The 231315-nt window shown below is 42.8% G+C and overlaps 1 protein-coding gene across 3 annotated transcripts; it reads right to left on the minus strand.

Annotated features, from left to right (window-relative positions):
- Nucleotides 1–15472: 15472 nt before the first annotated feature.
- LOC308651644 (uncharacterized protein C1orf21) lies at nt 15473–221726 on the minus strand. Of its 3 annotated transcripts, XM_081299048.1 has the most exons (7): nt 219620–221726; nt 154335–154401; nt 140505–140723; nt 107232–107326; nt 44887–44963; nt 34908–34968; nt 15473–15951 (listed from the first exon to the last, which is right to left on the minus strand). In XM_081299048.1, exons 3-7 carry the CDS (start codon nt 140596–140598, stop codon nt 15913–15915), a joined length of 366 nt encoding a protein of 121 aa, XP_081155174.1. In that variant the 5' UTR covers nt 140599–140723; nt 154335–154401; nt 219620–221726; the 3' UTR covers nt 15473–15912. The 3 variants fall into 3 exon arrangements, with proteins under 3 accessions (XP_081155174.1, XP_081155173.1, XP_081155175.1); XM_081299047.1 differs by lacking the exon at nt 154335–154401 and having other exon boundaries at nt 219620–221722; XM_081299049.1 differs by lacking the exons at nt 154335–154401; nt 219620–221726 and adding an exon at nt 219533–219556.
- Nucleotides 221727–231315: the final 9589 nt, after the last annotated feature.

Consider the following 231315-nt stretch of genomic DNA (forward strand, 5'->3'; position numbering starts at 1 on the left):
GTTGCCAGTGTGCAATGACCATGGCGTGGCGACAGAAGGCTCACACCTGAGTGGCACTATAACTAAATAGCTACAAGCCAGGCCTCTCAGTGGGATGGACTTGAATTGCCACTGTGGCTCTACCACTTACTGCTGTGTGACCTTGGGCAAATTACTCAGTCTCTCTGACACTCAGTTTCTTCAACTGTAAAATAAAGAATCAACATTTCATTTATTGGGAGGATTACATGAGAGACCAGACGGTCACTGCTGGGGACCAGGTGATGACTTCCATGCCACATTTCTCCTGTGCAGTGTGTACTTGGCCAGCGTTGGGCAGACTGAGCTTCTGCCAAGAAGTCTGTTTCCCTTGGAGCTTGAGATTGGGAACACAGGATTCACTGTGACCATGTCCCAGTGTGTGAAGCGGCTTCAGTTTGCCCTGGGTCTTTCTCCTTATCCTTGTGACTCTACTTATTTATGTCTTGGAGGCTCCTCAAGATTTCCCTTCCCTATCGTGCATGGGAAAGGAGAACTGAGAGGCTTTGAGGCCAACTCTGTAGTCCCTAGCAGAACCCTGTAGGGGCCTGGGTCACCAGAAACCCCCTGTATCAGCAGAGACACAAACACCAGATAATCTCAAGGATAAAGGAGGTATTAGGGTGATTTAAAGCCTCCCCCTTTTCCTGTTTTGGGCAAAGCCTGGGAGTAGGAGGGGAGCCGGGAGCTACCTGAACTTCCATTTGCAGCATGATGGCGCAGGGGCAGGGCTCCTCCATCCTGTGACCTCACACGCCATCCACTTGATCTTTAAATCTAAAATCCCTCTCACGTTGCAGTCTGACCGTCGGAGCCTTGCATCCCTGTGGGTACCAGCCTGCGCTGGGTTTGTGACTGACAAGAAATGTCCCCCTGCGAGTCTTCAGCTGATGCAGAAAGGCTCTGGGGAGCTAGCCTGTGTTCCTCCCAGCATGCTCTTTGCTCTGTGGTCCCCGCAGGAGAAGGAGGGTGGCAGATGAGGCTTTGCAACTGTTGTTTGTGAGTCTGTCTGGGTGGGCTGTATTTCACGGCTCTCAGTCCCAGATAGGACAGCAAACCATGAGAACCCAGCTTATTGGAGGGAGTGCAAGAAATTCCAACCAGGAGCCTGCCCTGCATGGGCCAAGTCCTGGGTCACATTCCCCTGGGCCATTCCCAGACTCACCAGGATGATCTTTCCTCAGCAGGGATTCAACCACAGCAGCCCTGGTTGGGATCACACCCTCCAACCCCCGCCAGGCATTGGACCTGTGAATCCTGCTCTTCTGTGTGTTCAGCAGAGGGGACCCTGCAGAGAGGACCTGCAGCCACTGCCCTCTGTCCCTTGAGACCCGTGATCTCTCCTTCACACGAGGTTGTCCTGTGGGTGGGATTTGTTTTCCCTGCGGTTCATCAATGGCATCTAAGGAAGGGGCTCCTTCATTTCCTGGGGGCTAAGATCTGGCCTCCCATAGGAGTGTTGGGAAGCAGCTGGGTCCAGTCAGGACAGGAGCAGGCTCAGGCCCAGGTCAGCCTGGAGCAGGTAAATCCCTGCCTGGCATCGGAGTTGACAATGGAGGTGGCAGGTTTCCTATTAGATTTTCAGGAAATTCTCCTTCAGAAAGGCTCAAGCAAAGGTGTTTCTGGAAGCCAGACAAACACTTGATGGCTCTTAGCCTGCTGAGCTCTTGTCTTGTAGGGCTTAATTCATTCTCTTCTCCTGTATCAAGAAGAGGGATGGTCCTCTTGCTCCTCCCTGTGTCACCGGGGACTCCCTATGCAGGGCCTGCTCTTCTTTGTGTCCTTTCCAGGAACATTCTCTCCAGGAAGGGCTATTCCTCCTCGGGGCTCTCACAGGCCCAAGGGGAGTGTGCTTACACGCCTGCACCTTGCTCTTCCCAAACGCCTCAGGGCTGTTTGCTAGGGACCATCTCAGTGGCATGCAAGGGGGCAAGTGGTCCTCAGGTCCCCTAATCCTCACAGTTGTCTGGGGACACTTGAAAATGCCAGACAAGTCCCCATCCCCACCTCCAGGAACCCTGATTGAACCGAGCTGATGTCTGGCCATGGTACTGGGAAGGCAGGTGACCCTCATATGCAGTGGTGGTGGAGGTCCATCAGACCAGACCCCTGGTGAACCAGCCAGGCAGCTCTGCCCACGTGGTGCCTGCTCTTGTATTTATTGATTGATTTGGTGTGTATGGAGAGGCAGACTCTTAGCCTCTACCCATCGCTATTACTCATCCAACTTCGATATCATCCGAGCCCTAAAACTCTTGGGGAACCACGTTCTGTATGGAGAGCTGCTGGGAGTCCTTTCTCCTCAGGTGTGTTGGGAGCTGTACGGAACCATTCTTGCCTCCAAGACCAGGTGCTCTCCCTGTCCTCCAGGTCACTCTGCACCTGTCAAACCTCATCCTCAACATCTTCTAGAATGCAGACCCTGGTTCCCATACCTGGCGCCTGTCAGTCACCATTCCAGAAGCTACAGACCACATCTTTTGAGGGTCAGATGTGACAGCTGGCATGTATAGTATCTATTGTCTATTTTTTCTCTCTCTATTTTTCTATCATCTTTCTCACTTTTAAGCACTCAGCTGATTCTTTTCATGCATTTGCAGGTGGGACACTGTGACAGCATCTCAGCAGGTCAGTCCATGTTGGTCAAGATTCTGGGGCCTGCTTGGCCCTGAGGGACTCTGGGACCTTGTGGAAGTAGTCATGGACAAGTCCAGGGGGGACTTATGTGAGGATCCAGGAGATGTATGTGGATGAGGTGATTTATGTCAAATTGGATCACATCCCAGAAGACTGGATGGTCCCATCCAGGGCACAAACCATGAGCAAAATCATGATCCCAACACACTGGTTAGTCTAGTTCCATGTCCAGCTCACTTAAGCTATGGGGCTTCAGAGGAAGGCACAGTTTGAGACTTCGGGGGTTTGCCATCTATGTGAGGAAATCAGAGAAAGGGACATAGAAATATGAGATGAAACACAGATTTGAAAAGCTAGCAGAGCTCCAAGCCAGCTGCCAGTGTCCCTGCCATGAAGTTACCCAGGCCACCCTTTGTTCCTAGGAAAGATGATAAAACACCATAAGCACAAAGGAGAGAAAGAGAATCCTGTCCAAACATACAAACTGCTACTTCCCCATGGTTCAGCTAATATTTTACAAGATTAGAACATTGTTAATCCTCACCCCCACCATTTCCCTCCCTCTCTTCCTGCTCCCTTGAAATTGGTATTTATCTTTCTCTGAATATTTTTTATATTTTTACCATCCACACAGAGATCCATACACAACCTATGATACAGATTTGTAGGCTTTCGATTTTATCTAAGTGGTGTCGTTTGGTATTTTCTTTGTGCTTTCCATTCCCTGTTGTGTTTCTGAGATTTATTCATGTTGACATGAGACCGACTACATTACTATTTTTTATCTTGGTGGTGGGTCGACTAGTGTGGGGTCTGGGGAAAGGCCAGGTAGGTGGTGAGTCTATTTTTGGTAGGTTCCCAAAGGAAGGATGGGACCTCAAGAGGCTGAGAGGAAAAGGAAAGGTGTAAGGGGGTGGGCATGAGCAGCCACAGCCCCTAACCACTGGATTAGTGGACTGGCCAGATGATGGGGGAGGTCACATTGGGAGATGACCCCGGGATGCCCTGGCAATAATCGGGGTGATCTGCAACACCCTGTCTCAGATGAGCACGCAGGCCTGGTCAGAGGCTGCTGAGACTGCGCCCATAACCCTCAGGGAAATCGAGAGAGAGAAGTGCTGGGATACGGTCTGGGCTTCATGTTTCAGTGGGAAGCATTTTCTCTCCTCCCTTCCTTTAAGAAGGAATGGTCCCTGAGAAGAAGGACACAGAAGCAAGGCTGTTGGTCAAGAGGACTTTTAGGTTGGCCTGACTTTTAGGTCTGAGGTTAACGTCTCCATTCTTTTCTTTTCTTTAAATGGGTGTTAAGATTGAGTCCCACTTTTCTTTATTAGAAACAATTCTGACTCTGGGGATATAGCTCAGTGGCAGAGCCCTGGCCTAGCATGCACAAGGCCCTGGGTTCAATGCCCAGCACTGGGGGAAAAATTCCTCCACAAACTTAGTGTGTATTCTGGTATGCCTTCCTTGAACATGTATGTGTGTTCTACTCTGTTCTAGAGTCCCCTGTCCATTACCATTGTGCTCTTGGACCTGCCGCCCACCTGGACTGGTCTCTGGAACAGGTCACCCTCCCTCAGCAGGACACCTTGGCTCTGAGTCAGTGAGTGTGCACTGTCTGGTTTCTTGCACTTGGGAGATGGGGTTGTCCACCAGAATCCTCTTGGGTTCGATTCTTGCCAGGGACTCCTTCTCCCCACCTTCCCACCCGCCCCGACCCTTCCAGTATGGGGATGTTCTTGAGCAGGGAAGACCGGCCTGTTGTGCCATAGGGTAAGAGGCCTTTTGCCAGGCGGTCAATTTTAATTGGCCAGCAAAGGGATCTCAGTCCACAGTGGGAGAAATGGGAGATTTCCTGGTGAAAAGATGGTGAACTTCGCACAAGGAGATGAAGATGGGGGGAGTACTGCAGGTGAGGATCAGGCCAGGGGATGGACGCTGGGTTCTGTAGGAGAGGAGGCAACTGGATTAGAATGTGATGGGGTGAAGAGGAAGTTAGAGCTTTTTTTTTGTCCGCTGATCATGAGCTGTCAGGTAGGAAGTGGTGACTGGGCAGTGCACAGGGCAGAAGCGATGGTGGCCTGTAGACCCTTGAGGAGCAGATGCACCTGTCCCCCCACAGGGTTCCCACAGACCTACCTGGATCCAGTGCTGCTCTTGCCCCATCTTCCTTGGTTTTCTCCCTCCCTTTTCTCCACCTGTGGGGTGTGGCGTTCTGAGAAGCTGGGCTTCCTCCTCCTCATCACTCGCCTCCCACTTCCCACCTCCTCTTTCCAAGTGAGAGCACCCCAGGCCTGATGCCTGGGGCTTCCATTCAGCTCCTACAGCAACCTGGAAGGATGTTAGCAAGGGCTCAGGAGGGAGCACTGTGGGGATCCAGAGGTCTCCTGACCTTGACTCCTCTTTGGCACCAAGGAAGCTCTCCAAGTCCCCATCCGGGGCACAGGGGCGCAGTGCAGTCAGTGTAAGAGGTAGGGGGCGCTGTTACAGAGCTCTGTCTGCCTGGCGGCCTCTGTGAGCCTCTGCTGGGAAAAGCAGGTTTGTTTTGAAAGAAGGAGCTCAGACTCGGGTTTATTGTGGGCAGATCCTTGAGCTTTTGCCTTGTTTGACAGCTCGTAAAACCCAGCAGCAAATTTGAACTTCCAGTTCCATGGCTTGGAGAAAAAAGCCTGGGAACAGTTATCAGCTCTCTGGCTACTCCGGGTGGGGCAGGCCTCCCTCCCTCCCTCCCTTCCTTCTGCCACCGCCCCCACCTCACTCTCACCCCTGGGAAGTCAGCAAGACAGGCTGTTCCCAAGGGCTGGGTGGAAGGCTGAGGGCTGGCTGGGCCGACTGATGGGACCAGAGCGGGGCAGGCTGATGCCCAGGAGGACAGAGCAAAGGGACCAGCTTTGGGCTTCGTGCTCTGAAGGGCTGAGTAAACCCTCCACGGCCCGCGGTGGGAGATTTCAGTTTCCAGCCTCCCAGTCCTCACAGGGTTGGCGGGTTGGGCATGTGGGGGATGGTAAGTCCAAGCCTCAGTTTTCACACTGCCCTTCTGGCCTGAATGGCTTTGGAGTGAGGAATTCCTTAAGTCCCCACGTCCCTGACTTCCCACTTGGGAGACCCCAGAACCTGGTGTACATTGAGCAGTTATGGAACATGAGCAGAATGAACTTCCAAGAGAGTCTTTGGGAAACAGCTAGTGCTCTCCCACTGAGCCACAACCCCAGCTCCAGATGGTTATTTATCAAGCACTTGTTAAGGGGTCTCCTCAAGTCAAAACCAGGAGAAAACTACTGTTTTTACTAGGCTCAGCAAGGTGAAGGAAATTGTCCAAGGTCTCACAGCTAGGAGTGTGTGCATGAGTGTGTGTGTGTGTGTGTGTGTGTGTGCGTGTGTGTGTATGTGTGTATGGTGGGGAGTGCACAAGAGAAAATGCTCAAAGCATCCTTTTGACCATTCCCCATTCTTGCAACTTCGACACGTGAATTTATGAATTTGTCAAAGCTGATGGGATCAAGTGTACTATTCCTGAAAGCCGGAGTTGTGGGCCTTCTAAGTGGGTGTCTGATGCACCACATACCCTGAAAAACAACCCCTAGGAACAGAAGGGAGAAGCCCTCATGTACATGGAACAGGGAAGAGAGAGAAGAAGAGGGACAGGACACCAGGTGGGTCCCACTAACCATTTCTTTTTTCTTTAAGAAGGATTTGTGTACTTTTTAATATATATTTTTATGTTGTCCATGGACCTTTATTTTATTTACTTATATGTGGTGCTGAGAATCGAACCCAGGGCCTCACACATGCTGGGCAAGCACTCTACCACTGAGCCACAACCCCAGCCCCTCACTGCACATTTCTAATCTCCGCTTCCCCCACCCCGACCCAGGAAAGGGGAAAGGCAGAAGAAAGAACGCAGCCAGACCAACTGTTAAAAATTATTTAATAGAAAGTTCAATGTCAAAATGTAACAATAAACAAAAATACACATGTATAAATATGTATATATAATTAGACCTGTACACTTTCTCAGACCCTTTTCAAAAAGGAACAGAATCATAACATCTTGGTGGTCAAATCAAAAATAATATTCAAGCCACACGGGTCCACTGGTGCCATGCACAGTTCAGCTGAAGCACTTTGAAGGGTCAAAGAATTCCAACCAGGAGGGAGTTTGGGATATTGCCAGTGTCCTTTTCTGGAGACCCAGAGAGGGAAGATGAATAATCCCGTGGTTCTGTACAGGGTACCTGCTATTAGCACCTGTAGCCGCTGCTGTCTAGGGACAGTTCTCCTGTCTGAATGACTTAAATTTATGTTTGCTCCCAGAGTTGAAGTGCCTGGGAGTCTGTCTTGCCACTTTCTTGTTCCGCACCTAAGTGCCACACAGTGGTTTGGAATGCCACCAAGGTGTGCTAATTTGTACTAAAGCGGTGGTGTTCAAAGTGGGCGTGTACATACCAGGAGGTAACCAAGGTCACCCTCCGGAGCCCATGAAAAAAATGCTAGAACCTTTGTTTATATGATGTTTTGTACCTTATTCATTTAAAATTTCTGTGCTGTGTGCTTTTTGTAATGTAACCATCACTATAAAATAAGTGGATATATACTTTAAGTAAATCAATACACATATAGGAAGGTGCATCTCACAAAGTTCTTGCTGATACCCAAATGTGATGCAATAAGATCCGCAAATGATATCCACTGCTTTCAATTTCATGTACAGGCAGAGTGGTGAGGAGGTTGCCCTCATGGGTTCCCATGGTCACCTGAGCACACCTCTGCAGGTACAAAAGGATCGGCCACACCTGACTGAGAGCTGATGCCTCACAGTCCTAGATTTTCCTCAAATGTAAGACCATGTTCCTAAATAAAACCCAATTCCCATGGAAACTGCAAAGACACAGCCATTTGATAACTGGCCTGGGAGCAACATAGTCCTTTCCTGGCCATGAGATGACCAGGTGTGTGGGGACATAAATGGGGAGAGGGTGCCTTACTGTGCTGTTGCTTTCCAGCATTAGGACTGTCACAGGCCACATTCTATTCTACACTCCTAGACCCAGGCCTATGCATCAGGAACCAGAGGCGGATTTAGAAACCTTCAGTTAACAACCACAGGACTATTAGGAAAAAGTCAGCGTTGGAGTAAAAATCTTGCCATGGGACCAGAAGGCTGTGTTTCTCTTGGGTACATCAGGCTGTGCCCAAGAGGAGGGCAGGTGTGGGCATGTTGTCAAAGAGGTCAGCCCCAAGGAGCAGCCAGAGCTGCCCAGGATCCCCAAGCAGAGGAGCAGAGTCACTCAGCTGGGAAAACTGCCTTCAGGCCCAAATTCCTCCAAGCCCTCAAGGGAACTGTCTCCTGTTTGAGCTTTTTCTTGGATTTCTGGAAACCACGCTGACATACAGCTAGCATTCTGATGCATCTAATTCTATTCCTTCTGCCTAAAAATTTTCTAATTTTTTTGGTAGGACAAAAGACAAAGAAAGAAAGACCCCAATGCCCTGTACTTTGAATTGGTTCTTTGGAACACCCAAGGCACTGCACATTGTTTTCATAAAGGGATTCTGCTTGTCTCTGAGCCCTCCCTGACTGACAGTCCCCCAAAGCTTCTCAGCAACTGTCCAGGCTTGTGGGTATTTCCCATCCGCACACAGTTCATCTGTGCTTTTGTCTGTTTGTTAAATATCACTTTTCTTTGGCAGGACTCAGGAGGTGCGCACTCAGGACCCAGGAGAGGCTTGGCCACCAGGTGCCCGTAACCTCATCTAGGGGAGGGCTGTCCAAGGGCAGCTGCCTTTGGTTAGAATCATACACTATACAGGGAAGTCCTCTCTGGTTTCTGTGTATTTATTTTCGGATGCACCCTCATCTCTAGGTCTAGGCCAGCTTGGTCCCCAGAGGTATTTTTAGCCATCATGTTTCTAAGGTCAGGATGACCCAGAGCTATCTCTATGTCTCCAAACCAGATCTAGCCCAAGCTGAAGCCCTTGAACTCAAACAGCTTTTGAAGACAGAAAGAGGAGTAGGGGTAGGATGGGAACAGAAGATCTGTTGGAACAAAGCCTCTCAGTAAGCAAGTGTGCACTTCCAGAGAGGATGGCCATCCTGGGCCTGAGAGAGACTACACCCAGCTCTTGGGCTGTGCAGCTCTTGGGCTTTGGAGGGCAGAGCAGCACCTAAAGTTCTTCCCTACATTCCCCAAATCCACAGCCAAACCCTGGAGCCCTCTGTGGCCGCCCCTGCTCACTGCTGTGTCCTCACTCTCTGTTCTTCTCTCCCCCTCTTCAGCTCCGACTCCAGCCCCTTTACTGCATGCAGGCCCTGGTCGGTCCTCAGTGTCTATCCTGAGTCCCAGGCTGTCTGTACTCTTAGTCTGGACCATCCTTTGTAACACTCTCCCTAATGAATGTGAGCTCTGATGTCACTGCTTTCAGGGAGTCTCCAAGCACCGTGACGTGCTTCCATAGCACCCAGTACTTTTCCCTACAGGACATCAGAAGGGGTCCTTCCAGGGTGTCTCCACCCTCAAGTAGGCTCCTTGAGAGCAGCAGCTGGATTTGGTTCAACTGTGTATTGCTGGCAATCAGCTCACTGCCTGGAATGTCCCATGTGTCCATAAATAATATGTTGAATGAACGAGCCCTCGAGACTGGCAAGGGCCATGCTGAAGATGCTATATCTGGGACAACCTAGATGAAGGGACCCCAGCTTCACACACTGGTGTCAGTGTCCCTGTGGAGGTGCTGCTGCTGCTGCCTCTGTCAAGGCCACATGGATGACTGGGAGAGTGCATGAGCAACACTGTGGTTGTACGTGGCAGGACCTGGCACTTATGCTTGGGATGTGTCCTTAGGCACCATGGGCTGGGAAAGGTGGTAAGCCACAAGACCCAGCTAGAGGCCCAGAAAGAGTCAACCACAGGGGCACATCTGTACCTCGGGGGCACAAGGCAAGACAGCCAGCCAACCTTGATGTTCCCATTTGAGTCTAACTCAAACTTGTGGGAGTGATCACTAGTTTTTCCTGCTTTGGAATTATCATGGTGATGATAACTACATTATCATGGATAACTACATTATCTTAAGACTACAGAAAGGCAAAACAGTTCTTTCAGTTCTAAGGATGGAACCCAGGGCCTCACGCATGCTAGGCAAGCGCCCTACCACTGAGATACGTCATTAGCCTTCTTTCTTGAAGCCAGTCAATAACATAAAGTACCTATATTTTATTTATGTATGTATCTTTGTCTATATTAAGAATATGGATGCAAATGAAGAGTCCTAAAAAGGGCAGCTGCCTGATTCTCTCCAGGAAACTGCAGTGATTTTTATGGATTTGTATCTTGCTTAGAATGGAAAGGCTGGCTTGACATCTTTTATAAAACTTCTCTTGCTCACTTGCCTGTCAAGATAGCACAGTCCCTGAAGGCCTGGACTGAAATGCCAGGAAACTGGGGGCTATTCTCTCACCCCCGGCTTCAGGCCCAGTGGCCTCCTAAGGTTCTAAAGCTGTTTTAACCCCAGGGAACCTGAGGCAGTTATGGATGAGTTTATGATGTTCTTTTTACTCTAAGTCTTACTCAATCAAGTTCAAAGTCTTGGTCTAAAAATAACCTCTGGGAAGGGAGGAAGAGTGAACTGATGTTGGAAAGGGGAGACCATATCAGAACAGGGCCTTCAGCTGAGCAGGGAATCTTTCTGAATCAAAGTAATTCCTTTGACTTCCAAGAGATAAGAGCCATTTCCCACATCACCTTGAAAGAATCTGGCAGCTGCCAGCCTAGAAATAAACAGAGTTTGGGGAACAGATTTCACAGGAAAACTGGTCATGGGATCCCCTGACTCAAGGAAATTCTTCTGATTCTTTCAAGCTGAGTAAATGAGGGTGGGAGCGGGTCCTCCCCTGCTAGCACCTTTGACCACTATGACAGGAGTTCTCTTTTGTACCTGTCACGTCTTAAGAAGCAAGGAAAGGAACTCTGGGGGGTGTTCGTCCTCTCTTCTGACCTTGGAACCAGTTGTTTAAATGACTCTCTAAGTCACTGCATGCCCATCCCCAAACATTTAAGACCTTGAAAGAGATTCACCTCTGGTTCTGGTGCTCGAACTGCCTGGAAAACACAGCTGTAGTCTAACCATCAAAAAGACACCAGCCCTCATCCACGGGAAAGGATTTCAGTACAGGTGACTGACCCCACCTCGCCTTTCCTCCACTGCTCTCCATCAGGTTCTTCCAAGCCTCCCGGCAAGGCTGGGGCTTTTAGCCTTAAGAAGATGCAGCCTTCGATGAAAAGAGCAAATCCTGGGAACCCAGAGAAGGGAGCTGAGCACCCAGTGAGTAGCCTGTTCTGGATGCATCTGGTAGGTTCCTTTCCCAGATGCTGAAAGGATACCAGGGATGGGAAACCACAGGCCTAAACTCCCAAAGCCTTTTCCCCTGAGACCCCAAGTCCTGTCAGCTAGGGGCCTCTCTTGGTTTGTGTGCAGATGCAGGAAGGCCAAGTGAAACGCTCCCCATGAGGAAACCAAGCTGGTGAGGAGCCAGAGAATCTGGAAGGTGGATCCCCCCACCTCCCAAGGTTGTTTTCACAGTGTTTCAAGGGGCACAATTATAATAAAAACAGGTGAAAATACTCAAATGACATCTTTCCATTTTCCATTCAATATGGGTATCCATTCAATATGTTATCGGATAGACAACATTCGACACTTAGAATACACTACGCAAACAGGGGGGTGGTAGACCCCGCTTCACAGGCTCCTGTGAGGATTACACAATTGTGAAACGCCTAGCACAGTATCTGGCACAGAGTAAGTATCGGTCAAACATCTCAGTTCCTTTTTCCTCTTCTCCAAGATTAGATTAAATCCCAGATAAGGTATGGGAATCTCCTGAAAAACACGGCCTTACTTCCTGAGTCCCAAGGTGCGTCTCAAAGGCCTATCATATATGTTCCCCACAAGCCTCATTTTTACCATAGCTTCCCTGACCCTTGACCAGAGCCGTACAAAAAGGGGACTGCTGAAGTCAAGGACATTTTCCTCCTTGGAAAAACACATCCACTCATTGGCAAAAGGCAATTCACAGACCTCATTCATGAAATTCCAAAAGGTTGATTGCAGGGACATTTATAGTTTGAAAGCCAATTGCCTCAGCCAGCTTTACACAGCACACAGGGGTCCAGTAACCCAACATGACATCGTGCAGCTCAAGTTCCTCCTTCGAGCCACTTTTCCATCATGCCTTTAAATATGTATTCCCTACCCACTAACAATGCCCTATTTTTCCTACTAGGGTTTTAAGAAATTTAACAAAAAGCTCAGTTTCTAAGAGGTATAAAGAAGTAAAGCTCTGAGAGAGGGTGCCTTCCAGGGGAGAAAGCGTGGAGGGCAGATTTTATGTAAAATTACAGAGCACAACGTAATACCTCTTTTTTTTTCTTTTTTAAGGGAGGCTGGAGGGACAGGGAGAGAACCTTAGATACTAATTGTTTTGCCTTTTAGAAAGAAAATATCAGAGTCCCAGAATCCAAGATTCTGAGTCAGTGTTTTCCTGGATTAAGAATTTGATAATTTTTCTTCCTACAAAACTAACATATTTAACCAAGTTTCTTAGGGATCAGTGCAGATGGAACACTTTCAAATTCTTGCTCAGTGTCTAAGCAGGACATGGGTAGGTGGCCTTCCATCACAGGCTACTGAAGTAAAATTCCTAAGAGGTATAATCTCTGTTTTCAGAAGAATTAGGGGAGAGTCCTGCCTTAGCAGAATAAGGTGGCACTGAGGTTGGGAGGAGGACAAAGTCATAACTCAAAGCTGGATGACATCATCGGGGGCCAAGAGGCGGGCTCCGTCACCCTTGGGACTGCTTCTGGGGCTGTGGGCTTGCTGGCGTGGCGGTGCCTGGGCGTGCCTGTGACAAAGAGGCGCTTTATCATCTCACAGTGAGCATAAGGCGGGTGCCAGGGTGGTGGGCGCGAGGACCAAGGCTGATCGTGAGGCAGGCCATTTCTTATTTGAGTCATCAAAGCCCAGTCTCAGATCACAGGCGCGGCTGACAGGGAGGGACCTGCCCCAGGGCGGGCGGCTGTGTGGCCCCCGCTGTTTCGGAGGGTTGACCTAGTTTGCCAGTCTCTGGACTTGGTAGCTTCTTTGTCCCTAAATAGACCATAGCACTGTGCTACACTCACGATTTAAGCCCGGGGCTGGGAGGCGTCTCAGAGGTAAAAGCCTCTTTTAGGGTTGTCCGCCAGTAACAAACACGTATTCAATTATGAGCACAGTACTCCATGATCCTGAGTCTCCGCCAACCAAAAGAAAGCTATGCACACACCGCTGAACTTTTACAACTCTGCAACTCGGAGTCCATAAGGCGTGTGAAATCCAGCTGTAAATCTTGTTGGCAGCTCCGCCCCGCCCACTGGCCCCTAGGCAGCTGCATCCTCAGTTGCTCCAGCCCAGAGCCCAGAACCCTCTCTGCTGAATGCCTCTCAGTTCCTTCCTCATCATGTCCTCGCCTCCATCCACCAGGTCACTGCCCTCCCTCCCTCCTTCCAACTCCCCGAGTCCTACACGGGAGGAGCAGCACGTACCAGCACATACGTGGATCATTCTTTTCCTTGTATCTGAGACAAGCTGCTTAACGTTTGAATACATAGAGGGGAAAAGAAAGGCAAGATTTTTTTTTTTTTTTTTGCTTTAGATCCTCTCAGAAGGCATTAAAAAAATAAAATACAAACACAAGTCACTTGACAATTTTATGATTAAAACCAACAAATGGAAAACAGACAAGTTGCAAGTGTTGCCAACATAACCAAGCATTTCGTTCCAACCCAGCTCGATCACCCCATTGCTTGGACCTATTTTGAGGGGTACCAAATGCGTCCGAAGATAAAAATCACTTTTGCACAGCAAAGACGTATCCAGTGTTAAATAGGGGGGACAGAGCCCCGGGTGAGGAGCCTCTGGTTCACGGGGACAGCACTTATGGTTTTATGAAACCCTCCAAAGTCAGGTTCCCAAGAAACAGGTGGTTCCATGTACCCGTGTAACACGTCAAAATGTTAACCATGACCTGGAGACAAAAAAACAGGCGCGAGTCTCATCTTCGTGTGGCAGGTGGGGACTGTCTGGGAAGACACTGTCTGAGACACCAAACAGAGGAGTCACATGGAAGACGTTTAACATTTGCTTCATTCTTGCTTGATAAGAACAGAAGATGGATCCGGGAAAAGGTCATCCACATAACAGTGAACAAAATCCCCAGTGAGTGAGTTTGAGGTGGGGTTTAGCAGTTCGTTTACAGTTGAGGAAAACTATTTTCATCACTTGGCCAAAAACCCTACAAGGGGTGGGAACATAAAACTCGAGACTACTGGACTCTCCCTGCAGTTTTCTGCTTGAAGCAGGATAAAAGGCCTTAAATTTTGGCTGTGTCTCTATTTATGTAACAACCACAGCTGTTCCTCAAAATAGCTGCTGCCGGCTACAAGATTTCAGGGATTTTTGTTGCTAACATCTGAGTCCATTTTCTATAGCAGGTGACGGGAGCTTGCTTCCCCTGGGTTTTGCTTCCCAAGTCTGAGAGGAGATCAGGAACCTCACCATTAGCACATCAATGGTGCCACCAATTTTGTGGGAATGGATTTGAAAGTCAAAGTTCATCTCGGAAAGAACAAATTTAACTCCTTATTCTGTTTCATGGCACATGATCTCTTGATGACCTTGGGACATCCTAACTACCCACTTTCTTAATTAATTATCCACCTTTGGGAGGTGGCAGTGTGGCTGATATGGAGGCCCTTGAAATTCAACCCCCAAAGAAACATACAGCACTCCTTGTGCACTCCTGGAGAAACCTGGACTGCTGGCTTGGCATTTAACAGGGTACCCTCCCCTGAAAGTAACAAAGAGAACCCTCTGCAAAGCTATCAAACACGTTAAAAAAATACAAAAGTTATTTTCTCCTTTTGATTGCTATTTACTTGTGACAATATTTGTTAAAAATATTACTTCTGTCTTTGAGATCAGTCTCTTCATATAGTATGGAAAAATAAACTCTACCAAACACACAGTCAACATTCCCCACCACGGCCAGGGCTTTTGGCTTTTGCATTTCCAAATATCATCACCAGTGTAAATGTCCTATGCTTTCGAGTAGGCAAATGATTTTTCACTGTCCTATCCATAAGTTAGAGGAAAAGGAAGTGGCAGGCTCATGTAGCATTGTGAAGGGGAGAATTTATTTGCTAGTAAAATAAAAGGTAACAGGGTAGTTTCATAGGCCCTCCTAAAAAGTCGTGGGGTGCCTCCTCCTGTCTTCTGACCACTTAGAGCCCTTCTAAACCTTGGTAGATTATTAACGGATGGGTGGGGAGCCATTGAGGCCCATGATCAGCGTCACCACAAAGGCGGGCTCAACTCCACACCCAGGGTCATCTTAAAACACTGAGTTGGATGAATGGGAGAAGACAAGGATACATAAAAACAGTAAAATGTTTATTTCTTAGAAAAAAAAAAGCAAGGAAGAGGGATTGGAAATGATTGTGATCACACTTCCATCTGCATCTGACCAAAGCCAGCATTGCAAGCTTAATCGTTAAGAGACCTATTAGATGGAACAACCTGCCGCCCCACTCCTAGGTCACTGGTAGGAGTCAGGTCACAACATGCTTTGAATAGATAATGGCTTCTCTACTTCTTCTAGACAGAGAAACAAGGCTTGCTGCAGCAATCATCATCCCATCTCCAAAGCTCAACATTGCCAGTGAGAAGCAAGGCTCGGGTCTGTCTCTGGACCACTCAGGAGAGACAGGGAGGAAAGAGAGAGGGAAGGAGATGCTTGACTTAGAAGTGGAACCGGTCTAGAATAGAAGTTGATATCTGAGTTCACCACTACCTCATCTTATAGAAAATAGGTTGGAGAACATCTGTAAAACCAATAGTATCATTATGGTGAAATTGCAGAATTTTGCTGCATACCTGCACACAAGAGAAGTGAAAAGTTGCAACAAGTTTTAACTAGCAGCAACAAAGAAAGTTCGAGAACAGTTATTATTTTTTTTGTTTTGTTTTGTTTTGTTTGTTTTTAGGAATATTCCTTTGCAAGTTCATTAAGAAACACTGTAATTTAATGGGGCATACGATATGGAACGATCTTCTTTTGTTATAGCGCTGTTCGTTGAAGAGAACCGACCTTTGCAAAGATTTTGACTGGGGTGTAACCTATTTACACAGTAGCAGCTCCTGGTCTGAGTGGCAGAATTGGTGCTATGTGATGTCTTCTTCCTCCGAACAGTAATCTCGACCCTTGGAGGAAAAAAGAAAAATAAAAGTAACAAGTGAATGAGAAGTTCATTTTTTTTTTTTTTTGAAGTTCAGAGCAGAGCCTGAAATAGTGGTAATTGATTTTCCTTCAGTCTGTTTCTTTGCAACAGAACCTGGGCTTCATCAGGGACCACTGGGCACAAGGTAGACACATCCTAAGTACTCGCTGACAAACTTTAGAGCTATATATGTCTCAAAGCATGAAAGTCTTCCCCAGGCCCCAATAAGCCCTTCCTTTATGTTGTCAAGAATTCATAACAACCTGTGTGGCATGTGTGAGACTCGGTCCTGGCACCAAGCAACAACTGAATGGACGATCCATCAGGAGATGGATTTCTCATCAGGAAGATGGACTGAGTCACTGGACTGCTATTCCCGTATATGGAACATAACATTTCACAGAGTGTGGTGGTACACATAACCCAGGGATGTCTCAATTGTAATTCATTCTGAAAACATTTTTAAAACAACAAACAAGAATTTGCTGAATCTTGAGCAAGGTGTCTAGGACCTTATTATGGATGCAGGAAAAAGCAAAGTCTTCTAGACTCTTTCAGTAGCACAGCAGGTTACGGCCTAGGTGAGAGTCACTTTTGAACATATTTTATCCTCTCTGCACTAGGTTCCACATCAGACCTCACTGGGTTGTCTTGGTCAAAACACACTCTTTCTGGCTCTGAAATAATATGCCACAGATACAACAGGAGACAAGCACACCTGCCCCTTGCAGCACAATGTCACGGATAAGGGTTTGTGAAAGGTCCTGTATTATTATCATTTTTGCATTCTTCAATGTTTTTGTTTTAAAACACACAGTATAGACCCTAATAGTGTGTGGGGGAAATAACACTTAGAAGCAAAATTTTATAAATCTCTGGAAAGTATTCCACAAAGTACCAGTACTTCAAGAACAAAATAGTTTGCACACAACTGTTTCTCAAATGTATCACATGTTTGTCATAGTAATTGTATATTGAAAATATTTCACATTTTCCTAATATTTAAGCACTACCATAAGTGGGTGGGTGCTAGCCCACCTATCCTATCAAGTTACCCCTGTCTCTTAGTGTCCTCATTTATAAGATAAAGATAACAGTGGTTCTTTTTTCACAAGGTGGTTGAAGATTAAATGAGTCAACTGTAATAAAGACAGCTTGTTCTGTTAGAGTGTGCCTCACCCCTCAGCATGCTGGTCTCTTCCACCATCGGACTGCTGACCCCCACCCCTGCTACCTGCAGGAGTGACGGAGTCCAGAGTGAACTTCAGACTTGATTGACCTGCTGCATAACTAGGTAATCAGTGTTCCTGAGAAGATGGTGTGTACTTAGCAGTGTCCCCCCATTCACCACCTTCCTGGTGACACGGCTCAAGCTGAGGACACCCCAAGCTGTGACCCAGACCATTCAGGAGACGTTCTCTGAGTCATCCACTGGAGAGACAGAAGGAGACCCTCATGGTCCCTGAATACTGGGAGTGTGACCTCTAACATGGGGAGCGGGGCAATCCCAACAAGGCTGGAAATACCAAGAGATGCACTCCTCTCACCCTTAACCCACGAGGTGCAGAGAGGGGACTTGCACAGGGACGCTGGGGGCTCAGCTGGACAGGAAAGGCAGGACTCGGGAGGCTTGAGGAAGGTTTTATTAGGAAAGGAAAGTAGGACATGAGACAAATTACCAGGTTTTGGTTTCCTGGGGATAATCATGGTCTCAGTCCATGTTGTGATCAGGATTAAATGGGAAAAATACAATATCGTTGATAGATGTTAGCTGCGGCTATGATTACTCACTGCTGCTGCTATTGCAATTGTGGTTATTATAAACTGACTGTGTCCAGGCCTCTAGCAGGAGAGGAGGGACCTCCTCCCTTGTGGCTGTCAAGTGTGCGAGGACTGTGGTCATGAGCTGTGTTACCACAAGGGTCAGGAAACCTTCCCCTCCTTGGCCCTGTACTCCAGACAGACCCTCGGACACAAAGAAAGCTTCCAAGACAGAAAGTGAAGTCCCTTCCCTCCTTATGTCTAAATGAGGCTGCGAATCTAAGCAGAGACTCAGCCAGCCACAGTGGGGTTGAGAGGGCACCTCCTCCACCAGGAGAAACCTGGAAGTAATGACAGACAGACAAACAGACGCACCCCTACCTCGAAGAACTGCTATACTCATTGATAAAACAATGTCTCCAACTCTGTTTAGGCAGCCGATGGACCATTTCAGGACCTACAAAATACACTGCTACTACCAGCAAGGCTCTCCACACCACATTTTGAGGGACACAGCTAAATAAACCCTCTATATCAACACAAGATGCTGTAACTTTCCTTTCCTAGGTATTTATTCCTCTAAAATATTATAATTACTGCAAGATGGCAGAGGAAAACACGTTAGTTGCTTTGCAGTTATCATTTCATTTATTATTCATATCAACCCTGCAGGGTAGGAGCTGGGCCCTGTTACTTGTGGGGAAAGCTCAGAGAAGCCCGAGACCACAGAGCTAACCTTTGCCCTTTTTTGTTATGACTGTAGGGACTTGATAACTAAATTCAAATCAGTTTCATTTTTGTTATTATCACCTGTCAGCAGCTCTGGGAACCAAATATTTTGGCAAGTCGAAGCTATGAATCAAAACACATCCAAGGTAAGTGTTAGCACACGGCCACCCACTGCTGTTCTAATGACATCTAACTGTTATGGGGGGCCCATCTCTGTATCATATTGGGCCCCATTTGCACACTAGCCCCACTGGGCAGGACAGGGAGCTTGCTTCTGTGACATGGCTTCATGTCTCGTTTAAATTGTTAAGAACTGTGCTAAAAAGAGAACCTGAAAGCCTTTAGCTGTCAGAGGCAGGAAGTAGGAGTGAGCAGGCTCAGGAGACACCAGCAATTCTCTCAGCTGAAGCACGCCCTCCCTGCTTAAAGGGACCCAAAATGGAAGTCTTTGTAAAGACGCTTTATGCAATCAGAACAGGGGACTGTTGCTCACAATTCCACCCTTGTGCAAAAGACGCAAGGAAAGAGCCCCAGGAGGCTTCAGAGAACTGCAAGAATGGAAACTCCAAATGATGCCAACAAGGAAGGATTGTTTGAAAGAGCCATGGGGACATTCTGGTCTGGACTCAGAACACCCTGAGGAGCTCTTGCCCACAGAGAATTTTCTGGTCACTCCCTCTGCCTATGGGCTTACGAGTCGTCTTGATTATCCATATTGTGTTTTTCCTTTCAACTTGAAGAAGTTCCGAATTTGAGCTATTAAGGAGTAGCAAGAGATAAGACATGCTCCTACTTTTAAGTTCACCTAGATTACAGAGGAACAGTTCAAAGAGTGACTGAATAAAGAAACCGCTCCTCCAAAGTACCGAAAAGTACTTTTCCTACTCAGGTTAAACATCTGCAGGTGCGGCCGGATGGTAGACGTCTTCAGTACCTTTCTGCATACGTGCATTTTGTTCATTCAGTCTAATATACACACAGCTCAAGATGTGACCATCGGTTGTGGGCTCTGAGAGTACTCCCGTGGGGAAGGGTAGGTGCAAGTTCCAAGTGAGGAAGTGCCAAATCTCTTTCCTCAGCTGTAAAGTGGGAATGGTAAGACCCAACTTGTAGAGTTGTGGGAATTACTAGGGATACATGTATGGTGTTGAGCAAAGCGGGGCACAGGGTAGGTGCTCAAATGCAACTTTTATGATGATATTGAAAAATGAGGACAACTGACCCAACAGTTCATGGAACTCTCCAGTGAGAAGCTGGGCCATGTCTGGATCAGTTTCATGCACATCCTCACACAGCCAGGCAGCAAGCACAGGGCCGGGTTCTGCTCTTCCTGCTTCCTGGCCAGCACCCTGTCCCCCAGCTCTCACTCCACCCACTACTTCTCACTTTCTAGATCTCGCCTCAGAAGCCACCTCATGGTCTTCTCTGAACACCCTGAATAAAACAGCACATCTCACCTGCTTTGTTTTCTTATCACTCCCTGCCATGATTATTGACTCTCTTTTCCTTTGAACAGAAGCTCTGAGTAGGCTCAAGTTTTTATTCCCTGTTGCATCCCCAGGACTTAGGGTGGCATGGGCAACATGCCAAACATTCAATAATTACTTGTTGAAAAAGCCAGCAGCTGAAAAATATCTATAGAATTTTAAAATTCTGAAGTTGGGAGAGGACCTAGAGATTTTCCTATTGGATCTCCCATCTAATGTAGAGTGAGCCTCAATTTACCACATTCCTCACAGAGGGACTTATCTGTTGCTAGAACATGTTGGATACTTTCCCAAGAGCCCCAATCCTGCCTCTCTGCAGCTCCCAGATAAGACCTTGGTCTCGGCCTTTGGAACCCTCCGGTTCATCTTTCCAGACCAAGAGCAATCTTGATCCCCTTCCCTGAGACTGATATGGTGTCCTTCTAGGTCTTGTTCCCTTAAATGTGCCTCAGTTTTCCCCTTGAAAAATGGACCCATCAAAAACAAAGAAAGAACTCTCTGCTAATACGGAATATCTCATACACATCGCTTAAACTATGTAAGAATTAAGTGTCTGACTAAGGGGACCCCCAGACACACAGATTCCAAGAGGAGCACTATGCTAAATCTTAGTAACAGTATAACAGAACATGGAAGGTGAATTAACTCTTCAAGCTCAAGGGAACGGCAAAAGATCACAGAGAAAAATTAAAATATGAACACAACTGAATGTTTGAAAATGGATTTTTCCACCTCTGCCCCCCCAAAAAATAAAGAAAAGAAAGCAACGTAAAAAGGCAAACTTCACTCTAAGAAAAATATCTGCAACTTATAATATGCAAATGATGAACACTTACAAGGCTCCTACACAAGAAGACAAAAAATAATTGTAAGACGATCCCCATGAGAGGGAATGTGCACAAAGTGAAAATTCAGTCAAACCAAAATAAAACCTGAAGACACTCAAACAGGAAAATGATCTGCTTCAGTCATCAAAAAAAAATTAAAATAACTAGATATTTAAAAATAGTAGTGCCCAATTCTTGAGTGTCTACAACAGCATGTGACTTGTGTATATTGCTGCTGCTGAATAAAATGGTTCGGCTGCGTCAAAAGCAGTTTGTCAATACACATTAAGGATCATAAAGATTCATATCTTTCATCATAGTCACCATAGAAATCGGAACAGAAAATAAAATATGTGGTTAGAGGTGGGCCTGGGGATTGACTGTAAGCAGGCAGGATAGATTTTACTGAAGTGATGGAAATGTTCTAAAACTACAGTGTGGTGATTGATGGTCTTGCAGTTGGGTAAATTTACTACAAATCATTGAATTGTGCAAGTTAAGTGAGTCAGCTTTAAGGTAGGTAAACCATGCCTCCATCAAGTGGTTACATACACAGACACACATTTACAGTCCAGTATTTTTATTAGGCATGAAAAAAAAATCAGTCTAATATCCTGAAGAGAAAATGGCTACTAAGGTTTGGCTCCTGTACTGTCTCCTACCAAACAAACAGAACCGAGCAGGACCAAGCGCCTGCTGTGTCTAAGATGGGCAGGTCCCTCTTGCACCCGAGTGTTCTCACATATTGCTCTCTCCCTTCACACCCCATCCTCCAGCCTTCTCTTCTTGGTCTTTATGATGTGGTTTCAATATTGTGTCAAGTGAAATTTTCCCCAGAGAATCAGTCCCCATTCAGGGGCATTCTGTCATGCCACCATGTTGTAGAGTAATTCTGGCCAAAATGTTTGCTTCCCTTGTACGAGGGGGCAGGAAGGGTTTCCTGATGCCTAATGGACTCCTGTGAGGCCCACTTCACATGGGATGTGACCACTCGGGCTTGGGGGGAGGCAGGGCGGGGCTGTGGGCAGGTGCTGGACAGGAAGCATCCTGGTGCTTTGATTAAAGAAAGAAGATGTGAACATTTTGCAGAATCACAATGAAGAAGACCTTTGAAATAATTCAACTGATAATAAGTTTTGAGCCAAAGTATGAACAAAGGCCAGGCACAGCCCTCCATGAAAGAACAGGCTGGAATTTAGCAGAAGAGCAGCTTGGCTGCAAGCAGGGGGAACCCAGGTAGGTACATAATACCTATGTTTACCTCTGCAGACCACCTATGGAACATGTCCAGCTCTTCCATGGTGCTCAGTCTTAAGCAGTCTTTTGCTGTCAACACCAAGCTCGGAGTTAAAGAACCTCTTAGGTATAGCAATGGAGTCAGAGAATTGAATTTCATGTTTAGAGAAAGCAAATATGAAGTTGTATAGTGAAGGCTCATGACACAAGTTATTTTTAAAAAGGCTCCTTTTTGTCTGGAATGAGTTGTTATACTCATCATCAAACAGATCCCTGTTGTTTGTTGACTGACTGAATAACCAACAGAAAAACCCATCCTTTCTTTACCTGCTGAGATGTCACTGGGAACCTCTGTTGGTGTTTGGCTTGTGCATCAGTTAGGTTCTCCTACCTCTTGTCTGCTTCCTGGGCGTGACTTTTCTAACTCGGCGCTTCCTGAGGCTCAGTTTCTTCCTCTACTTGTTCTTCCTCAGCCCTTTACCCTGTGCAATGGGACTTCACTACTTTCTTGGTGGCAAAGAGCTTTTTTGGGGGGCAGGGGGTTATGGGCATTGAACCCAGAGGGGCACTTAACCACTGAGCCACATCCCCAGCCCTATTTTGTATTTTATTTAGAGACAGGGTCTCACTGAGTTGCTTAGCGCCTTGCTGTTGCTGAGGCTGGCTTTGAATTTACAATCCTCCTGCCTCAACCTCCTGAGCTGCTGGGATTACAGGAGTGCACCTGGCATCAAAGAGCATTTTGATTAATAAAGTATGACTGTCCCACCTGAACTTCAGGCATCTTCCTTCTGTGTCTCCTAACACCTTTGTTTCCAACCTGTTCCTCCATGTGTCACCACCCAGAGGCAACCACAGAGTCACATTTCTCTGAGAACCTGGTCATTCCTGAACTAGCAATATAGGGGCAGAATCACTGCGTCCCACAGCCTGAGCGCCTGTGAGCCACTAGCCAGAATCCAGATCAAACTCCAGGAGGAGGAGGCTGGAAAGTGGAATGAAGGGATCCCCAGGGGCTGCCCGGCTTCCAGCTCCTCCCACAGGGCTGCAGGGCTGGAAGTGCCCATCTCCCACCCCTTCCCCAGGGCTGCAAGTGCAGGAGCCTCTTTAGCCATAGATGGCTTTTCGAGCATTTTCATTTATGGTCCAATGACAATTTATAACAACAGTTTTAAACGCCGAAGAAATGCTGAAGAAAAGCAAAAATAATTAGCTGCCCTGTTAAAGTCTCCTTCCCCTGGCTTACTTCATTAGAAAAATCAATAGAGGCATTAATGGCTGTCTCCGTCTCTAATGAGCTTTATTCTAATTAGACTCACACATTATTATTTCAGTTGGAGGAAGGTCTGGTTGGTAATGAGCAGGGGAGTGTGACAGCCTCTAGCTGTGCCTTTGACCATGTATAGAATGATCACTGTGATTATACAGCAGTGACAACAATCCCAGTGTACTGGGCTTTTCATTTCCAAGAGAGGAGAAGTATTAACTAAACAGCTTTCACACACACGCCCCCCCCACGGAGTGTTTATTATACCCAAACCTCCACTCCGCCAACCAACCGTAGGAGGGTAGCTTAGAAGCGGTCAGGCACATAATTCTCAGGCTTTATCTGAGGTTGGCACTCAATCTTTATCTGAGCTTTATCTGATGCTGGTGTCTTCAATGAGGCAACAGGAGATAAGCAGGAGTAAGGAAAAAGAAGGTGGGGACATCCCAGGTTTTCCAGGCTGCGCTGAACTGGTGTCCTAGGGCAGGGACTGGGGGACTCCCTCTGGGGAAAGGCTGGACAGTAAGTATTTCAGACTTTGCATTCCATATGGTCTCTGCTGCAACTCGACGACAGCTATAAGCATGCAGTTGTAAGGTGCCGTAAATATTAGTGGCCAAATCAGCATGGTGGCACCCCGATAGAACTGTATTTGTGGGCGATGAAGTTTGGATTTCATATGATTTTTCACAAGCTAGAAAATCCTCTGTTTCCTTCCCAACTATGTAAACATGTCAAAACCATTCCTGTTTCAGGAATTAGATGTGGCCTAGTTGTTACAGCTTGCCTACCAGTGGCCCAGAAAACAGAATTTGCACCAGTGGATTAAGAGGCCAGCGTTGCTCAAGGGTTTCTGCCCTTTCCCAAAGAGATCAAACAGCAGAGGCAATTTCCATCCTGAGATTTCTCCCAGGATAGAGCCAGAATTCTGCAAAATGTTATTTAATAAAATTGTTCATATTTTGCAAATAAGCAAACAAATCAAAATCAAAATTAAATTTAAAAATTCACCTACAACCCCATCTCCCCAATAAATCAAGAGTTTTCAAGTTTCATCTCTGTCCATGTGCATGTCATTTTTACATGGTTTCAATCCTACGATAGACATAATTTTTTGTTTTGCTTTTTTTAAAACTTAACATTATCTTATAAATCATTTTCCTGTTGTGACTGATCTTTTTTAATGATAAATAGATGTACCATAAATTTCTGTGGAATTCTTTGTGGAAGATTTCCAGGCAATTTGGTGGACTTAATGCTAAAGGATATCTCAATTAGTGTGTTCCTAAAAGTAAGAGCTAAGATTTCCATACCACCCCTGTGGCCCCAAGCCAGGAAATCTGGGACAGCCCACTTGATAGACTGGGCCCTTCTGGATTTCCCCTGAGATTCACTTTCTTTTGGATGATGGTTTTAGCAAATCTGGAATCTCAATTCATCTGCCTCTTGATGGAGAAGTGCCTTCCAGACAAACTCTTTGTCCTGAATTAATCGCTTTTGCCCTAGAATTTGTACTGAACATAGATGGAGGTTTGGGGAGACTAATCCCACATCTTCTTTTCCTACAGGTACCTGGAAACTGTTGGGAAGGACTCCTAGGAGCATCAGCATTCCTGCAGGATTAGAGACCCCAGCAGGCTCTCTTGGACCCTTTCCTCCCAGGCCCTGAGCTTCTCTGGTTGTGACTGATCCAGTCAGTCACAGTGGAGGGAGCCTCTTCTTTTACTGCTTCATGGGCTGAGCTGCCCAAAGAGGGAGAGATGAGTGACAGGCTTCTCAAGTTCGTTCCTTTCCTTCCTCCCCACCAGGAGCACGGACACCCTGGATCCCAGGGCTCGCCTTCCCGTCCTTTCTCTGCTTTCAGACTAGGAAGTGTGTGCTGCAGTAATGAGGTTGGGAGTAGGTGGAGAACAGCCGACTGGCCAGATGGGGGCAGAGAAGCGTGGTACCCTGGGCCCAGGGATGGGGAGAACACTTCCTTTTGGCTTTCTTTCTCTTCCAGGGCATGGCTACAGTGGCCAAGCTGCAGGTACCCCAGAAGAGGGAGACAAGCAGGGTCCATGGGACTTCATTATGCATCCTGAGGAGTCCCCTGGCCTGATTAGCCCTACATGGTTCCTGAGAGTGAGCACTTTGAGAAGACAGAGCTGGGGGAGGCTCAGAGGACACCTGAGAGGCGGGACCCACGGAACTGACTGAATATGTGGAGACTATTCGGCTTCATGGGTTACTAAGCACTGACTGAATACAGAGTGGTCACCCATTTGCCCAACTGGTCAATAAGAACAGCAATTCACACAGGATGGGCAATTTGATTGTGTCTGTGGCCATGGCAATGACAGCCCTTGGAAACACTTGTGATTTCAAATGAACTCAAATAGGAGCATTTCAGGTGACTCAGAGCAAGGCTCCTTGCCCACGGGTTGACGCTTCCTGGTGGTTTTCTTCCACTCGGTTGCCCATGCTGGGCACAGTGGGACTGTGAGCAAGACCAGTGGCCACTGCATGATCTGCTTTTCTTCCACTTGACATTTTGTCATTAACATTTTCCTGTTTTCATAGACTTCCTCTGACTTTTAGAGATTTAAAAGTTACAGAAAGGAATAAAGAATGGGTCAAATGCTACATCTCCACTCAGCTGTATGAACTAGCATTACTTTCTATCATTTGCTTTAGTCTCTCCCCGGCCCACCTAAGAGATGGAATTACTATCCTAGTCCCATTCCCCATTCCCCAGGTCCAACAAGAGTCAAGGCTTAATAATGGTTTTCCCAATTTATTTTATTTTACTTTTTTTAAAAAATTTTATTTTAATTTTTTTTAAGAGAGAGAGAGAAGAGAATTTTATTTTTAATATTTATTTTTTAGTTCTCGGCGGACACAACATCTTTGTTGGTATGTGGTGCTGAGGATCGAACCCCGGCCGCATGCACTCCAGGCGAGCGCGCTACCAGTTGAGCCACATCCCCAGCCCTTTATTTTACTTTTTGGTGCTAGGAGTTGAATCCGGAGTGTCAGGCATGCTAAGCATGCATTCTACCACTGAGCTCCACCTTCAGCCTCCAGCTATTTCAGATATTTTAATATTCATGTCAGATTGATACTAGATCAAACACACTGTGCTTTTACATGTATGAATGCTTAAATGTTTAATATCGATAAATAATTGCCATTTATAAAAAGATCATGTAACATGTCACATTATGTGTGCATGCAAGTGTGTGTGTGTGTGTGTGTGTGTGTGTGTGTTGCGGGACTATCAGGACTATCAATACCTGATAGATAACTTGTGTTTAATAAATATTTGTTGGATGTCTATCTATAAACAATGTGCTATGTCATTTGTGTTTTAATTCATATGGTACCATCAAATTTTATTTTGCATATTCCTCTAATTATTTTATAATATGATTTGATTATTACTGTTATGAACATACACATACATGGTTCATTTCTTCCTTTCTTCTTTCCTCCCTCCCTCCCTTTTTACTTCCTCCTCTCCTTCCTTCCTTCCACTGAACAGAGAATTCTGCAGTACACTTTACTGTGTAAGAGAATCCAAGGATATATACCAAGAAGTCTGATAGATGGTTTTTATTGGTTTATGTTAATGGCTCTTCTTTATATATTCGGACAACAAATCCTCCTGATGCTCTCAGTGTTGCAGATATATTTCAAACTAGTTCAGGACCTGCGTCTGGGATCACTCTGCTCTTTAATAAGGCAGATACTGACTCTGGAGGCCCACCTGGCTCCTTGTATCTATTTTCAATTTGTTACTATCCCAGAGGGGGGCAGGGGATGATTACATAGCTCCAAACCACCAATAATCAACTTTGAAAATAGGAGCATAAAATATTTCAGTACTCCTTTTGTAGGCTCGAGAAAATGGCATTCCAGTGGGGGCAGTCTAGAAGTGTCAGCTCTAAGATAGCTTTCTCTGGGAACACAGCAGGTTTTGTGCCTCCACCCAGTGGAATTTCAAAGAGAGGAATAAAATAACAAGAGACCTCAGAATAAAAATTTTCAAGATATATGCAGAGCACACTAAGCCTCCTAACACTGTTCTGACTGATAAATAAGGACATGTCTCATTCTTTGCTACAGAGGAAGAAGAAAAAGTTGGGAGTAAGTTGGATGATACCCTTTAAAGATCTTTCCAACTCCAAAGGTAAGCTGCCATAGTTGAAGCGCCCTATAGGCAAGACTTTTCTGACTGCCCATTTGGCACCTCCCCTGGCCCTGGCTCATTTCTGAGTCCAGAGAGTGCATTCAAGGCAAGCTGATAAAAGGAATCACAAGCCCCTCTCCTCATTTAGATGATTTTGTTGAGAGCTGCCTTTCCTAACGTTTTGTTGCTGTTGCTACTATATGCATTTTGAGGCCGATATTAATGAATAGTTTTTTTTAAGGCTCATAAAAGTAAGAAAAAAGAAAACAACACCCACAGGAATTAAAAAAGAATGAAGCCTTCAAACAGAAAAAAAAATATATAGATAGGGAATTTAGCTGTGTCCAAGCCACTGACTCCCTGACTCATTCTGTAATCACAGTTCAAAAGCCAGCACAGGTGACTTAATGGATCTATAAAAGTTCACAAGGCTTGAACTCCTGAGCATGTTTCTACCACAGAGCAGGGAGGCCGACCCCTGTGCTGGGAAGTGTCCTGTTCCAACACTCCATCTGCAAGGAGAACTTCTGTCTTACTGCATTTTCAGTCAGTCTTAGCCCCACCCACCCCTCATTCCCTCCTGTATGAATGATATGGATGATATGGACATAGGCCACTTCAACCAAAATAAATGCTACCAGTGACAGAATATCTACAACACAACAAAAACTCTGCAAGTGACCTGTGAGCTCCAGTCTCACAGCTAGGGCACAGGAGCCAGTCCTTGGATTTGGCTCGGGTCTAAAGCACAGGCTCTTTCTCTTGCACCATGATGCCTCCTCCCCTGGACCCCTATCTTATTTTCTGGCAATACACCTGCTGTATACTGCTATGCTGCTCCAAGCTGTTACAACTGCAGCTGTGCACCTCCTATCACACTGAACCCTTACCGCAGGTTCCTCCAATCATATCTCCACCCTTTGCATGCATTTGCCTCTGTCTGACTCCCAGAGGTCTTATCTGCACCACTCAATCATTTGGCAAGTTTCTTACGCTCTGTGCTAGGCTCTAGGGAAACAGACAAAGCCAGACCCAATTCTTGTCTTTAGGGATATGTTCAATGCATCCAATTATTTTAGATATTCTTAAATAATGTAGCAGTAGTTACTAATATCAGCACTCTCTCTATCCCAGAGTGTTATCTGTGGGGTTGAAGCCAGGCTTGTTGTTGCAAGATCATAGGGAAGGAGGGAAATGGATAGCTAAAGAAGAGTAAGAGAAAAGAGAAGCTGAATGGGAACAGACCAAGGGAACAAGGCACACCAGCATCCTGCAGCTTGGTGGCTTCTAGTGGTACCCTGGGCTACCTTCCCTTGCCCACTGGCAAAATGAAACCAAGCACTGACTGCTGCCTACTGCTGCTGAATTCAGAGCAGTCAGCCAGGACTTGAGCACAGAATGGTTTTTATTTGCATTCAGGACTCTTCTGCTTCAGAAGCTTAACTCTTCTCCTCTTGATGCTCCCTAAAGAACCAGGCTGACAGAACTTCAAGATTTCTCTGAAAATCAAACTCTCCAGAAAACAAGAAAGTGAGCAGAGGCCAAGGCTTGGAGCCTGGTTCCCTCTCTTGGCTGCACCACCCAATCATACCAGAAGCTGGGTACACGAGGAGTGAGCTTACTCTCACACTTTTGCCAGTGGTTCCTACACCAGGGTCGCCATCTTGATGAGCAAGGAGTCATCTGCATAAAGCTACGTGGTAGGAATAAAAACAAAACGGGACTGAGTCACACCCTTGCTCTTTGTAATTAAGGCTTCAATTTGGCCGTCAAATGGGGAGAGGAACACGTGGGAGAGAGAGAAGACAAACAAGGGGACGAAGGAGAGGAGACACAAAGAAGGGTTTTGTTAGCAAAAGCACGGTCACAATGTGCTCAATATGCTGCAAGAAATTACTCCATGGGGTGACACGGCAGCCAAGCCCACTTCCCGAACACACATGAACACGCACGGCTTCCTCTGTGCACAGGGGACAGGTGTGGGACATCCTTTAGGGTTATACACAACAGTCTCAGGTTTTCTCATTACTTGTGGGAGGAGTGATGGAGGAGATTTTTAAACCCACCTCCAGAAAGTAAAACCCATTCTATCAGTTCTCATGGGCCAAACATTACTTTTTGTTCTACAGCAACTCTGAGGTTAAACAGCCTCCACAGGAGTCGTCCTCACGCAGAGCTCCACATCCTGGTTCTTCACTGCGTGCAAGTCCCTCTCTTCACCAGATGAAAAGCAAGCACCCTCTGACCTCTGACCTGCTGACTCAGAATGAGGGTCAGACAGACCTGATGTGATATTAAGAGAAGGAGCCCTTGAAATAAGTTTATAAATGCAGATTTACCATGACCTTTCTCATCAGCTATATTATTCTGGGGCCAAGGGAATCAGGTCACTTCTGGAACTCAAATGTTTTCTAAATGTAAATGACTGTTCAATAGATTTAAGACTGTACAGATAAACATCTTTTCAAGTCAGCTGACTTGAAAGAATTCTGCTCTTTCTCAGACATTTCCTCAGAGCATCAAGCTGAATAATTCCAGTCAACAAAGCCAGAGCCTCAACATGGTACAGGAAGATTCGAGATACATTAGGCATGCCGACGGCTCAGTCTTGGGCACACTGTGAACTGTTTTTAAGGAGAAGAAGAAAGGAAAGAAACAAAGGAAGGAGAGTGGGTTTGTGTTGAGTCATTTGCACTAGGTTTCCTAATTCTCTTTAAAGCCAAAGATATATATGGATAAGGTTACTACCTGGGCTCCTGGGTACAGCTGGGCCCTGGATGAAAGGGAATCACATCAATGAAATGTGCCATAAAGAAAGCTACCAGTTCTTTCCTGGGCCAGGTTCCATGGAATTATAAAACCTGAAATTATAGTGTTTGAGATAAGATATGCATTTTTATAGGGAGTCTTTGTAATTCTTAGAAGATTTAAAAAAGATGCCCAAGGCCCAATGAAGTTTAAGAAGCCTTGCTTCAGAAAAACTAGCAAGATGCCAAAAGCCTTGTCCTGAGACATTCCTCACTCACTATTCAGGGTATTCTTTGTAAGAGCAAAAGACTCTAGTTATTGGATGGGTTTGTACATCCTCATAAAGCACACTATAAATTATTGTTTTGCCTGTAGAAGGTGCTACTATTGCAGATACTTAAAAAAAAAGAAAAATTACTGACCTTTTCAGCTTCTTACCAATAAACTGAAGTGCACCAGGGGAAAGCATACCTTAAAATCTGAAGTTATCTATACTTAGTATTATATTAAGAAACTCCCCTATGATCCAATTTTTAAACCTAGATACGGGTTTTCTCCTCTAGATACAGTGAAAGGCTGGAGTTTAAAAAAAAAATCACCACCTTGTTCTGCAGCAAACTCATTTTCTTAAAGCTGCAAACTTAGGCAAATGTCAGTACTTCAGATAAAATTAGGAGCCCGTGTCTTGTTGAGCACAACTACTAATGGAATAATAGGTAGATATCAGAGTGAAACATGATAAGATAAAAAGAAATGAGGGGGCTCCCATGGACTCATAGTATTTTTTAATTCTCCAAAAGGAAAGGCAAAAGTAAGTCAAGCAGATTATAATGCTTCTTTGAACTTCCTTTGCTCTGACCACGTCTCTCTCCCTTGGTCACCTTCGGATGCAGCTCAGTGGCATGGCCTCCTCTGTTTCAGCACAGTGGAAGGCACCAAGTGTCCCAGAAACTGTCCCAACTGCCTTGTTAATGGCCTGAAGTTTCAGTACCTGACTTAGGAGGCAGATGCTTGTGTTCAGCACAGGACAATTTCAGCCATGTCAGGGGGGCCAGGGTGGGGAAGGTGGTGCTGACGGATGACAGACTCCTCCGCCAGGAAAATAATCACATTCTAAAGATTCTCCCTTTAAAAATGGAACTGGTGAAGGAAAGGGACTGTTTCTCATTTATTTTGTAACCCATATTTCCTATTTTTCCCTAGAAAAATAGCATGATGTTTGCTGTTAGTACATGCTGAATCTTTTTTTGTAATTGCATTTGGGGAAAGGTCACTATCAACTCCTTAGAAAACCATTTGTCCAACTTTAGTGCAAAAGTAGACTGCAGTTCTGCACGTGACAAACTCTAGAGTAACTCAAAATCAGTCCAAAGTAAATTTTACCATGAGTATTAAACCATCCAACAGCCTCAGTTTCTGTATATCAATGGTGTTTTACATCTATTTTGAGGGACACGGAGTAGAGATTTTCCTTTGGTATCCAGAGGTGGGATTTGGAAGGCAAACAGGAACCAAGCCCCACAAATATTCAGGAAATGCAACGGGTGAGTCCAGGAAGGGCAGGACAATGTCTCCAAAAGTTCACTTTGATTTAGTTTCTGAGCAATTTAAGGAAGAAAAATGGAATTCCTAGAGATTTCTGGGAGAAGATGAAATCTTAAAACTCAAGGCCTCTCACATGACTCAGTATCTCAGCTCAAAATTCTAGGCAAGTTTAATCTTTTTTTTTGAAAAAAAAATCAACCCTATAAAACTCAAAGAATATATATGAGCTACATTCATGATTGTCCTCATGCTAGCCTTGACCAAAGAAATATTTAACCATGGAAAAAGCCCAGGAAAAAATCTGGAAGAATCTAAGTTTCAATTTTGGCAATATAAACAAACACCAAAGATGACACTACACCAAACACATATATTAAGAAGCAATATTCTGATTTTTGAAGATGCTTCATATTTAAATTATAATATAGGATAGCATATTCAAAATATTCAGCAGGATGAACTTTAGGTAAGAGAGGAAAAACAGAAAAGCATGGCTCAGGAGAGAAAATTCTTGTAGAAATCAACTGGGTGCATGTCAACTAAAGCAACAGCTTTTCTCTAACTATAAACGTATTGACGCTGGGGCTGTAGCTCACAGGTAGAGCCCCTGTCTAGCACACTCTTTGCACAAGGCCCTGAGTTCTATCCCTGGAGCAGCAAGCAACAGCACTATCACCACCACCACCACCACCACCAGAAAACACACACACACACACACACACACACACACACACACACAAATAGTGGAAACATTGTTTATGTTGAATCTACAAATGCTCCTTTGTCCAGGGAATGATCCAGTAAATGATCAAATTACAAACTTTGTTTTGGTTCCACTAAACACAGCCTAGTCTATATCCTGGATGCAAAGGGAAAAAGAGAAATCAAATTTCAGATGGAAGAAGTGAACTACAGTTTTGAGTAAAAGGTGGTAGAATTTCAATTATGGAAATAAGCTGGAAAGAGATTAGGTCATCTTAAATGCCTTGTCTGAGTTTGTCAATGAAGTTTAAAAAAATAACTTAAAACTCAGGTTTTAATTTTTCCAGCCTACCACTAACTACTAGCAGATCTGTTTATTACCAAGAAGCTCGTAGGGGAAAACACCCCAAACAAGCAGAAAAAGAAAAGATCTTCATTGTTACAGTGGGAGCAAAATATTTCTTTTTATGTTTCTCTTCACTAAAACAAATGTTATCAACAAGCTAAATAAACAGTTTTTGAACCAATACGTAAAACTTGGTAATTGCGTCTAGATGAAGTTTTCTATCTGAAAAGTCATCTTAAATATTTATGCATAACTGGGGAACACTTTAGTTAAACTACCATTTCAATTCATTATCCACGGCTATTTTTCACATTAGAGGTATCTGCTGTGTGTTTTAGCGGGGCAGAAGATTAAACAACTGGTTATTCTTCCAGGGGTCCACCTCAAAATGGGGTCTATTGCTGAGACATTGAAGAATTTAAGACCTCCTTCATTATCTTCTGTTAAGTGAAATGTATCATAACTTAGGAACTCACAAGAAATACTCAGGCAAAAGGGCCATGAAAAGCAATAAAAATTAAAATTAAAACTGAAAAATCATAAAATCAGCCTGTGGTGCCTTAACCATAGTGAGAGATACTAAAATTTAGATTTTACTCTTCTTTGGAATGAAGTTTGCAGATTGTGATACTCAAATCTATAACTTTAACATTTAAAATTTACTCCTCTGCAGTGTTGAATTTAAATTCTACAAATAAACCCTTAAATATTACCATATTCCATGTTTCATTCAGTTGATTAACATGTGGCAATCTGATATCAAATTGTGTATTCCATTTCCACAAAGATCAACTCTGCATCTCACTGTCGATGTAAATCCACACACTGCTCGAGAAGCAACACAGAGTCAGACAGAGCTGGGCTGGAATTTCAACTTGATCACTACAGTTCTCCCTCTCATATATGGAGAGTATGTCCCAAGATCACAGTGGATTCCAGAAGCAGAGGAGGTCACCAAACCCTATATATTCTGTTTTTCTCTACCAATCACATGTCATTTAATGATAAAGACACATTCTGAGAAATGCGTCATTAGGTAATTTTGTCATTATGCAAAGATTGTAGAGTGCACCTACACAAACCTAGATGGTATAGGTCAACCACTTGATGTGGCTTCTGGATGCAATCAAGAGGTTTAGTAAGCAGGAGAGGCATGGGGCTGCTTCTGGGGTAACATGGCATTTTTAACAAGGCTTGTTTTACAGCGAGCCTTTTGCTAACTAGAAAGAGTGCACTCTAAAATAACTATAAGGAGTATAGTGTGGGCGGTGCGTACACCAGTCACACAGTCCCTTATGATCATTATTAAGGATTACATACCATACACATTGGATATCCCACACTTTTATGTGACTGGCAGCACAGTAGGTCTATTTACAGCAGCATCACCACAAACACATAAGTAAAGTGCTGTGCTATTACATTAGGACAGCTAAAAAAATCACTAGGTGACAGAAATCACTAGGTGACAACCTCATGTGACCACCCTTGTAAATACCATCACTGACCAAAACATCATTACACGGTGCATGACTGTACAGACATACCTATAATATAGTTTAATTTACAAACTGGACCCAGTAAGAGATTAACAGTAAATAATTAAAAAAGAACAATTATAGCAACACATTGTAATCAAAATTATCTCAGACTTATGCATTATTCCTGGAATTTTCCATATAATAATTTTGGAGCTTGTTTGACTGTGGGTCACTGAAACTGTGGAAAGGGAACCCTCCGGTAAGGGGTAATTATGCAGTAGAGTTGCAAATCTGGGTTTGTTACTAGAGCGTCCTGAGCTTCCATTTCCTAGTCTGTGAAATGCAGTTAATATAGCACCAAACTGTACAGGTGGGTGCTGGACATAAACAAGCCATTATTCTGAGATAGGAATTAACCGAGGTTGGTTACTTTTAAAAAAACTCAGAGCATTGCAACTTTAATGAGTGACAGCATGTCAACACCTCTCAAATTTTCACCCACACTTTTTATTTTAACTCTGTACACATCCCCTTACAAAAAGCCTTACAACACAGACAGAAGAATATTTTATTCCTAATTTATAAAATGATTAGTTATTTCCCTTAAAACATATAATCAATTTTTTTTTTACTTCTTACCTTTTCAATTTTTTCATCCAGCATTCTGAAGAATTCTTGTTGGCTTTCAGAGATGTGCATGCTAAAAAACAGACAGTAGTTAAGCACATATTTCAATGTTTCCTTAAACCTAACCCCCTCAAATGAAAAATGGCAAATCTCTAAACTTGGGGCAGACATTGATTTATTTTAGACCTTTTCACTAAAATACTCTGAAGTTATATTACAGATAAATGTCATTACAAGTAATCCTGCAAATGTGTTTTGTAGTAGTCTATCAGTACCTACCATTTAAGGAATACAATTTACTTTCAGTGTACAGATGTTATTTAGAGTAATGTTTCTGGGAGGTACATGTCTTTGTGATTTAAAAAGAAATACGGCAAGGGCAAGCAGAACACAGCATATCTCAACCCTGTGTGTAACATATAAAGAAAATCCATCCCAGTTATATTGAAATGCGTATTTTACAGAGGTTATCATCATCAGCCTGATATCTGGCTGACGGTACAGGTGAGGGATGGAGACAAACAGAGGACACAGCGATGGCCCCACGTTGCCCCCTATCACTTTCTGCACTGGTGACAGTGAATGCACCATGAATGTCTGGAACTGATCACACAGGGACTGGGGAGCTCATCAGGAGGCATGTCTGAGCAGCCCTTGCCTTCTCTGTCCTATGCTATGGAATAGCTACTTAGTAAGATGTGACACGTCGGTGGGGACAAAACCCTCGAAGGCAAGGTGAGCAGAGAACCATCACAGATGGGAAGGGTGTGGGCACGACGGGCCACCGTGGCAACATGGTCTTAAGGATGGTTGTTTCTACTGAGCAAATAGCTGAGTGTTCCAAGGAGGCCGAGGATGCTGGGTAAGAGATGTGCAGAGTCCTTGCAGGTACTGTTGGTGCCTACTGGTTGTACTGTTTGGGGTGGGAGGGAGGTGGGCTCTACAATGGCTTATTCTCTTCAAGCCAGGTATGGGCAGAAGCCATCTGATGTCCTCTTACCACAATGCCTCACAGTTTAGGGGCCACGGACAAGTGACCCAGAACTTTTCAGGCCTCCTGCAACAGTGGGGCTCAGAGGAGGTTCTGCCCTATGTGTAAAACCAAGATTTAACGTCCATGAGCATCAGCTCTGATAAAAAAGGAAAACAATGCAAATATCTGACACCTTGAATCATTTTGCGGCTCACAAAGTACTTGGTCATTCATTTTGCCGTCCTCTGTTTGCTCATTCAAATAAAGTCAATGTCCTGTTTGGGGAATGGAACCTATCTTACACAGGTCTGAAAGGCAGAGCAGAGTCTGGGATGATAACTGCAGTGACCAGTCTTCTCTCTGTAACCTCGGATGGAAAGGCCACTTCCCAGGTCTCTTATATTTTACTTTCTTAAGTACTAAAGCCTTTTTTTAGTTGGAGCTGCTTTGGATGCAAACCTTTCTAAACTATATAGTCTTAATAGAGGACCCACCATGACATTACTCAACTTTCACTTACTGACTCAGGGCCTTTCCTATGATCTTAAATCACCACAATATCTGGCCAGGGCCACCTGCACGGGTGGAACTGGCTGTCTCTAAGCAAACTAAAACTCCGGAGTTTTAGTTCTTTGCTGGCCTTTGAGATTTTCCCCTCATCCCTTCACGTCTGAGAGGTGTAAGTCTTGTTCAGCTTCCCCCACTGCTGCTTCCATCCGTGCTAGGTCTCCGTCTGGCCAACTTGCTCAGCTGTGTCTCAAGTTAGTGCACAGGGCTCTGTGGTAGGAGCCGGGGCTTCTTGTGACACACCAGGTGAGTCCTTCTGCACACACTTTGGCTGCTCAGATTCCTTTTTTGGTGTCTTTCCTGTTCTTAGCCAAAGACTTGATAGATGAAGTTGCTGGACGGCTGCAGGCCCCGGACAGGCAAGGCATTAAGATATACATACAGTGCTGGGTTGTGGCTCAGTGGTAGAGCGCTTGCCTCCCATGTATGAGGCACTGGGTTCAATCCTCAGCACCACATATAAATAAATGATTAAAATAAAGGTCCATCAACAACTAAAAAGATATTTTTAAAAAGATATACATAGATATCTTAGTATAGATCAACAAGCATATGTGTACATAGCTTCCCTTGGAAATCCCAAGAGACCTCATAAAAAGTGACATTTTTAGGTCATTTAGAGTTCATAGTCAAATTTTTCTGGCTGGATAGGCTATTTCACCTTGATGTAATAGGAAGGCAATAAATATTTGTTAATTAATTGACAAAGTATTCTCTATTTCAATTCATGTGATTCGTGACCCTTTAGAGAGGCAGCACAGTTGATTAGCTCGGGTGAGGTGCGGGGTCCCAGGTTCCTCATCTATAAGCCAGCAGGCTGGTCTCTGAGGTCCTGTCTACCGCTAAGCACCCATGATTATTACTGATTTCCATTGGCTTCTTTATTTAATGGTCACAACATGAAAACCGCGACATTTGGTGAGTACTAATACATACACACATCAGGGGGACAAGTGAGGGCATCTTAACTCTGTAAACATGTCTGCCATCTCTGTGATCACTGATTGCAGACTCAGGGGTCTGTAGCAGGGCTGGAGACCACAGGTGAAGACCACAGACCTCAGGATGGTGACGCAAATACAAAGAGCATCAGTGGTTTCAATTTTGCATCATGGAAATGCTGGCTGCTTGTCCTTCATCTGAGTGCATCAGAACATGCCCACCGGCCTTTTCTCCAGTCACTGACCCACTGAGCAGAGTCACACACCAGACTGGTCACTCCTGTCACCTTGAAATCAGAACTTCATTACCAACTGGACAAGAATTATTATTATCAAACCCCCATGCACTAGACAAGCTCTCGACTCTGCTGTCACTGGGAGTGTGGTACACACCTGCAGAGGAGCAAATGCCCACACAAGGTCCCGGCTACCTGTGTGGTGAAATCTAAAAGTACGGGGCTTGCTTCCCTGTGCTGCATGGGTTCATTCCAGACAGAAGAACAGAAATCTTTTCAACAGGGGCAGAGTCAGAATTTTTATCCTGATGAATTGATCTGTGTCAAATCAATTGATTCTCACCTGGATAAACATAGATCTTATCCTCCCAGGTGGAAACCTGATCAACAGAGCAGCATTCATATTAGTGTTCACTTTTGAGAATTAAAAGTTGCACTGTGAGGAGCTGTCCCTGGGTAACAACTTGATTCTTAAAATCTTTCCAATGTGTGATTTGATGGTTGTGACTGGGGCGGGGAGAGGAGGTGAGGCCTACTGGCTTCCTCAAGTAACAGAAAGGGGCTATTAAATTGTTTATGACTTAAGTTTACTGTAACCATCAGTTTATATCTGACTCTGAGATTCATTACCCCTAGAAATCTTTCACAAAAGCTTATACCTTGGTACCTGACAAAATTCTCTCTACCTTGCAGAAGGCAATGTTTCTCTGGAGCACCTCCTGTGTCCCCAGTTGTGCTGTGTCACTCCGTGAGCTAACCCTGCACCCTTGAAGTCTCTTCTTTGTGACCTCTCAGCTTCATGGAACTATGGAGAGAATACTATGAAGTCTTCATGCAAAATAAATTAAGGAATGGTGGCCAAAATGGGCTTTGGGACTAAAGGATCTATGACTATCACTTGTAATGATTTAAAAAATAAAGTTTCCAGGGCTGAGGATGTAGCTCAGGGGTGCAGCATTTGCCTGGCATGTGCAATGTCCTGGCTTTGATCCCCAGCACTGCAATAAACAAACAAATAAAAAAATACAGTCTCTAAATAATAAAAGCCTAAGCCCCCACCCCCTCAAAAAAGAGGAAGCAAGGTTCTAATACTACGTCACCTGTGAAGGATGGAAGAATATACCACCCTCAAATAGGCCACTTTGGCACAATGATTATTTGAGTTCAAGATACTTGAAAAACCATGATTGCAGGAGGGCACCCTTTCTTCCTGAAGGCAGGAAAATAAAACTGCTATTGCTGGATGCTCTCCCTGTGCCAGGAGGAAAAAAGTCTTCTTAGTACTAGAGATGGGGAATCGGAGCCGAGAGGATTCCATTCAAACAGACCTTTTTAGAGTCACTCTTACTTTCCTTTGTCTCCCCACTATTTCAGGTTCTTTTCCACAATGGCCTCTTTCTGTCCAACCTAGTGTAAAAGCACTTTGGTGTGGCTCCCTCTTTGGATCTTCCTTTTCCTATGAGGGCTCCTGGGCACATGTACATGTTTTCATAACATTGCTATTGTGCCTCTCTGTGTGCTTCTCTCCTGTTCATCTGTCAACTCAGTTCAGGCTGGAAACCCCCGTGGGGGGGTGGACAGGGGGTAAAGTTTCACCTCCCCTTCATCTCCAACAGTACAGCTGAGTCACCCAGTGGGTTCCTGCTAAGTCTTGGCCTGAATCCTATTATACCTCCATGATCATCATTAGCTTTCAAGTGGACTTCTGGGAACATTCATCCTAATCTTCATTTCACTGCAGACTCCTACACAGCTCGCTTTTATTGACTAAGTTAATTATTTTGTTTTCAAAAACAAAAACAAAAACCTCAACAGCATAATAAGCACCCCCGAAGCCCAAACAAAAGCAACAGCTAGAACCCTGACAACCAGCTACGGCTAACTCCACATTAGTCCCCACTGTGTGTGCTCGGCCAAGCCAGTGTGGCCATCCCTCTGTCAGTTGACTTTGATTTGGTTTCCCTGCATCCCTAGGTGAGCTTTTAAAAAGCCAATTACCCATTTTAGTTGTTTTAACGTTATAAAGAGTGCACCAGGCCTTGTGTGATCCTTTAGGAATTACTCTTTCCTCTAATAATATATTTCTAGGGTCTATCTGGCATTGTGCAAAGCTGCAGAACATTTGATTAAACTGCTGACTAACACTCCATTATGTGAGTGTAGTGCGGTTCATTTATCCAGCCTCCTGTTAACAGGGCTTTATTTACTTATTTATTTATTTTCTAATTATGAAAGACATTTTCACCAAGCACCGACAGTGTAATAAGCACTGGGCATATATTATTTCATTTAATCCCTAGTCTTATTAGACACAGAATTTTTCACTTCCAATTTTTCCTGAGAAAATGGAAACTCAAAAGACCTGCCCAAAATAACAAGCTACTAAGAATGTGCCCTATGGTGGCATCAAGTGAAGGTATGAGGGTTACCTGTCTTTATGGAATGCGACTGTCTTTCTGCTCATGGTGTGTGTGGGGTGTCTCACTATCTTACTTAATTGTATTTATATTTTTAAAATTGTGTGTTTATTAATGCATTAAAATTACACATAATAGTAGGATTCACTGTGACACTTTCGCATGTACACTTAATGTAAATTGCCCCATGTCATTTACAGGAATACCCTTTCCCTCCCTCCTTCCTCTCCTTGGTCTCCTTTGTCTACATGACTGGTCTTCTATCTGTTTTATTTATTTATTTTAAATTTTATATGTATACAGATATTTTAGTTTTTGATGGACCTTTATTTAATTAATTTATTTATTTATATGTGGTGCTGAGAATTGAACCCAGTTCCTCACACAGGCCAGACAAGTGCTCTACCCAACTCCAGCCCTATTTATTTTTAACTGGTGCATTATAATTATACATAAAGTGGGATGCATTGTGACATATATGTATATGCACATTACATAATTTGGTCAATTTCATTTCACAGTTCTTTACCTCTTCCTCAATCTCTACCCTCTTCCTCTCCTGTCCCATTCTCCCTTCCATTTTTGTGAGATCCCTCTTTTTCTCATCCCTTATTTCTCTCTCACTTCTCTATATGAGGGAAAACATTCATCCCTCAGCTTTCTGAGTCTGGCTTGTTTCACTTGGCACGATGCTCTCTGTTTCCATCCCTTTACCAGCAATGACATAACTTCTTTATGGCCGGGTACCTATACCACAGTCTGTATATACACACAACATTTTCTTTATCATTTCGTCTGTTGACAGACATCTGGGCTGTTTCCATAACATTGCTATTGTGCACTGCGCTGCTGTAAACAATGAAATGCAGGTTTACTACAGTGTGCTGACTTCAGTTCTTTTGGATAATCACCAAAAGTGGAGTGGAACAGCTGACTCATACGGTGGTTCCATTCCTAATATGTTGAGGAATCTCCATACTGATTTCCATAGTGGTTGTACTATTCTGCAGTCCCACCGACAATGTGTAAGTGTTCTTGTCTCCCCACATTCTTGCCAGGATTTATATTATTTATATTCTTGATGACTGCCATTCCAACTGGAGTGAGATGACATCTCAGTGTAGTTTTGGTTTGCATTCCTCTGATTGCTAAGGATGTTGAACACTTTTCATGCATGTGTTGGCCATTTGCATTTCTTCCTTGAAGAAATGTCTGTTTGTCCATTTGTTGATTGTATTATTTGATTTTTGGCATTTCTTTATGTAATCTAGATACTAATCCTTTGTCAGAAGAGTAGTTGGCAAAGATTTTCTCCCATTCCTTATTTCTAGACACATTTGACACTCAAACCAAAAGGCTATGCATGAACCAAAACAGAACAGTAGCAAGTGACAAGACTGAAGCAAAAATAAACGCTTCCAGAAAAGAAAAGCCCAGGACCAGAGAGATTCTCAGCTCAGTTCTACGGATCTTTAAAGAAGAACTAATGGCAATCCTTCTCAAATTTTGCTATGAAATCGAAAGAGGGAAACCGCCCCCCAAACTTATCCTAGGAAGCCCTAGTATTATCCTGTAACCAAAGGCAGAGATGGACACACCAAGGAAAGAAAACTACAGCTCAATAACCCTGAAGAACAAAGATGCAAAAATCCTTACTAAAATATTAGGAACCTGCATTCAAAAACACATTAAGATTTTCTAATTGTGATGCTGGGGACTGAAGCGAGGGCTTCACATATACTGGGCAAGTGTATGCTCTCTACCACTGACCTATACCCCCAGCCTTATCTTATCTCATATATCTGCATCATAAAAGATGATTTTTCTTGAGTCTTTCCATGTCAGAGGATGAAAAGTAAAACTTTTCCCATGACCTTCCAGAAAGATTTCTTAGCTAAATTTCAGGTACCCGATGTTCTGATTCAGTTTAAAACACATACACAAGTGAGCATGCTGCTGTGTAGAAAACAGAAGATTTTCTTCATAATTTTAATGTAAACACATGAGCCAATTTCATAAACTTCCCTGAAAGCTGCAGCACACCGTAGTCTACAAAGTGTGCCATGTCAGTGTGTCAAACGTAAATAATGGGGCAGAGAAATAAATACTCCCCATTCAATGGCTCCATGTAAGTCAGACATGAGACAAGCATTTGAAATGGCACAGGGTTGTGGGGGAAGCTCAGTGGTACAGCACTTGCCCATCGTGTGTAAAGCCCTGGCTTCAGTCCCCAGCATCACAATCAATCAATCTATCAAAACAGTGTATTTCAGAGGCCTTGAATGACTTTGTTGTTGTTTTCAGGGTTGGGGATCAAACTCAGGGCCTCGCACAGGCTAGTCAAGCACTCTACTGCTGGCCTGGGTTCTCCCGTCTTCAGAGGGCATGGATGAAAAGGGGACCTGGCTGTTATCAGATATCTGTCGTCCCCAAAGGCAGACGAAGTGCACAAAAGTGATTAGTAGTGAGGCACAATAGGGAGTCATGGTTATAGAACAACATTTACCTAAGGGTGGAAAAAAAGGTGATATCATTACACTGACCTTGTAAACCACTTAAGTGGATTCTAAAGAGTTCAGTTTTCTCCAAAAGTAAAAATTAAATCACCAACCTCTACCTCCAGGTGGCTCTGGCTGCGGCCATGCACAGATATTAAGCTAGGTTAAAGTGATTATGTCCGAGGTTATTTTTGTCTCAAATTTTTAGAAGGCCCAGAGATACAATGACTTCTTTTGCTTATTATCTTGATCATGTAGTAGTCAAATTGGCTTTGAGGAAGGAGGCAACTATGCCATCTGTATCTGCGTAATTGGTTCATATTTAGGTAGAACAGTGTCATAGTTTTGTCTCCCCAGAGCTCCTGTATTAATGCATTAATAATTTCAGAGGTGAAACAATTAGATTATGAGGTTTGTAACCTGATCCCAGTTAGGATGGACTAACTGGGTAGTAATTGTGGGCAGGTGGGATATGGCTGCAGGAGGTGGGTCACAGTGGCTTGCCCTGGAAAGGTACATCTTCCCTGTAGCTCCTCCCCCTCTCTGCTTCCTGGCTGCCACGGGTGGAGCAGTGCCTCTCTGCCATGCCCTCTTGCCATGATGCTCGCAGCATCATCTTTAGCCCAGAGCAACGGATTTGTCCTGCCATGGACTGACCCTCTAAAACCATGAACCAAAATAACCTTTTTCTCCTTTAAGCAGCTCTTATTGGGTATTCTGGTCACAGTGATGAAGAGCTGATTAACAAAAACACCACAGTAGAGATAGCTTCCTGGTTGCAGAAAGTACATTTCATTGTCAAGGTAGTCAGTTCTAGAACAATTTAGAAAACTACTAGTTATTTTTAACTTAAAAAAATGCATTCTCTATTTTGTTAAAATATTTGTGGACTGTCATTTGTTGGTAATCAATAATTATATTTTTAAGTGCCCCATTCATCAAAGAAATGTAGCGAAACATTCATAGCATCATTGTTTACATGAGCTCTTGAGGATAAAACCATGTCCATCAAAAACATAATGGGTAACAAAACTGTGGCATGTTCTTATGGTGGGTATGCTCTACATTAGTGAGAATGGATAGCCCATCCCTACACATTGAGTCAGAGGAAACTCGGAGTGTTTCATGTGATATGACTTCTTTTTTTTTTTTAGTTAAGGATCTTTCTTCTTTTACTACTTCTTTAAATGCTCCCCCTCCCCATGCTGGAGCTTGAACTGAACCTCACTCTCTCCGTGAAATTGTCCTACCACCGAGCTATATTTCCAGCCCTTTTTAAACTTTTTAATTGTGAAATACAAAACACATAGAAAATATGTTATTTGGTCATTTAAAAATAATTATTAAAGAAAAACCACATAATCACTACCCATATTAAGCAATTAGAAGGAACCACTGTTCTGAATTTAACAACTTTTCATGCTCTTGCTATTCTTTATTGTTTTATCTATACTTAAACACTATATATTGCTCCATTCTGTTTTTGAGTTTCCTCTGACTCAATGTGTAGGGATGGGCCATTCATTCTCACCAATGTAGAATATACTCACCATAAAAATATGTCACAGTTTTGTTACCCATTATGTTTTTGATGGACATGGTTTTATCCTCAAAAGCTCATTAAACAATGATGCTATGTTTTAAAATATGTCTCCTGGCATGGATGTTATAAGAGTTTCTTGAGGCAATACATCTGGGAGTGGAGGGTAAAGGTTCAATTTTATTAGACAATGTAAATGGTTTTCCAAAGCAATCACTAGTTCATATTCCCATGAGCAGAGGTTAAGTATTTCTCTTGTTCCACATCCTGGTCAACTTTCTGTATGTCTAATTCTTGCAAATCTGGTGGTAAGATGCAACATTTTTTTTCATATACATTGGCCATTCACGTTTTTTCTTCAAATGGCAGTTAGTGTCTTAAGCCTGTTGGTCCACGGTTTCTTATTTTATTTCTTATTTATTTGCAGAATTCTTTTCTATGTTCTGGAAACCCAGTTATTGTCATTTATATGGTCTTCCCCATTTTGTGGTCTCTGTTGATTTGATAAGTAGGAGTTCTTAATTTCAGGGTAGTACACTGATTTTCCTTAAAATTGACACCTTTTGCGTCTTACTCAAAATTCTTCTGTGTCCCACAATCATGAAGCGATTTCTCTTTCTTTTCTTCAACTTGGCCTGGAACTGTCAGCTTTCATAAGAATTGTGTGTTTGGGGACTCTCTATTCTGTTTGGGGCCACACTGTCTGCTTTACTAAAGCTTTATAATAAGTCTTTATTACCTGGTAGGCAAAATGGAGCTCATTCTGAAAACAATTTCAGCTTTAAAAACAATATAAGGAAAGTAGGAACTAGAACTTACTTTGCTCTGGGTTGATGAACTAATCCAGGAATCTCTTTGTTAGTTTTAAGTCTTACATTTGAGCTGGCACTTTTTTCCTGAAACACACAAACACACACATACGAGACAAGATCAGAATCCGCAATTAAACCATAGCATGAATTTTCATCACGGAAAGTTAGTTAGATCTGTTTGGGACTCTATACCGCAGCTGGTTCCTTCACAAGGACAAGAGTCCTTGCAAAGATGTCACACAACACGGTGGAGCCCGCCAGACATTTTAACAGGAAACTGTCCAGGAGGAGGAATTAGCTTTATAACCGCCATGACTGTTTAGAAAACACCATGCCGCTAGTGTTCAATTCCTTGATTCTAATAGCTAGAGAGTCAAAGAACAGAAGGTTCTCATGTCAAAAAGAGGAGCAGCAGTAGAATCAGGGTCACTGGCCAGGTGAACGGACTTCAGTGTGTTTTATTGGTGAAAGACAAACTGTAGTTACAGGGACATCAACTTTGCACAAGTCCCCAGCTGTGACAAGGCCAAGAACACAACTAAAAATAACGACTCTTTTCACCCCACAACAAGTAGTGGGATTGAACTTGGCTGAATTAATAAAATGCAATTCTAGACTGTATTCAAGAAGCATTTCTTTGGCTTTTTACCTTATCTGATTTCTTTATTCTCAGTATACCAGCCACGTGGCAGAGAGATGCTCTCAGATCGTAGAGTGCCACGTATCAGGAAGCACACTACCTCGACTATATGGCTCTTCTGTTGGGAAATGTTCAAAGTACTTCAAATTTCCTTACAAAGCTTACCCGCCTACTAAAAGCAAAGACTGTTCTGACCCTCGGTAACAGGTGACAACAGATTTATAAAGGAACTCGAGATATGGCCATGATTTAAGACCCCGTCTATGGGGAGGAATAAAAACTGCTGTGGGCCAGCTCCACATCATCACATGTGGAGGGACGTGAGATGACAAGTAGAACGGATATCCCCAAATGGACTCTTTTACCTTCCTATTTCTCCTAAGACAACCCGAAGGTAGTTATACCAATGAAATTCCAATGATTTTTATGCTGTGGTTGTTATTTATCATCAAACATGAGCTTATCTGCAGCTCTCTAAAACATATGGTAATTTTGTTTATGTTTTTCTAGGAAAAGAAACTACCATAATTCTCTTGTCGTGTCTCCTATCTTCCTAACCTTACATTAAACTTAACGATGTTTTCAGGAGCATTTATGAAGTGTGAAATATATACTGCTTCCTCTGCTGCTGGTGTAATGAACTATCTTGTCTTTTACAAAACAGGTGGAAGAAATTGGAAAACTATCATTGCACTAGCTCTAGAAGGGTAGGGCCTGACCCTCTTCACCCACCACAGGGGGCCGGGATGCCTGGCTCTTCATAGAAGGTGCTTAGCAGATATTGGCAGACTGAACGACAATATCAACAAACTATTGATTTCTTTTTAAAAAGATGAAAATAGCTCAAATGTAGTCTCCCTGCAGGGCTGAGGACAAATGTCCTTCCAAGTTGGATATTTTTCTCCCTTAAACTGTCCTCTTAGGTTCAATTCCGAAAATGGGTCCGTGTGAGATGGTAGATCCTGATCCTTTTTCTCTATTCACCCAATCTCCAAACTCTTTTTATTTTTTCATGGTACTGAGGACCAAATCCAGGGCCTGGCATATGCTAAACAAGTGCTCAACCACTGAGCTGCATCCACAGCCCATCTCCCAAACTCTGTGAGCTTAAAGGATTATACCAAAATTTTCAAAACTTCGATGACAGGAAAGAAAACTTGTATTCTTAACTCTAAGAATCTAAGTGATATACAATTGTAATCTATTTTTATTTAGTTTATTAAACTGTACCCTTTATAATTACATGCCTCATCAAATCTTCCTTGAATACCTATTGTGTAGTTGTTAAGTAAAGAAAAAATTTCCCAGACAGCAGTGGCTCAATGGACAGTCAGGAGACAGGACCGCCTGGTCCTCAGCACTGCGTCATTCACAGGTATGTACTCCCAGGACCAGAGAAGCAAAGCCCCAGCTGAAACACACACAGACACACACAATTACAAAATATTTCTATTATGCATTTATAATAATAGAAATATTATTATAAAAATATTATTAGAAAAATGTATTCATTTTTCCATATCTCTGTTTGAATATAAAGTATGTTAATGTATTCATTTTTAATTCACCAAAACTAACAGTAACACTGAACACATACTACAAGTCAGGCACTATTCTAAATGATTTACATCTTCGAATTTTGACACATGGATTGCTTTAGTGTTCATAAATATTTATATATAAACTCATTTTCTTCCTAAAATACCCCTCTGAGAGAGGTACCTTCGCTGTCCCCAGTTTATAAATAAGCAAGCCAAGTCCTGGAGATGTGTAATACTCCTCTGAGAGCAACCAGTGCTAAGTGGAGGGACTGGGATTTGAGTCCAAGCTGTTCTCCACCAAGCCAGTGGTTGTCTAACTTTTTAGTATAAAAGCCCTTTTACCTATACTCTTCAAATTCTGAAGCATTTCATTACACAATATGAATTTTTTTCATTTATTGATACCACTGTCCATCTTATCAGAAAATTCTTGACTGCCGCTGTCAAGCTCATGATGGTGGATATAAAAATTTTCCAAAATTCTAGTTGTGGGTTTACTATTTGACTTTTATCACTGGCAACAAAGACTGTCAATTATTTAATTGAAACTGACAGGCTCTCTTCATTCATTTTTGAGAAAATGATTAGCCAAATCCCCAGGTCTGAATATCAGGGATTTATCATTTAGGATTTTTTTTTTTAAGTAGGAATGACATCTATATATATATAAAAAAAAGGACTGCTAGTTTAGCTGACAACCCAATCAACTGTACACGTGCTTTCCTCATAATAACCATCTTACTTGGTACGTTGAGGAAATGCATTCTGTGTATTTCCCATTTTATCACATAGACTATCAAAAAGATGCATCCAAGCCCTCCAGATTTACTAAAACTAATAAAACTAAATAATTTGTACTGTTTCATCAAGGCCATTCTGAAATGAAAATAGTCTATATTTTTCTGCTATGAGTCCATGGTAGTGGTGAATACAATGACTACTATATTTGTCTGTTTTCTATTGCTGTAACAAAATACCCGAAGCTGAGTATTGTATTTTTAAAATAGGTTTATTTAGTTTAGTTTGAGGCTGAAAGTCCAAGATCAGGCAGCCCATCTGTTCTGCCTCTGGTGAGGACTGCAAGACAACATGATGGAGAAACAGAAAGGGAAATAGCTCTGTGCAGAAGGAGCCAAGAGTGCATGCTTCCTAACAACCCACTCTCAAGACAGTTACATAACTTCCTGAGACCAGCATTAGTCTCTTCAGAGGTCAGTGCCCCAGCAACCTAATGACCCTAATGACCTCTTCCCTCATACTGAGCCCCACCTCTACTATCTCTCAACATGCCACACTAAGGGCCAGGCCTCCAGCTCATGAACCTTTGGGAGGCAAAGCACAATCAAATCATAGCAAATACTAACAAGGTTTCATGCCACTGCCTCGATTTAGATACCAGCAGCTTATCTACTGCTGCTATTGTACCACTAGTACAGATGTCACACAACAAAAAAGGCAAATAGCTCCTTAGGGAACCCAAGGGTCTGCAGACTATATATATAATTTTTTTTAATTTGAATTACTGGCATTTATTATATATAAAATTCTCCTTAAATTACAACACATTTCAGTGCCAGATGCATCTGAATAGTCATATGAATCACATCTCCTCTTTTTTTCTACAGCTTTGAAATGTGTCAATATACATATTAATTTAATTGCATATATTTATTTGCTATGCTATGCTAACATTCACGTTTATTAGCATGTAGAATTTCCCATTGGAGGTTAATGACAAAAATAAATTGTTGCAGACCACACTTTGACCATAGTGTGTCTCTATTTGCATAGGAAAAAACCCCTGATTATTTAATTATGCTGTATACCTTACTTTTAAAAAAGTTTAATAACTTTACTGGGGTAAAATTTTATCTCCCATAGGATTTCCCTCTTATAATGGTACAATTAAACAACTCTGGTAAATGTAGAGCTGTGTGATCTTCTCTACCATCTAGTTTCAAAACAATCATTCCCAGAAGCTGCCTTTCTCATAACCAGTTGCAGTTAATCCCTGTTCTTATCTGCAGATCCAGGCAAACTATAGATTTGCTGTCTATCGCAGTGAATTTGCATTTCCAGATTCATATAAATGGAACCATATGATATGTAGCCCTTTGCATCTGGCATTTCACTTAGCATATATTTTTTTTCTCAGTACTGAGGATTGAACTCAGTCTCCTTGATGCTGGGCAAACACTCTGCCACAGGGCTACATCCCCAGCCCTAGCGTAATATTTCTGAAGTTTGTTGTACCATGGATCAGTATTTCGTTTAATTGCTAAATAACATCCCAATGTACTAATATACCACCTTTTATTCTCCTTTCCATCACTTAATGGGCATTTGGACTATTTTCAGTTTGGGCTGTTATGAATAATGCTGCTATAGACATTCACATGCAAGTCTTTGTGCAGACAGACAGGTTTTCATTTCTCTCAAGCAGATTCCTAGGAGCAGAAATGCTGGATTCCATAGTAAGTTTATGTTTCACTATTTAAGATATTGGCAAACTGTTGTCCAAAGGGGCTGCAGCACTTCACCCCTCCAACAACGCGTGATGATTCCAGCTTCTCCACGTCCCCTGCATTAGCACTTGGTGTCATCTTTTTGATGATTGCCACTGGGTATGTAGTGGGGTCTCAGTGTAGGCTTTGGTTGTAAAATGTGATTTCTCAAAGGCTCATTCTTATATTTCTGTGTATCTCAAACACCTGGCACCTTACTACATGGGAGTGTTTGTATATTTGCTGGCTGGCTGCACTTCTGAAAAGAAGTCAGTTTAATATTTGATTATAAACATCATTTAACTTCTATTTTGGGAATGTTTTGTTGGGGAAAGGGAGGTTTAGAGACATCTGCCTACTTTAAAAAACAAACAAACAAAAAAAGAACGAGGCTGTGAGTGTAGCTTGGTGGTAGCTCACCTGCTTAGCACATGCGAGGTGTCTGGGTTGGATCCCCAGTAGTGCAAAGATAAATATAAATAAGACCTTTTTAAAAAGGAGAAGCAGCAGCAAGCCAGCAGGGCTGGAGGAAGAAGGAGAAGGAGGTCACTGGTGGGAGCGATGGAGACATGAGGTCACCCCTAGAAGCAGCTGAGATGGAGCAGACCCAGTGGAGGGGGCTGAGAGCCATGTGACAGCTGAGCAGCTCCAGGAATAGGAAAAGAGAATTCAACTGGGAGATGGAAGAGGTGACTAAGAGATTGTTTCCCTTGGCAAGACAAAAACGGTTTTGATGGTATGTGACCTTTGTAAACTAAGTACTCTATCTAAAATAAACCGGCAACCACAGGGACTAAGATGCAGCCATCGAAAAGGGCAGGTTATTTTTCATGGTCCACCCACACTTGTGTCAGAACCATCTGGAAGACTGATAAAAATGCACATTCTCAGGCCTCCCTCCAGGCACCCTGAGCATGGGTCTCTGTGACTGAGTCCCAGGAACCCGCAATTTAAACAAGAGTCCTAGGTGATCCTTTAAAACGTTCCAGAACTTCTATTGCATTTCGGATTTCCCCATTTGCTGGTCTGCAGAGCAGTTTTCAAGCTGAGCCCTGGGGTTCCACAGAGTTGCCTCAGGTCAACAGGAGGCTTGCCAAAGCAGCAACCCCTTGGATTTTCACACTTATGGGGCTCTGACAGTTGGAAAAAGCATCTAGTTTTCAAAATTGCTGGCACCCTACTATCAGTTAATGATGGGCTTATTGAAACAGCAAACCGAACACATTGTTCCTTTGCTTGGAATCACTTCATTTCTTTGTGAACAGAGTACACTTGTCATGTCAGAGTAAACGTATTACTCCCGACGTAGTTTCTGCGATGCCGAAGACAGACTGACTGTTTATGCTGCTGCTGAAAGCCACCGTGGGAAAGGGAGCCTACCAGGAGGCGTCCCTGGCTTCGCTTCCTGAGACATCCCGCAAACCTCTCCTCCTCAGTTCTCAAGGAGGCAATGCCAGGTGTTAGGGTGCGGGCAGAGAGCAGCTTCTCTGTTTGGGAGGGATGCAACTTCTTCTCTCCCCTCACTTCTTGGCCTCTTTTGTCTCAGGGTGAGAGGACTGAGGAGCAGGAGCTCAGCCAGGTTCCCTTTCCTAATTGGTCTTGAGTTGGAGGCCTGGTGGGGAAATCTCATGTTCTCCTTCTGGGCCCAACGGTAGGAAGTTCTGTCTGACACAGAATCCCCGGGGTCAGAAAAGTAGTCAGGGCTCAAGTACAAATAACAGCTCCTGGGACTGCTAATAAGATCTACACGCAGAGAAATGACACAAAGGCATGAAATGGAAACTCTCAAAGGGTTTGCCCTACACATGACTCTCTCTGTGTGTGTGTGTATGTGTGTGTATTTGAACCACTGCATTTCAGAAAGTACATGAAAACTAGATAAAGTAAATACTATGGTAACCATAATCAGGAGATTTGGGAGTATGTACATGCATTTTAAAAACAGGAACACATTTGGATATAAAATAAATAATCCTTTCAGCTTTTATGGAGAAACCCCTAGGATGTAATCACAAGGAAAACAATCTCATTTGACATTGTGCATGTGATTTTTCAAGCGCTATTAACATGAGATTGGATGTGGTCGCTTTCAAGTGCAAACAACTTTAAATTCTGTCTTTCCAAAAGCTGGTGATTATATGAGCTGCTTTCACTCCACCAGAATCACTGGATGTTTGCAAATGGAAATGCCCAAGCCACCAGATGCAGCCATAGAATAAAAGCAGTGCTGGGGATCCAACCCAGGGCCTGGTGCATGTGAGGCAAGGGCTTTACCACTGACCTAGGTCCCCAGCCTCCAGATGTAGCTACTACCGTGGGCCATTACCATTAGGTGAAGTCAACACTTCATAATTACTTGCCCATGAAGATTATTAGAATTATTAGAACTTTGTTAGAATTATTTAGTCACGATGAAAAATCTGAGCTTTTTAGAAATCTTTTTTTCTATAAAATGAAAGAGTGTTTTATATCATGCTGTGCATCTCAATTTATATCAAACAATATAAAGTGAGGCAAATCAGTGTTTAAAGCAACTAATATTTTTCACACAGTTGTTTCTCAAAGTAGACTGGAAAAAATTTAAAAGAATCTTCAGAAACTAAATGGAGGTGTTAAGAAATTGCTCAGAACAGATTTAATTGCATACCAACACATCTAGAACAAAGTCATTAAGTCATGATGTCAGTAATTAATAGAAATAAGCAATCATGTTATAAGTTCTGCTGGGAATTGTAAGTTAAGGATATTCTGAAAAAATGCTGTCTCTTCAAGTTTCTCAAAGAAATATTACACACATGAAGAAAATCAGTGAATTTGGAGGAATCATATGCAATTTTTGCCCAAGAGGCTTCAATTAGTAAGGATAAGGGAGATTCCCCAGAATCCTGACACTAGGAGCAGAAAAACTGCTCCCCGCGTCAGGAGTTCAAGGGACACATTCACCATCCCGGTATAATGCAGGCTGCAGGAGCTCTGCTCATCCCAGTCCCAGAGCACTCAGGCCCCGGGTCAACGTGTGCTTTCAAGGTCACTATGGCTGGAGTGGAGCGAAGGTTACATGCTCGTATTGACTTGACCCAAGTATGTCACAGGATTACTAAATTCAAGAATGGGGAAAACACAATCTGACCATGTATTTGACAGGAGAGCTAGAGTATTAATACACATCCCTAGTAGCCACCATCATCCTAATTTAAAAAAAAAAATTATGATGCCAGAACTACTTAATAGTGATCACACAGCTCTTCCTTCTATGTGGTCTGATGTCCAACTCTGCCAAGTATCTTATTTATATTGACACATATGTACTTCATTAGGAATACGAAAGAAAACCTTTACTGAAGGTTTAAACTGAGACAAAATGCCATTTGGAGGTCAGAATTCAAAATAGGCTAAAACTACCTGGTTAGCTGACCATTGTGGTTAGCATTAGTGAATTATGCTAAATGCAACCTGAATACAACAAAATCTATAGTTTATACTCCAAAAGATTAGACCCCCCCCCCCACAAACACACACCTTGGTTTCTCCACTTCTCATTTTTTCCTTTCCAACCATCCAAAAAGCACAAATATTTGAGAATGGAAATCACATTCACCGTATTCCATAGTAACAAGAGCAATGGTCTTAAGAATTCAACTGTCAACTATGCCTGCCTCCTGGTACCCAGAAGATTGCATTTAAGATATGAGGAGCACAGAATTATCATGCTGTAAAACTAGACTTCTGGAGTGAGTAAAAACAGAGCTAGAAGAAAAAAAAAAACAAAGTATATTTGATCGAAGTTGACAAAATAGTAGCATAAAAATGTATCATTTACATGCATTAAATATTTTTAACAAATAAAAAGCTACCATTTGTAGAGAATTGCTAAATATTTCCCATGGTAAACCAAAATCTTAGGTTTTTCTCACTACATAGAGAAACTGCAAATGTCAAAGCTAAAAAACAAAATTAAACAATCCAGTTTTTCATAAAGGCATGATCTTTCTTCTTGCATTCGCTATGTTGTATACGCCAGGCAAAGTTTAAACCCAGAATCCAGCCCTCCTCATCTGTCTGGATATACCCACAACTATCTTTAACCCCCAAATTGAATCTGATGTATTAGTTTCCTATTGCTGCAGTAATAAATTAACACAAATTTAGTGGCTTAAAACAACACACATTTATTATCTCACACTTCTGGAAGTCAGATCAAAAACTGGTCCACAGGACTATAAAACTTCATGGAGGTGCTAGGAGACAATCTGTTTCCTTGACTTTCCTAGCTTCTAGATACCACCTATATTCTTGGCTCATGGTCCTCTTCTCTATCTTCAAAACCAGAGTGTAGCACTTTTCTCTTTTCCAACCTCTGCATCAGTCTTCTATCTCTAACTCTGATACTCATAAGAGGATCCTTCTTATAAGGACCCTTGAGGCTATAGAGGGTCTGTCCACATAATTCAAGATAATATTAAGATTTTTCATTTAATCAGTTCTGCAACGTCCCTTTTACCACGTCAAGAACCGTATCTATGGGTTCCATGGATTTGGATGTGGCCATCTTTGGAGATGTTATTGTGCTTCTCATCACAGTGTGCCCTCTGTTTCCCAAAGAGCTACATCCATTCCACATGCAAAATATATTTACCCATCCCAAGATCTCTCCAATTCTCAACCCATTATGGCATCTACTTAAGATTCAAATCCACCCAAGTCCCATCAGCTCCAAAGTTGTAAGTCTCATTATCCACGTCATCTAAATTCAATTGGCTGAAGCTCTGGCTACAATCCACCTTACAGCAGAACTCCTCTCCATCTATGAACTGGTGGAACTAGATAGCAAGTTATCTGCTTCCAAAATACAATGGTGGATATGCATAAAATGACAGCTGTAAGTATTCTCATTCAAAAGAGAAGAAAAAGGGAAAAAAAACAAGGGATCACCAATCCAAACAATTCCAAAATCTAACTGGGCAAACTCCATTAGGCTTCAAGGCCTGGGAATAATTCTCTGTGGCTTGGGACTCTGCCTTCTAGGTCTGCAACTCTTGTCTCTGTAGTCACTCTTTCTTCCTGAAGGGAAGCACATGTTTGCAGCTGAGAAGTTTTATCAGTTTGTTTCCTGCCTGTAGAATTTTGGAATAAGACAATTTTCTTTCACATAATCCTTTCGGTTCCCTTCAGTTCAAAGGGGCATTTTCTGATGGTCTAACATCCTCAAGAATCCATGAGCTTGGCCGGGTGTGGAGGTGCAGGCCTGTAATCCCAGTGACTCAGGGGGCTAAGGCAGGAGAATCGCAAGTTCAAAGCCATCCTCAGCAACTTATTAAGACTCTGTCACAAAATTAAAAAATAAAAAGAGCTGGGGACTTGGCTCAGTGGTTAAGTGCTCCCCCTAGGTTCAATCACCAGTACAAAAAAAAAAAAAAAAAAAAAAAAGAATTCCTGGGTCTTCTGCATTTGTCATGGGAATTCACTCCACTAGACAAAAGGTTCCTCCACATATTTTCGTGGATAACCAACACATCCCTATTCTTGGCTTTTACTGAGATGCCTGAGTAAATTCATAAATCACATGCCTAATCTATTCAGAGAGCCATCTGTGTGACTAAACACATTGACCTTTCGATCCTTCCCAGGAATTAGCAAAGGGTTATCCAGCCACACCCTTGGCCTTCCATCCAGAGCACACTTTCCTAATAGTCTCCTAGTTCTCAGTGTCTTCTGCAATGTGGATAGAACAAGAAGTTCCCAAACCATAGAGTGATGGTTCCTTTTTACATAATAGTTGTTTCCTCAATTTATCTCTTTCCTCTCAGATTTTACTAATAAGCAGCAAGAAGTAGTCAGGCTGGGACTCGAATGTTTTGCTGGGAATCTCAGCCAAAGATTCAAGTTCATTGCTTACAAGTTCTGCTTTCCATACAGCTGAGAAGAGGTTCAGCTCAGCCCTTTACTTCTGTATCACAAGGATCACCTCTTCCCCACCTTCCAGCAACACACTCCTCAATTCCTGTAGATCTCTTGGGAATGCTGCCTTTCACCTCCATATTTCTTTTTTTCTACCTAGTTCCATCTCCAGTCTTTATTATTTTTTATTTGGAAACAGGTCTCACTAAGTTGCTTAGGCTGGCCTCGAACCTGCCATCCTCCTGCCTCACCTCCCAAGTCACTGGGACTGCAAGGTATGACATGGCGACCAGCCTTAGGTCCACATGTCCACCAACAGTCTGTCTGTGACAAATTGATACGAATTTTATCTACCATGCTCATCACTTTTCTCTGAGCCCTTGCCAGCAGAGTGGTCATCGTCTGTTCAAAGCAATTTAAGCTTTTTTTTTTTTTTTTTAACCATTTTCGTCAAAATTTTTCAAATCTCGGATCACTTTCCAATTCCAAAGCCTTCATCACATTTTTTAGGTACTTATTACAGCAGCATCATGTTCCAAGGTGACAAAGTCTGTATTCTTTGCTTACGGTAACTTAACAAATGGCCACAAAATGACGGCTCAGACACAGAAAGAAGTGAAAGAAGTCTAAAACTGCTTTGAAGGACTGTCTGCTCTCTGGATGCTCCAGGAGAGAATATTTCCTTCTTTTTCAGCTTCTAAAAGCTGCATACCTTGGCACAAGGCATGCTTCTTCATCCTCATGTTCTTCCATCTCATCATGTTGGCATTTCTCCTTCAGACCTCTGCTCCCAACTTTATATCTTCCTTTTCTAACTGTGATCCTTCTGCCTCCCTCTTAAAAGAATTCTTGTGATTATATTGGATCCACCTGAAGAATTCAGGAAGCCCTCTCCATTTCAAGATCCTTAATTAATCACATCTGCAAAGTTCCTTTTGTCACGCAAGGTAACCCATTCATAGACTTTGAGCATTATGACCTGAACATCTTTGGGGAGGGATAATCGTTACTCAGTCTATCCCACCTGTGAAAGTCACTCCTCTCCAGCCAAATCAATATTAAAACCAGGTTCATGGCTTACAATCAAAAGCATATGACTAAGTACTAGTGGAAAACCATACTGGAGAAATTAAGGGGTCCATTCTTCACTAAAGCATTATTTAATGGTACTTAGGTACCAGAAAGTGCTAGGAGGAAAGAGATACAATCCTCACCCACTAAGAACAAATAAAAAAGGAAACAGATGTTTTTAAATGACAGAGTAATACATGGCGGAAGCACAAGGAACAACTCTGGGAAGGAGGAAAACTTCTTGTAGTGGTAACCAGGCAGGTTGGGTCTTGAAGGGGGATGAATGGGGGACACTTCAGGGAAAGGAGAGAGCGTAGTCTGGACTGAGGACCACCCAGAGTCTGGGATTGCAGGGGTGCAGGGGAGGATGGGGATGAGCAGAGGGCTGGGCCGCCAAGCAGCTTAGACTCAAGAATTTGGATTTCCTTCTGAAACAAGGAGAAGCCACTGAGGGGATTTATGAAGCTTCTGACAAAACGTCAGAACTGTGTTTCAAAGATGGAAGCAGAAAAGCTACCAGGAAGCAATGCCAGTGATCTGGAGAGATCCTCTGAGCAGCTGAGCTGAGCGGTCCTGCAGAGTAGGTAGAGAATGGGCTCTGGAGTCAGGCCTCCTTACCACTCTACTTGAACGACCTTGAGCACCTTACCTGACTGCTGTGCTCCAGTGCCTTCGGCTATGAAGTGGGGATAAAAGCAGTACCTGCTTCCGTGGGCTGCGTATTATGTAAAACATGCACAACAGAAGACCACTCATATTAATAAAATAGCCGCTCTGGGAATGGAGAAGAGGGAGCTGTGGAGAGAATCAGTGAGTGCCTGTTACACATTAGGCACCTTGCTTGGCTGTGAGGGACAACAGGGAAAAGACAAATGAGATCCCTGTCCTCATGGGGCAACTCTAAGTGCCAGAGAAACAAAATCCAAATGGTTCAACGATGATAAGCATTGGTGCGGAGCGTGGTGGGGCACACATGTAATTCCAGTGATTTGGGAGGCTGAGGCAGGAGGATTTCCAGTTCAAGGCTAGGCTCAGTAACTTAGGGAGACCCTGTCTCAAAAGAAAAAAATAAACAGGGCTGGGGATGTAGCTCAGTGGTAAGTGCCCCTGGGTTTAATCCACAGTACAAAAAAAAAGTTGATAAAATTTGAGGTCAAGTGAATGTATGGGGCGAGTAGGGGATGGTGATAGTACACATTCTAAGTAAAGGCAGTTTTCTGGGCAAGAAAAAGAACAGTGATACTATTGATGCAGAGGTGATTTTTCTTTCTTTCTTCTTCTTTTTTTTTAAGGTGAATAAAACTCAAGCTTCAAGGCCTACACTTGGATGGCCCAAACAGAATGAATTACAAGAAATAGATTTCTGCAGGAGTGGGACAGGTGAGAGCTGAGTCACATATGCATTGGGCGGGGACAATGTCACAGCAAAGCACCGGAGACAGAGGGGACACTGTTCTGACAGCTTGGACACCTGAGGGGCGTGGAGTATGAAACAAAGACGAGCCGCCTGGGCTCAGAGCTGGGTGCAGAGTCCAGGGCACAAAGGGAGGTGGGATGAAGCCGAGCTGTGAGCCTTCGCCACAGCCCCGGGCTCTGCCAGGCAAATTAAGTCTTCTGGATTTTATTCTAGGAGTAAGGGAGAGCCTCGGAAGGTTTTTAGGTAGAGAAGTCAGGGGACCTGACTGATCTGAGTTCTAGAAAGATCACTCTGCACAGTGGGAGCGAGTGGGTTGCAACAATCCTGGTGAGGAAACAAGGGCAGGCTTTTTAGCTGGGCATTTTGATAAACTGTGGCTGTGAGGGGTGAACCCGAAGGTGGTTGGTAATAAAGACCAGAGAGGACTCTCAAGGGAAGTGCTGATGAGGAGACAGGAGCGGGTGAGAAGTGAGGTCAGAGTGCTTTGAGAACTCCCTCTGTGTCTGTTAGGACTCTCTAGATGAAAAGAGCCAGAAACTCAATTTGATCGACCTCAAGCAGAAGAGGGATTTATTGACTTACCTAACTGGGAGGGATCTCTGAGCCTGCCTGACTGGCCCAGGTAGTCAGGCAGTGACCCCTCTCCCCCTCGCTCATCTTTGCTTAGCATCCTGGTTTCACGAGCCCCTTGGCAACTTTAGATCAATCCTTCCAACTCTGCCACCCGATAGGCAAGACAGTCTTTCCTGTTAGCCCCAGAGACAAGAACCCTAGGGAAACACTGGTAAGCTGGGCAGTCAGGGGCCCGCCGCTGTCAAGGTGGTGAGTGGAGGGTCCCCACCAGAGAGTGGGCACTGGCTGGGAAGGAGGCAACAGTCTCCCCATCTTTATTCACCTGCCCATGACCTCTCTCTAGTACAATTTTTTTCTATTAGTACATGTGAATTTATGTAAGATATAGACTTTTTAAGTATGCTTATTTATTTATTTTTATTTTTCTCACATAATGGGTTTAAGTTTCAAACTGGTAAAAAAAATAAATGATTTCTTTTTCCAGCACTTTTAAAATTTAATTTATTTAAAACTGATACATAGAAAGGTACAAATGGTACATATGTATGGGGTGCCCGCTTGCCGCCCTTTTGTGGTGAGTCCTGGTTAATTTTGAATTCAGCTGTCTGCTTCCTATCAGAGTAAAGGAGGGGGAGTCGGTGTTTTCAGGGTCCTTCCCCACCTGGCTTTTCAGCTAATACAAACATCAGTTCTGTTGTGCTATAACTAATTTACAGTGTGGACACAGTCAGCTGCTAGATGTCTATACACAGTCTTGACAGCCAGTAAGCAAATTTGGCATGTTTCATTATTAATGGACTCTTAGCCCAAGTCTCCCAAGTACAGACCGGCTGTGGCTGAATTTGGGGGTTGAAAAACTCTTTAAAATGGAAATATGTTCAGGCAATAAACTGTGAACACCACTCTTTTTTTTCCCTCTCTCTCCTTTTAGAGAAATGTGCTGGTAGAAATAACTTCATTATAAACTTTGCAAACAGAATCAATCCTGACATCCTTTCAAAGGGGGTGTGTTTAGCCAGGAGTTTCTTCATTTATCTTTTCAGTCTTTTAGAAACCTTCTAGAAAAGCTCTCCTATACATGTGCCCCCAAATTTGGTCCATGGGGGACACTGCAGCCTGACACGGTGGCCTGTCACTTGAGAAAGATCAGAACAAATGATCCATGTCACCGCTGCTCCCATTCCTCTCCTCTCTGAGGTTCTTTACAATTAGGGTTTCATTGCTGAGATAATGAACCTGAGCTTCCTGAGTCTACCTTGTGTAAAACGGGTTCTGGATCTCTCATCTCATTTCCTCTCTTCTTCTGCTCCTTCTGGGTCCTACCAGAAAAATTAGTCTTCAGAGTCGGTTTGCTTGTTCCCTCATCCCTTGACCCTCACCTGCAGCAAAAGCTCTTTTCCTCGAGTAAAAGGCAAAAATAAATAAATAAACTGCGTGAATAATGGGGCCGCCTAGGTCTGAATATAAGATGATTTCCTGTTTTTCCAAAGAAATCCTCTGAAGCGTGTTTTGGCAAGCTTAACTATAAGATCCTTCAGCTGAAACCAGGAGGTGACCACTTATGTAGTGTGCCCAAAGTGAGAGTTTTGGGCCAAAAGGGGATAGGATCTCTGGGTTTGCATCTCTTTCAATGTAGAAAGAGGATGGGGGACAGAGTGGGCCACCCATTTTCCAAGTCCCTGCTCATGTTCCAAAATCTAAAGTTGAGATCAGCCCCTGGATGGCACCCCCAATTTTAAGGACATAGGCCCCAACCCTGGAGAGGCCACTGGTGAGAAACAGTAACTGCTCCTTTCAACCCCAAAGAAGTCAAGGTCAGCCAACATAAGGGGATGAGTGCCCTAGGTCAAAAACAGGGGGTATGGGGACCAAGTACAGCTGCTAAGAGCAGCCCTCTCCAGAGACATTCAAAGTCAAATTTTCTACAGGGTTATTTATGCTGATTAAATAAGACACATATCCAGTGTTATGCTAGAGCTGATTCTTACTAGTGAGAGCCAATTATTAAATATTTAGGAATTTTCTAAGTTAGCTGGTAACAGTTTAAATTCAGCCTCGGCAGAAGAACTTACACTAAGGAAATTGGCAAATTGGAAATATAAACCAGAGGTTCCCCCATCCCTCACCAGCACTGTATATCTAAATCTCATTTAAATATAAGGCTTGTTTGCTATGTCTGCCTAATTCCTTGTTTTGCACTGACTAGGATAGAATGGCTTTACTTAATTAGGTGGCAGTTTTTCTTTCAAATAGATATCCTCTATACGTGGTCAACAGAGAACTACAATCCCAGGGAATGTTTTGGATGGGTGACACTGCATAGTCATTATGCTGCTTTTTAAAGACCGGGTTAAAGAGCCCTCCATTCTTGGCTTCTTGTGCTCGGCCTTACGACATGTGGTTGTGCCCTGGTCCTCTTTATAGCACAGTGGCGTCCTCCTGAGCCGATAATAGTGAGGTCCTTTCCCACCCTTAGCTCACTGTTATGTCCCCGTCTCAAAAAAAAAAAAAAAGTACCACCTGGCCATGACCAGTTTCTAGTTTCATGTCTTGTACAAAATTTTATTTTATTTAGTAGTCCATTCTGGTGATTTTCTTTGAAAGGAGAGTACTGTCCCTTGGAGGTAAAGTAGTATTCCCCTGTTTAACCTTCCAAAGAAGAGAAAATGAGGCCTCTGACAAAACGAGGCAAGTCACAGAACTCAACTGTATGCACAAGAACTTTCCACCATGCTCTAGAAAAGCCGCACCCTTCCACTGAGGATGGAAATGAAAGAAGTGGCCATTTATTTGATGTTGCATCTGCATCCTAATTAGGAACCACTGCCTGCTCTGTTGTTTCTCAATCACCTGAACAACCGAATCTTCCAGAGGCTACGTGAACAGGGAAAATAGCCTGTGCTCATCACCAGGTTACGAAGAAAGGCGAGAGGAAAACATCAGGAAGGGACATGGGGCGGAACCCTTTCTCCCTCAGCGTTCCTGACTTGTCACTCAGTTTACACACCCGTCTCTTCTTATGATGGGCTGTATCAGATGCAGTAGCCTCATACAACACAAGCCCTTTACAGGCAGCGAGAGCATCTTAGGTGGCAGTGGCAGTGTTTGTGCCGTGCTTTTCAGCAACATTAGCTCCACTCAAGATGAAGCTGGACATGGACAGGGCGGGAGGACCTCAGAAAATGAACCTGGGAAATGGGCAAAGGGTTTGGAGAATTTCAAGGGGAAGAAGGGATGGCACTTTCACTACAGTTGTGACTCAAACTGTCATTGTGATCCCATGAGAGAAGGCAGCAAGCAAGAGCAGTCAGAATGAGAGTGACCAAATCGTTATGTGCAAGTATAAAAATGGAATGAGTCTTGCCGCAGGTGATGGCACACGCTTGTAATCCCAGCGGTTTGGGAGGCTGAGGCAGGAGGATCTCAAGTTCAAAGCCAGCCTCAGCAAAAATGAGACACTAAGCAACTCAGTGAAACCCTGTCTCTAAATAAAATACAAAAAAGGGCTGGGGATGTGGCTCAGTGGTCGAGTGCCCCTGAGTTCAATCTTGGGTACCAAAAAAAAAAATGGGGGATGAGTCTAACTATTAAATAGCATAATTATAATGCACCAATTATAAAAGAAAGAATCTGGAGAACACCCACAAGAAAAAAAAAAGAACATTCATCCAGGTGCACAGGTCCCATTGTTTTTAAATTTACTTATAACAACCTCAGGGTATCTTTTTTTCCCAATATGTCTTAAGTAATTTCAAAGAGAGAGAAAAAAAAAAAAACGCTTAACATGCACCATTTCACTCCACATATCTTTGCAATGTTTTCACTCTAAGTCTTTTAGGTCATAATGGCAATAAAAGTCACCTGTAACTCATTTGTAATATTGATCATGTAAAATCTTTTTGCAAAACCCACAGCAACATAGAGCAGTCAGTCATGGCAAATAGAATGGTGGTGGCCAGGGGGTGGGGGAGGGATGAATGGGATACGTGATTCATGGACATAGAGCTTCAGTTATGCAAGATGAGAAAGTTCTGGAACTAGACGGCAGCCGTGGTTTTGCAACAAGGTAAATGCACTTAATGCCACTGCACTGTACACCCCCCCGCCATGGTCAAAATGGCAAACCTTACGTTAGGTATATTATTTTCCCTCAATTTAAAAAAATGAACAAGGGTTGGGAGTTCTCAGCTCCAGTCTCTCCTAACATTTAAAATCATTTTCTCTTTTGTTTCATCGAGTCTATTAAATGTTCTGTCCCTATTTTTATGTATTTCAAAATCCACATTAAAGAGAAAACAGACTCATATTCCTAGATCTGTTAAAACATTTACTTATGTTCACACAGTCCTTAATCTCCAAGAACAACTCGTGTGCCACATAATCCACTGGCCAAGAGCGGCGTGTGGACCTGGCTGTACTGGAGAAAGGATGGCACTAATAAGGTGTGATGGGCAGCACTTGAACAAGGCGCAGTCTCATCTGCAGAGCCTTTGACCTGCTTGTGGACTTGGAGAACTCAGAGCAAACAAACTTTGCGAGGGAAATATGGCACTTGGTTTATGACTCCAGTGCTAATAATCCACCTGACAGGGAGAAGGCCCACAGAATTTTCTAGGGAGAGAGATTAAATCAGACTAGAAGCCAAAATCAGCTGGAAGAATCAGAAACAGCCTAATGACCTGACGGGGGAAGGACCAGCGTTCAGAAGAGAGGTTCATGGCAGAGTCTAAAAAACCAGGGCTCTGGAGGGGGCCAGATCATCAAAACTTAGACTCTGCCATTGATTGTTGATGAATTTTTAAGTGAAATAAACTCTCAGAGCCTCATGCATGTTAAGGGAACGCTCTTAACACTGAGCTACATCTCCAGCCCTTTTTTATTTTGAGATGGGTCTTGCGAAGCTGCCCAGTCTGGCCTCAAAATTGCCATCCTCCTACCTCAGCCTCCCAAACAGTTGAAATTACAGGCATGCCAATTTCTTTTTTTTGTTGTTGTTTTGTTTTAATATTTTTATTTTATTTGTTTATTTTTTAAATGTGGTGCTGAGGATTGAACCCAGTGCCTCACACATACTAAGCAAGCACTCTACCACTGAGTCATAACCCCAGCCCCTCAATTTCTTAATCTACAAAACAGAGACAACAGAATCTCTCTCCTAAGTATTATTATTCCATACAATGAGATTAAATAAGATAATGCAAGTCCCTGGAATATGATGGATAATCAGTAATTCTCAGATATTATTATTTGTTTACACAATGTATTATCCTGTTTCTATTATATAATAAGTACTGGTATACATACAGTTCTGAAAAGTAACAAGGTCAACCTCAGAGTCTTCCCCTGAAATACTTTTTTGTCTCAATGTTGTAAGGTTTGGGAGCAAGAAAGACACCTTTTAAAGATGGTGTAGGGTGGTCCTTTCTATGTCAGTGGTAATTAATGTCTGGACAGACTAAAGGATTTGAAGGTCATATTACTGATTTGTTGTTGTTGTTTGTTTGTTTGTTTTGCTGTGCTGGGGATAGAACTCAGGACTTTATTTTATTTTAGGTACTGGAGATTGAACCCAGGGGCGCCACAGAGCCACATCCTCAGCCCTTTTTTGGTATTTTATTTAGAGACAGGGTCTCACTGAGTTGCTTAGGGCCTCTGGCTTTGAACTTACGATCCTCCTCCCTCAGTCACCAGAGTCGCTGGGATTAGAATTCAGGACTAGACACACTCCAGGCAAGTGTTCTGCCACACCCAGCCCAACAGCCTGCTCTTTAATTGAGGGCTCCTCCCTCTCTCCTGAGGAACTTCTGTAGGTAAGAGTTAGGGCTAGAGGATGGCGTGCCCTGTGGGAAGAGGGTGAAACACTCTGAAGGTGACTCACTCTGAGCCGCAGGGGCTGCATTACTGAGCGTGCGCTACGTGCTAGACACCGCTCAGGAGATATCCAGGGGTGTGCTTGGACCTTGAGAGGAAGAAGCACCCAGTGAATACCCAAACAGAAATAAACCTCCTTTAGGAAGCCAGTAGGACAGTCAGGTCATGTGCCTCATTGTACAGGTCTCCCAAGTCCAACTTCGGGAGTCCTGGACCCCTGGCTCTCTGCTCCCAGTTACATGTGGAGCCGGGGACAGCTGACTGGCAGCTGTGTGTGCTCAGGTGGGCATGTGGATCATGGCTTCAGTGCTGGGAGTTAGTTCTGTAAGTTCCAAGGGCAGTGTGCTTGGGACAATTTACCTTGGGCTGGTAAACAGAAGAGAGAAGGCACATCTCACCGCCTACCAGGAGAATCTACTCCTGCAGGTCCAGTGGGGAAGACGACAGAGAGCCTTGGCATTCAGAATGTAGATTTCCACTTAAAACCTGACTTCAGTTTGGTTTCCTCGCCCTATTTAATAGCGCCTGGCTGTCAGAATGGGGACCACAGGGCTGGGGTTGTGGCTCAGTGGTAGAGCACTCGCCTTGCCCGTGTGAGACCCTGGGTTTGATCCTCAGCACCACATACAAATAAATAAACAAAATAAAAATATTGTGTCCATGTATAACTAAAGAAATATTAAAAAAAGAATGGGGACTACATCCTGGGGACCTGCTTTTTAAACAGACGTCCAATCCATACTCTTTGTTTTTAGGTCCTTCTTCTCCTCCATTTCCAATGGCACCTGGTGCTATGTCCTCTAATTTCTGAGCCTTCTGTTGGCTGTACAGTGTAACTGGCTTTCCTGAGTTTGCTAAATCAGGTTCTATCCTGTTTTCCAGCTTACAGAATATTGATATCGCGGTCTCCTGTACTCTTAGTCCCAGAGGATTATTATTATTATTCTGCATAGCTCATCAGCCATGTGTGGCCTGTTCCACCTCATTCTAGGCACTTTGTGTATGTATGTGTGTGTGTGTGTGTGTGTGTATGTGTGTATATATATTTTTTAATTTTCCAACTGTATGTAGTAGTTTTTATTATCACCATTTTAAGAGGAGAAAACTGAGTTTCAGAAACATGCCTAAAGTCTCTCAGAGGGTTTGAATTCAGGTCTTTCTGATGTTAGAACCCAAGCTGTAGATGACCATATCTAAGTGTCCCTGGTGCAATAATAGTAAAGATGATTGGATATTCCCTGTGTGCATTAACTGTAATAGCTCCAGATGGCAGCCACCATTACTATGACCCCATTTTACAGGGGAGAAAACTGAGCCACAAAGTGGTTAAAGAGCCTGCCCAAGAATACAAGACCCAAAGACTGTGTCTTGGATACTCACCAAGGACAGTCATAAATGCTGTGTCTACATTGAGGACTTCCCCAATCTACCTTAGGAATTTCCCTCTGCTCTGTTTCTTTTCTTTCCTAGACGACTACTCCAAAAACCATAAAATCCTCCTTAAGCTGTGCAAACAAAGCAAAGGCAATGGACAGAGGATAAAAATATAATAATAATAGCTGGACATAGTCAAATAAATCTATGGACAGAGTTAAGTAAAATCATTCTGAAAATATTTTTACGAAATATGATTTGGCTATATGATGCACCCTCTGTTCACGGTTACCTTCAGCCATTTAGTTCAGAAGTAATCCTAAGAATGTGCCATATAACCAGACATATAAAAAAGACACACTTTCCAGAAAAAGACAACTAGAATTTGCTTCCTAGTCTGACAGCCTAAAATTATGTATGCTAGGGGGTGCTATTGAACAATTTTAGGGTTTTTGTCCATTTGGCGTTTAAACTGTATCCGGTATTACGTGGGGGGGGGGGTAGGGTGAGCTGTAATTTTTAATTAAAATCTGTTCAGCTACAGTCTGGAAACTGTTAACCTACACAATATCATACTGCAGAAAAAGACTTAAAAATAAGTTATATTCATTACATGTACAGTTCATTCATATCTCCGAAGAAGCATTAATAATCCATTGTTTTCCCTCTCTACTTGCATGTCCAAGAACTTAATTAAAAGATAATGAGATGTAGGTGTTAAATGCAAAGAAGGTGGCCCAGTTTCTACAGCATTATTGATGGTGCAAAGATGTGTGTCTCGCAGCAGTTAATAGAACGTGTGATGTAAAGGAGGAACAAAATCAAATTAGTGGAACCAAAACATTAACAATCAGGAAATCTTAGTTCTCACCCTCGTGCTCCATCATTAAACTGAATTACCTAAATACTTGTTGATAAATCATGATGCTGACACTCTCACTTCCTAAACAGCATCTGTCTTGGAATAGCTGCTCAAGAGATAGTTGAAGGGATGAATGAATTAGCATCAGAGAAAATAAATCACAATGCAGGAAATACAGAATAGGAAGGTTGGGACGCTCAGAAGCATTTGCACTATTTTAACCACATGGGCCAGTCAAAAATAGAAAATGGGATGCATTTAAACACATCAAAGGTCAAACAACACGTAGAACTATCCCAAGGCCATATGACGAGGAATGAAAGACACATACAAATATATGCCCTTCTCTGAACTTTCATTAGTGTCCTAAAAATTATTTGTTATAGAACTCTACTTAGCTCCATACAAAACCATTTTAGTAGTAAGTTTTTAAGTTTTTTTAAGAATAAAAATAATTAATTCCAGCAGTTACAAGTTTCCAGCCCTTTAGTACTTGCTTCCATAAAGGAAACGAGGAAGAATCATTTGTGTGGGTTGAAAGGCGCTGTGTAGACAAACGCCAGGTACTAAGGTATCACTGTCACCCTCGTTATTCTCTGACCACCACACCATTGCTTCTCCCAAACTGGTGAAGGTCCTGAAGATGGAGGCCTTGCCTTTACCAGCTACTCTGATATTTTATGCAGTTGCTAAAGGAGCGCTTGACCAAAGGAAACCCCGTGAACATGTGCTGATTGATAACCTGTCCAGATGGGAGCTAATGTGGTACAGGGCTGATCCAAGTTCAGGGGAGCACTCCTAGGAGACAGGGAGAGCTCTGACTACCTCCCTGCAGGTGGAGGTGGAGGTGAACGGCCTAATTCCATTTTATTATAAGAAAACGGTTCCTTCCTTGAAAATTACTCAGTTAAATGTTATCTTTTCTTTCCATTCGACAAGTGGAAGATAATTTTTGCTAATGATTAGAAGATCTGAGAGCTTTTGGATTTTCCTACTATCCACGAAACCACATGAGTTTCTCCTTTTCTGGAACCATTTAGTTTGTTCTTGGAAATAGCTCTCGGCAGCACACACATCACACAGGCCTTTTTTTCAGTTGGCAATGATGAAACTACTATTCTGGATATATAGACTAAAAAAAGAAAACCTCAAAGCACTTTTGGTGGGTGAAAACTGATCCTAGATGATTTTTTTTTTTTAATAAAAAGAAAACTAACAGGAAAAAAAATTCCCCAAAGGGTCTTATTTAAAGAAACTCAGAAAACATATCTATCTTAAAAAGTAGTTCTTTTTTTTTTTTGTTTTTGTTTTTGTTTTTTGTATTTTTTTTTTTCAAAACAGAAGTTATTTTTCAGGGACTTAGGAGATCAAACACTTACAGTGAAGTTTTGGGGGAAAGTCATGTGATCTGATTACATCCTTTAACCATTCATATCTCATGATCCTAAAATGCCCAATTTTGGCCTCATCTCATTACTGAGTGTATTGCTGCCATCCAGCTAACACCTACCTGGAATGTACCAGGCCAGGAAGGAGCCTGTAGTCTGCTCAAGGGGGCTGGGTAAAGTTTAGCAGGTGTCCTCCTCCTTCCTCACCCTTGCAGCCATGAACTTGGTTGTGTGTGTTTGGGGTTGGGGGAGGAGCTGTACGTGATTATGTCTTTAAGGAGAGCAGAGGGCTGGGGAGAGAACCAGTTCTGAAATCGATTGACACGCCTTCTTACTGGCACTGAGAGGCTCACCTTGGGCTAGGCAAACCCCTGCTCTGCAATTTATTCTAAACATGGTAAGTGCCTTTGTCAAGGTGGTCTTCCCTAAAATTGGATTATTCCACAAAGGTTGGAAATGTGTCTCTGCTTAGCAAAAGAGTTCTCACAGAGAACACAAATGGCATTGTAAACAAGAGCGCTTAGTGGAAGCTTAACAGAATTAAGAAAATAAACTGTTTTCCAAAGGCCCTAAAGCACATCAGAGACTGTCATTTCCATATAGACAATTGGAGCACTAATTAAAAATAATTCCTATTTGTTCACTAAAACAGGCAATTTAAGGGCTGCCATTAGTCACCATCTCATTAATCCATGATCAAAGAATTATTCAGGGTAAAGTGAAGAATTAATTTCATAGGGGCATCTTTGCCTTGGCTTTTTGGGGTGGTGGGCCCAAGATCACATCTACTACACTAGAGAACCTACTCTTGGGGACAAGCCTGAAGTGTTGGGGGTGAAAGGCTGCAAAGGAGTCTGGTCCCCACCCCCCACTCCATCATCTGCAGAAAAGACACACCAAACAATGATTTTCTTAAGCTCAGATTTCCCAGCAAGCAGAGTTTACTATATAATCCATGAAATGAAAAAGTCTGAATTGCCTCATGAAGATTCAGGGTGCCTTTCCCCGAGGCTCACATGACCCGGTATGTTTTTCCTATCATGGAGGTTTGTACAAATCTTCTTATACTTTCTAGTAGGACTTTAAAGATTCTGAATCTCAGGTTTACAAAAAGCTTACAGTGTGTCCTTTCTTTGGTTCCTGGAGGCTCCAAACCTTAAGTACGCTCCCATATAATTTAATATCGATTACACACCAGTGGGACAGGTAGAGTGCTGTATTACCTCCCAAGGCAAAGCAAACATATTCTTCTCTTTGGGCTTCTTCAACTAGGAGGAAAATGTGACTGATCATGGTGTTTTGATTGTTTAATGCATATCTGCTCTGTACCAGACATCTCCACAAATTCTTGCCAACCTTTAAAATAAATAAGCCTGTGACAGTGAATCTGTACTAAGGACCGAACCAGCTCCTAATTCACATTTTATATAGAAGGAAACTCAAGTTCAGAAAATAGCAGGTAACTTAATTTTCATGTTCAGAGGATCAGGTATCGGCCCATTTTGGACTCCCCCTCAATCAGCTTGATGGGGGCCTTGCCTCTTTTTTCTACCCCATGATTATGCCTACAGAGCCAGCATTACCTTCTCCCAGTGATGGAGCACTTAGCTCTTGCCAGGTATAGTCCAAAGAGTTTGATGTGTATTGGCTGATTTAACACCCACAACAATTCCATTTCAGAGGAAGAAATTAAGAGCTGAACTTCCTGGCCCAAGGTCATCCACAGGACCTGACTCCAGAGACCCAACAACTAGAGGGTGCAGCCCGGTGAACCGGGATTGTCCTCTCACCCTGGATGGTGTCAGTAGTCAATGGTCCCTGTGCTGGGATGCTGGAGAAGGGCAGATGGTTGCATTTGACCTTCAGTCTTCTTCCTAAAGATTCTTAGATGCTACCTGTAATCCCAGAGACTGAGGCAGGAGGATTACAAGTTTGAGACCAGTCTCAGTAAGTCAGAGAGATGCTGTCTTAAATAAATAAAAAGGACGGGGGATGTAGCTCAGTGATAGAGCATACTTGGGTTCAGTCCTCAGTATTGCAATAAATTTTAAAAAATAAATAAATAAATTAAAAAAAAAAAGATTCCTAGATGCTTTTACTCATGACCTAAGGGTTTATGACTCTTTTGACTTCAGAATTCCTGTCACGTAAAATGGGCATTTTAAAAAATGTTCTGGTAACTATACAAGGAAATAAAAGAATGTGCAATTTGTCACCTGGCCAAGAACGAATGCTCTGAAAGCCTTGCAAGTGACATTAGCAGTCATCACTCACACAAATCAGGGCCATAGAAGATGTAAGAGCCTTGAACATTAAAGAGCTGATATTCTGTGACATGCACGGTGAAGTCTCCTCATGGGTGAGTGATGGGTCCAGGGAGCTGGTGGGTGTGCAAAACAGAGATCTGCAGTGACTCCTCCTTCTAGGGCTGCTAATGAATTAATGAGAAGTGGTAACAAGAGGAGATGAACCGCTGGAGGAACCCGGTGCCCTTGGAAAGCTGGCCACGGATACTGTAGCTGGCTGCCCTTTGCTCTTACCATCTTGAATACCAAACAGATAGAGCAGGACATATGAGATGCTGTATACAGACACACGCCTGAATTAAAATATAAAAAACAAGGGCTTTATCTCAGCGAAGGCTTTTAAGGACTGGAATTCCCCACTTCACATCTGACAGGCAAGCCCAAATCACAGGGATTTGATGGACAGTACGAAATTCCAACGGCTAGAGTCAGTGGCTACTGGTGGTAGGATTTTAAATTAAGACAAAATTGCTTTTAAAAATTAATGTATACTCAAAAACACCAAAATCAATCTAAATACTTTCTAAATAGAAATTAAAACCTGAAGGGAATCATGTTTTCAATTGAGCATCTCAGACTAACCCAACACTCTAAGAACAACAATGATTAATTCATGACCCCCCCCCCCAATTGATATTCATGAGAGTCAGGAGCTGGGACACACACACACACACTGTGAATTTTGATCTGATAGGACAAGAATGGGGGCCCAGGGCAGCTCACAGGCATGCAAACAAACCAGCAATGATCCCTAAGTCGCTGTAATGTTTGCCAATGAGGAGAAACCATATATTGTTTGGAGCCAGATAAAAACTGATAGGGGGAAAATAGCCATTTCAGGAACAGTGTGAGAGGGGAAATGACACAAAGGTTAGTAAGTCTTGTGATGCTCAGGCCGCTTTTATCACAAGTGACTCAGTTGGACAAAAAATAGAAACGGATTCTCTAAGCCAAGACAGTCTTCCATTCACCTCCTCCTTCCTTAACAATAAAGGTCTTGTTTTTAAGGAGTGAGTGTGGCGTATGTTTTACCCTGCCCTGGTGGCATGGGGCCCAGCCACTCTGCAGGTGTCCCCTTTCTACTATTAGTAGGTCTGATTCTGTCCCCCCTCCTGCATTCTTCCTCAGGACACTGGATTGTTCTAAAGTAAGGGCTTTAAGAATTCCTGGTTCACGTATTGATGGGACTACGTAGGCCAGAAAACAAGAATGAGTAGCCAACGCGCCAGCCATGGTGCTGAAAGGTTCCTTCCTTCCTGTTTTGTTTTTAAATAACCAGGAGGTTGGCTTCATTCCGTTCCTTAGGATGGGCCTGACCTCTGGCTGAGGTGCAAGTTCCTCACCTCTGCCCAGATGAGACCCAAGCCTTCTGGAACAGAGAGAGGGTCCTTCACCAGCAGAGGAGCTGGCCCCTCCTTTGCTCTGGAAGAAGAATGAGTTTGGGGTTGCTGTTAACAACCAAGGAGCACAGGCCACCAGGCAAGTGAGCAGTGACCGGCAGGGTCCTTGGGTCCTTTTGGAAAGTTGGACCCTCGAATGACCCCACAGCTTCGCCCCATACTTCTGTTCATTTGGCCAAGAAGCCAAACAAAACCTTGTGAGAATCTATACCGCACACTGTGAATGCCTATGTGTGTGTGTGTGTTGGGGGGGGGGGGCGGGGTGTGAGGGAGGAGAGCAATCACCCATTAGGATAACATTTCTTGCAGCTCTAAGGTACAGTTGGGAACAAAGAAGAAAGGAAGCAGCCAAGCTTTATCTCTTCCTAGCAGGAGGCCTTGCCTGGGGCTGCCATGAGTTCACCTCAGGGGTCTACTGTGTCCAGATGGCCTGGAGGGCCAGTGTGCTGCTTCTCACAGTGATAATTTGCAAGAGGCACCACATCAGCTAGGGAAATTATTCTTCCTGCCACAGGCTAATTTAGCTAGCTCCAGAGAATGCCTCCCTTGGAGGGGAGCCTTCTGCACACAGATCTTGTAACCTAGTCAAGCCTCATCCCTATCCCAGGCACCCTCTTTCCCTCATACCTCCCCTTGATTTTAAGAGGAAAGCCAGAATGTGAGATTTCATCAGAGGAAAACAGTGTAGGAACACAGGAAGGATGCTCTGGCCCAGGAGTCTGGAATAGGAAGGTAACAGGTGTTTGTGCATGTGTGTGTGTGTGTGTGTGTGTGTGTGTGCGCGCGCGCGCGCGTGCACACTCACTCCTGCATCATAGTACAGCACAGTTCCTTGGAGCAATGGACTTTGATGAGGATCTTTCTGTGACAGAAGCAGCAGCATCAGAGCCCTGGGCTTGGACCTGAGAGGCTACTTTGGTGCAGACATCAGCAGTACTGATAGGGCCTCTGCCTGGCACAGACTGATGGCTTTTTGTGTCAGAGGTCCAGTAGTAGATTCCACATAGGGCCAAAGCAGGGCAGGTGCATGCCTAGTTACATGGTAGTGTTGGGACTCCTCAAAGTCACCCATTAGATAGGGACCTCAAAACAGGGAAGAGAAAGTGTGGTCCCACATAACAGACAGAGGTGGAGACATTCATTCTTTCATTCATTTGCTTCAATGGAGATGAGGCATTGTTCTATGTGCTAAGGGTGCAAGTTGCGGGGGTGGGGCAAAACCCTGTGTCCTGATGGAGCTTTCACTCCAGTGAAGGCCAAGGGCAATAAAAATGAGCAAAGACACAAATAACAGCAAGTAAGTAGTGAGAAGCACTTAAAACACACACACACACACACACACACACACACACACACACAGCAGGGTAACAGAGAATAGGGGCCAGGTGGAGAAAGACTATTCTAGCCCAGGAGGCAAAGGACTGTCTCAGGAGTCAGAGAACCATGTGCATTACTGGTGCACACACTTTAAAACTATATCGTAAATAATAAAAAGCTTAAACTTTTATTTCTCTTTTAAAGAATCTTCTAATAATCAAATTAAAAGAATCCTATTTTATGTCAATAAGTTTCAAGGAATTTTTAAGAGAATCTCCATAATTTTTATTGTTCTTAGATTTTATAAATCATGTCACAAAGAAAGTGAGTCCCAAACCATAGGAGACGAGTCTGTTATACAGACTTCCTTGAATGGCTGTCTGTTATATTTGCTGAATGAATGAATGAGACTTGATAGCCCAGTTAACAGGTGGATGGGTTCAAAGTCACCACTTACTAATGACTTCTAAGCCAATGTCTATAAAATGGGGAAAACCCATGACCATAGGGAAGTAAAGACAAGGTCGGGCAGTTCATTAAAGCAGGTGCCACAAAGGCAGAAAGTAAAGAGGCAATGGATGTTTTTTTCTTTTTATTTCTTTTATTTATTTGTTGTTTTCTTTTGGATTTAAGAATAAATAGAATACAATTTATGTGGATTCAATGTGGTTTTTAAAATTATTAAAAGAGAGCTCGTGGGCTGGGGATGTGGCTCACGTGGTAGCGCGCTTGCCTGGAATGTGTGGGTTTATTTTATTTATCTTTATTTTATTTTATGTGGTGCTGAGGATGGAACCAGCACCACATAAAATAAAATAAAGATGTTGTGTCCACCGAAAACTGAAAAATAAATATTAAAAAATTCTCTCTCTTCTCTTTCTCTCTTAAAAAAAAATAGCTTGTGAAATAACTTCAGTGCCTAGGATTATTAAAGGAAATCCGGTAGATATTTTCAAGAAAAAAGTGGAATTAGCTTGTTTCCTTTGGGTATTTGAATAAACAAGGCTAAAAACTAAATATTTTTTCCTAATTTAAAAAGCCAGGCATGGAGGTGCATGCTTGTAATCTCAGCAACTTGTGAGGCTGAGGCAAGAGGATCACAAGTTCAAGGTCAGCCTTAGCAATTTAGGAGACCCTGTCCCAAAATAAAGAATAAAAAGTGCTGGAGATGTGGGTTAGTGGTCAAGTGCAACTGGGTTCAATGCCTACTACCACCCCTGCCCCCCCAAACCCCAAACAAAACAACAAAAACCCAAAACACAGCTTCCTTCATCCTGGTTATCTGTGAAAAGTTGCACCCAGACTATATGAAGAATCAAGAAAAAACCTAGCCTCAGCAACATAGGGAGACCCTATTTAAAAAAAAAAAAAAAAAAAAGGAGGAGATAGCCTCATGTACAAGGGACATTGGCTGAGCATCTATTATGGGTCCTAGGCAGACTCTCTTCTTATCCAATATGCCAGAAATACATGAATCAATTTCATTTCCAAACAGACACATTTCTTTTCTAGGTCAACTAATAAAAAAAAAAAATAGACTTTAGTTTGATAAACACACCACATGTTATTGCTGATGTTCTTCTGATATTCCAAGTAATCTTTACATTGTAGAAAATAAATCACCAATTATCCTACCAATTAAGTTCCATTAAGAATCTAGGATATTGGCCAGGTGTGGTGGGCACACCTGTAATCCCAGCAGCTCAGGAGGCTGAAGCAGGAGAATCATAAGTTAAAAGCTAGCCTCAGAACTGGCAAGGCACTAAGCAACTCAGTGAGTGAGACCCTGTCTCTAAATAAATACAAAAAATAGGGCTGGGAATGTGGGCTCAGTGGTAGAGTGCCCCTGAGTTCAATCCCTGGTTATCTACCCCAACCCCCGCCAATCTAGGATATTCCCTCTTTCAGTTTTACCTCTTGTCTCCGTGCTGTCTACAAATCTACAAAGTTGGAATTATGTAATAGGGAATTTTATACAAATGACTTTTAGGGAATTTTATACACATGACTTTTAGTGGCTTATGCTATTCCAGTACATGGATACAACATTCATTAACCATTAGGGTAATATCGGGAATTTAGGTTATTTCCAGTTTTTCATCGCCACAAGAAAAGCTGGAATAACCACTTTTGTACATAACTTTGAATCCCATTGTCTTAGAAAGATTATTAACTGATATTTATGACTTTTTTTGGCCTGAAATATCTTTATCTAGAAAGCTTGTACCTATTTATACACTAAGTAGCAGTTTATGAGGGTCTGACTTGCTCTTTGTCAGAAGTGACAGCATCATTTTAAAAATAAACTAACAAAAACCTCACAAACTGTTGCCAATTTCCTAAACAAAAAATGACTATATTCTTAAATCTACATTTTAAATTACTAATAAGATCAATCTTCTCTCTTCCACATATACCATTTTTTTTTTTCCTGCAAACTGTCTGTTCATATCCTTTACCTATTTTAACAACTGCATTGTTAGGAATTCCTGTTGTCAGAAAAAAACGCTTTTTGTGTTAATGGTATTAATCTTCTTTTTCCCCCTGTAATATTTGCTGCAAATATTTTCCCTGAATGGTATTTCTCTTTTAAATGTTTACTCTATTTTCTCATCTAAGAAGCTTCAAATTTGCACACACTGGGCATGAGTCATCTCTGCCCTGCCCAGAGACTCTGTCCCTTTTGCATCTTTAGAGAATTCAGCCCCGCTCAGAGGAGGCACTGGGTCTGCCCTCCATCAAATGTGGCGGATCAGAACAGGAAGGGCAGCTAACCAGAAAGCAGCAGACCCAAGTTGTGCAACTGAGCTTCATTAGTAATGGGCCCAGCAGGGGAAGAGCCTCTAATCCAGGGCTCAGATCCTGGCCCTTCCAGAATCTAGAGCTGCCTCCTTCTCAGTTTGGAAGGTCTAGACCAGTCACAGTCCCTGCCTTAGGGTTAACCTGAGATCTAGTTGTAGTAACTCTTTATTTCTTTGCAGTAATTTGAGTTAGTTTTGTTCTTCACACACAAACTATCTTTATTAAAACAGGATGAAATAAAAGAATTCTTTCTCTTGTGATTTCTTCTGCATTTATATTCAATCGACTTCCCCATCCCAACATTGGTTAAATACTCACCCACTTTTTTTTTTCCCAGATTTTTTTTAAGGCACAGAATTCTCTACTTCATCTGTGGTTTATTTTGGTATTGATGGTTTGCTAACAATCAATGTATGTTTCCCCCATTTGTCTGCTGTGTTCCAGGGATCACATGCTTGTGTGTGTGAATGCAAATATGTATGCATGTGTCAGTGTGTATACTTCAGGGCTACTTATTCTGTTCCCTTTGATTTCCATGTCCACAATATACTGATTTTTTAACACTGTTTTTAATAATTGTAACTTTATTACATATTTTAGTGTTTCAGATTGCAAGTCCCCCTTCAGTATTCTTTTGAAATTTTGTCATAGCTATCTTCTCCAGAACTGTTCTGTTATCAGAAGATATCCTTTTTTCTTTCATCAGATCACTGACTGAAATGTTTCAATCTTTATATGGCCAGTATGGTCTAATCAAGTACAGTATATTAATCTTTTCCAAACTAGTAAGTGACTAAACTATTTCTTGATGGCCAGCTCTACTCTGTAACTCCTGCTCAACAGCCCTCCCAGATTAAATGAGGAAGGCAGCAAAGAAAATTTAGCAAATAAGCTCTATGTAGCATTCTAATTTGCCTTTTGTTTTTTATTTGGTGAAGAAAATTGGGCAGTCTATAAAACTAAAACAAATTCATCTCAAAGAGTTAAAAAAACAGATAATGAGCCTTATAATCTAATGTATTACTGTATGCTTTCATGGATATTAAATCATTTTTATTCCTAAACACTTATTTATGCTATTTGTTTTTACATAACAATATTCAATAGTTACTGGGACTTCAAGGAAAGACCTCTATAACAATCCCAATAACTACTATGTTTTGTCTTTTAGCCACAATTCTGAAGGCTCTTTCTATAGATTATTAGGTATTTTTGATGAAATAAACATTTATTTAAATCTACTACTGTTTGTATACATAAACATACATTTGGAAATTGATTATTTGGGGACTGTAGTGATAAACTTTCTATTAAACATGATTGGGGGAGCTGGGTGTGGTGGTGCATGGCTGTAATCCCAGCAGCTCAGTAGATCGAGACAGGAGGATTGTGAGTTCAAAGTCTGCCTCAGCAGCTTAGCAAGGCACTTAGCAACTCAGCGAGACCCTGTCTTTAAAGAAAATATATTTTAAAAGGGCTGGGAATGTGGCTCAGTGGTAAAGCATCCCTGGGATCAATTCCTGGTACTAAAAAAAAAAAAAAAATTGGGGGAAAACACCTAACAAGAATATCCCAGAACAGCTTGGCTGGCAGTCCCTTCCTTTACACATCACAAAAGCAATCAAACAAAAAGAAAAAAAATACAGTAAGTTGGTTCAACCCACTATGGGAATTTGCATGGAGGTTCCTCAAAAAACTAAAAATAGAATCATCCAGCAATGCTGCTTCTAGGTATTTGCCCAAAAGATTTAAAATCAGTTTGTCAAAAGGACAAACCCAGGGCCACTCTACTGAACTACATACCTAGCCCTTTTTATGTTGAGACAGGATCTCACAAAGTTGTCCAGGCTGTCCTTGAACTTGAGAACCTCCTTCCTTGGCCTCCCAAGTAGCTGGTATTCTAGGAGTGCACCGCTATGCCCAGCTTATTTCATAACTTAAATGAAATATGGAGACAACTGTGACTTCCACTGTTGAAAACTCACAGAAATAGCTATTCATAACTGGGTTTTGTTTGCTGAGTACCTCTTTTCCTTCTCTAAAGGAGGTTACCCTGAACATTTGTCCAAATCAGAAATCAAATGTCAGTCGTTAGAGAAAATAAAGACGCAATATTTTGAGTACTGTACATTTCAATCTTCTTGAACTGTGTCTATAGAATTCTTGGGAACTCTGAGTTCTAGCTACGGACTCACTGTAGATTCCATGTGTACCATTTCGTCTAAGTAAACACCAGCCTGAGTCTATGATGAGTGTGGGTAAGGTGAATGAGTAAATGAAAGTTCCCACCAAGCACCAAGCTGGGTCAGCCACTATTGGCTGATGATTCATTTTCTCTTTCAGGGCCCATTTAACCAGCCCTCTTTCCCTAACTCGAGCGGTGGGTGATGGGGATTGTGAATGTGGACTGCTCTGCCTCCTAAAAGCACCTTATCTTATTACCCGACCAGTACCTGTTACCAACAGTCCCCTCTCCTTCAGGGACCCGGCCCAACGCACCACCAGGAGGTGTCAGCAGATTGTAGGAAACACACCTGGACACAAGGCCCAGCAAGAGGAAGGGCCTGAGCAATGGGCAGCAACGTCTGCGGTGGACAGAGGGGCAGCAGCAGGTGTGTGTCCAATCACTTGACTTCTGTACCTCAGAGTGCCACATTTCTGATGTCCTGGGTCAACATCTCAGATTGTTATGAATGTCAAACCAGCATTACTCAGATTCTTGTCTGATATTCACCCACACTGTCTTCCTAGAGAATAGCACATGTTGGTTTTGATCTTTCTCCTCCTAAATGACGAGATACATTCATTTATTTAATCTACTCAATTTTTATAATTACCCTATGAGAGTTGCCAAAACTCTAAATACTTGAAATGCTGCCAAAGAAAAATAGACAAACACATCTGGTTTTATTCTCTTGACTCTGTATGCCGAGGAGAACATTTTCGTGTTTGTGTGCATGTGTGTGTTGGTCCTAGGGAAGGGAAGAGAGCGTCCTCATGATTTCCTAGATTTCCTCCTTGTAGTTCCCAGAAACTGTGTTCCCAGCAGCAAACCCAAGAACTTGCTTTGGGTAGCCATACCCTTTTTGAAAAGAGAAAAAACAAAAACAAAAAACTAAGTTTGTATATATCTTTAATTGGTAAGGAAGTACTCTCATAGACATTAACTTAAATAAGCAAAGAATGATTATACGTAAAGACAAAAAAGGAAGCTGAATAATTCAGAGCCTTCTAGAAATAAGGCCAACAAGGCCACTTTCAATGTGGCCATAGTGACTGTGTCCTGGGACGTCCTGCTCTGCTCTGCCCACTCTTGCCCTCGTTCTCCTTCTCCAGCCTAGGTTCCTGCAGTAGGCCAGCCTCTCTCCAGTATGGTGACTCTTAGCATCCAGTTTTCTCTGCCTGGAAGGCTCTGGATGATCACTCCATCACCCCTCATCCCTCTATCCATCCTGCAGGACTCATCTCAGATCTCAGATCTCCCCAACAGGTGCCCAGAGTGTGGGCATGCATTTAGTTGGGCAGATAGTTCTGATTAGTAAGAGTTTTTAGTCAAGGAACGAGGAAGAAGAGGGTGCTCTACTGGTCAAGGTATGCACCCTGATGCTGGGCTCTGTCCAGCTGCAAAACTAGAAAAAGGCTCAGTCGGTAGCCAAACTATGTGCCCATAGGTTTGCACATACCTGGAAGCTGCCTGTAAATCTGCCCACTTTGGAAACAGGTACACTCATACATTGCTGGTGGGACTGCAAATTGGTGCAACTACTATAGAAAGCAGAATGGAGATATCTCAGAACTCTTGGAATGGAACCACCATTTGACCCAGCTATCCCACTCCTCGGTTTATACCCAAAGGACTTAAAATCAGCATATGACAGTGACACAGCCACATCAATGTTTATAGCAGCTCAATTCACAATAGCTAAACTGTGGAGCCAACCTAGATGCCCTTCTAGAGATGAATGGATAAAGAAAATGTAATACATATACACAGTGGAATATTCCTCAGCCTTAAAGAAGAAAGAAATTATGGCATTTGCAGGTAAATGGATGGAACTAGAGAAATATCATGCTAAGTGAAATAAGCCAATCCCCAAATCCAAAAGCCAAGTGTTTTCTCTGATAAACGGATGCTGAGCCATAGTGGGGCGAGGGGGTGGGTAGGGATGGTTTGTGTAGGGGGGAGTGAGGAGAGGGATGGGGCTGTGGGGATGGGAAGGATGGTAGAATGAGACAGGTATTATTACCCAGTATACAAGTATGATTGTATTTCCACACCATGTACAGCCAGAGGAATGAGAAGTTGTGCTCTATTTGTGTACAATATGTCAAAATGCATTCTACTGTAAAATAAATAAATAAAAATTTGCCCACTTCAAGGGCAGGACTTTCCTAAGTTGCACAAGGCACTGTATAACCTTGATGGACGCTATGGGCCTCCCTGATTTACATATGCACTGGCCTTGTAATTCATAGCACTTAGTGGGAGTTGGTAGTCATTGACATGATGCTTAACTGAGTGGTTCAGACTTTCCCATTGAGGACAGTACGAGCCATTAGGACAGGAACCTCGGCCTTCTGCTCACAGTTACTCTCCAGTCCCTAGCACAGTGTAGATGCTGAATGCACATTTATGGAATGAATAAATTAAAATAGAGAGTCATGGAGACGTTTTATTGAAAGAAATATCCCAACTTGGGGCACGGCGGAGGTGTCTAGCAGATTTACTTGCACTTAACTAAATAAATGAGGTGCACAAATGAGGAATCAACCCAGAGTTGGCAGAGCAAAAGCTGGACTTCATCCGTTTATAATCTGAAGGTGAATTTTCACTGAAGCATTTCCCCCTAGGGCTGCAAAGAAATAAGCTGCTTCTAGAAACAAGTGGAGTCTGGCCTGGAGTTCCTCAAGGCCTGCTTGGGGCCACAGGGGGTTTCAGAATGGATAGCAAGCTGCAGGCAACCCAGTGAGACAAAGCTCTAGTGACTCATGAGATTAGAGATCCACCAGGCATCTGGGAACTCGCAAAACTTGTTGAAACAAAAATTCTCGCCCAGTTGGCTGAGGATACTGAGGCAGAAAGCCTCTACCTGTCATTCCTTCCCAACAACAGCCTGCAAATTAAGAGCTGAAGCCAGGGTAGGAACAGCTACAGTGAGCAGGATCTGTGTGACAATCACTGGTAAGTTTTTCATTCTGGAAAAAAATGCTATACCAGATTATTTGTATGTATCTATTTGAAAGTTTATATAAAATGTTTCCAATCATACATCAACATCATTTCCTATCATAATTCTTTACTCATTAGTATAATGTAAAGATAACTTCATATCTGCACATATAGATCTCATTTTTTTTTAACAAACCGCAACATGATACGTCATTATTTCACGTACAGATGGCCACTTAGCTCAGTGACACTGCTTAGGTGTTTGAGACTAGCCTCTGTGTTAGGAGGCCCTAGAGAAGCTCCCAGTCTCCGGTATCCACACTTTTTGAGGTCCCTTCCCTTAGGACTGGTCTATGTGGCCAACAGTTCATGGCAGAAGACTAGAAGACGAGGTTTGGAAAGTCTCAGCCTCCCTCTCTGGAGCTCTCTCACTGGCTCGCTCTCCGGACCATTTGTTCTGGGGGGAGCCGGTACTTGTCACAAAGGAGCACAGGCAGCTATGGAAGGAAGGGAGGCCTCCCAACAGCATGAGTGAGCCTGCAAATGAATTCTCCTGAAGGCCACCTGTGCCCACGGCTTGACAGCAACCTGGTGAAACGCCCCAAGTGGAATCAATGCTGAACCACTCCCAATCCCTGACTCAAATGCTGTGAGATAATATTTGTTGTTTTAAGCTGCTAAGTTTCGTGGTAATTCATTATGCAGTAATAGATAACTATGATACCGTGGCTGAAAATGTCCTAGCGGTAAACTCCCAAGATATAAGGTGCATGCAGTCAAACTTTGAAAGAGGTTGCCAAACTGTCTACCAAAGAGGTGGACCCTACAAAGCAGGGGAGTCCTGAGTTTCCCTAAATCTTTGCCAGCACCAGAAATTCTCAAACAATTTTGCTAAACTAATGGCTGATACACAGCATCCAGTGTTTTGATTGATGTGGTTTTGTTTTTGTTTTTCCAGTACTGGGGACTGGACCCAGGGGTGCTCTGTCACTGAGCTATCTCCCCAGGCTCTTATTTTGAGAAAGGGTGTTGCTAAGTTGCCCAAGCTGACCTCAAAGTTGGGATCTACCCACCTGGGTTTAATTCTGAAAGTTCTTTTTTGGAAACACACCACACAATAACAGAAATGCAAAGGAAAAGGTGCAATGATAAGGTTCCAAATGGCTTACTGCAAAATGAGAGCCTGGGAGCTGCCATGCCTGGTCCTCCACATCACTGCTTCATCATTTAAAAATTTCCATTAAAAATTAATTTTATAAAATAATAAACCACTGAATTTGAGTATGAAAGAAGTGTCTTGTTTTGATTACTGTCTCAAAAATGCACACAACATTAAGTGATGATAAGAGGCATAACCATGAATCTCTAGCTATAAACCTCAAATCGGAAGTGATCCAAATCCAAACGTTAATTCCCTTCAATCATGCCAAACAGGAAGTTCAAAAACAAAACCAGACTGAACTGGATCAACAAGAACTAAATATTGACATATTTAAGTGGACAGAAATGAAGTATCACAATAGTGTCTGTTATAGTTTGGATCCGGAATGTCCCCAAAAGCTCATACGTGGAAGGCGTGGTCCTGGGTGCTGCGATGTTCAGAGGTGGGTCTTCTGTGAAGTGACTGAATCAGGAGGGCTCTGAGCTCATCGATGGATTGATCCATTGATAGGTTCATAATTGAATGGACTATTGGGAGGTAGTGGAAACTATCCGAGGTGAGGACTCGTTGGAAAAAGTAGATCACTGAGGGCTTGCCAGGGGAGGGTGTATCTTATTCCTGGCCCCTTTCTCTCTCTTTCTCTGCTTTCTGGACACCATGAGGTGAGCAGCTATGCTTTGCCGTGTGTTGTTCCCCACCTCGATGTTTTACTTCACCAAAGGCATAAAGCAAAGAGGCCAAGTAACCATGGACTGAAACCTCTGAAACTGTAAACCAGGATAAACTCTTTCCTCCTTTAAATTGATTTTGTCTGGTATTTTGTCACAGCAATGAAAAGCTGCCTAACATAGTCTCAAATCCAATATAAACTCAATTGAGTCTTTATTTGGTTTTTGTTCCTGTTAAGAATAGATGAACCTGGGTGAAAAAGAACAATTTACCTTTTATAAAAATCTATAAAGAGACCAGGTGTGGGGATGCACATCTATAATCCCAGCTACTCAGGAGGCTGAAGTAGGAGGGTTGCCAAGTTCAAGGCCAGCCTGGGTACTTTGTGAGACACTGTTTCAAAATAAAATTTGAAAAAGGGATAGGGACATACTTCAGTGACCGTGCACTTGCCTAGCACATGTAGGCCCTAGGGTCAATCATGAACACTGCTGAAAAAAAAAATCTGTAAAGAAGATGTGACGCCAGTGATGACTGAGAGAAGCAAGAATAAATGTTCCTCACTAGAAAAAGGCAAGTGAAATCACTTCTGTCTTCCACCCCCAACAACCTCCAGTACCATAGTAATGAAGACAAATGTATACTTAGTATTTTTGCAAATTAACACTATTCTCGATGACATGTCACTAAATTATTAAATGCATCTGTTTATCCTGCCAGAAGTCATTAAAAGTCATGTTTATGACAACACACCAACCTGTTGTAAAGATGCAGCAGACACAGCACACCAGTGAAATTCTAGACAGCATATCCCGGACCTTCAGGGCCCAAAACCAGGACAAATTGGTTTGCGGATGATATCAGATCATCACTTTAATCTCATAAATGAGCAGCTTAGAAGGTCTTGAATGGCTATTAAACTAACTACTTGATTTCTCACTTAGTACATGAGTAAGTGACAATATAATTTAATTATCACCGTTACTTTCCCGGGCTACACTGGTCTGGGGGAGGAAATTAAAGGGCACTGGCTCCCTCAGGAAGGCCAGGCCGTGCGCTCAGCTCCCCAAGGCGGGAGTGGGAGAACGTTTTACTTGCACTGTGCAGTGTCATGCCCCAAAGCACTCTTCTCTGTTCAAGGTCAAAGGGGGTTTTGGAGGAGGCCACGGAACAGTATCTCTTTCTTTCCTCCCTGAGGATGCAGTGGCCTTGGGAGGCAGAAGTCCCTGAAAAGCAGGAGTGGGAGGAGCTCTGGAATCGTGACCCTGAACTTGACTCTCCCTCCCAAAGGTCTGCTGGATGCTCAGGCAGGTACAGTGACGGTCACCTGTCTTGTCACTGGCACTGCTGCACACAGGCTGCACTCACATTTTCTAATAACCTGTCTGCTATGTCCTCACTGGCTCTGCAACCTCTCCAAGTAGGGAGGATTCAGGATTCTCCAGCAAGAAAGTTTCTCATCCAGAGGTAGGACAGGATTCCGACAGGCTTGCCAGAACCTATAACCTCAGATGATGATGATAATAATAATAATAATAATATCATACTATATTTTGCTAAAATAGGCATTCCTTCCTCTGAATCATTACTGATCCATAATTCACCATCCTCAGCTGCGACTGGGTCCTCCCAGCTTCTGCAGCCAGACTGCCTGGATTTGAATCCAGTTCCATCCTTCACTGGTTGTTTCCCCCAGGCAAGTCACCTAAGTGCTGAAGATTGTCTTATCTGTAAAGTAGGGATATGAGGAGCACATTTTGAGTGGAGGCATGGCAGGTGTGCAGGACTGTGCCTGCCACCCGGCATTTGCTCTCAGTAGCTTTATATGAATTGTCCTGGCCTCAACATCCCCACCTCTGATAGGATCTTCAGGTGAAATCCTGTAGAAGGGCCAGGGTTTCTGCTCAGTTAGGCAACTGTAAGTGGCTAAGCCGATGAGCCTCCCAACAAGTTGTGACAATAATGTGCTGACAAGCTAAACAGACTGCACCCTGTTGGAAGAGGAATTTGCCTAAGAGCAAAAACAAGAGCATAGTTCAGGCAATTAATCATCCTTATCCCTCCTTTCCCAGAACTTGAGCAAACTCAGAAATTCTGCACTTATAAAATTGTAAGAGGACGCTAGCCAAAGTGACATGCCACCCCCACCTGAAGCTGCATAAAATGCTGTCACCTTCCCACTCGAAATCAGAGGTCTGAGTGGCTCCGACCACTTGTGGTACCACAAGTCTCCAGAGGATTAAACGAAGCACACTCCTGGGCATGCTTTTCTCAAAGAGCCAACCAAGATGAGATTCCCATTGGGACTGCCAGGTTTCCTCTGCTTATCATGCAAAAGAAGAAAGCCAGACCACTGCTTTCAAAGTTTTAACAGAAGAGCACCATAAACATTTTAGGCTCTTTGGGCTCCTGAGTTCGTAAGACCATGATGAGATCTCTAAGCAAATATGCAATGATATTTTCTTCCTGTAATTTCTGCCAATGTTTGAGCACAAGATTTATACCCTTATTCTGTAGCCTAAGGACATCCAAAAAGACCAGCTGTAAATAGACTTGGCCCAAGATGTGAAGAGTAGGCGAGGTCATTATTTTGCCAGTTAGCAGGGGAGAAGAGCGGCTGGATAGTTACTAGGTCACAGCTAGTTTTGTTTGTTTGTTTGTTTTAGTACTGAGTGAGTATTGAACCCAGGGGCACTCTGCCAACCGGGGGCCCTTTTTTATTTTGAGACAAGGTCTCACTAAGTTGCCTAGGCTGGTCTCAAATTTGCAATCCTCCTTCCTCAGCCTCCCAACAGCTCAGCCTCCTGTACCCAGCTCAAAGCAAGTTCTTGTGGTGATGACAATGATGACTTAAAGCTTAGTCATTTAAGAAGATGAAGCGAAAAGTCACCAAGTATGCTGTCCCTGTAACCGCTCACTTCAAACAAACCAACAAATGAATAAAAGCTGGGATTTCCTGAGAAAAATCACACACTGATTGTACCAGGAAAGATGTGTAATTTATATTTAATCTGCACTGTTGATGATGTGGTTAGGCATAATCAATAAAAGATGCAGGGCTCCCAGGCACCTTTTTCAAGAGGCAGGAAGACACAGTGGATGTCGATGGAGACTCAGGGCCAGACAAGGTGGCTTCAAATCCCCACGCCCTCCACTCCCCAACTAGGTGGACCTCAGTAAGTGTGCTGGTTTCACTGTGCCTGTGTTTTCTCATGTAAAAGATGATTGTCAGGAGGATTTTATGAGATGGTTTATGTGGTTCACTTAGGACCCCTGGCAAGCAGGAAGCAGACAATAATGTTAGTCACTATTATTTATTCTTGGAATTGGCTTTCAAATAGGTAAATTAGTTTTTTACAGTTATTTAAAAATGTATAAGTATACTTTGATGGTTCTACCAAATAGTTGAAAATGATAAGCACATAGAGGAGGAAACTGGTATGTAAGCACCACAACGTATAAACCCTGTACAGGTTAAAGATCAGAAAAATCAGCTATTATGCTACAAATTGTAGGTCACCAGAACTACATGGAGATCTATTAAACATAATGAACTTCTCCAAAATGAGTTTAGAAACTTCTGAAGCCCAACTCAAAATGGTGTAAAGTGCATGACCAAGGAAATACCACACACCTGTCAATTTCTTTTAAAATCTTGGTACTTTTTATATATAGCTTAAAAATTATGTTCAGTTCTGTGATATGAGTTTACTTAATATATTATTACTACCGACTACCAAGAAAAGACAACAACTAAATTGAGTTCTAGTGATTAGTGTTTGAATTAAGTGTTTAGAAGAAACAAAAAATATGCATGGAGTATGCACAAGATTTCTGTGACATTTATGGACAATGATGAGTCTTTATTTAGTGAGTTAACTTTCACAGACATTAATAACTGATCCCCTATCATTCATCATTCACAGGTAGGGTGTCACTTGTATGTATCAGTCAGTTATGCTGTGATAACAAACATCTCCCAAACTCAATGGCAAAGGTCTATTTATCAGTTATTTATGTGTGCATCAGGTCTGGAATGGGGGCTGCTCCACACCATGTCCTCACTCAGCAATGTAGACCAAAAGAGACCAGTAATCCAGAATTCTGCTAGCCTCCACGGTAGGCAGAATGGAATTTGTAGAATTTTGCAGGAGACCTTGAGGTTTTCCATTAGTTGCAACACATATTACACCTCCACTCTCATTCTGCTAGGTAAAGTAACTCACGTAGTTCCCATGAAGACCTGGAGATTTAGAGTACTAGTGGCTGCCACACTGCATAAAGGAGCATTGCAAGACCACTGTAACTTAAGAAGTTAAAACACCTTGAGAAACATCCTGGGCCTGAGGGCTTCACTGTTTGGCTTCACTGAACATTTAAAGAAGAACTAACACTATTCCTTCTCAAACTTTTCCAAAAAAATTGAAACTCATTTCTAACGAATTTTGTAAGTCTAACATTACACTGATACTAAAGCCAGACAAAGATACCACCCAAAAGTAAACTACAGACCAACATCCCATATGAACACTGATGCAGAAATCCTCAATAGAGTATTAGTAAACTGAATTCAAGCCATATCGAAAAGGATTACACCCCAGAACCAAATTCAATTTATTCCTGGAAGGCAAGATTCCAGGAAATAAACTGTTAGAAGAACTTACTACAAAATTACAATAATCATCAGCATAGTGTAGTACTAACACAAAGACACCCAGAAACAGAATCAGACAACAGGACAGGAAAAAACCCTTGCATTTATGGCAAAGGGATTTTTGACAAAGGTGCCAAGACATTTCAATGAGGAAAAGACAGTGTTTTCAATAAACTTTCTGTGAAAACCAGACATTCCCATGCAAAAGAATGAAGTTAGACTCTTACCTAACACCATTACAAAAATTAACTTCACACAGATAAAAATCCTAAATATAAAACTTAAAGTTGTAAAACTCTCAGAAGACAGCCTAGGTGATGTTTTGACAATATTAGATCGTTCAGGTATGACACCAAAGGTATAGGCAACAAAAGAAAAAAATAGAAAAGTGGGACATCCGGAGATTTAAACATTTTTGCTAAGGAAAAAACCCAGTAAAGTAAAAGGCAAACTACAGAATGGAGAAAGATACTTAAGATCTATCTGATAAAGTGTTAATATCCGGAAGAGATCAAGAATTCTTAAAAACACAGCAACAAAATAAACAACTCAATTTGAAACTGGGCAAAGGGCTCAGCTGTACCTAACTCAAACATCAGACATAACAGAAATCTCTCAACAGAAACTTAAATTTTCCTTTCATGAACAATAAAACTTGGGTGTGAAAATATAAAAAATGAAAGTCCCAGTTAACTCATTTCTTGATAAGTTATGAGATTAGGCATAGAGAGGGGAAAATAGGCTTCTTATTTGTTTTCCATTTTTTCACATAAAATGTGCACGCCATCAAGGTACTTTCTTGGGTTTTGAAATGTCACTCTAGGTGGCCTTTCCTTCATCTACTTCCTCTGCTGCCACCACCACCTTCAAATACTTACCTGCACAAGACTGATAGTGTCTGGTTTCCCCCCACGGGTTGGTAGGCAATAGACACAGAACTTTCACTCATTACTAGTATTTATTTTTAAAACTAGAAAGGACTTCTGATGTTGGGGCAGGAGACTGCTGGTTGTCCTCAAAAATGTACTCCTCACACATGCTGCAGGTGTCCATGACCACTGTGTGACACATTCTCTCCCAGTGGGGTGTGACCAGGTGACAGCATTCTGGCCAGAGAGGTATGAATGGAGGTTGTGCGTCCCTTTTTTTGATCATGCCTTTGAAGTGTGCTGATTGTGGCAGAGGAGAGAGATGGAAGGAACCTTGGTCCCTGAACTACGAAGCTTCCACAACAGCCCTATGGTACGTCAGCTAGCACTACACACGAAAGCAATGAGTGTTTGATAATACGGTGCTGACTGTGCCTCTGTCAACTGGTTCAACTCTCTTGTTTTCAGATAGAGATTAAAAGACACACTCAGGCTCATAGAGCTATCGCCTGTGCAGACTGCACCATGAACGATGGCCAAGTGAGCGAGGAGTTCTATAATTCTCCTTTATTGACTTAATGCCATACTCATACAGCACTAGAATGGCAGGGCTAGTGATAGAACCTTTCTTTTTGCTATTTTTAAAATTTGTTCTTTTTAGATATACATGTCAGTGAAGGTATTTTGACATATTATACATACGTGGAATATAACTTATTCTAATTAGGATCCCATTTTGGTGGCTATACATAATGTACCTAACTCAAAATTCTGTATTCATATATAAACATAGGAAAGTTATGCCCGATTCATTCTACTGTCTGTCTTATTCTCATCTCCCTCCCTTCCCTTCATTCCCCTTTGTTCAATCCAACAGATGAACTTCTACCCTCCACCTTATTGTGTGCTAGCATCTGCATATCAGAGAAAATATTCAGTATCTATTTTTTTGGGGATTGGCTTATTTCACTTAGCATGATATTCTCCAGCTCCATCCATTTGCTGGCAAATACCATAATTATTTCTTTTCTTATGGCTGAGTAATATTCTATTGTGTATATGTACCACATTTTCTTTATCCATTCATCTGCTGAAGGACACCTAGGTTGGTTCCATAGTTTAGCTATTGTGAATTGAGCTGCTGTAAACATTGACATGGCTGTGTCACTGTATTATGATGACTTTAAGTTCTTTGGGTATACACTGAAAAGTGGGACAGCTGAGTCAAATGGTGGTTACATTCCAAGTTTTCTGAGGCATCTCCATATTACTTTCCAGAGTGGTTGCACCAATTTACAGTCTCACCAGCAATGTATGATTGTATGTTTCCTCCACAAGTGATATAATGCTAAGAATAACATCATTTTATGTTTCACTGGATGATCAACATGTCCTATTAATATAAATTATTTATTTAATCCTCTGTAGGTTGTTGAGTCCAAAGTTAATGGGAAATTCTGAAGGTTTTGGCCAAGGAAACAACTAAACTATGAGATGCTTGGAGTACATTTCCTCAAGTCACAAGAAGATGGCCAGGGAGTTGTAGTGCATCTGTATTTCCTTCTGAGAAGGGACAGCAAGGCTTCAGATGTGACTGGAATTTGGTTCTGACGATGAAAATGACCAGCTTTCAGCGCACCCAGGCCAAACCGCAGTAGCCTTACTCAACTAACACCAAGCCCAGCCACGGTGCCACGTTTGCTTTCAGGGAATTTTTTTCACGAGAGAGGAGAAAGCAAATTTGCAATTCACCCCGTTTGCTTGGTATCCTCATTTGCTGTTTTAAATGACACTCAACAGGAATCATGCTGTTGACGTATTTCATGCAGCTGACGGTGTAAGGAGTTGCGAAAGGGCTTGGAAATGTTTCAGAGAGCAAAAACACTTCTCATTGGTTTGGGCTGGTAGAGCACTTGCCTAACACATGGGAGGCCTGGGTTCGATCCTTAGCACCACATAAAAAGTGTCCATCTACAACTAAAAAATATTTTAAAAGGGGTAAGGGGCTGGGGATGCAGCTCTGTGGTTACATATCCCTAGGGTTAATCCCTGGTACAATAAAAAAAAAAAAAGAAAGAAAAAAGATTTACCTCTTATTTGAAATGAGGATTGCAATATAATTCTGCTTTTTTTTTTTTTTTTTTTTTTTTGCATGAACAAATAGCAGAAAAAATCATAGTGGAACATTTATTTTTGAAGTTGTTCATGAAGCATTGCTCCTTGGCATACAACCTCGATAGGTTGTAAGGATTAGGAAAAGCCAAAGATGGCCTTCTTTTGCATGTGTTAACGATGGGATCCATTCATTCATCTCATGAAAATTACTGCTTTTGATCACCTAGGGCAATGAGCTAGGTACTGAGGAAAGGGCTGTTAACAGCTAGACATGACCCAGAGCAAACAGGACTTCAATGACAATGGCAGAAAAGGTTGCAAAGGAGAAGTACAGAGTTCCAGAGCCAAAACGAATAATCTATAGGGAAAGAGGGAAGGTGGCAGGGTGCAGGGGACATCAGGGGAGGGAACAGTGAGAGGCAGGCTCTAGATGAGATGGAGCCTGACTACAGGTGGGCCAGAAGCTGCCTGGTGGACCCCAGAGACCAGAGAGGGGTCATGTCCTCTGGCGATCACCCGAGAGCATTAGGAAACCACTGTGGGAAGGGCTTTATGCAGAGAAGTAGCACAATCAGCTATTTATTAAAATACAGAAAGAAAAGATAACTTCAATACCCAGGGTAGTTCGAGGTGCATACAGAACTGGGCGGGATGAATTGGGGGTCCCTTCCCGCGATGGATGAAGATGTGAAGTGTCTAGACCAAGACCACACAGACAGAGATGATGGCTGGGTGTCCCTGGTCTGACTTTTGGTCCAATGTTTTATTTTATTTTATTTTTTCCCCTAAATTAAAAACCATAACTGTCAATTTGCAATCATAGCTCTTTCTACTTTGGCTCACATGTACCTAATCTTAGAACCGACTCTGCTTCCCCACCACTTTGAATTTACTGATGCTAACAGCAGCAATCATTTATCAGGCACTTGCCAAGTGTCCGGCGACTTGTTAGGTGCTCCTCGGGTCTAATCTTCATGACAGTCTTGTACGAAAGATGTCACTCGACTGTTTTGCATTTGAAAATATTGACGCTCAGAAATATGTTTCGAACAGCCCAAGGTCACGCAGGCAGTCAAGAGCGGATCAGGATCCAAAGCTATTTTCCTCTGACCCCAGACTTTGCTACCATGCCACTCGGACCCTAGATTTTTATCATTAACAAATGCTAAACCTTGGTTTTTCTGAGGAAAATCAGAATGAGAAGCAAGAACTTTCTTTCTCTAAGTAAAAAAGGATGTATGTTTATAAACATATATAAATACAAATTGCCTGAAAAGTTATATATTTGTATATATAAAATCTACAAAGGTTAAGAATTGAGAAAATTCAGAAGTAGATTTTATTTTTAACTACCACACGAATGGCACAATATTTCAGCAACATTTTGTGGGGTAAATGCTGGCCATAACCACATGGCTGGAACAAGGGAAAAAAGTCCCCTTAGAATGATCTGATCTATAACCTCACCCTGTAGGAAGCACACTACAGACTCTCCAAAGTATGAGGCAGTGGGAGAAAAAAAAAGAGAGAGAGAGAAAGAGAGAGAGATCAGTTCTGACTGACCTGTTCTTAACACCCCTCAAAGAGGAGGAAATGGAAATTAAAGTCAGCTTCCATATAGCAGATCCTTCAAAAATTATAAAGTATAAGAAAATAGGGAAAAAAAATCTGGCCTTAATGAGAAAGTGATGTAGCACTAAAGAAAAAGGAAAACTAGAAAGATCTTAGAAGCAATTGTAATTCCCCTGAAATAAACCTTGCACATCATGCAAAAAATATTCAGGAAACAGCTGTTATTCATTCTTAGGGAGAGAGAGAGAGAGAGAGAGAGAGAGAAATATTCCCATTAAGAAACAAGAAGAGACCAGGAGGCGCTCACTCTATCACAGAAGTTAAGGCCATCACTGCCTGAAATCAACACAAAAATCGACGCCATAGGAAAGAGGGCTGGAGAATAAGAACTGGATACGAGAAACATAAGTGGAGAGTTGAAAAACATCAAAAGATGAAAGGAAGGTGAGGGAAGATGGTAGACAGAAATCGGAGAGTGGAGATGTCTTGCAAGCAAGGGGAGTTCACCAGGGAAGAAGAATAAGGGAGAGTCAATTTTCCAAAATTTAATGCCAACGTCAAATAAAAAAAAAATTGTGTTCTGTGTTGTAAGCAGAAAAACACACAAAGGCAAACAAAAGCATTGTTCAGTGTAAAACCAGATCTTTTTCAATTGGTGAAAATTACTAGTTTTCGTTTTTTTCCCTTGTAGAAATGGACAGAGTAAACAAAAGAATGGGAAGGACTCGAGACCTGTGGGGAAAACAGCTGTACGCACTCCAAGACGCTTTAGTGTGTACCAGGAGAGCCCCAGTACCATTTCTACAAAAACCAGAGAATGTTGCCCCAAATCCCAGGGAATGGATTTAATTTAATGGGGGCTACTGATACTGAAAGGGTTTAGGAGGTCACGGGATCAATTTTCCACTTGGCAATATGTAAGCATGATCATCAATTCAGGGAAAGACAGCTGCTGATTTAAAAGAGCCACACAATAAAAATAAAGTCCTAAGTATTGATCGTGATGGATTCTAATAGTGACGAGATCACTGAAACAAAAGTGACAGAAGAGAAATATAAGGGAAACCTCGGAAGAAAGAACAAATGATAAAGATCCTCAGGATAAATTAAGGAAGTGTGGGCAAGGATGGTGAAAAGTCAAAAGATAAAAAAAAAAAAAATTCCTTATATTTTCCAAGTGGAGTAAAAAGTCATTTGGTCCAAAGAGAAAGCAGCTATCAACATCAATATCATCATCTCCTTTTTTGTCTTCATCGCTGTTGGCATCACTATTGTCATCAAAGCTGTCACTGATACAGCACTTATTAGGTGGCAGTTACCATTCTTTGATGTTTTAATCTCCAAAATAAATCTATGTGATGGGGGCTATTGTCTCCATTGCACAGATGAGGAAACTGAGGCCCAAAGTGATAAAGTTACTTGCCTGGCTCAGAGCTAAGTCAGTGGGATTATAATTCAGCTTTTAACTGCTTCACTCTCCTCCTTCTCTATGGCTAGTTATGACCAGAAGAACAGGGCATGTATCGGACACATCTTCCTTTTAAAAATCACTTATTTTGTGTTGCTAGAGGTATAATCCAGAGTCCCATAACTGCTAGGCAAAGCACTCTGCCCAGCCCCCTATTGATATTAAATATAATATTTAAAGGAATAATAATAGTTTTATAGCAACTACTATGTACAATGAACCTATTATGTGTCAGGCATTGCACTAAGCATTTGACATCAGTTTATTTAATTCTAACTGCTCTGTAAGTTGTTGCAGAGGTGAAGAATATGAAGGTGAAGATATTGTAAAGATAGTATAGCTATTCAGATTCTTGCTCAGTGTCACCCAGACAACTGGCCAGTTGCAAAGTCATCATTTGAACCTGGGTCTATTTGACCCAGAAACATAGCCTCCTCCTCTAGTAGGCTACATCTCAGAGAGAGGCAGATGTTTGCACACTGAATGGCATTAAGGCAAACCAATATCAGGCTGTCTTTATTTTTTAAAAAGCTACAGGGACTGGTTTTGTCAAGATTACCAAGGACCTCCTGACAGCCCCATTCAACAGACGCTGGGCAGTCATCTGAGAGATCACTACTCTCTTGTCTTTAAGCTCCTCCCCCCACTGCTGTTTTCTCATCTTCTTCCCACCTGATTGCCTGGCTCTTTTCATTTGTTGAGCAGTTCTGTCCTAAACCATCTCCTATCTTTTGGCAAGCATTGCTCTCGTCATCCCATGATAATGATGATGGATTATTATACATCTCCATATTTTTGCCCCGACACACACACACACACACACACACACACACACACACACACACGTTCAGGCATTTAACTGCCTGTTGAACACTCAAGGAGCCAGGCATGGTGATGCACACCTGTTATCCCTATTCAGGAGGTTGAGGCAGAGAGATCTCAAGTTCAGGGCCAGCCTGGGCAATGCAGTGAGATCCTGCCTCAAAATAAAAAATAAAAAAGACTGTGGATGAGGTGATAGAGCACCCCTGGGCTCAATCCCCACCATCAGTGGGGGTGGGGGAGACAAAAAACAAAACAACTTTAAAACTAGAAAAGAAACACATTAAGGGTTATTAAAATAGTGACAATACATTTCACAGAATTAGTAATCAGAGCATGCAAAAAATAAAATTGCCATGAAATATCATTTGTATTAAAAAAATCTGTAGGAGTTTTTAAAGAAAGAAAATATCCATATTAGTGTTAAAATTGGCAGTCTCTCCATACAGTGCTGCGTGGAAGACATAGGTAATGTATGTCAAAAACACTATAATTATTCATAACCATCAACCAATGAGCTCAGTCCTGGAAACTTAAGGAAATAAATCAATGGAAGAAATGGCTTTATTTGGGGTATGCTTACAGATGCATTATCTACTATATAATAATGAAAAACAGGAAACACAGTAATACTCAGCAGTAGAATAAAAGCTGAGGAAAATCAATTACAGTACTTTTGCACATCCATTAAAATTTAACATGATGACTATAAAGGAAAATAGAAAATGATGGAATGCTAAGAAGAAAACTGGAATGCAAAATTTAGGCTGGCTAGGACTATAGTTCCTGATCAAAGTTGGAAAGCATCTTACCAAAATGAAAAAAAAAAATGTGTTGTGATGGTACGTCTTTTCAATCAAATTTTAAGATGCAGTTGCCATGATACGAAACAAGACACAGGTTGAATACTGGCTCCAAACTTTATTAGGTGTCTGACTTCAGGCAAGAAGTTCAACTTCTCTGAATTTACCTTACTCACTGAAAATTGAAAAAGTGACATTTCTAATCCTCAGCTCACTTGTTTAAGTTAGACTGAGATATAAAATAAACAGGCATACAGCATTTGGCACTGTTCTAAGCACTTCACAAATATTAGCTAGTGATTAAGAAATATTTAATTAAATAATATTTAATCACCATCAATAAATTTTAAGATGCGGCACAAGGAGATTCTGGAATCTGGAGTAGCCATAGCAAGATAATAACTTTTGACAGCTTTCCAAGGTCCATGGGGTAAAGTCTAGCAGTAATAGCAACTTGCCAACATTTATTGTGTTTGCTATGTGGCAAGCATTGCTCTTCACCATAGTTCTGTTATAAAGTAACTGTAACTGTGTCCTTAGGAACTCAGGTTCTGTTAACACTGTAGCATCTTTTATTATATGTAAAGGATGAAGCACAGGATCCCATGGTTCTCTGTACTGGTTTCCATGGAGCCTTAAGGCTGGCGGTAGATCTGCTAAATGAGAACATAAGGGGACCACTCCACCCAGAAGGCTCCCTGGGCATGCTAAATTGGCTTAGGTGTGGTAGCACCATGTGTTCCCCCATTATACGGGTTGGTGTACTCCATGGAAACTGTGTGCTCCCTGGCTGGCATCCTGGAGGACAGGGCTGGGTATTCCTCATGATACCCAAAACCAAGGACAAGAACTGGAGATTAATGAATACTGGTTTCGTGAGTGAATGGATGAAAGGATTAATGCATTTTCTTCCCCCAGGATCCCAACGTTTCCATTTGTAGCATGCAACTAGACCAGTGTCAGACTTGCAAGACCTTGATTTTCCGGTGCTCCTTGAATTTTGTGGAACTATTAAATCAACAACTTCAAAGCTTACACTCCTTTATATTGAATCTTTCTGTCTTCTCTTTAACCTAAGAAACTGTTAAGAACTCTGACCCCATAAAGAATGTTTTCCCTTTTAAAAACAGATTTTTTATTTTACTTTGGAGAAAGAAAAAAGAATTACTGAAACCTTCTTAAACACACCAAAAGAAAAGATTCATTTGGTGGACGTGCTCTCTTCCTCTTTATCCTCAGATCAGTTCAGGGCTGAGGAACTATTATTAGAAAGCTCGGTTGAGGAGGATGCCTTGAAAAGGGAGATAAGATGTGGGACACCCTTGTGTTCAAAGCTAATTTGAATTATACAGGCTACTGGGGTTACTGAGATATGCCAAACATTTAGCTAATTAGCAGGCTCTTGAGACAAGAGGGCTGCCTAGAGGTAGACACAGTTTTTCCTCATTAGTGAGTGATCACAAACTCTATCTAAATATGCATTCCCACTCTCTCTCTATAAATTCACTTAATTTGTTCTTTCTCAAATTCTGATAACATGAACTAATTTAAACTTGAAAGTCAAAGATTAAGACTAGGGGTATTCCACCTTAAACACAATGATCCAACATCCACTGCCCTATGAAGACACTTATATAGGGGAGTAAGATAAAATGTTATTATGATGATACTATATTTATACTTATGTTTGAAGATCTGAAATTGGAATTAATTGGAATCTTATTTTAAAAACTCCATGGATGATATTCAACAAAACAGTAAAACAATACTTAACAAGCAGAGGTGCATGGAACCTTCTAGAAAGTTGAGGGCACATGATATGGAAACTAAGAAATAGAAATAGGAAGAATAATAACTATCTTTATTCAGTACTTAACTAAGTATTGTAGCATACGACTGGGTATTTCACCAAAATCACCTAATTTGTTCCTTAAAACAACCCAGAAATGTCTAGCCGCCATCTGATTTTACAGACAAAGGATCATGATTCATGGAATTTATAAGAACATCTGGTTAGTAAAAGCAGCTTGGCTAGGTTCAGTGCCAAAGCCTTCTTTTCTTCGGTTCATCATGTGTGTCAGCCAGTATCAGAGAAGATTTGATGAACAGCATAATTGATTTTGTCTCCTGGGATTATATGCCTTATGCCTTTTGTGTATCTGGTATATCTGGTACTTAAAAAAAAGGTGTTTCCCACAGTACAAAAGTACAAAGGGATGTTTCTTTATAAGCGTTTGCTTTTTTCTTTTTTTGATAGTACTGGGGATTGGACCTAGGGATTCACACATGTTGGGTAAGAGCTCTACCACTGAGCCACATCCAAGCCTTTTTTATTTTGAAACTGGATCTTGCTGTACAGCCTAGGCCGGCCTTGAACTTGCCATCCTCCTGCCTTAGCCTCCTGAGTAGCTGGAATTACAGGTGTGTATCACTGCAATGTGCATATCAGCTTTTCTTTTAAAATAGAAATTAGATTAAAGAGCACAGTCCAGGTTTTGGAAGTCAGTCAGCTTTCTCATGATGCCAATCCTGTAAATCGGTCTCTATCCACCCACATATTTGAACAAGATGGTAACTGTACCTCCCATTCCCTGTGTTCCTCTGCAATGCAACTTGGCCACTCTGCCATCAAGAGGAGGAGTTTGGATTTCCACCCCCTTGAATTTGGGAGGCTCTATGACTGCTTTGACAAGTAGCTTCAAAAACAGTACCACTGCCTGTAAGAAGACAGTTGTGAAGCACCCTCAGAGACCACCATGCTGTGAAAAGCCCAAGCCATAGAGAAGTCATAGGTGGACACTTGTCCTAGCTGAGCTCATGGCCAACAACAATTGCTAGCCCTGTGGGCGAGCCGTCTTGAACTTCTAGCCCAGCTGAGCCTACATCCTATTGCAAGTGCAGAGACCCTAGCAGGAACTGTCTAGCTGACCTCTGTCCATCCATGGAAGCATGAGAAAATAAATAAGGCACTGTATTTTGCAGCAGTCAGTTATGCAACAACAGATCACCGGGACAGTGATGTTGATGAGGGTATCTTTCTTCCATGGAGAAGCAACCATAGTTCTTTGAAGCAAGTAGGATCTTTTGGTCAGGGGTGTGTGCATGGTAAAATACACTACATGGGGCCTGGGTTGTGGCTCAGTGGTAGAGTGCTCGCCTAGCACATGTGAGGTGCTAGGTTCCATCCTCAGCACCACATAAACATAAATAAAATAAAGGTATTGTGTCTCAATGAATAGAAGGGTTATCTTCTAAAGTTAGTGGTTTTATTTCTATCTAGAAAACAATGTGGGTTTAAAAAATGATTAGAGATATTAAGAGTTAGTGTACCATTAGGCTGTTGCGTTAGTCAGCTTTTCATCACTGTGGGAAAAAAATGCCTGATAAGAACCACAGAGGAGGAAAAGTTTATTTGGGCTCAGTTTCAGAGTTCTCAGTCTGTGGTCAGTCAGCTCCATTGCTCTGGGCCCGGGGTGAGGCAGAACATCATGGTGGATGGGTGCGGCAGTTGTGAAGCACAGAGAGGGAGGGAGGGAAGAAGGGGCCAGAGACAGATATAGTATCCAAGGTCACAATCTCGGTGACCTACTTCCTCCAGCCATGTCCTGCCTGCCTACTTTACCACTCAGTAGTCCATTTAGCTATCAATGGATTGATCCAGCAAACAGATTAATCCATTGATGAGGTCAGAGCCCTATTCACTGCCTAAAAGCTCCACCTCTGAACCTTACTGCATTGGGAATCATGCTTTCAAAGCATGAGCTTTTAGGGAGATGTTCCAGAGCCAAACCATAATGGCTGTCAAATAATTCCCATTTTTTTCTTAACTTTTTTTTCTTTTTTGTTTCTGTACTGGGGAACTCAGGGACATTTTACTGTTGAGCTATATCTTTAGTCCTATTCAAGTTAAGACAGGGTCTCAAAAAAATTGATGAGGGTCTCAATTAGTTGCTAAGGCTGGCCCTGAACTTGCGATCCTCCTGCCTCAGCCTCTCAAATTGCTGGGATCATAGACATGCATCACTGTGCCTGGGAAAATTCTCATTTTCTTAAACAAAAACAAAAACATCATCTAGTACCTGACTAGCATCAGAATGCTGATGGCATGATTTTTTTTTTTTTTTTTTTTTTAGTACCTGCCAAGTTCTATCCAAGCTGACAAGAAATTTCAGCACTAATGATCTCAAGAAAAAGACTGGTTTCTCTCACATAGTAATATGCATTTAACACTCATCTATATTTTTTCATAGCTTGATTTTTCAATCCTTTTCATCACTGAGTAATAGTCCCTTATATGGATGTACACACTTTGTCTACTCATCCCTGAAGGACATATTGGTTGCTTCCCATTTGGGGTGATTATACATAAAGTTGTTACCAACAGTCACATGAAGGTTTCTATATGGTCACAGGTTTTCAAATCAGTTGGAAAAACACCCTTGGAACATGACTGCTAGACATATGATATGACTATATTTAGCTTTGGAAGGAATTAAGATCTATTTTTGTTTAGGAAATATTGTATTTTCTATGTATATTAGGCATGAAAACATAAATGGTGATTATGAGATGTATGACTGATTTTGTTTTTATTCACTTCTGCATTTCTCCAAGAATGGCTTAAAGTAATTCACTCAAGTAGAATGTTTATTTAAAAAAAAAAGAAAAGTTAATTTTAAAAATGCAATTAAACAACAGGAGGAAATGAAATAAATACACTAGCTACGCCTAGTTGACTTTGTCTCACTGGATGGCCGGCTCCTGGCAGCTCAGAGCCTTTGATATGAGCTTAAACACTGTGTGTGTTAAGATGTCACTCTGGTGCACCTGACTGGAATGAGATTCTCCCTTCTTTTTATCTATAGCTGCTGTTCCCCGCCATGCTTTTCAGGCTCAGCATGTCTCTGACTCTGGAGAAGTGAAAGAACCCTTGTTAGTCGGACCAGAATCTTGTCAGTCCTGCTGGGCTCTGTCCTAATGATGAGCCTTCTACTTTGCATTTGAGATGAACCCCAACCTCATATCCAGTTCCCATCACAATACTCTTGACTTGTTTCCAGTCGAAGTATCCTTAACTATAAAAATCCATAAAAGAAGTATTTATTTGAAATTAGGCAAATCCCCAAATTATTCAGTTATGAGCAGAAGTTTGTCAGTAAATGAGAATCTGTGGGGTAGCATCTCACCCGACAGGAACCAAAAAAAAAAAAAAAAAAAAGAGTCAGTTCATTAAGTTTTGGAAAATACATTATCAGTATCAATAGTTTCACTTTTCAAAGAAGAAAGAAATCCGGCGTCTACTATCATACAGAGCACCGAGTAAATAAATTCAATTAGTCCTATTCTGAATGTGAGGCAGGCAGGAGCAACGGCACCTTCATATATCTATTATATTGTTGACAAGCTAAACAATACATCTTCATGTCTCCAAAGAAGATGCATGAATTTTTCATGGCTGGGTATTTATTTCCTTCTTTTCTGAATGACAGCTACAGAATCATTTTCAGAATCATCAAGAACCCCTGAAAAACGAAAATCATGAGGCTCCTGATTCCTGCACCTCTTTTAACAATGGGTATTATTTGTTCACAAATGATGCCTGGAGGGACAATGACCAAGTCCAGGCCCTTGAAAACATTATGGCTTCTTTCCAAGCTCTGTCCTCCAGGGCATAAATTATTAATTCTGGGTGAAGCTATCTCACAGAGTTTGCCAACAGATGCATGAAACTTATATGCTTTGGTTTTACTTTTAGTATCCCATAGATGATAAGGCAGAAATTTGAACAATCTGCAGAAAAGACACCCGGCCATGTCTAATACTGGTGGCCCAGTCTCAGGTGTCACTCATTTCCCTCATTCCTCTGTTGTATCTGAGCCACTGAGCAAAAAAAATGCCCAGGTTTTAATAATATTCAGATCCAACTTCTAAGATGCCCATGTGGATCAAACAGAATCAGGCCTTGATGAAAGTTCTTTCCACTTTCTATTTAAATGTCAGGGTTCCAGTCTTGAAGAAGAGGGCAGAAATCTTAATCTTAAGTATTGCTTGTGTTTGTGAATTTCCAGAACTGAGCAAGAAAAGTTTCAAGGGACAAATTAGAGGCTATCATTTATTGGGCAGGAGGAGGTCAAGAACAAATAGGTCCAACAACTTTTAGATGGACCTTGTTTTAGTCAGTTTTTTCACTGCTGTGACTAAAGGGTGTGACCAGAACAACCATAGAGGAGGGAAAGTTTATTTGAAGGCTCACCGGTTTCAGAGGTCTTAGTCCATAGAAGAAGGCCAGTTCCATTTCTCGGGCAGGGTTTGAGATGAGTCGGAACATCACGGAGGAGTGTGTGGCAGGCAGAGGGAAGCAGCTCACATCATGGTGGTCAAGAAGTACAGAGAGAGACTCCACTCTCCAGACATAAAATACATACCCCATAGTCACAGCCTACTTCCCATCTCCTCCAGCCACACCCTACCACCTAAGTCAGTCAATGCCATCAGGGATTAATTCACTGATAAGGCTAAGGCTATAACCCAGTCATTTCTCTTCCAAACTTTCCTGCATTGTCTCATATGTGAGCTTTCGGGGGACACCACATCTAAACCATAACAGACCTTGTATCCAAGGAAAGCATGATTAAAAGCAATCACTCTTGTAACAATGCTGGGAAAAGGAAGTCATTATCACACCCTCAATCTTTTAATCAGAGCTGCAGAGGTCTGTTCTATTTATTCTGTAGTTACAAATGCTGCAGACTACTGGTAAACCAGAAATCAGTATGCTGACAAGAAAGGAAAAAAGCGGCATCAACTAGCCAAATAAACACTTCACAATATATCCTGTCAGTCTCCCGAACCACTCCTCATTCATGCCTCGGCTCAAACTTTTCCTTCTGCTTGAAATCCCTTCCCAACTTCATCTGTCAATCAAAACCTGGTTTCCTTCACGGCACACTGAAATTGCAGCTTCTGATTTTCCTCAGATCTCCCAGCTGGCACCCACCATTCCATTCTGGTTCTCCCGAGACTTCATTAGGGCCTCTGTTTGCTGTGTGTGTCCATCTCATCTAGAGTTTCCGGAGTTACCCCTGTGCTGGGTCAATCCTTACACTCCTTTCAGAGCCCCCACAAAGCCACACTGGTAGTGAGAACAGAGTACAATGAAACAGGGACTTGTTCAAGAGAGACGTGGCACTGGGATCCTAACAAACACTGTTCACCTGCATTTGGTCAGTTCAAAGTGAATAGGGGTAAGAGAAAAAGTCATTTGAGATAGGATTTGTCATGCTCTGCTACTCCCTCCTTTTTGGATGACTGTAGAAGTTTCTTCAAATACCACCTTTAAGTGGCTGGGGATGTAGCTTAGTGGTAGAGTGCTTGCCTAGCATGCATGAGGCTCTGGGTTTGATCCCTAGCACTGCAAAACCAAACCAAACCAAACAAACAAAACACCCTTGCATCATTGATTTCTGCGTATGTTAAGCTGAGAAACACTTTAACATTGCCATTTCTTCTTGGGAGACTGAAGTCCACTATGATGCCACAGCTCTTTGTTCAAGGAAGAAGGGTCGATGCTTACTTAAAACCTCATCAACTGGCGAACCCATTACTGATAGATCCACCCAGGTTTTGTCTTTGAATCTCTACAGAGATATGGATACTCATGAAAAATGCACAGTGTTGCTGTTTTATTTAATTAAACAATCTTAGCAGGATATGAGGGCAAACGCCTGTAATCGGATGACTTGGGAGGCTGATGCAGGAATATAAAAAACCTGAGCTACTTAGTGAGACTCCTGTTTCAAAATAAAAAGGGGTGACGATGAAGTTCAGTAGTAGGACTAAGTCCCAGGTATCAAAAAAAAAAAAAAAAAAAAGACAAAAGCCACAACAACAATAAGCCCTCCCCCCCACACAAAAAAACCTTAAATGACATCATGCTAAAAATATCAATTCTACAATTTGCAGGACATTTCCATAACAGTTTGTATGGTTCTCATTTTTAAATAATTATTTCCTAGTATGGTGTGCAGTACTATTGTCCTACTGACAGGCATGATGATTATTATTATTTTTCACGGATAAACAATGTGTAGTGAATGTCCTGTGTGAGCCTCCTCAGATACCTGGGTAAGTGCTTGGGTGCAGAGCAAGATATGGAAGTGTTGGGTGAGGCCATGCATGTTTAAATTTTCATAGATACTGCTAAACTGCCCTCCGTGATGTTTACCACCAGTATGCAAATACATATTTTCCTATAACCATGCCAAAATTTGATATCATCAAATATCAAGTCATTGACAATCTAATGGGTGAAGAATGGGATTGTGTATTAATTTGCATTTCCCTGATTACCGTTTAAAGTTGTATTAGGTAACACCACCCACACAATTAAACAAGACAGTGAGTTAAAGATAGGTAACACAAAAAAAGATATAAGCACATGCAACATATTTTATTTAAAAATACACAGATGTGCATTTCTTCTCTAATCTCTTGATATAGGAACCAGGTTTCTCCTTTCAGTAAAGAACCACTCCACATTGGGCTTCACATTAGCCATATCCATAATGCACATCCGAGAGTCCCTATTTTGGTTTCTTAAGTGAAGTGAGAATGTAAAGACCTTGTGAAATAGTCCGAGTGTTGAATTTAATCTAATTTAACAGGAAGCTTTTAGTAACTTCCCTTCATCAAGACTTTCCAAAGCATTCAATTTAATTTTCACTGAAACAGCTCTTTCCTCACTTGTGTTTCATTGGTTTGCATATATTTAACTAAATTACATAATTACAATGACATTCAACCAGTAGAAACGGATTTGGGAACCAGCACATCAGTTCTTGGAAAACACAAAATTAACTGTGGGAACAAGAGCAGCTCGAGGTGTTCCTGAGAGCAGCCCCCCAGCCGTCCAGTTGAGCATGGCTTGGGCAGCGGTTTGTATCTTCAGAGAAAGATGCATGGTGGTGCACACCCGTAATCCAAGCGACTTGGAAGGCTGCGACAGGAGGATCCCAAGTTTGAGGGCAGCTTCAACAAATTAGTGAGGTCCTAAGCACCTTAGCAAGATCTTGTCTCAAAATAAAAACTAAAAAGGACTAGGGATGTAGCTCAGTGGTAAAGCAACCCTGGCTTCAATTCCAAGTATGAAGAAAAAAAAAAATAAAAGAGCTAGGCATGGTAGCATATGCCTGAGGCAGGAATATCACAAGTTCAAAGCCAGCCTCAGAAACTTAGAGAGGTTCCAAGCAACTTAGCAAGACCCAGTCTCAAAATAAATAAAAAGGGATGGTGATGTTGCTCAGTGGTTAAGTGCCCCGGGTTCAGTCCCCAGTATGGGGGACGAGGCACTGTACTAGTGATGAAGATGTGTTTTCATATGCTATCCTCTACATTTTCTACTGTGAATCAACTGCTCATTCACCCATTTTTCTAATGGATTGCCTTTTTCCTAATTATTTACAAGTGTACTTCAAAGTCTCAGATATTAATTCATTGCCTTATAACCATTGTAAATATTTTCTCCCAGGCTCTTACCTACCAACTAACTACTTTTTGCAGTCATCCTATTTTTACAAAAGTATCCAATTTGATGTCACAAAAGAAAAAGTGTTTTCTCGACAGCTTTTGTGTTCTCTGTCTTGTTTAGTGAAACTTCCCTTTGCTAAGATGTTAAACATAATCTTCCACATTTTCTTTTAATACTTTTAATAATTGTGTTATCTCCCAGGTTCCAGATGTGGAACTTGAAGTTGAGAAGTTTTAGATATCTGGCCAAAATTATAAACCATGGCAAAGCTACGGTCCATATTGAGATCTATGTATGTATAATCTTCAAAGCCAATGCTACGACTTCACACCACCTTCCTTAAGAAGGAATTAAAGTCTCAGAGAAGCAAAGTATAATATATGGATGTTAAGCAGTGATGAAAATTGGAACAAATGCAAATTGAGAGTGCATAAATGATTGACGTATAAATGATTCATCATTAGTCTCAGACAACCAGCATCATCTCCTCCAGCCACAGAAACTGTGGTCACAGGGCCAAAGTGACTGGAGGTCTTAGGCAACTATGAAGTAACAACTAGGTGCTACACACTGTTAGGTGCTGGACACTTAACTGTAAACCAAAATGAAACAGTTTTACCCTCATGAGCTTACAGTCTAAAAGAGGAATGTACATTAAGCAAATTACTCAGAGGTATTCCAAAACAGCTGGGTTGAGTACTGTAGAGGAAAACACAAATATAGTCAGGGAGACTAAAGGAGAACTAGCACAGCTGGTGAGGTCTAGAGGTTTCTATCAGAGAGCAACACTTAGCCTGTGGTTTTAACAATGAGTAAGAGTGACCCAGGCCAGGTCCAGTGGTGTACGCCTATAATCCCAGCAACTTGGGGGCTGAGGCAGCCTCAGCAACTTACCAAGAGTTTCAATAATTTAGCAAGAAACTGTCTCAAAATTAAAAAAAGAATTAAAAAGGACTGGGATGTAGCTTAGTGGTAAAGTAACCCTGGGTTCTACCTCCAGTTTAAAAAATAAAGTCTGATCATAATAATTTTTACTATTTAATCACTGTTACCTTTCCCTAGGCTTTAATGTTGATGGTAAAATATATCCTCATTGTAGGCATGAATCTCTGTCACTAAGTGATACTTTAAGATCCAAACCTCTCTCTCTCTCTCTCTCTCTCTCTCTCTCTCTCTCTCTCTCTCTCTCTCATACACACACACACACACACACACACACACACACACACAAAAGATCCAAATCACATTTATAAATCAACATTTAATTATCAAGAGTGTTTTCACTTTTAAAAAAAGATCTGATATTCAAGCTGGGCGTGGTGGTGCACACCTGTAATCCTAGTGACTTCAGAAGCTGAGGCAAGTGGATCGAGAGTTCAAAGCCAGCTTCAGCAACTTATCAAGGCACTTAGCAACTCAGTGAGACCCTGTCTCTAAATAAAAAACAAAAAAGGGCTAGGGATGTGACTTAGTGCCCCTGGGTTCAATCTCCAGCCCGAAGGAAAAAAAAAAGATCTAATATTTACTTGTTGATACTTTAGTACTCAGGCTATAGTTCACGCATTCAGAAGAGAATAAAGAAAAAATAAATAGCTTCTAATATTCACTAGAGTATCAAGGAAAATGATAACCTTAAACAGCACTGTGCATTGGTTACTATCTGGCCACCTCCCTCTGCTATAACAGAAAATTATATGAAAATTGCACATAATAGAAATATGAAAACTGCACATAATAGAAAGAGGAGTTTAAGTGAAGTGGAAATACTTTACAATATTGCAGGCTTCTCAAAAATACGTTCACTCAATCATGAAAGAAAACAATTCAAGAATAAAATATACATAAAAGCTGTTTGGCACCAATACTGCTGAATAAATGTAGATTCTCAATTATTTGTAACCTTTTTTTTTTTAAGAAATCATCTAATAAGACAGTTAGCTAAATATTTTTATAGAGATGGAATATTAAGGTATATATTGATTCATATGGGAAAAAAAAGTTCCTAACTTCCTATTTCCTATCACTACAGTTTCCTGCTAACTAACTCAAAACCCTCATACCTTTAACACTGTGAGTGGGGAGCACTGACCCTGGGTGGAGAGTCACCCTGGAAGTACATTATGTCCCCTTGAAAGGCAACTTTATCAATGGCATTACACGCTCAGAGTACAGAAACTTTACCATTCACCTTGACCTGGACAAGAGTTAAAGGGGGCGGGGGTAGAAAAACTCCAAGTGAACCAAACCTCCTCCCATAAATCTCAATCCTACACCATCCCCCCCCCCCCTTTAAATTTAGAACTTTAAAAACAACTTTAAAAACATGAATAAGTGCACTGCATTTTTCCGGGGTGCACTCCCATCAAGATTAAAGAAGGGCTTATTCAGACAAACAGGATACAGGAGTAATGGTGCAGCTTCCAGGCAGGCTATAAATAACCGCAGCGCTTTCAAGAAACCTGGAGCCAGTGTGTGAGTTGCAGCCGAAACATGCAGTGTGGATTGTATTACAATGGTATCACCAAAATTCATTGTCAAAGGAGAAATTCGATTCTTACCAAGTTTTCTTGGTTCCTGGCAGCTATTTTCTGCTCCTCTTCTGCCCCATTTTTCATGTATTTGACCTCTTCCACTGGTTTGATCCTATACTCATCTGAGTGCCAAAAAAAGAAAACACATCTTGTAATTTTTCCCACAATGATGGAAAAGTGTCAGTTAGAAAAGCCCCGTAGCGTAATTTGTTAGACCCTTTCCCCTGCGGCTGTTTTATATGTGGTTCATTTGGAACAATCTAGAAGAGGCTTAACTGGGGTCTTGGATCCGGTCCTTTTAGGAGGTACTCTTCTCTGTTGACTGGAGAAAGCTCAGCTAATGACAGTCTGACTGCTTGCTCCTTTCAGAGAGAGTAAGTGGTGAGTGGAAACAGGTTATTCTATTTGGACTATTTGGAACCCACACATACCGAGACACCTCACACAATGCCCCAAGAAGACTCGAGAGAATGTTCTTATTTTCCCCCAAGAAAATATTAGTCCAAAATGCCTATAGCAGCAATTTTCAGCAGTACATCTGGACCTTAATTTCTCTTTTGGAAAAACCTAAAGCATTGTTTAAAACAAAAGAATTGGGATGATGAACAAAATAGACCTTAACAATTGGGAACAGAAATGTTCTTTCTATGATCCTTATATTAAATTTGAGCATGTGACATTATTTCATTTCTTTATTATTCATTTGATAGTACTACAAAAACCAAAAAAAAAAAAAAACAATAAACCCCACATATATGCTTTCATTTCATCTCTGTAAAGTCATATGTGTGAAAAGCTGCAGTATTTATCACACAGATCTATCACTTAAGGGTAGAAAGTAGAGAAGGGAATGGATGGAACCAAGAATTTGCTATAGCCAGAGAGGGGACACCAATCCCAGATCAATACCCATTACAGAACAAACTCAGGAAAGCCCACAGCTAATGAACTTCTCTAAACAGAGGGTTGGTGACAACGGCAATGACATATTCATCAGATTCCCGTCAACAGGAAATGACTGGAACATCCTAAGTTCAAAAATAGGTGTGACTTTGACTCATCTTTAATCCAATTTGTGGGGGAAAATTCACACAAAGGAAGGCATTAGGAAATTTCATCACACACACACACTGACGATTGCATAGCATATGGTAAGGAGCAATGTCTAACTATGATAGACAGCTATCATAGAGCACTATCATGGATCACTAAGAGTTCGGGCTTTTGTTTAAAAAGTTGGAATGTATTTTCTTATTGCCTATGATTATTTGGCCACAACAACTTTATTCTTACATAGTGCCTTGCGTTAGGATTTATTTTTTTTTTTTATTGGTTGTTCACAACATTACAAAGCTCTTGACATATCATATTTCATACATTAGATTGAAGTGGGTTATGAACCCCCAATTTTACCCCAAATGCAGATTGCAGAATCACGTCGGTTACACATCCACAATTTTACATAATGCCCTATTAGCAATTGTTGTATTCTGCTACCTTTCCTATCCCCTACTACCCCCCCTCCCCTCCCCTCCCATCTTCCCTCTCTACCCCATCTGCTGTAATTCATTTCTCTCCTTGTTTATTTTCCCATTCCCCTCACAACCTCTTATGTGTAATTTTGTATATTGCGTTAGGATTTCTAATGCCAATTTCTAATGTAGTTTCAGGTTTTCTGATGTTACCCTGAACACATTAGCCCTGAAGACATTTGTGAAGGCCACATCTCTTCAAGCAGTTATGCTGGTTAAGTGTTTCCACAAATTATCATCGTTAGGAAGGGGATTCATTTGCATATGTCCACATAAGAACTCCATGTTCATGACTAAACCAATTGTTTTTTCTATCTGACCATTTAAGATAGGTACTGGTGCTGCTTCTTTCCAAAGAAAGTTGAGAAACTAGTGTGAGAATTCAGTAATAAGCCCTTTGAGAATTCCAAGTCCTAAATGCATTAGCATTCAGATCAATGGATTGTAATTGCGCATCAGAATCAATGGATTCTGATGCGCAATTACAACACGAAAGGATTTCACATTCCAACTTTGTATTCAGAAAACAGTGAAAGTAAATTAATAATCCTGATCTATTTAATTAAGGATTATTCACTCAGGAGTTGGAAAAACAACTGTTAATTTAAAAAGAAAAGACAGTGACAAATTATGGCTCTGATACAACTACATAGAAATAAAAATAATGGTTAAAAGAAAGTTACAACAGGCCTCCCAACTTCGTTTGGAGGGGTATTAATATTTGCAGGGGCATAATATTTGTAAGTCATGACTCAGTGAGATAATTGCAAATATTTAACTGAACTCAACTGTGATTTTTAGTTGTTTCTAACAACTCTCTAATGACTTTAAATATAAATAACATGTTGTTATAGATGATACATAAAACACATGTCATATTTGTATTTATGTCGAGTGTATACATATGTGTCTATATATATAGATGTGTGTACTCACACATACACCACAATTCTAGTGGATTCTATTATTTTTGCCTATAAGACCCAAATCCTCAAATGGTAGGATTTTAGGACCTATGTGCTTCTGCATGTCCTCTCCCACGTGCCAAGACAAACTCAGTGCGGATGCACACTGAGTAGCTGGGCAGTATTCAGTCTTTATTTTCTTATCCCTCCAGGGAGCACAACTGAATTGGAAGTAGCAAACTATTAATATTTTTCTAATATTTATCTCCGATGAAATGGAAAAAGCTCCTGGCGATGGCGATGTGACTTTCAAAGTAGCATTCTTCCAAGCGCAAGCTTTTGTTTTTTTTCCCTTCTTTTTACCTCAAGACAGACTCTCCTCCAATTGAGAAAGAAGGGAGGTTTGAACGTGTCCTTAACAATCCCGGCTGGCCAGCCCCGTCAGTGTGAGGGGAACACAAAGAGAAAACAAACAGCCATCATGCCTGCTCACAGGACACCCTGCACAAAAACCCATCACAGCCTAAAACCAAAAAGACCCTTGGAGAAGCCGCAATTTGTACAAAGCAAATACTAAAATCTGTCAGATTTCTCAACGGCCGGCGGCGTGGAATGGCGATGTCCATCTGGAAAGAGACAACTCGTCAACAAAGTGTCACACATTGCCATGGAGATGCAGCTGTCAGGAACAGCCCTCCTCAGAAGCACTGGGGGTTATGACAGCCAGGCGATTGCTACGGAAATCCAGTTTCCTCTGGTTGGAGGCTCAGGGGAATTCGTTGGGAACTCTAGGCTCCCTTTATCAGAGCCCACACCAGGGATAATGAGGGCAGTGTTACCAGCCAGGGGGTCCAGTGTGGGGACTTGAATCAGAGGGTGAGGGCAGGGTTCCTCTTCCTCAGGCTCCCTCACGCCTGTTCACCACGGATTTTCTTTTCTTCCTGTTGATCTTGTCAGGTGGCTTATTAAAACGCACATTAGGAGCAGTGGGTTGACTCCCATCCCCTCCATGTAAACAGTCACAGGCTGTGCTAGTCAAAATAGATCTGGGTCAAAAGCAAGCAGTGCTGATATTTTTAGTATTTTACCCTGATATTATAGCAGGGAAGGGCTGGGATTATTTGTCATTGATCAAAAGAAGACCGTAGGAAGGTGTCAAAGTAGATTGGAATTTTCACACACATCCAGCAGCTATCTCCTTCTACTTGATTCTTTTTAAAGTCAGTTCTGTTAACGATAAAGGTAACTTGGGAGCAGATCGTCCATCTGCAAAGCCAATGAGTTCTTGCAGCCTCCATTGATAGGCAACACACAGAGGGCCAATCTCCTGGACCCACTAATGACACTATTTGGAAATGGGAATTTGACCAAGTCAAAGATCTGCTTGGAACTAAGAGAGTGGTATTTTCTAACAATGAGTGCACCCGAAAGGAAACAAAAACTACAACATTTGCAGGGCCTGCACTCTGAAAAGCATTTCTGCACAGAAACTACATAAAAAGAGATGGTTTTCTGGATTTAAAGGAACTAGCAATGTCATGAGAAGACGATCACCCTGGACTAGGTCTTGGGAGGAAGTGGGCTTGGGACCCAGACAGGGAAAGAAGGAGAAAGGAAACATTTTCTCTTTACCTGGATGGAAGGCTGGGCCTAGGCCAATATTTTAAAGAGGCAAAGTGTGTCTTTGAGGTCAAACAATCTCCTCTTCTACCAGAGTTCTAAACCTTTGTATGACCCTTCCTTAAGTTTCCATTGCATCCTGCAGCTTTCCTGGACCCTCCCCACACCTCTCTGGAGCAACCCATTAAGGCAAGTCTCCAAGCCCTTTCTCAAACTCCTCTTTTCCCACACTGCTTTTTTTTTTTTTTCTTATTGGTACTAGGGGTTGAACTCAAGGGCACTGGACCACACCACTGAATCACACCCCCAGCCCTATTTTGCATATTATTTAGAGACAGGGTCTCACTGAGTTTCTCAGCGCCTTGAGGTTGCTGACGCTAGCTCTGAACTCTGGACCCTCCTGCCTCAACATCTGGAGCCACTGGGATTACAGGCATGAGCCCCGCGTGGCTACCCAACACTGCTTTTTTTTTTTTTTTTTTTAATTTTTTTTTAAAGAGAGAGTGAGAGAGGAGGGAGGGAGGGAGAGAGAGAGAGAGAGAGAGAGAGAGAGAGAGAGAGAGAGAGAGAGAGAGAGAATTTCCAACATTCATTTCTTAGTTCTCGGTGGACACAACATCTTTGTTGGTATGTGGTGCTAAGGATCGAACCCGGGCCGCACGCATGCCAGGCGAGCGCGCCACCGCTTGAGCCACATCCCCAGCCCCGCAACACTGCTTTTTATGCCCAATTAAAAGATGATTCTTGTTGAATTGGCAATCTCTGATTGGTGCCCTTCTAGGAATGCAACAAAAGGGAAAACACTGAAGTTGGATATGTGCCATGAGTGAGCGTGGATCCAGGGTCCACAGCTACTTTTTAGGGCCAGCCAGGCACACCCAACCTTTAGCCTGGGGGGGGGGGGGGGTTGCTGCCTTCGATCAAATTCAGAAAAAAAATTCAGCTAATGTCTGTCCCGTCCTTCCTTCTTCCCTCCCCCTCCCCCTTCCTTTCATTCTTCCCTTTCTGTCTTCCTTCCACCTTCTCTTCCTTCCTTCGGTCCAGGGCTTGGGAATGATGGAGCTGGGATCAGGTGGTGTGACTTCAAAGCTCACATACTCAACCTCTCTATCACGCTTTTATACTGGTCTCTCTTAACATCCTAATCTCCAAAACGCATTTTTATACTCCTCATTATTTGTAGCAATATGTCAGTAACTAATATTTGTTTGACTGAAGAGAAGTTTAACAGCAGAGGCGCTGAAGAGCAGAGAATAAATAGTTCAGGCTCTGATTGTATCTTAGTGTCCGGGCCTGGTTCCCCTCCAGTCGATCCTCATCTGCAAAGCCTCTCTCAGTATGGTCTAAGCGTCAAAGATGGTCTGGACTCCATGAGAGTCAACGCCAGGGGCATGCAGGAGCCCAGGAAATGGGACCCAAGGAAAACCAACCCTCTCAGGGGACAGCTCCTTCTCTGGGAGCCATCTCCTGCTGAGAGCACACTCCTCAGCCCAGCAGATGAACCACATTCCACTGCCACAGTTCACCAGGACAGATTCTAAATTTGGAACAAATTCATATACAAAGTAGACGCGCAGGTGAAGACCCTCATAAGACCCTTCCCAGTAATTACGGTCAGCAAACTTGTTGGAAATGAATTAGTCAGCTCCGATGTAATAATTAACACTGAGCAATTTCTAGGATAATTCCAAACTGCCCATTTTTAATGTTCTGAACATTTCTCAAGCAAAGCTTTGGCACCTTCAATAAAAAATAACTCATATCTTTCCAGAGTTTGTTTCAAATCAAACTAATGAAGGAAAACTAATTTCAAAATAAGATTGTTTGACACATTAAATTTTAATAATCTGGGCTGGGGTTTGTGGCTCAGAGGTAGAGCGCTCGCCTAGCATGTGTGAGGGACTGGGTTCGATCCTCAGCACCACATAAAAATAAATGAATAAAGTCATTGTGTTCATTTACAACTAAAGGAAAACAATCTAAAAAATTTTAATGATCTAAAAATATAAGTTGTTCAAAAATAACAAGCAGAAAAATTATACTTTGAGACTTTGAATCTGTGGAGACTGGGCATGAAAGGTGCCTAGCCATAATTTCTACTAGAGGAGGTACAGGGATGGGACATATTTACATTCAGGCCCCTTTCGGAGACCTCATAATATAAATGTTAATGTCACCACCACAGCAATTCTCCTATGTCTTTGATGTCTTCCTTTATAGTAAAACCCTATGCTTATTTACATTTAGACAGGAGATAAACAAAGCCAGATACAAAGGCCTGGTGGTATCACCTACTGTTGCTCCAGTGCTTGCTACAGCTAGAATGGTGGTGTCCCCTCCAAAGCCCGTGTGGAACTTAATTCCCGCTGTGATGATATCAAGAAGTGGGGTCTTTGGGAAATGGGATTGATGCCATTATAAAATGGTGCTGTGGTTTGGGTCTAGAATGTTCCCTAAAAGCTCAGGTGTTGAAGACTTGGTCCCCGATACAGCAATATCCAGAGGTGGGGCTCTTGGAAAGTGATTGGATCCTAAGGGCTCTAACTCCATGGGTGGATTAATCCACTGAGAGCTGAATGGACTACTGGGAGGTGGCGGAAACTGTGGGCAGGTGGGACATGGTTAGAGGAAGTAGGTCACTGGGGGCAAGGCCTTGGGTTATACCTTGTCCCTGGCCCCTCTCTTTCTCTCTGCTTTGGGCTGCCAGGAGCTCAGCAGCCTTCCTCCACCACACCCTTCCTCTAGGGTGCTCTGTCTTGCCCCAGGCCCAAAACAATGGAGCAGGTGACCCTGGGCTGGAATCTCTGAAACCATGAGCCAAAATAAACTTTTCCTTCTTTAAGTTGTTTTTTTATGAGGTATTTTGGTCACAGTGACCAAGGCTGACTAACAAATGGTTTGAGGAATGAGATTATCCCTTTTGTGCTTCTGTAGTCTGCCATCTAAGAACACAGTAGGAAGGTCTTCACCTGATGCCAAATACCAGGCCTTGATCTTGGGCTTCCCAGCTTCCAAAATTCTGAGAAATAAATTTCTGTTGTCTATAAAGTACCCAGTCTGTGGCATTTTGTTATAGCAGCACAAAAGGACTAAGATGGTGGTATAAGACCAATTTCAGTGCTGCACCCTCACTAATAAAGGCCATTATCCTTTTAAAAAACATACAATGAATTGAAAGGTAAAAAATAATATCTATTTTTTTTTTTTTTTTTTTAGTTTGATGTGGCACTGGATACATTCCCCATGTGCTGATCATTCATCTGGACTTCTTTGTGCATCTCTTCCTATTCTTTGCTCTTTATTTCTTAATGGAGTTGCAGCATTTTTCTTATTGACTACTATGTGATCTCTGTAAATTACACCACTTTGTGGATACCCTTCTGGCCCAACCAGGTATGAACAAAAAACCTCTTGGTTTGATTCTGAGCAGGAAGATGAAGGGAAGGATCTATTTTCTGACCTTGAGTCAAGTGCGGGGCGGGGCTAGCCCCAGCCATCCATGCTGTGTTTCTCTCTTTCCTTACTTCAACAATATTTATGGAGCACCTACTACATGCCAGAGTCATTGCTCAGTCCAGGAGCTGTATCCAGGAAAAGGAAGCCGTCCTGTTCTGAAGGTGCTCACAGCCGGGGAGGGGAGGACATAAGAAAACAAGCAAGTAGAGTCGGGAGTGTCCACGGCCATGAGAAGCACACTAGTGGGGTGGTGGCTGTGGAGTGGAAAGGAGGGACCTCAGTCAGGTTAGGGAGAGTCTTGGAAGAGGTGACAAACTTCAGTTCCCCAGGACTGAGGAACAAGGGTGCTTGGGAAGGGGACTGGTGGACGGCTCAGCAAGGGGACAGAGTTCAAAGGTGGAGAGAGTGTGACAAATGGGGAAGTGTAAGCAACTCAGTGTGGAAGACACGGGGAAGTCCAGGGGGTGCAGAGAGAGGTCAAGGACAGGGCCAACCAAAGAGCCAGGTGACAAGACTCAGCCAGAGCCCAAGTCCTGAGACCACTGGTATAGGCTAAGGCTCTGCCCTTGGTCCCTGACCATCTCCTCTGGACACACCCTGGCCAGCCTGGCCCAGGCCTGTGGACGGTGTGTTCTGTTCGCATTCTTAGGACCTTGTTCTTGCTTTTGAGAAGACAAGATGAGCAGTGCCCTCAGCTGCATAGAGGGTGACCTTAGGCCTCAGAGTTTCCACAGAAAGTACCCAAAATGACAAATCCTCTCACCACGGCACCTTTAATAATTAAGACTGGACCCGCAGGCCTCCTTCCCGAATCATTCAATCATCCCAGAGGCCAGACAAGATATTTCCTTCATTCATTTGGGGTTCATTATTCAGTGACCAAAGAACTATTAGCCAGTCATTAAGGGCCCCAGAACATTCATCTTCTGACAAACTCTGACAGAAGGCACAAGCAGATGCAGAGCCAGCCTAGATTCCTTCAGGAAAGCGCACTCAGATCCAAGGTCCAGCGATAACTGCCAGTCACCAAGCAGAATGGGGGAGGGGGACTGGGGAAGCAGACTGTCCCCAGAGAGCGAGGGTGCCCTAGGTAACCACTGGGGATCAAGACCTGTCCAGGCATCATGCTGTCCCCTGTTTAGGCTCCATCCTCCCCGGGGCTCCCATGAGGCAGCGTTCTAAGTCCCCACTACAGCTACAGGGAGAGTGGCCAGGTTAGGGGACAGACAGATGCGGAGAGTGGGAACACAAGGTCAAGGGAGTAAGTCCATAAATGGGCCCCTGTGCTGACCCCCACATGCTTTCTTTTTCAAGAAGCAATTCACCTGCTGCCCTGCCTGGCCTTAGTGGACAGGATACGTCACATTCCTCAGCAAACCACTTGCTCTCTGAAAAAGAAATGCAGACCCCAAATAATGTCAACAAGAGGAGCCCATGTTACCCTGAAGGGGGAGACTTTTGTGACCCTTTTCACAGACCAGATGCTGGAACTCAGGGAGATAAGGATAATTCCTCCTAACCATAAAATCTATGAATTTAAGATTTAAGAATGTATGGTGAAGAAATCAATTAGAACCGGTCAGCCTGGGCCAAAGTGACTGAGAGTTGTCGTGGTAGTGGGGACTTGAAAATCTGATGTCACCCTGCTGTCAGTCAAAAGTGTAGAGGTGCCCCTGGGCAGGACTCTCCAGAAACTTCTCTGAGATCCCCAATAAAACTGGGGTGTAGGAGAGGCACATTGTCCTTCTCCTCTTTGAGAGGACCTCTCCCTTGAGAGTGTCCCCTTTCCCTTTTCCTGTCCCTTCAGTTGAAAGACTCATTCCTGTTACTCTGATTGACACGTCTGAAATCTTTCTGACTTGATAACAAGTTTGAAAGGGGGATCTTCATGCTGCCTCAGTTTCCTAGAAGGCCCCAACTCTCTAACAGCCAAGTGGCAGTGCTGGTCTGAGTCCAACCCCAGGCTCTTAATCACCACATCAGTCCTTGTTGTTTAAAACCACAAAGCACAGAGAATAATTTCTTCAGGGCATGGTATAGGCATTAAACATGTAAATGGATTCAGAAAAGATCAGGGCAACTTTAAAAACCACAGAGATATGAATAAGAGCATCTAACCTTCATGGATACCACCAGGAAAGCCGTCATCTCCTCCCTGGTCAAATCTCTAGAGCCTTAACCAGGGGAAAAATGTCATTCCTGACCTACTTAAGCGAGGGACCCACATGCCATCTGAAGTCAGAGTGCCATTCTCTGGTGATCTAAGCACTGCTGCACCTAATAGCAGAAAACTGAAGTGTTCCTCTTCAATATAGTAACTAGAACAATGTCTATGGAAAACCTTGCTATCTGAAACGGTGATTTTGTTTGCTGGGCACGATGGCGATGGCGCATTCCTGTAATCCCAGCAGCTCAGGAAGCTGAGGTAGGAGGATTGCAAGTTCAAAGACAGCCTCAGCAAAAAAGCAAGGTGCTAAGCAACTCAGTGAGACCCTATCTCTAAATGAAATATAAAATAGGGCTGGGAATGTGGCTCAGCGGTGGAGTGTTCCTGAGTTCAATCCCTGGCACCCTCCACCCCCCACCAAAAAAAGGATAAAACTTTTCAGATCAGGCATTTAAAACACACACACACACACACACACACACACACACACTCCACAGACTGAGCAACCCTTATCCAAAAATCCCATATCCAAAATTTTCAGAGCACTAGCATTATGCCACAAGTGGAAAATTCTACACCATGGAATTTTGTTTCATGCACAAAGTGATTAAAAATATTGCATGAAGTTACCAAATTACCTCAGGCTACGTGTACAAAGTGAATGTGAAACATAAATAAACTTCTCATCTAGGCTTGGGTCCCATCCCCAGCACATCTCAATATGCATTTACAAATATTCCAAAATCCAAAAGAATCCAAATTCTGAAACCCTTCTAACCCTTCTGCTCTGGAGCATTTCAGATAAAGGACACTATTCATATGCAGCATACAGTGCAAGCAGTGGTATTCTTTTTTAGGGCAAACTATACAGCAGTAATAGAAAATATGAGAAGATACTAGCACAGTTTCTCACATGCCCTCCTTTGTAGATAAAATTATACAACTCCGGCGTCATCAGGGGGCTCTGAAACATGAGTTCTTTTTCCAGGACTGGAAATAAATTTCTGCAGCTTCATCTGTCGTCGGTTCTTCACTGTCCCCCCTGTCCCCCACCCCCACCCCCACCAGTGGTCATGAATCTACAGGATGGCTGATTAGGATTAAGAAATGATTGAACCATTTCAGAAGCTCCTGCTCACTCAAACATTCAACCATTTGGGTAAAGGTGTGTGTGAGAGTGTGTGTGTGTGTGTGTGTGTGTGTGTGTGTGTGTGTACACGCGCACGTGCTCGCCTGTGTTGGGGAAGAAGCCCATCTTAATGATCTCAATGCCCATCTGCCTTAATTCCTTTAATTGAGTTCTGACTTCAGTGAATTTCTGGTAAAGAAAAGATTAGCAGCATCCAGCATCCCAGGACCTCATCCCCCAGCCACCTTGCAGAGGAGAGCTATGGCCAGATGGTCCGGCAGGCTTTTGTGATGCAGATTGGAAGGGGTGAGGTGAGCTGAGAACCAGCAGCCAGGATTGTCACCGGAAGAGCTAATGAGGGGAAAAGAACGGAGCCCGCTGGAAGCAGGCGACCCTGAGCAGGCTGGGCTGGAGGGAGAGTTGGGGAGATGAGAGAGAAGAGAGGATGTTTGAGGTACAGTCAAAAGAAAGAGAAGCCGACAAGAAGTCACCAGAAAGGCAGAGAGGGAGAGATTCGCAGAGGGTAGATTTCAGAATGCTGAGCTGTGGCTCATGATTGAGATGCCCCTTTGAGTTCTTGGAGATTATTCAGTAAAAAATTCAAATAGCTTTCCAAGGGTATCCAGGGTTTCCTCTAAGATGTCTCTGCACCGAAGCTGGCTTCCAGGGGAGGGGGGCGACTGTATCTGGGTTATGCAACTGTTAAGATTTCGGTGCAGCAATGTCATTACCAAGAGCAGGAAGAAAAGGATGGAGGCCTTTTCAGCTCAAGTAGTTCCCTGGCAGAAGCACTACCGTTGCATAGATGCAACCTGGAAAAACACACCTGCAATCTACTTTGTGGGAAAACAGTGCAGTTCCTCTACTTGTGAAAAACACTCACGACCCGGTTTCACTGCAGACCTCCTGGCAGCGGGCGCGGGGGAGGGTGCGGGGCGCGCTCTGCTCAGCTCTCGGACAAGCCCGTGCCTCTTCCCGCAAGAGCTTCGTTCGCATAAAGCAAGGGACCATTTCCAGTGGAAGTGTGTCCCGACGGGGACCGAGAGGAGCTCTTTGGGAAGGATGCCTTGCGGGAGCGCGGGCAGCGCGTGCTCCCTGGTCGCTTAACGGTGAGCAGCGCGTGTCTCAGAGCACTCTGCTGCACCCCGGTGGGTTTGAGCGAGTCTATTTTAGTAACACATTCTGCTCAATTTGTTTGGAGAAGATGGTAACGGCTCTGCATAGTTCTCTCTGGGCGAGAGGGAATGAGGGGGTCCTTAGGAACCCTCGCCCACCGTCTACTTGTAAGCTATTGAAAGCTACTGAAATGCAGATTAAGAAATCCTGGAAATTCTGAAACCTGAATTCTGCTTCCCCAAAAGAGAGGTGTGTAACCAACAGAACTGTAATTTCTAAGATTTTGGATGATTTAAATCAGATATCTTCAAACTACAACAGAGTCTAAAAAGACCCCTACAGCAGGGCTTGGTGGAACACACCTGTGATCCCAGATGCTGGGGGAGGTCGAGGAAGGAGGATCATAAATTAGAACCAGCCTCAGCAATTCAGTGAGACCCTGTCTCAAAATAAAAAAATAAAAAGGGCTGGGAAGGGGGATTGTAGCTCAGTGGTATAGCACTCTTGGGTTCAATCCTCAGTACTAGAAAAGAAAAAAATTTAAAAAGAAATAAAAAATAACAAAATAAAAGGCCAACATAGTTCTACACAAACAGGCAATGGGAGAGATTGGAAGATAGCCACAGTACCTTGGCACATCTTCTCACAAGAGGAGGTTTACCCTTCTGAGATGTTACTTGCACCCCAAAGCCTGAGTTAGGTAAAATCCCAGAGTTCAGAGATTTTCAATTATAATGCAGAAACCTGGACATGAAGTTTCTCTTGCTTGGTTTACATCTGAATCTGCACAGAAGGAGTAAAAAGAGCTCATTCCCCCTAGGAAACCAGTGGGTAAACAAGGCTTCCCACTGCCCCTGCAGGATCAGACAGAGCACTCTGGGGGTCACAGCAGCACATACTCAGTGAGATATCTTCCAGACAAGAAGGGGAAGACTTGCAGGCTCAGTGCCTTTTAAACCCTCACCAACCACATGCACCTGTTTCCAGAAACAGTAAATATGGCCACGGGAGGTAACTGTCCCCTACAGAGCATGGTCAGTTGTCCACTCCTCCTTTCAGCCTTGAATCCTCCCTTTGCAAGGACTTCAGCATCTCTCTTTTGGTACTGGAGGGTTGAACCCACGTGCTGCTTTATCACTGAGCTACATCCCCAGCCTTTTTAACTTTTTAGTTTTAAATTTTGAGACAGGTTCTTGCAAGTTGCTGAGGCTGACCTTGAATTTGTGATCCTCCTGTCTTGGCCTCCCAAATCTCAGGGATTATAGGCATGTGCCACCACACCTGGCTTAGCATCCACTAACCGGAGAGGGGGATGTTTCTTTGGGGATGTTCTATGAGTGGGCCTGGTCTTGACCCACGAAGCCTCATTCCAATCACCCCTTTATTACCTGCTCCCTTTTCTACCTATTCCGTTTGGCCATTTGACTATTTTCACAATTTCATCTTCATTTATCATTCATCATTTTCCTCTTCTCTTCTTCTGACTATCTGGGAAGGCAAATCAAACCTTCAAAGTCCAATTTTCTATATAAAAAAAAATGAGTGCATCTGACAAGAAGCTTATGCATTTACCATACCTCACTACAGGGGATTTTTTTCCACTTCTATAACGTTCTGCTGGGTATAAAACAGCATCCTTTGCTAAGCACCCTGAAGACTACATGCTACTCTAAGAAGAATGTGGTAGCGGGGCTGGAGACGTGGCTCAAGCGGTAGCGCGCTCGCCTGGCATGCGTGCGGCCCGGGTTCGATCCTCAGCACCACATACCAACAAAGATGTTGTGTCCGCCGAGAACTAAAAAAAATAAATAAATATTAAAAATTCTCTCTCTCTCTCTCTCTTTAAAAAAAAAGAAGAATGTGGTAGCAGGGGAACTGTGCTGGACTCACTTCTTTCCTTAAATGGTACCAATGCAACCTGGAAAAGACAAGGCAGTCACAGTGAATCCTTGGGGCTTGGTTTGCCTCCACAGAAGGCTATGCCTTTTTTAGATGTGGGTCTCTCCTGTTGTAGGAGGCTGGGGAGATGGGTCTGAAGTGAAGAGGACAGGAAACAGGGACCAAGGGTCAGAGTGGGTCCTCGAAGGTAGAAACTGGAGCCCAGAGTGCCATGAGAAACCAGAGTGCAGGAATGAGAAGCTACCACATCCAGGAAGAAGAGCCTACCACAGGAAGGGAGGTGAGACCAGGAGTGGGCCTCAACCAACACCCCAACACTGAGCAAACAAGGCCAGTCTGAAAGTCCCTTTTCACACTCAGGGTTGAAAGATTTCTGTGAGATAAGATGAAGAGCTGAATAGCCTCTTGTCCCAGGAGGTTCTGGAGACCAGGAGCCACCCTGCACCTGGGCCAGCACCGGGCCTGTGCACAGCGGGGCTCTCTGCTGAGAGCATCAGTATCAGTACCTCTCTTGACGTCCCAGCTAGCATCAGATGACCCCTCAGGTAGGTAAAAGAACAAGACAGAAAATGGAAATGCAGAATTTGGACCCTGTCAACCCTGTGGCCCACCTTGAGCAAGACTTTGCTTTTACATCCTGTGGTGCAAACCTCAGTACACGGTTGCCTCTGAACATAAAACCAAGGAGGAGCTTTGTACAAACTCCCACCCACCTCTCCCACCCCTAGCTGAGAAAGCCATGCATAAGATGTGCTCTCAAACTTAACCATTCTCCAAATAAATTCCAGCTCTGACCCAGGTTCACCACCTCCACCAATTCCCCCAGTCCAGACCCCTCTTGGCTCACGGGGACCACAGGACCAGCCTCTAACTGGTCACCAGCTTCACTCCTGCTGCCCACAGTTTATTCCCTACACAGTAACCAGAGTAAACCTTTACAATTTTATGTTTTATTTCTGAGTGACACATAATTATACATATTCATTGGACACTCTGCGATGTTTGGGTACGGGTGTACACTGTGTAATGATCAAATCAGGGTAGTTAGCATTTCTGCCACTTTAAACACTTCAGTTCTCTGTGGCGAGAACATTCAAAATCGCTGTGATTTTGAAACCTGCAGGGCCTTATTGTTAGCTGCAGTCACCCTGCTGAGCAGCAGAACACCAGATCTTAGTCCTCCTGTGTGGCTGTAACACTGCACCTGTTGACAGATCCCTCCCCATCCCCAGTGAGCCTTTAAATTAAGAGTCAAGCCAGGGTACCTCCTCTCCAAACCCTCTTAGAATAGAATCCAGAGTCCTCCAGGGCCCTGGCTGCCTCTCTGTGTTTATGACCAGAGAAACTCTCCAGGCACAAGAGCCTCCAGCGTCCAGCTTCCTCCTTGGAACACCCCCCCCCCCCCCCCCCCCCGCTGGCTTGGCCCCACAACACTCTGTTCCCAGGTGCTCTTGGGGCTGGCTGCTTCCTCCAGGACCTGTGAAAAGCCAGCGCCTCCCATGTGCCTTTTCTGAGAGATCAATCTAAAATAGCCATCCTGTCACCAGCTGTCCCCTTTTCATTATCCTCCATGTCCTTCTCTCTGCCTGGCCACACCGTCTGACCCTCTGGCTATTGGCCAGCTCACCCCCAGGATGTAAGTGAAATGAGGACCATCATGGTCTTATGACAAGTCCCATCCCCTAATAAAAGCTAGTTTATAGTATTGGCTCAATATTTTTTGAATAAATAACTGTGATTTTCAGACCTCTCTCAGAGTAAAAGCACAGTGTTTTTCGTTGGAAAACTCTGCTATTTAACAGCTGCATCTGGGGAAACAGGGCAAGGAACAAAAAGAGGAAAGCCACCCTCAAAACTTGAGACCTTCAGCATCTGTAAATGAAGAGATGCTTCTTGAGTGAAAGAAGGCAGTGAGAACTGAAAGATTAATAAAGGAAATTATGCTACACGGACGACTCAGTCAATGCAAAAACGCTTAGTGTAACATTAAAAATGAAATCCCACTGTACGTGTTACTCAACAATTTCTTCTGTGGTTACAGATCAAAATCAACAGTGACATTTACACAGTGAAGCATGGATATCTGTAGTTGGAAGGAAATTCAAATGCAACGCAGCTCATCTAGAATGCGGTTTCCAAAATGGAAATGAAACACCGTCTAAATAGAGATTTGTACCTGTGTGGCTTTATTTCACGACTTGAAGAAATTCTTTAGTTTTGGAGGTGTGCTGTTTTAACACTAGGCCTTTTTATTTCACCCTTCATCTTTTGCCTTCAATTCTTAACAGGTATGCACATGAGCTTCTGAAAATATACTCTAAATAAAAATTTAAATATCCATGTATATCATAACTCAAACATGAACTATCACTAGTAAGGAAGAGGACCATAAACTGCATTCCCTAGTCTCTCTCTACTGGCCCCTTCCCCAGCTATGGCCCTTCTTTCTAAATGTTATGCAACTTTTTAAAAACTATTGGACTCTTTGTATGTATAGTTTAAATATTCCTTATTAGTTATATATTACCATACATACATACATATATATATATATTACATACATGTATATAGTTTTAAAAATATACATACATCATAAAACTATTATCATTTTAATATCCTTTATTATCTTTATTGAGCCCGGGGGTGCTCTACCACTGAGCTGTAGCACTAGTCCTCTGTATTTTTATTTTGAGACAGAACTGCTGAGCCTGGCCTTGAACTTGCAATCCTCTTGCCTTGGTCTCCTGAGTCACTGGATTACAGGAATGTGCCACCTCTCCTAACGTAGCTCAGAAACTTTTGAAGCCACAGAAGACACTGATGATACTTCTTTGTAGTTCTTACAAGGAATAAGTTGTATTAACAAGAAAGCAACAGCTCCGTGAACTTTGCGTCACAAAGCCATTAACAGCTGAAAACTACCACTAATGTCATCTTTCTAAAAATAATCCTCATGACATTATCATATATGTGTCTTTTTAAGGGCCCCATGGCTGGGGAGAAACAGACCACACAGAGGCGTGAACTGTCCAGCGTCTGGGGCACAGGTGAAGTGAAGCCTTTGAATGTCAGCACTTAACATTTCAGCAGAGATCACTCACTTTAACCTTCACTCCCAAAGAGAAGCAGAAGATTCCGCCATTCACCAGCAGCTTAGTTCCTCCTTGGCGGAATCCAAACACAACCCAGATCTATAGCTGCTAAGTCATGGGCTTCAGGCTTACCAGCCTGACCATCTGATTTTTATTTATTTTACTTGTTTGGTTTGCAGTTGTGGGGATTGAACCCAGGGCCTCCCACATTCTAGACAAGCACTCTACTGCTGAGCTCCACCCCCAGTACTTTTTATTTTATTTTGAGGCAAGGTCTTGCTAAAGTAGTTGAGGCTGGCCTCCAAGTTGTGATCCTCTTGCCTCTGCCTCTCAAGTAGCTGGGATTACAGGTGTGTGCCATGGCACCCTGTGGGGAGCCATTATGACACGTGACTGGGCGACTCCCGGTTTGGGTCTGAGGCGTTCTGGCTGTGTCAGAACTTTCCCGGCCCTCTCCTGAGGAGAGAACCCGTCCGTGTGGGGGTGTGACTGACCACTGACCCCGGGGGCCCAATCACTGACCCTGACCTTGGAGTGCGGCCCCCCCTCAACCTTCATTGGATGGAATTCTCCCCTGAATCTTGAGCCTTCTTAATACCTCGCTGGACTGGGGTAAGAAAAGTCATTGTTAATCCAGCATACCTGTTAAATTTTGTCCAAGAGATTCAGGGGAGAATTCCATCCAATGAAGGTTGAGGGGGGGCCACACTCCAAGGTCAGGGTCAGTGATTGGGCCCCCGGGGTCAGTGGTCAGTCACACCCCCACACGGACGGGTTCTCTCCTCAGGAGAGGGCCGGGAAAGTTCCGACACAGCCAGAACGCCTCAGACCCAAACCGGGAGTCGCCCAGTCACGTGTCATAATGGCTCCCCACAGCACCCGGCTTGTTCTCAGATCTTATGCAACCTGTTGGGTACAGGGTTGAAAACCGGTAAAGTAAAACAAAACTGCTTAACCAATGTACTGTATAAGCCAAAGTTAGAACCCTGAAGTTCACTGTCATTCAGTGATTTCTGGCATTGAGGGTGGCCTTGGGAGGCACAGACCAAAGAAACTTTGCTATCAGTAATCACTCCTAATGGTTCATTAGTTCCAAAAACAAGGGCATGTATTATGGGCAGTATGCAAATAAAAATGCAGAACAGAGTTTTTTTTCTTAATAAACAGGGGTCTCAACTACACTGCTGTTCTTATAACTACACAGGCAATGACCTTATGCCAAGAAAGGACTTGCATATAAGGTTGCAAGTCATAGAGATTTAGGGTCTCAACTGACAGGTTCCTCATTTGTAAAACTGTAACTTACTTTGTAAAATGTAATGAAGATTTAATGAATTAATAAATAATAAAAAACTTAAAATAGTGCCTGGCACATGAAAAGTATTAAACAAACAAACAACGGTTTGGAAACTTCTCTATGTCATTTTCTCATAAATAACACATTTTCATCTTCGCAGAAGTAAAATTCACCACAGTGATTTTTTTTTTTTAAGTTTGCAATTCCTCAAAACACTATCCTTTAGAAAAGGAGATTTGGAATATCTTGGACGTGCAGAAGCAGCACAGAGGCTCACTGTGAGGGGCACCAGGAGGGAGAATCCTTACTGACCTTTCCTGGTCAGCACACACCTGGTGACTTCTGAAGCTCATGCACGTACCCACTGAATACACATTCTCATTTAATAAATGGAATCATTCTATATATCATTCATAACCAGTTTTTCCATTTAACATTAAAGCCTTTAGCATTAAAATATTATTCGAATTTTAATGCAATGAAACAAATAAAAATCCTTAAAAAAATAAATAAATAAAACATCAACTCCAATAGCTTCTGTGTGTGGTCTTCTTATCCCTAAGTCTAGAGAGTCTGGGATGAGTTATCCATTTTACATGTGGGTACATTAGTTATGGAATGCGCACAGGCTTTCCTCTGGTCCAAGGAACCCCAGAGCCAAACATGCCCATGAGCCTCTGAATCAGAAGTGCCCTGGACCTCCCTTGAGCTCAAGCTCCCCAGGTTCCAGCAGCAAGAGCTGGCTCAGGAGGGAGGTGACATCATGAGGGCATGTTTTCAATGCTGAACACGGCTGATGACAGGGTGTGCTCTTTCTTTAGATCCCCAAAGGTCCCTGTCATCTGATGATTCATGGCAAGAAGTTGGCACTGAGGGGTGTGGGCCAGAGGCATTAAGTTATCAGTGCCCACAGTCAGGCTAGTGCCCAGAAACCCCACACAGAACAAGCTCCATCAATCAGCATGTGATGATACAACAACCTGGCAGAGAAGGAAGGATGGGCGACCTCAGGTTTTGTTCTTCCATCAAATAAAAAGAACTAGGCATACAGCTCAATGGCAAAGTGTCCCTGGGTTCAGTTCCCAGTACTGCCAAGGGGGGAAAAAAAGAAAAAAAGCATACGATGTTCACTGAGGTTTAGAAAGGAGGCAAGGCCAAGTTCCCGAGCAGATATGCACACCATGACCTGTGGACCCTCCTCACAGCCTCCCCTCACCTTAGAACGTGCATGGCCCAGTAAATAACAGCTGTCATTACAACCAGGACCTGTTCATTAGTTATTGAGCAACTATGTGCTGGGCACTGGTTTAGGCACCAGGGATGTGTAATTAAATTATGTACATTGTCTTCAAGGAGCTCACACTCAGTGGTCACAAAACAATGGCGGTTAACTGAATAGTAGCTAGCTCTTTCTCCAAGCAGGGAATGTCTTTCTTTCTCATAACCTCTCCCTATTCTCGAAGCAGGCCCACGCTGACTTCTCCTACTGCCCACTGTCTTCCTCAGCTCAGCTGCTGTAACAAAACACTAAGCCACGACTCCTTCTGGCTTACAAACAACACAAGTCCATTTCTCAAGGTTCTGGAGGCTGGAAGTCCAAGGTCAATGGGCGTGGCAAGTTCATGTCTGGTGAGAGCTGCACCAGCCCTATTCATGAGGGCTCCCTCTGGTGACCCAGTCACCTCCCAATACCATCACATTGGGGAGTTAGGATTTCAACATATGATTTTGGGCGGGGGTGGGTACCAGGGATTAAACCAAGGGAAGTGCTTAACCCCTGAGCCACATCCCCAAGTCCTATTTTGTATTTTATTTAGAGACAGGGTCTCACTGAGTTGCTTAGCGCCTTACCATTGCTAAGGCTGGCTTTGAACTTGCAATCCTCCTGCCTCAATCTCCCAAGCCACTGAGATTACAGGCATGCGCCACTGTGCCTGGCTCAATATATGAATTTTGCGTGGAATAATCAGACCCTAGCACCACCACCCTGGTAAACATTCTATGGGAACAGAAGCCCAGTATAGCACTTTGGTACAGTTTTCTAGTCTCAATTTCGGTGCATAAATGTCTTCTCTTTTAAAACTCAGTAAACTCTCTGAGGACGGGACACCTGGTTTTGTTTCTTTTGTGTCCCCCACCTTCAAGCACGCAGCATCTGTTCATAAACAGGCATTCCAAGGGAACCTTTCCAACCTTCCGATCAACAGCCCCTGACGGAGGACCATTACTGAGGGCGCACTTCGCGGCGTGAAGCAATTTTCCTCCCTGTTAAGAGCGCTGTTATCAGAAACCAACTGTGATGACAATTTACGATCATACACTTCCAAACCAAAAACACAGTTCGCAGCTGAGGAACGCTGGGGGAAGTGGGTGGGTGGATGGTGGTCCTTCCTCCAGCTCTCCCATGGGGACAGAGAGGCCATGGACCCCTCCCACTGGGTCCCACCTACCCTCTAAAAAAGAGAGCCAAGTCTCTGAGAGCTCTCCTGCAGTAAGAGCCTACCCGCCTCTCTTGGAAGTGACCAGCATCTTGGTTTGGTGCTTCTCATTCCACCACAGGTGACACATGATACATAGGGCCACAAATGACTACTTTGGGGAGAACACCAACGCACAGTAGGAGTCACGTCTAATCCCACCAGGGAAGACTACCACATCGTCACACCCTGTCTTGGGTGGGTGGTTAGATCATGATTTAATAGTACAGCGTCAGCACACATGCAGGGCTGTGTTGGGGAATTATTACTTCAGGGTCCATAATTATCTAACCTGAGTTGAAGCTGACCACTGACGGAATGGGTATCAAATCTACACTCCAGAGTTTCCCAAATGTTGAACCAACTTCCACATCCCTAACACGATTCTTGTACTGTCTCTAGGACCCCTTTTTAGTTTTTGGAGGGGGGAAGTCAGTGTAAAATTCCCAAATCTTTAAGCTCAGTGTGAGCTGTTTCCAGCTGGTTTGGTCAAGGTTCTCAGACTCCCTGTGACATACTTTACAGGCACAAGCATGGTGGACCTCTGAGCCTTTGTTCTCACAGTCCCTCAGCCTCAAACTCCTGCCCCACCTCCATTCCTTTGTTATTCATCTTTTAAGATTCAGCGGAGACTTTCAGCATCCTCTTTGTGGGTCCTGTGTCCCTGGGATAAGAGACCCTTCTGCATTATCGCCACATGATACTGACACTTTGTGTTGAGATGCCCATCTGTCGCCCCTTTATCAGTTCCTTAAAGGCAGAGACCAGATTTACCCATCACTGTAGCCTGATGCCTGGCACGATGCCTATGGCAGACGAGCCAGTTAGCAAGTGTTTCAGAGTCCGAAGTGAAATGCTAGGATTTAAATGAAACCCACAAGACCCAGTGATCAGACCCCATCTGTTTACCTGGACAAACCTGTCCATCAGTGGAATCCCTGCTGCCCTGAGGCTGTTTCCAGTGATAGCACTTTTTCATCTGGGAGCGATTACACATTGCCCTGAAAACACAACCGAAGCAGCCCCTCGGAAGACGGAAACATCCAAATATATAGTTGCACACAATGATAAATGTGAACTGTGAGAGATTCAAGTCATACAGAAATATACAAAGAAGAAAAGAAGAATCACCTGAAACTCCACAACAAAGAAACTGCCACTGTTGAAGTTCTGGTGGATGGACAGCCTTTCAAGCTTTTCTTTTATGCACGGACACAGAATTTTGCGTACATTTTTTAAAAAGAAAATGTGCAAGCAAGATATGTTGTGGAAAGGTCCTCTTTTCACTTATAATAATAACTTGCATTCTTTTTTCCATAGCGATAAATACAGAGGACCTAATCTTGAATGGTTCTATTTCCTCTCAACAGAGGAAAAGACCCCTGAACACACAGGGTTGAACCACATATAGGTTATCTCATTAGCTCCTGGTAATAATCCCTAACAGTGGCACTACTGGAACAAAAGACATGCTCATTTAAATGTGTGATATATACGTTACTATTCTGTGCCCCAGAAATTTTGTTCTGGTTTGACATTTCCCCATTGTGACACAAGACAGATGCTCAGTCCTGCCCAATTAGAAGAGGCTAACAAAATGTTTGTTTTGCTTTGTTTCTGTTTGGGGGGATTTGGTGTGGTTTACTATACGATTTGAGAAGCTGAGTATTTTTTTTCCATGGGTTTATTGGCCTTTTTATATTCTTCCTCTTTTTGAAGTTGCTTGGTCACAGATTTTTGTCCATATTCCAATCTGATTGTTCTTTCCTTACAGTATTGTGAAGGGCTTTTTAAAATATTTATTTTATTTAAATATTTATTTTATTTGTTCTGCAAATATTATTCTCAGTTTGACCTCTGTCTTTTAACCTAGTTTATGGAGGTTTGTTTTTTGCCATGCAGAGATTCAAGACTTTTATGTAGCCAAATTTATCAAATCTTTTTCTATTTCTATTGGATTTTGCATCATTATGAAGAAAACATTTTGTAACCTAAAAAGCATTTACCTGTATTGTTTTAATTTTTTTTTTTAGTTTTAGTTGGATACAATACCTTTATTTTATTTATTTATTTTTATGTGGTACTGAGGATAGGAGTCTCACATGTAATAAGTGAGTGCTCTACTGCTGAGCTACAACCCCAGTCCCATTACCTGTATTTTTAAAGTACTTTCACAATTTCACATTTTCCAGTTAAAACAATTCTAACATGATGGGCTAAATGGAGAAATTCAACTATAATAACATGAATAACCAAATATGTTTATTTTTTCTTTTTAAATTAATCAATCAATTTATTTATTTATTTCAGGCATAGGGGATTGAACCCAGAGGCACCCTACCTCTTTTACTTTTTATTTTAGGACAGGGTCTCACTAAGTTGTTCCAGACCTCACTAAATTGCTGATGCTGGCTTTGAACTTGTGATCTTCCTGCCTCCTGAGGCAGGGCACCAAATATTTTTAAAGAATAAAATGTGAGTTGAAATAGTACCTAATTTGTCTTTTTATTTTAGTTGGTTACAGATGCATTTTTCCAATTATAATCACAGGGGTATCATCTGTTCCGTCCTGGCCTCTTTATGGTGTTTTAAAAGAAATAGATGTCCTTACTTCTTTTTTTACAAACATCCTCACTCTGCCTGACACACACAAATATAGAAAAATGCTGGGTTATATCCCCCTACTCTTTTGTACTGACTTAAAAACAAAAATAAAGTTTGTTCATCTTTAATTAAATCCATATTTCCACAGAAATATGGATAATGTTATATCCATGACTATGTGATATATCTTAAGTCATATTCTTTGTTCTTTTGGTTGAAAGACACATACTTTACACAGAACAAAATCCAGTCTAGGTCAAAGAAAGAGCCAACCATCGAAACACAAATCTCTTAAAATCCAAAATAAAAAGATTGTGTGATTGTGTGATAACTGGCAAATTCTTTTAAGTTTGGAGAATTACATATCTGCCAGAAACACATGAAGCACTTCCCCAAGTTTGATCAGGGAAGACCCATCAACCACTTTCAGAAGCTGCGAGGAGATAGATCAGAGGCCTATTCGTCCTCAGGCCTCAAGGGTGATGGCAATAATAGTAAATGGCCTCACTGGGTGCTTCTCATCTGCTGCCAAGTTGCATTCTAAGGCTTGACGAGATAATGAGAGTTTCACAACAGTCCTATAGTTCCCACAGTGTACAGATGGGGGAAACTGAGGCAGAGAGAGGCCCAGTAATTTGCCAAGACTACATGTTAGTGAGTAGCTTGGCCAGGATTTGAAACCAATCTGCCAGATTACAGAACTGTGTGGTTACCATGACACTACGTTTCAGGTCAAACATAGCCTTAATTACCAGAAGAGAGTCTCCAGACATCCTTATTTAAAAGCTGAGGCTGAGCTCAAGCAGCTAGTTAACAATTACTTCCCAAAGAGTCCTGAGAAAAGAGTGGTTCAGATATGGCACCTATAGGGCTCTTGCTCCTAAGGGGTTATCTTCCTTAGGCATGAACCACCAGCCTCAATTCTAGTCGCAATTTTACTTTTTTATTGAATTGGGATGCTTCTTAGCTTCAGTTTCCTCTTCTACCAAGTGGGGAAAATATTGATAATAACTGCATATGAGAAGCCTTACAAACTGTAAAGTATGAGTCTAACTGTGGTGGTTTTGATTTTTTTTGTTTTGTTTTTATGGCACTGAGCATTGAACCCAGGGGTGCTCTACCGCTGAGCTACATCCCCGGCCCTTTGTATTTGTTACTTTGAGACAGGATCTCATTAAGTTATTCTGGTTGGTCTTGAACTTGTGGTCCTCCTGCCTCAGTCTCCTGAGCAGCTGGGATTATAAGTGCTTGCCACTGCACCTGGCTAATAGTTGTGTTTTGGATGCTGTGTAAAAATTCAGGGTCAAAAGAAACAGCCAGGTTTCAAGCCCCTGGTGCAGAAGGCAGGGGCTGTGCTGGTCCCCACAGAGCAGACCTGCGGCTTTAAAGAGGCTTGAACATGCCTGCTGGGCACGGAGAGGTGGAGGCTGCCAGGCAGGTGCTCATGGCAGAGCGGGTCCTTTCTGTCACACCAGCCAGGATTCCAGGAAGCAGCCACTGTTTTGAATTTCTGAATTCTGTGATGTCACCCAGGAGAAAATAACTCCGAGGAGAACTGCTATGGGTAAAGAAACCTCCCACCTCCACTCTTCTGGTAAGTCTCTTTTTTAGAACTTCCCCCAGCACCAACCAAGCCCTGCCCACAGCTTCAGTCCTCTGTGCCTTTCACTGAATGATGTGAGAGGGCTGGAGGCGCCCAACAGCTTCTCCACCCTCTTCTCCAGGGTCAAGTTCACTTTCCTTCTGCCTGAGGTCACCAAGCAGCTACAGACACATGAGGCCCCTGAGGGTAAGAAAGCAATGAAAGGAAACCCCAAGGGGCTCCCTGGATCTCTCAGGTGCCACCCTGCCATGGTCCTAAGAACTCAGAGGCTCCCTCATCTTGCAGTCAGGTGCCTGGCAGCAATGAGTGACAAAGGTATCCACCACTAAAAGAACATGACCCTGGGTGGCAAATGAAGGAAAGGTGGCCCTTAGATTTTTTTTTTAATTCAGAATGCATAAAGCATTTTTTTGACTGTGTTAGAAAACTCTTCAAAGTAGAAACATGTACTAGCTTTAACTCAGCTAGACCAAACTGGACCAAAGCGGCCACCTGCATGGTGTATATTTTATGATGGTCCAGGGGACAAGGGTGAAGAGGTTGGACAACTAATGCTGGAGTGCTCAGTACCCGGCACCAGGCCTGTCTTAGGCACCCTGTCTTATTAACTCGTTGGCCCTCCCGTAGGCTCCACGTGGTGGATGCTGCTGTTATCTCCGAGTTCTGGATGTGAATCAAGTTACTTGTCAAAGACAAGATAAGCACTGGTGGGCAGGAATCAGACCCTGGCTGGTAAGACCAGAACTGACAGCCCTCGGCTACATGCTCCCATACACGCCTCCTCTCTCCCATTGAAGCAATCACCCATCAGAGTGCCCAGGAGGAGGGAGGACTGTGTCTGTCAGACACTGGGCTAAGGGCTCAACTTAGAAAATGCAGTTAAAACCCTTGGCCAAAGTGGACTGGCTATGGTTTCACGAGGCCCCTGTATACTTCTGGCCATTAAGAGCTTGGTGAGGCTCTGCTGAAGACATCACGGAGTCCTCATTTTTTTTTGTACCATGGAGTGAATCCAGGGGTGCTTAACCACTAAGCTACATCCCCAGCCCTTTTTTATATTTTTATTTGGAGACAGGGTCTCACTAAGTTGCTGAGAGCCTCACTAAGTTGCTTTGAACTCAAAATCCTCCTGCCTCAGCCTCCTGAGTCATTGGGATCAGAGGAGTGAGTCTACTACCAGGCCTGGCTCCTCACTTATTTTGATTAAAAGTTTTTCAGCTTTTAGGACTATGATGTAGCCCTATTACAAACCCACCAACACTTCTCCTGCACTTAGAGTTCTTTACCATCCCTTAGACTCCTAAAAACAAAAAAGAAAGATTTTTTGGAATGAAGATTCCCTTTCTAACTTTAGGGGAATAACAACCTCAGAATCCAATGGAAGGCTTCCCACTCGGCCAAAAAAAAAAAAAAAAAAGAAAGAAAATTCCATTAGAGATGGCTAACAAATGCTATTAGCACCAAGAAGATCTAGTTAGAGAGCTTTGCCCCTTCTCATGGGACAAGTTACCTCCTAATCCCTGCCACCTGTCCTCCCTCCCCCAAGAGAAATACTATGTGGGTTCTGTTCTATTCTATCTGTTCTGGGAATTGAACCCAGGGATACTCTACCGCTGCACTATGTCTCCAGCCCTCTCTATATTTTATTTTGAAACAGGGTCTCACTAAGTTGTAGAGGCTAGCCCCCAACTTGTGATCCTTCTGCCTTGGCTTCCGGAGTTGCTGGGATTACAGGCATGCACCACTGAGCCTGGCATGAGTTACATTTTAATATTTCTAGTAGCCACATTGAATAAAAGCAGGGTAAATTAATTTTAAAACACTTTTACCTAACCCAACATATCCAAATTACCATTTTGCCAATAATGTGATCAATAGCAAAATTATTAATAAAATATTTCACGTTCTTTTTCATATTAAATGTTCATTAGTATGAAATTTAAAACTGCCCCTTACACTTACATCCCATCCCCATTTGGACTACCTACACATGCCTAATAGCTACCGCACTGAACAGCACAGACACCATTTTCTGTTACTGTCTTGCAAATATGGGTATCTTTAATCTTCCTTTTATGCAATGAGAAATTATTGGAGGAATGAACACTGAACTATTACTTTGCCTGTAACTGCATTCAATTTTTAAGTATGTCTGATGTATTTTCTCATTTAATCTTCACTACAACCCTGTGAAATAGGTCCCTAGAGAAATTTTAGGTGGGTAGCAGATTGGCATAATGCCATCTCTCTCTCTTTCTCGCACACACACATGCAGGCGCGTGCACACACGTCCACATCCCTGTTGTGAATTCTCAATTTAAGTCCAGCCAAGGATGGGAACTTAACTGAAGCTATATAGCAATATAAAACTCAAGTGATAGATTACAGCCAAATTCTTGCTGGCTTTCCTGCTGCTCAGTCTTGCACTACCATTCCAAAAGAATTTATTATAGTAATCCAGGCACCTACTTCACGGGGGTGTTTATACACATCAGACTCACTTAGTCCTTAAACCAAACTGTGCAGCACTTGAGGTCACCATGGTCATAAGCAGGCACTGGTATGGTCTGTGCCCAACCCGATTCCTGAGCAGGTCCTCTGCTTCCTGTTCCCTGGCCTTCTGGGAACCCTGGGTCCTCTCAAGATCACAAAGCCCCTGCCACACAGGGGATCACCAGTTCACTAAGAGAGATTACACACAGAAATAAATACATCAAACAAAATGAGACTACAAAAAATGTATTCTAGTATGGCAGGAAAGAGAAATTTCTGCAGGTATCCAAAAAGGTTTTATACAAGAGTCTGCATTTGGAAAATGCAGCATGATTTAAGAGATGAAGGCGGGAGAAAGGCCCATGTCCAGCAGAGGTCACCATGTCCTGAAAGGCCTGGAGCACAGAGGTGTGGGATGAGGTCACAGGGGTGAGTCGTGGAGTCTGGCTGGAAGAACAGAGCATGAACCGAGGCTGGCAAAGTGCATATGAGCCACCTTCCGAGGTCCTGAGTGTTGACGAATGACATGGGATTTTACTAGAGAACATTAGGCACAAAGTTCTGGAGCAGAAGAGTCAACACCAGTGGAGGCATACTTTAGAAAAAGCAACCTAACTGTGGTGCAAAAACACAACACAACAACAACCACAATAACCAAAAATCTGCAGTTAACAACAGCAAAGAAACAAATAAACAACAAAGAAGACCAAGGACCCTGGAATCCTCTGGGTGAGGGGCTACAGCCACCTGATCAACAGCAGTGATCAGAAAAGTGACACTAGAAGAAGAGGGTAAGATTCTGGGAACAGACAAGAGCCAGAGTGACTACATTACTGGAAGAATAGAAATAGAAAAGACACAAATAGGAAAGTCAAAGTGTGAGTTTCTTTCCCCTGCAGGTACCCTGAGAGCTCAGGATCTCAGATTTTGACATGTTAATTTCCCCACTAAGGCCTGAATCCACCCCATATCCCTACTTTAGTTGGCTCAGTGAATCTGTAGAAAGAAATCCAATACAATTTGGCTCCCTTAGAACTTGCTTAACTAGTTCATGATAACTTGTTCAACTGTTGGTCATTTATTTTTTTGCAAGCTGGTCTTGGCAACCTGCTCGCTGTCCTCTGAATGACCTTTGCAGATCTGCTGACCACTGTTCACATCTGCCCTGACCACTAAGGGGAGGAAAATTCCAATATGGAGATGAGCCTTCTAGCCAGGATCTGACTTTTGAAAGGGTCACGGTGCGTTAAAGCAGAAGTTGAGACCTGAAATCATTTATGCTTGAACATTGAAAATGTTAAGAAAATGTGTAGGTTAATATCAGTGATAAAGTTCCTCATCAAATAACTCCTAAATTCTTTGAAATCTAGGAGTCAGGATCAAAATTCAGATACACCATGATTTCTGCCAGGTGTGGTTATGCACACCTGTAATCTCAGGCAGGAAGATAGCAAGTTTGAGGCCAGCCTGGGCAATTTAGTCAGAGCCTGTCTCAAAATGAAAAATAAAAAGGTATGAGGGCATATAGCTCAGTGGTAGAGTGCCCTGGGTTCAATCCCCAGTACTACCAAAAAAAAAAAAAAAAAAAAAAAAAAAAAAAGATGCCCATTTGTCACTTAATCCTCAATGGTGGAATATTCTACATAATTCTGTCACACACATTTGGAGTGGTTTGTCTCCTAAATAACCCAAACATCATGGAGACCAAACTGCTTCACAAAAACAGAAATCACTATTTGTGTAAAGACACTGAACCTCAAAGCTCTCCAGTTTGTGTCTTTGGAAACTATGAATTAACACCTTTAGGAAAAGAATCTACTACGGGCTGATACTAACTCTCAGAGACACTTGATTGCCATCTTCAATAAGCCACCCTTCACAGATCCTGTTCAAATCTTCAACTACAGGTTGTAATAACATTTTCAAAACATTGAGTTTTTAAAAAGTGAATGAGACCATTCTAGTCAGTGAAAAATATTCCCTGGTTGGAATAAAACCCAGTCACAGGGCTGTAATTACCTTTCCCCAAGGGTACGGAACCCGATGTAAAGATGGCTCCCCAAACTCCTTCCCTCCTCGGGGATGGAGTGCCTCTGTGCTCCCTCGGCTGGTCTCATGACTTGCTTTGACCAATAGAATGCAGCAAAAATGACATTCTTGGACTTTGCAGCTCACGTCTTAAGTGGCCTGATAGTCTCCACTTCCTCTTACATGACAGTGGCCATGTGAAAATCTGGGAAGAGAGGTCTTGCAGACAGAGACCGGAAGCCATGGTGGACAGCTGAGTCCAGCTGAGATCCCAGCTAAATGCAGCTGCATGACCTTGCCCAGGAGAGAAGAGCAGATGCACCCCAGCCATCCCACAGAATCATGAGAAATAAGACGCCAGGACTGTTTCAAACCTTCCGGTCATTTGTTATTCTATCAAAGATCACCGGAACAATGGGTAACCAAAGATGTCAAATGGTTAAAGACGAGCCAGACGTATCATTCATCTGCTACCATCTGGAATCATCTTGGGATTCTGTAAACGTCTCCTTGCAAACTAATTTAAGTAAAGTAACACAGGCAGGACCTTCTCTTGACATATTTAAACTCAAGCAGACAGTAACATCTAGAGTCCTGGCACTTAATCTTGACATTGTATTCCATCAATTCTACCCTCAGAACCCTGGTAAAGCTAGAAAAAAAAAAGTCTTTCTTGACTGGTGAAGCTCTGTTCACCTTTATTTAACACTATATCACAAACTTGCATATATTTATGTTAGACTAATAAGATAATGGTGCTAAGTAAGTATTGTGGAGATGAAGAATATTAAGCAGAGGACCAAAGTGCACCTATGGGTACAGACTATATGGAGCCACAGAGACAGCAATGACAGGGCAGGTTTGGAGGAGATGGATTAGCCCCAGTTCTTACTCTCCTCCCTAGGTCCACACCCTGTGCCATGAATGTGCCGTGGTCAGAGTGTACTTTTCTGCCTCTTGACCTTGGGCTTGTTTGTGTGACCTGCTTTGGCTGGCAAAATATGGGTGTGAGTGACAGCAAGCTGGCTCTAAGCCACATTTACAAAGCTTCATGTGTGTGGCTTGCACTCCTGCCTTTCTTTAAGGGGAGGAATGCCCTCAGTTCACTGCTCCTAGAACTAGGAAAATAAGAGGGAAGTGGATCAGTGCCACCCCAGCTAGCCCACCAACTCATAATGTGACCAAGAAAGAAATGCTTACTGTCTAATGTCACTGAGATCTTACGGTAGTCTAATACTCAGCCAAGTTGACTAATTCAGGATCCTTTATCAGATGCTAACATCTGCAAGATGCTTACGGTTCACTAGAACAACAGAGTCTTCCTGGCTATGTGATTGTGACTAAATTAGGAAACAGGTGGTTAGGTGTTCTCATCACTAAGCAGACTGTAAGCACAGTATCTCTACTATCACCAAATCTTGTTCTTAGAGTCTAAGTTATCCTTCTCAAGATTACAATTTGGCATTTAAAGTTCTCTCTTTTTTAAAAGTATTTTTTAGTTGTTGATGGACTTTTTGTATTTTTTATTTATATGTGGTGCTGAGAATCAAACCCAGTGCTTCAAGCGTGCTAGGCAAGTGCGATACCCCTGACCCACAACCCCAGCCCGCATTTAAAAGTTCTCTATTTAACCCTCAGTTCGCTCCCACTTATACTTTACATTCCGTGCAAACTGGATTATTATAATTCTTGAATACACCTCACATGACTTCTAGCCTTTCCTCATCTAGGTTCCTCCTGTGCCCTTCATCCAGCGGGGTTAGATTCCCGCAGCCCTTGAAGGCCAGGTTCAGATTTGCCACTAAGAAAGCTACTCTGATGATGCCATCTCAGCAAGGCTGCCAGTACTCTGTCCCCCATCCTTATCTTTCCCTCTTCTGGTACATGGTGTGTTCCGCCTCACAACACGTCCTTATCTTCTCATGAAGTCCCACATAGCACGGTTCACGGATTATTTACCTCTGTAATCTCCATGGCATGTAGCATTACACTTATTACACAGCATTAAAGGATGAGTGACCAACCGGAGATGACTGGGCATCGGGAAAAAACATCAAGAAAAGTAGCCGGGTGTGCTGGTGCACACCTGTAACCCCAGTGACAAGGGAGCCAGCCTCAGCAACTTAGTGAGGTCCTGGGTAACTTGGCAAGACCCTGTCTCAAGATAAAAAAAAAAACAAAAAGGGCTGAGGATGGCTTAGTTGTTAAGTGCCCTTGGATTCAATCCCTGATACAAAAAAGAAAGAAAAAGAAAAGACAGGTGGACAAATCTGAGAGAGAGAGAGAGAGAGAGAGAGAGAGAGAGAGAGAGACTGTCACTTAATAGACAGGCAATCTTCAACCAGCTAGCATATCTGCGTTTCAAGCTCCAGATATGCAAAACGGATGGCATATATTTCACAGGATTGTTGTGAAAATTCAACATGAAAATGAATGTAAATGCCTCCCGGGTCTGACATATGGTGGCAGCCCCAGACATAGGAGTGTTATCACAAAAATGATATTGACACAGAGGCCTCACATGGAAGCTAATTCTAACAAATCCCTGATGTTAGATTATTTTCTCTTAAAAGTTAAGCATTTGAGGGTGACAGTAATGACTCCAATTCGAATTAGCTGTTTTCCCAGAAACCGTGGTTTCAGCAACCTGGATTCTAGTTTTATTAAGATGCGCATACATACGTTATTTTTTTCTATAGGCAGTCACCAAGAGAGGCAAATGTGTCCCAGCCAGCAAATGCATCTCCTTAAAACAACAGAATAAAATCTACCTTCTCATTCAGACTACTCCATTTACATAAAGCATTAGCTCTTAAATAGCATCCCAATTCTTCATGAGAGGACCAGAACAACAGTTACAATGGACTAAAAGCTATAGCCCGTACAAGCAACAGAATTGTCTGACAGTGACCGAATGATGCAACTCGATGCAAACATTATCTCAATGAGGTTCCTTATCCAGCAAGAGATGAAGAGGTGTTTTTATAAGTAAAAGGGCCATGTGAATGTCAAGTGGTAGATATTATTGGTAAAGTTGTTCAGCAAAAACTGCTTCTCTGCCTTCTAGGGCCTGGAATTGTGTACACGTATCCATACTTCATCAGAGAAGTAATTGATGATTCCAGGGGCAAACTCAAGATCAGGAAACTCAAGAGGCTGTAAGTGGACAGGCAGGTAACTAATGAGTAGCCTGGGCTTGGTATGCGTCTGCAGGCAAGGGTGAGCACTTCACTGGGTGCCCCAGGCTGACTGGAAGGGCAATTGCTACCCCACCCGCTGAATGTCACCTCAAGGAGTGAAGACACAGGGTTGCAAGAGCTTCTGGACATATCGGGGTTTTATGAGAAACATAGAGGTGGAGGAGGAAGCAAAGAAAATATATTCGTGGCCAGATGTATACTTGGCAGTTTGTGACCTTTGCACTAGATATCATGAGGGCAATTTGAATTATCATAGAGAAGTTAAAAAATGACTACAAATTCATCTCATGTGTTATTTTAGAATATGAAAACATGTAATTCACTCCATTAACCCTGAAACTTCCCGTGTTTATAAATCCTCACTCATTCCCTTTTTTGGACTCTTTTCAGTCTTACAGTTCTTCCCCACCAGGACATTCGATGGCTGCTGTCCTATGCTCCTGTTTAAATCCTATTGGTTCTTCAGAACTCCATCTAAATAACCTGCAAAAGACCTCCATGATCTCCGCAAAGCCCCTATTAATCATGATGTGTGGTCAGGAAATAGAAGGTCTGGGTTGATTTTGGGTCTTGTCACCCCTTCACCCCAATGGCATAAGACACCCATGGCTACCGTTGTTCACCATCACCAAAGTGAAAGGCCTAGAACCAGCCATCAGGGGTACCGCGTGACAGCACTCACCGCCAAACGCGTCTCCGTTCTGGTAGCTCTTCCCTTTCTGGGCTTCCTCTTCATTTTGAACAGTGGCAACATGCTTGGCGGAGGCACAGCCCATAGTCTCATTCGGTCAGCTTCAGCCGGGCTGAACTGCAAATCATCTCTACAGACACGGGGACATTTTTTTTTTCTTTAAACACGAAGAAAATCCACCTTCTGCTGAGTTGGTCAAGATGTGCGCACCTGCAAGAGAAGAGAGCTAGATCAGCCAGGGAGACTCCAGCAAAACCCGTGGGGTGGAACGGCTCTGAGAGGTGTGACCCGTGACATGCTAGGACTCATGCAGAAGCCTGTGGCAGGACGTGGCGCTGAAGAACAGAATGCCTGTGTTCTGTTCTCAATCAATTCCCACTCAGAAAGCAAGTCTGAGGACACCCCCACCAGGGGTGAAGTTTTAGGAGAGCTACAAGAAATACATATTTATTTACACAAGGAAGTATTTGAGTACTACTGGCCACACATGCACGCCATGTATGTATAGGTTGGCTGAGGCTCTGGAACCTCAAAAACCTTCAGAGTAGGCAAAGCGCGTTCCTGAGACTCAACCAGTGCAGGGGACTGAGAACGGCTTTTCCTCTCCCTCATCCTCCCCCCCAGGCCACCTCTTATCAGCCCCTCAAAGTTTTCTGAGAGTAGCCATCCTGCTTGGAATGAAACAGGGACTGGTTTACACCTTTCTCACTGGGGCTGAAAATAGTTCAGTATTTTATTTTACCGGAGGTGACACTTTTGGAGGAAGGAGATGGGACAAGGTCTTAAAATTACTTTGGACGATGTTCTGCTTAGCTGTCTGAAGGTTTGGAGGATCGAGCAGAAAATGCAGGGATAGGAAGAAAGGCAAACAGCTGTCCACCCCTGGGAAGGGCCTCTACTGGCCTCTCACGAAGGCATACAGAGCACTTAGGATACACCATGAAAGAGATGATGCTCAGGTCAGCTGAGTGACTCGGCCTTCCCCTGCCCCACCCAACGAGCCGTCAGAACCCTCAGCATCTGCAGAGCTCACCACGATCATTATTGCTTTCTATTTTCCCTCCTTTTTACCCAGCCATCGCAGTCCTGTAGGTGATCTACTCCAGCCCTGTCCACTCCTTCACCTCCACCCATCCCACTGGGACACAGGCCTCGCCTGAACCCCTGGCCTCCTTTAGCCTCCATCAGCACCGGCACCCGCTGCTGGCTATGAAGGACCCAGGCTCCTGGGGCTCACAGACAGCGCTACAGAGTGTGGCTAGGAGCTTCCTACAGGGGCCGACCCTACGCCCTCTTTCCTAGAGCACTCAGAGCATCCACAGATCAGGAAACCCAATCATTTAAACCATAAAACCTCAGCAAAGAGAATTTTTCAAATTAGCCTAGGGCATCCAATACCTGAACTTAGATACAAAGGTAATGATCTTAAATTAAGCCAAATGCAAACTGCAATAAATACCAACTGTAACATTATAGTCTGTATAATTGTTCAACTTTTTCATTGGTTATGTGACATCATTAATAGGAAGCAGAGGGTTGGGGGGGGAGAAATTTTATAAACCCAGGAGCATTTATCTCTTTATACTTTAGGTAACTCCGCGTTAATAAATTTCTTTTCTCCTTTATGGTGGTATGGGGAATTGAACTCAGGAACATCCTACCACTGAGCTATATTCTCAGCCCTTTTTATTTATTTTGAAACAGGGCCTTGCTAAGTTGTTGAGGTAGACCCTCCTGACTCAGCCTCCTGAGTCGCTGGTATTATAGGCATACACCATCAGATTCGGCTCACATTTTCATCTTTTTAACACTAAATGAAATCCAGGCCTATAGGTAGGCGTACACACACACACACACACACACACACACACACACACACAAATTATTTAGCAGTAATATTTTTGAAAGTTATCGTCTTTCTATTTGTTTATTCATTTGTTCTATTTGCTCATTCCATGTGTTATTCATCCTGGTGTGCAGAGCTCAGGAGTTTGACGGGAGAGAGACGCGACACAGTGCAGTGTCATAGGGGCTGTGATAAAGGTTTCACCAAGCCCTCAGAACTCACAACAGCAGACCACACCATGACTGGGTGGAGTCAGGAACTGGAAAGAGGAAGTGGGTGTTTTTTGGGGTCTTAGAGGTTTGGTAAAAGTTCATCAGCCTGACGGGACCGTGGCAACAGGTCGGTGGCAGGACCATTCTGAGCAAGAGCCTGTTTGTGTGTGTGTGCTTATTTTAGGAGGGGTCACGTGGGGGATGAGAAGAGCCTGGAGAAAGCCTCACTGCCCTCATCCAGCTTCATAAACCAGGCCCAGGGGGTCTGTCTGATCCAAGTTTGCACACACGGTGAGAAATAGTGCATGAGTGTGGAAATCCATTCTGCCCACCTGCCTCAGTTCCCGAAGAAACATCCCAGAGTATGGGAGGGATGGGAGAAGGGACTGGGCTTCAAGGTAGGAGGAGGGTCAAGCCCTCCTAACAGGAGGCTGCGAAGGGCCGGCACCTTGAGGCACTGTGATTCTGCTGCCGTTGCTCTGTGCACACCCGGTGGGCACTTTCCCTCCTCTGTCTCACCCCCAGCATCATCAAGGGAGGTCACAGGTGTGGGCTCCCAGGCAGGAAGAGCCTCACTGTCCCAAAAGGAAGTGTGAGGAAACAACCTCACATGTCCACAGGGAGGGGACCAAGTGAGAGGGAAAACCTGGCCTGGCCCCACTCTCTGCTGCCACCTCTTTAGACTAAAAACAGAAGCACGAAGGGGAGATGCTAACAAAGCCAGCAGAGGATTTTCAGAAGGAAGAGACAGTTTACAGCCACCCTCTCTGGTAGTCTTCTCCCTCTTCTCTTCCTCATTCCAGTTTCATATTTGAAACATCATGTTTCTCAGTTATCCAAGAAGTATAGTCACCTCACCCTCCTCCTTGGGGGATGTGTTTCAAGACCCCAAGTGGATGCCTGAGACCACAGAGAGTACCAAACAAGGTAAACTATGTTTAATTTCCAAATCAGACATAGTAAGACATTAACAGAAATAACAATAAAATAGAACCATTGTAACAAGATGATATAATAATTAAATGAACATAGTGTCCCTTGAAAGAGTCAAGACCAATGTTAATATTTTTGTTGACTCCTAGTGACATAAACTGTGGAAAGTGAAACTGCAGACAAGAAGTTAAACTGCCAATGTTAAAAAGTTTAAGATGAATTATCCTGTGGCTACCTTTGAAAAGCATTCCACGATGTTTCTTCTGTGTCCAAAAGTTTTGTTGGTAACAACAACAACAACAAAAACTTATTGGAATTGAAAAAGTTGACATTACATGAATATCAAATACATTGAAGGAGGCTAACAAAAAGAAAACTTAAGAACTTTAGTTGCTCATGGCACATGCCTGTAATCTCAGGTACTCAGGAGGCTGAGGCAGGAAAATTGCAAGTTTAGAGGCCGGACTGGACAATTTAGGGAGACCCCGTCTCGAAATAAAAATGACTGGGGTGTAGCTCAGTGGTGGAGCTCCCCTGGGTTCAATCTCTGGTACCACACACACATAAAAAGACTGCTTCTGTTATTCATGTATTGGGGCGAAGGTCATGTTAACAAGCAGATTCGACACAGTTTATATCCAACGAAAACAAAATTACTTAGGAAGTTTAATTAGATAGGCTTTTGTTTTGTTTTGCTTTGTTTTGTTTTTGTTTTTTGAGACAGGCTCTAGCTATGTTTCACAGCTGGCCACAAACTCCTGAGCTCAAGAGATCCTGTCTCAGCCTCCAGAGCGGCTTCGAGCGTGGGCAGGCACAGCCATTCCTGGCCATGTTTGTATGTTTTAAAGAGAACTATTGTTCAATCTGAGCTTTCTCCAAGTCATAAGCAGGTGTAGACTTTGTTTTTGAAACAACTACACTACATGTTTTACAGTAATTAAGAGTGATATTTTCAAGTCTTATAAGTTCATCAGAAATATATTTTAACTATTAACCTATTTGAAGGTGCTAACTATGAAGTCACCTGAAGGGCAGGAGAGCACCAATTCATCAAATTAATTCTGGATCACCGAGGCAAGTTGTTTTGTTTTGTTTTTTTTTTTTTTTTACTATGTCCCTTAGATCCTGTACATAAACACAACAGTTATTTAATCAAGAGGTATTTGTTCAAAACTACTAAGTGCCAGATGTGTTTGGTATACAGGTATGAGGTTTCAGTAGTAAACAGACAGGAGTTCATATTCTCTCCATAGATATGAACTCCCAGAGAAGGAGATAATCAGGAAGACCAGCTTCGCAGCCATGTGGTCCAGTTACCCCAGGTTAAATAGAGGATGCCAGGGCATTCGATCCCCAGGCACCTGACTCGGCTTTGGGAAAAGGAGTGTCAAGAGATGTCTGGTTTGAGACCCAACCCCAGTTAAAGACATAGCACTAAAACACCCTTGAACTGCATCTCTTTATGGACTGAGGCAACATCAATGTCCCCCCCCCCAATTTCTTTCCACTTAACCTCAACCCACTGAGACCTGCTCACAGAATTTCAGAATTCTGAGCACAACCATCTCTGCTCAGAAAAGGGTCCCTTCAGTTAAGCTCTGTTTTTTTTGTGTTGTTTTGCTTTGTTTTGTTTTTTAGCTTCCACTTTTCCATTAGCATCTAGGGCTTTCTCTCCCTTCCCCCTCCCCCTCTACTCATTTTTCCTCTTGGAAACCACAGCACTTAGGTGCGGCTGAGGGTGCTCAGGGCGCTCAAGCAGAGACCACAACATTGAGCCTCTGGGAGAATCTCATTTTCACGTATTGTTATTAACAGTCTGCTATTTTTCAAGTTGCAGATTACAGTGTGAAAATTAAACTGAAGCATCTCTTTGATGTTTGATAGGAGCTTCTAAAATGAAGTTTCACTGAGGATGATTTTTTTTAAGCTAAAGAATCTAGCAATAGGACCATCAGGCACCTTTAAAAACATGAGATTCAATTAATTACTCAGGGCTTTGTGTAAAACCCTCCCCATGGGGTTGTGTCCACATTATCCTGCAGCAAGTATAACCCACAACACCACAGGCTCACCAAACTTGATGCCGTCTTTATAAGCTATCTGTCCTTCTTTGGATAAAATAAATCAGCAAAATTAGAATCCGATTCAAATTCAAAAACAGATTTTAAAAACGTGCAGACAGGCAACAGAATCCTTCTTCTCCTCATACCATGCCATAAGCCTCTCCTATAGGGAATGTTCCAGAATGTTCTGTGTTACACCACGGGACGGTCTCTCTCCCCAAGTCTATTACTTTCAAATGAATACGTTCTTTTCTTTTTTCCTTTTTTTTTTTTTTTTTTTTTGGTACCAGGGATTGAACTCAGGGGCCCTTAACCACAGAGCCACATCCCCAGCCCTTTTTTACAATATTATTTAGAGTCAGGTCTCCATGAGTTGCTTAGGACCTCACTAAGTTGCTTAGGCTGGTTTTGAACTCCAGATACTTCTGCCTCAGTGTCACTGGGATTACGAGCATGCATCACCATACCTGGCTACAATGTCTCTCTTCCTTACTTTAAGTTTTGAACCATAAGTATGGTTTCATCCCAAAACCCACTTTTATAAGACTGGGAAGAAATCAAATAAGCCATGTCTACTTTTGAGAAAAACGAAAGCAACATCTGATCTTCTTTTTTTTTTTTTTTTAAAAGGCTACAGGAAAATATTTCTGTTTACATAATATCATGAGTAATTTCACTCCCCACTAATTAAAGACTTCTTGCATTTTGGATAATAAAGGCAAAAATATTTTAGACACTTTCCTTGTCAAAAAAAGGCACTTGTAAAAAAAAAAAAAGAAAATTACAGTGATAAACTCCATAAAGAAATTCCAGGCCAGAAAGAACATGAATTCATGACATGGGGCTGCAGGGACTGGAGGGAAATCCTTCCTGTTAGCTGGCGGTAACTGGCACATCTGCTCCTCACCTTGCACTTATTTGGTGGCAATGGGTACACAGAGAGCTATGAAGTTGGCAGTTAAGAAAAGAATGTAGCTGCATTATTAACAGATCAGGAGCAAAGTGCCCCCTTTCTACTTCTGATTAAAAAGGGAAATCAAAACAAGGTGATATCTAAAAACTCCTTTCTTTTACTGAAGAAAGAGCCAACATCTAAGCTCCATAAATAAAAAAAAATTTATATATATATATATATATATATATATATATATATATATATATATATATATAACTAATCAGTCTGTTTGCCCATCTGCTTTGCTTCGCTATAATGAGTGTTAATACAGCAGCCCACTGGGGGGAAGAAGAAAGGAAGCTTAAAAGTGATTTCTAATCTTGAAGCTTTGGTATCCTTGGGCTACTGTTAACACCATTTCACATTTCATTGTGAACATTAAAAATAATACATACAGGGATGTCACGTTTGACATGAGGATAATCTGGGAAAGCCAAACCTTCCTTTGTGCCTGCAGTTACTGGCATCGTGGTGCACCGGCTCCTGGCCTCGCACTCTTGGTGGCATGAGAGGTGACAATATGCTATTAACTCCAAGGATTCGTACGTATGGATTGCACAGAGGTGTCCCTCAGAAATGTGACAGTAATAAATACTATGTAAGAGGACACACTGGTGCTGGGAGATATGGGAGCAAAGAGGCAGTGTGTCAACTGGAATGACCACTGGAGTGGGCAGGAGAGTACCAAGCTCTGACCTGACCCTTCACACACCTGCCTTGGGACAAGGCTCTGGGTCTCTTTCTTGGATTTTATGCCTGAATAAAGCAATCTAATTTTTCCAGAAACCCTAAAGGGCCTGAAAGTTATTACCAATGATGTTTTGGCCCAAGAGTGTTGATTTCAACTGTGAGTGAGCTGGAAGCAGAACAAAGCTCAGCTCCCTATTTCCCCTTTTCTATCCTTCCTTTAATGAATAAAATTAATTTTAACAATGTTTCTTTCAGGGAATTGGTTAGAAGGTTTGTGGAATAACTGTTCTTCAAGCTAAGGATTTCAGAGTTGTGTGCCGTTACCTTGCACTTTATTTGGGGGTTACCTGTACATGTACACAGAAATTTGTGTAGGGGATATTATTTCTGCGGAGGTGAAGGAGGAAAACATCAGCTCCTGATCAACCACACACCCACAGCAGTGCAGACCTATGCAGAAAAAAATGTGTGGCTTCTCAGCAGCCGCGGCCAATGGCAGATATTCTTTGACTTCAAGTTCTTTTTCTTCTTCCACTTTCAAGACCAAGTGTTTGTAGGAAGTTGTCAACTTGTGTGTGGGAACCTTCTATACCCTGGGCTTTTACCAGAAGAACCCACGACTGTGATTTTTGTGACAGCCATGCTGCTGGTTCCCCACGTCACCTGGGACAAATCCATGGGATCTCCTTGTCAGGAACGGCCATGTGTCTCCCCTCCTTTTTTGGATTGTTTAGAACATCTAAGTCGATGATGAATGCTCTGAAAAGCACTTCCACGTGCAAGGTCACGTTCTGTGAGTATACCCCCAGGCCAGGACATCCCCATCAGACCCTCTGCATTCACATTGGATGAAACCCACCTGCCCAGAGGGTCTCGAAGGTAGGTCTGCTGGCCTGACCCAAGCACACCCAGAAGCAGATGGAGAAAATGAGAGAAAATACATGGAAAGGAAGAACGAGAAATCGAGAAGAGAATGGAACTTGAAAGTAGAACAAGTATGAATTACTAAAACAAACAAACAAACAAACAAAAAAAAACAACCACACATTTTGATTTGAATCAAAGCAAATAAGCCATGGTCCTTTCAGATTGGCCAGCGACCATCCAGGGCAATCCATGTGTTGAAATCTAAAGAACAGGTATAATTCCTGACCTTGATGGGCTAGCATCTGGATAGGGCTCACAGATCAATAATGTGATAAAATAAAATTCCAATGACTAGTGTAAGCTACAGGGAACAAGGAATCAGAAGCATTCTTGAGAGTCAGGAGATATTTCAAGCTAATTTAAATAGTGCTGCCCCAACTATATTTTATGCACCAAGAGGTGGAAGAATGCCCAGCAATGGAGTGTCGTTAGCAGAGCCTCAGAAACATTTGCTGATGGCGAGGACAGCAAAGATGCGCTTTCAGTGCTCAGCTGCTGATCCACCCTTGCACCACAAATCACAGCACAGCACTGTAGCTGAATGGACCTCTCAGAAAACTCTGGGTTACCTCCATGGGGCCAGGGCAAGAGTTAACACCAGCAACCCTTTTCCCATGCACACATCTGAAAAGCAGTGTGGGGCTCCGTCACTGAGTTAGAAAGCCTCCAGTTCTGCATGCGTCCAGCACAGTGCACATTTTCAAGTCAATTCAATCCCTAAGTTTTCTGCTGAAAGGGCTTGTACCTCAGCCTCAACCTGCGTACTGTGGTGGATAAAAGGCAAGGTAGGCAATAGAACAAATATGATGAATCACCCAAGCTAGTCATTGCAAGCAAATGGAAGAATAGTTTAAAAACAAAAAAGCCTGCTTGTATTTATTTGAGGACTTAATTTGCTGTTTTTGAGTATGGATATGTTTCCTAAGGTCAAAATTAGCAGTAGTTTAATAAAGTAATGCATTACACTTTGAAAAGATCTGAATGCTAGAAATTTAAAAACAATCTGAACATACATCCCTCTTTCTTCCCCAAAACACTTTCCCTCCTATTTCCCCCTCTTCTTACTAAAATAAACAATATTATCCAGAAAGGACTAGATGCTCCCTTTGGCCTAAGATCTCTCCCTCAGCACAGGTCTGCGGAAAAATCTGTGGTTACAAAGATTCAGTAAATTACCCTATCTGCTGGTTAGAGGGCTGCTAACTGCAAGAAACACCTCTAGAAGACTCTGAAATTCTGCCTCCTAGAGCCTTTAAACTCTATCTAGAACAATTCAAGATCTGGGAGTGCCTTACAAATGTAAAGAAAGCAAACACATAAAACATAAAACTTTGTGGGTGAAGGAATTTGTCTCCTCCCCCTCCCCACTATCAAAGTTCTAACAATGCAAAGATTATACCCAATATTTTGTGGGAAAAGAGTCACATAGCTTTGGGGAAGTTCCTTCCTTCACGGTGCCGTGGGCCCTCATTTATAAAGTGGGATACGACCTCATGAATTTTGAGTGAAATAGACGAGATGCTATATGGAAAGTACTTAGGCCAGTATCTGGCACATAGCAAATAATCAATAACAAAATAAGAGGGAGCTATTGTCATTACCACCACCGTCATCACTATTACTTAACGTCATGGCGATGAGCTTTCAGATGATACAAGCAGAGGCAAAAGGGAATAGAAAGAAGAGATGGGAAGAGAGATGACTGGTTAATCTGGGCAGCGTGGTGGTTTTTAAGAATTGGACCAAAGATAACTGCAGGTGGACAGGACACGGATAGAAATGGAGACACAGTTCCATAGCAGGAGAAGCACCTGGCCCATGTGCAGCACTGACAGATGGCCCTGAGAAGTGCCCAGTGCTTCTGCTGTGGGGGTGGGGCAGTCACCTCTGCGTGGAATATCCAAAGCTCTAAAGGCTAAGGCTGTGTGCCCACAAGTGGAGGGTCAGTGGGCTTTCATGGGGTTTCTTGGGTTCTGCTATGGCCCCCATGAATGCACAGTTCACATCAACTTCCTGTTACATGCTACGTGTCTATCTCCTTCCCCAGGCAGATTTCCAAGGTCATGACCACGTCCTAATCATTCCTCTTTGGATTACCGCTCGCTGCCCCCTCCTGCACACAGTGTCAGGCACATAGTAGATGTGCAATCAATGTCCAGTGGATGAAGTCTCTTAGAAACCTCTTTTAACAAAGAAATGTGAGGAGCTCTCAGGCAGTGATCTCCTCTCCGCCCCATGTCCTAGGTCACCTGCACAGGCAGTGACTTCTTAATATATCACGAGTGACTGAAGTTAAAGATGTTATGTGAGCCATCACAGGTGTTTGCTGCCCTACAACAGGTGATTTAAAACTATGTTCAGTATTCACACCTTAAGAAAGTAAGAAAAGAGTAATATGTACTATTATCCCCCACAATGGGCTTTAGAAAACTTTTATCACTTATATGGTTGGCTCTCATCTGCTCTATAAAACTGTGCTAATTATTTCAACAATGAATTTTTGAGAACTTGCTTAGTTTTTAATATTCCACCAAGGACTAGAGATTCCAAAATGGCTAAGAGAGCCTGTCCTTGGTGCATTTTCTCACTTTCAATCAGAGTCCAGATGTTTAGCAGTGCTTCTGAAATTCACCCATCTGAAAAATCAAGGTCTTTGTTTGCTTGTTGGTTCTTGCTCAAATTTAAACTTTTGATTAGCTTTCCATAACAAAGAACTATTTAAGGAGGGTGTCCTCAGAAGGCCCAAGAGACTGAAATGATAAATGTCATTTTCAGATAGCACAAACCCAATGCCCTCTACTTCCTGTGTTAAGAAAAAAACAAAAAACAAAAAAAGCATCTCCATTTTCATACTGTTAAGAAATGCATAAGACTTTTGGGAAGTTCATTGATTTTGTAGCATTCAGCCAAAAACATGCTCTCTGCAATCATCTATTAAAAGAATACAAAAAGTGAGGGGTTGAGAGAACAGACCCAGGAAGACAGGGTCAAGTCAGCTGAGGAATGGCCACACCCTAGAGTACCCTGCACTCTCCTGCCCCCCCCCCCCCCCCCCCCCGAGCTTGCTCATGACTCTGGACCAAGAGTCCTGCCACGGCACCTGCAGTCATTCCTGATGTTTACTGGGGGTTGAGAGACAGAGCTATAGAAGAGAGGGCAAGGCCTTGGAGCTCTTGTTTAGCCATTGAAAAGCTATTAAGGAATACATAGGGTTACTGGTTTGAAGCTAATGTGACCCCGTAAAGGTTACCAAAAATGACAGGGTATACTAAAAAAATGATTTTAAATCTGCCCAGTGTTCCCCATTTAAAATCGCATGGCTAGTGAACAAGGTGTTCTTTCCTGATTATCCCCAGTGTGTGCTTTGAGAACGAGACCAGAGTGACAAGCTCAGTAGAACTGGACAATATGGGGCAGAAAAGACACAAGGGGGACCATGGCTCAGCATCAAGACTCGGCAGTCACACTCTGTTCTGGTCTGAAACGTGTTTAGTGTCTTTATTTGAAACGTGTTTAGTGTCTTTATCAGAATAGGGCACAAGTGTGTGGCTTGATGACAAACTTTTATCCAAAACAGAGCAGAAATACATTTAACTGAGGATGTGACCACTTTCTCTTCCCTCAAGGCCTTGGCCCAGATGTCCTTTTTTGGGGGGGAGGGGGAGGGGGTGAGTACCTGGGATTGAATCAGGGGCACTCGGCCACTGAGCCCCATCCCCAGCCCTATTTTGTAATTTATTTAGAGACAGGGTCTCACTGAGTTGCTTAGCACTTCGCCGTTGCTGAGGCTGGCTTTAAACTCCGGATCGTCCTGTCTGAGCCTCCCCGGCTGCTGGGATTACAGGTATGCACCACTGTGCTGGCTTGGCCTGGATGTCTTTCAGAGACATCTTCATGATGCAAGATAGTTCTAATTCCCAATTACCTATCTATCCTTCCCAGGAGTCTACAGTGTAAACTCTTTGAGAGAAACAGCCGATATATTTCTTATTCCCTGTTGTATCTACAGCCTCTAGCAGGGCTTGGCTCAGAATATGTGCTCAGTTAAAAATAAATAAGCTGGCTTGGTGGCACATGTCTATAATCCTAGAGATCTGGGACACTGAGGCAGGAGGATCACAAGTTCAAGGACAACCTTAGCAACGTAGCAAAACCTTCATCAACTTAATGAGCAAAATAAATAGATAGATGAGAGATAGATAAATAGATAGATAGATAGATAGATAGATAGATAGATAAAAGGGCTGGAGGTATAAGTCAGTGGTAAAGCATGCCTGGGTTCAGAAGAACATTACTAGAAGAAAGTTTAAACTCCTTCCCAGAACTTTAGGATTTTCATCTACATCTCTAATCCTATCTAGCGGTCTTTTTTTTTCTTTATTTTCTTCCCCTGTAGTAGTGGGGATTGAACCTGGGATACTCAACCACTGAGCTACATATTTTTTATTTTTATTTTTTATTTTGAGACAGGGCCTTGCTAAGTTGCTGGCCTCAAATTTGTGATCCCACTGTCTCAGCTCCAGTCTCTATCTACTAACCCCTCTGTTCAAAGCTGCCCCCTTATATATGCTTGTGCCCTCCCCCCATCTCTGCCAATTATTCAAATTCTACCCGTCCTTGAGAGTTCAGAACAAATCTTATCACTTCTAGGAAATGTTGCTCCAAGCCACACATCTTCCCCTTCTCTAAAGTGACCAGAAAATGCCTATAGAGCCCATTTATCACCTATCTGTGTGGCTACATGTCTGCAGTTACCTTTCCATCTCAGTCCAACTTGGCCCACACGGAGTGTCGTCCCTCTGAAGTCAGCCCTAACGCTCATTCAGGAAATATGCATAGCCTTGGGCCATCTCCTCTACTGATGTTCACGTTATTAACTTCTGTGCATTTTTTCCCCTTGAGGTTCTAATTCATTTACAAATTTTTGAAGGCAAATCATGTTTTTCCACGTCTTTGATCCTGTGCAATCCTTTGCACAAAGTAGCAGATTAATAAACATTTTGTTACTCCACAAGCTGGGTTAGAAAGCAAAGGTGTGCAGGGTGAGAGAACTATGGAAATTGTTTCTTTAAGAAAAAAAAATAACAGCTTTTACCACAAGTGTAGTTGAAAAAAATCTAATTATTAAGAGATTGTTTATAAAGGTCAAATGTGGTTACTATAATTACACCACAATTTGGTAAAATCATTCTCTGAATAAAAGTTATTTTTAAATAAAACTTCTGTCCATGTGATAAAAAAAATTATGAATAAAAGAGTAGAAAAGGAATAAAAGGGAAAAAAAAAGAAAAACCTATATCCAAAATTAACAACCCAACCCTACCTCCAACCAGAGGAGCGGACGGGGTGTATCACCTAACTTTCATTACAAGGTCTAGTTCACGACTGAGCTAACACCATGACGGTACAAAGGCTTGCCCAGCAACTAACTCCCTGAGCTCAGTGATTCTACATTGCCTGGAGAGGAGGGGAGAATCCAATCTTTCAACTGGTTTATCATAAACATTTGCTTATCCTCATTTTCTTGAGGAGATGTGTCTTAACTACTTAGTTCTATTCACTTTATATCTCATTGTATTGCCCTCAAAATATGTACAGTGGCTGCTTTCATAAATAAAAAATTTTAGAATATGGATGCTAGGTACAAGGTTCAGTAATTGAGGGTTCCATAACCTAGCAACAGAATGTCAAGAGATCTCCTTCTAATCTGTGCCCTCGGTGGCGTGCATCTGCATCCCTCCAAGAACGGGGCCCGCGAAGTCACTGCCAAGTCAGGTTTGGCTAATGACAAATCAATATTGGAAACAAGCTCGCAAAACACAGAGGCCTGTTGCCAGGCTCCAAACACCTGAGATCAAGGGACATAAACAGGAAGTACACACAGCACTGGGGACCAGAGGCTACAAGGCCGTCATTTAAGCTTCTGCCTTCGGAAAATCAAATTAACTAGCATTCATAACCTTCTACTAACCAACACCTCCGATACTTCATGTGGCTATCTGCAGGCTAGATGAACATGACAATGAACAAACAGACCCATTACCAGGTACATCCTGCAGGATGAAGAAGACAGGAAGGAAAGAAGAGGGCACTTTAATTTTTTTTTTTTTAAATAATGAATAAAAGTTGATCCCTTCCAAGATAGGTCAAGAAATCAAGTCTCCTGCCTCCTTCCTGTTACTTGGTTTGGCTCACCAGCTCATCCGTCTCGCTTTAATGGGCTGTGGTTTCTCCTGGGCAATTGCAGTTAAGGGTCCTTCACCTGTGAAAAATATGGATGTGTCTTTTACAGCGTTTCCTTCCCTATTCCATTATGAAGGTCATCATACAGAAAAGCAGCATAACCAAGTGCTTTTTTTTTTTAATCAACTATCCCAGCAGCAGCAAAAATAAATGCAACGTGGGGGGCTGTTTATTTGTACAACAAAAGGAAAGGGAGATTCTCTACAGGGTGACACGATCATTTGTTTTCCCCAGTGAAGCCAACAAATCAAAGAGGAATAAACCTTCATCGTTCATGGAGTAATGAGTTCTTGCTAGATTTAGCCATTCTCCTTCCCTGTTATCCTCACTCCAAAAAACAGATGTACAATGACATCAGCAAAACAGCTAAAGACCATCAGTCTTTAAGACAGGAAATGCAGCAGCCAGAGAGAGCATCCTTTATAAACACTGGCCGTCTCCCGGCTGGTGGCTCTGGTTCTGCAGAATAGGAAGGGGGCCCACTGAGGAGACATATCTTTGGGAAGCCAGACCAGGGAAACCTGTGTGGAACGCCCAAGGTCACAGCGCCCAGATAGGGTACTTTTATGATACTTCCCTTCCCACCAGCTCACACGACCATTAGTAGAAGTTGCACACTGACAACCTTCTGTCAAGAAGGCCAATGACAGAATAGTTCTTTAGATGGACTAGGCCACCACACTTTGCAAGAGGAACAGGCCAGTCCAAAGTCTGCTTGGTTGAATGCTCTGACTGTTCCTGGGTCACAGGAATGGGACAGGGCTGCTGTTAGTGGTGATGCTGAGAGTTTAAGATGACAACAGGGAAGCAAACCTCAGCATGTTCTCCACAGCTGGCATGGAGGAAGGACACCTGTCTCAATGTCAAACAGTGACGGAGAGCTTCAGAATTCAGAGCAAAGGCTGGTATCCCAGTTGCAAAATCAATTAATGCTTATTCACTGCTCTACCATCTGCAGAGCCTTTCACGACCACCAGCCCCATCGAGCTGCCAGAGTCGTAGCTAGACGACTTAGAAGACACAGACAGCATGCCTCGAGATGCCAGTAAAGTCAATCCAGATCTGGGGTGCTCCTAGTGAGGTGAAAGAGAAGCCCTACCTTTAGGAAAGAGGGTACTCCCCCTGTTTTGATCTCCTGTGCTTGAGAGTAAACGTTTTAGTAAACAAAAAAGTCAAGTGAGAGTACTGGAGCCTTTTCAATGCCATTTATAACACCTCCAACCTTACTACCTCTCGTTGACACCTCCACAACTCAGTTTCTGTTTTCCTTTCTTTCTTTCTTTCTTTTTTTTTGGGGGGGGGGGGGGTGCTGGGGATGGAACCACGTCCTCGCGCAGGCTAAGCAGGCACTCCATCACTAAGCTATACCTCCAGTCCCAACACAACTCCATTTCTTTTTTTTAAAAGAGAGAGAGAGAGAGAGAGAGAGAGAGAGAGAGAGAATTTTAATATTTATTTTTTAGTTCTCGGCGGACACAACATCTTTGTTTGTATGTGGTGCTGAGGATCGAACCCGGGCCGCACGCATGCCAGGCGAGCGCGCTACCGCTTGAGCCACATCCCCAGCCCCACAACTCCATTTCTATTGAATGTCTGTTGAAGCTGCCTGTTGGTTTTGATGCAAACAAAATGGTAGCAGTTGCCCACACAAGCTGGACCAACACTAGAGTCTGGGACTTACTGAGTGATTTTCCTCCTCCTCCTTCTTGCTGGCCGACACCCCTCTAAACTATTTCCATCTCCACCTACCAACAAGATTTTGCCTGTCTACAGACAGGCAGCCATGATTCCAGCCCTCCACAGAGGAGGCATGGCTCTGCTGCCCTGGGCATGGAAGAGGCCCGTGTGCCCCGAAGGATAACCAAAAGAGCTGGAGAGAAACGGGGAGAAGAACAAGGTGTGCTGAGCTGCTGTGGGAGGCTGAGGAATAGTGAGAGATGAAAGTGAAGCCTTCTGGGACGTCTCTCCCTGCCAGGGCGACGAGACTTCTCAGACCTGGCTCCAAGCATCTGCTTCCTGGGAAGCAGCAGTGACCCCCGCCCCACCCCTCTACAGTGCCCACCCCGCCCTGCACCTCCCTGACTGGGGTCCTCACGGCCATCTCCTGTGTCTGTCTCCCCAGCCAGACCCTGAGGGTTCAAAGCCAGCACTCTCTCTTGATTTTAAACAACTTACCTTCAACTCCGAGCGCTGCAAGGATGTACAGGTGGCCAAGGCCCATTTGCCAAGACCAGCTGATTCTCAAAGATGAAGACGTTGTCAATAAACTGAGACTGGCCATAACAATTCCAGAGCAGCTTTGGGATCTTAAATCCATGAACAGTACAATGAAGAGGAATAAATTTCTTTTATGAGAAATTCAGCAAGTCATTCCGTCACTGGGAAATGAAAGGGAGCTCAGTGCTGCTTCGCTCAATATTCTACAAGTTCAATTGAGGCACTTTACCCCCACCCCCGCATCAGTTCCTTACCAGTATAAATTTAACACTTTATACTCTGCCCTAAAAAAAAAATGTTAAAGTAAACCTTAAAAGAGGCTGATTTTAGGGGCTGGGGTGGAGCTCAGTAGTAGAGCACTTGTCTTTAAATTTGCAACCAAATCATTCTAGCATGTGGGAGGGCCTGGGTGTGATCCCTAGCACCACACACACACACACACACACACACACACACACACACACACAAAAGTCTAATTTACTCTCCAGCCTCTACTCCCGAAAAAACTCATAATTAGGAAAATACAGCTTATTCTGTTAAAAGTGATAAACCCCTTGGGATGTCAGGCTATTTATTATAAACTACTCTCCATACTACTATCTATCTACTCTTCCAGGGAAGATGGCAGAAACTGAGGTGCAAGTTTAGGACCCTGGAAACATTACTGTAACGGTCAATGTTTCCCAGAAAGCGATCAAAATGCAAACAGCATAACATGAAATTCTATACAGAATAGAGTTAAATAACGCCTGAGTAAATATAATTACTACTACAATATTGTTTAAAAACACACACACATTTTATTCAAGGGATGGGAGAACATTTGAAAGAATTATAGATACAATAAAGATATATGAACACTGCTAGAAATGCTAGTAATTTAAATTTGCAACCAAATCATTCTGGCAGGCATTACTTTCTCCCTGTTTGGAGTTCCATCATTCTGTCGTCCTTTTGTTTCCCAACACAACTTGAATGTCCCTTAAGCTCTGAATTAGTCTAAGTTTGATTCTTTTAAAGTTCTTTTTAGGGCATATATTTAGAAATGCATTAAAATTAACTTTGTTATAAGAAAATTCCCAAATCTCTTGTGAGCAACTGGCAACGAGTCAGATTGTTATAAAAGTCAGAGTTGGTATAAGTGAAGGAAGATGTTAAACTAAAGTACTTTTGAATTCAAATTAGAGCAGCGTTGAAACCACACCCAACTACTATTAGGTACGTGTGTTAGGCACATGACATAGCTCTTTAATGCATCACAGAGTCTAGATCTTTAGTAGGTATATTAACTCCTTTAGAGATGACTCCTCTCATTTTCTTTTTCCAACAAGACCCAGCACAGATGAATGAGCAACTATGACATACATTGTCTCCTACCTGACACTAATCTGGGGGCCAGAAGAGAAGCAAATACTGCAGAAGATGAGCAGAGGGCAAGCATCACTAGAGCAAACCCACACAATAGAAGAGTGATAACCTCCCCTATGGGGTTAGTGATCAGCCCTTCAAATACCTGGTCCCCAGCCCAAACTCTGCCACCTCCATCCTTAGCACAGAACACTCAACACCACCCACAAAAAGACAGACCCAGGAAATTGAAAGAACTCTGAAGTCAAACACACTGGGGTGGAATCAGCCATGAGATCCAGGGAAAGTTCCTTCATCCCTCAAAACCCCAGTTTCCTCTCCTATAAAGTGGGCATAATGCCAATTACCTTATAGGGTCATTCCGAGGATTTGAAGCAGTATACACAGGTGTTTACAAATAAGTGAACACATATCAGGAAGGCTTTAAATGATAAAAAAAAAAGGCTATTATTGTCTCAACAAACTTTTTACTAAGTGTCACACTCACAAAAATGCTTCGGTACGCTCAAAGTTGATGCCATTCCCACTTTTCCTTGATCTGTGTCACAGCCCACTACAAAGTCAACTGGGGAGAGAGAAGAGGAAAGCCAGCACACGGACACAGCCAGACAACCATCAAAGAGGCACAAAGAACCAGGGCAGAGGCAAGAGTCCCTAAGAGCCCAGACAACGCCATACGGGGCCAGCAGCTTTCAGGGGCAGAGCCCCAAACCCATGATCTTGTGAATGATCACAAAGAGGTCAGGCTGCGGCTGATTGGGGAGAGAAACAGAGGCTGCATAAGAAAGATTTCTATCACAATACTTGTACTCGACTCCCTCCAATTGGAATCCATGACCCCTCCCTTTGCTTCTCTGCGACAGAGTTCAGCACCGCCTGTCTGGCTGGTCTAGGCATCAGGAGACCATAAAGCCCTGGGAAACGCGTCAACAGTGCCATTCATATTTGCTCACTATTTCTCTAACATACCAATTTATCTTTCAAGATCACAGATGAAATTCTAGTCGCTTCCGTGTCCTCCATAAGTTTTCTTTCCTTTACATAAGAACTATGTTAGAATACTCTTGTGTCTTCAGTTTATTGCTTATAGGGTAACACCGTCTAATGAATCATTTATTTACAACTCTAAAATACCGAGAGCGACGTTACCACAATTATAGGTCAAGAGAGAAAGTCAAACCAAATGATCACCCTTGCCTTCTCCAGAAAATTGCCCCCAATGCTATTTTCTGCCTGGTTTGCTCTTCTTCCCTCCCCTCCAATACTCAAACCATTCATATGCTAGTCTTTTCCAGATCACAGGTGCTACTGCTGTGAGCCAGCACTATACTAGGCACACCCAGAGGTCATCAAATGTAGATAGGAAAGATTTGTCTTTATAAACTGATCCTCAGAGGGTAAAAGATGAGCTGGTAAGAAACTGCAGCACGATAAGGTGATTGGCTTAACCAGCATCCATCTGGCACAGGAGGTGAAGTTACAGGGTGTTCTCTGGGTGGAATCAAGAAAGACTGCAAAGAAAGTCGAATCTGAGTTGCAGTCTGGAGAATTTTAACATGAAAAATGTGAGATCCGGGGCTGGTAAGATCACAACTGTTCCTCAAGAGGAAAGGTGAAAATACCTTTCCCATAAAAGAATATGGGCACAGTTTTCTGAAGATCATCAAGTTTCTATTTCAAAAGCAAACTTTTCCTAATGCCTCTAAGCTGTCAGATCTGGTGATGGAATTATCTAACTTGGTTAATCAAAAAGGAAGTTAAGGGCTGGGTTGTGGCTCAGTGGTAGAGTGCTTGCCTCCAATGCGTGAGGCACTGGGTTTGATTCTCAGCACCTTATATAAATAAATGAATAAAATAAAGGTCCATCAACAACTAAAAAAAATTATAAAAAAAAGTTAAATGATAAGCACACAGCACCGAAAAGAGAGCAAAGGGACAATCCATAGCAGGCAAGAACCAAGTTTCAGGACATAGACTTGATACCGAGAACCATTGCAGCTTCTTGGTGTGCTCTCATTGAAAACCAAAAGTGAATGGGACTCATAACACCCCAAAGTCAAGCATTAGATACTCACCCACCCCTGACCTCACTCAACAGATATTTTATCCAGGGCTCAGTATGTGCCAGTATTAGATACGCAGGAGATGTGAGGAAAAGAAAAAAAAAAAAAAAAAGACATGAAGTTTTAAGTGTTACTTGGAAGGGTTTTACAGTAGATCTTGATATTAGCAATCCCAGAAAGGTTAACTATTTGTGGCATTATATTCACTGTGGACCCCAAAGGGGAAAATATTGATGACCAAGAAAACAGTTGGGAAGAATGTATGAAGAGAGAGTTTCTGATTCGGGGGTGAAAGGAGGCTGGATGTCTCATAGCCACTGTCTAAGAATTTGTTTCTCAAAGTGTGATCTGGGGACCAACAGGACTGAGATGCACCTGGCAGCCTCACCCTAGAATTCAGAAGCTGCAATCCCTTCAAAATCCCAAGTGATTCACAGGCACGCTGAAGTTTAAGAAGTGTGGTTCTCATAGATTTTATTGACAAGTGTAGTGGCTAGGCAGCTTGCCTAGTAATTGGCAAGAGAGACCTCTGAAGCTCCTTGCCACATTCAAGAGACCCAGACTTTGAGAACCTGACTGTGAGGAGGTGAAACTGCTGGAGGTGAAAGTTCATGGCTGGGCCTGACTGCGAGTGTGCCATTTCTGAATGGCTCCAAGTGGTTATTCACTTTGGATAGAACTGATCCTCACAAATAGATGAGTAAGAAGATCACGACCAAGGGCCAGTTTCTGCATAGAAGAGGTAACCAAAGGAATCTGAAAGCCACCCCTAATCAGCTCTACATTCCCTCTGGCCCTTTACAATGACAGTGGTACCCAAAGTCTGACAGGATCCCATCTGCCCTTGTGAATTGTCAGGTCATTAGGTGAGGGACAAACCTGCAAACACCTTTGCTATCATTAACAGCAGAACTCGGAAAAATTCAAAATTCAGATGTCAGAATAGTTCTATTATTAGACACTCATGACTAATCACATCTCATTAAACTTTAATTCCTACTTTCAAAATCTTGACTGTTTTGAAAAAAGGATATAATTAACTGATTTAAAATGATCTATATAAAAGAAAGATATTTACTACTCTCCAATTCCTCCCAAAAAATGCAGATGTCTGAGAATAATTTTGCACTTGTTTCTGACTGGTGGCTTATCATTTGTAAGGAATTTGGGGTAAGGATGTCATGATGCTTGGAACCTTTCAAAGGACCCAGTCTCTCCCACATGCTAATAAGTAGGGTTATATTTCCCACTGCTAAGGGACCTACCATTAAATTGACCATAAGTACCTGTGACAATAGGTTATCCATAAAAAAATAAAAAGTTTCTAATTCATTCTACCATATCCTACTGAAGTATATAAAAATATACTAAAACTTAAAATAGTCCTATCCCTTTTTTCAATTCTATTTCAAAATACTGAACAAGGGTTAAGTTTTAAATATCCAAAATTCTCTTCTCTCTACTCACAACTTTTGTAAATAAACAAATAAAATCCATCCTGTACATTTTTTTTCCTTCTAGCATCTTCCTATGGATCTGCTGCCAGTCATAGATATTTGCATAAATCTATTTAGAGTCCCCATATGATGCAGATTGAATTTCTTTCCATAAAATAATTACTTGTCTTCAAGAAACAAAGTTCAATCTCTCCAACATCTGCAAAGGAAGACTAAATATAATCTCTCTTCTCTGTTTCAGAGCTCACTTTTCAAACTGCAATTTAAAAAGCATGATCTAGACAGAGCAGGGGGAACAGCTTCTTTTAGGCTGAAACCCACCTAAGTAGATAAAGACTGTGAGGAACTGGCCCTCACTGTCCCTTCACCTCTGAGGTTTCACACAGGAACACTCATAGCTGTTGTCTTGAAGAGCAAGTCAAACATGACAGTTCAAACCAAATAATCAAATTAAAAAAAAAAAAAACCAGTTCTGGTTGAGATTTCTTCAGAGATTAAAAACTAAACTAGGTGACAGCATCTAGCAAAGTCGAGGTTTTTTGGAAGATAAAGAGGATATTAACATCAGTACAGTCAGCAAACTAATGAAAAGACAGAACATTAGAACACAGACCAATATTTACATTGAGTGGTTCCCTTTAGGGAAACAAAACCCTAGTTTCCTGAGAACAGCAGTTCTAATAAAAATGTGTTACTACACTGGCTATTACGCAATGCTTCAAACCAACATTTTATAAAAAGCAAAGAAGCACTTGCAAACCAAAAGCTGAGCCTCCAAAGCACCAGTTCCTTCTCTACCTGTGCCCCAGGCAATGCTGCAGTAATGGGGTGGGGGACTTCCAGGTGCAGAAGTCTGAATGCAAAAGTCAATTAAAAGTATGTTCTCTAGGCTGCTCACGGTATTTCTGCAGAAGGAAATAGGGTTCAGCTGATGAAGATGAACGTGGCCATAGCAACTCCGGCTTCCTCTCCTCACCGTGGCTGTGGTCTTCATCACTTAGAGATGTTTCATAGAACGATTCCCAGCTACAAGATCTTTCTAGAGGCAGACCATAGCTCCTGGTGGGTACTGTTTAGGAGGGAAATGGCCCTGGCCGAATAGAGACTCACTGACTGCTTCTGGAACACAGCAATGCTGCCAGCAAAAGGTTTCATGCTTGCTTCTGACTGAAAGTTTTCCACTTACAAGGCCAAGGAAAGCTTTTAAGGTACAAAACAATAGAGTTGAGGAAAAGCTACTGAATTTTTTAAAGCCCTTAAGAATCTCTCATCCAATAGAGCAGTTTATGATAAAACTATATTGGGTCACTGGGAAGATAAAGCGAGCTCAAAGGGGAAAGGACAGAAGAAATAAAAAAAGGAAAATTGAGAATTTGCTCCTGCTCTGTATAACCCAAACAATTTCATCGATTTTTTTATAATACCATCAAGAATCTTTTTTGTGTGTGCTATTTATTGATAAAAAGATCATCCAAAGTTTGTTCTGAGCTATGAGTCATAGAGATATATGACGAAAAATGTACCAACTGCCACGCGCGGCAGCCAAGCCTGAATCCCAGCTACTAGGGAGGCTGAGGCCGGAAGATGGCAAGTTTGAGGCTAGCCCGGGCAACTCTGCCCTCCATAAAAGAAAAGGTACAAATCACAGCCTTCCTACGTGCAAATGATGAATGTGGTGGTTACTTCTTCCCCTTGTCACTTGGCCATGATGGGGTGAAGCTGATCTTATGTGGGGTAAAATATGATCTTATTTCACAAACACAAAAATATAGAGTTTGTTCCTGGTGCAATCTTTTTGTTTTGCTATTTCTGACAAACAAGACGATGTCCACCGACCTATCTCCAATGGGGACACTGTCAATGAGCTGAGACTGATAGAGTTGTTCTCACACACACACTTGCGAAGAGAGAAGAGATTTGGCTTGGTACCGGGCTTTGGGGACTCTAAAACCCAAAATCTTTTTTAAAGGACTAAGCGCTTCCCAGGAGGCATGATGACCACCATCCTTTACTGCGTTCCAGCAACCCACTTCTTATCCTGTGAATAAGAAATAAGCTCCCCCAGGCTCTTGATGGGGTTCTCATGTGGAACACTTTACTGTGCAAAGGCCCATGCCAAAGAGTTTTGGGAAGATTTCCATACACCACCAAAAGAGAAGTTTCACAGAAGTGATCGGCTCTAGCTTTGACTTGTGATTTCCATGTCACAAAATATTCTGCATTCCAGGAAAGCAAAGGATCACTTGGGGACTGATTAGCACTTTTATTCCTCTCCAACAACAAACTAACATTAACATTTATTTCTAAAAACAAAATTATTTATAAAGAATGTAATCATCAGTGAAGTATTTGCTCATTAAGTTTATAAACATGGGGAACTTGAACCTTCAGATGCTCATAATTTGTGAGTGCCCTTTTTGTGAACCTGGAGCAAAAGAGGCCCTCAATGTACAAGACACTCATTTGGGGGAATATTCTATAGCTAGATTTTTTGGGGGGCAGGGGGCAGTACTGGGATTGAACCTATGGCGCTCTGCCTCTGAGCTCATGACCATTCTTTTGTTCTTCTGTATTTTGAAACAGCACCTTGCTAAGTTGCCTGGGCTGCTCTGGAATTTGTGGTCTTCCTGCCTTAGCCCACCAAGGATTGCAGGCATGCATCATCAAAACTCAACTGTTTTTTCGGCATGCTCTGCAACCCCACTGCCAAGCCTTTAGGGAAATCTGTGAATGTGGAGAGTGGGGGTGTGCACTTACACGTATATGTATATAGAATACATTAGAGTGACTACATTAGATCACAAAATATAATATTACAACTACTGATGGACAGATTGAGATTAAAACCAACATTTCAAACTGAGAATAACAGGCAAGTCCATTATTTTTATGTGGTTCTTTAAAAAAAAAAATCAGAGTTTTAATACGAAATTTTTATACTGGTGGTAACTTCAGGGGTTACCTGAAACTTTCTTGCTTTCATCCTCACTTCTGATTTTGAAGATTAAAATAACTCATTAAGGTTAAGTTCTATCCTAACCCTTATAAATACTTACATTCACATAAAATTTCATGAAGTATGATACTGACACGGCCATAGCGGAGGACAGGAAAGCTAAAGCGAAAGGACAGGCAATATGGTTATGTTCAGTTTGATGACCTTTACCTGGAGGTGTGTGTGTGTGTGTGTGTGTGTGTGTGTGTGTGTATATACATGTGTATGTGTGTGTACAATCTTGGGTGTGCCACACAACCTTCAAAGCAGGTATTTCAATGGGAATAGCACCTCTGCTACTTGTCACCATAAAGCTCACAGATGTCTCATTTTAAGGCACTGTTGACATCCATTAAAATGTACACGTTAGCAGGCAGATGACACATTCTCTCGTTAGCACTGTTCTTATTCAGTGTTGCAGCAAGTTCCTCCGAGGCATGGGGAGTCCAGGACAGGGCAGGATCAGGGGCACTGGGCCTGGGGCTACTGAGAAGCAGAAACATGCTGTGCTCTCCACTTCACTGACTCCAGAGAGTCCGGCAACAAGAGCTTCTCCAGCTGAAGCCTGGGTGACCAGCCCTTCATGAAAACCCCCTGCAAGGTGACCCACACCCCATCTTCCATGGCGGTATCAGGCCCCCACCCAGGATCCCACCATGCTTTCTTCTAGGCAAGTGACCAATGATGCCTGGGATTTAATACACCACACATTCCCATCTTACCATCGAATAGCCCCTGCCATCTTGTGTTCTGTCTCCCAGGCTTTTTCCTCCCAAACAGGGAGGCTTTTCTGTGATTTCCAAGATCCAAGCCTTCTTTCCCTAACTTCAGGATTAATAAGTCCCAGTATCCACCGCCTTTCCCACCGATCCCCTGGCACGATGAGGTTACTAACCAGGGAAGGAGAGCTACATAGAGATACATAATACACAATTAGATAAAACTCAGAGTTGCTAATCCATGGATTTCTAAATATATTAGACATGGCGATCTTAATGTTGACCGGTATTATATATGTAATGTCAAAATCACTGACAAAGCCTTTTCTGCCTAAAACGGTTCTCAGAAGACGTAAATTACAATTTTCTGGGAAAAGGGGCCCACTGTCGTTATTGAATTCAGTGGCTCCTGGATATTAAGGAATCTCGTCAAACCCTACTTTCATTGCTAAAAGTACTATAACATAAATTTAAAATAGAATTTGATCTGCTTAATTCATTTTAAATGACACATATTCAGGCAGGAAAATTAAGAAGACAGTCTTACTCCAAACCCTTTATTCACATATCTTAAAGGGGTCACTAAGAAACGGGAGAGAGCAGGGGAACTGAGGGAGGAACACAATCCAGTTACCATAATCCAGAAGTTAAAAACTTCTGCTAAAAACTGTCTCTAACCAGCCTTTCCAGGGCACACACTTCCTTTCTCACTTTCTTCTCCTTGGAGAATGGAAGCCAAGAGATAAAGCTCTGTGGTCTCCCAGCCACCATCTCCCTGAGAGAGCTCAAGGTGACCTCCACAGGTGGAAAAGCAAGAGCCTCTGGAGGCCCAGGCCACAAGCACTCAGCAACCTCGCAGGGATTACAAACCCTGGGTCTTCAGCAAAGGCTAGGTGTTCCCAGAGATGCTAAGAAGGTACTAGCAAGTGAATTTACAGCCCCGTGAACAATTAGAAAGCAATTAACACTAATGACAATCCTGAATGACAGTATTTCGGAGTGGAGTGCTTGAGAAGCAGAACATCAGGGACACCTGAGCCAAGGGCCACCTCTGAGGTGGGAAGGAGCAACTGGCAGTACCCATTTGCCTCATTTCTTTATTCTCATTTTGTTTTTGGTTTTTTAAAAATCAGGATCCAAGTAAGGTCCTCACATTGTAACTGGCCAACAAGGCTCTTCCATCTCTTTTAAGCGACGGGTTTCCCCTGCGTGTCCGCCTGTCTTTTTCTCTTGGTCACTGGGTAAAGTTTGGGGGTTTGGTTTTGCTGTTCTGGGAGGTGGCTGACTGCATTCTTGAAGTGTTGCTGAACGTGTTCTTCTGATTCCTTTATATTCTGCAGACTGAACTTGTTATGATGTTTCAATCAGATTAGAGTTCAATGTTTTGACAAGAACAATTTACAGGGAGTGCTGAATTCCATTGGAAGACACAAAAGTAGGATTTTTTTTTTTCCTAAGATGGGGTTGATGAATCACAGTGAAAAAGGTGAGATAGAAGAATAAGAAAAAGCAAGGCAATAAAAGGCAGTGGATTGTAAGGAGAGAAATATAAAAAGCAACCGCCCGCTCCACCCACGAAGCACCGCCCTCTGGGGCCATTTCAAGTAGCCCTGCACATCTCGGCACAGCAGTGAGGCCATAACTGGCACCCACCATGGAGATCCTAAAGGCATCAAGAAGAAAATACTATAGTCCTTTATTTTGCATTTACTTTAGTCAAGAATCCTGAACATTCCCTAAATTTTAAAGTCTATCATTGAATTTGTCAAAATCAGACAGTTTTATGCTTACTGTCCCAAGAAAATTCATGGAAAAGAAGTCTCTACCACGTCACTCAAGGGGGTAACTATTTTTATCTTGTCAACAGAGTCCATATAATCACATTCTTTCTATCCCGAAAGGAAAATATTTTGCCAAAAACATTGACATCATTATGATAATGAAATGATAACAGAGATTCAAAGTCGTGTATACCCTTGTAATTAATTGTCACCATTATCCTTACATGACATTTTCCCCCTAGGGATCTAAACTTTCATTTTACAAAATGCACCTACAAGACCCACCAGGCTCCACTAACTACTGCCCACCCAAGGGGACACACGTGAGGCATCAACTCGCCCACTTAGACCGTGTCCCTCCTGGCCTTGGAGCTCTCTCCCGTCCCTGCCTGAGAAGAACACACTGCAACATCTCCAATGCATTAAGTGTCCCGCGTACTGGGATCACTGTGCCTTCAGAAACAACTCCAGACTTAAAAACAAAGCCTGCTTTGACTTGGAGAGCAGGCGTCTCATGAAAACGGGTGCAGATAAACTAATTGATTTTTCATTCTAAAATTTTATACTCTGAAAACTTTCTTCTGAACACGCCTGTTTTTCATGCATTCACAGACACAACTGTGAGGCAGCTTTATTAGGATGAATGCACAAGTCAAAAGCTAATGCAGGATACCAATATCAGGATGAGTGACAGTCCACCATGAGTGCAAAACATAAGGGCAGCGGATTACGTTTTTCATGAGGTTACTCATCTATCAAGGTCCATCCCAAAGTCACCTCTGCTGGGAGGTCTTTCTACCCCCCTTGAAAGTGGTAATCCACCCTCTTGCTCTTTTCCCATATTGCACCACATATTATAGCACAAACCATGCCCCAGAGACCGCTGAGCAAAATGCTCTACCCCTCCTCCTGCGAGGATTCCACAGGTAGAGGCAGAACTGTCTCTGCCTGGAGGAGTCCAGGAACAGTCTGCCTCTGCACTCAGCCTGACCCCTACCTGGGCTCAGCATGTGTTCCTTGAGCGCCAGGATGAAGCACTTTCATGATTTTCTTCGCAACAACCTCTGACATGGGCATTCATTTTTATATAAAGAAATGAGGCTCAAATATAATGTGACTCCCCCAAAGCCTCACATCTAGTAAGTAGGCATCCCGGGACCCAGTCCATTTTGAGAGTAGATGGATGGCAAGAAGGATTGACTGGGATGGCTACTATAACCACCCTGGGGTTATTATTAAAAGTCCCCCTTGGCTTGCTGGCTAAACCCTGGGGTCATTCTACCGCCTTCATCAGGAGGCAGAACCTTCCAGAGGCGCACGCTAACCAACCCGAGATGAAAAGCATTTCTGGAGTCTGTACTCCCCCAGAAACATTTTTAACTGAAAAATATTTCAATTACCAGCTTATTCTGAAAGGTCCTGCTGTACTTCCAGTTACTACGGAAAGTGCTGCACAGGTAAAGGGCCACTTGTCAGGTTTGGGTCCCCTCACCTCCTGCCCAGGCAGGACACATCTCCAAATGTAGTGGAATCTGGTGCGCTTCATACTTTGTTTTGATTTCTGTGCCTGATACCCCCTTTCCAGGGACTCTATGCCCAGGGAACCTACCTTGTCTCACCATCCCTTCTGCAGGACAGTTGGATAAAGTGAAGGGATAAAATAATAAAGTTTCAGAGACTTCAGTATGGTCCCCCAAGGAAGCAGGGGACAGCTCTGGGAAGAGGGATACAGACCCCAGAGAAATAATACAACAGGGTAATTACTGGAGAAAAAAGTCAGAGTGAAGAGCTGTCCCAGTGCATTTTAAGTGACACCACGTACACACTTGATCTTTACAGGTAAAGGAAACTTTGTGTTTATAAAGAAAATTTTGCTTTGAGATCAACAAGCCTATGTTCATGAGGAATGATGCTACAGTGGATGAACCCATCTGAGGGAGAATGGAGGAAAGTTAACCGGGTATTTATGGACTTGTTAGGCAGAGGAATATAATATCTGGCACTCAGTGGTGAACCAAATTTAGGATTTTAAAACCAGATAACTATACATCTCGGAACAGGCAATGTATTCCCCAGAGTTTTCCAAAACAGAAAAGCAGGTTAGGGAAGAGCTTACATCACACATAATCATCTCACCCAGAGTTTTTCATGCGGGGCACACAGCAGTAGTCCTCAGGAATCAAATAAATGTGCACGGAAAAGTGGAAGGGCTAAGTAAATGATGAGGGACCTTGCACCCAAACCCCAGGGAAGAGCCCTTAAGGAGGGAGCTCCCTTGAGAAAAATGCACAGGAAAGTTCTTTATGTAGTGGCTTTCTTACTATTTCTTCCCATTCCCAGCCCTGCATATTACTATTGTGATTACTGACTTCAAACTATAGTGCTTCATGCAAAGTTGGACAGGAAGGGAGAAGCAGAGAAGGGGAAAGAAATTAAAATGTCACACAATGTCAATTATTTAAAATACTGATGATCTCAATATCAAATTCTGAATCACCAGCAACAAATGCATACTAAACCTTCCAATTCACATGTTGATGTAAAGGGAGGCACTGTCATATGCTTTGATTTGGAATTTTTTTTTTCATATACATGAATATTTTTGTTTGGCACAGAATGTACCCAGGAAGATAGAGATAAAGATCAGCTACAGAAGAATAAGAACTTCAATCTTAAAAATCAAGTGAATCCTTTGTTTCCAGAGTTCATCAAAATCACCAATCCAGAGAACAAAAATAACTTTCTCAATCAGACATCATAGTATTAGAACCTAACTGGCAAATGTCACAGGAAAACCAAAGTTCTGTATAAAAAAGCTCTCTGGTAATTCCAGGACCCTAGAGCTGCCCTGTCCCAAAAAGTCATTGAACAAAGGGAGGGGGTCCACACTGTTTATAAAGATCAATTAGTGCTGGGTGTGGTGGCACATGCCTTTAATCCCAACAGCTTGGGAGGCTGAGGCAGGAGGATCCCAAGTTCCAGGCCAGCCTTAGCAATTTATCGAGGCCCTATGCAACTTGGTGAGACCCTGTCTCAAAATAAAAAAGAAAAAGGGTTGGAGATGTGGTTCCATGGTTAAGCACTTCTGGGTTCAGTCCCTGGTACCAATCAATTAGTGCTAAACACTTTCAGATATCAGACATAGTGTCTTTAGTATAATCATTTGTTACGTATTATCTCCATTCTGAGAAAATGCACTTTGCATTAACTAGTCTCTAGTTAATTACTAGTAGACCCAGAACTTGTACTGTCTGTCTGACCTTTAATAAGATCCTTTCCAACTCATATCATATGATTATGATGATCACTATTAACAGCTACCATTTTATTGAATATTTATTATGTGTAAGGCTCTAAGCAATTCACATACATTTTCCTATTTAGTTATTAGTTCCATTTTATAGATGAATATACTGAGGTTAGAAGGGCCTTCTGCAAGGTCATTGGAGAGCAGCGAGCATGTTGGGATTCAGATTAGCTCCATGCGACCTGAAAATCCGAAGTAGTGCACTGTATTATGAGTCTGTTCCATTTACCGATTACTACATAATGAAGTCCCAGAATCTGGCTGCGACATTCATTGACGTCTTTCACACTACCAGTGAGTGTCAAGTCCTACAAACATCAATCCTGCTGGATGCAAACTACAGCAAAAAGGGCCTGCACCCTTCTGTTACTGTTGTCAAATTCTTTGACCTGCTTCTAAAATAGATTTTTTAAATTCCATTATTAGCTAGGACTTATACCAGCTTTACATACATCAATAAATTTCCAAAACAAAAAAGAGCTTAGAATTAAATATTTACTATGCAATATCAGTAGGCAGTATAAACACAGGGGTTAAGATGTCTAGCTCTGCCTCCCCATTGATTAAGTGGAGAGGATACAACTAACTGATCCCATGAGGCTGTCGCGTGCGATTTAAGCAAAGTCGTGCACGTGGGGCACACTGTGGTCACTCCACATAACCATCACACAGCATTGCTAGTGCTCTCCTATTTTGGGATTGGATCTAAAAGCAAAAAAAAAAAAGTGATTTTAGGTCAAATAAGAATAAAGGAACTAACCAGTGAATGAATCTGAGTTGCTTCCTAACACAAAGGTGTGAACCTGGAATCAAGCTTCTTATTTCGGGACAGATCTGATATCCGATTTCTAGACAAACCAGATGTTTCTCTTTTTCTTTCTTTTTTTTTCTTTTAAGAGAAAGATAAAATGTTTCAAGTATCTCTCAGTGTAAGAAATGTTTTAAGAAAAGAGCTGTGGGAATTAATTAATGGAGAAAGAGAAGGAAAAGACATAGCATCGTTAAACAGGGACTAGGGGAAACATGGCAACTCACTAAAAATAACTCAATCACAAAAACGAAGAAGCCTGTGTCGAGGTGAAAATGCCTACGTATGCTGGGGATGGAAATTTCCATGAACAAAAGAGGAAGCTTTCCTCCTTCAGAAGAATTTCAAAAGGCACTTCTCCCCTGATGTTTCTCAAAGGGAGTAAGTGGAATTTCAGTTTACTTAGGAGGTAGAGGACCCTCTCAGTTCCAAATACAGGGAGAAGCCCCCGCCCCCATCTTTGATGTGTCTTTGGCACCAATGTTCAAAAGGAAATGCAAGATCTTCCCAGGACTTGATTTTCTTACAGAAACTAGAATCTGGCTGGCTTCTCAGCCAGGTCCCTTAAATTGAAAAAAGATAAACCCATGCTTCCTGATAATTTTTTAAGATAAATTCTGAAGGTGTAAGTTAACAGGTACTTTTAAGTGACATACACTTCACAAACTTCACAGAGCAACCCTCTCCTGTCTCCTTGTCCTCCCTTTCTTTCTACACAAACACACACACACACACACACACACACACACACACACATACACACACACACACACACACACACACATTCTCATGCTGTCATACTGGGGCCTCTACAGAATCAGTGACATTTTTCCATACTTATTGTCTTGCCATACTGGAATGTGTTTGTTTAACTGCTTAGTAAAGTTCTTTAAAAAAAAAAAAAAAAAAAAAAAGCTGATAGCATTTTGAATTTCCTCAAGGCAAATATTTAGATTCCTCTAATTTTTTTTTGTAAGAAATCGACATGTTTTCTGATGCTATTATCTTAAAAGCGATTCTCCTCATGCTGAGTTCTACCAAAGCAATCAGTATCTATTGTGTAGATATCAGAAATCACTTCCCAGCCCCTTCTCCCAACAATCATTTAAAAATCCATCTCAGTGGCTCCTCATTCTCAGGAGACTCAGCCCCAGTCAGAATTAGAGAAGTAGAATCAAGAGACATGTCTTCTATCATTTCTCAGGGTTTGGTTTCTTTGGAGTAACTTACTACCAAGCTGAATTCTTATTTCATTTTAATTTTTCTGAATGAACAACCACAAACAACAACAACAAAAACAACAACAAATAGTCAAAAAATCATTATACACTCTATGCCACTTTTCATAGTATTTTCATTTTAATCATCTTTATAACTCCAAACATAAAATAATGTCCAGCTGCATGTGTTGGGTTATTATCTCAAGTACTTTATAAATGGTTGGATTGATCTCTGGTATTTTATTTCAAATTAAGCACTGTTAGCCAAAATCTAGTTTTAACTGAATCACAGAATTGTGCTGTTGCTGTTGCTATGTAATCCCTCCTTCTCTTGTGTGTGATACATGTAGTGGCATAGGCCAGGGCTCTGAAGTCAAATGGCCCTGGGGCAGGGCCCAGCCACCATCACACATGAGATACCGCCCTTAGCCTCCTGTAGAGATGAGGAAGCCGCCGGCCAGATGAGGGCAAGTGCTCATGACAGAGTGGCCAATCGGGAGCAGACCAGGACTCAAACCCATGCTGAGGTGAACAAACAGGACCAGGACAAACGGATCAACAGTTTCCACAACATATCTTCATTGCCAAGATAAAGATAAAGTTATCTTTAGTTGATAACTAAAGGTAAACCCAGGGGTTTATCTTTAGTTACCAACGAAGCTAATAAATCAATCTCTGTAGTCCAGTTCCATGGAAGAGACTTGCTGCACTTGAGGCACATAATCATGGGCTCCCTACCAGCTATAGAAACCCTTTCCCAGGAACTGAGGAGCTCCAGTTTAGATCTGGAATGTCCTCCAAAGGCCGACACAGTAAAGGTTTGGTTTCCAGTTTGGCACTGTTGGGAAGTAGTGGAAAGATGAAGAGGTGGGGACTGGGGTGACGCTGTAGGGCAGTGGGAGTGTGCCTTGAAAGGCATCATGGGGTCCCAGCCCCTTCCTCTTCCTGTCTCTCTTTTGCACCTGGGCATGAGGTGAATGGGCCTCTCCCACCACGTGCTCGCTCTAGGATGTGCTGCCTCATCACAGGCCCCAAAGCAACGGGGCCAATGAATCATGGACTGAAACCTCCAAAACTGTGAGTCAAGGTATACCTTTTCTCTTTATATGTGGATCATCTCTGGCATTCGTTACAGTAATAGAAAGCTGACTGGCACAAAGGTATTCAAGAATGACAAAAACAACCCCTTTACCTCAAAGAGCCCACAATCCAGTGGTCTAGCTACAGGGCTGCCCGACCAGATGGGCACCAATGGGTTGAAATTCTGCCGACATATTACCTCCTCCTCCCTGTACACCTCACCTCCAGCCCCAGAGCCCAGTCTGCGTCTGACTTTGAGCAAACTTGCCTATTGACCCAGCATGGCTTACTGATATGATCAGCTACGTGCGCTGCACAGTCAAAAAAGTGAGGAGGATTGCACTGTGGAATTCAAGGGGCTGGGTGGCAAGAAGCACTGCCACCAAGGAGGAGCCAAGGGACCTCCCTGGATGACTAGACAAGTTCCAAGACCCCTTTCTAGCTCTCAGAATCCTGAAGAGGGAATACAACAGCAGAATAAGACTTTTAACACAAACCTAGCACCTGCTCGGATACCAGGGCAGCGTGGAGTTTGGAAATGAGCTGAGTCCCACATTCCATGGATCAGGAGAAAGAAGAGACTCTTAAGAGCTCCTGCAACTATGAACTCTTAAGCTTTCTTTCTTTTTTTTTTTTAACTTGGAAAAGTCCATAAAATGTTGTTATGGCTGCAGATCATACAAAAGATCCTCTGGACCCCACCCAGCAAGCACACAAGCCACCAGCCGCCCACCTTTAGCGCACAGCTGCTGCGGCCTTTACACAGGGTGTAACTAGGGGAAAAGGCGCTGGGGCCATATAGGAGCCAACACGTAAGAGTTAAGATAGGAGGAAAAACAAGAGCCAGGGAAGGTCCGGGAGGAACTTCCGGTTAGGGAAAGATTTTCTTATTTATTGCTGTTTGTTTGCGTTTCTGAAACAAGAGCCTTGATTTTGTGTTTTGGGTCAATTTTCTGTGTTCTTTGGAGCAGGCTGGATCTGAATACCAAACCCCTTTTTATGCTTACAGGATTGATTTTGTTTCCTGAAATGAAGAGTTTGATGAAGTGCGTGTGACTGTGTGTGTGTGTGTGTAGACAGAGACAGAAGGGAGGGAGGGCAGGTTAGGTTGAAATTTCTTCCATGGTGAGATTCAAACATTCTAACCTTCAGAACAACCACCAAAAAAAATCAAGGATTTCATCATCCCACCCCGCAGGCTCTCTTTCATCTATTCTCCTCTTCTCCACAATGGACTGAAAAAAGTTCCAGGTTGTCAAAGATTCCCCCACAGCTGACTCTTCCTACCCTTCAGGTCTCAACTCAAAGGGACCTTTGAAAGTACTTGCCCACAGCCCAGCCACTTGATCTCACTGCCACTCAACTCAAGTTTATTGACTTCAGGGCACTTATCAGTATCTGATAGGAGCATGTGCAACTGTTTCTTTACTTGGTGGTGGCTGACACCTCTCTTAGAACAGATGTTCCTTGAGACAGGGGACCTTCTACCTTGTTTACAGCCCTATTGCCAGCACAGAGAACCTTGCCAGCCACTTGTTAGGTGTCGCACAGATATTTATGGAGTGAATGAATAAGCAGGAGTTGGAAGGGAAGCCCTAAGAAGGGCAAAGGGGAGCAAAAAGTCATTACCTTCATGTTCTAACTGGTTGATCCAGTGGGGGTTGTAACAGATCAGATTCATTCTTTGACCTTCAGGGAAATGAGTTCCTAAGTCATGGGATCTTCCTGGCAGACTTAGGTTCCAAAGCCATTCTGACTCCAAGGAGAGAAGCCAGTCTTCCCCATCCTGAACCTTTCTAATGGGCTCTTGGTTGTCCCACATTCCCTTCCCACCTCACCTGTATGTGCTCATTCCCATTCCCCACGCTGATCTCTCCCAAATCTTCAAACCTCAAACACTTCATCCCTTCCTCTTGGCTATGGCTATAATGCACTTCACCAAGAAAACAGGCGCCACACATAAAGAGATCTACTCTGACTGCCCAGCAGAAATGCCACTAACTTAGCCACATCTACTCCCGGTGCCCCACCTTCCAACTACTTAGAGGGCAAGAAGGTTCCTTCTGCTCAGGCCGATGGCCTCCCCACCCTTCTCACCTTCAAGGACTTCTGTGTCTTCCCCCTTCTCCTCTTCCCTCAGCATCCCCACCTCTGTTGGCTCATTCTCATCCTCAAATCCATTCTCTTCTCACGCTCCTGCTGGGTTTTGGTCCCTCTCTACTGAAGTCCTCACCTGGTACCATTCTTCCCACTCAGCTACGGCCACAGGGTCTTCTGTGTCAGGCTACCTCACCTGGGTGCAGGGTTGGTTGCCACCAATTGTTCTTTCTTGTTTAACTGGGAAAACATTTTTCAGATTTGTTTTTCCCAATGAAGAAAATTGCTCTCCTTCCTTTTGAAACAATTTCTTAGCTGAGCTAAAAGCAACCTCAAACTCTCCTGGTTCCCCCCATGCCCCCATCTTATAGGTTCCTTTGCTCTGTCCTTCTCTTCTACCTGATCCTTCAAATTTGGAGGCTCAGTCCTAGACCTGCCTCTGGATTCAAATACTGTCTATATAAGAGTGACTCTCAAACATAAGCCACCATCCTGGACCACTTTCCTGGGCTCAGCGGTGGAATATCTAAATTCCACCAACGTCTCCCTCTCCCAAAATTAACATGGCCAAACCAGAGTTAGGGATTTCCCTTCCCTCAAAATCACCTTATAACTTTCTCACTTCTGTCAATACCCCCCAATGAGATGCGTCCAGTCCAGAGATTCATCTTGACTTTCTTCACATAGCTTACCAATCAATACTTCCAATTATATCCCGAATCTAACATGACCCCATATCTCCCATTGCTTCCACACCTGGTCCAGGTCATAACTTCTCTCTCTCATGGACTCGGCAGCAATGGCTACTTACTTCTATAAACCATTTTCCACACACTGGGGAGAATGATATTTCTAAACCATAAATCAGCCAGATGCAGTGGTGCACACCTGTAATCCCAGTGGCTTGGGAGAATTGCAAGTTCAAGGCCAGCCTCAGCAACTTAGCAAGGCCCTAAGCAACTTAGCCAGACCCTGTCTCAAAATAAAAAGGGCTGGGGATGTGGTTCAGTGGTTAAGCACCCCTGAGTTCAATCCCTGGTACCCCCCCAAAAAAAGTGTAAGTCAACTCTTGCCTTTCCCTGCCTCACACCCACCAATGGTTTCACAGTACAGTTAGAATAAAATCCAACATCTTTCTTCTTTTTTTAAAAACAGGAGAAAAAGCATACAGATTTTTTAAGTGTACGTTGGTACAAGAGACACACTAAATATGGAAGTCAAAGAAGGACCAGAGAGTTAAAAGTTTACACATCCTCTTCATAAAAGAGGGAAGTAGGGGGATTCTGGGTAATTTTGGAGGGATAATCAGTGACGATCGAGCATCTTTCAACAAACTCTCACAGGCCTTGCCTACACTCTTCCCTTCATCCCTCCACCGCTCTCCTTGCTTACTGCCATCTCCATGTGACGATATTCTGTTCTGTAGTCACGTCCAGCTCCTTCCCAGGAACATGTTCTACATATGCTGCCCATTCTGGCTCTTTCCTGGCTCTTTTTATGGACATCTTCTCATTTTCTATCCCTCTCCACACTGAGTTCTCGGTCCAATACTGCTTCTTAAGAGGGTCTTCTAGGTACAAGGCCACGTCCCAACCCAGACAATCCACCACACTATCTTCTACTTAGCGTTTTTCAGTTGCCTGAAATGATCTCATTGGCTTACATATGTATAGCCCACCTCCCTCCATCGAATCTAAGCTCCCAAAGGGTGGCCTGTCCAACTCCCCAGAGTCCAGAGGAGGCCCAGCATGTAGCTGGTAGGCACAAACAATTGCTGACTGACAGACATGGAACCTCAGCCTCTGCATTCTTAGTGTTAATCGCAGTATCTACCTGACCATGTAACGTCAGGATCAGGTAACACACAAACACTGACAGACACCACACAGACCCTAGCTGACACACGCCTGCTGCCGTTAGCTACACTGATAGTTCTTCCCTGGTATTCACTCGAGAGCCATTAAATGCCAACTATATTCCAATGCTGTGCTAAGTGCTAGTTAAAGAAAAATAAATAGGAAACAGACCCCTATGACAAGGTGCTCACAGTCTAGTGAAGGATGGACAGGGAATCAGGAAACTAATTACAGTACGGGGAGGGGAACCTTGAAGGAGTAAGGGATCGGATAGCGCCTGGGAGTGGAGTAAGCAGGGAAGGCTCCCAGGGAAGGATTCTAGAACAGGTGACATTGTAAAAGTCTAAAAGAAGAACAGGAATTCCTCAGGCAGGGGAGAGGTTCTTGCAAATAATCCCAAGTATGAAACAGGCAAGCACTGTTCCTAGGATTGAAAGGGAAGGTGGGGAACAGACTGCAAGGGAGCTAAGGTCAAGAGACTACCACTGGGAGGTAGCTTATGGCAGAGCATTTGCCCAGCATGTGCAAGGCCCTGAGTTCCAGTCCCACCCTTAGGGGACAGGGAGGGAAGAAAAGTGAAGGTCAAAAGATTAGAACTTCTCAGACCCATGTGGGAGCTGTTTGCCACATGCTGCTACTGAGTGCACCAGATGTGACTAGTGCCAGATGTTGAAATAATGTTATGGCTACACTGGATGAAATAAATATTTTATTAAAATTAATTTCATTTGTTTTTACATATGATAGTGTGACAACTAAAATTTTTAAATACATATGTGGCTTGCTTTATAGTCCCCCTGGATAACAATGGTCTAGAAAAATAGAGAATGGTCTCTATCTTATACTTGGAACTGGAGTTTATTCTATGACCTTTCATTCTACAGGTAATAGAGCCACTGGAAGCATCTGTGTAGGCAATGTATGCTTTATATATTTGACTCAGTCCTCCCTCTGTCCTCTTAAAAAAAAAGACCTGGGAAAGAAAGCATTCTGCACATGGACTCTTCTCTACACCAGGCCAGCAGAGAGCTCTGGGCAGCCTGAGCAGAAGGAGATGGGATTTTCCATGGCTGAATTTAGATCATGAAGGCCATTAATCACCATGAATACATACCAAACTCCATCCATATGACCAGGGAAAGGGCTGCCAGGCCTGCTATGCCACCACAGGCCAAGGGAAATGGCCATACTCTGTCCCCTTGGGTCATGGCAGAACTGCCTGCCTGGTGACTCCAGGCCTTGAAAAAAGTCCATCTACCTGTGTCTGGGGACAGCCTCAAAAAGAATGCTACATGTGGTTCTTCTCCCCCAGGAACTTGAGAGAACCAGCATGTAGGTCTTGGGTCTAGCTTAGATACCATTGGTCCTGAATTTCAGTATCAAAGAATGTGTGATTGAAAGAATGTGTGATTGAATGAGGATTTAAAAATGTGTGTGTGTGTGTGTGTGTGTGTGTGTGTGTGTAACTTATCTATTGAAATCAAATACAACAATGAAAAACATCAAATTCATATTCCATGCCTCACTCCCCTTCACTAAAAACAGCAAAAGCTAAGGCAGAGGAATTCCTAATTATCTCAAGAATTTTGCAAACCTCTCATGTTCTCTCGTCAGGACTTCAGCAAATATCTTTAACTCACCAAAAGCCTATAAATTTTGCAAAGACGTGGGGCTGTATTTTTCCTTCTTCCTCACAGAGGCACCAGATCTTAAAAGAAGAAATGATGAATGGGTATAGTTATAAATATTCCAAGGCTAATGAGAACCAAAGTTGAACTGTAGAAAAATCTGGTATTTGGGGGATAGATGTTGGCGTGCACTTCAGGTAACAGGTCCTGACCCATATAAATTCCAGAGTGATTTTATCAGATAAGAAAAGGAAAGCCAAGAAAGTACTCATAAATTATTATAAATTCAAATTTCACCAAATACGGTTTAATTTTTTTTAAAAGGACTGTTTTTCAAAATGTTAGTAACTGGCTGCTAATTAAGATAAACTGTATTTATGAACATTCTGAGAATTTTGATAGAATGGCTGCTCATCACTTCCTTAACAGCAGAAATACTCAACCTTGAGGTAAAAGAAGCATTAACCAAAGTCCCAGGAACAATATAATGGGTTATGTTTGCAGCAGCAACAACTCTTTCTGTCTGAGGAGGGCCTTGGGGTAGAGGACATGCATTGGAGTTGGAAGAAAAGTTTCTTACCATTAGATAAACACCTTTTGCAGTGTTATGACCTGCATGGATGTGTTTGCAAGGTCACAAGTTACAAATAGATGCCATGCAGGGCTGTCAAATTTCGCAATAAGTAAGTAAATAAATAAAGATCTCCAGTAAAATTTGAATTTCAGATCAACAGTGGATAACTTTTCAAGTGTAAGTATATCCCAAAGTCAATCACATGATATATACTTATGCAAAAATTATTTTTTAATTATTGAAAGCAAAAAAATAATGTTGTTGTTGTTGTGATTATTATATACTATGCTTTACCTGGCAAATCAAATGCTGTCTGGTGGTTAGGCTAAGCAACTATAACATTTCAATTGAGAATCAGAAGCACACCAAATCCCTCTAAGTACCTTGAGTTGCCCTCAGACCAAAATCCAGTAATTCTATGCCAGATGGCGCCAAATGTGACTAAGCAGACACCTCAACACAACATCCACAGTGTCCATGGAAACACGTTCAAAAACTGTCTGCCTGCTTTCCTAAATTAATTCAGAATCATACAATCACTGAATTTTAGAATCGGAAAATTGCAAAGATTCTTTTTTATTTTTTTTTAAGGAAAAAATTATGTCATTCGCAAGCACAAAGAACTTTCCTATGACCAGCCACCAAGGAGGGGGTGAGGAGAAGGATGTGAACACCACAGTCAGCTTCAGGAGAGCAAAGACGCCACCCCCTGCAGCCCAGATTCTCTTTACTCGTCCAACATTAGGACCTGAGGGCCAGCGTTACCGAGTGGTGACATAAACAGGAAAGAAAAAGACTGGGACTTCTCAAGGACAGAACAGGTGTGGAATCCACCCACGAAGCCCAAGTGCTGGACACTCAGGGGCACCTGAGAGATGTCTGATGACGAATGAGTGTGTGTGGAGTCTTGGGACACTGAGATCCAGTGTGTGCTGGACAGGGAGGAGTCCAGATGGGGAAGAGCACACAGGGAGGGCAGCCACAGTCATGTGACCACAGCCCCTGCCTTCAATTCATTTTCCTAGCCAGATCCTTTCCTTATCACAAGCCTCAACCATGCAGCAATGGCATGGCGCCCTCCATTTGGATCCCCAGGAAAACAACCAAATCTCAGCTTGGGTTTAGCTCAGCCAGCCTCTTCCCCTTTCTGGACCCAGATTCTCTCGTGGGTACAGGCTTCTCACAGACCTATCAAAACACCTGTGACTCAAGAAAAAGAACAATCAGCTCCAGACTATCAGAGGAAATCTGGACTGTCAAAATTAACAAATACTTGCTTAAATGTCTGCAAAATATTACTTAAGTCGATAATCAACTTCAACTCAATGCTCCTATTGTTAAATGCGTGCGTACATTTTATTCGAAGTACAACCAGTCCATGTTACTTCCTCCCTCCCTTCTGTAAATGCTTTGATCCCAATGCGCATCGCCAGATAGACCATGTCTTGCAACGTTCAGAAAAAGAATCGTTTCTTCTGGCCCTTCCCTGCCTCCTCTCCTCTTCCCCCTCAAGGCTGCTCAAGGTAGTGATGCTCTTCTCCATGCAGCAAACCTGTAGGCCTGCAAATCTTCATCCATACACAGTCTGCTACACAGCGACATTCCATACGGGACAGCTAAAGAATTCAGTGTAGGTCTACTGGGAAAAGTCCCAGTGGTGGAAAAATGGAGAGACACAAATATTTAGAATACCTAACTTTGACAGAGTGCCTACCATGCAGACATGATTGGACTCAGTGAGGTACAACCACATCAGCTGAAATGGGATCTATTATCCTCATTCTAAAGACACTGAGACGAGACTCAGAGAGGTGAAGTATCTTGCCCAAAGCCAGACAGCTGAGCCAGGACTTAAACTTGGGCCACTGGCTTCTATAAGTCATTGAGCATTCTAGCTCTGGACTGAACCACACAAAAGTCATTACTCAGAAGTGGTTCAAATCTGGAAGAATGTTAGGATGGTCACGCCCCCAAGGAGCTAGAAATCCTAGGAGAAAACAAGGTGGGGTTGGGAAGAAGAAAGACAGCCAGAACTTTTTCAAGTTCTGGTGAAGATAGAAAGATGCAGACCCTTAAAATTGAAGACAGAACTACTCAGTCTATATTTTGGAGCTAGAAAGTCAGTAGATTAGGAAGTAGAGCTTCCTAATACCGGGAGCTGCAGGCAGAACCAACAAGTTCATTCATGTCAGCCACATCATTTAACAGATGAGGGACCAAGGCCAAGAAAGTTAAATATCCTTCCCGAGAGCACCTGGCCAAAGAAGACCCCAGGTCTCCAGCTTCCAACCCAGAGTTCAGTTCCCTATGCCTGCTGGTGAGAAGTGAAAGGCAAAATAACTAGAAAGATCTGGGGGGGGGGCGGGAAACCCAGGACAGATGAGGACATCCTGACCTTGGAGCCTGTCTGAAAAAGCTTCAGGGATCCACGGAGGAAGAGAAGCTTGTGCAAACACAAAGACAAGGGCCAGGTGTTTTTGCTTTTGTTGTTAAGTGGGGGATTCAGGAGACCAAACCTGTACCAGGTTTCTGTCAAAGCTAAAGAGGGCCTTTAGCAAATTTTCATAAGCACAAGGCTCTATCAAGGATTCACTGAGAATCCCATGTCAAGTTAACTTTTATATCCTGCTTTTGATAGAGGTCTTGGTGGGCAGGAAGAGTTTGGTCCACGCAGGGTGTCAAGAGTTTGGCAGTGCAGGCGACAGTCTGATACCTGGAGAGTAACATGGCGAAGTATGAGCTGGATTCAGCTCAAACAGGACCACCTTGCAACACCTACGTGGGAAACTCAGCCTCTGGACTCCCCGGTGGACTCATGGAACTCGGGAAGATGGCATCTGCCAGGTAAACTGTGAGCTGGAGCCCCAGCCTGTGCCCACAAAGGGCTCTCAATAAATGAACCGGAATGGGTGAGATCACACTTCACGTTTATGTTCATTCAGCTGTCACCTGCTGGGCATTGTGTGGAGCACATTGCTTAGAGACAGACTCTCCAGGTCCCTGCCTACCCGGAGGGATCTTGAAATCTACTGGAAGGTTCAGGTAGTAAGTGAACAGTAATTAAACAAGTACTTATCCGTGCTATGAAGGAAAGGCACCAGGACCTGTGAGAGGGGCATCAGGACTTCTCTGAAGAAATGACTTCTCTTCCTGGTACTGGGGTTTGAGCCCAGGGGCACTCCACCCCTTAACTGCCTCCCCAGCACCTCTTACTTTTTAGTTTGAGACAGGGTCTCACTAAGTTGCCCAGGCTGGCCTCAAACTTGTGATGCTCCTGCCTCAGCCTCCCAGGTAACTTAGATTACAGAAGGAAATGACAGTGAAGCCAAGAATCAAAATAGGAGTTAGCAAATTAAAATAGAGGGGGAAGAATATGTCTAGAAGAACAAAGAACCTGTGAGGCTCAGCTAATGGAAAGAAGGCCCGTGAGTGCGTCCTAATACGGGCTGAGAGAGGGCCAACCAGGAGGGGTGGCTGAGTCTCTCGAGAACTCCTGGTCCAAAAGTAAAAGGGTGTGGTACCGGAGGGCTTAAAGCAGAAGAGCAATGTGAACAGACAGGCCTCTGACAAAAAGACTCCTCTGGGGGAAGACTCTCCCCGCGCCCCACTGGGAGGCTCCTGCAGTAACCCTGGCAAGACACAAGGCTCTTACCATTCTAGGACTCACCACTACATCACAGTGGCACAGCTGGTTCATGCTTGGGTCATAATTTGGAGGAAGAGCTTCACAGGGCCACATTTCTCCTTGGTCCCCACCCCTACCAACATCTTTATCTTGATGGGACTGATGCCAAAAGGGAACCTAGGAAAGTTCCAGGCACATGGATCTGGGAGGCCACCATCAAAGGTCCCGCTGAAGCACTCCTTGACTTTCACAGGCAGGGAAGGGAAGATCACCAAGATGAACACTCTACAGGTTGGGTTTTCAAGAACTCTCCAGCTGGGGGAGAGGGCTTTTGCGGGCTGTAAACACAGTCTGCATGAACACGCACTGGCAAGAAAAGTCAGTTCTGGTGGAGAAGGGAGGCTTTTCAAAATCACCCTCTACCTTTGCTTTTGCAGGTTAACTTTGTGTGTATAAGGGGGTGGTGGGCCCAGGAAAGGGAGGATTACTAGGAATTGAACCCAGGGGTGCTCTACCACTGAGCTATATAACCCTCTCCCCCACTCCTTTCTTTTTTTTTTTTTTTTTGAGACAAGTTCTCACAAAGTTGCCCAGGTTAGCCTTGAACTTGCAATCCTCCTGCCTCAGCCTCCAGAGTTGCCAGAATTGCAGGCACACATCACCTCATCAAGCCTGAGTAGTATTTTGAGGACTGAGAGGGGCGAGGGTAGGGACATTCTTGGCAGCAAGAATAATCTGAGAAAGTCAAGAACAAGGCGAGCGGGTCTGAGGGAGCCCAAGGCTGGCTCCAATTCACATGTTAAAACACCGGGATTAGTGTTCACTTACTGGTTTGGAGTCTTCCCACATACACTGTCTTGCCTCATCTCACTTCCACACTGAGGTCAGTACCACTGATCTCGACTGACATTTAAGAACGCTGCCACCCATCACCCAACCACATGGGTCAGAGCCAGAAGACACGCCTAAGCGGGCCTCATTTGTGAGTCTTACTTCACTCCTGATCAACAAGATTGGGCAAAACCAATGTGCAACCTTCAGTAGAAGTTAAGCCCTCCACGCAGGTTTAAAAACTTGCAGAAGTGCCCCTCAGTGCCCCGTTCTAAAGGGCTTGGCAACTGCGGACCACAAATTCATCACAGGACTCCCAAAACTAGGCTTCAGCTAGTGCACCTCCATTATGACATGCTCAGAAATGACAAGTGTAAAGAAGGGTGTCCTCTGTCAGGAGCTCAGTGACTGACCTTGGAGTCAAACAGCCCCAAGTCTGAGTTCCAGCTGTCCATTTCTTAGCTTGTGGCCATGGGCTGGAAACCACTTCACTCCCATGAGGCTCCATGTCTCCATCTTGAAACTGGCACACTACCGTACCCTCTGCGGGTTGCTGGGAGGCTGAGTGAGAAAATCCAGGTGAGGCTGTGCAAAGCCGGCCCCTGTCAACATTGGTTTTTGTTGTCTCTCATCTTCGCTTCTGGTCAAGGTCACTAGAGACACTACACTCAACTTTTGGTTCCACCTTTTTGAGCGATATTAAATATTTGCAGAACGTTTGGGAACAGTTATCAGGACAGACAGTTTGAGAAAGCCCTGGAAGTACTGCAAGTCTGGACACTGTGCTGGTTTTGTCCCTCACTAGCTCTGTGATCTTAGGCAAGTCACAACTTATTTGTGACTCACATCCTACTTGTAAAGAGATGAGGGCTGAGGTATGAATTCTAAATGACTTCCAAAGTCTCATTCAGCTCCAGAATGCCTTAAATTTTACGAATTTGATTTATGGGGCTGTTATAAGAGAACTGGGATTTTCTAAAAAGAAGATCAGGAAGGTCTGTGACATAGTTTGTGAATACGATAAAGGCAGTCACATAAAAGAAGAGTGAACACCGTGTATGGAGAAAACCAGAAAAAGTAGGACCAGCAAGAGAGAAGCTTCAAGGACAGCAGATTTTTGGCTCAGGCCAAAGAAAAAAGAACTTTCCAACAATAACAAGTATTCAATAATATGTAAAGTGTGACCCCGGGATTTTGAAATCCTCAAGGCCAGGACTATGGTATTCAACCTCAAGCTCCCAGCACCTACCCCAGTAACCCCACACAGGGCACTCTTAAATGGTGGATTGATATACGGATGCATGGACAGGTGGGTGGGAAGGAGAGAGGGAGGTAGAGAAAGGAGAGAGGAAAGGGAGCGCTGCTTAAGTGGGTGGCACACCTCCTCTGCTGGGTGCATCCATCCTCAGCTGGATGACCATCTGTAAGGGCCACACTGCAGGGTGGATTTCTAAGCCACGTAGGAGGTTCCACTAAAGGTCTATGTGATATTTATTTCCTCACTTCTCTCCCTACTAACTCATCCTACATATTTTTGTCAGATTAATCTTCCTAAAGGACAGTTCTGTTGATGTCACCCTCCTACTCAAAAAATTTCAATGGTTCCCCATTGCCTATTCAATGAAGTGCACAATTCTGGCATTTGAGGGCCTCATTCCTGCTCTGCCTTGTGAATTTCTATTCATTTTCTGAAACCCAACTTAGACATCTCCTCCGCTGCCCCCTTCCCCCCACAACAGCGGATCCAAGCTGTGTCTACTGTTGTATATTACCGCACACAAGTATGATAAATGCATTTGATGACAGTTAGACTCTTCTGTGAGACTGCAAAGTCCCTGAATGAGGGGACAATCTTTATCCCTGTACCACCAACCAGGAGAAGAGAACCTAACTTTCAGCAGTCACACCAAAATAGTAAATCCAACAGTTCACTGCTTAGCATACACAGACATTCTGGTGTATCCCTGGTGTGGATTAGCTCCTTGACCCTCTACAACTCTATCATCCCCATCAAATAAATACGGAAGTAGGGGGCTTAAGGCAGGACAAACAATTTGAATAAGACACAAAGCTAATAGATGGTAGGAACTGGATTTTAGTGAATGACTTCAAGTTGTGGATACAAGCTGCTCCACAGTGCTGATTTTCCTGCAGCAGGACTATCATGGCAGTCCAGATATTTTCAACAAGCATTGTCTGGGCCATTAGGGGACAAGTTCTGTATGCAGAACTTCTGCCCTCAAGGAGCTTACAGTCTAATGCATGAAGCAGACAAATAAGTTACAGCCCATTGCAACAATGCTATCAGAGAATCATCTACAAGAAGAAAAACCTCTCAAACGGGAAGGACAGGGAAGATTCATCATAGCAGTGAATTGCAATTATGGGGCACCTACTGCATGCTGAACACAGTGCTGAAAAACATACCACAGATTCACAAATCAACACAGTGAGGCATAGCAGAGCTAGATGCAGTAGTCAAGAGCATCGTTTCCGGAATCCAGGTGCCAATGTTCAACTCTTATAGTGCTGCTTCTTGAGAGCTGTGTGCACAAACTTGTCCTTTCAGACCTTCAGTTCCCCCAGTGTAAAATCAGAATAAAACAGTTCCTCACTCGCAGGGATGTTGTAGAGATTAAAAGGCTAAACCAAAGCAAAGCACCAACAAAACTGCCTGGCATACAGCGTTATATGAATTTCACTTATTATTTAAGGAACTTGCTCAAGAGCACAGCAAATAAAAGTCTGATTCCAGTATCCATTCCAACCACACTCTTCCTCAGGAATGCACCTGGGACAGGGTGAAGTTTAACCTGAGTTCTAAAAGGCAAATGAAGAGAGAAGGAGTGGAAAGGATCATGGGGGGACCTTCATCATTCTTGCCTGCCCCAGCATGATTGCTCACTCTTTTCTCTACCTGATACTCCTTCTCCAGCAAACTTGACCCACTGAAATCTAATCCATCATCCAAAGCCATTCCATGAGACCTCTTGTATAAGAATGCTCCTCTGATCTCCTTCCCAAATATTTGGTTGATACCTCTCTTGGTATACAGTTGGTATTTACCCACTTTCATGCATACAAATGTGCATACCCATTCACACATATGCCCAGATACACCAGAGCTCCCAGGAGCAGGTGATTTTATGAAGCACCACAGTAACTCTCTGGCTCAAGTTCAGAGATACTTGTTATACTTAATTACCATTCCAAAGCTGAAATTGAAACGATCCCCAAACTGCAGTCAGCCCCGCTGTGAATGATATTTCCTACTCATCCAACTCATCATCTTGAATTTTTGACCAATGGGAGCGGTAAGCAGTGATTTGATACTGAAAACTACCACTCCATCTAAGTAGAAAAGGAGAACCAGAAATAAAGAAACCTCTACCCTCCCCAATACATATTTACTAAAAAGTGACCCAGTTGCTTTCCTAATTTGCTTGTAAAGTGGAAGAAAACAAGGAGAGATTTTATGTTTAAAATTATCAGAAACAATAGAAATTGCCAAATGCCAGCAGATGTTAAGTATTGTTGTTTTGTTTTAAAGCTTGAAGGAACTTCATTTTCTCAAAATCAACTTTTGGCTTGATCAAGCAGCTCAAGGACACACTCAAGAAGGGTAACAGCAGGTGGGATGCGGAGCACAGAAAACGCACCTAAAGGGTGGCAAAAGTGTGAGGTTGTAACTGAACACAATGGGTTTGCATCTTGGTGAGCACAAAGCCAAAAAGCACAACCAAAAGAATGGAGAAACATTTACTACTCACAGTGAGTATGGAAATCACTAGGGGTACTGAAAGCCATGCTCCCTCCAAACATGGGAAAAATAGGGATTCTACTATGAGACCTATACATATTTATATAGGTAAGCCCAGGGGGTGGGCACTTTCCTGAGCATGCTCATTTTAAAGTCACAGATCAAACATTTAGAAAGGAAAAATGGCGGACACATTTCTGTGTCTGCTTATTATCAAGGTCCCGGAGCACATGTTCTAAAGGGAAAGATGGCAGACATATTACTGAGTAGGCTCAGCTCAGTATCACCGTTAGGTAGCTGGTCAGCCATGAAGGGGTAAGCAGGGCAAAGATAATGAGGGCAACTGAAAACCACAGAGAGTCTTATCTGAGAGATAAGTACCTGGAAGATCAGGGCTTGGTATGTTAAAACCTCCCCCCTCCATAATTACATCCTCTTAAGACAAACTATTATTTTAGTCACAGCCTGCCAGGCTACGTGGACCCTCCCAGTCTTGATGGGGGCTACTTAAAGGATAGTGAACTGATTAAGAGGGCAGGAAATTGAGGCAAAAACAGCAGGACTCCATCTTCTTAAAAACTCCAACTCTGAGCACCATACTGATCTCTCTTGGAGTCGGTCCATGCAATTCCCTATGTTGTCAATTAAAAGTCAGAAGATGGACTTGGGCGGGGCTCTAGAAACTCCCTGGGACCCCTGATAAAACTGAAGAGCAGGAGGGACATGCCACCCTCTCCTCTCTGAGAGGACCCACTCTCTCCCTTCAGAGTGTCCCCTTTCTCCCATTCCTATTCCTCCTGGTAAACTCATGCCTGTTACTGAAACGTTTCTGACATGATTGCAAGAACCAGGGGGAAGGGGGACCTTTGCCATGCCTCCCTTTTGTGGCAGCCCCCAGCCCTGTACCATTATCATGATTACTGTAGGTGACCTAAAATAACAAGTCAAAGTGACTTGGTGACCTTAGCTTATCCAAAGATTTTTAGTAGAAACCAAAGGAAGGAACAACTTGGAAAGTGCATTTCCAATCTTTTCAGGGGACAGCAGGGATTTTTTTCCCCCTCTTAAGTGGAGGAGTTTGCCCCTAATGTCCGCCTCACTTAGCAGCTAACAAAGTTCATGTATACCAATGGGTAAATAAGAATGCCATCACTTTCCCTTCAATCACAGAAAAGGAGTTAGGTTTGTGGTCATGAGATAAGCAAAGTGACCACAGGAAGCAAAAAAAGACCAAGAACACCCCAAATTAGACGATCATTCCTCTCCCAAATGATTGACATCTGTGCCCTGATTAATCTTTAATTACTATAACTCTCCTTATTTATATCGCTTTTATTTATTTACCTATCTATTTTTAATCACGGGCTTTAAACTTCAGAGCCAGGCACAGTAGCACACGCCTGTAATTACAGCTACTTGAGAGGCTGAGGCAAGAGGATCACAAGACTCAGGCCAGCCTGGGCAACTCAGCAAGATCCTGTCTCAAAACAACGAAACAAACAAACAATAAATAAAGAGCCGGGGTGTAGGTCAGTAGCAGAGCACTTGCCTAACATGCATGAGGCCCAGGGATCAATCCCCAGGACCACAAAAATAAGTTAAATAAAAACTCAGAAAATTATAACTAAGGGAAGAGTAATGTTGGGTTATTTTAGACACTAAACTATTTTTAACAACTTCAGGTTAAACATCAGGGAGGATAAAAGTATATTTTGATGCCAAATAAGACATTTTGGGGATTTCCCGGAAGCAGAGGAGAGAGAGTCTGAGAGGATCCAGTGTTGACCGCTGCTAAAAATGAAAAGGCAAATCCAGACTAAGCTATTTTTTCCTCTTACCACTAAAATTAGATGCCTTACCAATGCTACCTTTCTTTAGGTAAAAATGATATATTCTCATACACCTCACTGTTTAACACCACTCAGGCATTTTGGTTGTGGCTAACCAGACCTAGGGAATTGAAGTCTAATGACGTGTCATCACCAACCTAATGAAATCCTACCTCTTACACCAAGTAGCCATCCATAAACCCAAAGCTGTGTGGACCCCGAAAGTAATTTCAGACGACAAAAATGCCCCTGCTTTCATCCCCCCAAAATGCTTCATCAGTAGAGTAAATGAAATCAGCATGTGATTTTCCTTCTGGCCCAGCCTACATCCTGGCTCTCAGAGATTAACAGGGTAGTTTGAAAATGTCCCCCAAGATGCTTCGATTTTGGATGTCTGACACCCACAGTGGAACAGAGGCCGACTCGGGGTTCGAGCCCTGGCTCCAGAGCCTGTGCTTACCCTGGAGGGGTTGCTACGTGCACCCTCCAGCTCCACTGCCCACTCCCAGGGCAGCCAGGGGTGCTATGAAAACGGTCAGGTCATTCATGCCTCCGCTAGCAACTCTTCATCTTCTCAGGAGAAATCGCAGCCCTCCGACGGCCCCCAGGGCCCTACGTTCTCTGGCCCCTGTGCCCTCAGCCCTCCCCCACACTGGCCTCCATGCCCATGACCTCCCCTGTCCTGGCTCCCCGTCACCCCACCCCCGCCAAGAATGCTCTTCCCCAGCTACAAGGCTAACTCCTTCAAATCTCTGAATAAATGTTTCCCTCACGATTAGATTAGTGTAACATTACATGTCCTTTAAGTTCTATTTTTCCTTTTCTTTAAGGGTTAGGCAATACTTAACACTTTCCAACAAATGGCAAAATTGACTGACTTCCTGTGTCAGTCGCTTACCATCTGCTCTCCCCTGCTAGACAGAGGCTATGCCCTCTGAGGCTGGGGATTGTCAGGGTGGCTTACCCAGTGACATCTCAAGCACTTGGTATGTAGCAGGTATCCCATAAATATCTGCGGAATGAAAAACTAAGATCTTTTATTGCTTCAACTTCTTATGATTCTGGGAAGTACTTAGTATTCCTACTTAGTAAACGGGTGACTATTTTTTTTTTTCCCTGCAGAAACCAACCCCAAAAAGGGAGTTACTCAATGCTGTGGTTTTGGATATGGTTTGTCCACTCAAGGTTCACATGCTAGAAGCTCAGTCCCCAAACTGGTGGTGCTGGAATATGGTGACTTTGAGAAGTGTTGAAGCCTTAAATAAGAAGAACTAGTTCTCCCAAATTCCAGCTCCTGTGAGACTATGTTTGGACTTTCTTTTTTTTTATTGTTTTTTTTTTTTATTGGTTGTTCAAAACATTACTAAGCTCTCAATACCAGAATCATAAGCCAAATAAATCTCGTTTCTTTGTAAGTTACCCAGCCCTTGGTTTTTTGTTACAACAACACAAAACAGATTAAAAAATACTAAAGAACAGGAACACTTGACTGTCACCATCTAATGATAATTCACTATGCCCCAGGTTCTGTGTTGAACATGTTTTCTCATTTCAACTTCACCGAAAGCCAGTGAGCAAGACACTGTTATCCTAATTTTACACAGGAGAAAACTCGGCTCAGAAAGATTAAATAAATAAACCAAGACCACACCACTGCAAATGGTCCTGCTGGGATTTGTACAGATTCAGGGGTACAGATCTTGATATCAAAAGAGAAAAGTCTATGTGAAAAATCAAAATCTACAAAAGATGCCACTCTGTAAATCAATCTTTGTGTGTGTGAGTATGTGTAGCAGGGGGACCAAGGATTGAACCCATGGTGCTCTGCTACTGAGCTATATCCCTAGCCTCAACAACTGCTAAACTGTTGAGGTTGCCTTTGAACCTGTGATCCTCCTGCCTTGGCCTCCAGAGTCACTAGGATTACAGACATGCACCACCATGCCCAGCAATCATTTCTTATCAGTTTGTGGGGTTAGGAGTACCTGGAGAGCCCACTCCCAAGCCTAACCAAGCAAAAGCTAAGTCAATTTGGACAGCTGAGCCCAGCAGGTCCCGAAGGACAGCAGGAAAAGTGATGATAATCTTACTAGAAGCTCTGTCCTTTGAATCATCACACTGGTGGACCAAAGTCTTAGTGGACATCCAGCCACAAAGGATACCAGGTCAATGAGCAAGTTTCCTGAAGGGTTGGGGTTCTCTGCAGAAGGGCAAACAATCCAAACCAGTCACCCACGTTTGGCTCAGAATAGGCTGCATGGGGAGAGAGACTGGGAAAGCCCAGCCAGAGGTAAGGCCACCACTGACCTAACATCGCCACCTTCCCCAACTCCTGACAGACACGGAGGAAGGGGAGAGAAGCCAACACCATCACGGAGCGGAGCGTGGTGCCTGGCCACCTGTGGGGCCTCCCGTCCAACAGCATTCACCGTCTTTGTCTTCTCCTCCTTGTTCACCTGGTGGTTTCTCCACCAGACACTGCATAAGAAAGCATTTGCTGTCACCTTTCTGAGATGGGAGGTGGTGATCTTGGTGACTAGGGACACAGGCTAAAGGGTAACCTAGCATTTCCATGTTTGACCCTGCCTGACTCAGGTGAAAGACAGATAACACAAGTTCTCCTTTTATTTGTTAATTCTACATCTGGAGATCAAAGACTCAAATTAGATTTGATTACGCAGAAATGCCGAGAATTCCTTTTGTGATAACTGTTAAAACCCCCCAATTTTAAATCCCCGCTCCAACTGTTTTAATCCAGACAGCAATCCTAAAATACTAATTTTTGAGGTCTATAATTTGCAACGATTTTTTTTTTTCCTGGTTAGTAATGTGAAACAAACAGGCTGTCCTGAGAGGGGGAAAGATTTTAAATGAAAAGACTTCCATAACCATTCTGAGAGCTGTCTTGACACCCGGATATGTTTGGGGGAAGGGTGTACTGAGGATCTCACTGTACTTACAAAATAGCATTGTCGCTATGGAAGCAGCTCTAAATTTTGACTGTTTTTTCCCCTTATGCTAGCAAAGGCCATATTCTTTATATGCAGCTTTTCTTTTCACCAAAAAGGGTTTTGACAGTAATCCAACTAGTTTGCAGCATGCTCTGCCTTGCCCTAGTCTGTCACCCCCTCCCTCTTACTACCCAGGTATTGCTAAGGCTAAAACAGGAGGAGAGAGCAGAAATCACTGATGACAGAACATCAATGAACCAGAATTCTCATCTTTCTCTCTCTGCCATGCCCCCCTACACTCACTCACACACACTCTCATTCAATCATTCATTCCTCGAAGAAATCATAGTTTAACTATGATTAAGGACCTGAATGGTCCTTGTCACTAGTTAAACTGGCTTCATTCCAATCTCTTATTTTCTAGCCCTTCATTAGCAACTGTCAATCAAAGTCAATCAAAATCATAGACATAAATGTGAACAATTTTTGTTTTAAGATGAGTGCTTCTGAAATTTTACATTGATGTACACCGGCCTTTCCAAGTGGTCCTCTTTAGTATTTCACACATCTCCCAAAAACACATGACACGTTAGTTGCATATCTCTGAAACTCTGCTAAGCTGCCTTCACAGCCTGTGGCCCCTTCCCATCGCTCAGGGGCAGCAAACTGCCACTCTTTGAAGATGTACTTGACTCTGGGAAGCAAGCAACAGGCATTCAGAGCCAGCCTTGCCAAATAAGGCAGGTACTCATGGTGAGGAATGCTGATTTTCACAGAAATGAGATGTAACCGTGAAGTCACGAAACTGGCTTTCTCGTGAGGACCATAACTTGACCCTGAAGGGGAAGTCCAAAAGTGCCTGGTGATGGACATTTGTGGTTTTAGTTTGTTTTTATGCAATGGCACACAATCCCCACAGCTACACTGAAAACATTTCTCATCTAGACACATATGCATACATGTAATGAATAAAATGAATGATTTCTGCTAGCTGCCTCCTACTCTAACATTTTGATTATTTTTTCACAAAACTGATTCTTTCCCCACTGTCATTCTCTTAGGTTAATGTCCTCTACTGAATGGAAATGAAATATTAAAATACATGATTCCTTCAAGGAACAGATGATTAAATAAGCATAAGTCTTACCTGACATCTTAGAATTGAAGTGTTTAGAGAGCCTTCATCCAAACAACACTATTGAACAAACACCAGCAAAGAGACAGGCAGATGTACAGTTTGCCAAGAGTAACCATCCAGACCTCCTTTCAATAAACCATCTCTTTAGGAGGATGATTTTGGTCCTGTGAAGATTTTACCCCAGCAATCTTTTTGGTCTGGAACTGCTATTTATGTTATTTGAATTGTTTTTAACAAGTAGAAGGAAGAAGGTCCCCCTATTACAGCAGTTCCCTTTTATTTGTGGTAGGTACATTCCAAGACCTCCAATGGATACCTCAAACCAGATAGGACCTCTCTCATTTTGTGTTGCTAGGACAAAATACCCGAGGCTACTTTCTTTATAAAGAAGAGGATTGTCTAGTTCACAGTTCCAGAGGTTCAAGAGCATGAGACTAATGACCTGGCAAGGATCCACCAGGCTGCATCACAACATGGCCAGGAAGCAGACAGGGAACAAGCTGAGTGCAGAAGGGGCCAAGAACATAAGGTAGCGTCTCTTCCTAACAGTCCACTTATGAGAACTAAGCTCATTGTCTTTTCAATGAGCCTCCCAGCTGACCCTGCTGACCATTATCTGGTCATGAGTCCTAGGGAAAATAACTCCAAAGAGCTTAAGAGATTTTTTTCAAGGTCACCCGTCTAATGAATAGCAAAGCCAACAATGGGGACCCTTGCCTCCTGTCTTCTGGGTTAGTGTTCTTTAAACACATAAAGCTCATCTGACTACCCAGGCCCACCTCTAATCCAGTAGCCCCCCCACACTGCACTCCACGGTTGTGCTCCAGAGCCCAGAATCCTGAGTGTCTGGGTGAGAGTCAGGAAAGCCATGGGAACGGATGTCCTACCATTTTTAAAATGTTCCAAGAAGACAAGAGCCAAAAAATCACATATATAGCCAATACTAACTCCTGCTCCAGTTTTAGGCTTTAGGGAAGTGGGGAGAGATCCCCTCACATCACACTGTTCAGTAAGTATTGATCTTCAAATGCACCTCTGACCTAACAAAACAAATTATCTCAGGAGATGATAAATGAAATAATGGTGCTTTGCTTTCCCTCTAAGATTTTAGAAAAGTAATAATACCAACAAGAAGCAGTCAACTTTGGTTGTTCAATAAAGCCATATATATGTATAATTTTTTTTTTTTTTTTTTTACCTTGGGACCTGTATAGCCAAATCCTAAGATTGGGCTGGCTTTATGACTTTGCCTTTGTAATATCATTTTTACCCTAGAAGGGCTCCCCAACTTAGATCAAGTTTACAGAGTCAAGCTTTGGTATTTACACACACAGTAATTCCCACAGTAAGGCCAATGCTCAACAGAGATTCTGCAAACGAATGTTGGCCCTCTCTTCCAGAAGCAGCCCAAAGACGGTTTTCCCGGGGTCTACTCATATTAATCCAATGAGCATTTATTGAGCAAGACTTCTAACTTCTGGTCCAGTGTTAGGCCCAGGAGGTGGGAGAGATGCTACAGTTCTCAAGTCACATGTTCTATTTCTGAAGACCACTGTGTGTCCATGAGCATTATGTTATTATTATTATAAACCACACAAGAAGGTACACAGTAGTACCCAGGATTCGCCTGGGTGGCAGAAGGAAGCAACTTCAACATGCACCCGGAGGGGAAATAGGCGAATGTGAGACAGAGTGACTTATTCCTGCTCCTCCTCTCTGGCTTTGAGACTCCTTCCTCCCTTTTCTTTTGACATATCTGGCAAAGTATAAATAGAAAAACAGGCCTGAAGATGCTGCAGTCTCTCTCTCTCTCTCTCTCTCTCTCTCTCTCTCTCTCTCTCACACACACACACACACACACACACACACACACACACTCCACACTCTCCAGGGTGGAGAAGCCTCTTCAAAGGCTGCCATGCCCTGTCACATCTCCTACATCCCTCTCCCAGAACCCCTGTGGAGAGACAGCCACCTGCATCCTCAGACCCAATGCCTCAGGTTTCTGAGTATTTTTCAGTAAAAAACATCCTCCCCTGAGATGGTCAAATCTGACTACAGCTATTTCAGAGATTTACTGACAAGCTCTGTAGCTGGGCAAAACAAGAAAGAAATAGTCTACAGATTTCAGACACATTAATGAACCTTAAAAAAACCCACAACTCTCACATCATTAACCTGTTAATTCAGGACCTCCATGCTAATCCAAAGCAACTCTTCATTCTCTTACTTCAGTCATTCTTAATACTGTGAGATTTCATTCAAATAATTTCTAGAACTGACTACAAATACACTGTATGATTTTTATGGGGATGTGAGATGAGATTTAACCTCTGCAGTTTCAAGACAAAGGTTAGCATTTTAAGGATTTCTCACACATACATTTTACTCTGCACGTCCACACACAGGTGACCCAGCATGCATGGAGCCCCAGCCACTCCTCTGCTTGAAGAAATTCAGGCACGGCTCGTGGGGTCACTGCAGGATCGCCCCAGCACACGGGTCCACGGAGCAGAGAGCAAGAAGAGCAACAGAGATTCGGTTTCTTCCACTTGCTCTTGGGATCTTAAGTTGACTATATCCTGAGAGTTAATTCTTCCAGATGTGTAAAATGTGGTGTCTTACAATGCTCCCTGCCTGAACTCATCAACAGAATTATTTCTAGAAAAGCTCAAGAAGACACCTGGGTTTTCCCAGCAAAGTTAAGGTGTCAATATGCAGTGTCCCTTCATAAGGAGAAATTTCACTCTGTGAGTAGCAAAAACAGCCACAGCTGTCCAAAGCAATGGTATATTTTTATCTTATAACTAAAACTTGTAACTGATAGTGTTTTTTCCTTTCTTATGACTACAGGGAAACTCAGGGCTGCTAGATTTATAGACTTTTTTTTGGGGGGGAGGGGGGGGTACTAGGTCTTGCTAAGTTGCCCAGGCTGAACTAGAACTAGAGATCTTGGGATCCTCCTGCCTTACCCTTCCTGGGTAGCTGGGGTTACAGGGGTGTGCCACCAAGCCCAGCCACAGACTACCTCTAATACCATAAGAGACTTAGAGACTGTACTCTGGATCCAAGCCTAGGTGTCCATCAATGGACGAATGGATAAAGAAAATGTGTTATATATACACAATGGAGTTTTATTCAGCCATAAAAAGAATGAAATTATATCATTTGCAGGAAAATGGAAGGAACTTGAGAATATTATGTTAAACAAAATAAGCCAAACTCTCATAGATGGACACTAGACAAGATTAAGAAATAGAAAGGAGGGGGAAAGGATCTCATGAATCAAAAGCTTCTCAGTGGAGTAGAGTAAAGGGACCAGGGGAGGGAAAGGGGAAGTACTGGGAATAGTATTGGCCAAATCCTATTGTTATATTGTGTGCAAGTAAAAAGATGTTAACAACAAATGCCACCATTATATACAACTACAATGCATCAATAAAAAATACGGAAAGAAACTTCTTTCCATTTCATCTGTTGGATCTATACGCCCTTTTTGTTTTAACTTCTTTGCCTTTCTTTAAGAAACAAGCAAGTAAATAAAAACCTAGACACTGCTTCCCCGCTGCAGGCCTTCCCAAGCCTGGAGAGGTACCTGTGCAATCCTGAGTCACCTTCAAGCTCACATTCCTTACACAAGAAGACCCATTCCTGGCCTGTGAACAGCACTGGGAGGTGACCTAACCTGGCCTTAACAGGGGTGGCAATACCATGTTCCGTTAAATGGGAATTAAATGTGGCTTCATGTTTTCTAAGAGAGTCCTTATTGGATCTCACAGGGATGTCTTCTAAAGTGGAGGTTAAGGAACTTAAAGAACTGAAAAACTAAAATCAATGGAAATGGAAAAACCACCCAATGACAATATTCTCCACAGAATCCATCACACTGGAGGCTGGGGATGGGATTCAGTGGTAGAGCACCTGCTTAGCAAGTGTGAGGCCCTAGGTTCATTCTCTAGCAACAAAAAAGAAAAGAAAAGATAACAAGGAGAAGGAGAAGTAGAAGAGGAGGAGGAGGAGGAGGAGGAGGAAGAGGAGAAGAGAATCCACCATCATCTTAAGTAGCCACCTAAAGTCATTTGTACTTCTACAATAAAGCAAGAGAGAAGTAGATACAAAGTGTGTTTCTCCCAGTTTCTCTTTGAGATTTTATTAGATGATGAACAGCCTTATTAAATAATTTCTAAATATATAATCCTCTTGCATAATTTTAGGTATCCCAGCTATATCATTAGCACAGCAGGAAAACATCAAATAAGTTCATATCTCACATCCAGTCCAGAACCTTCTAAGGAAAACTTGGAAGATGAAGGATAAATTCTGGTTTGTGATAGAGCAGAAGCTGATGGTCTCTGAAGACATGCACAGAACCAACTCTCCAGCAGAAGAGCTCAGACAAGCCAGCAGGTTTTTCCAAGGCTGTTTAAAGACCAAACCTATAACCAGATGGAACCTCAAGAACCTCAAGGGTCTTGCATTTGATCACAAACTTTCCCTCTGTTCCCTATATTCGTTTTTAAACAAAGACAGTAAAACACAAAGAACCAGCTGGAGTCATGGCACATATCTATAATCCCAGTGACTCAGAGGGCTGAGGCAGGAGAATTCCAAGTGCTAAGCCAGACTCAGCAACTTGGCAAAGCCCTAAACAACTCGGCAAGACCCTGATTCAAAATAACAAATAAAAAGGGCTGGGGATGTAGCTCAGTGGGGTAAAGCACCCCTGGATTCAATCCCTCTTACCAAAACAAAACAATCGATGGGGCATTTTTGTCTAAATTGGAAAAATTTCATTTCAATGTAGGGTTTTGGTGTTGCCTAAGGGAAGTGACTCTGGTGGATGCAGAAATTTAGAGAACAAATATTGTTGGCAAATTAGCCTTTCAATGCATCAGATAAAGGCTGTATTAGAAGAAAATCTGAAGACTGACTACAAGTTCGTGTTCAACACCATCATGAATCATAACCTTTGTCCAAATAAAGTTTACTGTGATTTATTTCGGTTTACACAAATATGTCTGCCTGGTAACAAACGGACCAGGTTTGTTTCAACATCACAAACCAAACCAAGGTTGAAACTATATTTCTTGTGCTATTACCAATTTGGTCAAACTCATTCAACATCTCCAAAACTTAGGATGAAAGCATAAAATCCAAGAATCTCCCTGGAAAACATCCTGTATTTCAGCATACCCTAATTTCTAACTACTCCAAACATCTTTACCTAGGTAACTATCAGGACATTACCTCCAGAGCTGTATTTCCTAAACAGACAAACTAGTCCACAGATCTTTAATTGATAACATGTTTTTTCCCTTTTATTGACTAGAACAATAAATAAAAAAGAACATTGCAATATATTTACTAGATACTATTTTAAAATATCTGATCAGATGCTTTATTTCCATTCATATTGAAAAATAAATTTCCTACTGTCTCTATAGCTTCTTCTCCATAGAACAGGTTAATACATCACTTTTATTTCTCATGTTTGCCAATTTTTCATACTTTATCCCTATCCTGCTGTATTTCTGTCCTTGCCATAACACCAATTTATATCAAAGTTTTGTTTCTCTTCTGCTGGTAGCTCCTCGGTAATGCTGCTAGGGAGGGAACATAAATAAGAGCAAGGCCAACCAGAGGAAGAACTTAGGACAGTAAGTCACTGAGATGGGAAGTGATAGTGACTATCCAGAGCCCCTGGCGTCACAACACTGAATTCAATTCAGCAGTCTTTCTTCAGAAACAAACCAGGGTATGGGAGGTAGAAGATGAGCTTCAAAGGTGGGGCAGAGCATGCAGATCAAGGTTCTCCTCTGCCAGTTAACTGATACCCTGCAAGGAGTTACTAATTCATGACCAAGAGGAAGATCACAAGTTCAAAGCCAGCCTTGGCAACTTAGTGAGGCCCTATACAACTTAGTGAGACCCTGTCTCAAAAGGGCTGAAGCTGTGGCTCAGTGGTAAATCATCCCTGAGTTAAATCCCCAGTACCCAAAAAAAAAAAAAAAAAGAATTAAAAAGAGTTCTACTCTGTAAATATCACATTCTATCTGTTTCAGTTCACCAAGATTTTCTATTACTAATCCCTTTATTCTAGTAAGCCACCTAAGACAGTACTGGTGCTGAAAATCTGCCTGTGGGTCACTTTCTGCAGACATTCCCCCCCCCACCTCCAGCCCACGTTATACACTCCCCAAATTTCCATCACTACCTTAATTCATTTACTCCCTCAATACTGTGAGGTGGTTTCTTCCTACAAAAGGTCAAGATCAGAAGCCAATCAGACATTTGAAGAACCTTCTACCAAGAATAAACAATCTATTTCTGGGTTCCTCAGCTGAACCTCATCTGAACTAAGAAGAAACTAGAGCAAGACCCCACCCCACTTTAGCCCCCTGCTAGGCCAAGGTCATCACAACACTAAGGAAGAAACTTTTCTTTGAACACTGAGTGAGAAAGAAAAGTGATGAATAGGAGATAAAAGAGTTGGAAACTGCCCATATTTCACCTTCTCTGCTACAATAACTCGTGGTAGAAAGAATGTTGACATCCAAACCCACCTGTTAGAGGTCACTGCGAGAACAGCTATGTGACAGAGGCACAGCCTTTGTTCTAAACTTTTCTGAGGGACCATTGTCAAAATTCAATGAAAGGACCCTAACTGGCCACTCTTGTTATGCATGAGACTTCATCAGATTGGGATGCAAGAGAAGGGGTGGCGAAACCTGACCAGCCTTACAAATGCTTTTTCAAATGTCAGACGACTATTCCCAAAGGATGGCAGAGCCTGGGGAGGACATGCCTTGACATTCAATCTAGCTAGCAGCAGCTCATGCACTATTCCCATTTCCAAGTGCTGATCGGGAATTTCTCACTCCTCACCAACACCTCACTCAGATTAAAAAAAAAAATCTCTCCTTGATAATGAACGTTTCAACTGATAGCTCAATTTAGCAAAGCTGCAGGCCCTAGCCAATGATCCAAATGATAATCCTTTGTTGATATGGATTCAACAAAATGAATGATGAATGAAAAATAAAATCAAAGCAATAAGATGTCCATTAGAGCAGAGCCGGCGCTCCGCTCAGATGGGTCCCACTGATGGGATGAAGGAGTCTTTGGGGGTAGGGTCTGCTCCAGGCACAAATCTTCCCAGGGTGCCCACTGTAGCACCAATTCATTTAGTTGTCTGTCTAGTTAATGAAAAGTAATATTTCAGTTCAGGCTTTATGTTTGATTTGCGAATCAACCACCGTCAACAAAAATAAACTGTCCCCCACTGTGATGAAATAATATAATGCTTACACATTTTCCAGTTTTAATACAGCAATTTGAATGTTTTGCTAAGTGTACTGAGTCATCTACCTACTCAACAAGGTGATACCAAATCGCTGTAATTTCTATTTAGGATATTTTTTTTCTTTCTTAGCTGCCTAATCTCAGTCCTACTGAATTATTAATTCCCCAACTGCTCTATCTTGTGTTTATCATCTGAGATAACAACGTTAGAGGCCATGTTAATAAAAAGTGCAAATAAGAACCCAGACTCCCTGCTCCTAGCAGACGGTTTCAGACTCCTCCGTGGCCCCCCCACCCCCACATACACACACCTTGGTGGAAGGTTATGGCTTTCTTCCCCAGATATCCATTAGTCCAACTACAGTAAAATCCATCTGTCTAAGCAGTGCAAAAACTAAACCCTGGTTCCTCTTCACACTGTTCCCTGTAACCAACGTAGATTGATAGATAGATGGGACTTTTTATATAGAGTTCTTTACATTTAATAAAAGAAAGATAAATTGCTATGTCAAACACAATATTCACTTGGTATCCCGATAGCCATGAATGATTTGCTTGCAACCTAATACATCTCCTTAAATGCTTCTGTCCACCTTTTCCCCCATTCCCACCAAAGGCATGATGTTTCATAGGTGAACAGGTAAGAGATTTATAAAAACCATCAAAATAACCCAGGATGATGTATTTTATTGGCTTCTGGAGGAAACAGTGCTTGTGGGTTTTTGGACTAACATGCACTCGCTTGTTTACACTGTACTAAGTGGATACGGCTGAGTTCAGGATGTGACCGGTAAGCAGGGCGGGGGCTGTTCATGCAGCTGCAAAAGAAAATCTTACCTGCGAGATTTTCAGAATTTTTCACATTAAATGCCACCAGACTAAAAGCAATTGTATATTCATTCAATTATGGGAAATGCCATTTAGATACCTATTTAATTTCCCCCCTCATTTTAGACATATAAAATGGTATAGCTATAGTTAATTCCACATCAAAGACTCAACTCCATAGAGAAGGAGGGGTGAAAAACAATCAAAAGAGGGGGAAATGCATTTACTCTGATGAACACATCCAAATTTGGAGCTTGGCCGCCCAGATTTCCTCTTACTCCTCCTCACAGGTGTGGCTGGCCCCTCAAAGCCCCATGAAGAGACAGAGAAGGTTCAGGTCCTTCCTGAACAGCCCTTTAAAGGAACAATCAGGATAAAACACTGTGAATGCACTTCACAGTGTACATTTAGAGGTTATCTTCAGGCTGCGTGGAGACAAGGGGCACTAATCCAAATGCATCCCCTCGTGATTCTGAGCCTCCATGGCACTGAGCAAGTAACCTGCCACATCTTCTAATGCAAATTCTATCTTCCAAAGAACCATTATGACCATTATTTGGTCATAAATATCAAGGTTTCCTTTCCTTCTTTTCTAAGGACATTTCTCCCCTGCCCTCACTCTAATTGTGATTGACATTTAAGATCTAAAGAATGGTCCCCAACGTGATCTGACCAGGTAGCCAAGATGGACCTCAGTGCACTTCCGTTCTGGATACACTCATTTACTTCCCTGCTCATCACAGGAGTTTATCTGATTCTCTAAATGAAAATCTGGTTCGTTTTTTTAAATTGAGTAGTCTGAGACATGATGATTTTTAAAAAGTGAAAAATAAAAACACATGTAAGAGATTTTATCTGGAGATAACAGCATCATCAAACTTTCATTAGAGATGACATAAGGAGGGGGTGGGCATGCAGCTCAATGGTGAAGGGCTTACCTCACATGTGTGAAGCCCTGAGTTCCAGCCTCAGCACCACAAAAGGAAAAAAAAAATTAAAAGAAAAGAGATTGTACTAGAAGAAAGTATTTTCCTCAACATTCGAACCTAGAGCAAACTTGGCAGAGACTCAAACATAATGAAAATAGGAAGAACATATAAAGATGGTTTCAGAGTCATTATAAAATCTCTCTCCTCCTGGGCATGGAGTGGCATACAAAGAACCACAGATCAAAAAGGTCAGAAGAGAAATTTATCATTTCTCTCTTATGCTGACCTCCTTTTGATTAGAAAATCATTTTTTGTTTTGCTGGTGCTGGGGATGGAACCCAGGACCTTGCGCATGCTGAGCAGGTGCTCTACCTCTGAGCCCAGCCCCAATGCCAGCTTTACTGTCATTTTCATTCCCTTGAAACAGCAAGCCCGAGGTGCCCAGGAAATTCTGCCAGCTCAAAGCTGGAGGTGCACCAATGTAAAGAGAATGGCCAGAGACCCCAGGAAGCTCCTCAGTGATTTCCACATAACTGGTAGAAGTCACCAGTTCTGTGTAAATGGTTCCCTAGCAACCAAATACTCATTTGCATACTTCCCACCCCATCCCTTATATCAGCAGCATATTCTGGTGAAAATATCAGAAGGAAGGATTGGTAGGAACAGGAGAATTGTGGAGATAATCATCTACAGACTTCAAAGCAAAAAAAAGAATTATTAGTGCTGAGTCTGATTAAAAACATGCTAACTAATGACACAGATAAAAGAGGGGAATAAGTTTAATTAACTATTACAATCTGGGATACACAGGTTATTCTTTAAGAATGAAGATACCACAAGAGGTACTAAAGTCTGACAAGTTGGAGAAATAGACACATACAGTCTTAATGCAAAAAATGGGAAAATGGACTGCAAAGGTTTTGCACAGGCCGTCCAGAGACAGGTTTTGTAGTTCAGGCTAATCTTGAGGATGCAAAACTAGGAAAGGCTTCATACTAGAAAACTAAGGAGCGAAACCCAGGCAAGTTTCCCACAGTCCAGTCAGTCAAATTCTTTAAGGCCTGCAAATCTGTAAAAGTCAGAGGGGTGGAGAGCAACTGCCTAATGGTACTACAGAGAAGCAAGAACTCCCTTAGGGGACTGAGGTTGTGGCTCAGTGGTAGAGCACTTGCCTAACACATGTGAGGCACTGGGTTCAGTCCTCAACACCACATAAAAACAAACAAACAAATAAATAAATAAATAAATAAATAGGATAGAATAATGGTGTACAAACATGAAGTATAACTTATTCTTTAAAAAAAAAAAAAACTCATTTAGATACTGCAAGAACTGCCCCAATATATTCAGGGATTTCCTTCTCTGAAATTTTGAGAAGAGTTGAAACAAAATTTCCTGGGATGGGTCTCAACATCCGAAGTTCTTAATAAGATACTTGGAACAGAATTTATGAAAATGGGCTTTGAAACCAGATACATCTGCATTAAAATGCCACCATGTATTTCCTGTGTGATTCTGGACATGCTGCTTACTCTCTCTGAATATCAATTTATTAATCCGTAAGAGGAACACTGTACCTAATTATTCACAGGACTATTTTCCAGATTAATGAGTTAGTGCACATGCTGCATCTGGTATACAACATATGCTGAATAAGCACGTGCTTCAATAATCTTCTCTCAATAAATAAAGTTTAAAATTGGCCATGATGAAGGCAGGCGTGGTGACGCACACCTGTCATCCCAGCAACTTGGGAAGCTGAGGCAAGGAGGATTCAAAGTTCCAACTCAGCTTCAGCACTCAGGGAGGTCATAAGCAACTTAGTGAGACCCTCTATCAAAATAAAAAATGGCTCAGGGGTAAAGCATCCCTGGATTCAATTGCTGGTACCAACAATTGGCCATGATGATATTTTTGTGTAAGTGGTACCAAAAAAATTACTTAATGTCAAAATACCCACAAACACATGACTAGTTGTACCATGTAATAGTTACTTAAGTGTGCATACCACACGATGACAGATTTCTTGCTGCTTGACACAGACACTAAAAGCAAATTTTCTTCCATATAACCAATCAAAAATTACTGCTGCTAAATAAGAAAAAGAGCCCATGTTTCATACTTGACAGAAGTTCTTCTCAAGCATAAACTTGGTTATTTGAGTTCTGGTTGGCCTATTCCTGGGTCTGGATTTTTGTTAGTGTTTCTCTTGTTAAAAAATAACCACGCGATACACATTTATCCTAATGTATAAAAGCAAAATGAGTATCTATGTACCTACCTACCGATCCGATCATCACAAGTACCTTTGAAGTGTTGTGTGGGTTCCTTCCAAGCACAACTTATCCTTCACCCCAGAAGAATCTACTACCCTCCTGCAGATTATTTCAATCATCCCCTTGTTTTTCTGAACAGTCTTCTCACATGTGAACAATACATTGCTTTATTTTAGCATTTTTGAACTTTACATGAATAGAATCATACTGCATTCATTATTCTTCTCTCTTACTTTTCCACTCAACATTCTGAATTGCAAAAGCATAATGCTGGGTGGAGAAGCAAGATAGAAGAATAATATAGTATGACATACACACCTGTGGTTACTCTCACTATGCTTTAAGATGAACGTAGCACAATGTCCTTATTCAGTGTACTACTGATAGACACGTGGGCTGCTTCAAGTGTCTTGCTATTATGAATGGCTCTGCTTGCTCTGTTCATCCTCACACATGTCAGAGTTTAAGCTCTTACATGACCCAACTCAAATGAAAAAAAATTATAATATTTGCATGGCAAACAGAGTTATTAGAGAAAAACTCTCCCACTCCAGCCTTACCTGCTCAATCAAGAGCATGCCCTGCCATGCTGATGGCTAAGGGGAATCAAAGGACCATTTTGCAAAACATTCCAAGCCTCTTTCCAAAACACTGAACCAATTTATAATGTTGCCAGCATCATATGCATATTCCTTTTGTTCCACATTCTTGCCAAAAGCCTGAGATTGACAGGTTTGCCAATCTGGTAGACAAGAGATAGCATCACACCATGAATGGTTATAATATTAAAACATATTATACAGTTCTGTGATTAACACAGCAGGGCAGTGGCGCATGAAGGGACAGAACTAAATAGAAAATGCAAAAATACAGCTGATTATTTACAGATATTAATTCTATAATGAAGCACATCTCAAATCAGTGGGTCAAGATGGACTTTTTAATAATGTTTGTGAAACCCAGATAATCATGTAGAAAAAAGATAGCTAGATCCATTTCCAGTACCATTCATCAAAATAAGGTCAGAGGTTTAAATGCTAATGATAAAACCACACAAGTACTAGAAGAAAATATGAGTGACCCTCCGTATCATAATGCACTCCAAAATGGCGGCCACTGTCCAAAGGTGGCTACTGAGCACTTAAAATGTGGCAAATGTGACTGAGGAATTGAATATCACTTCATTTAACTTTAAATTTAAATTGAAAAACTGATGATTCAGGTACTGGAAAACTTTCAAGTACACTTGGAACAACGTGGATATGTGAAATCTAAATACAGATAAAACATTTAAAACAAAAGTTTAGTGACCAGATTGAGGTATGTCAAAAGTTAAAACACACATCATTCTTAAAAATTTACTGCAGAAAACAAATAAAGTAAAATAACTCAATTCCTTTCAAATATCGATTACTCACTGAAATAATACTTTTGATATACTAGATCAAATAAAATATATTATTAAAATTAATTTCACCTGTTTCTTTTTACTTTTTTTTAAGGTAGCTGTTAAAAATGCACAGATGTGGTTTGGATTATATTTCTATTGGACAGTGCTGTTCTATAACCTGGAAGTAAGGGAATTTTTTTCAAGCCAACTCAAATCCATGAGGCAATTAAAGACATAAAACTGACCACACCAAGGGAAATAATTTGTATAACAGGAAAAAAAGCGTAATTGGAAAAAGAAGAGAAGATGCTAAACTGAAAAAAAAAAAGTTCATCAAATATTAGGAATAATATCCCTATGAAAAGACAATTCACAGAAAAAGAAAAGCAAATGATCTATAAAAATAAGAAAAAGAGCTCAAGCCGACTCATGATATTCGAGATACAAATCAAAGTTGCAAAAGAGTATCATTTCTCACTATCTAGATAACAAAGACACAAAGGTTTCACTGATACCTGTTGGTGAGGATTCAAAAATATCAAATGTGAGCATCCACTTAGTGTGAAATAAATATTTTGCAAGTTCCAAATAAATTTTATTACAGTATAATGTTCATAATTGTTCTATTTTAATCTCTTACTATTCCTAATTTGTAACTTAAATTTTACCATAGATATGAACATATAGAAAAAAAAAACCTGTATTTATAGGATTTAGTAGTACTAAATCACACTTCCAATTGGGGTTGTGAAACTATGCCCTGAAGACAGGAAGGGAATACCATATCTGGCAAAACTGAAATGCATTTATCCTCTGGTCCAGCAACTCCACTTCTAGAAAACTATTGTAAAGATAGATTGGCACCAACATAAATATTCCCAAAGCTGTTGTTCATTACACAGTTAGTTCCGCTATGCATCTAATTCAGCTCAGGTTTTAGCTTCATTTGCAAATAAACCCCCCTCAACAAAAATAAAGGCTCTCCACTACAATGCAAAATCAAAACACTAGAAACAACCTAGTTTATCCAAATAAATAACTTAGATACATTTACACAACAGAATTTTTGTTGCTGTAAAATGCAGTGACAAAATTCCATATATGGCTCCAGAGTAATCTCTGAAATATGTTCTTTAGAGCAAAAGGGAAGATGTGTAACTACAGTATGCTACCTTTTTTCTAAGAGGAAAAAATAAAGATAATTGTTACATTTAACAGAAAACAACATGCAAAATGCATGTATGTTTATGTACATGTGTAATGTCTTATACAAATGCATACATAAAAACATATATATACATATACATGAGCTTATATCTGTGTCTCAGTAGATAGATATGCATACATATATATTTTTCTAATTTTGTCCACTGAAAAAAAACTACAAATAATGGCTGGCCTTGAGGCAATGAGAGCCCCTACAACATGGACTTTGGTCTCTAAATACCATTTAGCACTAGGAAGAGCTGGGGTAGCAAGATAAGTCTGAAATAGCCTGAATCTCCTGAATAATAAACCAGAAAGTAAAGAAGCTATCAAAGTCTATTATACTCTAACAGATTCAGAAGCCAATTTAAAGAGTATCCTGCTGACCAAAGACAATTTGAGCTTCAAAGGAAATAAGTGCAAGGAATTGAAACACATAAATTTTGTTAAAATCCATGCATTCATAATGATTCTTAAACAAAACAACCCAAAATACCTCATTGGTTTTATTTGGAGAATACTAGAAAATTAACTTATGCTGATGGTGGTTAAAACTGATGGAGAAAACCAAGCCTTAACCTTCCCACACAAACAAGAACTCAAGGTAACCTCAGAATTGGTGCAATTAAGTTATTCTTGAGGGAAAAACTCAAGCTAGCAAATGTAGAAGGGAGAACAGAATATCAGGATTTTATAACCCTTACTGAAATGACAGGGGCCACCAATGTGTCTAAGGGCCTGGGACAACTTCATTGTGGGAAATCAGGCTGACAACGCCTAAATCCAATGATCAGTCCGAACTTCCCCAAGAGGCTGTGTGTCCACAAATGCAGAGGTGACGTAAGGGACTGTATATAACACTTTCTACCGTGGACTTTTACCGAAGCATCTGATCAAGCTTCCAATTCAGGTCAAACTACCAGATTACAGGGAATACCAGAAACACAGGAAAATAAAAGAAGCAGCAATTAGCAAGCTACACGATGCAAGGAATCCTGTATGCCAAAACGGGGGGCTTCTTCCACAAACTGCTAAGGTTGAAAAGGAAGAGGGAAAAATAGAAAATGGAAGACATAAATAAAGAGTATCCTGCTGACCAAAGACAATTTGAGCTTCAAAGGAAATAAGTGCAAGGAATTGAAACACATAAATTTTGTTAAAATCCATGCATTCATCTCTCGAGTGTAGAAACTGTTCAGATCCTGAATACGACAAAGTAATCATTAAAAATAATTGTGAGACAATCGCAGAAATTTGCTTCCTGACAGGATATTTGACACGAAAGAATTATTGTTTAAAAATTTTAGGCATGGTATTGATATTATGGTTATTTTAAAAGAAAAGGGGCCTCATCTTTTAGACATATCTATTATTATTTTTTTAAGAGAGAGAGAGAGGGAGAGAGAGAGAGAGAGAGAAAGAATTTTTTAAAAATATTTATTTTTCAGTTTTCGGCGGTCACAACATCTTTGTTGGTATGTGGTGCTGAGGATCGAACCCGGGCCGCACGCGTGCCAGACGAGCGCTCTACCGCTTGAGCCACATCCCCAGCCCTAGACATATCTATTATGCAAAGACAAGATAATACAAGGTCTGTGACTGGCTCCAGAAAGATCCAGTAGGTAAGGGGAAATTGGGAGAGGGAGAGCAGAATTGGCCCAGAGTAGTTGATCATTAAAAGCTTTCTGGAGAGCAGAAGATCCTAGATTCCTGTTTCAGCACCGCCAACTTATCAGCCATAAGACCTTGGTGAAGATCCCAAACACAATGGCCCTCTTAGTAGTTGTTGTAACTAGTGTTGCAAGCACTAAAGATGATAATACATGTCATGTACTTAACAACAGTACCTGAGCACAGAGTAAGCACTCAAGATCTGTTAGCTTCTATTATTACTGTTTTCAATTATTGCCATTGTTATTCAGAATCACCAAGATAGATAGAGGAAGATGAACTGGGATAGCATCTGTTGAACCTAAAGCCTCTATATCAAGAGGCCTCCCACACCTCTAGGGGGAGACTCTCAGTGGAGACTGAGAACAAGGACAGATGATCTCTGCAAAAGATTTCCCTATTTATATGACATACCTTTAATGACACCGCTTCTCAGCCTCCACTTCTGGAATTATACAATTAACCATCCTTTGTTATAAAGTTGAAGCTTAATGTGTCGCTACTGTTGACGGTTATTCATCTGCTAGGATGTAAATACTCATTTTTTTTATTCCCTTATAAATCAATACACACACTCATAAATGATTAAACATGCTGTTTCATTATCCTCCCAAAACATTGCTCCAAATTTTTACTACATCAGGTGGTGGCATAAATTAGATAAGGCATACAAAACTAACAAAGTGATAAAAATACAGACTCCCCATAAGCCAATATAACATCGCAATGCAAAGTACCCAGGCAGCCTTTTAAACAGTGAGGAAATACCTGGAATCCTCCAACATAAGGTAAAGATTTCCACCTCTATTAGTAACAGACATTAAATCCTGAGGAACCCTCTTCAGTATCATTTTATTTCTCCATGCGAGAATTCTTAGTGCTTAGAATTCCACCAGAACTGGTCCTCTTTCTTTCCTGACACTCCCCATTCTGGCCTGGTTCTCCTGCCTCTGAGGCCCCGCACCTTTCAAATTCCATCCCCATCCTTTTCTATCACACATCTTACTGGGTAGTCTTTCCTGGAATTCACTGGGTCTGAGTGATTGATCTCACATCAACCCACAATGGTGACCCCACATTTGAAAAAATCTTTGATTCATTCCCTCATCTATTCCAACAAATAGGTGCTGCACTTCATTTGTGTGATGGGTGTCATTTCAAATCGAGAGGATTAAAAAAAAAAGAGGTAAAAATCTTACCAGGATTAATGATCATCAAAGAATCACAGAAATGAAGGTGCGGTTATAATACTGGGAACACGTGTCGGGGAGAAGTGGTGGTGCAGCAAGAGGGCCAGAGGGAGGGACCTGACCTCACCATGGAATCAGACGATTCCCTGAGAAATCAAACTTGTACTCTATCTTAAACTCTCCTCTGAAATTCAGGTCAGAATTTCAATGATCTAGCAGGTATCACCACCTAAGAGAATACATCATTATTTCAAACTGAGTTAATTACTACTTCCCCACACAACGCCATGTCTGCCCACCTCAAGTAGGATCCATTCAGAAATTTTGCAATTATCCTTTATTCCCTTCATCACTCAGACTAATGCCCAATTTTATGAGACCTATCAATTCTGCTTACGAAATTCTTCTCCTAAGTGCTTCCCTTCTCCACTGGAAGGGATTAACTCAGCTCTCAGCATGGCCTACCAAGTTGGTGCTAGAATTCACCCTTCTGTCTCTGTCCCTATTCTAGTCGCTTACCTACATTCACAAAAGAACCATCTGTGGGAAAATTCTGTTTCTTCCTTCTTTAAAATCTTTCAACATCTTCCATTGAATGAATGAATGAATGAATGAATATATATATATATATATATATATATATATATATATATTCTTTCTTTCCTTTTTGGGGGGGCAGAAAGGGAGTACTGGTAATTTTAACCTAGGGGTACTTTACCATTGAGCTACATTCCCATCCCTTTTTGTTTTTTATTTTGAGACGAGTCTCACTAAGTTCCTGAGGCTGGTCTCAAACTTGGGATCCTCTTGCAGTAGTCTTCAAATCTCTGGAATTATGGGCATGTGACTCCCCCACACCCAGCCCATTGCTTGTATTTTGAGCAAACATCAAACCCTATAATACGACCTAAAGGCTTCGCATGGTCCAAGAGCCTCATCTCCCCAGTTTTCCATCACACATGGAAAGTCCAGCCACAGTGATCTACATCCATGTGGTGTGTCTTCTGCCTGAAATGCCCTACTTCATCTTCCATCTGCCCCCAAACCTTTTGACCCCAGATGTCAATCTACAAACCAACCTACAAGTCCACAGTGAAACAATAAAAATAAAACGACTGAACCAATGTTAGTGCCCCAATATTTTTGGAAATGTGAGCCTTAGCCCAGAGGACTCCTGTGCAGCTTTCAATAGAAAAGCCCAAATACCTCCTTCTCTGGAGCCTTCTAGACTTCTCGATGCTGGGGAACCATATAACCTATTGCCCAACCTGGGACTTTCTTCAAGAGTAAAGGGGTGCTATTATTAACATTTGGACAGTGAGAATAAACCAAGACTGCCCCAGGGAAACTGGGGTGTACTGCTGGCCTATCTCTAGACCCAGCTGGGTGTTTTCTTGTCTCAGTTCCCAAAGCACCTCTGTCTATTCACTATACATCATGGTTCGCATGTCAACTCCCCTGCTTATCTGAGAACCGCACCAAAGCCGGGCTGGGCCTTGTTATCTCTGTATCTCCAGCATCTCTCTAGTGCCAGGCACCAAGATGACACAAAGCATCAAACAAAAGTAAATGTTTGTTCAATAAATTATCTGAGCTAATAAGAAAGATTAGGTGCCTTAACCTTGACCAACAATTTTTTTTTTTCTAATTCCCATTATCTTTTCTCAGTCCAGACTCTACTTTCTCTTTTTGTACATGAGAGCAAGATTTTCAAAGAAAAAAAATCCCAAGCCTCAGATCAACGACTAGCTGTCAATTAACCAATAGCTACTTATTCAGCACAATTGACCCTTCAGGCTTAGAGAAAAGATAGAAGAGTTTACATTTGGTTGGGGCCAAAAAAAAAAAAAATCTAGAAATGATGGTCTGGGGTATAGCTCAGTGGCAGAGCATTTGCCTAGCATGCACGGGTGCCCTGGGTTCCATCCTCAGTACTTGCACAAAAAGAAGAATGTAAATGAAGAATGAATAATGAAATTAAAAAGACAAAATAAACTTCACAGGAGTTCATGGAAGGAATAGAGAACCTAATCTTATGGCAGAAAAAGGGTTCCTTGAAAAAGATGGGATTTGAGCTGAGATTTGAGAAACTGCTTCAACCTCAAGAGAAACAATAAAAGGGAGATATCCCAAGACAAGGAAGGGCTGGTGTTGGGGAGACCCTGAAGCTAAGCGTAAGATTTGTTTGGGGAGTTGTTATCTAGACCATCATGGACTCCTGGACAAATGTCAGAACACTGAATTTTCAACAAATATGAAGCAACTCAAAAAGGTTCCTGGTTGGTCAATTCCTTCATCAAAATAGTGTCTGCCTGAGACATGGGACAAAGTATGTGCTGCTTATTCCTTTATAACCTGTTAACTGTAAGAACTGTTACAACAACTATCTTGGGAAAATTACTTTTTGGCAAAATTAAAAAAAAAAAGTGTTCAAGTCACACGCTCCTTGGCATGTATGAACTATCTATTCTCGAAAAAGCTCTGTGCAGACCTCACCTGCAGCATCTTCTCCTTTGACCCTGGACCTCTTGACCCTCTCATGAAAGAAATGGTAGTGTGACTCTAGGGGCTCTATCACACACATAGACCTCCTTGTTGACTTTGGGGTTTAAGAGGTGGCTGTAGCACACATGATATCTCCTAAATTGTTGCTGACACTGTCACTTACCACTTGCATCTGTGATGGCCAGTATAAAAAAGTCCCCAAAAGTTGGGGGGATGTAGCTCACTGGCAAAGTGCATGCTTAGCATGTGTGAGGCACTGGGTTCCATCCTTAGCAACCAAGCCAGGCGTGGTGGTGCACACCTTTAATCCCAACGGCTTGGGAAGCTGAGACAGGAGGATTGCAAGTTAAAAACCAGCCTCAGCAGTGGTGAGGAACGAAGCAACTCAATGAGCACCTATCTCTAAATAAAATACAAAATAGTTCAGTGTCCAGTGGTTGAGTGCCCCTGAGTTCAATCCCCAATACCAAAACAAAAAAGGTCCCCATATCTTAGTGAAAACTACCCACTTCCCTCTCAGTCCCCTTTTCCTACCCAGCTCTGACTGGCAAAGCCATAAATCACCAAGTGAACAATGAACTGAAACTACAGCAATACCCACCATACTCGAATAGAACCAGCTTCATTAAAACAAACAAACAACAACAACAACAACAAAAAATGGAATTCAGCAAGGTTCAGTGGCACTTGCCTATAATCCCAGTGACTGGGGAGGCAGGCTGAGGCAGGAGGCTTATAAATTAGAGGCCAGCCTCAGCAATTTAGGAAGGCCCTGTCTTAAAAAAAAAAAAAAAAAAAAAAAAAAAAAAAAAGGACTAGGGCTATAGCTCAGTGATAGAGAGAGAGAAAGAAAGGGAGTCTTACTTCACTACAATCATCTCCCTGCTTTACCTAAAGCGCCTTCTTCCAAAAGCCCTACAGCACTCAGGATATTGCACAATTTGCGTTAGATCTACTTTTTCAAGTGCAATTTTCTAAAAAGACCAATCCACATTCACACACGATAAGTTAATGAGGTATGTTTTTCCAGTAGTAATCCTCAGTTTACCACTCCCCCCCCCCCCACTAACCTACTCAACATAGGCTACAAACTTACAGGAGAATCAACAAAGTTAGGTCTCAGCCAAAGAATCTTTACTTGGCATAAATGTGCCCTTGTGAGCTTTACAAAATTTTCATGAACAGCAGTAAAACCACAACAATGAGGGGGGAGAAAACGTGATTCAAGTTACAGTCATATTTATCTAACTAACTGGGGAGAAAAGGGTAACGAAGATGATTCTAAATATACCGTTCCACTTGAGTGATTAGCAAGGAGAATCTGGCATGCAATGCAGCTTTGGGAAGGGTGCTATTATGAAAAGCTCAGAAACGCTTTCCAAGATTTGTTGTCCCAAATCTTTAAAAATAACAATAATCATCAAGATATTTCCTTTATCTATCCTCCAACAGAGGATATAAGAGCTAAGTGAAGAACCAAAGTACTTCGGCTATTATTAAATGGCTTAAGAGGCTTAAAAAGTCAACAATATAACACAGGAGAATCAAAAGTGAAAACAAAGACACAAAGATCCCTAAACTGGAGGGTGCTCTGATCCACCCCCCCCCGCACCCCAACCAGGCGTGAAGTATGCGCCGTCAATTCGTGAATGCCATAAACACATCTGCTCAGATGGCGGGAGCCGGGAGACAGGCAGAGGCAGGTAAGCGCTGCAAGATCTAAGGCTGGACGGGGAGAAGTGGGTGGGAGGAACAGGGGAGGAGGCGTGGGGCAAAGTAGGACAGCAGCAGAGGGGCCCGAGGGCAGAAGGGAGACGCAGGCTGGGAGCAGGAAGTCTACGGTTGGACAAACAGGTGGGCGGAGTCCGAGAGAAAGTGACTCTGGAGAAGGGGTTGAAATGCCTGAACAGCTCATCGGGCACCAAAGACTCGCCTCTTGCAGGCTCAAGTATGCTGGCGGGGTAAGAAGCAGGAGGGATTTAGGGATGGAAATATGTAGAAATGAAAAAGCTTCAGAAAGAAGAGGAAGGTGGAAGGGATGTTGGGCAGGACCAAGAGGTCAAGTCAGCCCAAGGGAGGGGAGAGATTTCCAAGAGAGCCACAGGGTGCTGGGAGCCTGGGGGAGCTCCATGAACCAGGCAGGGGTCCACTTTTCCTTCTTCCAAGTTACTTGAGAGGGAGCAGCAGTGAGTGTAGTAATCAAAAGCTGGGGCTACCTAAGCTCCACCACTCCTAGATCCAGGCACTCAAGAGAGACCCCAGCATGGAAAACCCTGAATGCTATGACTGCAGCCAAGTGTCAGATGAGACAGGGCATGAAAAAAGGACCTTGAAAACCGTCAGGCACGCTAAGTAGGAGGCACTGTTATTCACGAACCCTCCGACAAACAAGGCCAAGCCACTATCATGAGGAAATGAGTATTCGTCAAATAGGGAAATTGTGTCTATTCCAAGTGAAGATGTCCCCCGCACTAGGAATACCAGTTATCTGATAGAACATCACATTTGATGTGTTTTCTTGTCATATATGTTTCAACATTAAAAAAAAACCCTACCTGAGGCATAATATGGAACTCTTAATAAACCATCACACAGGTTTATTAAAATTTATGTCTGCATCTAATGTATGTCTCCAAGGTTTTGACACATTACAGATCTTAACTAATTAGGTTAATTCCTTCAATTTGATCACTTGCCCAGTGACTTCCAAGTGCAGAGCTGTGTGCCAGCTGCTGGGGGGTCTGCTGAGATGAGCGAGACCATCCACCCCACCCTCCAGCAGCCTGGCTCATCAGTCTTCTCAGCTTCCGTTTCAGACAAGGGCAGTGACATGTCCTTCCATACATGAAAGGAGAAAGCAACCTCACATTATGTGACCAGCCCACAACCTAGGACATGCATTTTCCAGCAACATACTAAATAAGAAAGTAAGGAAACTTCTTAAAACCTGGCGACTGCAGACACTATGTGTGTTCATGCCTGTGTCTCTCCGGGCCCAGCAGCCGTCCAACAACTCCTGTCCTAATTGCATAACCACATCATGTCATGTTGCTTCTTGTTGCAACTGTAACTTGTAAAATTAAACTTCAGAACTGAGATAGTCAAGCTAAATAATTGCCTACTTTAAAATATGAATATATATAATTTACATGCCACTTCAGATAAGCTCTTGAATTATGATATCTGAAAGTCAAACTGTCACCATTTTGAAAAATATAGTTTCACTGTCTCAATTTTTCCTGCACTCAAGTCCTGGTTTGAAGTTTTCTAAGCAGTATTTTATACTATCTATTGCAACTTGCTTTCCATGTTTCAACAAGAATCTATTTAAACACAACTTTTCTTCCCCTATGCTATGGGGTTTTAAAATTGAAGCTCAAAGAAGAACCATGAAATAACAAAAAATGCATTGATTTGCTAAAAATATTAATAAACATTAATAAACACACCGACACAGTCTCCTGTAGCCCTCCATTCACCTTGGGAACCTTCATTAGATCCATTTCCAAAATAATATTTTCAAGATTTCTGCATTTTCATGAACCTAAGTTTCATGAAATATCTGAGTGAATTCCTATTTGTAAGATATGTGAGTTGATTTACATAGTCAATATATTCCTGAAAGGTGGGGGTATATCAATTTTTATATCTAAACTATTTTCATGTAAACTGGTATTTTAAGTCCCATCTTCACTTCCAACTGATAGGCAGAAATGTACCATGCAGAGGGCTCACTGGAGTGCTGGCGTCCATCCATGTGCTCTCCTCATCTCTAACTCTCTGATGAGTCTGATTTCATTCCACCGTGGGGAGGTCCAGAATTAAACAGTTTAAGCCATATAAAACAAGCAGTGCCCACAATCTGAGATGTCAGCAAAACAGCAAGAGGGAAGATACATTGAAGACACCCAAAAGCAATGCCACCCCCTTCTGTTTAGTTCTAACAAGCTGGAGAAAAACAAAGTACTGTATCAGAAGACAATGAGGTTTAGACTATTTCTCTGTTAGTCAGCAATCTCCTTCTATAGTCTCCCTCCAGAATTAATTGTCATATTCTCTCCTTGGGGCCATTCTCAAAGAAGAGCTAGAAGGAAACTTTGAAGGACAGAGAGACCCACGATCTGTGTATTTAAATGTGTGTGCCAGAAAAGGTGCTTCATATGGTTGCAAGTGATATAACAGGTTCAAATGAAGCCTGGGATACTCAGACCCTATGGGAGTAAGTCTCCTGCTCTCTCCTGTTCTGATGGGAGGAATGGTAACACTCCCTGTCCCAGCCCCTGCTGCTATCTTTTCTGATAAAAAAACATATCCAGTAGAAGGGGGTCTCAAAGGGCCTAGAACAAGCTGCTCTGACTATATATAACATGGCAGAGCTTGCCTGATCCCAAATTCAACCCAGTGCAGAGGCCCCAGCAACCTGCGAATGATGCCTTGGTACAGTGTTTTAATCAGCCACAACAAATAGCAAGAATTAATGGGCAAACTCTTGATTTATACCCTGTGCTGCTTCAAGACACCCAGATCACCTTTGACAGTGGCCAAAAATCCTTGTAAAACAAAATAAGGTGGGAGGGGAGGAAGGATGAATTACTGACTGGCTTAGAAAACAGAAATCCGTTCTCTCAACTCAAAGTGAAACTGAGTCAGCGCTGAAGAAGGAAGCTAGAACCTTCACATCCTTTTAGGATGAACTTTTTACACTGGAGGATATGAATCTTCTCTACCACCTAAGGCCATAATGGAGGGGAAATATTCCCTAGATGAGATGGGCATCTAGACAACATGGGCACCTCACCCCTCCTGCAGCATCCACCAATCCCTTGTCTTCATGACTTTCCCAGCAGCCTTCTAGAGCAGTTCTCTGCTGGGTCTGCACAGCAGGAAACATTAGGGGAGATTACATTTCAATGCTGCGTTTGTGATCCATGAAGTGCTAGTCCTAGCATCAGTACAATGCCTATAAATACACTCGGTTGTTCTATCACACTAGCACTTCCTACTTTATAAGCAGCAAAACAAAAATAGGTGATCAAGTCCAAATTCATTTCCAGGTCTGATCACCAGCATTTCTAAACAACCAATACAGAACATGTTCTTACTGATCCTATAACTCAGCTCTAGTAATATAAAAAAGGGGGAGGAAAAACCCCAAATTCAGCATCTTGGACCTAAAAGACCCTCAGAAACATCTTCTTCCCCCATTGGAGCTGAAGTAGCTCAGGCCCTCTCCACCCATGATTTTTCCCATCCTGGTACATCCCAAATTTACCAAAATGAAAGGTTATTCTCATTAGGTAGAAGGTGAGCCCATCCCCTTGAACAGGAAGGTTCACTACATATGTCTGTGTAATGAACTTGTCATTTCCCCAAATGGTCTAAAAGAAAAAAGAAAAACAAAAGTACTGCTTGGAATCTATGGTGTGTCAGCCCCCTCCCAAGTCTGAGTCACAGTAGGTGTCTTCACTGAGGTTCTGGTTGATCAGGGCGTATCACTTTCAGAGTTGCTCCAATAACTGAACTTATGGCTGTCTTCCAGCCAGAGAACATAAGCTCTATCTATTTTAAAACAATTTTCCTACCCCACATGCATGGAGGTATCTCATAGGCTGTCAACTTCCTATTGGAAATAAATCACTTCTCTCTCAAACTGTGCTTGCCATCTCTCAGGATTAATGCGTGTTTATGTGGGTATATTTTTATCTTTGACCATGCAACTCTTGGAGCAAAGAAAACCACCCCAATTTTTACCAAGATGCCTGAGCCATTCACAGCTTTAGAAAAGAAATGAATGGGTGGTGAGAGCCCTTGAGCTCAGGGACTTCTCTCACACAAACAGTAAGTGGGGAAAGGGAAAGAAAAAAAAAAATCCCTCTGTAGAGAGAGGGGGGCAGGGTGGATGATAGGGAAGGGCATTAACCAGCAGACCAGAGGCAGCCGCGGCGGCCGCACTTCGCAAACTGCCTGCAGAGAGGAGTGAAATCTGTTTCGTACACAATAACCAAGCACCCTCTGGCTGCTCGAATGAGCACGAATGATAAATACGCCGAGGAGGGCAAACATGCACAGAAACAAGCCACCCCGGAAAGGTCAAAACTTCAGGAACCCCGGAATCCCACCACCCACATAAACACATCAGTCGGTACGAGCGAAGAGAAGGGACTTGGATACTTAGCAAAGGATCTAAATTTTGTTTTTTCTTTGCAGCTCCGGCGTGCAAAGTACAGTGCTTACAGGCAAAGCTAGAGAAGAGCAGGAAGGCTGAGGGCGGCGGGGGGTGCGGGTGGGAAGGGAGGGGTGTCTAACACCAGCCACCCAGGCCTCGATGTGACGAAAGTCGTCAGCAGCCCCAACCGCATCCCAGCCCCTCCACCCCGGCAGGCAGACGTCCCCTGCAGCTCCCCCACCCAAGCTTCTGTCCCTTGCAGCAGCCCCACCAGCCCCGCACCAGCAGCAGCCCGGGCCCGGGCACAGCGCCGGCAGCGCCACGACCGCGGTTCCCATCCCTTCCGCGCGGCAGACACCCCGCAGGCCTCCCTCCCAACCTACCCGGGGATGCCCGGGGAGCCAAGCCCGGGCGGGCAGCGGCGACAACTCCCCCCGCCCCAGGGCTGGCTGGTGATGGCTCCCGCTTACCTTGGGCGCTCGCGGGGGGGCTGAAGGTGGCAAGCCTCCCGCCCCCCGCCCCTTGCCTCTTCGCCTTTTTTCTTCCTCCCTCCTCCTCCTCTTCCTCCTCCTCCCCACAGTGTGTCCGGGTCTCCCCCTCCTCCCCGCTGCTTGGAGTAACAGCAGAAAACCCCGAAGCCGGGCCCGCGTGCGTGCGTGCAGGAGGCGGCGGCGCGCGGCCAGCTCTCCAGTAACTGAGCGCGGCGCGCAGCTCCCAACTAAAGTGTGAAAGAAGCGGTGGCCGCGGCGGCCGCTGCACGGATCGTCCCCCCGGGAGTGGGCAGGGAGCGAGCGGGAGCTGGCTGGGAGCGAGCGAGGGAGGGGACCGGGAAGGAGGGAGGGAGGGGACCTCCTCGCCCAGTCACTCACTCGAGGGGCGGGGGCAGCCAGACACTCCCCCGCCGCCAGTCCCTCCCCGCGCCCGGCTCCCGCGCGCGTCCTGCTCCCCTCCCCCGGGGAGGGGCCTGCGGAGGCCGCCCGGGCGCGGAACACTGGGGAGGCAGGGTTGGGGCGCGGGCTCGGGGGCCGCCGGGCTGCAGGAGGGATATATGTGTGTGTGTGTGTGTGTGTGTGTGTGTGTGTGTGTGTGTGCGCGCGCGCGCGCGCGCGTGTGTGCATGTGCGTGTGTGTTTGCGCGCGCGCGCTCGCGCGGGGAGGCCAACTGGAGAAGAGACTCGGACTGCAAAGCTGTGTCCCTGTGGCCTTCCTGGGCCTGTCACTTGGGTGGTAACGTGGGAGCCGAGGGACTGCTCGCGAGCCCGCGCGGGCGCAGCTCTGCGGGAGATCCGGGTCCAGCGCGTGGCTGTGCCTGGTGGCAGCAGTCGGGGGAAGAAGGCTGGGCATCCTCGGCCTGCGCGCGGCCCCTCCCCTCCCAGGCTACGCTGGACCTGCGGGCGCAGCCAGCCTCCGCGGCCGGGCCAACCAACCGCCTCCACCCTGCCCCGAAGCTGCGGCGCCTGCATGATGAATGAAGCACCGGCGACTGGGTGGACGCTTCGCTGGAAGGCAAGACCGGAGCCCCGCGCCCTTCTCCCCTTGCTGGCCTCCTAGGACCCAAGGGCTGGGGCCGCGCCTGCTGGGGGATGGTTTGGGGTCTAAAAATATCACGGTCCACCACTTCATGCGTCCAGTTCTTTGCGGCATCTCACAGAAGGTCAACCAATTTCCTACTCTCTGGAAAAGCGTGTTTTTCTCCTCTCCCTGGCACGCTGGGTGTTTGATGAGCCCTGAATTGATCTCCCTACACCCATAGCCTTGGATGTCTTTTGTGCTGCTTCCCCCGCGCTGCACTGCTCCTTGATTGCCTTAGACACGCGAGGAATGTCAGGCACCCAGAGTGAGGACACCCAAGAAAACAATAGAGGCAAAAGGTCCTCCCAGGGCCTCGCGGATTACTCACAAACCCAGTCGTTTCCCACGTTTGGCCAAGATGAAGTTGGAAGTGGAAAGAGACACAGAGCAGTGGCAGTGATGAGACACTTAATTGAAAAGCAAATTCATAATTCAGCTTAATGAAATGACTTAGTAATCACCCATTAATGTCTAGGAAATTAGCTTTTTTTTTTTTTAAATGGTCTTCCCGTTTTCCATCTTTTTATCAGCCTGACGGGCTAGTGTCACATTGTTCCTGCAATGAAACTTGGATATTCTTTGTTATTATTTTTATACATATTCTAGTTTATTTTTTCTTTGTAACCCTAATTCTTTGTAGTGCAGCCACTTGAAAAGGAGTGGTTAAGAGGGGAGAGTAGACACATTTGAGTTTCAATCAGGGGCTGGCAGCCACCATCCCTGTTCCCATTGGTAACTTGGTTGATATCTTTCCCTCTTTTTCCTCATCTGTAAGATGGGATGGATAACTAGTAGTTCCTTCTTCACAAGCTTGCTGTGAAAGTAAATGGAAGATAAAATGAGGTGGCAATGATGTAAGGCACTTTGCGTTGTGCCTGACTCATGGTAAGAAATCAGTAAATAGAATTTTGAAATATTATTATATTATTAATGATAATTACTGTTATTTCAAAGATACATTTGAACCTCAAATTTGGAGTACTTTTTTCCACCCCCCTCACCATGTTCCCTCTTAAAGTAGAAGGGGGATTGCTGCTGAATTTATCCAAATACAGTCAACCTCTCCCTGGGGTCTGTAGGCCATGCCTGAAAACTTCTCCTGAGATGAAATAAATAATGTGTGTGCACATGCCTCTCTGTCTGTATCTATATATGAAGGGAACTTTGAGTACAACACACCCTGTTCTTTCCCTCCTCTCTCTTTCTCTCATCTGCATAGACCACCCTGAATGGACCAAGCTCTCTACTATTGACCCGGGTTAAACTCTGAAGAGATTCAAGGCTCAGACACTGATTGGCACCAAAGATTTCTTAAGGGTCTCCTTTGACTTGATATCTTCAGAAGTAGAAGGCCATAGAACAAGCACTGCCTACCTGTGTAGATGAAAGCCTATCCCTACTGTGAACTTTTAAAGCTAGTTTTTATATTATTCAATATACTACATGTTCGTTGTGGAAATTTTTGTTAATGTGAAAAGCTCAGCTAAGTCTGAAGAGAATTAAAAATCATCATAATTCCTTTATCTAGAGAAGCATTCAATATGTGCTTCAAGTGTATTCATTTTCCCTTCTCTTACTTCTTGCCATATTGTATGCTGGGAATTAAACCCAGGGCCTCACTCACACTTGCTAAGAATGTGATCTACCACTGAGCTCCAATCCCATCCCAGCAAACATTTATTAGGCACCTAGGTGGAAAACAATTTACCAGGTCCTGGACAGATTGTACTTTGTTTGTATTGTTTCTTTCTCAGAGAAACTATTCTTTAAAAGCAACATTTTATATGATAGTGAGGTTCTTAAAATAGTCTACAGAAGTACCCAGCAGAACTTGAAGGACTTGAAACTCAGGGAACTGACTTAAAAAAAGGCGAAAGTATGAAACTTCTGTGGAGGGACTCATGAACATGATGGTCACAAAACAAGCCACACTGGCCTATTTGTTGGACAGGAATTTCTCTCGAAATTAACTGCTTTGATAAATATTGTTTCAATATGAAAACTCATTCTGGGAATCCCCGGGATCCCTTTGCTCCCTTCCCTGACAAATTTAAGCCATGGGAGTGGATTCCCACCATCACCTCGCACTTTCTCACACCCAGCCACAGCAGGGACAGTGGACCTCGGTACTTCTTCAAGGGATGTGGAAAAGAGAGAGGGAAGAACGGAGGGAGGTGCAGACTGGTGGACATCTGCATCTGCCCTCCCCATGAAGCAGGAGCAGCGGCAAATCTCCTTGGTCAGCACAGACTGAATCTGCTCCACGTTTTATTACAAAATAAACTTCCTAATGAGCCAGAATCATTAAGTTGACCATAAACATATTTACATAAAAAGAATGAAAACCAAATGTTTTCTTGGCCTTGTCACCTCTTTGACTTTCCATACTGTTAGAATCTCTAAATATCTTCAAACACTATAAATACAGCTTTCCAAAACAGTATTCTCCTTCCCCAGCAAAGTTACATTTTAATCTTCAAAGATACCCTTATCATCATAAATTTTCTCTTATTCCTAAATATTGTGCTTATATTTTGCTCCTAAATGCTTGGTCCTATGAAACCATTTATAGTATATCAGTTTCATTTTTTTCTTTTCTTTTTCTTTTTTTTTTTTTTTCCATTTTCAGTAGTGAAATGGAACCTAGGACCCTGTATGTGCTAGGCAAGAACTATATCGCTGAGCTATACACCTGGCCCTGTGTGTTTATTTTCTTTCTTTTCTTTTTTTTTTTTTTTTTTTGGTACCAAGAATTGAACCCAGGGATGCTCAACCACTGAGCCACATCCCCAGCCTTTTTAATTTTATTTTTTGTTTTGAGACAGGTTCTTGCTAACTATGTCACTTAGGGCCTAGTTGCTGAAGCTGGCTTTGAACTTGTGATCCTCCTGCCTCAGACTCCTGACCTGCTGGGATTACAGGCATGTGCCACCAGGCCTGGCTCCCTGCTCCTTATTTTTAAGTATAATTGTTTTTTTTTTTTGTTTTTTTTTTTGTTTTTTTTGGTACTGAGGATTGAACCCAGGGGTGCTCAACCTCTGTACCACATCCCCATCCCTTTTTCATATTTTAGAGAGAGGGTCTCACTGAGTTGCTAAGTGCCTCACTAATTTGCTGAGGCTGGCTTTAAACTTGAAATCCTCCTGAGCTGCTGGGATTACAGGCATGCGCCACCACTCCCAGTTTAAGTATAATGTATTATGGACTGAATAGCATATGTGTTTCATTTTTTTCTTTTTTTTTTCATTCTTTTTCTTTTCTCCCCCAAATTCATCCATTGAAGGCCTAACTCCCAATGTGATGGTATTAGGAAGTCAGATCTTTGGGAGATGATTCGATTTAGATGAGGTCTTGAAGATGGAGTCTTCCTGATGTGATTGGTGCCCTGAGAAGAGCCAGAGAGTTTCTCCCTCCCGTTTCCTATGTGAGAACTTGGCAGGAAGACAGCCATCTCAGCCTAGGAGAGGGTCCCCCTCAAAATCTGACCAGCTTGGCACCATGACCTTGGACTTCTACAGCTGAGAAAAATAAGCTTCTATCATTCAAGTGACACAGTCTGTGCTGTTCTGTGACTGGAGCCTGAGCTGCCTAAGACACTGGAGGTACCCATTACCTTTGTCTATAAAAGGGAAACCAAGGAAAACAGAGGTTTATTGAAGAAAGGTACTAAAAGGAATAGACTGCTCTCCTAGAGCTTCCCATATAAATCTAAATGAATTCGTTTTGCCTGTTTTTTTTTAAAAGGTTTTCCAATACGGTTAATTTTTCTGAATAATGAAATTAAAAGTGGCTTTGGCAGGGTAATCCACACCTGTGATCCTAAGATACCCGGAATGTGCCCTGTTCATTTTTGCTCCATGCTGCGTCAGGAATGGCTCTGGGTCATTCACAGCACGTGTGGACCAACTCACTGTCTTTCCAGCATCACAGTCAGATGGATGCTCATGCCATCAACACTCCTGTGCAGGTGCAGGCGTGGAAATGGAGGCCCATGGTGAGAGGGGAATCAGCACAAAGCCAACTGGTTGATTCTTATTAATCAGATGCCAACATTTTAACTATTAACAAACATATTTTCTTTTCAGTCTTCTTTGCTTTTCTGCCTTCGTTTTATTTATCCATCAAGGCCATGTTTAAACTCTTAAACTCTGTTTTTAGTACTGGGGATCCAACCTAGGGGTTTTTACTGCTGAGCTACATTCCCAGCCCTTTCTTAAATTTTGAAGCAGGGTCTCACTAAGTTGCTGAGGGTCTCCCTGAGTTGCTGAGGCTGGCCTCAAACTTTCGATCCTCCTGCCTCAGACTCCCAAATCTCTGGGATTATAGGCATGTACCACCACACCCAGTCAAAACTCTTAATTCTTTAAAGGGAAATCCAACCTAGCTAAAGGCTTGAGACTGGAGTGTGTGTGTGTGTGTTTAAATCTTCCTTTGGGATAACTACAAGACACACACAGGTCCAATATATCTGATAAATACCTATGAAGTGGGAACTGTTTGTGTATTTTGATTATAATGATGACACCCATCTCCTTCTGAATGGTTCAGGGCTAAACCTAAACAGAGTTCAAAGTCAGTGCTAACATCTTGCTAATGGTTCTAATTGGTATTTCAATGATGTGTGAATTCCTCTGAGTAACTTTCTTTTCTTTTCTTTTTAATATTTATTTTTGAGGTGTAGGTGGATACAACACAATACCTCTATTTTTATGTGGTGCTGAGGATGGAACCCAGGCCTGCACATGCTAGGGGAGCACTCTACTGCTGAGCCACAATCCCAGCCCCGTAACTTGCTTTTCTAGTTCAGAATATTACAGCTTTTTATTTCTATTTGGGGGGGGGGGTTACCAGAGATTGAACCCAGGGGCACTCAACCACTGAGCCACATCCCCAGCCCTATTTTGTATTTTATTTAGAGACAGGTTCTCACTGAGTTGCTTAGTGCCTCGCCATTGCTGAGGCTGGTTTTGAACTCTTGGTCTTCCTGCCTCAGCCTCCCAAGTTGCTGGGGTTACAGGCGTGTGCCTCTGCACCCAACCATCTATTTATTTTTTTCCTTGATATTATGATTTGGATCTGAAATGTCCCCCAAAAGCTCCTGTGTTAAAGATTTGATCCCCAATGCAGCTGTGTTCAGAGTGAGGCCTTTGGGAAGTGGCTGGATCACGAGGGGTCTAAGACCATCAGTAGACTAATCTAGTGATGGATTCATAGCTAGACGGGCTATTGGGAGTTGGTAGAAACCGTAGGAGGTGGGATCTAGTTGAACAGAGTAGGTCCCTGGGAGCACGTCTTTGGGGACCATATCTTGTCCAGGTCTCTTCCTATCTCTCTCTGTCAGCTTCTGGCTGTCATAAGATGTGCAAATCTTCCTCATCACGATGCTCTGCCTCATCTCAAGCCCAAAGCAATGGAGCTGGCCAAACCTGAACTGAAATCTCTGAAACTATGTGGCCAAAATGAATCTTTCCTCCTTTAAGTTGATTTTCTTAGGTATTTCGTTATAGGAGCAAAAAATCTGATGTTTTCTTTTATCTCGTTTTCAAAAGTTGGATTGACAGAAGAAAGCACTGAGCACTTACTCTTGAAGGGAGGAGTAATAGGAACCCATAATCAGGGACCCAGACACAGCCACGGATGGAAGAGAAGAGTGAGGCAGAGGGAGGGGGAATTCAGACCCTATTTTGCTGTTTGCTCCCCCTTTTGTTTCATGATCTTTGCTTTGCCAAGATATTGGGAATTGATTTTCCAGAACGCAGCTCTTTTCTCACAGGTCATACCACCAGCACCACCTCTGTGGGTATAACTGTCCTCTATCCACACTGATACCTGCTTATGGTACTGTCCTGACCCTGTCTCCAGTCCTTTTGCTCTGGACACAGCAGGCTGCTGGGAAGCATTTGGACGTTTGTACTTTCCATGGAAAGCTCATTAGAAATGCATGGTCAGCCAGGCTCAGTGGCACACTGGTCTCCCTGAGTGGCCTTGCCATTCCAACAGGACTCAGGCTCAGTGTGCCCTCACGGGTTGAGGGATCAGTCCATTAAGTGGCCACGATGGGCAATCCTCTTAGTGATGATAGCAAATAATAGCACCCAGAAGCTTCAACCACTATGACACAGCCATAAGAATGCAGCTAAAAGAAAAAAAGAAAGAAATTGGAGAAGAAAGGGTGTCAACACAGGAAAAAAAAAAAACACAGTATTTTTAATTTCCATCTCGGCTTTACTTCTTTGAAAATACCCAGCCTTCCTACTCTTTCACAGAGTGAGAAGATAAACACACAGCGATCGCCGCCTTGCCACTCACCGTAATTAAACAGCAACCTGCGAGACAGCCAGTCCGTCATTAGCCTTGATTGCACCATGGTTTTCTTTTTTTTTTTTTTTTACTTTTTTTTTTAATTGGTTGTTCACAACATTACAAAGCTCTTGACATATCATATTTCATACATTAGATTGAAGTGGGTTATGAACCCCCAATTTTACCCCAAATGCAGATTGCAGAATCACGTCGGTTAAACATCCACAATTTTACATAATGCCCTATTAGTAATTGTTGTATTCTGCTACCTTTCCTATCCCCTACTATCCCCCCTCCCCTCCCCTCCCATCTTCTCTCTCTACCCCCATCTACTGTAATTCATTTCTCTCCTTGTTTATTTTCCCATTCCCCTCACAACCTCTTATATGTAATTTTGTATAACAATGAGGGTCTCCCTTCATTTCCATGCAATTTCCCTTTTCTCTCCCTTTCCCTCCCATCTCATGTCTCTGTTTAATGTTAATCTTTTCTTCCTGCTCTTCCTCCCTGCTCTGTTCATAGTTACTCTCACTATATCAAAGAAGACATTTGGTATTTGTTTTTTAGGGATTGGCTAGCTTCACTAAGCATAATCTGCTCTAGTGCCATCCATTTCCCTGCAAATTCTATGATTTTGTCATTTCTTATTGCTGCATAGTACTCCATTGTGTATAGATGCCACATTTTTTTTATCCATTCATCAATTGAAGGGCATCTGGGTTGGTTCCACAGTCTAGCTATTGTGAATTGTGCTGCTATGAACATCGATGTGGCAGTATCCCTGTAGCATGCTCTTTTAAGGTCTTCAGGGAATAGTCCGAGAAGGGCAATAGCAGGGTCAAATGGTGGTTCCATTCCCAGCTTTCCCAGGAATCTCCAAACTGCTTTCCAAATTGGCCTCACCAATTTGCAGTCCCACCAGCAATGTACAAGTGTACCCTTTTCTCCACATCCTCGCCAGCACTTGTTGTTGTTTGACTTCATAGTGGCTGCCAATCTTACTGGAGTGAGATGGTATCTTAGGGTGGTTTTGATTTGCATTTCCTTGACTGCTAGAGATGGTGAGCATTTTTTCATGTACTTGTTGATTGATTGTATATCCTCCTCTGAGAAGTGTCTGTTCAGGTCCTTGGCCCATTTGTTGATTGGGTTATTTGTTATCTTATTGTCTAATTTTTTGAGTTCTTTGTATACTCTGGATATTAGGGCTCTATCTGAAGTGTGAGGAGTAAAAATTTGTTCCCAGGATGTAGGCTCCCTATTTACCTCTCTTATTGTTTCTCTTGCTGAGAAAAAACTTTTTAGTTTAAGTAAGTCCCATTTGTTGATTCTTGTTATTAACTCTTGTGTTATGGGTGTCCTATTAAGGAATTTGGAGCCCGACCCCACAATATGTAGATCGGAGCCAACTTTTTCTTCTATCAGACGCAGAGTCTCTGATTTGATATCAAGCTCCTTGATCCATTTTGAGTTAACTTTTGTGCATGGCGAGAGAAAGGGATTCAGTTTCATTTTGTTGCATATGGATTTCCAGTTTTCCCAACACCATTTGTTGAAGATGCTATCCTTCCTCCATTGCATGCTTTTAGCCCCTTTATCAAATATAAGATAGTTGTAACTTTGTGGATTAGTCTCTGTGTCCTCTATTCTATACCATTGGTCCACCCGCCTGTTTTGGTACCAGTACCATGCTGTTTTTGTCACTATTGCTCTGTAATATAGTTTGAAATCTGGTATCGCTATACCGCCTGATTCACACTTCCTGTTTAGAATTGCTTTTGCTATTCTGGGTCTTTTATTTTTCCATATGAATTTCATGATTGCTTTATCTATTTCTATCTATAAAAAATGCCATTGGGATTTTGATTGGCATTGCATTAAACCTATAGAGAACTTTTGGTAATGTCGCCATTTTGATGATGTTAGTTCTGCCTATCCATGAACAGGGTACATTTTTCCATCTTCTAAGATCTTCTTCTACTTCTCTCTTTAGGGTTCTGTAGTTTTCATTGTATAAATCTTTCACCTCTTTTGTTAGGTTGATTCCCAAGTATTTTATTTTTTTTTTGAGGATATTGTGAATGGAGTGTTTTTACTCATTTCTGTTTCAGAAGTTTTGTCGCTGATATACAGAAATGCCTTTGATTTATGCGTGTTGATTTTATATCCCACCACTTTGCTGAATTCATTTATTAGTTCTAGTAGTTTCTTTGTAGACCCTTTTGGGTCTTCTAGGTATAGAATCATGTCATCTGCAAATAGTGATAATTTAAGTTCTTCTTTTCCTATTTTTATGCCTTTAATTTCTTTCGTCTGTCTAATTGCTCTGGCCAGTGTTTCGAGAACTATATTGAATAGAAGTGGTGATAGAGGGCATCCCTGTCTTCTTCCAGATTTTAGAGGGAATGCCTTTAACTTTTGTCCATTCAGAATGATGCTAGCCTGAGGCTTAGCATAGATAGCTTTTACAATGTCAAGGTAAGTTCCTGTTATCCTTAGTTTTTCTAATGTTTTGAACATAAAGGGATGCTGTACTTTGTCGAATGCTTTCTCTGCATCTATCGAGATGATCATATGGTTCTTATCTTTAAGTCTATTGATGTGGTGAATAACATTTATTGATTTCCGTATATTGAACCATCCTTGCATCCCAGGGATGAATCCTACTTGATCATGGTGCACAATTTTTTTGATGTGTTTTTGTATCCGATTCGCCAGAATTTTATTGAGGATTTTTGCATCTAGGTTCATTAGAGATATTGGTCTGTAGTTTTCTTTCTTTGAGGTGTCTTTGTCTGGTTTCGGAATCAGGGTGATGTTAGCCTCATAGAATGAATTTGGAAGAGCTCCCTCTTTTTTTCTATTTCCTGAAATAACTTGAAAAGTATTGATATTAATTCTTCTTTAAAGGTTTTGTAAAACTCTGCTGTATACCCATCCGGTCCTGGACTTTTCTTGGTTGGTAGTCTTTTGATGGCTTCTTCAATTTCATCCATTGATATTGGTCTGTTCAAATTGTGTGTATCCTCCTGACTCAGTCTGGGCAAATCATATGACTTAAGAAATTTATCGATGTCTTCACTATCTTCTATTTTATTGGAATATAGGTTTTCAAAATAATTTCTAATTGTCTTCTGTATTTCTGTAGCATCTGTTGTGATATTGCCTTTTTCATCCTGTATGTTAGTAATTTGAGTTCTCTCTCGTCTTCTCTTCATTAGCATGGCTAAAGGTCTGTAGATCTTATTTATTTTTTCGAAGAACCAACTTTTAGTTTTGTTAATTTTTTCAATACTTTCTTTTGTTTCAATTTCATTGATTTCCGCTCCGATTTTAATTATTTCTTGCCTTCTGCTACATTTGGTGTTGTTTTGCTCTTCCTTTTCTAGGGCTTTGAGATGAAGTGTGAGCTCATTTATTTGTTGGTTTTTTCTTTTTTTGAGGAATGACCACCAGGCGATGAATTTTCCTCTTAAAACTGTTTTCATTGTTTCCCATAGATTCCGATATGTTGTGTCTGTATTATCATTTATCTCTAAGAATTTTTTGATTTCCTCCTTTATGTCTTCTGTAACCCATTGATCATTCAGTAACATATTGTTCATTTTCCATGTGATGTAGGATTTTTCCTTCCTTCTTTTAAGATTGATTTCCAGTTTCATTCCATTATGATCAGATAAAATGCAAGGTATTATCTCCACCCCTTTATATTTACTGAGGGTTGCCCTATGGCATAATATATGGTCTATTTTTGAGAAGGATCCCATGTGCTGCTGAGAAAAAAGTATATCCATTTGATGATGGTTGATATATTCTATATATGTCAGTTAAGTCTAGGTTATTGATTGTGATATTGAGTTCTATAGTTTCTTTATTCAACTTTTGTTTGGAGGATCTATCCAATGGTGAGAGAGGTGTGTTGAAGTCACCCATAATTATTGTGTTGTGGTCTATTTGATTCTTAAACTTGAGGAGAATTTGTTTTATGAATGTCGCAGCACCATTATTTGGTGCATAAATATTGATAATTGTTATGTCTTGTTGGTGAATGGTTCCTTTTAACAGTATATAATGTCCTTCTTTATCCCTTTTGATTAACTTAGTCTTGAAGTCGATTTTATTTGATATGAGGATGGCCACCCCTGCTTGCTTACAAGGACCGTGTGCGTGGTATATTTTTTCCCATCCTTTCACCTTCAGCCTGTGTATGTCTTTTCCAATCAGATGTGTCTCCTGGAGGCAGCATATTGTTGGATTTGTTTTTTTAATCCATGATACCAGCCTATGTCACT

This window comes from Spermophilus citellus (genome assembly GCF_964194105.1).
Source record: "Spermophilus citellus genome assembly, chromosome: 6".
NCBI lineage: Eukaryota > Metazoa > Chordata > Mammalia > Rodentia > Sciuridae > Spermophilus > Spermophilus citellus.

Excerpts from the sequence above, each read along its gene's own strand:
- LOC308651644 (XM_081299048.1), bottom strand. The coding sequence starts at position 140,598 with ATGGGCTGTGCCTCCGCCAAGCATGTTGCCACTGTTCAAAATGAAGAG. Across the intron at positions 107,327-140,504 it reads GAACGGAGACGCGTTTGGCG|ATGAGTATAGGATCAAACCA; the intron begins GTGAGTGCTGTC and ends TTTGGCACTCAG. Across the intron at positions 44,964-107,231 it reads CCAGGAACCAAGAAAACTTG|GAAAAAAGTGCCAGCTCAAA; the intron begins GTAAGAATCGAA and ends TGTGTGTTTCAG.